Source organism: Ahaetulla prasina, chromosome 7 (assembly GCF_028640845.1).
Source record: "Ahaetulla prasina isolate Xishuangbanna chromosome 7, ASM2864084v1, whole genome shotgun sequence".
NCBI classification, from domain to species: domain Eukaryota; kingdom Metazoa; phylum Chordata; class Lepidosauria; order Squamata; family Colubridae; genus Ahaetulla; species Ahaetulla prasina.
In genome coordinates, this window is record NC_080545.1 from 12,137,369 (window position 1) to 12,425,726 (window position 288,358).

Below are 288,358 nucleotides of genomic sequence, written 5' to 3' on the forward strand. Positions count from 1 at the left end.
GAATGTGCTGAAATGAGTAAATTGACATTTGAAATTAGAGAGCAGGAAGATAAACAATATTATAAGATATGGGATTTATTTTATCAATGGTTAGATAAAAAATATGTTAATGAAGTTTGATAGAGGTTTTTATAATGTAAGAATTGTCGAAATACACATTGATTCAAGATGACGAAATGAAGGATGCAATACAATTAACATAAAATTCAGAACATTTTATACGGAATGAGGAAAGAAATACCTATAGTTAAATAAATGATTAATTGACCAAAATACTTGGATATATATTAGATTGGTAAAATGTAAAATTAGCTAAATCACACGTTATGAATATGGTGAAATTGCACAAAAGATTTGTAACCAACCAACCGACACTCTGTTTGTATTTGCATTGAAGATGCTTTTATGTATGTTTGTCTAAAAAATAAAAAAAAATTCAAAATCCTAGGCTTAGAAAACTTAGAACTCCGTCGCCTTCGACAAGACCTAAGTTTAACTCATAGAATCATCTATTGTAATGTCCTTCCTGTTAAAGACTACTTCAGCTTTAATTGCAATAATACAAGAGCAACCAATAGATTTAAACTTAATGTTAACTGCTTTAATCTAGATTGCAGAAAATATGACTTCTGTAACAGAATCATCAGTGCTTGGAACACTTTACCTGACTCTGTGGTCTTGTCCCATAATCCCAAAAGCTTTAACCAAAAACTTTCTACTATTGACCTCATCCCATTCCTAAGAAAACTTTAAGGGGCATGCATAAGAGCACAAACGTGCCTACCGTTCCTGTCCTATTGTTTTTCTTTTTTCTTCTTCTTATATATATATATATATGCTTATACCTCCTTATATTTCTTCATATATATGTTTATATACTATATAATCTTTTTGTGTGATGCTTATGTATATTGTTGTGACTAAATAAATAAATAAATAAATAAATAAATAAATAAATTTCTGGTTTTCAATCAATGTGCTGTTTTATCATCTTTTCCAGACATTTTTGTCCATTTTTTTTTTTTTGCTTCTACACATGTGCACCACATAATCTAAGATGATTATGAGGAGCAGGATGTTCTCGAAGGGTAGGAGGCAACCAGCAAAATCAAGATGGCGGCCACGACCACACGATTAGAGTCCACCCTCCTTCTTTTTGTCTAGATCACTTCTGGCATACTTCCTTTCCTTGACACCTGATTTCGTATCAGGTAATGCGGTGAAATTAGACAGGAGCCAAATCTATGAGGAGATGAATGAATGAGTGACAGTGGCAGCTGTGGGAAGCTTGTTTTTACATGTTTCAGAACATGCCCTCATTTCCATTGCAATGCTAAAGGCCATGAAGACGATCCAGTCTGGAAGTGAAATCTGTAGTGGGGGAAAGATTATTTTTTTTGCCCCGCTTCGCATAAAGAACCTTCTGTTTTGAAACAGCTCCACCCTCCTTTGCTTCATCAAGATTTCCAAACAATGTGCGCTGTGTTCCAGCCTGAAGACTTTTGCCGAACGTAATAAGAGCACTGTTGTGCCCTGTTTCTGCAATTCCACTGATAAATAACAAATTAATATTCTGTTATCACCGATTAATGATCAGATAATTGGATCCTTCTGACAGACCTGGCTTCAGAATGAGGTCATGAAAGGGAAGAGATGAAAGTACCTGATGATGAGCCATGGTGGTGTACTGGTTAAAATGTAGTATGGCAGGCTAATTTTGCCCAGTGCCAGCAGTTTGATTCTCACCAGCTCAAGGTTGACTCAGCCTTCCATCCTTCTGAAGTGAGCAAAATGAGGACTCAGATTGTTGGGAGCAATATGCTGACTCTGTAAACCACTTAGAGAGGGCTATAAAAGCACTGTGAAGTGGTATATGAGTCTAAGTGCTATCCCTGCCAAAACATAATTCCTCACTCATCAGTTTTAGCCTTAGCCATGATCAGAAGTGGTATTCAGCCGGTTTGGACCAGTTCAAAGGAACTGATAGCAGCGACTGTGGCCGGCCACCCGCCCTGGCGTAATGCCGTCCTATTTAGCCACGTTTTTGAGGCCGGGCGCCTGCGCAGAAGGCACATGTGCAGGGCAAACCACTGGAAAGAATATGGGAAACCCAGAATATGTCCATGATCCCTCCTGGAACACATCACTCAAGACACTAAGGTTCCTCAAGGGCTCAGTTACTGCTGACTGTCTGTAAAATATATCTCAAGGTGCCTGTCAGCTGACCAAATGCCCTCCCCCCACCCCCCGTTCATTTTTGCTTTGGTTAGATCCAGTATGGTGAAGGGGTTGCACAAGGGCGGTGAAGACTACTTTGAAGTTACCTCTTCGGAAAATCTATGCTGATATTTATATTGCTAAATATCATGGATGTTTCTCCTTTTTGGATTGGATTGAATTGAATACTTTATTTGGCCAAATGTGAGTAGACACACAAGGAATTTGTCTCGGATGCAGGAAGTCTTATTACATATGCAAAGCATCAGAATAATGAGGAGAAGGAGGGGGAGGGGGAGGATGGGGAGAAGAAGAAGGAGAAGAAGAAGAAGAAGAAGAAGAAGAAGAAGAAGAAGAAGAAGAAGAAGAAGAAGAAGAAGAAGAAGAAGAAGAAGAAGGGGAGGGGGAGGGGGAGGAGGAGGAGGGGGAGGAGGAAGAGGGGGGAGGAGGGGAGGAGGAGGAGGAGGAGGAGGAGAAGAAGAAGAAGAAGAAGAAGAAGAAGAAGAAGAAGAAGAAGAAGAAGAAGAAGAAGAAGAAGAAGAAGAAGAAGAAGAAGAAGAGGAGGAGGAGGAGGAAGAAAGGAGGAGGAGGAAGAGGAGGAGGGGGGGAGGAGGAGGAGGAGGAGGAGAAGAAGAAGAAGAAGAAGAAGAAGAAGAAGAAGAAGAAGAAGAAGAAGAAGAAGAAGAAGAAGAAGAAGAAGAAGAAGAAGAAGAAGAAGAAGAAGAAGAAGAAGAAGAAGAAGGGAGGGGAGGGGAGGAGGAGGAGGGAGGAGGAGGAGGGAGGAGGAGGAGGAGGAGGAGGAGGAGGAGGAAGAAGAAGAAGAAGAAGAAGAAGAAGAAGAAGAAGAAGAAGAAGAAGAAGAAGAAGAAGAAGAAGAAGAAGAAGAAGAAGAAGAAGAAGAAGAAGAAGAAGAAGAAGTGGTGGGGGGAGGAGGATAAATAATAATGTTATAGTCATACCACTTAGGTAAATACACATAGACATTCAAATTAGGTATTCAGCTGAGTGAAGGCATGAGGGAAAAAACTGTTTTTGTGTCTAGTTGTTTTGGTATGCAATGCCCTATAGTGGTGTCCCAAGAGAAGGAGCTAAAACAGTTTATGTCCTGGATGTGAGGAATCTGTAGATATTTTCTCAGCCCTCCATCTGACCCTATGGAGAACCTACAGGTCTCCTATGGAACACAGGCTGGTTGCAATTTTTCTTTCTACAGTCCTAACTAACCATTAGAGTCTGTACCCATCCTGTTTGGTTGCTCTATCAAACCAGACACTTTTAAGAAGTACGAACATTTTGCAAATTTCAAGCTTGAAGATACCCTCCATTAGTTAGGATCCCCTAAAGCTGCAGTGGAAATGAGCAACAGCCCCCAATCTTTTGGACGCCCAATATTATATAGTTCTTACTATGTACTTTTGAGCAAGGGACGTGGTGGCTTAGTGGCTAAGACGCTGAGCTTGTCGATTGAAAGGTCGGCAGTTCAGCGGTTCGAATCCCTAGTGCTGTGTAACGGGGTGAGCTCCCGTTATTTGTCCCAGCTTCTGCCAACCTAGCAGTTCGAAAGCACATAAAAAAATGCAAGTAGAAAAATAGGGATCACCCTTGGTGGGAAGATAACAGCGTCCCGTGCACCTTTGGCGTTGAGTCATGCCGGCCACATGACCACGGAGACGTCTTTGGACAGCGCTGGCTCTTCGGCTTTGAAACGGAGATGAGCACCGCCCCCTAGAGTCGGGAACGACTAGCACGAATGTGCGAGGGGAACCTTTACCTTTACCTTATGTACTTTTGTATGTTTATTTCATAAGCTTTCAAAATGCTTGGATATAGTCTTGATCCTGAGTTTTCTTCAATTTGTAAAAAGATTTGTATGCCAGATGACTCACAATTCACAATCACAATTTTTTAAAAAATTATCTTAATAATCAATTGCAAAACAACAACAACAACAACCACACCTAGGGCTATTTTACAACGGAAGAGCAGGTGTTTTGAGTTCAGCTGATTGAAAAAGCAGAATTTCTTTTTTCTTTTTTAAAATAAATGACCGAGAAAAGAAAATAATTTTGTAAGGCTATCGTAAAAAAACAAACAAACTACTTTTCTACATTTTTTTTTTTAAAAAAATAGCCACACGGAAATTGAATGGAGCGGATCTGCTAATGAATAAAAGCAAAATGGAGGCCTACCAGAAAAAGATTGTCCTGATTTTTTTGGATAAAAAAGATTACTTAACCCAGCTGTCCTCAACCTTTTCAGCTCAGTGGGCCTGGCCTGGTGTGGGGGGAGGGTGTGTAAGTAGAAGGCACATGCACACAGCTCCATTTTGGAGCGGTGCGCACATGTGTCTTCTGCTCACACAGGCGGCAGGCACTTGTGCTCCTGCGTAAACTTCCATTCGCATGAACGGAGCTTCACACACAAGCGCAAGCAAATCCCACTTGTGTGAGTGGAGCTTCATGTATGTGTACTTGTTCCTCTCTCCTGCGGTCTAGTTTCGAACCAGCTGTGACCAGGGCTGGGGGTTTTCAGGGGTTCGGGAGAATCTCTAGCTAAGATTCTGTGCAGTTCGGAGAACCCCCAAATCCCATTCCTGGCTAGCATCGCCCACCCCTCCCCTCCCAGGAGTCCCCACGCGGCCCATTTTGGATGCAGATAAGTGCAGGGCGCGCGCGGAGGGTCAGGGAGGGCAAAAAACAGGCCTACTGGAAGTTCAGGAAGGCCAGAAATGGACCAGTTCTGGCCTCCAGAGGGCCTCCGGAGCCTGGGGAGGCCGTTTTTGCCCTCCCGGAGGCTCAGTAAAAGCCTCCAGAGCCCAGGAAAGGCAAAAATGCCCCCCTGCCATGGTGCAGGAGGCTGACTTGGCCACGCCCACCATGGCCACACCCACCCAACAACCGGGCAGAGAACCCCTTGCTAAAATTTTTGAAGCCCACCCCTGGCTGTGGCCCAGGCGTTGGCGACCACTGACTTAACAAATCTAGAAATAAGATTGAGGTCTAGTCTGGAGGGGAGACAAAGGACCAGACGAGATCCATTACTGAATACATGGGGTGTTGCAAGTCATACATTGGAATTGAGTATGTCTAATGAAAAGAATTCTGAATGAAAATCTTTAATTCTTAATGAATTAAGAATTAATTCAGAAGAAGGACTAGGGGCAGGGGTGAAATGCTCCCGGATCGGACCAGATCGCACGATCCGGTAGCTATCGTGGCCGGTAGTTCGGTGATCCAGTAGCAATGGCGGAGCAAAGCTCCGCCCACCCGCCCTGGTGTCATTACTTCCTGGTTTTAACCAAGAAGTAATGTGTTTTTTATCTTCTGCGCATGCACAGGTTTTGCACATGTGCAGAAGGTCTGCGCACACACGCAGCACATGCACTTCCGAACCAGTAAGGAAGGTAAGTAGATTTCACCCCTGCTAGGGGGTGACATGATAGCAGTGTTCCAATATCTCAGGGGCTACCACAGAGAAGAGGGTGTCAACCTTTTCTCCAAAGCACCTGAAGGCAGGATAAGAAGCAATGGGTGGAAACTTTTGTGACTGAACAATTAACCAGTGGAACATCTTGCCTTCAGAAGTTGAGGGTGCTCCATTACTGAAGGTTTTTAAGAAGAGACAGGACAGCCATTTGTCAGAAATGGTGTAGGGTCTCCTGCTTGAGCAGGGGGCTGGACTAGAAGACCTCCAAAGTCCCTTCGAAATTTGCCGTTCTGTTACATCTGGGAATCCATTCAAGGAGGACGACACACACCCATTATTTACCACAGCACCCCTTTTTTTAAAAAAAAAATCAATATATTCATCTAAGCAACTCTGCTAATTCATTATTCTTTGTTTTCAAGCGAAGGGATTTTGCATTTTGGCAGAGATCTACCCGGCTCCCTTCAAGCAAAGAAACTCCAAGCTGACCTGAAATTTTCCAGTTTCTGAAGAAACCTGTTTACGAAGAGGGTAGAATGGCAGTGCCCCTCCTAACCTTCTTCAGCATGGCCTCAGATACTACAAGGAGCTCTCTCTTTCTCCTCCCTCCCTCCCTCCCTCCCTTCCCCTCGCTAAGCAACCTTGCTAGCCCGAGGAGACAACTCCGTGTGAGGTAAACAGGTTTGTACAAGCCTGTGTGGGGGGTCTCCAGAAACATAGGCTGTTAACATGTCACAGGCTTGTTAGGGTAAAAGCTTTGAAGCACAGGTGTGCTTGCCTCTTAGTTGCTCACCTGCCAATTTTACCAGCTCGTCTGGCCAGCAGTTCCTCCAGTTCAGGATACAGCCTTCTATAAGACCCTCAGCTGCATGAAAAGGTGTCTTTATCAATCAATCAATCAATCAGAATAGAGCTGAAAGGGGGTTTAAGAATCAATTGATCAGAATAGAGCTGGAAGGGACTGTGGAGGTCTTCTAGTCTGACCCCTGTTCAAGCAGGAGACCCTACACCATTCCAGAGAAGTGACTGTCCAGTCTCTTCTTAAAAAACTCCGGTGATGAAGAACCTACAGCTTCTGGTGGCAAGCTGTTCCACTGGTTAATTGTCCTCACTGTTAAGAAGTTTTTCCTTAATTCCAGGTTGCTTCTCTCCTTGATTAGTTTCCATCCGTTGTTTCTTGCCTTGCCTTCTGGTGCTTTGGAAAATAAGTTGACCCCCTTTTCTTTGTGGCAACCTCTCAAATACTGTGGCTATTTAGGTCATCGACATCGCGGAAGCCCTGGCAGAGCCAACGCCGGTACAATCGGTATCGTGGCAAACTCTGCAAAATCTATTGAAGAACCATTTCGCCAACACCGTCCAAATACGGCGTTTTGAATTTGGAGGCGCAGACAGCAAGAGGCGAATCCATCAGCGATTACATGGCCGCCCTGAGAAAGCCTCCAAAGATTGTGGGTACGAGACTTGGATGAGGAGCTGTTAGAGCAACTCATCCGTGGGGTCAGAGACATTCGTTTGCGGGCGGCTGCTATCAAAAGCAATCTAACGCTGGCAAGCGCTCTGGGCGAAGCCAGAGCTCATGAGATGTCCACCCAAGCGGCGGAAACCCTACAAAAGCCACTCACGCCAGCGGCGGCCGAAAATCAACCCGGTCCACAACGAAGAAATCCAGACCGAATCAGGCGGGCGAGGATGAGGAAGGAGTTTGCCTCACCGAGAGAAGGGGCAAAGAAGACCGGGATGAATGCGGAAGTTGCGGAGGGCAACACCAGCGTCAACGATGCAAGTTCAAGGGCGCTACATGTCGGCGGTGCGAGAAGAAGGGCACCTGGCTCAAGTCTGTCGAGCACCCCAACCTTCCGCCGAAAATTCAAACCAACCAATCAGGCGCAGGATAGAGCTGAAAGGGGTTTAAGAATCAATTGATCAGAATAGAGCTGGAAGGGACTGTGGAGGTCTTCAGCCAGCTGGCTGAGGAACTCTGGAAGTTGAAGTCCACACGTCTTAAAAGAGCCAAGTTTGCAGACCCCTGCCTTATACCATTTCAGATAAGCAACTGTCTAGACCATGGGTCGAGACATTCACGGAGCTGGGGTGGGCGTGGCCAACTTTTTATTATTATTATTTTTAAAAGCATTTTTTCTGCAACTGCTTCAACCGAAGAGGTTGTAAAAAAATGCTTTTAAAAGGCTCTGACAATCCCAGCTGAGTTGCCTGATCATCAGAGGCTTTTTTTTTTTTACTTTTAAAAGCATTTTTTTGGCCAAAGGAAAAATGCTTTTAAAAGTAAAAAAAAAAACCCTCTGATGATTGCGCTGCTCAGCCGGACATGGGAGGGGGCAGGGATTTTTGCTACCGGTTCTCCAAACCACCCACCACCATCGCTATCAGATTGGGCGATCCTATCCAGCATTTCACCCCTGACCTGAAATTTTCCAGTTTCTGAAGAAACCTGTTTACGAAGAGGGTAGAATGGCAGTGCCCTCCTAACCTTCTTCAGCATGGCCTCAGATACTACAAGGAGCTCTCTCTCCTCCCTCCTCCCTCCTCCCTCCTCCCTCCTCCCTCCTCCCTCCTCCCTCCTCCCTCCTCCCTCCTCCCTCCTCCCTCCTCCCTCCTCCCTCCTCCCTCCTCCCTCCTCCCTCCTCCCTCCTCCCTCCCTTCCCCTCGCTAAGCAACCTTGCTAGCCCGAGGAGACAACTCCGTGTGAGGTAAACAGGTTTGTACAAGCCTGTGTGGGGGGTCTCCAGAAACATAGGCTGTTAACATGTCACAGGCTTGTTAGGGTAAAAGCTTTGAAGCACAGGTGTGCTTGCCTCTTAGTTGCTCACCTGCCAATTTTACCAGCTCGTCTGGCCAGCAGTTCCTCCAGTTCAGGATACAGCCTTCTATAAGACCCTCAGCTGCATGAAAAGGTGTCTTTATCAATCAATCAATCAATCAATCAATCAATCAGAATAGAGCTGAAAGGGGTTTAAGAATCAATTGATCAGAATAGAGCTGAAAGGGGTTTAAGAATCAATTGATCAGAATAAAGCTGGAATTGACTGTGGAGGTCTTTTAGTTTAACCCCCTGCTCAAGGCTCTTTAAGACGCAGTGGACTTCAACTCCCAGAGTTCCTCAGCCAGCTGGCTGAGGAACTCTGGAAGTTGAAGTCCACACGTCTTAAAAGAGCCAAGTTTGCAGACCCCTGCCTTATACCATTTCAGATAAGCAACTGTCTAGACCATGGGTCGAGACATTCACGGAGCTGGGGTGGGCGTGGCCAACTTTTTATTATTACTTTTAAAAGCATTTTTTTGGCCAAAGGAAAAATGCTTTTAAAAGTAAAAAAAAAAACCCTCTGATGATTGCGCTGCTCAGCCGGACATGGGAGGGGGCAGGGATTTTTGCTACCGGTTCTCCAAACCACCTACCACCATCGCTATCAGATTGGGCGATCCTATCCAGCATTTCACCCCTAGTTTAGGGATTCTATTTCCTTCAATTTAGACCCCAGGTAGCCCCATTCGGTTAAAGGCAAGGAGAGTCCTTTGCCCTTAAACCCAAGATTGACAAGGAGATAGACAAGCTCATCAGTCAGGGATACTAGTGCCAGTCGATCACGCAAAGTGGGAGGCAATCGTCACCCCAGTGAAACCAGATGGGTCAGTTAGAATCTGCGCTGACTACAAGGCAACGTTAAACAAAGCCTTGCAAAAAGCGCTTACCGGTCCCGTGGTGCAACACTTGCTGCACTCACTGGGGCAAGGGCACGTTTTGCCAAATTAGATTTGGCCCAGGCCTATCAACAACTGCCTGTAGATGCCAACACAGCGAAGCCCAGACAATTGTGACTCACAGAGGTGCTTTCAAGTGTACCCGGTTGCAGTTTGGGGTGAGTGTGGCACCTGGTCTGTTCAAAATTTTAATGGGCGACTTCTGCAAGGGCTCCCGGGGTAGTCCCTATTTGATGATGTATTGATATCAGCCGAAAATTTAGAAGAATTGGGGGAGCGTTTGAGAAAAGTTCTGGGCATTTTCCGGTCAGCCGGTCTAAAGGTTAAAGTGAACAAATGCCAGATAGGGGTAGAATCCGTAGAGTTCTTGGGCTACAGAATAGACAAGGAAGAATTCACCCACTGAAAGCAAGGTCAAGGCAATACGAAAGGCTCCAGCGCCAAAACAAAACAGAGCTACAGGCATTCCTGGGTCTAGTGAACTTTTACGCGGTCTTTTTAAAAAACAAGGCAACCATTGCCGAGCCGCTACATAAGTTACTGGGAAAGAATACTGTTTGGTCTTGGGGAAAGTCGGAAGCTAGGGCTTTCGAAGCAGTAAAAAACCTACTCTCGAGCGATAGCTTACTGATTCAGTATCATAGCTCATTGCCCTTGGTATTAGTTTGCGATGCTTCCCCTTACGTGGGTGCTGTGCTCAGCCACAGGCTTCCAAATGGCACAGAAGCCCCAATAGCCTTCTACTCCAGAGCGATGTCCTCGACAGAGAGGAACTATAGCCAGTTAGATAAAGAGCTCTAGCCATTGTGTCAGGGTTAAAAGTTTCACGAATACGTTTTGGGAGAGACTTTGAAATTGTTACAGACCATAGACCACTGTTAGGGTTACTGGCTGGCGCCCAACGCCTGTGGCACTTTCGCCACGATTGACCCGATGGACTATCTTCTTAGCCGCCTATTCCTACAAACTGCAGCATCGGCCCGGAAAAGAGTTGGGGCATGCGGACGATTAAGCAGATGCCCACTACCAGGGGCGATCGAGACCCCACTCGGGGCGCCCATACTGTTAATTGACTCTCTGGACTCTGGCCCAGTCACGTCTAAGGAGGTGGCTCGGGCATCATACCGACATTACCTTGAGAACTGTACTCAGTTGGGTACAAGAGGGTGGCCCTCGGGCGGCGTTTAAAATTTGTAAAGCGTGGGAACTCTCGGCTCAAGGGGTGCCTGCTATGGGGGATCAGTGGTGATCCCAGAGAAATTGAGGAAAAGGGTGTTGGACCTCCTCCACGAGGGTCACCCTGGGATCGTAGGATGAAGGGTCTAGCGAGAAGCTATGTGTGGTGGCCCTTAATGGACTCAGAAATTGCTGAAAGGGTAGGGAAATGCCAGGCCTGCCAGGAGTCCAGACCTCTACCCCCAACGGCCCCGGTTCGAATGGAAAGACCCCAAGGGCCCTGGTCTAGAATCCACATTGATTTTGCGGCCCTTCCACGGCCAAACCTTCCTGGTAGTAGTCGATGCCTACTCCAAATGGCTGGAAATCATTCTCATGAGATCCATGACAGCCGAGGCCGTGATCTCAGTCCCACGGCACCTATTTGTAACCCATGGGTTGCCCGACACGCTAGTATCCGATAACGCCCGCAATTCACGGCAACACAGTTTTGAGGAATACTTGGCAGAAGAGGGCATCCGGCATGCCCTCTCGGCGCCTTCCACCCTGCGACGAATGGCCTTGCAGGCGTTTCGTCCGGGCGCAAAAGAGGCATTGTCAGACTCAAGCCAGGCGACTGGCAAACAAAATAGATGTTTTCCTGGCGTCAACACAGAACCCCTGTGCCACAACCGGCAGAAGCCCAGCAGAATTATTAATGGGCAGCTCAGGTGCCCACTAGACCGTTTAAATCCAAACTATACACCAGAGGGTTACAAGGGGACTCGAAAAAACAAGAGGATGGAAATAGGCGACCGGTGTGGGCACACAACTATGGTGAAGGCCCAATCTGGGTAGCAGGACAAATCTAAACATAACAGGTCCAAATCATACTTGGTGGAGTTAGAGGGCGGCCGAGTATGGAGGCGACATATAGATCAATTAAGAAACGAATAGGCAAAAATCCGAGTCAGGCAAACAGGCCCTGACTATACAATGTTTGAACCCACAGCTGACTCAAACCGGAAAATCGCAGGACTTAACTGAATTCCCGGAGGTCCAGCGACGCCAACAGGTTCCATTAGAAAACAGCAGGGACGACTCGGCAAATAATCCAGGGCCGGATGGCCTAGAGGAGGAGCTGAGAGGAGCAAACAGCCCCTCCGGTCAACTCGACCCGCTCCCAGGGAATGTACTGCGCAGGTCCGAAAGAGTCAGGAGACGCCCAGTCTATTTGCGTGATTACGTTGAAAAGTAATATGTAAATATAATGTAAATATAGGTAAAATGTTTTCTGGGAGGGAAGGAGTGTAATGTATCTTTAAATATTTTGGCGGGAAACAAGCACGTTGCTGATTGGTTGAAGCCGCCGGTTAAACTGTATATAAGGAGAGGTTTTTCCCCAGCCCGGTTGCTGGGTTCACCATATAGTAAAGAGCTGTTGTCACTATCCTGGTCTCCTGCCTCGTTATTGCCCGAATCTAACAATTGCGATTGAAGCTGAAGTAGTCTTTAACAGGAAGGACATTGCAATAGATGATTCTGTGTGTTAAACACAGGTCTTGTCGGAGTCGGCCGAGTTCTTCCTTCTATCCTGCTGTTCTAACAATCCATTTTCAAGGTTTTCATGGTGAGATCATAGACTTGATATGGTTAGGAAACAAAGGAAAATGGGCAAGAGAAGAACAAGGATTATGAAAAGATGAATTTGAGAACATCCATTAGACACAGTTTCCGTTTTAATGGGACACAAGGACTGTGGCATTAAGACCAAAGTTCCATGACAAATGGATTGTGAGAAGGAATTTGAAGGACCAACGAAAGGTGGGTTGTTGTTTTGTTTTTCCTTCTGTGACTTACTTCAGACATCTTAATTCAAAATCTTGAATTAAGGCACTGTGGGGCGCAGTGGTTAGAATGCAGTACTGCAGGCTACTTCTGCTCACCGCCAGCTGCCAGCAGTTTGGCAGTTCAAATCTCACCAGGCTCAAGGTTGACTCAGCCTTCCGTTGGTTTTTGAGGTCAGTAAAATGAGGACCCAGATAGTTGGGGTCAATAGGCTGACTGCAAAACCACTCAGAGAGGGCTGTGAAGCACTGTGAAGCGGTATATAAGTCTAAGTGCTACTTCTATCTTATTTTACACCAATCATAGGTTTGCAAAAACAAACTGCAATTGCTCGCATAATAGGGTAAACAATAAACAATTAGGTGCTGCCACAAAGAAGAGGGGGTGACCATATTGTCCAAAGCACCTGAAGGCTGGTCAAGAAGCAATGACTGGAAACTCATCAAGGAGAGAAGCAACCTAGAACTGAGGAGAAATTTCCTGACAGGGAGAACCATAAACTAGTGGAACGGCTTGCCTTCAGAAGTTGTGGGTCCTCCAATACTGGAGGCTTTCAAGAAGAGACTGGATAGTCATTGGTTTGAAATGATATTGAGCAGCGAGTTGGACTAGAACAGAGGTCTCCAACCTTGGTCCCTTTAAGACTTGTGGACTTCAACTCCCAGAGTCCCTCAGCCAGCAAAGCTGGCTGAGGGATTCTGGGAGTTGAAGTCCACAAGTCTTAAAGGGACCAAGGTTGGAGACCCCTGGACTAAAAGACCTACATAGTCCCTCCCAACTTTGTTATTCTCGTAATCAGAGGTGGGATTCAGCCAGTTTTCTCCGGTTTGGGCAAACCTGTAGCGGCAACTGCGGGAGGCTCCGCCCACCCACCCAGACGTAGTGTGCGAGCACTGCGCATGCCCAGAAGGCCATGTCCATGTGCAGACGAGCGTGCGCATGCTCACATTTGCAAACCGGTAGGGAAGATATGTGAATCCCAAAATGCTGTTAATGATTGACAGTTCTTAATAGCTTGGTTCCCAAAAAGCTTGTGGGTAAAAAGAAGAAAATCAGAAGTAAATATCAGTAGAATTTTAGTAGAATTTAGATTTAAGAATCTATGCTCTCCTATCCTACCTATTTCTCTCATTTTCCTCCATGCTAAGCAGTTTTTAAACCACTCTAGTAATTGAAATGTGGTTAAACATAACATTCTTTACAACCTAAATTTTAAGAGAGAAATTTAAAAACAGAGGCGTTAGCGACAGAGGTAAACTACAATTAAAGCAATAATCTAAAATCATCTAAGCTGCTGGTGATATACTCTGGTTATTAAACTACCATTTTGTTTTCTCCTGAGGTCACGAGGGGTTCACTCAATTGTTGTACAGCATCTTCTATACCTGCAACCTCCTGCACAGCAGTTCATTTATACAGGTAGTTCTCGACTTACAACCATTTATTCGTTTAATGACCACTTGAAGTTACCTCGGAACGGGGGTGGGGGATGGGGGAAGCGTCTTTCAACCATTTTTCACACTTATGACCATGGCAGCATTCCCACGGTCACGCGGGATCAAAATTTGGATGTTTGGCAACTGGCATGTATTTATAACAATTGCAGGATCCTGGAATCATGTGATTCTCCCTTTTGCGACCTCCTGACAAGCAAAGTCAATGGAAAAGCCAGATTCACTTAACAACCAGGCCGGGTATGTGTGTGTGTGTGTTACTGTTTTACTATTTTTCTTATTATTATTTTTATTTCTTTTATATGGTGTTTTTATATCCTTGTAAGCCACCTTGAGTCGCCAGGTGTGTGAGTAGATGGCAATATAAGATGTCCAAATAAATAAAAAAACATGTTACTTACTTAACAACTGCAGCGAATCACTTAACAATGGTGGCACGAAAGGTTGTAAGATGGAGCAAAACCAGGGGTGGGCTGCTTGGGGTGTCGCAGGGATTCGGGAGAACCTGTAGCTAAGATTCTGTGCAGTTCAGAGAACCCCCAAATCCCACTCCTGGCTGACCCCGCCCCATCCCTCCCCTCCCAGGAGTCCCCACGCGGCCCATTTTGGATGCAGGTAAGTGCAGGGCTCGCGTGGAGGCTCGGGGAGGGTGAAAAACGGGCCTACTGGAAGTTCAGGAAGGCCGGAAACGAGCGCCTCTGGAGTCTGAGGGTTTTCACCCTCCCGGAGGCTCAAGGAAAGCCTCTAGAGCCGGGGTAGTCAACCTTTTTATACCTATCACCCACTTTTATATCTCTGTTAGTAGCAAAATTTTCTAACCACCCACCAGTTCCACAGTAATACACCGTGTATCATCGCTCGCGCATGCTTGCACATCGTGGATTGGGTTTGGGGTGGTGGCGGCTACCAGCTCTGTTTGTCTGTTACAGCTGGATGGTGTGGGGGGAGATGCGCGAGCTATTCTGGGACGAGGCTCTTTTGTTTGCAGTCGCACTATAGTGCCATTTAGTTTCACTTATGTAACGTGAACTAAACTTAGGTGCAGGCGATACAAATCGTATATTTTCAGAAATTTAAATTGTCACGGGGAATTTTATGAAAACCTAATGAAAATGTTTTTAAATAATGCTATGAATTTTTTTAAAAAAGTCAATTAAATTTTAAAAACATGTTACTTACTTAACAACTGCAGCGAATCACTTAACAACCAGGCCGGTATGTGTGTGTGTTACTGTTTTACTATTTTTCTTATTATTATTTTATTTCTTTTATATGGTGTTTTTATATCCTTGTAAGCCACCTTGAGTCGCCAGGTGTGTGAGTAGATGGCAATATAAGATGTCCAAATAAATAATAAATAAATAAATAATAAAACAATCTGGAACTGAACACACTCAAAACCGTAGAAATGGTGGTAGACTTTAGGAGAAACCCTTCCATACTTCCACCTCTCACAATACTTGACAACACAGTATCAACAGTAGAAACCTTCAAATTTCTGGGTTCAATGGAGAAGCCAGATTCACTTAACAACCTGGCCGGGTATGTGTGTGTGTGTTACTGTTTTACTATTTTTCTTTTTATTATTTTTATTTCTTTTATATGGTGTTTTTATATCCTTGTAAGCCACCTTGATTCGCCAGGTGTGTGAGTAGATGGCAATATAAGATGTCCAAATAAATAAAAAAACATGTTACTTACTTAACAACTGCAGCGATTCACTTAACAATGGTGGCACGAAAGGTTGTAAGATGGAGCAAAACCAGGGGTGGGCTGCTTGGAGTGTCGCAGGGATTCGGGAGAACCTCTAGCTAAGATTCTGTGCAGTTCAGAGAACCCCCAAATCCCACTCCTGGCTGACCCCGCCCCACCCCACCCCTCCCAGGAGTCCCCAGGCGGCCCATTTTGGATGCAGGTAAGTGCAGGGCTCGCGTGGAGGCTCGGGGAGGGTGAAAAACGGGCCTACTGGAAGTTCAGGAAGGCCGGAAACGAGCACCTCTGGAGTCTGAGAAGGACGTTTTCACCCTCCCGGAGGCTCAAAGAAAGCCTCTAGAGCCGGGGTAGTCAACCTTTTTATACCTATCGCCCACTTTTATATCTCTGTTAGTAGCAAAATTTTCTAACCACCCACCAGTTCCACAGTAATACACCGTGTATCATCGTCTGCGCATGCCTCTTGCGCATCGTGGATTGGGTTTGTGGGGGGCGCCGGCTACCAGCTCTGCTTGTCTGTTACAGCTGGGTGGTGTGGGGGGAGATGCGCGAGCTATTCTGGGACGAGGCTCTTTTGTTTGCAGTCGCACTATAGCGCCATTTAGTTTCACTTACGTAACGTGAACTAAACTTATGCGTGGGCGATACAAATCGTATATTTTCAGAAATTTAAATTGTCACGGGGAATTTTATGAAAACCTAATGAAAATGTTTTCAAATAATGCTATGAAATTTTTTTAAAAAAATCAATTAAATAAAAAAAAGGAAAGTGCTTCAGTATCGAACAAAACCCCTACCGCCCACCACGAAAGCTGGAACACCCACTAGTGGGCGGTAGGGACCAGGTCGACTACCACTGCTCTAGAGCCTGGGCAGGGCAAAAAGCCCCGCCCCCTCATGGTGCAGGAGGCCAACTAGGCCACGCCCACCCAGCAACCTGGCAGAGAACCCCTTGCTAAAATTTTTGAAGCCCACCCCTGGGCCAAACTCTCTTGGCTCTCTTGCTCAGCAACAGAAATTTCGGGTTCAGTTGTGGTCTTAAGTCAAGGGCTCCCTGTATAGTATTATACTAGACCAGTAATGGCTAACCTTTTTGCCACTGCATGCCAGGAGCGGGGCGGGAGGAGTGAGGCGCATGCATGCCCATACTATAATTTTATTTATTTATTTATTTATTTATTTATTTATTTATTTATTTATTTATTTATTTATTTATTTATTTATTATATTTTTATAAATATAAATAATATATGTGCCCTGCGCATGCACACACGATCCCCCTGCTCCCCCCCACTCCTGGCATGCGATGACATGATGGACCCCCCCCTCCCCGGTAGGCCCATTTTTCTCTCTCCCCAGGCTCCAGAGCCTTTCTAGGGGCTTGGGAAGAGTGAAAACAGCCTCCCCCCCCCGGAGGCCCTCTGGAGGCTGGAAACAACCGGTTTGCTGACTTCCGGTCCCGAAGGGCCTCCGGGGGGGGGGTGAGGAAGGCCATTTTCACCCTTCCCAAAGCTCCTAGAAAGTCTCTTGAGCCTGGGGAGAGAGAAAAACGGGCCTTCCTCACCACCACCCCGAGGCTCTCTGGAGGCAGGAAACAGCCTGTTTCCCTACTTCCAATGGACCCAGAAAATCCAAAAACCAGCTGGCCGGCAGGTACATGCGCACTGGAGTTGAGCTTGCGTGCCCACCAATATGGCTACGCATGCCACCTGTGGCACGCATGCCATAGGTTCACCGTCATGGTACTAGACCATGCTACTACACTTTTCAGGACTTCTGAAGGGGGAGATTTATGAGTTAAATTTAGTCTCTAAAGGAATGGCGATGCCCGGAGCCTTAAAATGCTTCAGTTTGAAAAGTGCTAAGAAGTTCCTAAAAGAGACATAACTAGCAGGTGTTCTGTTACTGTATCGTTTGGACCATAGAGCCAAAGAGCTCTTTTCATGTGGTGAAAAGAAACCCTGGCATATTTGTTCCGCCGGATCTGTGGTATTCTGATATTATCCAAGGTTGTTCAAAAACCAGCTTCCTTCGGATGGAACGATGTCACTCCTGTGTATTTTTATTGTTCTGCAGCCAAGCTTAATCAACTTGAAAGGGTTGTTTTGTTTACCCAAGAACATTCTCCAAATGTTTTCATGGCCTCAGAGCTTTCAAGCTCAGCCATTTGCAACAGATACTTCCACAGAGCAAGTACGGCTGATTCTCCATAGTTTCTGCTCACAAGTACTGGCTTTTTTTGACTCCTGAAAAAAAGTAACAGAATAATAACAACAACAACAACAGAATAATAGGAGTGGGAAAGGACCTTGGAGGCCCTGCTCAAACAGGAGACCCTATTACCAAGGGTGGCAACCTTAAACACTCAAAGAGCCACAAATGTTCTAACTGGAAGCCCCCCATTCAATTCTGAAGCTGACTGGAAGTCCAGTTCCCCCACCAATCTCCTCCTTTTTCCTCTTCCTGTCCTAACCGAAAGCCCTATCAATTGTGGAGCCAATCGAGACAGGGAGCTGCAGCAGAGGGATGAAAGAGCCGCATGAGGCTCCAGAGCCACAGGTTGCCGACTCCTGCCCTATAACGTTCCAGACAAGTGGCTTCTCTGAGCTCTGAGCTGAAGAAGCTTCTTGGAAGAGAAGCAAAACATCTTCAAAGAAAAACCAGAGAGTCCAGTTGCCTCTTGAAAAAAAGCACTTTTGGACAACCATGACCTGGATGACTGAGAATCTCCATAGAAATCTGTAGAAGTCTTTTGAGAATGCCGTGTTATAAGGAGGTAGCCTTATCTTGAAAGTCATCCTCTAATCAATAGACTAAATTAATTTTAAACTTAATATCAGCAGCCAGATTGCTGGTGGCGCAATATTGGAAGAAGGACCATCTGCCTACTATTGAAGAGTGGACATTAAAAGTAACGAACTTAGCAGAGATGGCAAAAATTTCAGCATATTTGAAAGACTATTCACAAGAAAGATATATAGTGGAATGGAAAAGATGGATTGATTATATTCAAAACAAATATCAGACTAAAAAGTATCAAATAGCTTATGAATGAGCAGAAAGTAACAATTGTATTTGTGTACAGTATTTTTCTTTTTTCTTTCTTTTATATGGAATAGAGGAGTTATGGTTCCAGGGGAGGGATGGGAGTTCATGAATAATTAGCGTATTTTAGCTTATGATTGTTAAATGCTATACCCTGTATTTGCTCTGAGAAGTCCGGGGGTGGAGAGGGGTTGGGTGAAGGGGGGGAAGGGAGGGGTGGGGGGTGAAGGGCAGGAGGGTAAATATTTGTTAAAATTGTGGTAAAACTGTTTAATTAAAAAAAAGGAAAAAAAAGAAAGTCATCGTCTTGACATTTTAAAAAAATATGTAAATAAGCATCTCTTTTACTGGAATTTTATCTTTTTTTTTTTTTTAATTTATATCCCGCCCTTCTCCGAAGACTCAAGGCGGCTTACACTGTGTTAAGCAATAGTCTTCATCCTTTTGTATATTATATACAAAGTCAACTTTTATTGCCCCCAACAATCTGGGTCCTCATTTTACCTACCTTATAAAGGATGGAAGGCTGAGTCAACCTTGGGCCTGGTGGGGCTTGAACCTGCAGTAATTGCAAGCAGCTGGGTTAATAACAGACAGACTTAGTCCGTTGAGCCATCAGGGGCCCACTGTACATGATTTCGGCGCCTGTTTTAGGATCACTTTACACTGAAAACTTTCCAGTTACGTTTTGTGAGTTACCACGTGTCCATGCTGGGGTGAATATGTGAAGTGTAACACAATCACATAAAAATGCCTAGAATTCTGCCTTAGGTTTTAATTGAGTCTGATTGAATGAAGCGATGGGTTGGGGTGGAGCACAATTGTGAGGGATTCAAGGTGCTGTGCAGGCTGGCTCTGGAAATACCTGGGTGCAAAATGTTGCGTAAGGAAATGTGTAGGTGACCTTGGGTGTCAAGGGAAAGAGACCAGAAACACAATCGATCAAGCAACTGAAAGTGTTGGCAGGAAGTTTGTATTTTCAATCGTACAAGATTCCCTATGACTATCATTAAGTGTTGTACCTTATGACTCTCGACGAATGTATCTTTTCTTTTATGTAGAATTTAGACCAATTCTAGAATACAGCTCACCTGTTTGGAACCCTCACCATATCTCTGACATCAATACAATTGAACGTGTCCAGAAATATTTCACAAGAAGAGTTCTCCATTCCTCTGTAAACAACAAAATACCTTATCCCACTAGACTTGAAATCCTGGGCTTGGAAAACTTGGAACTCCATCGCCTTCGACAAGACTTAAGTTTAACTCATAGAATCATCTATTGTAATGTCCTTCCTGTCAAAGACTACTTCAGCTTTAATTGTAATAATACAAGAGCAACCAATAGATTTAAATTTAATGTCAACCGCTTTAATCTAGATTGCAGAAAATATGACTTCTGTAACAGAATCATCAGTGCTTGGAATACTTTACCTGACTCTGTGGTCTCTTCTCATAATCCTAAAAGCTTTAACCAAAAACTTTCTACTATTGACCTCACCCCATTCCTAAGAGGACCATAAGGGGCGTGCATAAGCGCACAAACGTGCCTACCGTTCCTGTCCTATTGTTTTTCTTTTCTTATATATATATATATGACAAAATAAATAAATAAATAAAAAATGTACTCCGAGAGCGTATGAATCAAGACAAATTGCATGTGTGTCCAATCACACTTGGCCAACAAAGAATTCTATTCTATTCTATTCTATTCTGTTAACGTAGCCTTATAATAAAGCATACAATATACAATAAAACTCCCCTAGCCTAGTCATGTTTTTTGTCTAGTTTATCCAGTAGGATAGACATAAATTTTGCAAATCTGAATGTAGAGGGTCCACAGCCAACTCACCATGGCCAACTCACTATGGGACCATTCGCCATGGCCAATTCACTACAAGACAAGAGTTACATTAATACCAAAGAAGAAATAGTGGACTAGAATTATTAAAGAAAGGATTCTGAGGGAGGGACCGAATGAAGTGTGAATGACAACGATTAAAATAATTTTAAAAACTATTTTAAATAATGAAACTGAAGCGTCGAATTGTCCTGCTTCAGATGATCTTGTGGCGAGTTGGCCATGGTGAGTTAGCCATGGCCAGTTGGCTACGATGAGTTGGCTGTGGCAAGTTGTCCCTGTTGTGGCTCCAGCCCTCCCGGGCCTGGCCCCCCTGCCAGAGGGGACTCAGAGAGTGAGGGGGAAGGGCCGTCAGGGCTCCCTTCTGTAGGGCCGGCTTCTCTGGCTCAGCTCCGGGAGCCAGAGGCAGGCCAGGTGGAAGAGGTGATGAGGCCTCTGTCTCCTGTATCTCCCCCCTGGCCCAGGAAATGCTTCCAGACCCAGCTGAGGACAATCGGTCCTGGTTAGATCCCAGGTTTCGTAGACAAGAGAGGCGGGAACAACAGAAGCAGGAGTGGGGCAGGCCTAGAAAGTGCTGAGTCATGGAGCCACACCCCACAGGGTATAAAAGCAGGAGGGGCTGCTATACTGCTTTGTGACGAACAAATCAAACTGCCTAGAGAGAACTTGAGCTGAAGTGCTGTTTATTCCTGACTTCCTGGTTGACATGCTGGCATCAAGAAAGATAACAGAAAAACCTTGGCAGACGCTCGCTGGGTTGCTGCCAGAGCTGATAGCTGCCGTGGACTCAATTGCCGGCTAATTGAGTCATGTCTCGTGCCTCCCGGACTGAGGTGGGGGGACAGAACAGTCCCATTCCAAAATGTAGACTCTCCCACCACCACTTTGAACCATCTGTCCAATTAGGGTGGGTCCTTTCTACATTTCTTTCTCTGACCATGAAGCTACCGGGAGAGTGGTGGCTCAGTGGCTAAGACACTGAGCTTGTCGATCAGAAAGGTCAGCAGTTCGGCGGTTTGAATCCCTAGTACAGATCTCCTGCGTGAGTAGGTGGTTGGACTAGATGACCTCCAAGGTCCCTTCCAACTCTGTCACCGTTACCGTTAGCCTCCCCTTTCTTGTCTGATCTACATTTTTGGAACTAGGGAAAGCAAGGCTGCATATGAACTCCTGGACTTGTTAGCTTCTAAGGCAGTGTTTTTTCCCAACCTCAGCAACTTTAAGAGGATGGACTTCAATTCCCAGAATTCCATAGTCAGACACTCACCCTAAAGTTGCTGAGAAACACGGTTCTAAGGTTTATCAGAAGGATTATCTGAAGCCCCTAATCACATTTAAATGCTGAGATTCTTCAACAAGAGCTATATTTAGAATCCATTCATTCAGTTAATAACCAGTTCTCCGAGAAACCAGTCTAAAGATTGCTGTTTCTAATTTGTGTCTGGCATTAAGTGTCTATAAATTGAACTCAAGGCACACTCAGTTTTGTTTAGGCAGGAAAACACTGTGTTTGCGGTTGTACCGGTTCAGACTGCCTGTATCTTGCTAATGAGCTGCTTCTCCATAATACAGCAGTAAAAATAAAACTATACCAAGAAAAATTTACATGCCCAGAAATAAAGCTGCATGAATTTGTCTATGGTTAATGTCTATGGTTCTGAATCTTTGATGTCAGTCAATCAGAATAGAGCTGGAAGGGACCTTGGAGGTCTTCTAGTCCAACCCCCTGCTCAAACAGGACACCCTATACCATTTCAGACAAGTGACTGTCCAGTCTCTTCTTTAAAACCTCCAGTGATGAAGTACCCACAATGTCAGACCTGGAAGCCCTCTTTTACATTTGGGCCTTCAGGCCTGCCACATTTTCTACTGTGGGAAAATGGGAGGCGGGGATTGCATAGAGCAGTGGTTCCCAACCTTTTCTTGTTTGAGGCACAACCTTTTCTTGTTTGAGGCACCCTTGGAAAGCCTTTCAAAAGTTCCCGGCACCCTTATAAGGAAATAGATATTTAAAATCTCCGTAGCTCAAAAGTTCCCGGCACCCTCAAAAGATCTCACGGCACCCCTTAGTGCCGCGGCACACTGGTTGGGAACCACTGGCATAGAGTATGGGTGATATGTAGTCAAAATAACATTCCTTTCTCATAGAGTCAAGGATGCCTTGCCCTGGCACCTGGAGTCGGATGACTGGGAGGTGTCTCCAGTTTGAACTCTCTACCCTAATTAAGGTATAAAGTTTTGTTTATTTACTTATCTATTTCGATAACTTATTTGCTACCCATTTCACATCCAACGGTTCTAGCGAATTACAGTATTTAAAAAAGACATTGAAATCATCATTATAAAAACACAGTAAATAAAAAACATAAAGCTGTTCTGTGATTGTAATTCATCAACACTCAACAATGTGCCGTTGCTGTTAAAGAGCTACTCCTTTCTTAAAGGGTCTTCGCCTCTTCCATGGAACATAGAATCATAGAGCTGGAAGGGACCTCAGGGGTCCCTTCTAGTCCAATCCCCTGCTCAAGGCAGGAGTCCTTATATCACCCTGGTCAAATGGTTGTTCAGTCTATTTTCAAAAACCTCCAGTGATAGAGCACCCACAACACCAGGAAACAAGCTGTTCCATTGATTAATTGTTCTCACTGTTGAACTTACTTCTCTTTACTTCTAGTAAAGCTTCCACATGACTTCTATTTCTGCCCTCTTATGCTTTGAAGAATAAATCAGTCCTTTCTTCTCTATGACAGCCCCTCAAATATTGGAAGACTGCTATCCTGTCACCCTTTATCCTTGCCTTTGATAGGCTAGACCAGGGGTCGGCAACCTGCAGCTCTGGAGCCGCATGTGGCTCTTTCATCTCTCTACGGTGGCTCCCTGTTGCCAGTCAGCTCCACAATTGATGAGGCTTTCAGTTAGTATAGGTAGAGGAAAAAGGATGCCGCGCTAGGAAGAGACTCTATGGTGGGGGAACCGGACTTCCGGTCGGCAGAGGAAAAAGGACACCACGCTATGAGGAGACGCTATGGTGGGGGGAACCGGACTTCCGGTTGGCTCCAGAATTGAATGGGGGCTTCCGGTTAGGGCCTTTGTGGCTCTTTGAGTGTTTAAGGTTGCCGACCCCTGGGCTAGACACACCTAGCTCCCTCAACCATTCATCATACAATTTAGCCTTCAGACCTCATATCCTCTTTGTTGCTCTTCTTTGCACGCTTTCTAAGGCCTCAGTATCTTTCTGGTGACCAGAACTCGATGGAATATCCCAAGCGTGATCTCACTTGTGTGTCATAAAGTGGTACTAGCACTTCTTGTGGTCTTGATATAATCCCTCTGTTGATGCCTTCTAGAACTGCATTGGCTTTTTCTCCCCCTCCAATCCTCTTTGGTTTTATGCTGGTCTTGGATAACGGCTCTTGTTTATTCATTTGCTAGAAATATTTCTGTGATGCTTCTCATGGCAAAGGAAATCTGAGCCAGTTTACAATATCAGAATGAAACATGAATTTTGAAGATTCCGTCCAGAGTCAGATTTTAAGGGAAATGTCTGACTAGAGAGGTTCATACATCGTCATGTAAGTTTTACTCCCTGCCGTGCTCTGGGATAAGCCATTCCACAGGACGCGATTCACTGACTATCCCCGCCTATATTTCAGGGGTGAAATCTACTTAGCTTCACAACTGGTTTGGAAGTGCACACGCCAGTTTGGAAGTGCATGTCACATGCATGCTTGGACCCTCTGCGCATGCACAAACTCTTCTGCGCATGCTCAGAGGGTAAAAAACAGGTTACTTCCTGGTTTTAACCAGGAATAACGATGGGGCAAGTGGGTGGAGCCTCACAACGCCATAGCTACCGGTTCTCCGAACCACCAGCCGCTATAGCTACCAGTTCGGCCGAACCAGTCCGAACCAGGAGCATTATTTCCACCAAGCAAATGGTTTGTCAGTAGATCCTTTTATCACAACATCTCAAACTCAGTAAATACAAGACGTTCTTTTCAAAAGAGAGGAATGTCTTTAACGTTTCTCCTGAAATTATTGTTAACAAGGAGGCCTGAAGATTTTTTCCAGTCATCTTTTTGATCAGCGAGCAGGCACAAATGCTACCGGAATGTTTTAACATTGGTATATTTATGGTGCCAGGAGTCTCTGGGAAGTCAACGGTATAGAGAGACTGCCAATTAGTAAACGAATAAAACTATATAGTGTGTTGTTTCTTCATGTAATGGGATCTTCAGCCAGAATCTTGATGGAGCCAAAGGGTAACATCAGGGTCCATGGACCAATCTTCAGATGAACTGAATACTGCAGCTAAGAATGTCCTTCAGATCCAACAGAATCTCAAACTTCAACACAAATTTCTTGATTGTAGAAAATATGACTTCATTAACAGAGTTGTTAATGCCTGGAATGCACTACCTGACTCTGTGGTCTCTTCCAAAATCCCCAGAGCTTTAACCAAAGACTATCTACCATTGACCTCACCCCATTCCTAAGAGGTCTGTAAGGGCACCAGCGTGCCTAACATTCCTGTCCTAATGTTCCCTTTGATTGTATCCAATTCATGTGGTTATTTCATGCTTATACTTATATATACTGTTGTGTTTGACAAATAAATAAATAAAATAAATAATAAAATAAATTATCATGTATACATTCACAGATGCCTGATAAGGGAAAGGAAAAGGTTCCCCTCGCACGTACGTGCTAGTCGTTCCCGACTCTAGGGGGCGGTGCTCATCTCTGTTTCAAAACTGAAGAGCCAGCGCTGTCTGAAGATGTCTCCGTGGTCATGTGGCCGGCACGACTCAATGCCAAAGGCGCACGGAACGCTGTGACCTTCCCACCAAAGGTGGTCCCTATTTTTCTACTTGCATTTTTTTACATGCTTGCGAACTGCTAGGTTGACAGAAGCTGGGACAAGAAACGGGAGCTCACCCCGTTACTAGGGATTTGTACCGCTGAACTGCCGACCTTTTGATCGACAAGCTCAGCATCTTAGCCACTGAGCCACCGCGTCCCTCTCATAGATGCCTGACGAAGAATGCGAATCTGAAGCTTCCTGAAAATTCATTTCTTTGGTGGTTCCAAAGAATGCACCAATAAAAATCTGTCACAACCAGGAAAGGAGGAGGGATGGATACATCAGCACACCCAGCCAAGTACAGGTAGTCCTTGACTTACCACAGCTTGTTTAGTGACCATTCAAAGTTGCAGCAGCAAGCTGAAAAAAAAGTGACTTAGGATCATTTTTCACACCTTACAACAGTTGCAGCAACCCCATGGTCATGTGATCAAAGTTCAGACGCTTGGCAACTGGTACATATTTACGACCATTGCAACATCCTGAGGTCACGTGATTCGCTTTTGCGACCTCCTGACCAGCTTATATAAATTGGCCTTCCAAAGTCAATGGGGAAGGCAGATCCCCTTAATGGCGTCTTTACTAATACAATGATCCACTTAACAGCTGTGGCAAGAATAGTTGTAAAACGGGGCAAAGCTCCCTTAACAAGTGCTCCACAACACCAATCTTGGGCTCAGTTGCGGTCGTAGCTCAAGGACTTCCTGTGAAGATTCAGTAGGGAGCTCACCTTGAAGAAGCAGGTAGGCTGGTAGGAGCCTTTATTCGACCCCTGGATCTTCTCAGGGACACGAGTTCTTGTCACTCAGCAGCAACGTCCAGCTCATAGACTGGGAACTAAGAGCTTAGAAGACAGGAAGGAAGCCACAGAAATTTAACTAGGCACATTTACATAGTAAATGTAAATTCACAGAGCATATTTTAGGCTCTGTGGGGCATCTGGCTATTTTCCACTGTAATAAATGAGTCTTGATAGCTCTTCCTTTTTTCTCTTGCTAGGGGGAGCCAAGCATCTTCATGTTGAACTTGGATTCTTGTTGACATTCCAAGCCCAGCCAAGCTCGAGGTAGCTGGTCTTCTACCCTGCACCTGGTTGGAGACCAAGCTCTCTCTGAACACTTGGCCTACATCCCAAAGACCCAGTGTTATTCCTTCCTTGAGTGGAGAGAAGCTAATTACTCATTCTGCAGAATAACAGGAAATCCACAGGATTTCTTACAATGATGGAGATAAAATTTACCCTCTGCGGAAGTTTTGGAACAGCAAGTGGTCGACCCATGACTTCGGAAGGCCAATTTATATAAGCTGAAACCTATAAAACCCGTGTTTCATTGGGTCTAGGTAGAAGAAAAACTAAATTATCCATATGTTCTATATAAAACTTTTTTAAAAAAGTTATTGTGGAAGCAATTTTTTTTTCTTTTTGCCAGTAAGCTATAACTCTCTAGTTTTAAATTTTTTGCCTTTGTTGACTTTGCGCATCCAGTTTCAATTTCGTTCAATGAAATGGTAAATTTAGACGTTACAAGTACAAATTAAAAATTGTGCTTGCTGCTGTAAAGACTAACAAAGGCCTTGGTGTGGTTTAATAGAAAGCTGTGCTGTTTCAAAATGTTAACGTAATTTTGATTGGGACATAAATCCGCTTCCAGCAAAAATGTGCTAAACAGTTCACATTCAAATAAAGATACATTGCACAGAGTGAGTTAGACAGGCTAAAGAATAGAATAGAATAGAATAGAATAGAATAGAATAGAATAGAATAGAATAGAATAGAATAGAATAGAATAGAATAGAATTTTTTATTGGCCAAGTGTGATTGGACGCACAAGGAATTTGTCTTGGTGCATATGCTCTCAGTGTACATAAAAGAAAAGATACCTTCATCAAGGTACAACATTTACAAGACAAATGATGGTCAATATATCAATATAAATCATAAGGATTACCAGCAACAAAGTTACAGTCATACAGTCATAAGTGGAAAGAGATTGGTGATGGAACGATGAGAAGATTAATAGTAGTGCAGATTTAGTAAATAGTTTGACAGTGTTGAGGGAATTATTTGTTTAGCAGAGTGATGGCCTTCAGGAAAAAACTGTTCTTGTGTCTAGTTGTTCTGGTGTGCAGTGCTCTGTAGCGTCATTTTGATGGTAGGAGTTGAAACAGTTTATGTCCAGGATGCGAGGGATCTGTAAATATTTTCACAGCCCTCTTCTTGATTCGTGCAGTATACAGGTCCTCAATGGAAGGCAGGTTGGTAGCAATTATTTTTTCTGCAGTTCTAATTATCCTCTAAAGTTTGTGTCTTTCTTGTCGGGTTGCAGAACTGAACCAGACAGTTACAGAGGTGCAAATGACAGACTCAATAATTCCTCTGTAGAACTGAATCAGCAGAAATCAGCAGAAATAAGAAGATTAATCATTAATCCCTTTTAAGGTAGCCCCAGGAGGGAGGGGGAACGGGGTGGTGATGGAGCAGCTGGAATGGAGCCGGTTTTTTTGTGAAAGGCGGGAAAATGGGGAAGGGGATTTTCCTGCCTGTTATCCATTCCTGAATCTCAGCACAGACTGAGGGAAGGATGGTAGGCAGGAATATCCTCCTCCTCATTTTCCTGCCATTTGCGACAAGCAGTAGGGACAGGCTGCAGCAGCTCCATTCTGAATGGAGGGAGAAAAGTTAGCATTCTCTCACTGCTGCATTTAGGATTGAATTCTGTGGAATATCGAGCGGCCAGAAGAGGTGAGCGGCGACCGGCCAGGCATGGGGTAGGGCCAAGGCGGGGTAATTACTACCGGTTCGGTGAACTGATGTCCATAATCCCTAGCGATTCAGCCAAACCGGTCCGAACCGGTAAGATATCACCCCTGCCGTGGGGACATAGAACAAAAATCTCCAAGCGGCCTCAAAGACTCTTTAAAAGGATGCAAATGACCAGCTGTTTGCAAGGAGTGTAAATCCTTCCATTCCCCACCATCCGGTCAGAGCTAGAGAAGCTTCTTGGATGAGAAGAGAAATGTCTTTAAAGAGAAACAGGAAAGTCCAGTAGCCTTTTTTTTTAAAAAAAAGCCCTTTCGGGACAGACAGTTCTATGCTCCAAGAGGCAAGGTTGCTTCGTACATTTGTAAATTTCTCAGTGAAATTTGCCCCTGTAATTGAACTCTTTGGTTTTGCTGAGGTTTTGCTGTTCCTTGTGTTGTCTCTAAGCTTATGGTCTTACAACAGCTTAACTATGAAGAGCATCTGAACAGTTCTGGAATAAAAGATAACTCCTTGCAGAATTCATGGCTGGCACTCCAGCTATATTAATCATAATCACTTTCCATTGGAACAAGTGGGACTTAAGTTAATTGCGGCTAATTGTGTCATTGGGTTCAATGGTGCTTCTCAGAAGAACTTGTATATAATAGCTTTAAAAAAAAGCTAAAAACGGTATTCGAAGCCGAAAGAATTGACTGGTTAAATTAAACGTGCATTTTGATCTTAGTGGTTCATCTTTTCTTTTTAGTGGTTGTCTCTCTTGTTCATCTTGCAGCATGAAGAAGTCAGGAGTCAGAATAGAGCTGGGAGGGACTTTGGCGGTTTTCTAGTTCAACCCCCTGCTCAAGCAGGACACTCTATAGCAGGGGTCTGCAATTTTAAACACTCAAAGAGCCATTTGGACCCGTTTCCCACCGGGGGGGAAAATATCGGGAGCCAAAAAACCTGGGTGGACGTGGGCAACTCCACGTCACTCATTCCCACCCAGTCACATGCCTACGCAGCTGGTCATTAGGGCAGAGAACCAGTTGTTAAAAAACACCGGGAACCACAAAACCCTTTTCTCTCTTTCTCTCTTTCTCTCTCCCCCCTCTGTATCTCTCTATGTCTCTGTTGTGTCTCGTCCGATCTCACCACAGCCGGGGCTTTCTTATCTGCTTCCGAACACGGAGGAATGTCCTAGTATGCCTCCCGGCCCCAGCCCTCGCTCCATGCCCAGACAGGCTGTAGAGGAGGAAGTATCTCCAGCCCCCAGCTCTGGCTCCATGCCCAGGCAAATGGAGCAACTAGACCCCTCCCCCTCCTCCACAGCATGTGAGCCTGAGGGAGGTCAATTGCCAACAGCTGCTGACTGGAGTGACCCTCGCTTCAGGAGAATTGATAGACGGAGGCAACAGAAGGAAGGGAGGGGCAGGCCTGGATAAGTGCTGAGTCATGGAGCCACACCCCATGGCCTATATAAAGGATCTGCTTTCTGGCATTCTCTGAGTCAGGCAAAGTCTACCTTATCTTGCTGAAATCACTTTCTGGTCTCCTGCCTGCCTTGAGAACTTTGCTAGGACTTTGGCAGAGCTGCAGAGGCACGCCTGATTCGGATTTCCCTGACCCGGCCGTCAGCGGAGGAGTGGGACACGACAGTCTCTCTCCCCCCTTCTCTCTCTTCCCCTCTCTCCCCCTCTCTTTATCTCTCTCTCTCCCACCCTCCCCTTTCTCTCGGATTTCCAAGGCCAGACGAGGAGTGACTGGGAGGGGAGGGCAAGTTGTGGAGCCGTAGCAGAGGAGCCAAAGAGCCTCATGTGGCTCTGGACCCATAGGTTGCTGACACCCGCTCTATACCATTCCAGACAAGTCACTGTCCAGTCTCTTTTTACAAACTTCCAGTGTTGGAGCATTCAAAACTTCTGGAGGCAAGTTGTTCCACTGATTAATTGTTCTCACTGTCAGGAAATTTCTCCTTAGTTCTAGGTTGCTTCTCTCCTTGATTGGTTTCCACCTGTTGCTTCTTGTTCTACCCTCAGGTGCTTTGGAGAATAGCTTGACTCCCTCTTCTTTGTGGCATCCCCTGAGATATTGGAACACTGCTATCATGTCTCCCCTAGTCCTTCTTTTCATTAAACTAGACATACCCAGTTCCTACAACCATTCTCGCTTCCAGTACTCTAATCATGTTCATTTATCTTCTCTGCACTTTTTCTAGAGTCTCAATATCTTTTTTTATATTGTGATGATCTTATTATAAAATATGTATTTCCATATTTCCTAAGCTTAAAATATGTATTTTTAGGCTTAAAATATGTATTCCCTAGGCAATACAAGATCAGGCCTCTATACTGGGTCATTGTGATTATACACCTTGTACGCTGTTATGAAACTAATCCTAAATTTGAATTTTACATCTAAATGTTTCCTTATTTTTGACCATCAATAGTAGGACTCAAAAGGTCTCTAGCATTTTAGTATATACTTTGGCTGCTCAGTCTTCAATTTTTCAATTAAGGATAAAAACAGCTTAGGTAAATTTGCCGAAATGGACAATAAGTTTCTTGTTCCTTAGGTAAATTATTAATTATTATTTTTACAAAATTTAAGCTTTACGTTGATGTTAATGTTTTTTTTTCCCAAGAAAAATGTACTGGATCTGGAATTAAGCCATATTCTGTTTACACAAAAAATTGACAATCTGAGTTTTAGCAGAGTAGAAAGCTGCGGTTAAAAAAAGTAATAGAAAGAGGGGGCCGGAAAACCGTATAGTGAAAAGATTGCCTGTTTTGTTGATCCTTGAGGGGTTCTGTTGATTAAGGATCAATTTACATTTTTGTAAAATGTTTTGTCTATGTTTATTTTGAAAATGTGATTGCGTTTCTATTTTTAAAACTTAGCTTGGTTTACATTTTGGAGAGTTTCCTTCAGAAAAGTACTGTTCTGTCTCCTTCCCCACTTCAGACTCACAAGCTAGCCTTCAGCCAGTGGATTCACAGTTCTTATCAGTCCTGGCAGAGAAATCACAGCTGCCTGCCAAAGTTCAAACAAATGACTCACGTAGCAAGACTTTCAGCTCTTTTTGAAACGGTTCAGCTAAACTTTTGCTTCCCGTGGAGTGAGAGCAGTCCCAAAGCTCCTTATATATCCTGTGGGGTGGGGATCCTGCCCCACCCTTCCTTTTGATGACGCCGCCTCTCTAATCTTCTGAAGCGCAGGTCAAGCCAAGCTTGATTATTATTATTATCAGCTGGGTCTGAAGGCGTAGTCTGGGGAAGGGAGGAATCAGGGAATGATGGCCTCATTACGTCCTCCGACTGGTCTGGTTCTGGCTCCTGGAGCCGAGCCACAGGAATCGGTGCTCTCGAGGTAAGCCTTACCGGCTCTTCCCCCTCACTCTCGGAATCACTTTCGGGCATGGGGCCAGGTTTGGGGGCTGGAGTCACAACAAGTATGCATGAAGCTCCGGGCAACAACAATTACCCTTTGTCGTCTTACAACCAAGAAAGGACAAGAAGCAATGGATGGAAGCTTATCCAAAAGAGATCCAGCTTGGAAATAAGGAGAAATTTCCTGAAAACAATTTATCAATGGAATGATTTCCCTCCAGAAGTTGAGGGTGCTCCAACACTGGAGGTTTTCAAGAGAAATTGGACAGCCATTTGTTCAGAATGTTATAGGCAGGTGTGGGCTGCTTGGGGTTCGCAGGGTTTCGGGAGAACCTCTAGCTAAGATTCTCTGCAGTTCGGAGAACCCCCAAATCCCACTCCCAGCTGGCCCTGCCCACCCTGTCCCAACCCTCCTAGGAGTCCCCACATAGCCTGTTTTGGATGCAGGTAAGTACAGGGTGTGTGCAGAAGCTCAGAGAGGGCGAAAATGGGCCTACCGGAAGTTTGGGAAGGGCCTCCAGAGCCTGGGGATGCCGTTTTAGCCCTCCCATAGGCTCGAGGAAAATCTCCGGAGCTCAGGGAGGGCCAAAATGCCCACCCACCATGGTGCAGGAGGCTGACTAGGCCACATCCACCATGCCCATGCCCACCCAGCAACCGGGCAGAGAATTTATTTATTTATTTATTTATTTATTTGATTTTTATACCGCCCTTCTCCCGAAGGACTCAGGGCGGTGTACAGGCAAGATAAAACCAACAATACAATATACAGGTTAAAATACAATTTAAAAAACTTATTTAAATTAGCCTGAAGATTAAAATTTGCCATACTAAAAAACCTCGTTTAAAAATTAATAAATTTAACCATATTAAAATTTACCATACTAAAAACCCCGTTTAAAAATTAAATTCCAATTTAAGCCAGCCCCACGCGGATAAAAAGATGTGTCTTCAGTTCGCGACGGAATGTCCGAAGGTCAGGTATTTGGCGTAAACCCGGGGGAAGCTCGTTCCAGAGTGTGGGAGCCCCCACAGAGAAGGCCCTTCCCCTGGGGGCCGCCAGCCGACATTGTTTGGCGGATGGCACCCTGAGAAGTCCCTCTCTATGGGAGCATACGGGTCGGTGGGAGGCGTGTGGTAACAGCAGGCGGTCCCGTAAGTACCCAGGTCCTAAGCCATGGAGCGCTTTAAAGGTCGTAACCAACACCTTAAAGTGCACTCGGAAGGCCACAGGCAGCCAGTGCAGTCTGCGCAGGAGCGGTGTTACATGGGAGCTACGTGTAGCTCCCTCTATCACCCGCGCAGCTGGATTCTGGACTAACTGAAGCCTCCGAGTGCACTTCAAGGGGAGCCCCATGTAGAGAGCATTACAGTAATCCAAGCGAGAGGTAACGAGCGCATGAGTGACTGTGCATAAGGCATCCCGATCAAGGAAGGGGCGCAACTGCCGAACCAGGCGAACCTGGTGGAAGGCCCTCCTGGAGACGGCCGTCAAATGGTCTTCAAACGACAGCCGATCATCCAGGAGGACACCTAAGTTGCGCACCCTATCCTTTGGTGCCAGTAACTCGCCTCCAACAGCCAGCTGCGGCTGCAGCTGACTGAATCGGGGTGCCGGCACCCACAGCCACTCCGTCTTGGAGGGATTAAGCTTGAGCCTGTTTCTCCCCATCCAGACCCGTACGGCTTCCAAGCACCGGGACAGCACTTCAACAACTTCATTGGGGTGGCCCGGGGTGGAAAAGTACAGCTGGGTGTCGTCAGCGTACTGCTGGTATCTCACCCCGAAACCACTGATGATCTCACCCAACGGCTTCATGTAGATGTTGAACAGCAGGGGCGAGAGAATCGACCCCTGTGGGACCCCACAAGTGAGGCCCCTCGCGGTCGACCTCTGCCCCCCTGTCAACACCGTCTGCGACCGGTCGGAGAGATAGGAGGAGAACCACCGATATACGGTGCCTCCCACTCCCAATCCCCCCAACCGGCGCAGCAGGATACCATGGTCGATGGTATCGAACGCCGCTGAGAGATCTAATAGGACCAGGGCAGAGGAATAACCCCTGTCCCTGGCCCTCCAGAGATCATCCACCAATGCGACCAAAGCTGTCTCCGTGCTGTATCCGGGTCGGAAGCCGGACTGGAACGGGTCTAGATAGACATCTTCATCCAGGTATTGGGGTAGCTGTCGCGCCACGGCACTCTCTACAACCTTCGCAACAAAGCGAAGGTTGGAGACTGGACGATAATTATCCAAAATAGCTGGGTCCAGGGAGGGCTTCTTAAAGAGGGGTCTCACCACCGCCTCTTTCAAGGCGGCAGGAAAAACCCCTTCCAACAAAGAAGCGTTGATAATCCTCTGGAGCCAGCCTCGTGTCACCGCCTGAGTGGCCAGTACCAGCCAGGAAGGGCACGGGTCCAGTAATTGATTGCTAAAATTTCTGAATCCCGCCCCTGGATATAGGATGTCCTGCTTGAGCATGGGGTTGGACTAGAAGACCTCCAAGGTCCCTTCCATTTCTGTTATTCTGTTATAAATCAAGGAGAAAACCTTGCAGGATTGAGACTTTTATAGAAGAGGACTGTTGAGTTTATAGTATGATGTGAGCAGTCATTTTTCACAACAATATTTCTGAGAACGGGGATGACCAAGATTGAACTGGAAATATTCCTGTATAGATCTTGCTCTGAAAAATGGCAACTGGTTACCATCCTTGAAAGACCTGGTATGATGAAAGGAAGACCTGTTTGAGCAAGAGGGGTTGAACTGAAAGACCTCCAATATATTTTCCAGGTCTGTTATTCATCTTGAAAAAGATTGAGCGCCATTTTCTCTCTGTCCACAGCTCAGTTGATGAAGTAACAAGAGTTAAGATAAAGGATTCTAGAATTCCACAATCTGCAATTATTCATCTTTCATCCCATACAAATTACACCTGTGTCATCGCAAAGACACTATAGATCAATGGCTGTTCAAACTTCCGTTTGAACCTCCTTGGATTCAGAAAATGAGATTTTTTTTACAAGATTTCAGAAATTGTCCTCTTCCAGAGAATTTCTCTCTGTCCAAAATCTTCTTAAGAATTCTTCAGTGGATGGAATTTGTCTTTTAATGCTTTTGTGGCATTTTTAAAAAAATGTATTGTTAAATTTTACTTTGCTCCCTGAGTTTCACATTCAGTAATAGCTTTGTTGAAAGACAGTCTGTGAAAGTTATTAAGTTATTACCCCAAGTTCAAAGGAATGTACAAAATTGTCTATATTGTCTCTGGTTCAACAGAATTGTGTAAGTTCTAACATTCCGGAAAATGTATTTATCCCCAATATTTTAAAAATCCTGAGCAGATTTAAATTAATAAATCTGTTTTCTTTTTTTTGAGCCATTGTTTCAAAACTAACTAAAATTTTTGATTAAGAAGTTTATACCTGATTTAATTCCAGGACTTCAAACTTAGCCCCTTTATTAATTAATCTTAAATGTATTGTTTTCATTCCCCTCCTTTTAGAAATCTCCTAGAGCAGTGATGGCTAACCATTTTGCCATTGCATGCCAGGAGCGGAAGGCAGGGGTCGTGTGTGTGTCAACACTCATAATTCTATGTGCCCTGCCCCTGCACATGCGCGCACGACACCCCCCACCACGCTCCCACGCTCCTGGCACGTGATGGCAAGGTAGCCCATTTTTTGCTCTTTCCAACCTCCAGAGCCTTTCTAGGAGTCTGGGGAGGGCAAAAAAAGTCTTCCCCACCCCCCGGAGGTCCATTTGGCCCATTTGCCAAATTCTGGTGGGACCAGAAGGCCCATTTTTTCCTCTCCAGAGCCTTTCTAGGATTCTGGGGAGGGCAAAAATGGCCTTCCCCCCCCCCCCAGAGGCCCTCCGGAGACTGAAAACTGCCCATTTGCCAACTTCCAGTCCCACCTGCTCAGGCAGGAGACCCTATATATATAATGGGGTCAAATCAAATGAGTTTAATTTGATAAGAACTTTTTGTTTGAGCTGAAGAGAACCTTTGTGTATCATTTCTTATAATTTCTACAACTTTGGGCCAGTCACTCTCAACTAACCTTGCAGGTTGTGGTGGGGAGAATAGGAGGACAGAGGAGTGTCAGATATTTATTTATTTATTTTTATATATTCATTTTGTCAAGCATGTATAAGATAACATATATAAGTATAAACATGATTATGAATACAGGAAATGGGTACAAATAAATGAGGACAGTAGGAGAGGGACAATAGGCACATAGGTGCACTTATGCACGCCCCTTACAGACCTCTTAGGAATGGGGTGAGGTCAACAGCGGACAGTCTAAGGTTAAAGTTATGGAGGTTTGGGGTTGAAATCACAGAGTCTGATAGTGCATTCCAGGCATTGACCACTCTGTTGCTGAAATCGTATTGTCTGCAATCGAGTTTGGAGCGGTTTACCATAAGTTTGTATCTATTGTGTGCTCATGTATTCTTGTGGTTGAAGCTGAAGTAGTCATTGACAGGTAGGACGTTGTAGCAGATAATTTTGTGTACTACGCTTAGGTCAGACTGAAGGTGGCAAAGTTCTAAGTTGTCTAAGCCCAAAATTTCAAGCCTGGTGGCATAAGGTATTCTGTTTTGAGCAGAGGAGTGGAGGACTCTTCTCGTGAAATATCTCTGGACTCGCTCAATTGTATTAATGTCCAATATGCAGGGTGGGTTCCAGACAGATGAGCTGTATGCAAGAATTGGTCTAGCAAAGGTTTTGTATGCCCTAGCTTGCAGTACAATATTACCCGGAGAAGAAGCTTCGCAAGATTAGGTTAACTACTCTTAATGCCTTTTTGGCAATGCTGTTACAGTGAACTCTGGCACTTAGATCATTCGAGATGAGTACTCCAAGGTCCTTGACAGAGTGAGGGCCATCTACGAGGTCGTATCCGCCCAGCTTGTATTTGGCGTTCTGGTTTTTGTTGCCAATGTGCAAGGCAGAGCATTTGTTGATTGAGATTTGGAGTTGCCAATTGTTTGATCATTCTGACACATAGTTAAGGTCTTTTTGTAGAGTAGCGGCATTGTCAGTGGTGTTGAATAGTTTTACATCATCCGCAAAGAGAACGCAGTTGCTTATAATATGATCGCAACGGTCATTTACGTAAAGTATGTAAACTGTGTAAACAATTATTAAATTATATAATAATTTATATAGTAGTAACTATAAAATAATTTAATGATATAATTATTAAATTATGTAAACTATGAAGTAGTATATCAGTCTAAGTGCTATTGCTATATAGGAAGAGTTGTATTATATAGAATAGAAGAATAGAATAGAATTTTATTGGCCAAGTGTGATTGGACACACAAGGAATTAGTCTTGGTGCATATGCTCTCAGTGTACATAAAAGAAAAGATATGTTCATCAAGGTACAACATTTACAACACAATTGATGGTCAATATATCAATATAAATCATAAGGATTGCCAGCAACAAGTTATAGTCATACAGTCATAAGTGGAAAGAGATTGGTGATGGGAACTATGAAACGATTAATAGTAGTGCAGATTCAGTAAATAGTCTGACAGTGTTGAGGGAATTATTTGTTTAGCAGAGTGATGGCCTTCGGGAAAAAACTGTTCTTGTGTCTAGTTGTTCTGGTGTGCAGTGCTCTGTAGCGTCGTTATATCTGGGCTAATTGTAATTATAGAAAAGTTTGAAGTTGGGATAATTCCAGTTATACTGGACTGGAAAAAAAAAGTAAAACCAATGAATGATTAAGGAATAGGATAAGGTTATTAAAGAGGATTCATGCTGAATAAGAGGAAAAACATAGAATTGCTAGTCTTACATAGTATTCCTCCAAAAGTCTACTCATATTTTCAAATTATTAGAGCCATAAAATCGAGATTGATAGATGGGCAGAAGAATAAAAACTTCCCTTAAATTTTTGGATAAGTACGATGATAAAATATGTTCTTTTCATATTTTTTAAAAAAAACCTGATTATGTTTCTCAGGCATAAAATTTAAGAAGAATGTGTTCTCTAACGCATAAAAAGGAAATGAGTTATTGATTTGCTGAACTTATTTGCAACAGAAAATCTACCAGTGATTAAATTGTCATAATGATCTTCATATGAAAGTAGTAACTTTGGGGTGTTTTGCACTTTGCATAAGGACTAGGGCAGTGTTGGGATTCATGTAATTTAACAACTGGTTCTCTGCCCTAATGATTTCTTCCAACAACCAGTTTGCCAAACTGCTCAGAAAGTTAACAACCGGTTCTCCCGAAGTGGTGCGAACTGTCCATCACTGGACTAGGGGGTAACATGATAGCAGTGTTCCAATATCTCAGGGGTTGCCAAAAAGAAGAGGGAGTCAAGCTATTCCCCAAAGCAGCAGGACAGGAAGCAATGGATGGAAACTTTATTAATGAATGCAATATTCAAATTTATTGGGACGTATAATTTTGCCTTTTGCAGGAAATAGGGTTAAATTCCACCCAGAGCATATTTTCTACTTAGCAGGAAGAAAATCTCTGGCCCCAAATGTTAAAACTGTAAAATAGAGTTTACAGCTGTCAGCCGCAGAATAGTTTTAGTGACGGAAGAAGACCAGAATTCCAATTCTCAGTATTAAAAAATATTTGAAGAAAAAAATATATACCAAGAAACAGTCGGCTAAAAATAGAAAGGGTTTTGGGCTGATTTAAGAACAATTAAAAATGCATTGGTTTAATAATGGGAAGCGGAGAGGATTGTATGATTTCTGAGTCTCAATCATTGGTGATATTTGGAAGTTTAGAATCTATTGATCTATCATTCTGTATTTTCCTGATCATTTCTCCATGTATTAGAATTTTGACAATTAACACAACACCCTCCCTACCCTCTCAGCCAAGATGATTAGGGGACTGGAGGCTAAAACATATAGAATAGAATAACAGAGTTGGAAGGGACCTTGGAGGTCTTCTAGTCCAACCCCCTACTTCGGCAGGAGACCCTACACCATTTCAGATAAATGGTTAAACCAACAACTTCTTAAAAACTTCCAGTGTTGGAGCATTTACAACTTCTGGAGGCAAGTTGTTCCACTGATTAATTGTTCTCACTGTCAGGAAATTTCTCTTTAGTTCTAAGTTGCTTCTCTCCTTGTTGAGTTTCCATCCATTGCTTCTTGTCCTGCCCTCAGGTGCTTTGGAGAATAGCTTGACTCCCTCTTCTTTGTAGCAGCCCCTGAGATATTGGAACACTGCTATCATGTCTCCCCTAGTCCTTCTTTTCATTAAACTAGACATAACCAGTTCCAGCAATTGTGCTTCATATGTTTTATCCTCCAGTTCCCTAATCCTCTTTGTTGCTCTTCTCTGCACTCTTTCTAGAGTCTCAACATCTTTTTTACATCGTGGCGACCAAAACTGAATGCAATATTCCAAGTGTGGCCTTATCAAGGCATTATAAAGTGATATTAACACTTCACGTGATCTTGATTCTTTCCCTCTGTTTATGCAGCCTAGAACTGTGTTTGCTTTTTTGGCAGCTGCTGCACACTGCTTGCTCATATCTAAATGGTTGTCTACTAGGACTCCAAGATCCCTCTCACAGTTATTACTATTGAGCAAAGTACCACGTATACTGTACCTGTCCATTTAGTTTTTCTTGCCTAAAAGTTAGAACCTTCCTTTTTTCACCACTGAATTTCATTTTGTTAGATAGTGCCAATGTGTTCAAGTCAATGTTCAATATAAAGAACATTAGGTGGAATTAGATATGTTTAGTTTAATGAAAGACAGGCGGGAGGCAGGTAGAGAGGGGAAGGAATGAAGGGCAGGGCAGGGCAGGGCAGGGCAGGGCAGGAAAGGGAAGGAAAGGAAGGAAGGAAGGAAGGAAGGAAGGAAGGAAGGAAAAGGAAGGAAGGAAGGAAGGAAGGAAGGAAGGAAGGAAGGAAGGGAAGGGAAGGAAGGAAGGAAGGGAAGGTAAAGAAAAAGAAAGGAAGGGAAGGGAAGGGAAGGGAAGGGGAAGGAAGGAAGGAAGGAAGGAAGGAAGGAAGGAAGGAAGGAAGGAAGGAAGGAAGGAAGGAAGGAAAGGTAAAAGAAAGAAAAATAAATCAAAAAGGAAGGCAGGGAGGGAGGGAGGGAGGGAGGGAGTGGGGAAGGAAGGAAGGAGGGAGGGAAGAAAAGGAAGGAAGGAAGGAAGGAAAGAAAGAAAGAAGGGGAAGGAAGGAAGGGAAGGTAAAGGAAAAGAAAGGAAGGGAAGGGAAGGAAGGAAGGAAGGAGGGAAGGGAAGATAAAGGAAAAGAAGGGAAGGGAAGGGGAAGGAAGGGAAGGGAAGGGAGGGAAGGAAGGAAGGAGGGAAGGGAAGGGAAGGGAGGGAGGGAGGGACGAAGGAAGGAAAGAAGGAAGGAAGGAAGGAAGGGAGGAAAAAAGGAAGGAAGGAAGGAAAAAAGAAACTTCAAATTGGATAAAATGTTTTTATTTCTCCGTCCAGCTTAGTTTATGAACAAGCAAGCAATGGACTGGTCAGATAATTGCCTTCAGGAATTCATATCACCCACCGCTCTGTATGATCCCACTGGCTGAATTGTATCGCTCGGTTTTGGCTTCTGTCATCCCTAATTCTGGTCCCCACCGTCAAAGCAAAGTCTTCGCACACCACCATAGATGCTGCTGCTGCTGACTGAATTATAGCAAATAAATAAATTAAAAAATTTTAAAAAATGGCAACCACAGGAAACCTTTTCAAAACTTCCTCTGTGTTATCATTCCAGGTTTTATGGTACCCGGAGAACAACTTTCAAACAAATAAAAAGGACTTCTTTAGAACTAGGCTTTTCTCATTTCAGCTTGACAGGAGCGAGAAATGCTTTAAATTCAATCCTGTTCGCAAATTTCTCAGAAGTACCAAAATAAAAAATAAACTTTCTTGAGTCTTGAGAATCAGACTGCAGGGCTCAGGTTTTTGAGCTATAAATTCTCTTCTTGGAACTTCCAGGAGGATACGCGAACCCTCTAAACTATTGTTGGTTACAGTTTGGCCTGAATAGAAAGGAATCGGATGTGAGAGACGGATATATTTTCATCTTAGATGCCCTTGGTCCTGGCATGCTGTTTTTGAAACCCGCAGCCAAGATATAAACCAGACCATATTTCTGCAATCAGAGAGGACATGTTCATTCATTATTTCTATGTTTCACTTTATAAGCCGTCTACGTGGGCACGGCATATATTCTGCTAAAAGCGACATCTTCTGTGTCTAAACATCAGTTTAATGGGCTTTTCCTTGTCTAAGTTTTATGGACGCTTTGGCTCCAGGAAGTCTATTATTCTCATATTCTTTGGAAACAACGCTTTGAACCCATCAAACATTTCTGGAATCTCAACTATACAGGAAGTCCTCAAATTAACGACTTATTCACTGAGCAACGGGAGGAGCCGTGGTGGTTAGAATGCAGTGTGGCAGGCTAATTCTGCCGACTGCCAGGAGTTCGATCCTGACCGACTCCAGGTTGAACTCAGCCTTCCATCCTTCCGAAGTGGGTACAATGGAGACCCGGATCACTAGGAGCAAGATGCTGACTCTGTAAACTGCTTAGAGGGGGCTGTAAAGCACTGGGAAGTGGTATATAAGTCTAAGTGCTAGTCAGGGGTGCTATTCAGCAGGTTCTGACAGGTTCTGGAGAACCGGTAGCGGAAATTTTGAGTAGTTCGGAGAACCGGCAAATGCCACGTCTGGCTGGCCCCAGGGTGGGGTGGGAATGGAGACTTTGCAATATCCTTCCCCCAGGAGTGGGGTGGGAATGGAGATTTTGCAGTATCCTTCCCCCAGGAGTGAAGAGGGAATGGGGATTTTGCAATATCCTTCTCCCAGGAGTGGGGAGGGAATGGGGATTTTGCAGTATCCTTCCCCCAGGAGTGGGGAGGGAATGGGGATTTTGCAGTATCCTTTCCTTGGAGTGGGGTGGGAATTGGCATTTTGCAGTATCTTTCCCTTGGAGTGGGGTGGGAATGGAGATTTGGCAGTATCCTTCCCTTGCCACGCCCACCAAGCCACACCATGCCCACCAAGCTACACCCACAGAACCAATAGTAAAGAAAATTGGATTTCACCACTACTCCCACCCTCTCTCTCTCTGTCTCTAAGCCAAACTCACCTCGCAGGCCATTGTGACTCACTTCACAATGGCCTTAGTTAAGAATGGAAGTCTTGATCCAATTGTGGTCATGATTTGAGGACTACATATATTGCTTTAAAATGGATTGTTTCATTTTTAACAAGAATGCTTCTGATTCCAAGGTCTTGGTCCTTCTATCTTCTGGTGCACCAAACAGAAAATGATCTTGAATCTCTGTCTGTGTTGTGACTCCAGCCCCCGAACCTGGCCCCATGCCCGAAAGTGACTCTGAGAATGAGGGGGAAGGGCCGGTAAGGCTTACCTCGGGAGCACCGATTCCTTTGGCCCGGCTCCAGGAGCCAGAACCAGACCAGTCGGAGGATGTAATGAGGCCGTCATCCCCTGATTCCTCCCTTCCCCAGGCTATGCCTTCAGACCCAGCTGATAATAATAATAAAGCTTGGCTTGACCCGCGCTTCAGAAGATTAGAGAGGCGGCGTCTTCAAAGGGAAGGGTGGGGCAGGAGCCCCACCCCACAGGATATATAAGGAGCTTTGGGACGGCTCTCACTCCACGGGAAGCAAAAGTTTAGCTGAACCGTTTCAAAAAGAGCTGAAAGTCTTGCTACGTGAATCATTTGTTTGAACTTTGGCAGGCAGCTGCAATTTCTCTGCCAGGACTGATAAGAGCCGTGAATCCATTGGCTGAAGGCCAGCTCGTTAATCCGAAGTGGGGAAGGAGACAGAACAGTCTGGCCAGGAACTTTCCATTAGCATATGGTTACCTAGTTTTCAAGGGGGGGGAAAACCACCAAAAAGTCCAGTTGCCTTTTTGGAAAAGACTACCTAGATAATCTTACCGTTACGTTCAACACTGTCATGAAGGCCATTTATATCATACGCATAAATAAAGTACTGCTAAACTATTTCTGTTTAAGTTCAATTTTTTAATTGTATTGTTTGACTTTCATTATTATTATTTTCTCCCATCCTCTAAGATATGAAAGGTAAAAGGGAATGGAACAGTGTGATTATTTTGAGTGCTGTAGAGAAATGGAGACTTTTTTTTTTTTTGAAATCTTTATTTTATTTTATACACAGACAAACACATCAGTCATTCCTTCCATGTGACATCTTGGTGTTTTCTCCGTATCTCCGTCTTTTTGTTGTTTCTTCTATCATCATTCACGCTTAATCTATTACAACATTTCTCCAAAAGTACACTATTCTAATGATACCATTCTCTCACAAAATTATTAATTAGTTTATCTATATCTCTTTTCCAGCCAATGGTAAAATTGGTCCCATATCTTAAAATATTCTGAATCCTATTATCAAAGTAAATCTATTCATTTCTGCACATTCTAAATTTTTTATTATTATTTCTTTTTCTAAAGGCATTTTCTCTGCTTTCCAATTCTGCACAAAAACAATCCTTGTAGCTTCTTATTACATGTATAATCAAACAAATATTTTCTTTACTAATTTTCTCTGGGAGGATACCCAATAGGAACAGCTCCGGTTTTCAATCAATATGTTGTTGTATCATTTCTTCTATCCATATCCTAATTTTATTCCAATAGTTTTTAGCTTCTGGGCATGTCCACCACATATTATAATAAGATCCTGTAACTGGTAACATTTCCAATATTTAGCTGATTTACCTTTAAACATTTTTGACAGTTTCTCAAGGGGGCATATGCATTTTATGTTGATTTTCTTTATATGCTGTGGACATTGCTAATTTTTAATTCCTTTCCCATAACTGTTGAAAGCTGAGAGAAACGGAGACTTGAAGAGCTGGAAGCAGAAAGAGAGAACAATCGAATAACAGAGTGGGAAGGGACCTTGGAGGTCTTCTAGTCCAACCCTTTGCTCAATCAGGAGACCCTATCTCATTCCAGACAAGTGGCTGTCCAATCTCTTCTTAAAAACCTCCAGTGATGAAGCACCCACAACTTCTAAAGGCAAGCCATTCCACTGGTTAATGGTTCTCACATTAGGAAATTTCTCCTTAATTCCAGGGTGCTTCTCTCCTTGATTAGTTTCCATCCATTATTTCTTGTCTTGCTTTTTTTGGAAAATAGCTTGACTCTCTCTTCTTTGTGGCAGCCTCTCAGAAGTTGTGAATGCTCCAACACTGGAAATTTTTAAGAAAATGTTGGATAACCATCTGACTGAGATGGTGTAGGGTTCCTGCCTAGGCAGGGGGTTGGACTAGAAGGCCTCCAAGGTCCTTCCAACTCTGTTGTTATGTTATGTTATGTTATATTGGAAGACTGCTATTATTTCATCCCTAGTCCTTCTTTTCAGTAGACTAAGCAAATTCAGTTCCTGAAAGAAAGAGAAGGTTACACCTTTTCTGCCTTAAGTTACATTCCAAAAAAATGTGGAAGGTTACCTGAGTTATTCAATGAATCATGTTCGTTCAAGAAAAGATGAGGCGAGCATTCTTCCAAAATGGCAAAGCAGAAAAACAAATGAGATAGGTGGGTGAGAAAGGGGAGAGATGGACTGGAAAAAAAAGAAAATTCATGGTCACAAGAGACTTATAGGATGCATTGAAAAAAAAATATAATATGCCGAGCTGTACATTTTAAGTTTTGCATCAAATTTAGGAGCTGCAATGCATAGTCCTCTTAGAGAAAGCAGTTCAAATCATGTTAAAACTCTTGAGAAAAAGTTGGCTTGCAGTTTCAATGTGTCTGGCCTTTGAGATGTTGGTTTGATGGTTACAGGGGTGGAATTCAGCCGGTTCAGACTGGTTCGGGCGAACCAAATGTTAATTTTAATCTGGTTTGCTGAACCGGTTGTTCCAAGGACTGGCTGACCCCTCCCACCCTGCCCTTCCCAGGAGTCTTCATGCAGCCCGTTTTGGATGCCAGGTAAGTGCAGGGCGCGTGTGAAGGCTCTAGGAGGGCGAGAAGCAGGCCTACCAGAAGTACAGGAAGTCCAGAAATGGGCCCATTTTTAGCCTCCAGAGGGCCTCCCGTTTTTGCCCTCCTGGAGACTGCAGGAAAGCCTGCAGAGCCTGGGGAGGGTGAAAAATGGGTCTACCGGAAGTCCTGGAAATCTGGAAATAGGCCCATTTCCGGCCTTCATAGGGCCTCCGGTGCCTGGGGAAGGCCGTTTTCGCCCTTCTAGAGGCTTGAGGAAAACCTCCAGAGTTTGGGAATGGCAACCCTCCTTCTGCCACCATGGTGCAGAAGGCTGACTAGGCCATGCCCTATGGCCACGCCCACCCAGCAACCGGGCAGTGAACCGGTTGCTGAAATTTTTCAATTCCATCCCTGGATAGTCCCCATATTCCACCTGATTGTCATATCATGGACTGATCGGTCATCAAACTCTCCCTTCCCTCCCATCCCTTTTGAGAAGAACACTCCAAATAGGCTCCTATTATAATCCAAATCGAGGTGCTGGTTTTTTTTTTAAGTTTTGGAGACCAAGATTCGCTTCCAACCAGCAGGTCCTGTGTGCCAGGAATGGATAAGGCACGTGCCAAAACCTACAGGCTCCTGGCCCTGAAGTGTGGCTTCATTCCGCTGAGGAGCAATAATTTGACACCTCTGAAAGAGCCAGGTCTCAGATTTTGACAGCCGTTGCCTTGTTCTATATCCCCGAAGCCATTCAAATCCATTACAACTCCACAGTAGATTCCCTCAACCCCTCCACCTTAGTAGGTCATTCAGAGCTCTGATGTGGTCACAGAGATATATGCTGTGGTATCACGGGTAAGTTTTTCATTTATTTTTCCATGCTTACCTACACAGAATAAAACCCTCTCTCTCTCTCTCTCTCTGTCTCTCTCTCCCTCCCTCCCTCCCTCACTCTCTCTCTCTCTCTTTCTATGCCAGGCCAAGCTATCCAAGAACACTTTTGACAGCTGCCAAGTAATTTAGAAGTGATACCTTCTTAACACCTTCTCAAAACAGGCCTGGCAAACTCAAAGGAGAAAAGCTCTCCTCCTTGACCTCTTAACTATTATATAGAAATGCTCAACCCAACCAGAAGTATGAGTTTCATGGGCGTGTGGGGATATCTCTTCTCCACGCCTACAGAAGTCTCACGTGCTTTCAGAAGAGAAGAAAGAAGCCCACTTCTCTTGGCCCTCATTTGACTATATCTGCTCTGCTGGCTCTTGAACCCTGCCTGATGAATTAATGGGAGATACGGTGCAGCGGTGGGTTCCCAATATTCTTACCACCAGTTCGCCCCGCACGCGTGCCTTCCGCGCATGGGCCTGGCCTTCGGCACATAGGCTTTGCTCGCTCGCATTCCACTTGTGTGACCGGCTGTTGTGACCGAGGCCCAAGTAGTGATTACGAAACACAATTCAGTCCTCAACAAACTTATTTTATTAAAACAGCTGAAAATTAATTCATTCTCAGCTTCGTCCAAAACAAAATTCTTAATAACCAGTCTGTCGGCCGTATCACCAACTTTTGATGTCTTTGGCAACCTGCCAAAGGCTTTTCTTGACAAAACCCCCACATAATTCAAGAGACGTTGACAAGGAAGCACGGAAATCAACGTTGCTTTTCTACAAAGAACCCAACGGCTCGTTGCTGCTTTTTTAAGCCTTATGGGAGTGGCCAATCATCTTGTGGCCTTACTCCCGAGTTGTCCTTTTTTCTTCAGCTGCTCTTGCCTTCTGGCAGCTCTTCGCATGCATGCACTAGGAAAAGGCTCCTCCTGTTCCTTTGCCTCTCTGCTGTCCGCCTTTGGAGGCTCCAGAGTCCAAGCATTGCTCCCAGATGGCCCTGGCCCCATCTCTGCCTCTGATGCAGCGCCCTCATCCGGGCCTTCCCCTGACTCTAGGACTGGCTCATTGTCCTCCCCAGCCTCCTCACTGTCCGACTCCGCTGCCAGGTCCTCAGGCTGCTGGCAGACCACAACACTGTCCCCCAAAAACGTGCCTAAATCGAACGGCATAGACCCAGGGTGGGTGGACAGGCCCACCCACGATTTCCACTACCAGTTTGCCTAAACCGGTACGAACCGTCTGAATACCACCTCTGATATGGTGGTTCTCTTGAATGGGTGGAGATCCACTTTTGCCTTTACTGTGAAAGGCTAAAATATGGAAACAGCTAAAAAGAAGGAGCCTATCAGAAATTAACGCTACTGTTAAATATCTCTTCACCACCCCATTCTGAACAAGTACGGGGTCTCCACTCTTAGGACTCACAGCAGAGACCATAATGCAGTGCAGAAAGTCAGCGCCTACCCCTCTTACAAGAATGAAATATTTTTTGGAAATATTAAAAAAAAAAAGGCAGAATATTATATTTCCCCAAAGGGAGAAATGGAGAAACATGGGTTTTTTTGGTTTGTTTTTGAGGCAGGGAGCAGCCCCAATTTCTGCCCCCAAGCAGAAACTGGGGAGGCAGCTTTTAGAAATGCAGATTTGGCAATCCATTCATGTAGGGGTCATGGCTGGCTCTATAGGCAAAAGAGGAAATGCAAATCCTAGGTGTTTGTCTGAGCTGATCTTGTCAACCTTTGGCTTGTTGCTTCTTTGGAGTTTCTGTCTGACCCAGTCTTTCTGAACGGATTACCAAATCTGCATTTCTAAAAGCTGGCCTCCTCAGTTTCTGCTCGGGGCAGGGAAACTGGGACCGGGGTTTCTGTCTCTAAAATATGTTTCCACATTTCTTTTTTAGGGAAATATAATATTCTGCCTCGTAATATTTCCCCAAAATATTTCATTCTTCTAGGAGGGGAGGCTTCCCAAAGCGGCAATTGAGAATCCTAATTTTCTGAAATGTCACCATGATGATCCGCTCAAAAGTGAAAAATGTTACTAGATTAACAGCAGGCAATGCCTATTACAGTGATGGCTAATCTTTTTGCCATTGTGTACCAAAAGTGGGGAGAGCACAGGGAGGAGGGGGTCACACGCATGCGTGCCCACACCCATAATTCTATGTGCCCCGGCCCGCGTGCATGCACACATGACACCCCCCCTGCACTCACCAACCTTTTGGCACACGATGGCACAGTGGACCTGATAGGCCTATTTTTCAACCTCTCCAGATTCTTTCTAGGAGTCTGTGGAGGGCAAAAACGGTCTTCCCCATATCACTGGAGGCCGTCTAGAGTCTGGAAAAGGACCATTTCCTGACTTCTGGTAGGACCGGAAGGCCTGTTTTTCACTCTCCCCAGGTTCCAGAGCCTTTCTAGGAGCCTGAGGAGGGTTAAAATAGCCTTCCCCGCCCCGGAGGCCCTCTGGAGGCCGGAAATGGCCCGTTTGCCAATTTCTGGAAGCCAACTTCCCGACTTCCGGTGGGCCCAGAGGGCCTGAAAATCAGCCAGCCAGTGCACGCAGGTGTGCCAGAGCTGAGCTCACATGCCTACTGATATGGGTCTGCGTGCCACCTGTGGCACTTGTGCCATAGGTTCACCATCACGGGCCTATTAGAAGCCCAATAGACCAGAAGTAGCATTGCAGCTTATTGAGCATGTATTTTGCTGGTGGGAGATCTCAGTTTTAACCCCGGCATCTCCAAGCTTGAATTAGGAAAGATTTCTTCCACCTGAGAACTGCCATCCATCTGTTCTGTCTCCGTATTCACTTTGGAGTAACGAGCTGGCCTACAGCCAGTGGTTACATGGCTCCTATCAGTCCTGGCCAAGAAAACGCAGCAGCCTGCCAAAAAGTTCAAACAGATTAAGACTTCAGCTCACTTCGACACGGTTCAGCTAATTTGCTTCCCGTAGAAGTGAGAGCAGTCCCAAAACTCCTTATATATCCTGTGGGGTGGGACTCCTGCCCCACCCTTCCCTTTGATGACGCCGCCTCTCTAATCTTCTGAAACGTGGGTCGGTCCAGGCTTGATTAGTATGGTTATCAGCTGCGTCTGTAGGCGTAGCCTGAGGAAGGGAGGAATCAGGGGATGTCGGCCTCATTACGTCCTTCGACTGGCCTGGTTCTGGCTCCTGGAGCCTGGCCAAAGGAATTGGTACTCCTGAGGTAAGCCTTACCGGCCCTTCCCCCTCACTCTCAGAGTCACTTTCAGGCATGGGGCCAGGTTCAGGGGCTGGAGCCACAACATCATCAGCACAGGCTCACCTGAACTAGAGAGAAAGGGAAAAAAATAGTGTGAAATCCCTGGAGTTCTCCGTGCACTTACAATATTTGGGTTTGATGCAACCGGTGTAACAACTGGTTTGCTGAGCCCGTGCTTTGTGCGTACATGCTCACTTCACTCAGACCCACACCAAACACGCACTCCACGCACGCACAGTGTGTTTAAAAAGAGCTCTAAAACTTTCCTTCTACTGCAGCCCCGGTGAATAAAACAGCGGAGGCGAGGCAATCCACTCTGCTGTGCCTATCACCTGGGCTTCAAACAAAGGAAATACAGGTTGGAATAGCGCAGGGGTGGGCGAGTGGTCCCAGCTGATCGTCGGAGCTACCGGTTCACCCGAACCGCTCCGAACCTGCTGAATCCCACCCCTGGTTTGATGGCAACACACACGGTGCTTGTTATATTACACGTTCTGTCCTTTAAAAAAAACAAAACAAAAGCCAAATGTATTCACGGCAACCTGGTTGTTGAGTGTCGGGTAGCAAAATGAACTGTGTGATGGAGAAGCTAAACAGTCAGACCGGAGCTTCTCATTCTAAGCAACCATTTTGGCTCAAAAACTGCCAGTGAGGTCATTTTTCCCGGCATCATTAATCCAGCTCTTCTTTCAGCTATGCACAACTGTCGTATTTTACCCAAATTAGTTAAGGCTTAAAGCATTTCAGTATTGCAGCCCTAGCCCTTCTCCTTTGAAAAGCTTGTTGGGCTCAAGTGAGTGGCAGCAGAAAGAAAGCTGTAAGGATTTCTAAGGAATGCTGGCTTTCCTTGTACGTTTTTGGCAGATGATTGGGATGGAAGGAAAACTTGTCATCTTTCCTTTGTCATCTTCCCTGGCTGCTTCTAAAACAAAGTAATTAAACACAATATCATTCCTAGAAAACCTGCAGCAACTAGGAAACTCTCTCCATTATGTGGTAGATTCCAATGTTTGAGAGCTGATCAAACTCAAGGAGCTGCTGAGTATCCAGTTCTACAGAGGAATTGTTGAGTCTGTCATCTGCACCTCTATAACTGTCTGGTTTGGTTCTGCAACCCAACAAGACAGACAGAGACTTCAGAGAATCGTTAGAACTGCAGAAAAAACAATGGCTACCAACCTGCCTTCCATCGAGGACCTGTATACTGCATGAGTCAAAAAGAGGGCTGGGAAAATATCTACAGACCCCTCACATCCTGGACATAAATTGTTTCAACTCCTACCCTCAAAACGACGCTACAGAGCAGACCAGAATAACTAGACACAAGAACATTTTTTTCCTGAATTGTTTTATCTGCTAAACAAATAATTCCCTCAACACTGTCAAACTATTTACTATGTCTTCACTACTATTAATCTTCTCATCGTTCACATCACCCATCTCCTTCCACTTATGACTGTATGACTGTAACCTTGTTGCTGGTATCCTTATGATTTATATTGATATTGTTTCCTGATTGCTTATTTGTACCCTATGACTGTCATTAAGTGTTGTACCTTAGAATTGTTGATGAACATATCTTTACTTTTAAGTACACTGAGAGCATCTGCACTAAAGACAAGTTCCTTGTGTGTCTAATCACACTTGCCAATATAAAAAAAAAACCTATTCTGATGGCTTGACTTCAACCATTTTAAGAGCTTTTGAATATCTTTATACTAAATTAAAGGACATGGCCTTTTCATAAGATGTGCTCCCAACTCATCTAACATAGAGCGGCGGTGGCGCAGTGGTTAGAATGCAATCTTACAGATAAATTCTGCCGGCTGCCAGCAGTTCGATCCTGACCAGCTGAAGGTTGACTCAGCCTTCCATCCTTATCAGAGTTTGTTGCAGCACACACAAGCAGACTATTAAGCAGGATTCACATTATATAAGAAACTTCTTCATATACAATAGCAACACATAAGGCATACAATACCCTTGTAGGTTTTTCCACGTTGCAGAGAAGAGAAATAGCAAGTACAAAACACAGCACAAAATGGAGGAGGCAAAATGGAGGAGGGAGAAGCTAGTGCCCTCAAGCTTATATACAGAACAGTTAAGCCACGCCCAGGCTCCAAACTGTCTCTTATGGTCCCATACAACAAATGCTATGTTTCAGTTACCAAACAGCCCTCATTGGCTGACCTGTTGCTATGCCCTATTCCAGTTCATGAATATATTCTGACAATCCTTCCGAGGTCGGTAAAATGAGGACCCAGATTATTGTGGGGAGGGGGGGGCAATATGCTGACATTGTAAACCGTTTAGAGAGGGATGTAAAGCACTTTGGACTTACGTGTTGGTACGTAAGTCTAAGTGCTATTGCTATTATTTTTCCCTGTTCAATCCACCTTTCACTTCCGGTTTTGATGACCTGGATGGGGGTCCACCTTCCCTGCAGAGATGGAGAACTCAGTGCAAATCATGGGCCAACGATGTTGAGCATGGGGCTTGGGGGAGAAGAAAGCCACTCTAAATCTCTGCCTTCTTTCAGCTTCTCCTCCTCTCAAAAACAACACAGGATCGTCCTCTCCCAGCTCAGCAGGAGGAATATCTTCTCTCTGTGCAGCCTTGAAGTCAGAGGAGGTTTGGTTCTTAATAAAGATGGGTAGCTATCATCAGACCTGAATCTGCATGGATTGTAGTAGATCTCCTAGCTCCGTGATGGCGAACCTATGGCACGCGTGCCAGAGGTGGCACACAGATCCCTCTCTGTGGGCACAAGCACTGTTGCCAGCTACTCTTCTGATTTCTGGCACACTGGCCAGCTGGGTTTCATGAGCACCAGAGCATCTGAAAATGGCCTGAAAACAGCCAAAAAAATGGTCAAAAAACAGGCCGATTTGGGCCAGGTTTTTGGGCCGTTTTCAGGCCCTTTTTAGGCCTTTTTCAGGATGTTTTTGGGATAAAAAATGCCCTGAAAAATACCCTGAAAATGGCCTGAAAAAATGACTTGAAAACGGCCCAAAAATAGCCCCAAACGACCCCCAAAATGGCTCCCAAAATGGCCATAAAACAGACCATTTTTCAGTCCATTTTTGGGCTGTTTTCAGTCCATTTTTGGGCCATTTTCAGGCTGTTTTTTGGATCAAAAAATGCCCTGAAAAACACCTTGAAAATGGCCTGAAAAATGGCTTGAAAATTGCCTGAAAACAGCTCAAAATGGTCCCCAAAATTCCCCCCCCCAAATGCCCAAAAAACAGACCATTTTTCAGTCCATTTTTGGGCCATTTTCAAGCTGTTTTTTGGATCAAAAAATGCCCTGAAAAACACCCTGAAAATGGCCTGGAAAATGGCTTGAAAATGGACCGAAAACAGCCCAAAACAGCCCCCAAAATGGCCCTCCAAATGGCCAAAAAAAATAGATCATTTTTCAGGCTGTTTTGGGGCTGTTTTTTCAGGCTGTTTTCAGTCTATTTTTGGACTGTTATCAGGCCGGGTTTTTTTGGCCATTTTCAGGCTTTTTTTGTGGACTAAAAATGGCCTGAAGAACGGCCTGAAAATGGCCCCAAAATGGCTTGAAAACAGCCTGAAAAACAGCAAGAATGGCCCCCCAAACAGCCAAAAATGGCTAAAGGCATTTGCAGGCATGCGCAGGCCAGCTAGCTGGTCTTTGGGTTTTTAATGCTCTGACATGCGCACATGGCATTCGATGCTGAAAATGTTTGCCGTCACTATCCTATCCGGACAACCTGTCCATATACAGAACCTGTTAACATATGCAGTATCTTAACAGTGGCGATAATCTTATATGCGCAAAGATGGAAACATACACTAATTCCCACCATTGAAGAATGACGGGTGAAGGCGATAGAATCATCAGCTTGAGCAGAACGGGCTGTTTGAAAGAGAAGAATTTACCTACATTTTGTTTCCATTTGGAAACCCCTTCTGGATTTTGTGCTCAAAATGGAACACAATATGAAACTTCAATGTTAAAAGAGTTCCTTGATTAGAGGATTTTGCTGTTATGGAAATGGCTCGAAATATTTAGCAGCGTAAAAACCAAAGGTTGAAGTTGTAACTCTTTTTGTATTCTGCTGCACTATTTTTTGTTGCTTCTTTAACGTCCTTTGCACCTGCCTTTTTAACTTTCTCCATTTTTGTTTTGTTTGTATTTTAACCTACAGAAAGATTACACTACTAACCAGAGCATACAAAACATTTGCTAGACCAATTCTCGAATACAGCTCGCCTGTCTGGAACCCACACCTCATTTCGGTTATTAATACAATTGAGCGTGTCCAGAAATATTTTACAAGAAGAGTTCTCCACTCCTCTGATCAAAACAAAATACCTTATGCCACCAGACTTGAAATCCTGGGTTTATAAAATTTAGAACTCCGCCGCCTTCAGCATGACCTGAGTTTAACTCATAGAATCATCTGCCACAAAGTCCTTCCTGTCGAAGACTACTTCAGCTTCAATCGCAACAACACACGAGCACACAATAGATTTAAACTTAAAGTGAATCGCTCCAATCTTGATTGTAGAAAATATGATTTCAGTAACAGAGTTATTAATGTCTGGAATGTACTACCTGACTCTGTGGTCTCTTCCCTAAATCCCCAAATCTTTAACCAAAGACTATCTACTATTGACCTCACCCCATTCCTAAGAGGTCTGTAAGGGGCGTGCATAAGAGCACCAGCGTGCCTACCGTTCCTGTCCTAATGTTCCCTTTGATTGTATCCAATTCGTATAGTTATTTCATGCTTATACTTACATATACTGTTGTGACAAATAAATAGAATAAATAAATAAATAAATAAAAAGTTTAATGAAATGGGGGAAAAAATATAAGCAGTCAGTTTTTTTGATGGTCTTCATCAGAGGTGGTATTCAGCTGATTCGGACCGGTTAACCCAAACCGGTAGCGGGTGGGCCTGCCCCCCCCATCCTCCCCCCCGCCCTGCCATCCTATTTAGACATGTTTTTGAGGCCGGGCGCACGCACAGAAGGACAGGCACATGTGTGGAAGGCAGGTGGGCATGCAAACTGGGCACACGTGCAGCGAACCAGTAGTAACATAATATGAAATCCAACCGCTGGTCTTCATCCTTCTGTGTTGCGACATCTTGTGCAAGGAAGTTTCACTATCATCTGAAGGAGCCAGCTTGGGGGGGGGGGGGAAACGAGCTTGAACGTTAAATTTGCTTATCCGTTGCTTATCCATTCAGCATTCGGAGGTATGCAAGAATTCAAAATATAACAGTGTTATAAACAAGGAAGCAGAGTTTTGGGAACTAGCTCTGTTTGCGATTGGAGATGATGATGCTTAAACTTATTATTCAAGAGGCAAATGATACTCCTGTGCCACCAAAGTTCAGCAACAACATTTACCAACTAGGCAGAAAATCAGAAGTTTTAATGCTTAAAAAAAATAAAACCTGTACTTGGCTAAAAGGAAAATAAGAAAGTGAATTTACACCATTAGGAAATTGTGATTCCTGCCCCAGCGAAATGAAGGAGACTCCTGTCTGTCTCATTTTTTTAATTGGGAACATTTTCCATGGGATTGTGCCTTCACATGGCAAAATATCTGCCTTCAAAAACTACACTCTGCTCATGAAATATCATTAATTTTGATGGGAACGTAGAAAATTGTTTAATCGAGGATTCAGATTTCAACATTCTGATTTCAACAAACATTCCGTTTGGTAGCTCTATATGCCCCATAACAGAGAATAGAATAGAATGGAATGGAATGGAAAAGAATAGAAAATAGGAATAGAATAGAATAGAATAGAATAGAATAGAATAGAATAGAATAGAATAGAATAGAATAGAATAGAATAGATGGAATGGAATAGAATAGAATAGAATAGAATAGAATAGAATAGAATAGAATAGAATAGAATAGAATAGAATAGAATGGAATGGAATGGAATGGAATAGAAAATAGAATGGAATGGAATGGAATGGAATGGAATGGAATGGAATAGGTGGAATGGAATGGAATGGAATGGAATGGAATGGAATGGAATGGAATGGAATAGAATAGAATAGAATAGAAAGAATATGGAATGGAATGGAATAGAAAATAGGAATAGAATAGAATAGAATAGAATAGAATAGAAAAGAATAGAAAAGAAAAGAATAGGTGGAATGGAATGGAATGGAATGGAATGGAATGGAATGGAATGGAATGGAATGGAATAGAATAGAATAGAATAGAATAGAATAGAATAGAATAGAACAGAATAGAATAGAATAGAATAGAATAGGTGGAATGGAAAGGAATGGAATGGAATGGAATGGAATATAATAGAACAGAACAGAACAGAACAGAACAGAACAGAACAAAACAGAACAAAACAGAATAGAATAGAATAGAATATGGAATGGAATAGAATGGAATAGATTAGAAAATAGGAATAGAATAAAATAGAATACATCTTCTCTGCGAAGATCAACATCCATACTCACAGAGAGCATACATAGGGCTTTTCCCACTGAGATATGGCAAATGGAAAAATTCTTTGGATACATTAAGGTACCTCCTGTGGCCTTCCCATCACCCGAAAAATGCAAAGACGGTCCCAAAAGATTGACTCCCCAACTCCAGCAACATCATGGAGGCTTCAGAGGGAGAGTGTCTAAAACAGTGGCTCGAAAAGGATGCATCACATAGTGTTCTGTTTCCCTTCCCCCAATACTCCCAGCAAAGAGTCCACCAGAGGCCTTCCTTTTTTCCTTTTATTTACATAGATACATGTCCTGGCCACGTCTACCCACGGGCCTGCCAAGTTTCTGGAGATAACGAGGAAATTATAGATAAGGCCAGAATTACTCACGAATATATTCTTCCCTCCATTGAAACAGTTAGCTCGCGCCAATTCATTACTTTGTCCAAGACAAAAAACCAGGAAGTCCCGCCTCCTATTTATAGTCTCTGCAGATGTCACTGCATGACAATCATGACTTGGCTTCCTCCCAACGCTGTTTCTGCTGCGCGCGTCGGTCACGCCTCCGCAGCCTCGCATCACTCCAAAACTGTTCTTGGGGCGTTGCCAAATCAGAAGAAGGCTCCAGAGAATCAGGCCTTGCCGGCCCCTCCTCCTCCCTTTGAGTGGGTGCCAGGGAGGGAGAGGGCTCAAGAGAAGCAGGGCTTGCCAGGTCTTCTCCCTCATTTTCTGAATCATCCGAGTCCAGGAGTCTGGGTCCAGGAACCTGGGTCACAACACATAGGCTGTCCTTAAATGAAAGCACTTCAACGGATTGGATTGGATTGGATTGGATTGGATTGGATTGGATTGGATTGGACTGGATTGGATTGGATTGGATTGGATTGTAGAATGGAGTGTAAAATGGAATATAGAATGGAAAATGGAATGGAAAATGGAAAATGGAATGGAAAATGGAACATGGAATGGAAAATGGAAAGGAAAATGGAATGGAATGGAAAATGGAAAATGGGATTTGGAAAATAGAATGGACTAGGGATGGGAAGGGAAGAGAAAGGAAGAGAAGAGGATTAGACACACAAGGAATTTGTCTCCGAAGCATAAATTCTCAGCGTACATGCAAAACAACACATAATAATAATCATAACAACCAAGTAATGATAACCACAATAATGATACCAATAAGAACGGGGCTGGCTGGGGAATTCAGGGCATTGAAATCCATAGGTCTTAAAGTTGCCAAGCTTGGACCCCCCTGATGTAGTATGACTGAGAGACATATAGGAGAAACAGCTGCTTTGTTTATAATTTTAGAAGCTTCAAAAGATGTTCAGTAGAATTGCAAAAATATTTCTAATGCTCTAGACAAAGTGGACAATGAAGCTTTGCTATTAGTTCAAGCTGAACATGGAATGTAACCCTGTCAGAGGTGAGAAAAGAAATATTTGGAGGGATTGATGAAGACATTTTAGCTGTCACCTGGGTATGTAAACAAAAATAGTGGATCTTAGAAGAAAAACAGATGACTTCATTTCCTGGTTAATAACTTTATTAAAGGGTATAAATGCGTCAGATGTTCCGGATTCTTTCATTGTGAAAAAAAAATTGTGTATTTTTAAACAGTGTGTGTTTGTTTCCTTTTTTGGCTGCTACCAGTTCAAGTCATTTGAACATAATATTTAATCCCAAGGGTTTATTTTTCTCTAGACTCAAATGCCATGAATTACAAGCATGCTACATGAATTCCTAAGGCTGACACAACACGGACGTGATCTGGAAGATGGAAAGGATGACATCCTACTGTGGTTTGGATTCGCTTGGTGAATAATTGTCGGCCATTTTGACTCCTCGGTTTTCTGGCCTAATTCACCCCTTTTTTGGGGGTGGCCTAATTCACCCCAGCCATTTTGCCTCGCCAGCATGTTTTCTGACCTAATTCACCCCTTTTTCCTTGAGCTTGTTGCCATGGTCCACAGTTTCAGCTCTAAATATAGTTACTTCTCAACTCCACCCATACACATTTTGCGTTATTGGTTCGACGTGTTGATCGGGATTCTGACAACTCTGATAGTTGGTCACGAGGTCCTTGGGTCAAAACGACGGAAATGATAGGAAGGAAGGCCAGCTCTTAAGGGACCTGGAAATCCTGACAAGAAATTGCTAGCAATGCTAAAAACCTAGTGGGGGGAAGGCTGAAAAATAAGTCTGTATGTGCACAGGTATTTTGGAACTGCTATATCTTACCTAGCACGACCATATTCCTGTTTATATAACCACACTGTAACTTTGTTGCTTGTATCCTTATCATTTATATTGATATTGATAGGTTTCTAGTATGATTTGATTGCTTATTTGTACCCTATGACTATCACTAAGTGTTGTACCTTATGATTCTTGACGAGTGTATCTTGTCTTTTTATGTACACTGAGAGCATATGCACCAAAGACAAATTCCTTGTGTGTCCAATCACACTTGGCCAATAAAAAATTCTATTCTATTCTACTCTACTCTACTCTACTCTACCCTACCCTGTTCTGTTCTGTTCTGTTCCGTTCCATTCTATTCTATTCTATTCTATTCTACTCTAGCCTAGCCTAGCCTAGCCTAGCCTTCTCTATTCTATTCGATTCTATTCTACCCTAGCCTACCCTAGCCTACCCTAGCCTACCCTACCCTACCCTACTCAATTCTATTCTATTCTATTCTATTCTATTCTATTCTATTCTATTCTATTCTATTCTATTCTATTCTATTCTATTCTATTCTATTCTACCTTACCCAACCCAATCCTACCCTACCCTACCCTACTCGATTCGATTCTATTCTATTCTATTCTATTCTATTCTATTCTATTCTATTCTATTCTATTCTATTCTATTCTATTCTATTCTATTCTATTCTATTCTATTCTATTCTACTCTACCCTACCCTGTTCTGTTCTGTTCTGTTCCGTTCCATTCCATTCTATTCTATTCTACTCTACCCTAGCCTACCCTACCCTAGCCTTCTATTCTATCTATTCTATTCTCACCCTAGCCCACCCTAGCCCACCTTAGCCCACCCTACTCACTCTACCCACTCTACTCTATTCTATCTCATTCTATTCTATTCTATTCTATTCTATTCTATTCTATTCTATTCTATTCTATTCTATTCTATTCTATTCTATTCTATTCTATTCTATTCTACTCTACTCTACTCTACCCTACCCTGTTCTGTTCCATTCTATTCTATTCTATTCTATTCTACTCTACCCTAGCCTACCCTACCCTAGCCTTCTCTATTCGATTCGATTCGATTCTACCCTAGCCTACCCTAGCCTACCGTAGCCTACCCTAGCCTATTCTATTCTATTCTATTCTATTCTATTCTATTCTACCTTACCCTACCCAATCCTACCCAATCCTACCCTACCCTACTCGATTCTATTCTATTCTATTCTATTCTATTCTATTCTATTCTATTCTATTCTATTCTATTCTATTCTATTCTATACTATACTATACTATACTATACTATACTATACTATACTATACTATACTATACTATACTATACTATACTATACAAAACTGTGGTGGCGCAGTGCTTAGAATGCAGTACTGCAGGCTACTTCTGCTGACTGACTGCCCACTGCAATTTGGCAGTTGGAATCTCACCCGGCTCAAGGTTGACTCAGCCTTCCATCTTTCCGAGGTGGGTTAAAATAAATATGCTGACTCTGTAAACCGCTTAGAGAGGGCTGTAAAAAGCACCATGAAGTGGTATATGAGTCTAAGTGCTATTGCTATTGCTATATGTTTGCTTGAAATTGCATTCCAGCTTTATGGGAGAGGCCACCCTCATCCAGCGCTGAATAAACTGGACATAGAAACTCTCTACTCCTAATCACCTGCTTGACAAACACCACTATGAAGAAAACAAGAAGGAATCTGGTGCCTCGTTGTGAACACAGATGTCCTCAGGAAAAGGGTGAACAAAGTTGAGATGGCAACCAACCACACAACACGTGATCAAGACCGTGTTATTTTTTTGCATGTCTTTGTGTTGTTGCTCAGATGCAGGAAGAGAAAAATGCAAGGCCCAAGAGATGTATGTGGAACAAATGTACCACTCACACTCGTTCCTTTTTTAACTCATGTCCTTGTGTGCAATGGCTGGTTAGATGCTTTGAATTCCAGAGGTGGCTTTGAATATATATATATATTTCAATATATTGTTTTTCCTTCCCACAAGTTTTGAGTTGCTCCCAAATTTTAATTGTCACAATTATTTCAAAGGTTCGTATGAGGATAGCAGATGCTTGCAAGGCAGGATAAGGCAGATTCTCAAGTCCACATCTTTATTCAAGGGACAGTAAAGTTCAGGGCAAAGTTGTTGCTGATGTGGTGGTGGCGGTAGACATTTGTCTTTCCAGCCAGAAGTTCAATGTGACAGCAACTTTTTGTTTTCTTCCTATGCCAATAGCCCCTTTATTTCGTTGCACTCTCTTCTGCAGAACTAGCGATTGTGTTTGTACTCTTGTAGCAGAAAATCTTCTGCCATTCTGTGCAGTTTATCAAAACCAAACATACTTAACATTTATTAACCAATTGGTGAGAAATTTGGTGCCGTTCTGTGAGCACCTTCCTCTGCTCGCTTTGAGAACTTTGGCTGATTTTTTTTTGCCCTTTTACCATATTTTTCAGAGTATAATATATATAACAACAGAGTTGGAAGGGACCTTGGAGGCCTTCTAGTCCACCCCCCTGCCCAGGCAGGAAACCCTACACCATCTCAGTCAGATGGTTATCCAACATTTTCTTAAAAATTTCCAGTGTTGGAGCATTCACAACTTCTGCAGGCAAGTCGTTCCACTTATTAATTGTTCTAACTGTCAGGAAATTTCTCCTTAGTTCTAAGTTGCTTCTTTCCTTGATCAGTTTCCACCCATTGCTTCTTGTTCTACCCTCAGGTGCTTTGGAGAATAGTTTGACTCCCTCTTCTTTGTGGCAGCCCCTGAGATACTGGAAGACTGCTATCATGTCTCTCTAGTCCTTTTTTTTCTTAAACTAGACATACCCAGTTCCTGCAACCGTTCTTCATATGTTTTAGCCTCCAGTCCCCTAATCATCTTTGTTGCTCTTCTCTGCACTCTTTCTAGAGTCTCAACATCTTTTTTACATCGTGGCGACCAAAACTGGATGCAATATTCCAAGTGTGGCCTTACCAAGGCATTATAAAGTGGTATTAACACTTCACGTGATCTTGATTCTTTCCCTCTGTTTATGCAGCCCAAAACTGTGTTGGCTTTTTTGGCAGCTGCTGCACACTGCTGGCTCATACCTAAATGGTTGTCCACTAGGACTCCAAGATCCCTCTCACAGGTACTACTATTGAGCAAGGTGCCACATATACGGTACCTGTGCATTTTGTTTTGTTTTTTGCCTAAATGTAGAACCTTACTTTTTTCACTGTTGAAATAAGATAATAATAATATAAAATAAGAGTGTATAAGATACACTCCCCCCTCAAAAAAAAGAGGGTGAAAATTTGGATGCGTCTTATACACCGAATGTAGCCAAAAATGCGAGGTGCGGAGGCAGCAATGGTCTGTGGTAATCCCTGCAGCCTGGAACAGCTGATTGGGGGTATTCCGGGAGGCCGATCCACCTGCCAATCAGCTGCTCGGGTTGAATCAGGCTGCAATAATGTGCTGAAGTTGACCTGGCTGTTTGCTATTTGAATAGAATAGAATAAGAATTTTTTATTGGCCAAATGTGATCGCTGCAAGGACTCAGAGTTTACAGCAGCAATCACATCCAGAAAGCCCACCCAAGTAACTGATTCAGCAGGATTCAATAACTTCTCTTTATATATAATATAACACTGAAGTAAATATACAATACCAAAAGCAGGTTTTCCAATGTGGCAGTAAATACAAGCAAAACACAAGCAGAGCAGAAGAGTTTCAGTTTCAGTTTTGAGCAGCAGACTTGTTTAGAGCTCAGCACAGAGCTGCAAAGCTAAGCCACCCCCGGTCTCCTTGTTGTCTCCTTCCTTGTTGCTCACACAACAAATACTGTTTCAGTTTCCAAACAACCCTCAACTCTCTCACACACTGACAGGATGCTAGCCAGATGACTATCTATAGATGCTGGTAGGCAGAGGCAGAAATTTTTTTTTCTTATTTTCCTCCCCAAAAACTAAGGTGCGTCTTATATTCCGGAAAATATGGTATTTTATTTTGGTAATGTGTCTGATCAACCTTCACTCACAGTCTGATGAACAGTAGAGTAACATCTCCTTTGAAGCTGCTGTTTCTCTAGCTCAGGGGTGTCAAACTCAGGGCGTCACAGTGGGATCACGTGACGTATTGGGACTTTGTTCCCTTTCACTGAACCGGTCATGGGCGTGGCCAGCACGTGACTCATCTGGCCCGCAGGCTGGGCGTTTGACAGCCCTGTTCCAGCTGAATCTTCTTTCCAATAGCACTTTGCAAAAGTTAACTACACGATATAAAATGCCAAATTATACTTAAAAAGCAATGGTCAAACACTTACAGGTACGCCAAGGGGTATTAAAAAATAAACTGCACCTTTGTATTCAAATCTCCTTCAGCAAATAAAGTCAAAGCCCAACTGATTTAAAAAATGATTTAAAAATAATTGCTACCAACCTGCCTTCCATTGAGGACCTGTATACTGCACGAATCAAGAAGAGGGCTGGGAAAATATTTACAGACCCCTCACATCCTGGACATAAACTGTTTCAACTCCTACCCTCAAAATGACGCTATAGAGCACTGCACACCAGAACAACTAGACACAAGAACAGTTTTTTCTCAAACGCCATCACTCTGCTAAACAAATAATTCCCTCAACACTGTCAAACTATTTACTAAATCTACACTATTATTAATCTTCTCATCGTTTTCATCACCAATCTCTTTCCACTTATGACTGTATGACTTTTTGTTGCTATCATTAAGGGTTAAATTGCAACCTATGACCATCATTTGTGTTGTAAATGTTGTACCTTTGATGTATTTTTTTCTTTTTTTCTTTTTTCTTTTTCTTTTATGTACACTGAGAGCATATGCACCAAAACAAATTCCTTGTGTGTCCAATCACACTTGGCCAATAAAAAATTCTATTCTATTCTATTCTATTCTATTCTATTCTATTCTATTCTATTCTATTCTATTCTATTCTATTCTATTCTATTCTATTCAAAGCCCAACTGGGAAAAATAATTTGCTTACCTGCAAAAGAATCAGAATCAGAATACAATAGAGCTGGAAGCAGGGGTGGGCTGCTGGGGGTTCGGAGGAAGCTCTAGCTAAGATTCTGCGCAGTTTGGAGAACCCCCAAATCCCACTCATGGCTGGCCCTGACCACCCCACCCTGCTCCTCCCAGGAGTCCCCACACAGCCCATTTTGGATGCAGGTAAGTGCAAGGTACACACAGAGGCTTGGGGAGGGCGAAAAATGGACCTACCTCCAGAACCTGGGGAGGCCATTTTTGCCCTCCTGGAGGCTCAAGGAAAGCCTCCAGAGCCCGGGGAGGGCAAAAACGCTCCCCTCCCCTGCCATGGTGCAGAAGGCCACACCCACAATGGACACACACACCCAGCAATCGGGCAGAGAACCTCTTGCTAAAATTGTTGAAGCCCATCCCTGGCTGGAAGGGACCTTGGAGGTCTTCTAGTCCAGTCCCCTGCTCAAAGAAGAGGAGCTGTTTCATACAGTGTGTCCAGAATTGATGCTGGAGAGCATAGAAAGAAGGATTTTTTCCCCCCTTCAAGCAACTTAAAACCCAGGACAGCTGATTTGGAGAAAAGTGTATTTCAAACATATTGGTTTTACCTGGTGAAGGACTCAACTAATGCCTGGAATTGTACCCCAGGGAAGCAATTTAAACAATGGAATTATTGTCTACGCTGTTTATATTACTCCTTTTACTCCTTTGAGTAGCAACTGGTGAACAGTCACTTGAGCTGTTGGTGTCTTCAGTTGCCAACCACAGTAAAGCCAAAGCGAAGCCGGAATCATGGATTCTGTCTGGAAGAAAGAAGGATACTTCCTTCCCAGTCATGAAAAGTAAAGATATCCTTGAATTGAGTTGGACTATCCATTAAGATCACCACCCACTGGTTTGGTTTTTTTTGCAGAACTCTTAAAGATTAACCTTGAGACATTGCTTAATGCACTGCCCAAGTGGATTCTCTCTTTTCCTTCAGAAGTTGTATAAGCTGATGGCTTATAAAATAATTATAATTATAAAAATAATTGCTACCAACCTGCCTTCCATTGAGGACCTGTATACTGCACGAATCAAGAAGAGGGCCGTGAAAATATTTACAGACCCCTCGCATCCTGGACATAAACTATTTCAACTCCTACCCTCAAAACGACGCTATAGAGCACTGCACACCAGAACAACTAGACACAAGGACAGTTTTTTCCCAAAGGCCATCACTCTGCTAAACAAATAATTCCATCAACACTGTCAAACTATTTACTGAATCTGCACTACTATTAATCTTCTCATAGTTCCCATCACCAATCTCTTTCCATTTATGACTGTATGACTGTAACTTTGTTGCTGGCAATCCTTATGATTTATATTGATATATTGACCATCAATTGTGTTGTAAATGTTGTACCTTGATGAAGGTATCTTTTCTTTTATGTACACTGAGAGCATATGCACCAAGACAAATTCCTTGTGTGTCCAATCACACTTGGCCAATAAAAATTCTATTCTATTCTATTCTATTCTTTACATCAATAAAGAAGAATAGTTATAGCTCAGGGTTGAAATGAGAGGTCCTTGGTGTTCTTTGAGCTTGCTTGTTTTCTTGCAGATGTTTCGTTGCCCAAACGTTGGGGACATTGCCATTGCTAGAAGTGGTGGTAGGATTCAACCGGTTCAAGAGAACCGGTAGTTCCCGTGATCAGTTGGCCCACTCTGCCCTATTCTGTCCTTTATTTCTGTGTTTTTCAGCTCAGCTGATCCGCGCGCACAGCAGATTCCCATGCCTCGGCTGTTTTACACACCAGCACTGCAATAGAAGGTCAGGTTTTGCGTTTAAAATGGGTGGTTTTTCAATGCTGCGCAAGTGTACAAATCATGTGCATACCAAACCGGTTGTTAAATCGGTTGAATCCCACCACTGGCTAGAAGAAGTAGGGTTTGTGGAATGGAGGGGGAGGAGGAGGAGGAGGAGGAGGAGGACGACGACGACTGTGGGGTCCTTGGTGCTCTCTGAGCTTGCTTGTTTGCTTGCAGACGTTTCATTACCATACTAGGTAATATCATCAGTGTTAGAAGGGAGGAAGGTTTGTAGAGAGGAGGAGGAGGAGGATGACTATGGGGTCCTTGGTGCTCTCTGAGCTTGCTTGTTTTCTTGCAGATGTTTCATTACGCAAACTAGGTGATATAATAATAATAATAATAATAATAATAATAATAATAATAATAATAATAATAATAATAATAATAATAATAATAATAATAATTTTATTTATAAACCGCCCTTCTCCCGAAGGACTCAGGACAGCCACAAATAAAATACAGAAAGAAAACAACAATACAAAACTAAAAACAACCCTTAAAAAAACCTATTTAATTTGGCTACTTATAGATAAAAATATTCCCTCTAAAATTTACTAAAAAATTTAAAAACCCATAAATCAATTTAAAATATAAAATTTATCATCAGTGCTAGTCCTTTACATGGAACCAGCTTGCCTTGAAGAGGCTAAAGTTCTCAATAAATTGTACAACCCCACTGCAAAAAGGTTGTTTACCGTTCGAAGCCTGCTGCCATCCAGTTACTTAAGCTTCCACGGGAGGAAGGTGAGCCACACAGGCCTCACACACACACACACACACCGTACCCACACTTTGCCCCCCCCCCCAAGGGGCTCGTCTTCTTTAGGAAGAGATGGCTTATCTCAAAAGTGTATATTTATCACACTTTAGGATCAGCGTTTCTCTCTTCAGAGTGGCGGCTCATAAGCCAGCAGAGGAAACCGCATGCTGTTAAGGCTAAACATTCTCCACTAAGCCTCCATTAGTGTGGAGCTGTGGAGAGGGCAGTTACTGAATTTTTCCAAATAAATAAAGCAAACAAGTTACTTCAGAAAAAAAAAAATCACAGCTCCTTGATTTATGAGCCTGTGCTTGGTCTGCTGAGCATAGAACCAACTTAGTGAATCAGCTGTCAAAGGCCACCCATGAGCGCTGGGCTGCCTCCTATCCCTTACCTCATTCTAAGTGGTGTACAACCACTAGCAAGCCGAGGTCGGTCCTGGCACTCCTCGTGTGGGCAGATTCCTCGCAAGTTCCACTCCTTCGCAGCTTCCTTCAACCTCCAGAATGGACAGCTATTAAAGAGGGAGTATAGGGATCCTATTTACAGGTTTTTGGCCTGGGGTGTAGTAAGAAAAAAGTAAGAAAAATGGGTGTGTGTGGGGAGAAAACCCTCCTCCAAAATCAATGTTTGCTCTGCTGAGGGGGCTCCTTAGGTTGGAAGCCATTTCATCTATCTTGCACAGCTAAGTCACTCAAATGTTGGGTGTGCCAGCTAGTAGTAGCTTTTGATCCAGAGTCAACAGCCTGGTGGTTGAGCCTTAACAGATGCCTTGCTCCAACAGATGGAAAATAACTGGGGTGTCACAGCACCTGATGAATTATTCTTACAGGCAACATAATGGAGGGCAATTTAATCTCTTGGCTCGCTCCCCTCTTAGGCTTCTGACATGAAATATCGGTTGACCTCACGGAGTTCAAGGATGCTTGAGAGGCCTTTCTTCTGCTCCTCATCCAACTCTGAAGTGTTGTGTGTACATATAATCTCAGGCCCTGCGAAGGTTCAAATGAGGTTCTAAGGATTTGTTTTCCTCACACAGACTTCCCATCTTTCTCGTGCTTAAAACAAGGAGAGAGACACGAGCCAATTGGCGTATCAGGACTATTGCCTTAATAGGAAAGGCACACATCGCAATCAGGTTGATATGCATCAACCACACTTGGATGCCCATCTAGCAAGAGCAGACATAGGTTTTGAATGTCAAACAGACATCAATTGAATCTAGAATAGAATAATAGAGTTGGAAAGGACCTTGGAGGTCTTCTAGTCCAACCCACTTCTTAGGCAGGAAACCCTCTACCGTTTCAGATAAATGGTTCTTCAATCTCTTTTTTAAAAAAAACAACTTCCAATGTTGGAGCATTCACAACTTCTGGAGGCAGGTTTTTCCACTGATTAATTGTTCTAACTGTCAGGAAATCTCTCCTTAGTTTTAGGTTGCATCTCTCCTTGATTGGTTTCCACCCATTGCTTCTTGTCCTGCCTTCAGGTGCTTTGGAGAATAGCTTGACTCCCTCTTCTTTGTGGCAGCCCCTGAGATATTGGAACATTGCTATCATGTCTCCCCTAATATTTCTTATTTAATCCCCTAATCCTTCACATTTCTAGGTTCTACCATATCTCACAACCTAAAATGGACACCCAACATCAAAAACATCATCAAAAAAGCACAACAAAGAATGTTCTTTCTGCACCGATTCAAAAAGCTCAAACTGCCCAAGGAGCTGCTGATCCAGTTCTACAGAGGAATTATTGAGTCTTTCATCTGCATCTTTATAACTCTCTGGTTTGGTTCTGCAACCCAGCAAGACAGACACAGACTTCAGAGGATCATTAGAACTGCAGAAAAAACAACGGCTACCAACCTGCCGTCCACTGAAGACATGTATACTGCACAAGTCAAAAAGAGGGCTGTGAAAATATCTACAGACCCGTCACATCCTGGACATAAATTGTTTCAACTCCTACCCTCAAAACGACACTGAAAAGCACTGCACACCAGAACAACTAGACACAAGAACAGTTTTTTCCCCAACGCCATCACTCTGCTAAACAAATAATTCCCTCAACACTGTCAAACTAGTTACTAAGTCTGCATTACTATTTATCTTCTCATCGTTCCTATCATCCATCTCCTCCCACTTATGACTGTACGACTGTAACCTTGTTGCTGGTATCCTTAAGGTTTATATTGACTGTTTCCCTATGACTATCATTAAGTGTTGTACCTTATGATTCTTGACAAATGTATGTTTTCTTTTATATCCACTGAGAGCATATGCACCAAGACAAATTCCTTGTGTGTCCAATCACACTTGGCCAATAAAGAATTCTATTCTATTCTATTCTATTCTATTCTATTCTATTCTATTCTATTCTATTCTATTCTATTCTATTCTATTCATCAAACTAGACATACCCAATTCCTGCAACTGTTCTTCATATGTTTTACCCTCCAGTCCCCTAATCATCTTGGTTGATCTTCTCTGCACTCTTTCTCAACATCTTTTTCGCATCATGGCAACCAAAACTGGATGTAGTATTCCAAGTGTGGCCTTACCAAGGCATTATAAAGTGGTGTTAAGACTTCACTTGATCTTGATTCTATCCCTCTGTTTATGAAGCCTAGAACTGTGTTGGCTTTTTTTTTGGCAGCTGCTGCACACGGCTGGCTCATATTTAAATAATTATTCACTAGGACTCCAAGATCCGTCTCCCTGTGACAAATAGGATTGACTGGGACATTCTTATTATCTGTAGTTTTAAACTCTCGAAACTAGTCATAAAAGTGCCTGATTTTACATAGGACTTTATTTAATATTTTATTAATAAAATAAAATAAAAATAAAATAATGTTTTATTTACATTACAGGGTAGAATCCAAGGTCCCTTGGGCAATGTTTGATTGATGCCTTCCACCTGCTGTTTCCACTCATGAAGATCTATCAAAGAAGGCACTAGAGAAAAAAGGGGTTAGATTTTTTTGTTTTTTTAAAAAAAAATTAGGTTGTTGTTTTTACGGTTGTTTGTGTTGTGGTCCCCCAGCAGCCTGCGGAGCTGGCAACAGAGTTGGACAGCGATGAGGCTGAGGAAGAGCGTGGGCCAGTCCTGGAGGCTGGGGAAGGCCCGAATGAGGGCTCTGCGTTGGAGGCTGAGGTGGGGCCAGGGCCATTGGGGAGTGATGTGTGGACTCTGGAACCTCCAGAGACTGGCAGAAGTGAGGCAGAGGAACAGGAGGAGCCTGTCCTTAATGCACGCATGAGAAGAGCTGCCAGAAGGCAAGAGCAGCTCAAGCAAAGAGGACGACTCGGGAGTAGGGCCAAGAGATGATTGGCCCCTCCCATAAGGCTTAAAAAGACCAGCGTTTGAGCTCTTTGCTGGAAAATAACATTGATAGCTTCATCTTGTTGCGTTTATTTTTGTATCGGTGTCTTCTGAACTTTTGTCAAGAAAGGCCTTTGGCAGTTTGCCTAATTGAACCAAGGTTGGTGATAGGACTGAGGAATTGTGTTGGGAGGAATTAATTTAGTTGGACTACGCTGAGAATGAGTTAATTCAAATAAAGTTTGTTTGTTTTTACACTGACTGAGTTTCCTACTACCTAGAGAGATATTACCCTCTGTGATCCCCGAAAGCATCTCCATGAAGCCTTGAAAGAGATTTTCTGACTAGGAGATGAAGCACAAATGTCCTCAGGGAAGGGGTCAACAAAGTCAAGATGGCAACCACAACTATGCAAACGAGGCCGTGTCTTGTTTTGCAAGCCTTTGCATTGCTCCGAAGCTGGAAGAGAAATATAGAATAGAATAGAATTTTATTGGCCAAGTGTGATTGGACACACAAGGAATTTGTCTTGGTGCAGATGCTCTCAGTGTACATAAAAGAAAAGATACGTTCATCAAGGTACAGGTATATGCAGGGTCCAAGAGAATTTATGTGTAACCAATGTACCACTCACACTTGTTCCTTTTTATCTCATGTCCTTGTGTGCAGTGGTTGGCTGGATGATGATGATGATGTGAATTCCAGATGTGGCTTTGGATATTATTATTTTTTATGTCTTTTCTTCCCACAAGCTTTGATTTGTTCCAAACTTTGTCACAAACAATTATTTCAAAATGTTAGTATTAGGATAGCAGATGCTTCCAAGACAGGATAGAATCTATATCGAGGTCTGCAATGACTGCATCTCCAACGATCCATTTGTTAAGCTACTGAAGTTCGCAGATGACACAACAGTGATTGGTCTCATTCGAGACAATGACGAATCCGCATATAGACGAGAGGTCGACCGACTAGCCTTATGGTGCAACCAAAACAATCTGGAACTGAACACACTCAAAACTGTAGAAATGGTGGTAGACTTTAGGAGAAACCCTTCCATACTTCCACCTCTCACAATACTAGACAACACAGTATCAACAGTAGAAACCTTTAAATTTCTAGGTTCTATCATATCGCAAGATCTAAAATGGACAGCTAACATCAAAAACATCATCAAAAAAGGACAACAAAGAATGTTCTTTCTGCGCCAACTCAGTAAGCTCAAACTGCCCAAGGAGCTGCTGATTCAGTTCTACAGAGGAATTATTGAGTCTGTCATTTGCACCTTTATAACTGTCTGGTTCGGTTCTGCAAGCCAACAAGAAAGACACAGACTTCAGAGGATAATTAGAACTGCAGAAAAAATAATTGCTACCAACCTGCCTTCCATTGAGGACCTGTATACCGCACGAATCAAGAAGAGGACCGTGAAAATATTTACAGATCCCTCACATCCTGGACATAAACTATTTCAACTCCTACCCTCAAAACGACGCTATAGAGCACTGCACAACAGAACAACTAGACACAAGAACAGTTTTTTCCCGAAGGCCATCACTCTGCTAAACAAATAATTCCCTCAACACTGTCAAACTATCTACTAAATCTGCATTACTATTAATCTTCTTATCGTTCCCATCACCAATCTCTTTCCACTTATGACTGTATGACTGTAACTTTGTTGCTGGTAATCCTTATGATTTATATTGATATATTGACCATCATTTGTGTTGTAAATGTTGTACCTTGATGAAGGTATCTTTTCTTTTATGTACACTGAGAGCCTATGCACCAAGACAAATTCCTTGTGTGTCCAATCACACTTGGCCAATAAAAAATTCTATTCTATTCTATTCTATTCTATTCTATTCTATTCTATTCTATTCTATTCCACATCTTTATTCAAGGGATGGAAGAACTCAGGGGTGTGTTCCACTTACCTTTACTACCTGTTTGCAGAGGGATCCTGCACACGCAGAAGCTTCCTGATGATGTCGGGGTCAGTGGGTGGAATCTCTTCCCCCACCTGGTTTTACTACTGGTTCGCAAGAACCGGTCCGAACTGGGGGCAACCCACCACTGGTATAACTTATGAGAAAGTGATAGTGGATGTAGGCATTATTTTTATCAACCAGAATCCCAATATGTCAGCAACATAAACATGGTGAATCTAGACTGAAACACTGCTGGACAATTTGTGACCCATTGGGTCATCATTTCAGAAATATCTGCTTACCTAAACAGAGGTAAAGAATAACAGAGTTAGTAGGGATATTGGCGATCTTCTATTCCAGGAGTGGGCTGCTAGGGGTTTGCAGTCGTTCGAGAGAACCTCTAGCTAAGATTCTGTGCAATATGGAGAACCCCCCAAATCCCACTCCTGGCTGGCCCCGCCCCGCCAACCAGAGGTGGGTTTCAGCTGGTTCTGACCAGTTCTGGAGAACCGGTATTGTAAATTTTGAGTAGTTTGGAGAACCGGTAGTAAAAATTCTGACTGGCCCTGCCCCCATCTATTCTCTGCCTCCCAAATCCCAGCTGATCGGGAGGAAATGGGGATTTTGCAGTAACCTTCCCCTGGATTGGGGATGGAATGGAGATTTTACAGAATCCTTCCCCTGGAGTGGGGAGGGATGGAGATTTTACAGTATCCTTCCCCTGCCACAGCCAGTAAGCCACGCTCACCAAGCCATGCCAAGCCCACCAAGCCACACCCATAGAACCGGTAGTAAAAAAATTTGAAACCCATCACTGCCGCCAACCCCGCCCCACCCTTCCCAGGAGTCCCAATGTGGCTTGTTTTGGATGCAGGTAAGTGCAGGGAGCACACGGAGGCTCAAGGAGGGCAACAATGGGCCTACTGGAAGTTCAGGAAGGGCCTCCAGAGCTTGGGGAGGCCATTTTTGCCCTCCTGGAGGCTAGAGAAAAGCCTCCAGAGCCCGGGGAGGGCAAAAACACCCCTTCACCATGGTGCAGGAGGCCGATAAGGCCATGCCCACCATGGCCACACCCACCCAGCAACCAGGCAGAGAACCCCTTGCTAAAATTTTTGAAGCCCACCCCTGTTCTATTCCAAACCTCTGTACAAGCAGGAGACACTATACAGTTCTGGACAAATATCTTTTTAGAAACTTCCAATGATGAAACACCCACAATTCTGAAAAGAGTTCTGAAAGTTAATTATTCTCACTGTTAGGAAATTTTGTCTTTAGTTCTAGGTTGCTTCTCTCCTTGATTAGCTTCCATCTGTTGTTTCTTGTCTTGCCTTCTGGTGCTTCTGAAAATAGGTTAATCCCCTCTTCTTTGTGGCAGGACCTCAAATATCGAAAGACTGCCTTCATGTTAGCCCTGGTCCTTCTTTTCATTAAACTAGGCATACCCAATTTCTGCAACCGTCCTTCATGAGTTTTAGCCTCCAGATCCCTCATCAATTTTCTCTTCTCTGCACCCTTTCTAGAGTCTCAACATCTTTGTCTATATTGTGGTGACCAAAATTGGATGCAACACAAAAGGCAGCCATAATTTTGCCCACATTTCAATCCCACAGGAGTCATGGGTCTTGGACTTTGGATGCATTTAGTAAGTTTGCCCAGTTGATTAAAAAATTATGATGCACTTTTTCATCCAACTGAAAGTTACAATCAAACAACAGACACATACAAAATAATTTTATTAGTACAGTATATAGAGTCCTCTTCTTCCAGTACATGTTATTTCCAATAGAATAGAATAGAATAGAATAGAATAGAATAGAATAGAATAGAATAGAATAGAATAGAATAGAATAGAATAGAATAGAATAGAATAGAATTTTTTATTGGCCACGTGTGATTAGACACACAAGGAATTTGTCTTGGTGCATAAGCTCTCAGTGTACATAAAAGAAAAGATACCTTCATCAAGGTACAACATGTACAACACTTAATGATAATCATAGGCTACAAATAAGCAATCAGGAAACAATCAATGTCAATATAAATCATAGGATCCAAACAATAAAGTTACAGTCATACAGTCATAAATGGAAGGAGATGGGTGATGGGAACGATGAGAAGATTAATAGTAGTACAGACTTAGGAAATAGTATGAGGGAATTGTTTCTTTAGCAGAGTGATGGCGTTTGGGAAAAAACTGTTCTTGGTGCCTAGTTGTTCTGGTGTGCAGTGCTCTGTAGCGTTGTTTTGAGGGTAGGAGTTGAAACAGTTTATATCCAGGATGCGAGGGGTCTGTAAATATTTTCACGGCCCTCTTCTTGATTCGTGCAGTATACAGGTCCTCAATGGAAGGCAGGTTGGTAGCAATTATTTTTTCTGCAGTTCTAATTATCCTCTGAAGTCTGTGTCTTTCTTGTTGGGTTGCAGAACCGAACCAGACAGTTATAGAGGTGCAAATGACAGACTCAATAATTCCTCTGTAGAACTGAATCAGCAGCTCCTTGGGCAGTTTGAGCTTTCTGAGTTGGCGCAGAAAGAACTTTCTTTGTTGTGCTTTTTTGATGACGTTTTTGATGTTAGCTGTCCATTTTAGATCTTGTGATATGGTAGAACAATACAATGGAAATGTATTGCACAGCAGCGTAAGTATTTTTTCCCAAGTCGAGGGGAAATAGGCAGATAATTAAATATACTTGGTTCATCATCTTTATAAGGTGTCCTGCCCACCACCAACATTCAGTCGGCATTGGTCTAAGCCAGGTGTCTGCAAATTTGGCAACTTTAAGACTTGTAGATGTCAACTCTCAGAATTCCTCAGCCAGTCATGGGGCAGTCAGCTGAACCAATTTTTCTTGGTGGCCATTTTCTTTGAGAACTGTTTTGAACTTAAATGGCCCAGTGATATGGCAAAGAAATGAAGACGGCAGCCACAGTGTTACAACTGAATCTGCCTTTTTAAAAAAAATAAAATAAAAACTTAAAATATTTTTTTTTAAATAAAAATATGAGGTGATTGCCAAAAAGGCATTAAGAGTTGTTAACCTAAACTTGTGTAGCTTCTTCTCTGGTAATATTGTTCTACTAACTAGATCTGTGATGACGAACCTATGGCATACATACTACAGGTGGCACATGGAGCCATATCTGTGGGGTACATGAACGTTGCCCTAGCTTAGCTACAGCATGAGAGTCAGCTGATTTTTGGGCCTTCCGGGACCACCGGAAATCGGGAAATGGGATGTTTCTGGACTCCGGTGGGCCTCCGGAGGGCCTCCAGAGAGCCGTTTTTGCCCTCCCCAGGCTCCAAGAAAGACTCTGGAGCCTGGGGAGGACGAAAAACAGGCCTACCGGGCCCACTAGGCCATCACATGCCAAAAGCAGGGGGGGGAACACAGGGGATCCTGCACGCATGCACGTGGGGTGGGGGCGAGATGCATTGAATTACGGGTGTGAGCATGCGCTTGCGACCCCCCCTGTTCCCTCCGCTTTTGGGATGCAACAGCAAAAAGTATAGCCATCACTGAATACAGCTCATCTGTCTGGAAACCACAGTGTATATCGGACATTGAATGAGTCCAGAGTTATTTCAGAAGAGTCCTCCACTCCTCTGCTTGTGTTGTGACCCAGGTTCCTGGACCTGGACTCCTGGACTCGGATGATTCAGAAAGTGAGGGAGAAGACCTGGCAAGCCCTTCTTCTCTTGGGCCCTCTCCCTCCCTGGCACCCACTCAAAGGGAGGAGGAGGGGCCGGCAAGGCCTGATTCTCTGGAGCCTTCTTCTGATTTGGCAACGCCCCAAGAACAGTTTTGGAGTGATGCAAGACTGCGCAGACGTGACCGGCGCGCGCAGCAGAAACAGCATTGGGATAAGGCCAAGGAATGATGGACATCTGCAGAGACTATAAATAGGAGGCGGGACTTCCTGGTTTTTTGTCTTGGACAAAGCAATGAATTTGCGCGGGCAAACTGTATCAATGGAGGGAAGAATATATTCGTGAGTAATTCTGGCCTTATCTATAATTTCCTCGTTATCTCCAGAAACTTGGCAGGCCCGTGGGTAGACGTGGCCAGGACATTTATCTGTGTAAATAAATTAGAAAAGGAGGCCTCTGACTGACGCTTTGCTGGGAGTATTGGGGGGAGGGAAACAGAACAGCTTGCAACAGAATACCTTATGCCACTAGACTTGAAATTTTGGGCTTAAAGAACTTAGAACTTCACTTCCTTCGGTCTGACCTAAGCGTAGTAAGTAAAATTATCTGCTACAATGTCCTACCTGTCAATGACTACTTCAGCTTCAACTACAACAATACAAACTTGATTGCAGAAAATACGACTTCAGCAACAGAGTGGTCAATGCCTGGAATGCACTACCTGACTCTGTGGTTTCATCCCCAAACCCCCAAAACTTTAACCTTAGACTGTCTACTGTTGACCTCACCTCATTCCTAAGAGGTCTGTAAGGGGCGCCCATAAGCGCACCAACCTGTATACCGTCCCTGTCCTAACGTCCCATTTTTACTCGTATCCTTTTCATGTATTCAAATCATGTTTATATTTTTATCTTTTATATTATATTATATATGCTTGACAAAATAAATAAATAAAATGAAAACTGAAATGAAAGATGGACCTTTCAAAATAAATGGATTGCGGATTACCACATTGTAATTGTAACCACATCATGGGAGCACCCCTGAAGTGACCATAAATATGAGTTTGTCAACAACTCCACCACAAATAAGAATGTAACCCTCGGCTTACAACCATTTATTTGGCGATTGTTTGAAGTTGCCAAAAACACTGAAAACAGGAACTTTCAAATGACCCTTTTTTTAAAATTTGCATTTATATCCCGCCCTTCTCTGAAGACTCAGGGCGGCTTACACTATGTTAAGCAATAGTCTTCATCCATTTGTATATTATATACAAAGTCAACTTATTGCCCCCAACAATCTGGGTCCTCATTTTACCTACCTTATAAAGGATGGAAGGCTGAGTCAACCTCGGGCCTGGTGGGACTTGAACTTGCAGTAATTGCAAGCAGCTGTGTTAGTAACAGACTGTCTTACCAGCCTGAGCCACCACAGGCCCTTGCACTTGCTGTATGACCATTGCAGCATCCTTGTAATGTTGCCGATTGGGGAAAATGGAGAATGAACATCCACCCATTTTCAATTTACCAAGGTTGAGAGCATGGATGGGCTGATGGGGGTTTGCAGGGGTTCGGGAGAACCTCTAGCTAAGATTCTGTGCAGTTCAGAGAACCCCCAAATCCCACTCCTGGCTGGCCCCACCCACCCCACCCCTCCCCTCCCAGGAGTCCCCACGTGGCCTCTTTTGGATGCAGGTAAGTGCAGGATGCGTGCGGAGGCTCGGGGAGGGCGAAAAACAGGCCTAGCAGAAGTTCGGGAAGGCCAGAAATGGGGCCTCTGGAGAGCCTCCAGAGCCTGGGGAGGCCGTTTTCGCCCTCCTGGAGGCTCAAGGAAAGCCTCTGGAGTCTGGGGAGGGCAAAAACACCCCCCACACCATGGTGCAGGAGGCCGACTAGGCCACGCCCACCAAGCAACCGGGCAGAGAACCCCTTGCTAAAAATTTTGAAGCCCACCCCGGTTGAGAAACATGACTTCCAAAGTCAAGAAGGTGCTTCTTCAATAGATTGGGATTCTAAAATCTGCTAATGAGTAGTAAAACAAGAATCTCCAGCAGACATAATAAAGAGTATAACTATCCTGCACATTTTTTTTTAATCTCCCCATTTTATGCAGCTTAACTCCGAGCAATTCTTCACTCGTTAGTGCTCATTTCTTACCACAGATGCCGTCAGAAATCTATTTTAAAAGTTCTTTTAATTAACTTTTCTGACTCTTAAACTGGAAGCAGCTGTAATGAAGTCATTCGTGACACTCAAGAGTTCAGGTGCCAAACAAAAGACTGTAAACCAAATTCCATAACGATGTAATAATGACCAAACATTTAAGAGAAATCATATTTCAACGTGTTGGGTGTTTTTGTTTTTTAATGGTTTTCTTTGTCTTTTTAATACCACAGTTGGAAAGCCTGTTTTCTTCCCATGGGTTTAACTGTCTTTAAAATATCCCGATTCTCTCTTGTATCAGACTAGCCCAAGTATTTGGGTGATCTTAGCTGCGTGTAATTGGACTCAATATCTGTAGTAAAGAGACTTTTCCAAAGATTTGCTGTGTGGGGTTGTGGACCAGGGAAGTATTGAATCATATGGATTTGACAACTTTTAACATCAATTCCCAAAGGAAAGCCAAATGAGTCGCTGGACGCGCAGTCATTGAACGACATTAATGTTGTGGCCCGCTAGTGGCCCGCTAGTGGCCAGAGGAGCTGGTGGCAGACTCAGACAATGAAGAGGTAGGGGAGGAACATGGGCCAGTCCTGGAGTCTGGGGAAGGCTCTGATGAGTGCTCTGCATCGGAGGCAGAGAGGGAGCCAGGGCCGTCCGACAGTTATCAGCTGCCTTCAGAGTTGGATATCAGTAGGGCAGAAGAACAGCTGGAGCCTGTTCCTAGTGTGCGCATGCAGAGCTGCCAGATGAAGGGAAGAGAAGGAACAAGGGTCGACTTGGGAGTAAAGGCACAGGTGGACGGTGAATGGCCCCTCCCATAAGGAATAAAGAGGAGCAAAGAGGAGTGGAGTTTGCAGGAGATAATTAGTTCAATCGATGAGGGTAAAGATTTGTGCCTGACTTCTTGCCAAGTAATTGCTGTTGCTACAGCATGGCATTTGGAAGATATCGGACTGGCCATTCTCCAAGCCTGATAAAGGTCTGTAGTTGTGAAATCTCATGAAAGACCATTTGCCGGGATTTTGCTGGAGCGGAATTTCCTTTTAACCTAAATAAAAGAGGTTTTATCGGGATGAGGAGTCTACTTCATGCTCTTGGGAAGCCTAGGACAACTAAAACGACCCTATGCAAAAGGTGCTAGGTTTGAACTATCATGCCAGCAATAGACAATCCTGAATAGGATCCGCACTTCACATGGTGTCTGCCAGGATTCTCTGCATAATTAGAATTCTTTATTGTCCAAGTGTGATTGGACAAACAAGGAATTTGTCTTCGGTGCATAAGCTCTCAGTGTACATAAAAGCTCTAAGTGATAAATCATGATCATAGTCATCATAAAAATACATTCATCATAAATCATAAGAACTTAAGTGATAGTCATAGGATACTAAATAAGCAATCAACATAAATCATACTAGGGAACTAAATAAAACAATATAAATCGTAAAGATTCAAGCAACAAAGTTATAGCCATAAGTAGAAAAGGAGATGGGTAATAGGAAAGAATAGTAGTAATACAATCTTACTAAATAGTTTGACAGTGTTGAGGAATTAGTAGTTTACCAGAGTGATGGCATTCGGGGAAAACCTGTCCTTGTGTCTAGTTGTTCTGGTGTGCAGTGCTCTATAGCGTCGTTTTGAGGGCAGGAGTTGAAACAGTTTATGTCCAGGATGTGAGGGATCTGTAAATATTTTCCCAGCCCTCATTTTGACTCCTGCAGTATACAGGTCCTCAATGGAAGGCAGGTTGGTAGTCACTGTTTTTTCTGCAGTTCTAATGATCCTCTGAAGTCTGTGTCTGTCTTGTTGGGTCGCAAAACCAAACCAGACAGTTATAGAGGTGCAGATGACAGACTCAACAATCCCAGGATCCAAGATATTCCAGGATATTGCAGGTCAATCACCAGGACCAGAGGTTTTGTCTTCCAAGCCTCTGCTGGAGCCCATCTTTCTTTCTAGCAGAGTGTCTGCTATTTTCAGATCACTTGCTGGGACACTGCCATTATGATGGAGGAGGAGGGAGGAGGCTATTGGGGTTGTGTTCTTTGCATGCTTTCACTTTTTGCTGTAACCACTTGGGATTTAGGGAGGGGAACTATCTTGAAGATAGATGGGCTTCCTCCCAGTCAGTTCTAGCCTGACACCAAGGTCGCTGAGTCCTGGAATGAACTGCTATCAAGCTAACACCTCAGAGTTCTCAAAACACCCATAAGACACTGCATTGGCTACCGCTGGTGGACTGGTGAAAGGGGGAGATGGAGTTTGAATCGGGAAGAATCACTTAACGTTTTGCGCGGGAACTTCAGATTCCGCCTGACTCCTCTGCAATCACTTTCTCTCAGTAAAAGTTGCTTTCGATAACGAATTGTTTCAAGAGTCATGCTTTCCTGAGGGAGTAGCCGAAGCAGGCCCTTACAGCTATAGTATTCAAAATGGAGGGCTGATTCTATGTAAACCACGGGTGTCAAACACGCTTCGTCACCAGAGGTGAGTTTCAGCAGGTTCTGACCAGTTCTGGAGAACCGGTAGTAAAAATTCTGACTGGCCCTGCTCCCATGTATTCTCTGCCTTCCAATTCTCAGCTGATCGGGAGGAAATGGGGATTTTGCAGTAACTTTCCCCTGGATTGGGGAAGGAAGGGAGGTTTTGCAGTATCCTTCCCCTGCCATGCCCACCAATCCACGCCAGGCCCACCAAGCCATGTCCACCGAACCAGTAGTAAAAAAATTTGAAACCTACCACTTTTCGTCGTGTTGTTGTCACGTGGCGTATCATGACTTTTTCCCCCTTCGCTAAAATGGAGGGTGGGGATGGCCAGTGCCTGACACATCTGCTCCGGGGGCCGCAAATTTAACACCTCCTGATGTAAACCAACAAAACATCGAAGACTAAAACTGGAAATCTCAGTGTTAGCACCTACTCTTTGTAAAATTGTCTGGCACTGCTATCTATCCCTTGTACACTTTTTTTGATTGTTGTCATTTTGCAGTTTGAAAAAGCGACCTTCCGATGGGGCGTCTCTGGATTTCTCTAAAGACCAGTCTTTCGTGTATATTTTGGCAGGGTCAGGTCCATGCTCCAGTTCAGGAGATATTAGCGAGAATTTTCCATATGCATTTGTGTGCAGTGCTAGAGTTGCGTGTGGTCATGAGACAAATTCATCCCACAGTTTTGTTGCTGCTGCAGTTCTTACCTTTCTTAGAGCCAACTGTCAACTTGGCAGTTAAAATATCACAGGGGGAAGATAGAGTAGCTGAAGTATTTATGCTTCAACATTCTTGTGCCTCATTAGTCACAAAGCACAATGGAAAAAATGGAAAAAATGCTGGGTTTATAAGGAAGTTGGAAATGTGTAGAATTGCAGATGAGGAAAAAAAACACAAAAAACAACAACCCCAAACTGGCACGTATTAAAACGTCTATTTCTTTAGAGACAGTTTGCAAGTCAGAGAGAAATAAAATTAGGAAGGTGGCTTCTGTTATTGCAAAAAATTATTCACCTCAAAACAATGTCATGAATGTAAAACACTCCCTGTAAAATAAATATGGCTCCAAGAGAGGTAGAACCACATAATTTTATTTTCTAAACGGAGTTTCAATGCAGATCGGAACGATCAAAACTTTGGATTCCTCATAAAAGAACATGTTCTAAACTACCCATGACGTTTGCTATTTTATGATATGGTTTTATAAGCCACTGCATTATTATTTTTTTAAAAGAAGCAGCCAAAGGGGACATCTTCAGATCATAATTGGAACTTGCACGCACAGTATGTACTGCTGCGAAAAACATCTGTCTGTACTTCCTGCAGGTTTCTTCTTCTTATTGTGTAAACATCTGGCCGACTGTGCGACCAAAAGTGAAAATTATATCGGGTCCGTGGATGAATTGTGACAATTTGGATGCTTGGTGTTCAACTTGAGTTTCTGGCTAATTAATCTGGAATTAAATCCAAACCAGACAGTTATAGAGGTGCAGATGACAGACTCAACAATTCCAGGATCCAAGATATTCCAGGATATTGCAGGTCAATCACCAGGACCAGAGGTTTTGTCTTCCAAGCCTCTGCTGGAGCCCATCTTTCTTTCTAGCAGAGTGTCTGCTATTTTCAGGTCACTTGCTGGGACACTGCCATTATGATGGAGGAGGAGGGAGGAGGCTATTGGGGTTGTGTTCTTTGCATGCTTTCACTTTTTGCTGTAACTGTTTGGGATTTAGGGAGGGGGACTATCTTGAAGATAGATGGGCTTCCTCCCAGTCAGTTCTAGCCTGACACCAAGGTCGCTGAGTCCTGGAATGAACTGCTATCAAGCTAACACCTCAGAGTTCTCAAAACACCCATAAGACACTGCATTGGCTACCACCGGTGGACTGGTGAAGGGGGGAGATGGAGTTTGAATCGGGAAGAATCGCTTAACATTTTGCGCAGGAACTTCAGATTCCGCCTGACTCCTCTGCAATCACTTTCTCTCAGTAAAAGTTGCTTTCGATAACTAATTGTTTCAAGAGTCATGCTTTCCTGAGGGAGTAGCCGAAGCAGGCCCTTACAGCTATAGTATTCAAAATGGAGGGCTGATTCTATGTAAACCACGGGTGTCAAACACGCTTCGTCCCCAGAGGTGGGTTTCAGCAGGTTCTGACCAGTTCTGGAGAACCGGTAGTGGAAATTCTGACTGGCCCTGCTCCCATCTATTCTCTGCCTCCCAATTCTCAGCTGATCGGGAGGAAATGGGGATTTTGCAGTAACTTTCCCCTGGATTGGGGAAGGAAGGGAGATTTTGCAGTATCCTTCCCCTGCCATGCCCACCAATCCATGCCCACCAATCCACGCCAGGCCCACCAAGCCATGCCCACCGAACCAGTAGTAAAAAAATTTGAAACCCACCACTTTTTGTCGTGTTGTTGTCACGTGGCGTATCGTGACTTTTCCCCCCTTCGCTAAAATGGAGGGTGGGGATGGCCAGTGCCTGACACATCTGGTCCGGGGGCCGCGAATTTAACACCCCCTGATGTAAACCAACAAAACATCGAAGACTAAAACTGGAAATCTCAGCGTTAGCGTCTTCTCTTTGTAAAATTGTTTGGCACTGCTATCTATCCCTTATATACTTTTTTTTGATTGTTGTCATTTTGCAGTTTGAAAAAGCGATCTTCCGATGGGGCGTATCTGGATTTCTCTAAAGACAAGTCTTTCGTGTATATTTTGGCAGGGTCAGGTCCATGCTCCAGTTCAGGAGATATTAGCGAGAATTTTCCATATGCATTTGTGTGCAGTGCTAGAGTTGCGTGTGGTCATGAGACAAATTCATCCCACAGTTTTGTTGCTGCTGCAGTTCTTACCTTTCTTAGAGCCAACTGTCAACTTGGCAGTTAAAATATCACAGGGGGAAGATAGAGTAGCTGAAGTATTTATGCTTCAACATTCTTGTGCCTCATTAGTCACAAAGCACAATGGAAAAAATGGAAAAAATGCTGGGTTTATAAGGAAGTTGGAAATGTGTAGAATTGCAGATGAGGAAAAAAAAAAAAACAACAACCCCAAACTGGCACGTATTAAAACGTCTATTTCTTTAGAGACAGTTTGCAAGTCAGAGAGAAATAAAATTAGGAAGGTGGCTTCTGTTATTGCAAAAAATTATTCACCTCAAAACAATGTCATGAATGTAAAACACTCCCTGTAAAATAAATATGGCTCCAAGAGAGGTAGAACCACATAATTTTATTTTCTAAACGGAGTTTCAATGCAGATCGGAACGATCAAAACTTTGGATTCCTCATAAAAGAACATGTTCTAAACTACCCATGACGTTTGCTATTTTATGATATGGTTTTATAAGCCACTGCATTATTTTTTTTTTAAAAGAAGCAGCCAAAGGGGACATCTTCAGATCATAATTGGAACTTGCACGCACAGTATGTACTGCTGCAAAAAACATCTGTCTGTACTTCCTGCAGGTTTCTTCTTATTGTGTAAACATCTGGCCGACTGTGCGACCAAAAGTGAAAATTATATCGGGTCCGTGGATGAATTGTGACAATTTGGATGCTTGGTGTTCAACTTGAGTTTCTGGCTAATTAATCTGGAATTAAATCCAAACAGGATTATTTGAAGGGAGGAAGTCAAAAAGTTCACGAAGACATCCGTATCCATATGATCAAAGCAGGTAGAAACAGGGATAAATCTGATTGAAGACAGTCCCCCATTGTTGTGTTCTCCTCGCCTCTGTCAGAAGGATGGCCTAATTAGCTGGCTCTTATCAGCTCTGGCAGCAAAAGAATCAGCGTCTGCCAAGAGCCCTCGATAGCTACCAAGACGCTGGTGAGTCACAACCTTCAGCTCTAGTCAATCCGTGGATTTGCCTGATACAAAGAGACACACCAGCTCTTGCTGCCTTTATATCCTGTGGGGTGTGGCTCCATGACTCAGCATTTCCTAGGTCTGCCCCTCCCCTGTTTCTGTCGTTCCCTTCTCTCCTGCCTACGAAACCTGGGATTGAGCCAAGCCTGATTGCTGTCAGCAGGGTCTGCAGGCATGGCCTGGAGGGGGGGGGGAAGAGTCAGGAGAAGGAGGCCTCGTTATCTCTTTCACTTGGCCTGCTTCTGGCTCCTGGAGCTGATCCAAGCTGCCTCTTGAAAAAGCACCTTTGGGACAACCTGGGGGCAGAATTAAAAGAGGGATCAGCCTAGAATTTTTACATAGCAGGGGTGAAATGTTACCGGTTTGGGCCGGTTCGCCCGAACCGATAGTTAAAAAATGCTACTGATTCGCCAAACCAGTAGTAAAAAATGTAAAAAAAAAAAAAGTTCCGACAATCAGATGAGCGATGCGCGATCATCGGAACTTTTTTAAAAAACTTTTTCAGCATTTTTTTTATACCGCTTCTCCGGAAGTGGTAGTTAAAAATGCTTTAAAAAAAAAGTTCTGACTATCGTGCGTCACTCAGCTGAAGATTCTTCATGGCGTATGCACGGCCAGCGAACCGGTAGTAAACCAGTTCACCACTGCTACATAGCCACACGTGAACTAAGTCCAACCTGACTTGAGTGCCACTGGCCCTTATGTAACTAGTCAAGTGCTGACCATCAGTTGAGAAGATTCCTGTGCATAGGTTTTAGCAATAAATCAGAAACTTCACACGTGAACCTAATCTTTCGTGCTGACTGCCGGCAAAGTAGGGTTGGCTGAGGGGAAGGGGACAGCAGTCAGAGTGAGCCTTCTACCTCTCTGGAAGGGGGTAGACATGGCAGAATGGGGAGGGGATGCAGTTTTCCTCATGGCCTATGGCAGTCTGGGATCCCCCTCCCTTCAGCAAAATAGCAGGCAATTCTACACATCAGCCAAGGATGAAAAAGTGACTCCTGAAAGTTGCGAGAGGAAGGAAATGGCAGGAGCCTATATTACATGTAGAAGGAAGTCTGACCCAATGTACCGTATTTTTTGGAGTATAAGACGCAACTTTCCCCCCCCCCCCAAAAGAGGGTGAAAATCTGGGTGCGTCTTATACTCTGAATATAGCCCCGCCCAGCTTCTCAAACAGAGGTTTCAGAGGCTGAAAAAAGCTTCAGAAAAGAAACTCCCAAACAGAGCTTCAGAAAAGAAGCCTTCAAACAGAGCTTCAGAAAAGAAGCTCCCAAACAGAGCTTCAGAGGCTTTTTTTCCTGAAGTTCTGTTTTGGAGGCTTGCAGAGGCAGAAAAAAGTTTTTCTGAAACAGAGTTTCAGAGGCAGGGGGGAAAAAAAAAAGCAAAAAACAGCAAGGCACAGAGCTCACAACCAAGGAACCTGTTGCTAAAATTCACCTCTGGGAACAGCTGATTTGGGGTATTCCGGGAGGCCGATCTACCTGCCAATCAGCTTTTTTTCTTATTTCCCTCCCGAAAAACTATGGTGCGTCTTATACTCTGATGCATCTTATACTCCGAAAAATACGGTAGTTAGTCTTAAATCTCCAGAATATTGTCGATTTTTTTTTCTTGCCTGGAATCTTCTTCTTATCTTAATGCCACACTGAGAGCATATGCACCAAGACAAATTCCTTGTGTGTCCAATCACACTTGGCCAATAAAGAATTCTATTCTATTCTATTCTATTCCATCTAAGGAGGCTTTGCATTGGCTAGTAAAAACATGCCGTAAAGCCCAAAACATTTACAGAACTTCCAAAGCCTTTTAGCTCCTTCCTGTAGTTGTCCATTTGTCAGCTGGAACTCTATCCAATGAAATTTTAACCCCAAGGTATTTCTATTTGGCACCAGATTTTTTTTAAAAAAAAAACCTACATTATTTGGGCCAACAAAACAACAACAACAACATTGGATAACTCTTTGCCTCAGTTCATTTTTCTGGCTGAAGATATCTTGCTATAAAATGGATGGAAGGAAGCAGAACATCTGTTTCTACCGAGCATGGGAACTCACTGTATTGTAAGCCATCCAGAGTCAACTCAGGTGATGAGATGGATGGCATACAATTTTAATAAATAATAAACTGATGTCTGAATACAGAAGGGAACACTTCTTTGCTTTTCAGGCTTACTAATGGAAGCTTTTCGGGCTTACTAAACAAGAATTTGGGTGAACGCTAAGCCCCCCTTTCATCCCCCAATATTTAAAAAAAAAACAAAAAACACAAGATTTTTCTCCATGAGGAAACAAACTATTGCTTTCCATACATACGCACCATATGTATGCAGTGTGGGCGGGGCAGGTAGAGCAGGTGGGCAGGGCGAGTGGTGACCAGATGACCGGGGGAGGGGCCAATCAGACGTGGTATTTGCCGGTTCGGCAAACCAGTTAAAATTTCCGCTATTGGTTCGCCCGAACCGGCTGAAGACCACTTCTGCTACACACACACTTCATACATACATTTAAAAAGACTCACCAAAGAAAAAAATATACTGAACACGGGATTATTTGGTAAAGAATAATTTTCACAGTAACAAGCATAAAAAGCATTAAGTTGCTCAATTATTTCATCCTGTAAATCATTAACATATATATAATATATTGCAAAACGCAAGAAACAAAATATTAAAATTTATACCCCCAAAGTGAATAATTACTTTAGTAGTAGCTCCTCTGTTTTTATACAACTGCAAAAAAAAGCCATGGAAATATCAGAGGCTCTTCCATTTCTATAACTTGACTGCATCATTGAAAGCCGGGGTGGACATGACACATAGAGACCATCCTGTCCTCCTACGGCTCCAATGCCTTCTGAGATGCTGCCACTGGAATTTGCCCACAAGGTGGCCAATTCTTAGTAGTGTGCTTTATTGTGTGGAACAGCCCAAATGAAGAATGTACACCAGAGTACCAAAAGCCACCCCAATTATTACATTCCTCCAAACCCTTCGAAACATAAGAAAACTGAAAACTTTCAACATCTTCTCCGAAACCCCAACAAATCACAGTGTCATCAGAAATCCGAAAAGGTATCATGGGACTTATTTTATAGTCTAAGGCAGGGGTCTCCAACCTTGGCAACTTTTAAAACTTGTGGACTTCAACTCCCAGAATTCTGGGAGTCCACAAGTCTTAAAGTTGCCAAGAATTCTGGGAGTTGAAGTCCACAAGTCTTAAAGTTGCCATGGTTGGAGACCCCTGGTTTAAGGGACACCACTGTCCTTACAGATCGTAATGTATTTTAGAGCCAGGGTTCTCCACCTTGGAAACATTCAGATGCGTGGACTTCAAGTCCCAGAATTCCCCAGACAGCATGGGTTCTGGGAGTGAATGAATTCTGGGAGTTGAAGTCCACATGTCTTCCAGTTCCCACGGTTGGGTAATTTTGCTTTACAGCTACTAAACAATTTCCCAATCTGTTGCTGCTTTCAAGTATTGTTATTTCCTTGCATGAATTAAGGTGATATGATCCTAACTTATAGAAGTACAATAGAAGTAATAACAGAACAGATTTGGCTTCCCAGCTAGTAGGGCATCTTAAGGCAAAACCACGAAACTGAAAAGGCATGTTTGTTTTTTTCATGAAAAGACACAAACGTAGAGAATGCAACAGGCCATTTTGGAACAGATGTAAATAAATAATAAGGCATTTCAATTCCAGTCGTTATTCGAACGTCTCTAATTAGTGTTTTCAATTTGGATGAGAGTTCGTTTTATTTCTGACATTAAAAAAAATATTTTATTCCATTTGGTAAATGCCGGTTAAGTATGACATAAATAGCAAAAGCAATGCTGCCTCCATGCTTAAATTTGTAAGCTTAGGTTTGTAAAGGACAATTGTTCCTGGGAATATGTAACTTTACTGAGATTTGCCAATGATTGCATTTCTTTTTTAAAACTATGTGGGAGCCATTGGCACTCATTAGCTTCACACAACCTGTTGTGTGGCCTGTCGGCCGCCAGCCCCTCCAACAGCCGAATCAGATGAGGACGAGGCGTGGGAGTCAGGATAGCATCAAGGCAATCCGAGAGCTCCGAGGGGGAAGAGGGAATGGAGCTGTCAGAGAGAGAGAGAGACAGAGGCAGAGCCTGGGCTGTCCGTCAGCCCTCAGATGGAGAGGAAACAGCCGCCAGGTCTGGAGGTGACTGATGAGGAAGAGGAGGAACAGCTGGGTCCAGTGCCTGATGCGCGGATGCGCAGAAGGCAGAGGAGAGGAGAGCAGTGGAAATCTATGGGCTGATCCTTGGGAAGGAAGAATAACCGCTGCTACAGAAGTCCCGCTCTAACTCTGGGGATAAAAGGCAGAGGGCGCAGACAACTATTCATCTCCTTGCCGAACAGACTTGTTAGCCTGCGGTAAGAGAGAAACTTTTTGCCAGGGTTGCTGGCGCTCCTAATAAAGGAATCTTTGAATTTACTTCAGAGGTTTTGTCATGTTTGGGGAGCTGGGACAGAAAACAACTGTTAGCTTTACAAGGACGGCAGTATGATTCAGAACATCTAACCAAAACAATACGAGACCGGCTGATTGATCCTAGTTCTCTGTCTAGTCTCCAGCGTCTTTGAGAGAAGCGATCAACGGTATGGAATCCTTTCCTTCTGTCTCCGGTTCTGTGACTTCTTCCTGCAGCAAACAGTTCAGCTGCTTCTGAGCGCAAGAGAGGAACAATTCCAAACTGGAAAGGCTACGCTGACGGATCACTTGATCCAGCTGTCAGGACAAGAAAAAGCAGACATGAAGCAAAATGCAAGGAATTCCAAAGAAAAACACACCCCTTGATTTAAACTCGGGAGATGCGAAGGTATAGGACTCGGGTAATGCACGAAGGCTAACGTAACCCATCATAATTGACTTAATTACTTCTAGCTCCAGTTATTAAAAGTTAAACCAAAAACTGAAGCTGTTATATTCACCTTCCTTCGTTATTACAAGGAAGAAGTAACACCCCCAATGAAAGAAAACTCCGAGGCTTGAGTTTCCTCAAAGTTCCATTTTATTAGAGATGTCATATTGGCACATCTGGGAAAACCCGAATCTGAAAGCTTCCAGGTTTTCCCCACCCAAAGGAAAGTCCAAGTCCCTGTCCCAGCACCCATATGTCCATCACGTGATCCAATCAGGCACCACAAACTGAAGATACCTCCCAATCACCTCATTGCAGTGGCAGGGCACCATGGCCTTGACTCTCTGAGAAAAGAATGTTATTTTGACTATATATCACCCATACTCCATACAATCCCCCCTCCCAGTTTCCCACAGCAGTAAATGTGATGGCTTCCAGGTCTGACAGGCCACCCCCCTCCCGTCATTAGAAGACTTTGATCAGACATCAAGCTTCTTGGGCAGAACTGCAAGATAGTTTAATAAAATACTGGGGAAAATGTCTTTTCCTTCTCTTTCCTCCATCTTTTTTTTGTAAATCATCTTTTTGCTATTGAATTCCCACAACTGACGGATCTCGGAACTAATAAAACAGTTTCTTACGGATTCTCAAACCATTTCAAGGTTTCTAGAAGGACCTTTTCTTAGGTTTCATTCATAATTATATGTAATAGAAAAACACATAATGACAATCATTAATAAAATGACTTTCTTTTCTCTCAACAACTCCCCCACCAACTAACTTGTTTGGAACACAGTCGCCGAGTCTTTCATTAATGTTTTGGATTTCATTGATTGCTCCAAATCCTTTAATTTGATTTTGCTGGAATATATAAAGATACTGGGCTGACATTATCTGTAGTACCCTTGTACACAACCTTCCAGCTTTGATTTTAGGAGTTCAAAGTAAGTAAGTAAGTAGATAATTGCTTTAGTCTGGCAAGATTCTGTCTATAGGAGAATAACAAGAAAAAAAGATTTCAGAAGTAAGTAACCCATATATTGTTCTTGATTCTTTGGGCCTGACAGCTCTGGTCAAAGAGCAATAACTACCGTATTTTTCAGAGTATAAGATGCACCAGAGTATAAGCCGCACCTTAGTTTTTGGGGAAGAAAATAAGAAAAAAGTGATTGTCAGGTGGATCTGCCTCCGGAATACCCCCAATCAACTGTTCCCAGAGGTGAATTTTAGCAACAGGTTCCTTGGTTGTGAGCTCTGTGCCTTGCTTTTTTCAAACTTTTTTTTCTGCCTCTGAAACTTCTGAAACTCTATTTCTGCCTCTGAAAGCCTCCGAAACAGCTTCAAAAAAAAAGCCTCTGAAGCTCTGTTTGGAAGCTTTTTTTCTGAAGCTCTGTTTGGAGGCTTTTTTTCTGAATCTTCGTTTCTGATGCTTTTTTTCAGCCTACGAAACCTCCGTTTGAGATGCATTCGGAGTATAAGACGCACCCAGATTTTCACCCTCTTTTTTGGGGGGAAAAGGTGCATCTTATACTCTGAAAAATATGGTATTTGCAAGGCAGGAGAACAGTTCTCCTCCTTGTTCCCCCCCCATGGATTATTTTATGGGGAGATGGAATGTATGACAATATACAGTCATACATACAGAATCAGTTTTCTTTTCAAATAAAAACAAAGGCCGACATTGCACAATATATCCTTTACAAAGGAGATTTATTTTGCTTTACACAAAGCACCCAATCAAGTTAATTTCCAAAGAAAGACCTCACTGTGTTTCTTTTGCTTTCCCTAAAAAGGAATTTCTTAAAATATGTTACGCCGTTTAAGACTGAAATAAAAGATGTTCTTAAAACAGTTTGAAATACCGGTATTTTATTGCAGTTTATTGGAATGCTGCACGTTTGCGCAATTTAATAGTTGTTTTGTTTTCTACTCCTTTAAATATGGGAGTGATTTTGTTAATGTCCTGCCCTGTGACAGCCATTTTCTCTTAGTGCCTGTGATGGCATCTCCAGCTAGAACAGGGGAAGGTGTGAAGAGGGGGTGTCAGCCCCGGACTGCCAGACAGCCCAGGGCTGCCATTCAGGTGGGGGAGAGTGCATGGGCATCAACGGCCACACCACCATGGCATCATGATGGGGAGGAGTCACTGCCCAAGACACACACCTATGGCCTGCATCGCCTCGCTCCGGCATCCATGGGGCTGCCACCTGGCTAGAGGGGGGCAGACTTTGCCTGGCTGATTGCTCTGGCATCCACGGGGCTGCTGCCTGCCCAGCGGGGCCTTGACTGTAACCAGCTACTTGCAAAACAGCTGATTGTTGGCTCATGGAAACAGCTGATCGTCAGAGCGTGGGAAAAAGCTGGGAGCCAAGTGGGATGGGCCAGGATGGGCAGCTAGGGGCATGGTCAGACTGCGGTGGCTGTATTAGCGGCAAGCTGTCTTGGGAGGGGCAGGGTATACACACAAGGGAGGTGGAGCACATATAAGGGGCGGGTGAACTAACCACGGTAGAACAAACTTTGATTCCTTTTGCATGGTCGCTTCGTGCTGGGTCCGTGTTTCCAGATAAGCAATCTAACATCAACTTGTGTTGCTGGCTTTTCTTACCCGGGACACCGGAATATGACAGAGGGATCAGCTTAGAGTCCTTGCACTGTAGGAAGTGGCTCAGAACCTTCCTATCCCAGAATCCCTGAAACCCTTGTCTGGCTGTTCCAAAGAAAGTGGAATCAGGCTGGCAAGATTCTTGTACATAGGCATGCAGCAATAAAAATAATAACCTTGAGCAGCTCATGGTCTCATTCTGGTTCCTTGTACTTGACAGTGTCCCTGTGATGTCTCTCTTGGATGACTCCTCTGATTATTCCTTGAATATTCCAGAAATGAGCCCGGCATATCAGGAACTGGGTTAATGATTATGAATGGTCAACCAAAAAAGATTTACAGGTGGCTTCGGTTGGGGACAGCTTGCAGGGGTGAATGGTCAGTGAAGAGGAGGAGGAGGAGCTGCCTTCACGGTAAAACAGAGAGCACACAGGGCAGAGAAAAGACAGGAGCAGTGGAGATCTGCTAGATTACTCAGGAGAAGGCCCCGCCCATCTTGATAGGCTGCACCAGAAAGCGATTTATCATGGCAGATAAAGGAAGACGTTCTGGAAACAACGTTTTTCGTTTATGTGCTTCCAGCTTGACTTTGTGCCTGGGAGACTCCAAACTTCTCTTGCTAAGAGAAGTTTGCTACTTTTCTTATGAGTGTGCTTCAGTGTGGCCTGGTGGAGTTCAGTTTGTTCAGTGGACTTATTTGTTGGAGCAACTTTTCACTGTTTTATGAACTATTGGCCGTTGCCTTGTGGACTAAACCTGGCTGGACTTATTTGGGACAGTTCCAAATGAAGAGAATTGCTGGGGAACATTCATAAACTCTCTAAAATCATGTGTGTGTGTGTGTGTGTGTGTGTGTGTGTGTGTGTGTGTGTGTGTGTGTGTGTGTGAATGAGTGGGGCAGCACAGCCCCTGCCATTTCCTCACAACTTAAAATACACCTTCGTATTCCCCAAAAATGATTTTTTTCAAATGTTCTCTTCCAGGAAGTCCTGCCATCACAACTTATCTGCTAAACAACTTCTGTTGATGTTTGGGGTTTAGGATGGAAGATTACAATCCCACAGTATGACCTTGGCAGCTGTCTCACCTTATGCTCTCGTGCTGATCAGCTACAGAGAACTATTTTTTTTTTTAAAAAAAGTTTTTATTGGCTTTATTACAACGGCACAACACAGCGCAAACATACATAACATAAACACGTAATCTGTGTTTTCTTTTTACACGACGGTTTCGTTCCTTCAACTTTCTGCTTTATACATTCCCCTTTTTTCCTTCTTTTTTTACTATCTTCGACTTTATCGTCCCTTTACATCTAGTTTCATTTATTTACAATATTTTACACATTTGTTCTCTTCTCTTCTCCATCCTTTTTTTCTATTCAGTTTTCCTGTTCTCCAAGCACTCGTACCATTTGGTCCATATTTGACAATATTCTGTCTCTTCCTTTTCCTTTATTCCATTTGTTAATTTATCCATCTCCGCACAGTCCAGAATTTTCTTGATTGTTTCTTCTTCTGTTGGTATCTGTTCATTTTTCCAGAGCTGTAGTTAGGCAATCCTTGTCGCCGTAATTACGTGTAATATCAAATACTGAATATCTTTACTATACATCTTCAAGGGCTGCCTGATGAAATTCCAGCTTGAAAAATTGCAACCTTGCAAACTGGGACATAATCTAGATAAAAGAAACACAGGATTGAGTAGCGTGGAGCTGATCTCCCTTCGGTGTTCGATCTGTGAAATGGCAATGATCTCTAGGCCCAGGTGCTGGACAGACCAGTAGTGAAATCCAATTTTTTTTTACTACCGGTTCTGTGGGCGTGGCTTGGTGGATGTGACTTGGTGGACACGGCAGAGGAAGGATACTGCAAAATCCCAATTCTCTCCCCACTCCTGGGGGGAAGGATATTGCAAAAGTTCCATTCCCATCCCACTCCAGGGGAAGGATACTGCAAAATCCCCATTCCCTCCCCACTCCAGGGGAAGGATACTACAAAATCCCCATTCTCTCCCCACTCCTGGGGGGAAGGATATTGCAAAAGTTCCATTCCCATCCCACTCCAGGGGAAGGATACTGCAAAATCCCCATGCCCTCCCCACTCCAGGGGAAGGATACTGCAAAATCTCCATTCCCACCCCACTCTGGGGCCAGCCAGAGGTGGTATTTGCCAGTTCTTCGAACTGCTCAAAATTTCCTCTACCGATTCTCCAGAACCTTGTCAGAACCTCCTGGATTTCACCCCTGGGTCAGACTGATGTGTCACACACACACATTTCTAGTGCACTACCTGTATCTTTAATTAATGGGTACCCGAACTGTTTATGAAAAGTGTTTGGAAGCTGCAAAGCTTTCACACTAGACGTTCTTCAGGAGATCCTTGACATCAATGCTGTTTCTTCTGCCCATAAAGGGTGGGGCAGGGGGGAAGATGAGGGTCATTGCACAAATGACATGAAACTCATACAGCATCATTCATCCTCTTCTTTTGAATGGTGATGCCATGACATCACCATGGCATCTACTAGATACCTACGCCTGCCCAGTTTCTAAATCATCTTCCAGCAGCAATTAAACATGATGATGTTAATTTTCAAAACTGTCCTCAATTCAGAGTTTCGAAATCCCAAAAGTCTCTAGGATCAGAGCAGAGGCCCATATTTATCGTCCTTCTATCTATTTTGATCTTTTAAGTTTTCAACTGGGTCAGTTGGATACGGGATCTGCACTTAATGGAGGTCTGGACTCCCCCTTTCTGTGCTTCATCGAAACCTTTACACTGGAGAAGCTGCCAACAGCAGCTTCCCTCTCGTGCCAAAGTTGTCGTGTCCCACTCCTCCGCTGACGGCCGGGTCGGGGAAGTCCGTATCAAGCGTGCCTCTGCAGCTCTGCCAAAGTCCTATCAGAGTTCTCAAGGCAGGCCGGAGACCAGGAAGTGACTTCAGCAATCCAAGTTAGACTTTGCCTGACTCAGAGAATGCCAGAAAGCAGATCCTTTATATAGGCCATGGGGTGTGGCTCCATGACTCAGCACTTATCCAGGCCTGCCCCTCCCTTCCTTTTGCTGACGTCGCCTCTCAACTCTCTGGAAGCGAGGATCTCTCCAGCCTCCAGCTGTTGGCAATCCTAGCTCATGACTGGCCTCACATTCTTCAGGCTCACATGCTGTGGGGGAGAGGTTTAGTTGCTCCGTTTGCCTGGGCATGGTGCCAGGACTGGGGGCTGAAGGTATGCCAGAACACTCTTCTGCACTATCAGCGTCCGGCAGGAGATAAGAGGGGCCCGGCTGCGGCAGGGGGAGCGAGTGAGACACAACAAAAGTAGCACCAAGGTCAGATTTGCCCTGGGACTCCTATCTCTTTTTTATGACCCCATAATCCCTTGTGGGGAGGGCAACTGAATGGAGGAGAGTATTGACTGGCCGGGTGCTCTTCCTGTCGCCAATGCGGAATTTTATTCAGGAGATAAATTCTCATTGTGCCCAGAGAGAAATATCTGTCTCTACCTAGGATCGAACTCACAGCCTCCGGATTTCACCCCTGGGTCAGACTGATGTGTCACACACACACATTTCTAGTGCACTACCTGTATCTTTAATTAATGGGTACCCGAACTGTTTATGAAAAGTGTTTGGAAGCTGCAAAGCTTTCACACTAGACGTTCTTCAGGAGATCCTTGACATCAATGCTGTTTCTTCTGCCCATAAAGGGCGGGGCAGGGGGGAAGATGAGGGTCATTGCACAAATGACATGAAACTCATACAGCATCATTCATCCTCTTCTTTTGAATGGTGATGCCATAATAATAATAATAATAATAATAATAATAATAATAATAATAATAATAATAATAATAATAATAATAATAATAATAATAATAATAATAATTTAATTTGTATACCGCCCTTCTCCCGGAGGACTCAGGGCGGTGAACAGGCAGATAAAATAAAAACGATACATTTCAATAAAAACAATATTTAAAAAAACTTATTCCAATAGCCTAAATTTAAAATACAATACGAAATATAAAATAAACCCCAATAAAATCCATATTTAAAACCCTATTAAGCCAGTCCTGCTCAAAAGAATAGATATGTTTTAAGCTCGCGGCGAAAGGTCCGGAGGTCTGGAAGTTGTCAAGTCCTGGGGAAGCTCATTCCAGAGGGTAGGTGCCCCACAGAGAAGGCTCTCCTGGGGTCGCCAGCCTGCACTGTCTGGCTGACGGCACCCTGAGGAGGCCCTCTCTATGAGAGCGTACCAGTCGGTGGGAGGCATGTGGTAACAGAAGGCGGTCCCGAAGATATCCCGGTCCTATGCCATGGAGCGCTTTAAAGGTGGTAACCAACACCTTGAAGTGCACTCGGGAAACCACAGGTAGCCAGTGCAGCCTGCGCAGGATCGGTGTTATATGGGAGCCACGAGTGGCTCCTCTATCACCCGCTGCTGCATTCTGAACTAACTGAAGTCTCCGGGTGCACCTCAAGGGGAGCCCATGTAGAGAGCGTTACAGTAGTCCAGGTGAGAAGTGACGAGGGCATGAGTGACCGTGCATAAGGCATCCCGGTCTAGAAAGGGGCGCAACTGGCAGACCAGGCGAACCTGGTAAAAAGCTCTCCTGGAGACGGTCGCCAAATGATCTTCAAAAGACAACCGTCCATCCAGGAGAACCCCCAGATTACGCACCCTCTCCATTGGGGCCAATGATTCGCCTCCAACAGCCAGCCGCGGTTGCAGCTGACTGTACCGGGATGCCGGCATCCACAGCCACTCAGTCTTGGAGGGGTTGAGCTTGAGCCTGTTTCTCCCCATCCAGACCCGCACGGCCTCCACACACCGAGACAACACTTCAACAGCTACATTGGGGTGGTCAGGGGTGGAAATGTACAGCTGGGTGTCATCCGCGTACAGTTGATAACTCACCCCAAAACCACTGATGACCTCGCCCAGTGGCTTCATGTAGATGTAGAACAGGAGAGGCGAGAGAACCAACCCCTGTGGCACCCCACAAAGGGGGCGCCTCGAGGTCGACCTCTGCCCCCCTGCCAACACCGTCTGCGATCGGTCAGAGAGATAGGATGAGAACCACCGAACTACGGTGCCTCCCACACCCAATCCCTCCAACCGTTGCAGCAGGATACCATGGTCGATGGTATCAAAAGCCGCTGAGAGATCAAGGAGAACCAGGGCAGAGGAATAACCTCTATCCCGGGCCCTCCAGAGGTCATCCACCAATGCGACCAAAGCTGTCTCCGGGTCGGAAACCGGACTGGAACGGGTCTAGATAGACAGATTCATCCAGGTACTGGGGTAACTGGTGTGCCACCACACTCTCAACAACCTTCGCCACAAAGCGAAGGTTGGAGACTGGACGATAGTTACTCAAAACAGCTGGGTCCAGGGAAGGCTTCTTGAGGAGGGGTCTCACCACCGCCTCTTTCAAGGCGGTGGGAATAACACCCTCCCTCAAAGAAGCGTTAACAATCCCCTGGAGCCAGCCTCGTGTAACCTCCCGGGTGGCCAGCACCAACCAGGAGGGACACGGGTCCAATAAACATGTGGTGGCATTCAGACATCATCATGGCGTCTACTAGATACCTACGCCTGCTCAGTTTCTAAATCATCTTCCAGCAGCAATTAAACATGATGATGTTAATTTTCAAAACTGTCCTCAATTCAGAGTTTCGAAATCCCAAAAGTCTCTAGGATCAGAGCAGAGGCCCATATTTCTTGTCCTTCTATGTATTTTGATCTTTTAAGTTTTCAACTGGGTCAGTTGGATACGGGATCTGCACTTAAAGGAGGTCTGGACTCCCCCTTTCTGTGCTTCATCGAAACCTTTACACTGGAGAAGCTGCCAACAGCAGCTTCCCTCTCGTGCCAAAGTTGTTGTGTCCCACTCCTCCGCTGATGGCTGGGTCGGGGAAGTCCATATCAAGCATGCCTCTGCAGCTCTGCCAAAGTCCTATCAGAGTTCTCAAGGCAGGCAGGAGACCAGGAAGTGACTTCAGCAATCCAAGTTAGACTTTGCCTGACTCAGAGAATGCCAGAAAGCAGATCCTTTATATAGGCCATGGGGTGTGGCTCCATGACTCAGCACTTATCCAGGCCTGCCCCTCCCTTCCTTTTGCTGACGTCGCCTCTCAACTCTCTGGAAGTGAGGATCTCTCCAGCCTCCAGCTGTTGGCAATCCTAGCTCATGACTGGCCTCACATTCTTCAGGCTCACATGCTGTGGGGGAGGGGTTTAGTTGCTCCGTTTGCCTGGGCATGGTGCCAGGGCTGGGGCCTGGAGGCATGCCAGAACATTCTTCCGCACTATCAGCGTCCGGCAGGAGATAAGAGGGGCCTTGTTGCGGCAGGGGGAGCGAGTGAGACACAACAAAAGTAGCACCAAGGTCGGATTTGCCCTGGGATTCCTATCTCTTTTTTATGACCCCATAATCCCTTGTGGGGACGGCAACTGAATGGAGGAGAGTATTGACTGGCCGGGTGCTCTTCCTGTTGCCAATGCGGAATTTTATTCAGGAGATAAATTCTCATTGTGCCCAGAGAGAAATATCTGCCTCTACCTAGGATCGAACTCACAGCCTCCGGATTGTGAGGTGAGAGCTCCACCTCTAGGCCACCACACCACTCTCTTCGCTGGGACTCCTAGAATCCCAGTAAATTCATTGAGACCGTGTGAAGGTTGGTTGCCAATATCACGCAGGCTGGGTACTGCTATTGCGAGTAAAATATTTGGATGTATTTTCAAGATGACCACAAAACACAGGATCAGTCCATGCGGCCTTCACTGCAAGGGGGAGGGTAATTACACTGGATCATTCACCCAAAGAGTAACATGTAGCTTTGCCCCCAGTTCACATTTCTTCCAAGAGGAATATGACATGCTGGGGAATGCAGAATTCATGCAACATTGGGACCAGTGATGGGGTTCAGAAGGTTCTGTCCGGTTCAGGTGAACCGGTAGCGACGACTGCGGTAGGTGCCACCCACCGGCCTGGCCATAATGCCGTCCTATTTAGCCAGGTTTTGGCGGCTGCGCATATGCGCGAAAGGTGAGCAAAGAGCATGTACAGAAGGCAGATGTACATGCGCTGCAGGTGGCGCGTCCGAGCGAAGCGAGTGACCACACGCACACACATTTGCGAACTGGTAGGGAAGGGACGTGGTGCCTCAGGGGCTAGGACATTGAGCTTGTCGATCGAAAGGTCGGCAGCTCAGCGGTTCAAATCCCTAGTGCTGCCGTGTAACGGGATGAGCTCCCATTACTTGTCCCAGCTTCTGCCAACCTAGCAGTTTCGAAAGCACGTAAAAATGCAAGTAGAAAAAATAGGGACTACCTTTGTGGGAAGGTAACAGCGTTCCGTGTGTGCCTTTGGCGTTGAGTCATGCCGTCCACATGACCTCGGAGACGTCTTCGGACAGCGGTGGCTCTTTGGCTTTGAAACGGAGATGAGCACACCGCCCCCTAGAGTCGGCAACAACTAGCACGTATGTGCGAGGGGAACCTTTACCTTTACCTTTAGGGAAGGTAAGTGAATTCCACCTCTGATTTGGACAATGCTATTCTAACATCATTGATGCTGCTTCCCGCATTCTACTAGGTATGAAACACCTAAAGATCATCCCTTTATCACTGTGTGACGTGATGCACCACTCTGGCCAAAGAGAAAACCGCACCAATTCATCCCACACAATGACTTCCTTTAAATCCCCTGTTTAATCTTCGGAGCTGACTTGGATTTTTTTTTCAAGCGAGAGCAAGCAGTGGCGTGAAAACGTTCCTAGAATCTCCACGTAAATGTTTCTTTAATCTTATAAAAAAAAAAAAACACTACCACAAAACAGGCTTGGCTGAACAAGTAAGAAACCGAGCTCCAGAAACTTTCCATGACCTCGTCTGTGCTGTCACTCTTGGCACCGACTGGCTGGTCATAAGGTCACCCTTAAAACGGGTTAAGTGACAAACACAAACTTGTTCAGATGTATCAGTTGGACCTATCTGTGTTTTGCGGCATTGAATGTTTGCAGTGCTCTGATCATTAGGAATTGATACCGATCTCCAGGGGTCCAGATAGATTACACAGCTCTTAGCAGGAATTTAAGTTCCCAACGTTTTGCGCAGTAAGAGTCCAATGTTCCAGTTGTTTATGGTCATTATTTGAAAGTATTTGGAGAGTGCGTAAAAGGTAGAACCATGTGGAAAACGTGCAAGGTGAAAGAAGACCTTGACTATGTGTCAGAATGGTCAAACAATTGGCAGCTCCAAATCTCAACCAACAAATGCTCTCAACACAAAATACAAGCCGGACGGATACGACCTAACAGACGACCCTCACTCTGTCAAAGACCTTGGAGTACTCATCTCAAATGATCTAAGTGTCAGAGCTCACTGTAACAGCATTGCTAAAAAAGCATTAAGAGTTGTTAACCTAATCTTGCGTGGCTTCTTCTCCAGTAATATTGGACTGCAAACTAGGGCATACAAAACCTTTGCTAGACCAATTCTTGAATACAGCTCATCTGTCTGGAACCCGCACTGCATATCGGACATTAATACAATTGAGAGAGTCCAGAGATATTTCACAAGAAGAGTCCTCCACTCCTCTGCTTGCAACAAAATACCTTATGCTACCAGACTCGAAATTTTGGGCTTAGACAATTTAGAACTTCGCCGTCTTCGGTCTGACCTAAGCATAGTACATAAAATCATCTGCTACAATGTCCTACCAGCCAATGAATACCTCAGCTTCAACCAAAACAACACAAGAGCACACAATAGATACAAACTCATGGTAAACCGATCCAAGCTAGACTGCAGAAAATATGACTTCAGTAATAAGAGTTGCCAACGCCTGGAATGCACTACCAGACTCTGTGGTTTCTCCCCCAAATCCCCAAAACTTTTACCTTAGACTGTCTACTGTAGACCTCACCCCATTCCTAAGGAGGTCTGTAAGGGGTGTGCATAAGCGCACCAGTGTGCCTACCGTACCTGTCCTAATGTTTTCTTTTATTCATACCCTTTACATGCGTTTATAGTTATGTTTACACTTGTCATAAAATACATGCTTGACGAAAATAAATAAATAAAATAAATAAAAATAAGGTATCTTTCCAGGCTACATTCCATCACACAGGACAAGTTTTTATATCTGTATATAAATAGCCAGCGAACCCAACATCAATGCTGCTGCCTAGCTGAGTCATGAAATATTATTCAGGAAAACCACCCAGCTAGGAGAACATCTAAACCACAACAATTTGCCATATGGTCCGTCCAGTGGTGAAATCTCAACCGGTTTATCAGCGGTTTGGTGGCTGCGCATGCGCTCTGCACAGTATGCACCATGCACACCAAATGCGAGGAGTGCACACACAGTGCACAGCAAAAGAAGGCATGGGAAGGAAGGTAAGTAGAACGGTGTGCCGGCGGGGGGGGGAATGATCAGCTGAGCTGCATGAATAGGTAGTAAAAAAATGCTTTTAAAAGGTTAAAAAAAAGGCTCTGACGATCGCATGGCTCAGCTGTGATCGTCAGATCCTCTTTTTTTTACTTTTTAAAAGCATTTTTTTACTATCTATTCGGGCAAATAGATTGTAAAGAAAATGCTTTTAAAAGTAAAAAAAAAGGCTCTGACAATCACGTGGTTCAGCTGTGATCATCAGATCCTTTTTTTTACCTTTTAAAAGCATTTTTTACAACCCATTCCTACCATTCGGGTGGGAAAAACGAGCAAGTCGGAAAGAAGCGGCAAGCGGGCAAGCATGGGCAGGGATGGGGGTGGGGCATGGATTTTTGCTACTGGTTCTCCAAACCTCCCGCCGCCATCGCTACCGGATCAGCTGATCCAGTCCGAACCGGTAGCATTTCACCCCTGGTTCCACCTAAGCCATTACTCAGTTTTCTTTATGGTGCAGGAACCACAGTTAAAAGTCACATGGCTATCATATAGAGAGGCACCAATACAGCCCCTTTGTAGAAAGCCGCAAAATTACTGCCATTTACATTTTAAGTCCCTGCAGCACTCAATAAATGGGGTTAGATTTGGAGTTGATCCTGTATTCGTGTTGGCTGTGCAGCCATGACAGTCGCTCAAATGCAGGTTGAAGGGTTTGAAATGGATGGAGATTCTTCTCCTTTGAAAGTAGCTACGATATGAAAACTCTCTGCAATAACAGTCCATGTTTCCCAATTACAAGACTTAGATAAGATCTACATTTAGGCAAGAAAAACAAATTGCACAGGTACAGTATAAGTGGGTACCTTGCTCAATAGTAGTAACTGTGAGAGGGATCTTGGAATCCTAGTGGACAACCATTTAAATATGAGCTAGCAGTGTATAGCAGCTGCCAAATAAACCAACACAGTTCTGGGCTGCATCAACAGAGAGAAAGAATCAAGATCACGTGAACTGTTAATACCACTTTGTAATGCCTTGTTAAGGCCATATTTGGAATCCTGCATCCAGTTTTGGTTGCCACGATGTAAAAAAGATATTGAGAGTCTAGAAAGAGTGCAGAGAAGAGCAACAAAGATGATTAGGGGACTGGAGGCTTAAAAATATGAAGAACAGTTGCAGGAACTGGGTATAACTAGTGTAATGAAGAGAACTAGGGGAGACATGATAGCACTGTTCCGATATCTCAAGGGCTGCCACAAAGAAGGAGTCAAGCTATTCTCCAAAGCACCTGAGGGCAGGACAAGAAGCAATGGGTGGAAAATAATCAAAGAGAGAAGCAACTAAGGAGAATTAATCAGTGGAACAACTTACCTCCAGAGATTGTGAATGTTCCAACACTGGAAGTTTTTAAGAAGAGATTGGACAACCATTTGTCTGAAGCGGTGCAGGGTTTCCTGCCTGAGTAGGGGGGTTGGACTAGAAGACCTCCAAGGTCCCTTCCAACTCTGCTATTCTATTTCTACAGGCAGAATAGGTAGCTTATTAATAATAAAACTGTGTTGTGGGATTTGCAAAGGAAAGATCTCTAGATTTAGTTATGGAATTAAATGTTTTCCCTCCTAAGTTCACTGTTATAAGCCATGCCTTTAGGTAGATAAATCTGGTGGCTACATTTAAGAGCGTGCTCTAGAAGTTGTTTGCCAAGATGTTGAAGTCTTTCAGGTACGTGGCTGCCTGTAAATCCATGTTCTATGCAGAATCAGCCCATGGATTTAGCCCAGCTCATACTGTATCCAGAGAACCATCCAAAATAATCTAAAAAACAGGATGAGATTGGGTCTCTGATTTCTTTAGCCAAAGAAAGCCAAGCTGTGGGACCATTTGGGTTTGGGCCATCTAATGTGCTTTGGGCGATGCTACAAAAAAAAAAAGGAATATTAGAAGCAAAATACCCTCGGTTGCAATCATCTTGAATTCACAGTGAGATTTGGTGGATTTTTAGCACCCGGAAGAACTAAAGGGGAGAAAAGCCAACAAATTAATTTGGGGATATTTATTAACCAGATAACAATGTTTTATTCTCAGTGTTATTTTTCTGCAGCTGTGAAGAGTGACAGCTTTATTTCAGGGTGTTTTTTTTCTTCTTTTTTTAAAAAAAAATCTGGATCGAGTTTCATTCGGTTCTCCAAATCATTATAATAACGTGATAAGTCTCCAATTACACGATGGACAAATGGAAAATTATTTCTCAAAATATATTTTCCTGGGCAGCCTCACTCCAGCTATGAACCTACGCTAAATTAACAAACCCATTTAAAAATCTGCTAAATTTCAGAAACGGTTCCATTCTCCCCCCCACCCTTTTTTTTTTTTTTTGCTTAATATAATATTTCTGACATGTTTCTTTATGCTGACTGGCAAATGCTCCCATTTAATTCCTTTCTATGGTTAGCAGCTATTTCTTTCCCTACCAATTGTCTCAATCAGAATGAACCTATAGCACAAATGATGATAGCAGGAGCCTTAAAAATAATACCGAAGAAAAGCCAGTAATCTCAGAAACCCGATTGAAGGCCACAAGAGAAGGTTAAAAACTGGTTCAGGGTTCAGAAGTGAAGCCCCAAAGAATGGGTATAACCCCAAATTGCTGACGAGCAAAAAAACTGCAGCCGTTTTTCTGACCGCAGCCTTCCCAGGGTCGGGGTGTCAACGCTAACCCTGCTACAATGCAGAAAGAAAATGTTGTCAATGCAGCATTATTTAGAAAACGCAGGTCTTTTGACAATGGATTCTCATTAGCTTAACGGCAGGGAGCCCTTTAGTGGAGGGCAGGGTTGTATTAGTTCAGCTTTGATTCCAAAGGCTGCTGCTTTGGAGCTTGTCAAGTCGCAACTTACCCAACGCCTGCCTGCAATTCTTTCCACGGGTTTTTGAACTGACTCGGAAGCTCCCCGTGGCCCTCGGAGTTCCTACCTGGATTTTTACGGATGAATTTAAGGATAGGCACTGAGCAGTCCTGGTAATAATGTGTCAGAGAAGATGGCAACCATGCATACGGTATGAATCTTCCGATGCGTGTAAAAAAAAATATGTCGGAGCTTCACTAACACAGGTGTGATTGCCATTGTGACTTTTTAAAGGCCTCCTTCTCCTTTCCATGGATGCCTCTAGATGGACACTTGTCTAAGAACAGAACAACTGTTTAGAGGCTCACCTGTCCCTTAGAACAGAACAGAACAGAACAGAACAGAACAGAACAGAACAGAACAGAAAATATGGAATGGAGTGGAGTGGAGTGGAGTGGAGTGGAGTGGAATAGAGTAGAGTAGAACAGAACAGAACAGAACAGAACAGAACAGAACAGAACAGAATAAATGCAATGGAATGGAATAGAGTAGAATAGAATGCAATAGAATAGAATAAAATAAAAAACATGGAATGGAATGAATGGATACAAATAAGGGTACAAATAAGCAATCAGGAAACAATATCAATATAAATCATAAGGATACAAGCAACAAAGTTACAGTCATAAGTGGGAGGAGATGGGTGATGGGAACGATGAGAAGATTAATAGTAGTACAGATTTAGTAAATAGTTTGATAGTGTTGAGGGAATTATTTGTTTAGCAGAGTGATGGCTAAACTGTTCTTGTGTCCAGTTGTTCTGGTGTGCAGTGCTCTATAGCATCATTTTGAGGGTAGGATTGAAACAATTTATGTCCAGGATGTGATGGGTCTGTAGATATTTTCACAGCCCTCTTTTTGACTCGTGCAGTATACAGGTCCCCAATGGAAGGCAGGTTGGTAGCCATTGTTTTTTTTGCAGTTCTAATGATCCTCTGAAGTCTGTGTCTGTCTTGTTGGGTTGCAGAACCAAACCAGACAATTAATAAAGGTGCAGATGACAGACTCAATAATTCCTCTGTAGAACTGGATGCTGCTTGACAAGCAACTGAATTGCCTACTAAGATTTTGTACAATCTCGATTAAACTAATCCTTTTCTTTTTTAGGGCATGCATCACTAGTTAGGCTAATGTAGCCTAGCACCTTCAACAAATGAATTATACAGTACAGTATAGTACATAATCAAATACTATGACATCTTTCATGTCTTTAACTAGACAGTTACAGAATAGTTGGAAGGGACCTTGGAGGTCTTCTAGTCCAACCCTCAAGCAGGCAGCCCTATACCATTCTAGAAAAGTAGCTGTCCAGTCTCTTCTTAACAACAGTGATTGGTCTCATTCGAGACAATGACGAATCTGCATATAGACGAGAGGTCAAATGACTAGCCTTGTGGTGCAACCAAAACAATCTGGAACTGAACACACTCAAAACCGTAGAAATGGTGGTAGACTTTAGGAGAAACCCTTCCATACTTCCACCTCTCACAATACTTGACAACACAGTATCAACAATAGAAACCTTTAAATTTCTAGGTTCTATCATATCGCAAGATCTAAAATGGACAGCTAACATCAAAAACATCATCAAAAAAGGACAACAAAGAATGTTCTTTCTGCGCCAACTCAGTAAGCTCAAATTGCCCAATGAGCTGCTGATCCACTTCTACAGAGGAATTATTGAGTCTGTCATTTGCACCTCTATAACTGTCTGGTTCAGTTCTGCAACCTGTTGTGTCTCGTCCGATCTCACCACAGCCGGGGCCTTTTTATCTGCTTCCGAACACGGAGGAATGTCCTAGTATGCCTCCCGGCCCCAGCCCTGGCTCCATGCCCAGACAGGCTGAAGAGGAGGAAGTATCTCCAGCCCCCAGCTCTGGCTCCATGCCCAGGCAAACGGAGCAACTAGACCCCTCCCCCTCCTCCACAGCATGTGAGCCTGAGGGAGGTCAATTGCCAACAGCTGCAGACTGGAGTGACCCTCGCGTCAGAAGACTTGATAGAGGGAGGCAACAGAAGGAAGGGAGGGGCAGGCCTGGATAAGTGCTGAGTCATGGAGCCACACCCCGTGACCTATATAAAGGACCTGCTTTCTGGCATTCTCTGAGTCAGGCAAAGTCTAAACATATCTTGCTGAAGTCACTTTCTGGTCTCCTGCCTGCCCTGAGGACTTTGCTAGGACTTTGGCAGAGCTGCGGAGGCATGCCTGATTCGGATTTCCCTGACCCGGCCGTCAGCGGAGGAGTGGGACACGACACAACCCAACAAGAAAAACCCAGACTTCAGAGGATAATTAGAACTGCAGAAAAAATAATTGCTACCAACCTGCCTTCCATTGAGGACCTGTATACTGCACGAATCAAGAAGAGGGCCATGAAAATATTTGCAGATCCCTCGCATCCTGGACATAAACTGTTTCAACTCCTACCCTCAAAACGACGCTATAGAGCACTGCACCCCAGAACAACTAGACACAAGAACAGTTTTTTCCCAAAGGCCATCACTCTGCTAAACAAATAATTCCATCAACACTGTCAGACTATTTACTGAATCTGCACTACTATTAATTGTCTCATAGTTCCCATCACCAATCTCTTTCCACTTATGACTGCATGACTATAACGTGTTGCTGGCAATCCTTATGATTTATATTGATATATTGACCATCAATTGTGTTGTAAATGTTGTACCTTGATGAACGTATCTTTTCTTTTATGTATACTGAGAGCATATGCACCAAGACAAATTCCTTGTGTGTCCAATCACACTTGGCCAATAAAATTCAATTCAATTCAATTCAATTCAATTCAATTCAATTCAATTCAATTCAATTCAATTCAATTCAATTCAATTCAATTCTATTCTATTCTATTCTATTCTATTAAAAGCCTCCAGTGTTGGAGCATCCACAACTTCTGAAGGCAAACAGTTCCACTGGTTAATTGTTCTCACTGTCAGAATTCTAGGTTTGATCTCTCTTTGAAAAGTTTCCATCCATCCCTTCTTGTCTTGCCCTCTGTGCTTCAGAGAATAGATTGACCTTTTCTTTCCTTGTGACAGCCCTCAAATATTGGACGACTGCTATCATGTCACCCACAGTCCTTCTCTTTGCTGAACAAGGCACATCCAATTCCTGCAACTGTTCATCGTATGTTTTAGCAGTGGTGAAATCTGAACCAGTTTACTACTGGTTTGCTGGCTGCGCATGTATGCTGACTGCATGCATGTGCAGCATACACCAAATGTGAGATAGGTGCGTGCGTGCATGTTTTTACAACCCATTTGGCCGAATAGGTTGTAAAACAATGCTTTTAAAAGTAAAAAAAAAAGGCTCTGACAATCGTGCGCCACAGCTGTGATCATCCAAGCATTTTTTTTTAACTTTTTAAAAGCATTTTTACTACCGGTTCTGGAGAATCGGTAGTAAACAAATTCTAAAAAAGTTTTTTAAAAATTCCGACGATGCATGTCGGTCACCTGATTATCAGAACTTTTTTTTTTTTTTTAACATTTTTTACTACCGGTTCGGCAAACCAGTAGCCTCCAGACTTATCCTCTTTGTTGTTCTTCTCTGCATTCTTTCTAGAGACTCAATATATAATATTTGTTAGGGTTGGTTGAGTTATATCAAGACAAAACTAATGTTGATTCCAGATTTGTTATTTTTGTTTGAAGGAAATAGATGGCATTTTATCACAGGAAATTGGGTGTCAAAGGGAAAATGTTTCTTTTTCACTGTGAGTCCTCAACACTAAGAATGTAAGATTATAACTATAACCTTGTTGCTTGTATCTTTACGATTTATATTGTTTTATTTAGTTTCCTAGTATGATTGGATTGCCTATTTAGTATCCTATGATTATCACTAAGTGTTGTATCTTACAATTCTTGACAAAAGTTTTTTTTCTTTTTTCTTTTCCTTTTATGTACACTGAGAACATATGCACCAAAGACAAATTCCTTGTGTGTCCAATCACACTTGGCCAATAAAGAATTCTATTCTATTCTATTCTATTCTATTCTATTCTATTCTATTCTATTCTATTCTATTCTATTCTATTCTATTCTATTCTATTCCATTCCATTCCATTCCATTCCATTCCATTCCATTCCATTCCATTCCATTCCATTCCATTCCATTCCATATTTTCTACTCTACTCTACTCTACTCTACTCTACTCTACTCTACTCTACTCTACTCTACTCTACTCTACTCTACTCCACTCCACTCCACTCCACTCCACTCCACTCCACTCTATTCCATTACGAAGGTTTCACCAATTAGAATGTTTTCTTTGGATAATTAGTTAGCTGGGAAGATCATACGTGCTGTTCTGCAATTGGTTCTTTTAAACGTTTGGTTGGCCAGCTTATTCCCTTTTCGATGCATGAAACACAAGAAGGGAAATTACCACGATCATCCAAGAAACATTTCATGCTATTTTTTTTTTTTAAATGGACATCTTTATTCATGGGGTCGATGCCCACATTTCTGACTTATTTCCTCACTCAAGTCAGCTGTCCTAAAAGGAAGGACATGGATTACTCATGAAATGTACCAGCCCATTCCGAGTGGCCTGAGGCTGATGAAAGCTTGATGGATGGAGATGCAGCTAGGGAATGGTTCGGGATAGGGACCATCTGGGACTGGCATTCATTGGATATCTTTGGACAGTCGGAAGGAATGGCCACCGCTGGGTGTGACTGTTCCTTGTAGGGGCCAAACTCAATCTTGGAGACACGTGCCTACTCCCTTTCCATTAGAGCTGTTGTTACAGTTATCTGAGCTTGCTTGTTTGCTTGCAGACATTTCATTATTTTTATTTCATTTATTTATTTCATTTGAATTAATTTGCATTACCCTAACTAGATGACATCATCAGTGCTGGAAGGGAGTAAGGTTTGTGGGATGGAGGAGGAGGAGGAGGAGGAAAACTGTGGGGTCCTTGGTGCTCACTCTTTGAGCTTGCTTGTTTTCTTATAGACAATTCACTACTCAAATTAGGTAACATCATCAGTGCTAGAAGGGAGTAGGGTATGTGGAATGGAGGAGGAGGAGGAGGAGGAGGAAGAGGAGGAGGGGAACAACTGTGGAGTCCTTGGTGCTCTCTGAGCTTGCTTGCTTTCTTGCAGACATTTCATAACCCAACTAGGAAACGTTACCAGTGCTAGATGGGAGTAGGGTTTGTGGAATGGAGGAGGAAGAGGAGGAGGTTGAGGAGGACTGTGAAAGGTCCTTGGCGCTCTCTGAGTTTCCTTCTTTCATTAGGAAACATTAGGAAAGGGGCCTCTTGTGGCTCAGACTGTTAAGACAGTCTGTTATTAACACAGCTGCCTGCAATTACTGCAGGTTCTAGTCCCACCAGGCCCAAGGTTGACTCAGCCTTCCATCCTTTATAAGGTAGGCAAAAAGGAGGACCCAGATTGTTGGGGGCAATAAGTTGACTTTGTATATAAATATACAAATAGGATGAAGACTATTGCTAACATAGTGTAAGCCGCCCTGAGTCTTCGGAGAAGGGCGGGGTATAAATTTAAATTTAAAAAAAATTACCCTAACTACATTCACATCATCAGTGTTAGTCCTGGTGTCAGTGCTAGTGCTAACACTGATGATGTCACCTAGTTAGGGTAATGAAACTTCTGCAAGAAAGATGGGGGACTCATCAAATTTGCAGATGACACCAAGCTGGCAGGAATAGCCAACACTCCAGAAGATAGGCTCAAGTTACAGAAGGATCTTGACAGACTAGAACATTGGGCGCTATCTAACAAAATGAAATTCAACAGTGAAATGTACATGTGTATATGTATATGTGATACCTTGCTCAATAGTAGTACCTGTGAGAGGGATCTTGGAGTCCTAGTGGACAACCATTTAGATATGAGCCAGCAGTGTGCAGCAGCTGCTAAAAAAGCCAACACAGTTCTGGGCTGCATAAACAGAGGGATAGAATCAAGATCACATGAAGTGTTAATACCACTTTATAATGCCTTGGTAAGGCCACACTTGGAATATTGCATCCAGTTTTGGTCGCCACGATGTAAAAAAGCTGTTGAGACTCTAGAAAGAGTGCAGAGAAGAGCAACAAAGATGATTAGGGGACTGGAGGCTAAAAAATATGAAGAACGGTTGCAGGAACTTGGTATGTCTAGTTTAATAAAAAGAAGGACCAGGGGAGACATGATAGCAGTGTTCCAAGTATCTCAGGGGCTGCCACAAAGAAGAGGGAGTCGGGCTGTTCTCCAAAGCACCTGAGGGTAGAACAAGAAGCAATGGGTGGAAACTCATCAAGGAAAGAAGCAACTTAGAACTAAGGAGAAATTTCCTGACAGTTAGAACAATTAATAAGTGGAACGACTTGCCTCCAGAAGTTGTGAATGCTTCAACACTGGAAGTTTTTAAGAAAATCTTGGATAACCATCTGTCTGAGATAGTGTAGAGTTTCCTGCCTGGGCAGGGGGTTGGACTAGAAGGCCTCCAAGGTCCCTTCCAACTCTGTTGTTATTATTATTATTAGTTAAACAAGCAAGCTCAGAGAGCACCAAGGATCCCATAGTCCTCCTCCTCCTCCTCCTCCTTTCCACAAAACCTACTGCCTTCTAGCACTGATGATATTATCTAGTCTGGTAATGAAATATCTGCAAGAAAACAAGCAAACTCAGAGAGCACCAAGGACCCCTCGCTTCCACCCTGATCTTCAAATATTCTCCTTTATTAGTTATTTGTATCTTTGGTCTAGGGAGAATGTATGGAATAGTTGTGGAAAGGCTAAGATGCACAGGTAGCCCTCGACTCACAACAGTTCATTTAGTGACCGTTCAAAGCTACAACGCCGATGAAACAAGTGACTTATGACCGTTTTTCACACTTGCGACTGTTGTAGCATCCCCAAGATCAAAATTTCGACACTTGGAAACTGGCTCGTAGTTATGACCGTTGCTGTGTCCCGGGGTCATGTGATCCCCTTTTGGAACCTTCTGACAAGGGAAGTCAATGGGGAAGCTAGATTCACTTAACAACCAATAGAATAGAATAGAATAGAATTTTTTATTGGCCAAGTGTGATTGGACACACAAGGAATTTGTCTTGGTGGATATGCTCTCAGTGTACATAAAAGAAAAGATACGTTCATCAAGGTACAACATTTACAACACAATTGATGGTCAATATATCAATATAAATCATAAGGATTGCCAGCAACAAGTTACAGTCATACAGTCATAAGTGGAAAGAGACTGGTGATGGGAACTATGAGAAGATTAATAGTAGTGCAGATTCAGTAAATAGTCTGACAGTGTTGAGGGAATTATTTGTTTAGCAGAGTGATGGCCTTCGGGAAAAAACTGTTCTTGTGTCTAGTTGTTCTGGTGTGCAGTGCTCTATAGCGTCGTTTTGAGGGTAGGAGTTGAAACAGTTTATATGCAGGATGTGAGGGATCTGTAAATATTTTCACGGCCCTCTTCTTGATTCGTGCAGTATCCACGTCCTCAATGGAAGGCAGGTTGGTAGCAATTATTTTTTTACTATCTTACTATCTTACTTTACCATCTTACTATCTTAACAACTGCAATGGTTTACTTAAGAACCGTGGCAAGAAAGGTCGTAAAATGGGGCAAAACTCACTGAACGACTGTCTCGCTTAGCAACCGAAATGTTGGGCTCAATTGTTGCAAGTTGAAGATCACCTGTATCTTTAAAAGTAGAATAAAGAGATGGGTGGGCCATTTGGAGAAACTAATGAGAAAGTACCTAAAATCAGTTTGCAACATAGCATGATCTGCATAGCCATGTGCTAATGAAAAAGCATGTTGAGTTGAAAAAGAGTTTTTAGCAAACAACAAGAGAGGGGGGAAAAAAAAATCTGTTGAAATATTGGAGCAACCAACAAATAATAAACCTGTAGGTTGATTAATGGCAAAAGAGAGAGAGAGAGAGAAACGGCTTTGAAATGAAAAAAAAAAAAGCTTTAATAATGAACCGCTAGGAAAAGATCGGGATTTCCATGATATTTAGAATCGCTTTATTTTACTCTTGACATCTTACAAAGACGAAGCCAAATGAAAATATTATATTGTTAGCGAGCCTCTTGCCAAAACAGCATTATTTATGTTTGAATGATGTTTTCAAACTGAAAGAGGGAGGAGGGAGAAAGAAAGAAAGAGAGGAAAGAAAGAAAGAGAGAGAGAAAGAAGGAAGGAAAAACAGAAAGAAAAAAGACAGACAGACAGAAAGAAAGAAGGAATGAAAGAAAGAAGGAAGGAAAGACAGAGAGAAAGAAAAGAAAAAAGAAATAAGGAAAGACAGAAAGAAAGATAGACAGAAAGAAAGAAGGACAGAAAGAAGGAAAGACAGAGAGACAGAAAGAAAGAAAAAAGAAAGAAGGAAAGACAGAATTCAGAAAGAAAGACAGAAAGAAGGAAAGACAAAGAGAGAAAGAGAGAAAGAAAAAAGAAAGAAAGGAGGAAGGAAGGAAGGAAGGAAAGAAAGAAAGATGGAAAGACAGAGAGAAAGAAAAGAAAAAAGAAAAGGAAAGACAGAAAAAAAGATAGACAGAAAGAAAGAAGGAAAGAAAGAAGGAAAGACAGAGAGACAGAAAGAAAGAAAGAAAAAGAAAAAAGAAAAAGACAGAATTCAGAAAGAAAGACAGAAAGAAGGAAAGACAAAGAGAGAAAGAGAGAAAGAAAAAGAAAGAAGGAAAGACAGACAGAAAGAAAGAAAGAAAGAAAGAAAGAAAGAAAGAAAGAAAGAAAGAAAGAAAGAAAGAAAAGAAAAGAAAAAATAAATAAGGGAAGACAGAAAGAAAGATAGACAGAAAGAAAGAAGGACAGAAAGAAGGAAAGACAGAGAGAAAGAAAGAAAGAAAAAAAAGAAGGAAAGACAGAAGACAGAACGAAAGACAGAAAGAAGGAAGGAAAGACAAACAGAGAAAGAGAGAAAGAAAAAAGAAAGAAGGAAAGAAAGAAAGAAAGAAAGAAAGAAAGAAAGAAAGAAAGAAAGAAAGAAAGAAAAGGGGCTGTTTATGCCCATAAAATTGATGGTCCAGAGAAGAACATGGCTGTCAGGCAGGACCAGATTGAAGGCAACACCCTTCCTGTGGAGGAGGAGGAGGAGGAGGAGGAGGAGAAAAAGAGAGCAGGAGAAGGACTCACTGTCCCGTAACACACAAGTCTGACATTGCCAACACGGAAGAAAGGGGGTGGGTGGTTCTCAGCTGTGCATTCCTTCGACAGCAGCAAAGGCGGCACAAAGTGCCAATGAGGCTGGGCTGCATGGACTAAGGGGAGCATGGGGGCGGGGAGGGGAGAGTGGGGGGGACCTCTGCCTGGCTCTCCCATCTGCTCCTGCAGGCAAGACCAAAAACATTTCAGAAGCATCGGGACTTCACTGTCATGTCCCCTGTCCATTCCGTAAGGCAGCAGGTAGACCTTCCTTCCTTCCTTCCTTCCTTCCTTCCTTCCTTCCTTCCTTCCTTCCTTCCTTCCTTCCTTCCTTCCTTCCTTCCTTCCTTCCTTCCTTCCTTCCTTTTCTTCCTCCCTTCCTTCCACAAATCACTCAAGGCAGTGACCACAACCTTCCCCCTCCTATTTCAACAATAACAACCCTGTGAAGCAAGTTGGACTTAAGAGAGTAAAGTCACTCAGCTTTACTCATGCAGAGCTGGCATTCAGCCAGTTCGGCACGTTTCGGGCGAACCGGTAGCAAAAATCGAAGGTGGGCCTGCCCACCCGCCCTGGCTCTATGCCGTCCTGTTTAGGCACGTTTTTGAGGCGCAGAAGGAGCGAGCGCAAGGAAAGCATGCGCATGTGCGGAAGTGGCGTGTGAGAGCAAAGCGAGCGCACATGCGCATGGTCACATGTGCGAACCGGTAGGGTAAGTAAGTGAATACAACCCCTGGCTAGAAATCACAGCCTCCCAGTTTCTAGCGTGGTGCCTTAAACGCTAAACTGTCTCTCCGCTTTTCTGGATGCCTTCCTCCCTTTAAGGTAAAGGTAAAGGTTTCCCTCGCACATATGTGCTAGTCGTTGCCGATTCTAGGGGGTGGTACTCATCTCCGTTTCAAAGCCGAAGAGCCAGCGCTGTCCGAAGTCGTCTCCGGAGTGGTCATGTGGCCGGCATGACTCAACACCAAATGCGCACGGAATGCTGTTACCTTCCCACCAAAGATGGTCCCTATTTTCTACTTGCAATTTTTACATGCTTTCGAAACTGCTAGGTTGACAAAAGCTGGGACAAGTAACGGGAGCTCACTAGGGATTCGAACCGCTGAGCTGCCGACCTTTTGATTGACAAGCTCAACGTCCTAGCCCCTGAGCCACCGTGTCCCTTTTTTTTCCTCCCCTTACATGAACGTCATTCAATTTGCTTTGCTTCTTTAAAGAACTGAAATGCCTCTTTGATTGCTCTGGGAAACTTGCAAGTTGTTAGTAAAGACAAAACATATAAAAACAACAGTAGCGTTTAAAGGTTGGGGGGAAATAGGGCTCTAATGCCGGTTGGCTTATTGGAGGGGGTTAATAGAGTGGAGGTGGCTGGATGGAGTCACTGAAGCAGTCGGCGTGAGCTTAAATGGACTCCGGCGGATGGTAGAGGACAGGAAGGCCTGCAGGAACGTTGTCCATGGGGTCACGATGAGTCGGACATGCCTTTATGACTAACAACAACAACAACAATGGAGTAGAGAAGACCCCACTTGGTCTCGGTGTGCATTTAGTGTCCTTCCTCTCCATCCTGCTGAGTGTTATTTTAATTCCATTTTAAACTTAAGATCTTCATTGTTTTAATGTTTTATCCTGTATTTCATCCAATGTCTGTAAGTCGCCTCCGGCTAGATGGACGGAATACAGTTTTGATAAAAATAAAATACATGGAACTTCCTGTCAAACTGTAATAATGAGGAGGCCTTGTTTAACTCCCGGAGACATTTCTTCAATTCAGGGGTTTGGGGAACTAGGGCCTTTTTATGACCTGTGGACTTCAACTCCCAGAATTCCTGAGCCAGCATGGCAGGAATTCTGGGAATTGAAGTCCACGAGTCATAATAGGTCCCTAGTTCCCCCACCTCTGAATTGTATGGATTGCATTACGAAGCCAATCAAATTGGTTCACAAATGTCACTGAAGATGTTACCTAATGAGGTAGTGAAACTTCTGCATAGAAACCACCAAAGTCAGAGAGCACCGAGAACATCCAGGATTCCACACATGATGGAATATTCAAAACTACGCCATTAATAAGATCAAGGGCGGTGTGAATTGGCTGATAATAGACAGCCCTGGAATCTAAGTTTGGCTCTGTGCGAAGGAGGCCATTTTGTTTTCTCAGCCACGATGTGCAGCTTCGTATGCTGCAGGCGATCGTAATTTAGCCTGCTGCAGGCAATTCAGCCCTGCTGAGGAGCTGACGAATCTAGGTGGAAGCTTGTGAGCAGGGCGTCAATAATTTAGCAAGGGGTTCTCTGCCCAGTTGCTGGGTGGGCGTGGCCATGGTGGGTGTGGCCTAGTTGGACTCCTGCACCATGGGGGGAGGGGCATTTTTGCCTTCCCCGAGCTCCGGAGGCTTTCTTCGAGCCTCCGGGACGGCGAAAACGGCCTCCCCAGGCTCCGGAGGCCAGAAATGGGCCCAAACTTCTAGTAGGCCCATTGATAGGAACTGCCCATCTAGTAGTTTCCAAACTTCTAGTAGGTCCGTTTTTCGGCCTCCCCAAACCTCCACGCGTACCCTGCACTTAAAGGTAAAGGTAAAAGTTCCCCTCGCACATACGTGCTAGTCGTTGCCGACTCTAGGGGGCGGTGCTCATCTCCGTTTCAAAGCCGAAGAGCCAGCGCTGTCCGAAGACGTCTCCGTGGTCATGTGGCCGGCATGACTCAACGCCAAAGGCGCACGAAACGTTGTTACCTTCCCACCAAAGGTCCCTATTTTTTCTACTTGCATTTTTACGTGCTTTTGAAACTGCTAGGTTGGCAGAAGCTGGGACAAGTAATGGGAGCTCACCCCGTTACACGGCAGCACTAGGGATTTGAACCGCTGAGCTGCCGACCTTTCAATCGACAAGCTCAACGTTCTAGCCCCTGAACCACCGCGTCCCTGCACTTACCTGCATCTAAAACGGACCATGTAGAGACTCCTGGGAAGGGAGGGCGGGGTGGGCGGGTCCAACCAGGAGTGGGATTTGGAGGTTCTAAAAACTGCACAGAATCTTAGCTAGAGGTTCTCCCGAACCCGTGTGAACCCCCAGCAGCCCCACCCCACCCCAAAAACACAACTGCTCTTGAGAGGCTGCTGGTAGACCACCTTTCTGTCCACAAAAAAAGAAACACCCTCCTCCCCCAGGCTTTCAAAGGGACTGATGACAAAGCAACTCTCCCGTCCCAGTAATCTGTGCTGGGCAGGGAGGCAACCAAGGACGTGAGGTGGCCAAGACTTTTTCTGAAATACAAGAAGAAGGCAGAGGGTTAAGAAGAAAACGTGTTTGAAGCCCAGGCCAGGACTTCAGTCAAGCCAAAGCATACAAAGTCACGGAGCCAAAAGGCATAAACAAAAGCAAAGTCAGGTACAAACCAAGTCAGAGCCCACAAAAATAGTCCAAAGAGTTTTCGGCAGCTAATTGTGGAAGCATAACGTATGGATGTTATTTCCAGAGGTGGGTTATTTCCAAATGGGCAAGTTATATAACCCAAGAGTCCAAGCCCCATTCAAAATCAGCTTGCCCTGCGTTTTCCTTGGCTCAAAAAGGCTGGTCTACTCCTGGGCAAAGCAACCCCCAGAAGAGATATTCCTTGCAGTGCCACTCTCCTCTCCTTTTCAACTCTTTGGAGTTTTTGTCCTGCAGGCATTGGAGGACCTCTGGTAGGTCCTATTTTCCACGCTTATCAGAAGCTCCAAGATTTTGAAACGTTCTGCTCCACGGGGACCAGGAGGGAAATCAGTGTGTGACAGCGGCTGTCAGATTTGCCATCGGATTGCTTCAGTCCAGTGGTGAAATGTAAAATTTGTTACTACCGGTTCTGCGGGCGTGGCTTGGTGGTGGTGGTGGGTAATGTGACTGGGTGGGCGTGGCCAACTTTTTTTTTTTAACTTTTAAGAGCATTTTTTTCTACAACCTCTTTGGCCGAAGAGGTTGTAAAAAAAAAATGCTTTTAAAAGGCTCTGACGATCCCAGCTGAGTTGCCTGATCGTCAGAGGCTTTTGTTTTAAAAACATTACTTTTTGCCTTTAAAAGAAAAAAAAACCACCTCTGATGATCAGGCAACTCAGCTGGGATCGTCAGAGCCTTTTAAAAGCATTTTTTCTACAACCTCTTCAGCCGAAAAGGTTGTAGAAAAAATGTTTTTAAAAGGCTCTGACAATCCCAGCTGAGCCGCGTGATCATCAGAGGCTTTTTTTTACTTTTAAAAGCATTTTTTTGGCCAAAGAAAAAATGCTTTTAAAAGTAAAAAAAACCCCAAACCCTCTGATGATCGTGCAGCTCAGCCAGGCATGGGCGTGGGGCAGGGATTTTTGCTACCGGTTCTCTGAACCACCTGCCGTCATCACTACCAGATCGGGTGATCCGGTCCGAACCAGGAGCATTTCACCCCTGCTTCAGTCCTGTTTCGCTTTGATGGCATCCTGCCATAAAAGGGGGAAGGGGATATAGGGAGGAAGGAGATGACAGGATGAGAGGAACCAGAGATGCCAGCCTGAAACAGAGACTGGTGGGTACAAGGACCCAAGCGTGAGAACGGAATGCGAATGCTCACCAAAGAAGTGCCAATCTTTAGAACTGTTACCAAAACACTTAGTTTGAACATCATTAGTCCAAGGAGCAAGAGGGCAGGGCCCAGGGGAAGGGAAAAGCAATGGGTTTATACGGGAATATTCAAATCTAGCTTTGCTACGCTGTAACCACTTTGTTTTGACCCCGGCCCAAGTAAGTAGTATTAAATGCAATCAGTTCAAAAACAGACTTTATTAGAACAGCTGAGAATTAACTCATTCTCAGCGTAGTCCAAACTAAATCAAAGCAAATTCTTCCTAACATAATTCTTCAGTCTTATCACCAACCCTGGTCTAATTAGGCAAACTGCCAAAGGCTTTTCTTGGCAAAAGTTCAAAAGCAGAAGATGCCAACAAGAAATAAATGCAGCAAGACAAGGAGCAATTCTATCAACGTTGTTTTCCGGCAAAGAGCCCAAATGCTGTTGCTGGTCTTTTAAGCTTTATGGGAGGGGCCAATCATCTCTTGGCTTACTCCCAAGTCATCCTCTTTGCTTTAGCTGCTCTTGCCTTCTGGCAGCTCTTCTCATGTGTGCATTAGGAACAGGCTCCTCCTGTTCCTCTGCCTCACTACTGTCAGCCTCTAGAGGCTCCGGAATCCGCACATAACTCCCAGATGGCCCTGGCCGCAACTCTGCCTCCAACACAGAGCCCTCATCCGGGCCTTCCTCAGCCTCCAGGACTGGCCCATGTTCTTCCTCAGCCTCACTGCTGTCCGACTCTGTTGCCAGCTCTGCAGGCTGCTGAAGGACCACAACACACTTGGCTTCAGTAAAAGTTGTACCTTTCCCTACAAATGGGTATCGTGGGCTTTTGTTTCCTGAACATCCAAGCTGGGAAAGGCCTGACAGAGGCAATCTTTGCATTAGGAAATTTACTATATTAGTGAAAACACCAGGCAGGTCTGAAGCTTTGGTCAGCCCAAGTTCAAGCAACACAGAGGTGGGTTTCAAAGTTTTTTAATTACTGGTTCTGTGGGTGTGGCTTGGTGGGCGTGGCATGGGAAGGATACTGTAAAAAATCCATTCCCACCCCACTCCAGGGGAAGGTTATTGCAAAATCCCCATTTCCTTCCAATCAGCTGGGACTCGGGAGGCAGAGAATAGAGGGGGGTGGGGCAGTCAGCATTTTTACTACCGGTTCTACGAACTACTCAAAATGTCCACTACCGGTTCTCCAGAACTGGTCAGAACCTGCTGAAACCCACCTCTGAAGCAACATCTGCATGAAGAGATTTCCCAGCTAACTCTGGGAATAGCCAGCAATAGACGCATCTGCTTTGAGGAATGGTAGGCAAGGAGTAAGTTTGAGCCCCAGGATCTGACCATCCATAGGGCCTGCCGAATGCCCTCATGTGTGATTTGCATAATGAGATTTTAATAGACATGATGTCATTGTGGCTTTGGAGAATGCCCTCCATATGCTTTGAAGCCTTTCTGGTGAATCATTGCACAATCCTTGAAGTCACAGATTCCCACGGAAGGCTAATTTTCTATGGAACTGACTAGATTTCGGACATTAATACAATTGAGCGTGTCCAGAAATATTTTACAAGAAGAGTTTCCCACTCCTCTGATTACAACAAAATATCTTATGCCACTAGACTTGAAATCCTGGGTTTAGAAAATTTAGAACGCCGCCGCCTTCGACATGACCTGAGTTTAACTCATAGAATCATCCGTTGCAATGTCCTTCCTGTTGAAGACTACTTCAGCTTCAGTCGCAACAATACATGAGCACACAACAGATTTAAGCTTAATGTGAACCGCTCCAATCTTGATTGCAGAAATTATGACTTCAGTAACAGAGTTGTTAATGCCTGGAATGCACTACCTGACTCTGTGGTCTCTTCCCAAAATCCCCAAAGCTTTAACCAAAGACTATCTACTATTGACCTCACCCCATTCCTAAGAGGTCTGTAAGGGGCGTACATAAGAGCACTCACGTGCCTACCGTTCCTGTCCCAATGTCCCCTTTGATTGTATCCAATTCGTATAGTTATTTTATACTTATGCTTATATATATGCTTATATATCGTATAGTTATTTCATGCTTATACTTACATATACTGTTGTGACAAATAAATAAATAAATAAATAAATAAATAAAGATTATCTTCAACAGAACGTTTTTCATCCTATTTCTCCAAAACATCATTTTTAGCGGTAAAAAGCGGCCCTTTTTAAAGTTTTTCATAGAACTTTCCCCTCAAATCGCGGCGTATTTTCATATAACGTTCCCAATATATACTTTAGCAATCTAAGCAGGTCATGCATTTCAAAGCAAAAAAAAAATGTAGTTTACCCCTTAATTAGGATCCCCGCTGTCTTTTGGTTTTCCTCTGGACTTTGTTCAAAAATCTGGTTTTGACTTCCACGGCCTCAAAATAGCTTGGGACCAGACAGGGTTTTGTCTGTGTGATGCAACATTGGCAATCCAGTTGGAGGGTTTCCTCAGCACTTCAGACCCAGGTAGAAGAGGACCTTGAGATTTTTGGAGTCCACATCTGGAGAGTGAGGTTTCTAAAGGGCTTAACTTCTAGGTTCTTACAGTTGTGTATTTTATTTTACCTTACATATTTTGACTTGAGTTATTAACTGTGGTAGGATTAATCTATCGGCTATATATCAAGAACTGTGCTGGATGCTGGCATAGATGGGATCTTCACCTCAAATGTAACTCATGCCCTTCTAACCTTAGACTACTGTAACACACTCTACATGGGGCTGGCCCTAAGGAGCATTTGGAAACTTCAATAGGTACAGAATGAGGCTGCATGGATAGCAATAATATTTAGGCTGCCTAATAGTACTTTACAGCACTCTCTGGTTTATAATGTCAGCATTGCCTCCAACAATCTGGCTCCTCATTTTAGTGACCTCAGAAGGATGGAAGCCTGGGACAACTTTGAGCCACGTTAGGATCAAACTCCTGGTTGTGGGCAGAGTTAGCCTGCAATACTGCCTTCAAACCACAGGGTGTCAGAGGTGATATTCAGCAGGTTCTGACCAGTTCTGGAGAACCGGTAGAGGAAATTTTAAGTAGTTCGGAGAACTGGTAAAAACCACCTCTGACTGGCCCCGCCCCCATCTATTCTCTGCCTCCTGAGTCCCAGCTGATCGTGGGCTGGGAATGGAGATTTTATAGTATCCTTCCCCTGGAGTGGGGTGAGAATGGAGATTTTACAGTATCCTTCCCCTGAAGTGGGGAGGGAATGGAGATTTTATAATAACCTTTCCCTTGGAGTGGGGAGGGAATGGAGATTTTACAGTATCCTTCTGCTACGCCCAACAAGCCATGCCCACAGAACCAGTAATAAAAAAATTGGAATCCCATTGCTGCAGGGTGGGAAATGGTGACAGATATACGGCATACATAGTGTTGTGACCCAGGTTCCTGGACCCGGACTCCTGGACTCGGATGATTCAGAAAGTGAGGGAGAAGACCTGGCAAGCCCTGCTTCTCTTGAGCCCTCTCCCTCCCTGGCACCCACTCAAAGGGAGGAGGAGGGGCCGGCAAGGCCTGATTCTCTCGAGCCTTCTTCTGATTTGGCAATGCCCCAAGAACAGTTTTGGAGTGATGCAAGACTGCGCAGACGTGACCGGCGCGCGCAGCAGAAGCAGCGTTGGGATAAAGCCAAGGAATGATGGTCATGCAGTGACATCTGCAGAGACTATAAATAGGAGGCGGGACTTCCTGGTTTTTTGTCTTGGACAAAGCAATGAATTTCTTGTGGGCAAACTGTATCAATGGAGGGAAGAATATATTCGTGAGTAATTCTGGCCTTATCTATAATTTCCTCGTTATCTCCAGAAACTTGGCAGGCCCGTGGGTAGACGTGGCCAGGACATTTATCTATGTAAATAAAAGTAGAAGAGGAGGCCTTTGACTGACTCTTTCTTGGGAGTATTGGGGGAGGGAAACAGAACACATAGCAACACTTCTGTGTGAGCTGCATTGGTTACTGGAGTCTTTCTGGATGCAATTCAAGGTGTTGTTGTCACTTTTACGAGGGTACCTAAGGGATCACCTTTTTCCAAAAGTCTCTACCTGTCCAACCTGATCTAGCAAAATGGACAACCTGCAGATCCTGTCAGCCAACAAGTGTCAGTTGTGAGGAACAGAAAATGGCCTTTTCCCGCAGTGGCCTCTGCTCTGTGCAATATTCTCCCCTTGCATATTGTTAGCCAAACCTGGTTATATTCTGGGATGCGTGAATGAATCAAGGATCTGGTTTCTTAGCTGTAACTGGCCAAGCATCTCGGCTGCTATGTACACATTTAGTTTAGATGTTTCCATTGGTTTTTTTTTTTATTGTTTTGAAATGTTTTAATTGTAATATATTTTTTGAATTGTAAGCTGCCCAGGGTCATTGACTGAGATGGGCAGCTACAGAAATTGACTGATTGACTAAACAAACAAACAAACAAATAAATTTACGGGACCGCCTGCTGCCACCAATAGCCTCCCAGCGACCTGTGCGCTCCCATAGGGAGGGCCTCCTCAGGGTACCGTCAGTCAAACAATGTCGACTGGCGACGCCCAGGGGGAGGGCCTTCTCCGTGGGAGCCCCTGCCCTCTGGAATGAGCTGCCTCCGGGGATACGACAACTCCCCGACCTCCGGACCTTTCGACGCGAGCTAAAGACCTTCTTGTTTTATCACGCAGGGCTGGCCTAATGTATTTTAAATATGGGTTTTATTATGGTTTTATCACTGTTTTTATTCGTTTCGGCCTAATTTGAATTAGATTTTTAAAATGTTTTTTAATCTTTTGTAACTTTGTTTTATTTGGCTGTAAACCACCCTGAGTCCTTCAGGAGAAGGGCGGTATATAAATTAAATAAATAAATAAATAAAATGGGAATATAGTGGAAGAAATGTTCCAAGAGAATCCGCATCCACAAATGCATAAAAAAATAAGCTATTTTATATTTCTGCTACCCATCCAAACCCATTTTTAGGCTTCCAAATGAAGGGATAAACCCACCGAACTGTTCAAAAGCATTGATTTGAATACTGTTATGTACTCAATTCTTACCCTGCGTATATTAAGAGCTCTACATCTCCTCCTCCCTTGCGTTGCAAACAGCCCTCTCTTTACAGAATAACGTTCTTAAATATTCTCATACTTGGCTATCTTAGAAAGGTCTCCGAAATATTTTTAGCTGCCTGCCCTATGCCAACAAAAGATGCAATTAATTCCTTTAATGACCATACAAAAACATTATTAATAAGATCATCTAGTTGCTATGAACATGTTACAAGCAAAACAATGGCTGGAGTCAGAATTTCGGCGCAAGAAATTTGGAGGAGGAAAATTCGGACTCCTCCTATCCCCGAGAGCTTTGACTGCTCTGCATCGCATTGGTAAGAGGTTCCCCTTTCATTCATCAGGGGGCATTTTTTTTATAGGTTGCAGGTGGCTACGGGGGATAGGAGAGAATGACCATCTCTTTCCATGGACATCCTTAACTGATCCGAGGCGAAATCAGCGCATCTTAGTTAACAGCTACAAAGGGATTGGCGATGATTTCCGAATATAAACCTATGTTTTGCAACACCCTTTGCTTAATTTTTTTTTTTTTAATTGAAAAAGTTTTAAAAAACAAAAACATTTCCCCCCCTTTTTTCCCCCTCCCTCCCAGAAAACCCCCTTCCCCCCCCGCCCCCGGCTTCCCGGGTCAATCACAAGGTATTGTTATACATAAACCAAACATAGAGTAAAATTTTCCCTTCTAATCCAATTAACCTCATCCAAATCTTTTCATCTCCCAACTCCCTCCCCATTACATAAAATAATACTTCCTAATTATTCAAAGGCAATCTGATATTTCTTAATCTGATATCTGTTTTGTAGATAATCAATCCATTTTTTCCATTCAATTAAATAACTTTCCTGCGAATTGTCTTTTAAAAAAGCTGAGATTTTAGCCATCTCAGCCAAATTAATGACTTTCAATATCCATTCTTCTATTGTAGGTACCTCTTCTTTCTTCCAGTATTGTCCAATCAACAGTCTTGCTGCTGTTATTAAATTCAGAATCAATTTAGTCTCAATCCCTGTACAATCCGTTATAATTCCCAAAAGGAAAAATTGCGGCAGGAACTTTATCTTCTTCTTCAGTACATTTTGATTGCTTAATTTTCTTAACCCAAAAGAAAACTTCGTGTTTTTCTCTTGGTTGAAAAGGAGCCTTTCCCGTCCGCCAATGGGGGCATGCTAGCATTTGAAAGGTATTTTACGAGAAGAGTTCTCCACTCCTCCGAAACCAATAAAATACCTTATTCCACCAGACTTGATATCCTGGGTCTAGAAAACTTGGAACTTCGTCGCCTTCGACAGGACCTGGGTTTAGCTCATAAAATCATCCGTTGTAATGTCCTTCCTGTCAATGACTTCTTTAGTTTCAATAACAATATCACAAGAGCTACCAACAGATTTAAACTCAATGTCAACCGCTCCAGTTTAGATTGCAGAAAACACGATTTCTGTAACAGAATTGTATATGCTTGGAATGCATTACCTGACTCTGTGGTTTCTTCTCATAACCCCAAAAGCTTTACTCAAAATCTATCCATGGTTGACCTCACCACTTTCCTAAGAGGACTCTAAGGGGCGTGCCTACCGTTCCTGTCCTATTGTTTCTTCCCCTATGTATATATATGTTTATAGTACCTTGTTTCTCCTCATATATATCTTTATATATTATATAATCCTTTATGCAATGCTTGTATATATTGTTACGACAAATAAAAATAAAATAAATAAAAATAAATAAAAAACCTGTGATAATCCTGGGCGTGGCCCGAAGCCAACAAAGCCAGAGAAGCGGTATGAGTCCCTTGATTGGCACCAACTTTGCTCCCAACGTCCCTTTTACTTTCTGGCCTGGAGAAAATCTCTCCCACAAACCTGCAGCAGCTTCTGTCCGCAGATACTCCACTCCGAACGCTGTAAGCAGAATGACTGCAAATCAATCAGTCCAGCAGGTCCCAAAAGACTCAAAGAATTCCCGGCCATAATTCCAGCAAGACAAGATAAAGCACATAGAAGCATGACTATAATTCAAACAGTCAGGAGGAATAGAATAGAATAGAATAGAATAGAATAGAATAGAATAGAATAGAATAGAATAGAATAGAATAGAATAGAATAGAATTTTTATTGGCCAAGTGTGATTGGACACACAAGGAATTTGTCCCAGGAATGCAGGCCCCTCTCTCAACACTAGATGAATTCAGCGTTTCTTCCTGACAAATGCCCCTCCCAACTGCCTCTCCTTTAAACTCCATCCCCAGGTGTGCCTTGTGAAGGGAATTGGGGCCCTTTCCTTCCTCGTAAGCCACGCAACCCACGTTGCTCTCTTCTGCATTCTTCCCTGCGTGCCCTAGGATGAGGAGGGGGTGGGCCTTGGTCTTCATCTGAACCCCCTCTCCCTTGTTCTACATCTCCCCTGCTCTGCCCAGCCTGATTTTGCCCTTCCCCAGTTTCCTCCACAGCCAACGGGGCCACTCTCCCGCTTTCTGTCAGCTGTTCGTCTTCTGCCTCAGATTCAGACTCCGATGGGGGCATGACAAAACCCGTTTGTAAGACCTGGAAAGGGACAATTCGCTGCAGACAGCTCACCACGGCTAATTTACTACGGCTAGCCAACATTCTTCTGGAAAGAGAAGTAAGATCCAGAAAGAGTCAGTGATGAACTAGAGATTAACTAGTGGACGATCGCAGGTAAGATAGCTTTGTATACAGTCAATCCTTGACTTACAACCGCAGTTGAGCCCAAAATTACCATCATTAAACAAAATAGCTGTTAAGTGAGTTTTACCCTATTTTAGGACCTTTCTTGCCACAGTTAAGCAAATTGCTGCAGTTGTTAAAAGTTAGTAACATGGTTTAAAATGAATCTGGCTTCCCCATTGACTTTGTTTGTGAGAAGGTCACAAAAAGTGATCGCGTGACCTCAGGACACTATAACTGTCATAAATACGTGCCAGTTGCCAAGCATCCAAATTTTGATCAAGTGACCATGGGGCTGCTGCAATGATCATGTGAAAAACTCATAAGTTACTATTTTCAGTGCCAATGTAACTTAGAATGATCTCTAAACAAATGATTGGAAGCCAAAGATATGTTTGGAAGTCTATATAACAGAGTGAAAGCTTCACACAATTCACTCCAAAATATCTTGAGAAATAAACCAGGAACTCTTCTCAACATCTTCTTTTACAATGAAGAAAAGGTCAAAACTAGAAAGGGACCAGATAAGATTTCATGGAACGAAATGACTTTCCCTTTATCATTTCTGCAAAATGATGTTTAAGAAGGCACCGTTAATGGCTGCCCAACAACAAAATATTTCCTTAACACCAAAGGTTTGGCAACCGCCAAGTCTGAAGCTTTTCCAGAAATTCTGTGAAATATTTTTGTTAACTTGGCATGAAGCAGCACGGAGTAGCTTGAATTTTACATATAATTTTTAGGGATTGTAGAGCGTATACATGGCTCAGGATTGGATTTTTCAGAATTTGGTTTTCAGTTTTATGTATTTCCTTACCCACCTAAGTAGCCAGATCTAATATTGTTCTAGTATTTATTTCATTAATATTTTGTCCTGTGTTTATAAGAGTGTGTATATGTGTGCGCGCATGCAACTCTCATGAAGGGAGGGAGGGAGGGAGGAAGGAAGCTAGATAGAGAGACAGATGGACAGATAGATGGACAGATACTATTGTGTGTGTGTGTATGTGTGTATATATATGTGTGTGTGTGTGCGTGTGTGTGCGTGTGCGTATGTATGTGTATGTATAGATATATATATATAGATATATATATATATATATATATATATATATATATATATATATATATATATATATATATATAGGTCTTTGGTTATTCGGGTTTTCTCCGCATAAAATTGGAAGTGTCTTGGCGGCGTTTCAACGAAGTCTCATTCGTCATCTTCAGGCTTCAACCGTGCTTCTGGGAGCAAGACCTACATACAAACACCGTGAAAACCTCAGAAAACAAATATATATATATATATATATATATATATATATATATATATATATATATATATATATATATATATATATATATATATATATATATATATATATATATATATATATATATATATATATATATATATATATATAGGTCTTTGGTTATTCGGGTTTTCTCCGCATAAAATTGGAAGTGTCTTGGCGGCGTTTCAACGAAGTCTCATTCATCATCTTCAGGCTTCAACCGTGCTTCTGGGAGCAAGAAGCGAAGCTGAAGCCTGAAGATGATGAATCAGACGTCGTCAGCAAACCTTAAAGAGAAAAAACCAAGACCTACATACAAACACCCGCGAAAACCTCAGAAAATATATATATACACAAATATATATATTTGTAGGTTTTCATGGGTATATGTATGCAGGTTTTGGTATGTTCGGGTCTTTTCCCGTGTAAGATTGAAAGTATTTAGGCAACGTTTCGATGAGATCTCACTCATCATCTTCAGCCTTTGGCTTTGTTCTTATGTGAGCAAAGTGTGGATTTTAACTACTGTTTCTCTATAAATACTGGTGTGGGGGGGTGTTTTTTGAATTGCTGGCCTAGCTGTTGCAAGCTGATTGGTTGGCTGTGTTGCTACATATTGATTGGTTAATGGAGTTTTTTGAATTGCTGGCCTAGCTGCTGCAAGCTGATTGGTTGGCTGTGTTGCTACATATTGATTGGTTAATGGAGTTTTTTGAATTGCTGGCCTAGCTGTTGCAAGCTGATTGGTTGGCTGTGTTGCTACATATTGATTGGTTAATGGAGTTTTTTGAATTGCTGGCCTAGCTGCTGCAAGCTGATTGGTTGGCTGTGTTGCTACATATTGATTGGTTAATGGAGTTTTTTGAATTGCTGGCCTAGCTGTTGCAAGCTGATTGGTTGGCTGTGTTGCTACATATTGATTGGTTAATGGAGTTTTTTGAATTGCTGGCCTAGCTGCTGCAAGCTGATTGGTTGGCTGTGTTGCTAATTGGTTAATGGGGTTGATGTTTGCGTGGGAAGTAGAACCTCGAACTCGGAACCAGACCAGGGCCCAAAATGCTACTATATGAGAGAGAGAAGGGGGAGGGGATAGATGGATAGATAGAAATAGCACTTAGACTTATATACTGCTTCACAGTGATTTACAGAGTCATCATTTTGCCCCCAAGAATCTGGGTCCTGATTTTACCCACCTCTGAAGGATGGAAGGCTGAGCCAACCCTGAACCGGTCAGAATCAAACTGCCAAACTGCTAGTAGCTGGCAGTCAGCAGAAAGTAGCCTGCAGTACGGTATTCTAACCACTGCGCCACCATGGCTCATGATAGGTAGGTAGGTAGATACATACATACACACATACATACATACATACATACATACATACATACATACATACAATAAGTAGGGGGAGCTGGATGGACAGACGGACAGATAAGTGATAGATGATAGATAGATATACATATGAACACAAAAAGTATAAAATCTATAATAAGACTGTAATAAAAATACCAATTAAAACTAAAATTAAAAGATGGGGAGGAAAGGAGCAGAATATACAGGGAGGGAGATGGGATCTGTTGTTAATCAACCATCTCCACCTCCTCCATTGGGGCCCGAAACCAATTGGCAGAGACACCTCTTTAGGCCCTTACGAAAGGATAAGAGGGGACACATCAGGGGACAAGATGTTCCAAAGGGCCACAGCAGAGAAGGCCCTTCTCTTGTAATGGCCAGTTCGGGCACATTTTAACCAGAGTGCTACATATACAAGCATGCAAGCCAGGTTCATTAACCCAGAGACCCTTTGCAAGTCAACATATGGTTTCTCCATCCCACCAACTACAGTGTAATGACAAGATTAGGATACCAGATACACTATGGATCTCAGTTCTCCTTATACATTTGTATTAAGGCCCAGTACAAAGTTTGCTAAAGGCTACATCAGAGGTTGTATTCAGCTGGTTCGGACCGGTTCACCCAAGCCAGTTCAGACCGGTTTGCCCAAACCGGTAACGGAAATCGCCCCCACCCCCACCCAGGCTCTATGCCATCGTATTTAGGCACGTTTTTGAGGTCGGGCGCATGCATAGAAGGTGCGCACATGAGCAAAGCACATTCGCGGAAGGCAGGTGTGTGCACGAACCAGGTGTGTGTGCGGCGAACCGGTAGTAACATAATGTGAAGCCCACCACTGGGCTACAACCGTTAATCTGATACTTCGTTTAATCAAGAGATGGGAATCTCTGAGTCACAAGCAGCCTTTTTTCCTTTTGGAGCCTGTTGGAACCAATTCTGGTCACAGCCTGCTAAAAAATAAGGGCATCATGATGAAGTGAGGGACACCTCTATATTTTAGGCATGCCTTAAACTAGTCAGGATACGGGTTGAAAACAAAGTTTGCTGAAGATTCTCCAAGTTCCCTGAAACAGTCTGCCTTGCTCCCATGTGCAAATTAGTTTCACATATTTGGCTCTCCATCCACCCAAAAATTAGTTCTCCTTGCATTCTATTAATATTCGCAGACTGCTTCACGAAATTGACCTACATTTATGTAACGCATTTCCTGTTATAACCGTTCAAAATGATGATAATCCCCAACCAAAGAGGCAGGGGGAGATGTCCTCCAATTGAATTTGTGGCTTGAGAATTATAGTACTTAAAACCTCAAGCTAGGAAACTGGTTTATTCTATTCCTCCAATTTTAAGCAACTGTTTCCATTTAGAGCCACTTAAAGGTTCACGGCATCATTTAAATAAGATGAATGACATAGTGACATAGTATGTCGAGCAGGAGATGAATGTAATTTCAAAGAAAATATGGAAACATCAATCTGGTTTATAGGGCTAAATAGATCATTTGATGAGACACTTCTTGCTATTGTAACAAATGCTGTGATTATGAGTCTGTGGTTAGGTATTCACTATTGGGACATGGTGGCTCAGTGGCTAAGACACTGAACTTGTCAATCGAAAGGTCGGCAGTTCAGCGGTTTGAATTCCTAGTGCTGCATAACGGGGTGAGCTCCCGTTACTCGTCCCAGCTTCTGCTAACCTAGCAGTTCGAAAGCACATAAAAAATGTGAGTAGAAAAATAGGGACCACCTTTGGTGGGAAAGTAACAGGGTTCTGTGCACCTTTGGCGTTTAGTCATGCCAGCCACATGGCCATGGTTTATTTCTCCGGTAACATTGTATTGCTAACTAGGACATATAAAACCTTTGCCAGACCAATTCTTGAATACAGCTCGTGTCAGGGTCCTGCCAGCTCGTCTGCCTGGAACCCACAGTGTATATCGGACATTAACACGATTGAGTGGGTTCAGAGGTATTTCTTGAGAAGAGTGCTCCACTCATCTACTCACAGTAGAATTCCCTATGCCTCCAGGCTTGAAATTTTGGGCTTGGACAATCTTGAACTATGTTGCCTGCGGTCCGATCTAAGCATAGTACACAGAATTGTCTGCTACAATGTCTTGCCTGTCAACAACTTCTTCAGCTTCAACCACAATAATACAGAGGCAAACAATCGATACAAACCCTAGGGAAACTACTTCAAACTCGATTGCAGAAAATACGACTTCAGCAACAGAGTGGTCAATGCCTGAAATGCACTACCCGACTCCGTTATTACAGCCTCACACCCTTGCAGCTTCAACTTCAAGCTGTCTACAGTGGACCTCATCCCATTCCTAAGAGGTCTGTAAAGCGGGCGTGCATAAGCGCACCAGTGTGCCTACCGTCCCTGTCTTATTATTCCCCATTTATCTGCATTTACTCCCTTTGTTCATGTTTTTTTTTCCATAAAAAAGTTTTATTTTTACAATCATGTCAAACAACTCATTCAATGTACAGTTATATACAATTAGTCGGGCCTGCCCAGTCACCACCCCACTTTTTAACACTCTTCCCTCTTCTACCTTCTTTTACTTTCCAGGCCTTCCTCTCCTTCTCTTATCTACATCCTCTCCTCCCTCCACCCTCCACCTTCCTTCTCCCTCTTCTACCCCTCTTCCTTCCTCTTCTCCTCTTTCCTACCTCCTATTCTCTCTTTTTCTCCCTCCCCACCGTTCTAAAATGGTAACTGGGCAGACCCGACCCTACATTAAATATATTTATACATCTTCAATAATCCCTGTACATTAACCATCACTCCATCTCTAGCCTCAACCCCCCAATTCCCCTCCCCCTTACCCCCCCCCGACTTCCCAGAATAAAATGCAGGGTATCAAAACTAACAATCATAATCTAAAATAATTCCTAAATTATAATCTCTAGTCTCTCCACACTTAATCACACTCTCAATTCCCCTCTCCTTCAGAAATATATCTAATACAAAATATTTCCTTTGTTCATGTTTATATTCATACCTATACTTGTTATCTTGTACATGTTTGACAAACAAATAAAATAAAAAATAAAAAAATACTAGCATAGTATTTCATATCTGTGCAAGCTTCTGACCAATTTGTCAGATAATTCAAAGGATGCTAGGACACCTAACCAACCAAACCATCCAGCATTTCTAAGCAGGTTTTGAACTAACTTGTCACATGACTTCTCTCCAGCTCCAAAATTGGACCACTCTTGTCTTCAAGCTTCCACTTACCCTTTTCTGCTCCTTGATGTATTCTATCAGTTCTTCCCTCGTTTGCTTCACAGCTTCTTCTACAGCTCTCTCGCTTTTCCTTCGTTCTTCTAGGATTGCTGCTTTCACCATTTCCTAATATTTAAACATGTATATTTAGAGAAAAAAAGTATTATTAGAATAATAATGTACTTATTTTCCTTCAATGTTTTCAGGACTGCACAGGCTACCTCAGTTTTTCTCTGCCCCACGAATACCTCCTTCAACACAGGGCTACCTGAGACTGTATATAAGGCGTTGAGCTTGTCAATCGAAAGGCCGGCAGTTCAGCGGTTCGAATCCCTAGTGCCATGTAACGGGGTGAGCTCCTGTTACTTGTCCCAGCTTCTGCCAACCTAGCAGTTCGAAAGCACGTAAAAAATGCATGTAGGAAAATAGGGACCACCTTTGCTGGGAAGATAACAGCGTTCCGTGCGCCTTTGGCGTTGAGTCATGCTGGCCACATGACCACAGAGACATCTTCAGACAGCACTGGCTCTTTGGCTTTGAAACGGAGATGAGCACCGCCCCCTAGAGTCTGGAACAATTAGCAACTATGTCCCTTGGACTGCAAGGCGAACAAACAAGTCAGTCCTAGAGGAGATCAACCCTGACTGCTCTTAGAAGGCCAGATCCTGAAGATGAAACTGAAATACTTTGGCCACCTAATGAGAAGGAAGGACTCACTGGAGAAGAGCCTCATGCTGAGAACAATGGAGGGCAAAAGAAGAAGGGGACGACAGAGAACGAGGTGGCTGGATGGAGTCACTGAAGCAATAGGCATGAGCTTAAATGGACTCCAGAGGATGGTAGAGGACAGGAAGGCCTGGAGGAACATTGTCCATGGGGTCGCGATGGGTCAGACATGACTTCGCAACTAACAACAACAACAACAAAGCGAGGGGAACCTTTACCTTTTACTCCCCTTACAGAAGTCCCAAAGATTTTTTTTTTCAGAAGGGAAGTGTTTCTTGGGGTTTTTTTTTTCCTTTGAAAAGATTTTGTTTCTCACCCAAGAAGCTTCTTCCGAATTCATTCTTCAGAAACTTCTTGGATGAGAAACGAAAGGAAAAAAAAAAAACACCTCAAGAAAGTCCCAGTTGCCTTTTGGAAAAAAGCACCTTTGAGACAACGACGACCTGGATGGTTGAGAATCTCCACAGACATTTTACTTTAAAGAGAAAAAAGTATTATTAGGATAATAATGTACTTATTTTGCTTCAATGTTTTCAGGACCGCACAGGCTACCTCAGTTTTTCTCTGCCCCACGAATACCTCCTTCAACACAGGGCTACCTCAGACTGTATATAAGACGTTGAGCTTGTCAATCGAAAGGTCGGCAGTTCAGCGGTTCGAATCCCTAGTGCCACGTAACGGGGTGAGCTCCTATTACTTGTCCCAGCTTCTGCCAACCTAGCAGTTTGAAAGCACGTAAAAAATGCATGTAGGAAAATAGGGACCACCTTTGCTGGGAAGATAACAGCGTTCCGTGCGCCTTTGCCGTTGAGTCATGCTGGCCACATGACCACAGAGACATCTTCAGACAGCACTGGCTCTTTGGCTTTGAAACGGAGATGAGCACCGCCCCCTAGAGTCCGGAACAATTAGCAACTATGTCCCTTGGACTGCAAGGTGAACAAACAAGTCAGTCCTAGAGGAGATCAACCCTGACTGCTCTTAGAAGGCCAGATCCTGAAGATGAAACTGAAATACTTTGGCCACCTAATGAGAAGGAAGGACTCACTGGAGAAGAGCCTCATGCTGAGAACAATGGAGGGCAAAAGAAGAAGGGGACGACAGAGAACGAGGTGGCTGGATGGAGTCACTGAAGCAATAGGCATGAGCTTAAATGGACTCCAGAGGATGGTAGAGGACAGGAAGGCCTGGAGGAACATTGTCCATGGGGTCGCGATGGGTCAGACATGACTTCGCAACTAACAACAACAACAACAAAGCGAGGGGAACCTTTACCTTTTACTCCCCTTACAGAAGTCCCAAAGATTTTTTTTTTCAGAAGGGAAGTGTTTCTTGGGGTTTTTTTTTCCTTTGAAAAGATTTTGTTTCTCACCCAAGAAGCTTCTTCCGAATTCATTCTTCAGAAACTTCTTGGATGAGAAGCGAAAGGAAAAAAAAACCCCCAAGAAAGTCCCAGTTGCCTTTTGGAAAAAAGCACCTTTGAGACAACGACAACCTGGATGGTTGAGAATCTCCACAGACATTTTACTTTAAAGAGAGAAAAAAAAGTTAAGACACCACAGCCCAGAAGATGGAACAAAGAAAATGCAGTCATGGTTGAACCATCACGCAACCACCTGCCAATGTTTGTACAGCTCCCGGGTTTGTTCTAATTCCTGTAATCGCTGGGATTTCTTGACCGTGATTACCACAAGAATAAAGGATCTTTAATCCAGGATCGTGCGCGTACGTATTGATTATTTTTCTTAAATGCAGTGCAAGCAGTTTGCGGGATGAATGGGCAAATTCACCAGTGAGGTCATAAGGCTGCAAAACAAAAGGAAGGGGTGAAGAAACGGGATCAGCGGGAAAGCTGAAAATCTGGGCTCTAAGCTGCAAAGGAGGAGGTGACAGGAAGAAGGAGATCCCCACATCTGCAAGCCAAGCTGTTTTCTGAAAGGCTGATGACAGAAGGAGCAGTTAGAGGGATACCAAGGAGCGCCAAGCTGATCCATGCTTCTTCTTGTTAGTTGCAACCCAGTGATGGGTTGCTACCGGTTCGGTCTGGTTTTTGTGAACCAGTAATAATGGCGGTGGGAGGCTGCGCCCGGGCGTCATCGCGGATGATCTGCGCAGGCGCACGTGAACTCCTGATCCCATGGACAATGTTCCTCCAGGCCTTCCTGTCCTCTACCATCTTCTGGAGTCCATTTAAGCTCACGCCGACTGTTTCAGTGACTCCATCCAGCCACCTCGTTCTCTGTCGTCCCCTTCTTCTTTTGCCCTCCATCTTTCGCAGCATTAGGCTCTTCTCCAGTGAGTCCTTCCTTCTCATTAGGTGGCCAAAGTCTTTGAGTTTCATCCTCAGGATCTGGCCTTCTAAAGAGCAGTCAGGATTGATCTCCTCTAGGACTGACTGGTTTGATTGCCTTGCAGTCCAAGGGACTCGCAGGAGTCTCCTCCAGCATCAGAGTTCAAAATCAATTATTTGGTGCTCAGCCTTCCTTACGGCCCAAGTTTCACAGCCATTCATTGCAACTGGGAACACCATCGCCTTGACTATACACACTTTTGTTGGCAGCATGATGTCTCTACTTTTTAGTATGCTGTCTAGATTTGCCATAGCTTTCCTCCCCAGGAGCAAGCGCCTTTTAATTTCTTAGCTGCAGCCCCCATCTGCGGTGATCTTGGAGCCCAGGAAAATAAAATCTGTCACTACCTCCATTTCTTTGCCATCTATTTGCCAGGAATTGAGAGTATTATCAGCCAAAGACTATTACAGGTTGGTGGAAGAGCTCTCTCCAGGCCGGAGAGACATTGAAAGGGACATTGGGTGCACAGTTGGTGATAATAAAGGGACTCAAATCGGTTCTCTGGCTGTGTCGCCTTTGTGTCATACCCCGGGTCATCACACAGTGTTATTAACCGACCAACTGCAATGATTCACTTAACAGCATTGGCAAGAAAGATCTTAATATGGGACAAGATTTGCTTAACAACTGTCTCGCTTAACAACACAAATTTTGGGCTCGACTGCGGTCGCAACTTGAGGACTATCTGTACTTTTTTAGATACTCCCAATTTGTTGCTTTCTTTGTTCATTGCTTACATTTGGATGTATCACTAGGGAGCTCTTCATAGATCCTCCTTCTTCAAAAAGTTAAGTTATAAAAATAATCCCAGTTTATATTTTCTGAGAAATTGCACTGGTCTAAATATAACTGCCAATTTACTTTCTTTTCTTTTTTCTTTTTTAGGGAGTATTGTTTTTCTTGCTGAATTAGGCCGGTAGACGGTTTCCAACATCTGCATCTTATGTAATTTTACACCGTACAGATGGAGTAAACATTTAATATATACAAACAATAAGAAAGGGGATTAGAGTTCTTGGGTGCTCCCCTGTATTCTTTCCAGGGAGTAGCAGGCAAAATGGTTTGAATTAAAAACAACCGAAGCTGAAGGAAGGATCCGCAAATGATTTGTTCCAACGGTGGCCTTTGCATTTAAAAGGACCGTGTCAAATCTAAACAAAGGTGCTAAAAATAGAACAGAAACGGTAGAACTTCACCCATCCTGACTGCATGGCAGGAAACAGGCCATTGTGAAAGCTTTTTCTGTACCTGGTATAAAAATCATGAAACGGCAGAGGAAGTGCCGTCTTATTGTCACAATCGGAACGCTTCTTAATTTAGGAAGTGAAGTTTTCTTTCAACTTTATTGCATTCCAGAAAGGCTAAGGATACCATCAAAGGCTTTTCTTCAGAATAAAAGAGGCTTCACTTCATCGTTCGCCTCTGATCCACCTGGATAGCATATGTTTCAAAAATGGAAATTGCAGCAAAAGAAACAAGACAGACTTTGGGATTTACTTAAAACTATCCCACTGCTGCAGAAACTGCTCTCCGGAATCTTAGTATTTTTATCTCCATCCCTGGAGGTTTTTAAGAAGAGACTAGACAGTCACGTATCTAAAATGGTATAGGTTCTCCTGCTTGAGCTGGAAGTTGGATTAGAAGATCTCCAAGGTCCTGTCCTGTCCTGTCCTGTCCTGTCCTGTCCTGTCCTGTCCTATCCTATCCTATCCTATCCTATCCTACCCTATCCAATCCTATCCTACCCTATCCTATCCATCCCCTGCCCTGCCCTACCCTACTCTGACCTGAGGCAATCTAATATAATTTATCTTTGTTGTCTTTATTTCTCCTGAAAAGAGTATTTTCAGTTTAAGAAGATAGCTAGAAAATTATTTACATGGAATGGAATGGAATGGAATGGAATGGAATGGAAGGGAAGGGAAGGGAAGGGAAGGGAAGGGAAGGGAAGGGAAGAGAAGAGAAGAGAAGAGAAGAGAAGAAAAGAGAAGAGAAGAGAAGAGAAAATATGGAATGGAATGGAATGGAATGGAATGGAATAGAATAGAATAGAATAGAATAGAATAGAATAGAATAGAATAGAATAGAATAGAATACAGTACAATACAGTACAATACAATACAATACAATACAATACTTGATTGTCACTTTGAATGTACACTAATTGCCATACATTAAAAATGAAATCTTGCTGCATACAGCTCTTAAAGGTTTACCAGCTCCAATTTTTCACTACATAAACACAACAAGATAGAAAGGTAGGTAGGTAGGTAGATGATAGATAGATAGAATAGAATAGAATAGAATAGAATAGAATAGAATAGAATAGAATAGAATAGATTTTTTTTTTATTGGCCAAGTGTGATTGGACACACAAGGAATTTGTCTTGGTGCATATGCTCTCAGTGTACATAAAAGAAAAGATACGTTCATCAAGGTACAACATTTACAATACAATTGATGGTCAATATATCAATATAAATCATAAGGATTGCCAGCAACAAAGTTACAGTCATACAGTCATAAGTGGAAAGAGATTGGTGATGGGAACGATGAGAAGATTAATAGTAGTGCAGATTTAGTAAATAGTTTGACAGTGTTGAAGGAATTATTTGTTTAGCAGAGTGATGGCCTTTGGGAAAAAACTGTTCTTGTGTCTAGTTGTTCTGGTGTGCAGTGCTCTATAGCGTCGTTTTGAGGGTAGGAGTTGAAACAGTTTATGTCCTGGATGTGAGGGATCTGTAAATATTTTCACGGCCCTCTTCTTGATTCGTGCAGATAGATAGATAGATAGATAGATAGATAGATAGATAGATAGATAGATAGATAGATAGATAGATAGATAGATAGATAGATAGATAGATAGATAGATAGATGATAGATATTATGTATGTACCCACATATATTATATGTCACAGAGAAACAACACAGTCTAGTTTGGACGTATACATGTTTATGTCGAGAAAAACTACAGAATCTGGTGGTCCTGGGAGAAATATTTCAAAACCTCCTCCCAGAGGAGAACTAAAAGGGATTATTATATCTTTAGAGAAAGTAAGGTGGATATTTTTTTTTTTGTTTCAATAGGGAAAACATGATGCAGAAGTTTTAAGAGTTGATATAATTTTATATGTTTGCCATTACAAATGTCAAACTTTTTAACAAAAACAGTTTAACTACCAATAACACCTATGTTTAATCATAGCAAGTGAGTTTGGATCGGTTGGTCCTGAGCAAACAGAGAAGCTCCCAGCTTTGTTTCCTGAAAACTGGATCTCTGCTCTTCCTAGTTGGTGAAAGTCTGAAACAGGTGATAGGAGCCTAGATCCAATGGATGGTAAAGGTATTCTTAAGTGAGCAGGTGGTTCTACTTTTCTTGAAAGTGGTAGTGGAACAGCCTCAACACCTTTTCTTTTGAATGAAGGTAAAGGTAAAGGTTCCCCTCGCACGTATGTGCTAGTCATTCCCGATTCTAGGGGGTGGTGCTCATCTCCGTTTCAAAGCCGAAAAGCCAGCGCTGTCCGAAGACGTCTCCGTGATCATGTGGCCGGCATGACTCAATGCCAAAGGCACACGGAACACTGTTACCTTCCCACTAAAGGTGGTCCCTATTTGCATTTTTTACGTGCTTTCGAATTGCTAGGTTGGCAGAAGCTGAGACAAGTAACGGGAGCTCACCCCGTTACGCAGCACTAGGGATTCGAATCGCTGAAATGCCGACCTTTTGATCGACAAGCTCAGCGTCTTGGTGTCCTGAATGAAGGTAGGGATAGGTAGCTGCACAGAGATCTCCTTAAAACAGATTACCCAGACCAGTGGTGAGATTCAAATAATTTAACAACCGGTTCTCTGCCCTAATGATTTCTTCCAACAATCAGTTCACCAAACTGCTCAGAAAGTTAACAACCAGTTCTCCCGAAGTGGAGACTCTTCCCAATTCAGGCCTGGGTGTAAAACTGAGACCCAGCTGATTGCTATTACCGATGATAGGAAGTAATGAGCTTTTCAGGTCCTTCTCCATCTCTCAGCAGCTTTTAATAATAGTTTCCTCAACTGCTTTTAGGACTGAGAGTGGGGATGCTATTTTGCACTTGTTCTCCTCCTCCTCCTGCAGGAGACTCTGATCTATTCCATACCAAAGTATTTTTTACTTCACGATAAACAATTCATCATTTCATGATAAACAGTTAATTACAGAAGAGGGGTTTCAATCAGTCTCTTCTCAGTGTCTTAATTCCACCCACCACCCTTTAGAAAAATCCACAGTGAATTAATGGAGTCTTTCTAAGAGTTGTTGACATCCAAGCTCGGAGGGTTTCAAATATTAGAAGGTCTGTTCGCCATCAGCAGCATTGACAGTATAGGAGCCTAAAGCCTTCATAATGAAAGATTTCAGCCACTTTTCAACAACTGTTTGAACTAAGCTTTTTATCTTCCCCGTGAAATGAAGAGGTTATCTCATAACATGACAAGTTACTCTTTTTATACCAAGCTTATGGGACCTTAGATTAAAATCACTTTCCATGAGAAGGGCGGCCATATAAATTTGACGAATGAATAAAATAAATAAACAACTGACAATTAGCCAGTGGAGATTCAAGCTCTTTAACTGCAGAAGAAATACCCTTTTATTTTTACTGTTGTTCCAAGAATTTAGAACAGTTGGCTTGCGACCAAACTATATACTCCGATTCTAGGATGCTAATCCTATTCCCAAACAAAATGTAGCAGTGAACACAAGACTTTGGCATTTGCAGAAAATCTGATGAAATGTCTGGAAGAAAACAACCAAGCTCAGAGAGCACCAAGGAGCCCTCATTTGATAAAGTGGAGTATTTGTAGCTTAGGGTTGAAATGAGGGCTCCTTGTTGCTGTCTGAGCTTGGTTGTTTTCTTCCAGACATTTCATTACTAAACTAGGTACGATCATCAGTGCTAGTAAGGGAGGAGGGCTTGCTATCAGTTTATAAATAAACTCCATTCCTTACTAGCATTGATGTTGGTACCTGTCGTGTCCCACTCCTCCGCTGATGGCTGGGTCAGGGAAATCTGAATCAGGCGTGCCTCTGCAGCTCTACCAAAGTTCTAGCAAAGTTCTCAAGGCAGGCAGGAGACCAGAAAGTGACTTCAGAAAGATAAGGTAGACTTTGCCTGACTCAGAGAATGCCAGAAAGCAGATCCTTTATATAGGCCACGGGGTGTGGCTCCATGACTCAGCACTTATCCCGGCCTGCCCCTCCCTTCCTTCTGTTGACGCCACTTATCAATTCTCCTGAAGCGAGGGTCACTCCAGTCTGCAGCTGTTGGTAATTGACCTTCCTCAGGCTCACATGCTGTGGGGGAGGGGGAGTGGTCTAGTTGCTCCGTTTGCCTGGGCATGGAGCCAGGGCTGGGGGCTGGAGGCACTTCTTCCTCAGCCTGTCTGGGCATGGAGCCAGGGCTGGGGCCAGGAGGCATGCTAGGACATTCCTCAGCGTTCGGAAGCAGATAAGAAGGCCCCGGCTGCGGGGAAAGCCGACGAGGCACAACACTACCTACTTTGGACAAGGAAACAACAAAGCTCAGAGAGCATCAAGGATACTCTCAATCTAGATCTTGGTTTATTTTACAACCTCTCGATACGAAGAGATCTACATGTGTGGGGCAAATATATCTGGTCTCGAGTCTAGCAGAACCTCAGGATGGATCTAGTCATGAGTAGCCTACACATTGGTCTATATGTTCCACACTCCATCTATCATTCCCTCAACCCCTTAACCCAGGGGTGTCAAACTCAAGGCCCTTGGGCCGGATTCGGCTTGCAAGGTGCTTAGATCTGACCTGCGGGGCTGGAAATAGTGAAGGACCGGCCTGTGGTGCCTCTGCCAGCAAAAACAGGCTCCATTTTCGGCCACAATGGCCTCCTGCAACCCTCCGCCAGCAAAAATGGAGCTCAGGAGGGCTGTAGGAGGCTGTAGCAGCCCCCTGAGCTCCATTTTCACTGGCAGAGGGCTAGAAAAGCAAACTAAAAACAAAACAAAAGGAGAAATGTTTCCCTTTTTGCATTTGAGCATGCAAGAAGGGACAGGAAAGGAGAAAGAGGAAAGACAAAAAAAAGAGAACATGGGAAGAGAGCAGGGAAGGACAAATAAGGAAAGAGGGAAAGGAAGACGAAAGAAGAAGGAAGAGGGAAGGAAGGAAGGAAGGAGGGAAGGAAGTAAAAAAGGAAAGAAGGAAGGAAGGAAGATTATGAGAGTGCGTGAGGATCTGAGAGAAATCCTGCCTTAGCACTTGGCCACCGCAAGTGCTCCCTGTTGTGGTCCGTCAGCAGCCTGTGGAGGTGGCAATGGAGTCAGACAGCGATGAGGCTGAGGTGAGGCCAGGGCCATCGGGAAGTGAGTGCGGACTCCAGAGCCTCCAGAGACTGATAGCACTGAGGCAGAGGAACAAGAGGAGCCTGTTCCTAAAGCACGCATAAGAAGAGCTGCCAGAAAGCAAGAGCAGCTCAAGCAGAGAGGACAACTCGGGAGTAGGGGCAAGAGATGATTGGCCCCTCCCATAAGGCTTAAAGCAGATCAGAACCAGCGTTTGGCCTTTGCCGGAAAACAGCATTGTAGCTGTGTCTTCTGCTTCATCTTCTGCTTCCTCTAAGTCTTTGTTTTTGTGGCTTCCAGACGTTTGCCATGAAGGGCCTTTGGCAGTTTGCCTAATTGGACCAAGGTTTGCGAGATAACTGAGGAATTTGTGTTGTGAGGCATTTGTTTTACTTCGAGTTAAACAACGCTGGGAATGAAGTAATTCCCAGCTGTTCGAATAAAGTTTGTTCATTTTTTCACGGATTGAATTTATTACTACCTACTTGGGCCTGGATCACAACACTCCCGACACGAGTGACGTCGAGCTGGCCACGCCCACCATGGCCATGTACCACCCCCCACCCCCAGGTCAAACACAACCCTGATAAAATCGAGTTTGACACCCCTGCCCTAAGCGATCCATAGGGACTAAGACACTATCTGAGCTGTGGTGGCGCAGTGGTTAGAATGCAGTACTGCAGGCTACTTCTGCTGATCACCGGCTGCCAGCAGTTTGGATGATAGAAGCTCACCAGGCTCAAGGTTGACTCAGCCTTCCATCTTTCCGAGGTGGGTAAAATGAGGACCCAGATTGTTGGGGGCTATAGGTTGACTCTGTAAACCGCTTAGAGAGGGCTGTAAAGCACTGTAAAGCGGTATGTGAGTCTAAGTGCTGTTGCTATCTGATGCAGTCCAACAGCCTCCAGCACTAGAGAAACTTTGCTCACTGCCAAAACCCAAATGCACGCTCCCTCTCTCTCTCCCTCTCTCTCCCTCTCTCTCTCGGCACCATAGAGAACCAGCTGCAAGGATGGCTCAGAAGCACCAAACAGTTCTGGGACTTACCTGCCCTTCTATGTTCCTCCCTCCCTCCCTCCACATATGAATTTGAACAAAACTGAAACACGCTATATACGATGTGCAGCAACTGATAACCCAGAGAACATAAAATTCACTAACGTCTGAACTCTGCTTTTGCCGTTCCGCTGCTTCTTCTACCGCTTGAGCAATCTTCTCGCGGTCTTTGTTTCTCTCCGCTTGCCATATTTCTTTTTCTTGGTCGTGCAGTTTTTTCATGGTTTCCCTTTCGGCTGTTACTGCTGCTAGGACGGCAGCTTGCAAATCCTCTTTTTCCACCTGCGGCATCAAATAACAAGAGTCAACGTGAATCTAAATGCGAACATTTCAGCCGTTTAGGTCAGTATCCAAAATGTTGCCTCTAATCCAGTAATGAAATCCGAACTGGTTTGCTACCAGTTCACTGGTGGCACATGCGCAGTGGGCACCAAAAGGAGGCTTGGGAAGGTAAGTAGAACAGCGGGGTGTGTGTGTGTGTGTGACAGCCGTGGTGCACGATTTAGCTTCGCTAGAAAGCAAGAAATCCTGCTTTCTAGCAAAGCTAAACCCCGCGCCACAAGCTGATCATTGGAAATACCACTTCGGAGGAACTAGTAGCTTTATTTAACTACCGGTTCATTTGAACCGGTAGCTAACTACCAGTTTGCCTGAACCGGTAGCTTTTTTAACTAGCAGTTCACGCGAACCGGTAGTTTTTATCACTACCGGTTTACCCAAACCGGAACGAACCTGTAGCAGTTCACCCCTGCTCTAATCCCTAAAAATGTCAAAGGTTGTTTGAAGAAAAGGCCCTCAGGTTTATTTAAACTCAGTCCAAAGACTGGGGTTAATTTTGGAAACTGAAAACACTGTTCTCTGTAACATTGGATTTCCAGTTTCCATCTTTCGTTAAAACACTTATTCGGAGGTACTCTGAACATGGTCTTTATACTGAAATATTTCTGCTGTAAAAACCAGTTGAACAAATAATGAACATCAGCCAAAGATTAGTTCCACTTACTAGGCTATAAAAACTATATTCTCTATTCATACAGTATGATAGTCTTTTCTTTCTAGCCACAAAATAACAGGGCAGGGACAGGAAATATTATTTTCAGCACAGCTACTGGGCATTATGCGGTAAGGCCAAGTGAGAAGACGGGGACTTTTTTTCCTCATCTCGTCTCCTCACCTATACAAAAGGAGAAAGGATGTCAAAGCAGACAGGCGGCGTGGCTGGGAGTTACACCAGGATCAGAAAGTAAAATTTAACAACAATGGCACAAGATAATAATAAATATAGTAATAAATATATATAATATATTATTATATTAATTATAATATAAAACAATTAATATATTTATTATAATATATAGTATAGTATAGTATAGTATAGTATAGTATAGGTATAATATAGTATAGTATTAGTATTAGTATTAGTATAGTATAGTATTAGTATTACTATAGTATAGTATAGTATAGTATAGTATAGTATACTATAGTATAGTATAAATAATAAATATGATATATATTTATAAATATATTTATATTTATAAATTAATATATATAATTATATATTATTTTAATAACATAATACTATATTATTATATAATAAATATACATAATAATAAATATAGAGCATTGCATGCTAAAGCAACTAGACACAAAGTTTCTCCACCATGCCATTCCTCTGCTAAATCCCTAATTCCCACAGCATTCTTATATCTAAGGATATTTATCCATGTAATAGGATTGTGTATTGCTATTATTCTTTTCATACTTCCTATTACCTTCTCATATTGGTATCTTATGATTACATCACTTTATTGTTTGTATCTTATGATTTATGATTGTATCTTATGATTTATGATTGATCACTTTGTTGTTTGTATGTACACTGAGAGCTTATATGTGTCCAATTACACTTGGCCAATAAAGAACTCTCTTCTCTTCTCTTCTCTTCTCTTCTCTTCTCTTCTCTTCTCTTCTCTTCTCTTCTCTTCTCTCTCCTCTCCCCTCTCCTCTTTAGTCTAGTCTAGTCTAATTGTGGTGGCTCAGTGGCTAAGACGCTCAGCTTGTCGATCGAAAGGTCAGCAGTTCAGTGATTCGAATCCCTAGCGCTGCGTAACGGAATGAGTTCCTGCTACTTGTCCCAGCTTCTGCCAATCTAGCAGTTCGAAAGCAAGTAAAAAATGCAAGTAGAAAAATTCGGACCACCTTTGATGGGAAGGTAACAGTATTCCGTGCGCCCTTGGCATTTAGTCATGCCGGCCACATGACCATGGAGACGTCTTCGGACAGCGCTGGCTCTTCGGCTTTGAAACGGAGATGAACACTGACCCCTAGAGTCGGGAACGACTAGCACATATGTGTGAGGGGAACCTTTACCCTTCTAGTCTAGTCTAGTCTAATTCTACATTTTGTGCTCAGCCTGAATTGATTGTTCAAAATACCTTCTTCTCAAAATATCCACTATGTAAGAGTAGGCCCCCACCATCTAAAGTACTCAGTGCTTATTAGAATGACTGAAGGGAAACAGAAGAAGTTTTTAGCTTGCTTCCACGACATTTGTTTTTGTTCTAATATGGTTTGATAACAGGTATCAAGAAGAACAAAAATCCAGCAGAACAATCCCGCCCCCACGCCTGATTAAGAACTCCAGAATCCAGATATTTAGAATAGAAGAACAGAGTTGGAAGGGACTTTGGAGGCCTTCTAGTCCAACCCCCTGCCCAGGCAGGAAACCCTACACCATCTCAGACAAATGGTTATCCAACATCTTCAAAACTTCCAGTGTTGGAGCATTCACATCTTCTGAAGGCAAGTTGTCCCACTGATTAATTGTTCTAACTGTCAGGAAATTTCTCCTTAGTTCTAGGTTGCTTCTCTCCTTGATGAGTTTCCACCCATTGCTTCTTGTTCTACCCTACTTACCCTATTTATCTATATCTCTTTTCTAACCAGTGATAAAATTGACCCCATATATTAAAATATTCTGTATCCTCTCTTTCTTTAATTATCAAAGTTTATCTATTCATTTCTGCACAATCTAGAATTTTCTTAGTTACTTTCTCTGCTTTCCAATTTTGCGCAAATGCTATCCTTGCTGCTGTTATTACATGTATAATCAAATATATATTTTCTTTACTGATTTTTGCTGGAAGGATACCCAATAGGAACAGCTCTGGTTTTAAATCAATATGTTGTCATTTCTTCTAATCATGTCTTTTACTCCACTGCCTGGGCAGGGGGTTGGACTAGAAAACCTCCAAGGTCCCTTCCAATTCTGTTATTATTATTAAATCAATAGTTATATAAGGGAATGGTATCATAAAAGTATTGTATTTTAGGAGAGATTTTGTAACAGATTAAGAGAAAATGAAGATAGGAGGAGGAATGAGAAGAAGAAGCCATTGAAGAAATATCGAGATGACACGCGGAATGACTGATGGATTATGTGTTTACTTGTGTATAAAATAAAATAAAAATTACAAAAAAAAAGGAAGTGTCAAAAGGTCCCCCAGGGACAATGTTTGCATACTAAGATACCTTTGCAGCTGTTGCCAAAGCCTCCTTATTACGTCCCCTTTCGTTCTCCATGCATTTTTCCAACATTTCCTGGAAACAAAGCACAATAGAAAGCATTACAGCCTATAAAAAAATACCTTCCAAAGCCTGGGAGTCCACAGGAGCCAGCGGCTTTGTCAGAATGATGAAAAGAGGCGTGGTAACATCACGTGACACAACAACACAGCCACAAAAAGTGCAAAACTTTTTGTACAGCGACTGATAAAAAACCGCCGGTGTTGCGACACCCGTTTCATCGTTTGTTCTTCGCCTCGTGTGTGTCTCTCTCTCGCAAATAATTCATCTTCCAAAAGAATTTAGTTCGCTTTAAGTTTTTCTCTCTAGAACCTCTCAGCCTCCTTAAGACGACACTCCATTCCTTCCAGATTATGCTATCTGGAAAGACCACAGCTGGCCAACCAGCTGCTGGAACAGAATTTGGAGTCCGTATCTATGATGCTCAACTCTGAAGTCAGCTGAAGTGAGAGAGAGAGATCATGGAAACCCATTTGTAGTTTTAGTGATGAATCAGAGTAGGAAAATGAAGTTTGTTCCCCTTCTCTTGACAAGCCAGAACTAGAAAACGTCCCTCTAGAAAAAAAATATATTCTGGATTCTGCTTCAGAATTTTACATGGATGAATAATAACGCCCAGCTGTTCTGCCACAGAGTATTATTTACAGGTCCACAAGAAGTGAGGCGAGGCCACAATAGATATGTTTGCTAATGTAATGTTTATTAACTCTTTACCCCAATTCTATACTTATGAGGTATTTTTGGGAGGCCCTTTGGCCTAAAAGGCAGCCTAAACAAATAATTAATATCAATTAAAGATGATTTAAGTAAATCATGATGGACAAGGTGGGATGATCCTGCAGGGATGGATATACAAACTCTGTTCTTAAAAAGAAAACCAAAATGAAGGGAAAAGGGAATGAAATATAAAGGGACAAAAACTTCTTAATGGGGGAAATAAATTGCACCATGTTAGCTGTTACAACTGCATCTTAAGGGGTCTATTTCATCTCATAGATCAGGGGTAGGGAACTATTGCCCTTTTATGACCTGTGGACTTCGATTCCCAGAATTCCTGAGCCAGCATGGCTGGCTCAGGAATTCTGGGAGACGAAGTCCACAGGTCATGAAAGGGCCATAGTTCACCACCTCTCTTTTAGATAAACCCAATCTAAGGAAATCTGCTTTTGTCCTTGAACCCTCTTCACGGCTCAAGGGCTTCTGTTTAGATGTTGTTTTCCTGTGAAAGAAAATAGTGTTTAACCTCTGAAAGGCTCAATGACATCCCTTTTTTTAAACGGCATAAGAGCTGCAGCTCTTAGATATAGACAAAATACCTTGTATTCCTGCGATTGTTGCCACAAGGATTCTTTGGTTTTTTCTTCTAAGATTTTCCGCTCTTCTTCCAACATATCTAGCAGCCTTTGATGCTAAAGGAAAAAAGGAAGGAAGGAAGGAAGGAAGGAAGGAAGGAAGGGCGAAGGAGAGGGAGAGGGAAAGGAGAAGGGAAGATGAGGTGAGAAGGAAGGGAAGGGGAAAAGAAAAAAAGAAAAGAAAGGGAAGGGAAGGGAAGGGAAGGGAAAAGAAAATAAAAGGAGGAAAGGAAGGGAAGAAGAAAGGAAAATAAAATAAAAAGGGGAAGGGAAGGGAAAATAAAAAGAGGAAGGAAAGGGGAGAAAAAGGAAAAGAATAAAAGGAGGAAGGAAAATAAAAGTAGGAAGGGAGAAGAAAGGAAAAGAATAAAAGGAGGAAGGAAGGTAAAATAAAAGTAGGAAGGGAGAAGAAAGGAAAAGAATAAAAGGAGGAAGGAAGGGAGAAGAAAGGAAAAGAATAAAAGGGAGGGAAAATAAAAGGAGGAAAGGAAGGGAAGGGGAGAAGAAAGGAAAAGAATAAAAGGGGGAAGGAAGGAAAATAAAAGTAGGAAGGGAGAAGAAAGGAAAAGAATAAAAGGAGGAAGGAAGGAGAAGAAAGGAAAAGAATAAAAGGAGGAAGGAAGGAGAAGAAAGGAAAAGAATAAAAGGAGGAAGGAAGGAGAAGAAAGGAAAAGAATACAAGGGAGGAAAATAAAAGGAGGAAAGGAAGGAAGGGAGAAGAAAGGAAAAGAATACAAGGGGGAGGGGAAGGGGAAATAAAAGAAGGAAGGGAAGGGGAGAAGAAAGGAAAAGAATAAAATGGGGAGGGAAAGGGAAAATAAAAGGGGGAAGGGAAGGGAAAGGAAAATAAAAGGAGGAAAGGAAGGGAAGGGGAGAAGAAAGGAAAAGAATAAAAGGGGGAAGTGAAGAGAGATTAAATTTATATAAAAAGGCAGAGAACAAATAAAACCAACCCTTGGGATCTTCAAAGTTTATAACTGGTTTTATTCATGGATGTCTGCTGGAAGCAACAATAACACGTCACGTCACAGTATCATCAGGCAGATGACAACAGGAAGCGCCTCAAGTCATCGTGGCTCGATGTGAGAGCTCTTTGTGTATTAGACAGAATATACTTTGAAAGCACCCTGCAGTCCTTGATGTGCACAGTTTCCTCAAGGAACTGTTCCTCAGACTGCCTGCCATCCTCAAGAAGGACATCACGGTTCAGGTAAACAGCAGAAGGAAGGAGTTTTGAAAGTCAAATAGAGTCTTTGGGGAAATTTGGGTGACGACAGACAAGAGATTTTGAAATTTATTTATCGTTTATATTTACAAATCACCCATCTCCCTCAGAAAGGGAATCCGGATGGTGTACAAATGAGCGTAAAAGCAAAACAGCTTTATACAAATATAAATTAAAAAAAAGGATAAACAAGAATAAAATGATTAAAATTCCAAGAGGAGGAGAGCGGTTTCAGGGCGCTAAACAGCCCCATGGCTGCATACTCTTCTGTGGGTCCCAAATGAGTCAGAAAAACCCTTAAAACAAAGAAACAGCCAGTGAAAATCTTCTAGACCAGGGGCTTCCAACCTTGGCAACTTTAAGCCTGGCGGACTTCAGCTCCAAGAATTCTGGGAGTTGAAGTCCGCCAGGCTTAAAGTTGCCAAGATTGGAGACCCCTGTTCTAGATCAGGGTGTCAAACTGGCAGCTTGCAGACCAGATGCGTCAAGCACAGGCCATGCCCACCCCAGCTGCGCGAAGGGAAAAACGTCACGAAACGTCAGATGACGGCAACGTGACGCGATGAGTTTGACACCCATGCTCTAGACCCACTCAAAATCTTGGCAGCTCTCATCTGAACGTCTACTGAAGTTCCCAACCTTCAAAGCCTCCCTCATCCCTCATAATTTCAAGCGGCAAAAATGGATTTCTATTACAATATGAATTGTTTTGTGGATGTTCCCTGCTCAATTTTTATTTATTTATTTATTTATTTGGACAGTAGGTACGTTTTAAATGTTCTGTGATTTTCTTAAAATAGCCACCACAGAAAAAATAGAAGAAAGCTTTTGTGGTGTGGAGACAATAACTTGGTCCTTAACACCGAGAGAAGAAATAGATCAGACATCCAGCCCTTGCTTATTAATGGAGACCGAGTGGAGCAAGTGGCCAGTTTTAAGTTTCTGGGTGTTATCAGAAGAGGATCTGACCTGGGGCGTTCACATTGCAGCTCTGGTCAAAAGGGTCCGGCAGAGATTATACTACCTGAGACTTCTCAGGAAACAACAACTGAATGGAAAACTGCTGGGGACCTTCTACCGCTGCACCATAGAGAGTATTTTAATTTACTGCACCTGTGTATGGTTTGCCAATTGCACGGGGCAGATAGGATAGCGCTCCAGAGGGTCAACACATTGCCCAGAGGATCATTGGTTGCCCTCTCCTCTCCTTGGAAGAGCTTTAGAGTTCCCACTGCCTTAAGAAAGTTCAAAACATTCTTAAAGATCAATCTCATTCTGGGCATCCCTTTTTTTTTAACTATTACCATCTGGCAGACGGTACAGGTCAATAAAAACAAGGACAAATAGGCTGAAAAACAGCTTCCATCCCAGGGCAATCACCATATTGAATTCTACGTTATAGTGCAATATCGGGTTTTCAATTTCAATTATATAGAATGCAAAGGATGTGCGTTTGAGTTTTTATTTTTATAGTTACAATGTACACTGAAGACGGCATTTAATTTTGTTGTACCATGTGCAATGACAATAAAGCAAACTATAAACTATAATCCAGTGGTGTAATCCAATTTTTTTTTACTATCGATTCTGTGGGCGTGGCTTGGTGGGCATGGCAGGGGAAGGATACTGCAAAATCTCCATTCCCACCCCACTCTGGGGCCAGGCAGAGGTGGTATTTGCCGATTCTCCGAACTACTCAAAATTTCTGCTACCGGTTCTCCAGAACCTGCTGGATTTCACCCCTACCTCAATGCATACGAAAACCCCTACAGTTATGCTGGAAAATGCAAAAGGTCCTAGCTCAAGAAGGAAGAAAATTAAGATGAAACAATTTTTGCCTATGGGAAAGAAGAAAAAAAAGTTTAAAAAAAAAAAAAACTACTGCAAAGAGAAACCCAAAACAAAAGTTCAGACACAGGTTACTTTTTTCCTGCTAGCTGTTTCAAGCAACTGCTCCAGATGAAAATGTTTGATGTAGAGTCAAAGATAAATACAGTCCCTGTGGTTTTCCTTGATTCTTGTTTTTTTTTAAAAAGAAAAAAGAAAAGAAAGAAAAATCTATTTCCTGGAATGTGAGTCAAAGAAAATAATGTAAATAGATCGAATGGTGTTCATAAGCAGGTACATTTTTTCACAATGAAGTCTGCGATTTGAGGAATCATTACAATGCAACTCAAGAGACCCTGTTGTGAAGTCACACTACTGCCGAGAAATAACACACACACACACACACCCAAAATCATTTGAACAAGTTACTCAAATCTAATCCATCAACTTCTACAAACTATGTTTACAAGCACTAAGTTCCAAATAAACACCAGAAATGAAGGAGGTGGGGATGACACATGACAGCAGTATTCCAGTATTTGAGGGGCTGCCATGAAGAAGAGGGGGTCAATTTATTTTCAAAGCACCAGAAGGCAAGACAAGAAACAACGGACAGAAATTAATCAAGGAGAGAAGCAACCCGGAATTGAGGAGAAAGTTCCTAACAGTGAGGACAATTAACCAATGGAACCGCTTGCCTTCAAATATTGGGGGGTGCTTCATCGCTGGAGGTTTTAAAGAAGAGACTGGACCAGGGGTGAAATCCAGCAGGTCCTGACAGGTTCTGGAGAACCGGTAGCGGAAATTTTGAGTAGTTCGGAGAACCGGCAAATACCACCTCTGGCTGGCCCCCGAGTGGGGTGGGAATGGAGATTTTACAATATCCTTCCCCTAGGAGTGAGGAAGGAATGGGGATTTTGCAATATCCTTCTCCTGGAGTGGGGTGGGAATGGAGATTTTGGAGTATCCTTCCCCTGCCATGCCCACCAAGACATGCCCACCAAGACATACCATGCCCACCAAACCATGTCCACAGAACCGGTAGTAAAAAAATTTGGATTTCACCACTGGACTGAACAGTCACTTGTCTGAAATGGTATAGATCTCCTGCTTGAGCAGGGGGGCTCGACTAGAAGATCTCCAAGGCCCCCTTTCAGCTCTATTCCGATTAACTTGATATCTTCTTCAAAAATCATGGCTTCACTGCAAAGAATCATACCAGGAATTGTTTTTTTTTTTAAATGGACTTTTCTAGCTATATTAAATACGACTTCAGAACCGTGCCTTAATGTCATTGGTATAATGCATATGTTTTTCATTTATTTATGCTTTATTACTTTTAAAATAGAAACAGAAAAGGGAAAAAAACAAACAAAAGAAAACACATAGATACGTAATCAAAAACATACTGAAGTGCTTTAACCCTAAGTGAAAAAGTATAACAGAAAAAAAATTAAAAATAGAGTTTAATATGTTGGTAAAATAGTAAACATTTATAACGTTATATATAATTATCTAATGCAGACATCATGCAGATATTCTGTATGTATGTGTGCAGATAAATAACGCACTTGTATAACTATTATAATTCGCTAATGCAAACATTATGCAGATATACTATTTCTATGTGTGGGTATAAATAATACACTTGTATAACTAGCATGCTTTTTTTTAATCTACTGCAATTTGTGTAAATAAGTCCTATAATTCACTGTACTTATCCATACAAATTCTACATCTACATGCAATCTGCTCCTAAGTAACCCATGTAATCAGTTCTTCAATCCATTCAGGTTGGTTTGGTGCATATGCAATTGTCAGCATTAGAAGTGCAGATCGAATCATGATGATGTCACAGGCTCCATGACATCATCAGAGAAATGAAATGATGACACGATGCACGGGAACACCAAGGTCTTCCATATTCCCCTCTCCCATTCTGAGATCTGATTGGCTATTTCCCAATCAGCTGCAGCTCTCCAAAACGCAAGTCCAGCTGATGGGAGGGGAGGTCATCTAACTTCAAGAAAGGCGAAGAAGACGTGCAGAGGTGGGGAACTATGGGCCCTTGTATGACTTGTGGACTTCAACTCCCAGAATTCCTTAGCCAGCATAGTTCCCCACCCCTGAGGTAATGGATTGTGAGAGAAGGAGAGGGAGAGGGAGAGGGAGAGAATATATTGTGTGTTTGTCTGTAATCCCCAGATTATGTAATAGTTTGAAATATTTCTGTTTTAAGTGCAACATCATTGACCAAAATTTGGAACCAATGAAGTCAAATCAAGAGAACATAAAACATGCAAAAGGATAAACTTGTTTTCATGTATGAAAACTTTCAGTTCTCAGAAATGTTGCGAAACGGCAAAAGGGAGCTTCATGTAGAAATGTGCGTTTTGCACAGATTTTTATAGATTCACTATAATACAATTAATTTGTAGATGAGGATTACATATGCTCTTTCCCCTAAGTTTCTGTTATTCTTTCCCAAACAAAGGGCAAGAAAAAGAAAAAAAACACAATGTTTTCAATAGCTTTAAAATGTCTGGATATTTTATATATATTTGATGGGAATTAATTAACTCCACAGGGGGATAGTATTTTGGATTCAAGAAATCAATGCCTTCCAGATGCCTTAGAAGTCTAAATTTATATTCCTCAATATTTTTTGCAATCAATTACCACTAAACAAATCTTCAAAAATGCATGGACTGCCCCATTAAACAAATTCCCTCCTACGCTGATGTCTTTTAAGAGCATGGAAGCTCACATTTTCAACAAATGAGACAAGATTATGGCTGGTTTCATACGTATTCCATTCCATTTTTAAAGGATCTTTTAAACAAAACATTGCACCCAAAACATGCAACAACTCTTAGTAAGATTTACTGGTCAATAAAATTCCTTAAGGATTAAAGGGGGCAGAAAAATTGTAATCCCATTTTTAGAATTACTGCATTTTCTATTCCTAAATTTTCTTCTGGGGTTGCTGGTGTGAGATCACAGTTCCGCCCTGACTCACAATCAATTAATTATCTACACTCAGACTTGTTCGCCGTAATTAATTTTCTGAGTGTCTGCACTCCCATTGCTATTTATCACTCAGCTAATTCAATTTAATTTTATACCACGTCCAAACCAGCTCTGGGCAAGTTGTATTATAATAAGATTATGAATTTGTAGACTTCAATTTATTTATTTATTTATTATTTAGATTTTTATACCGCCCTTCTCCCGAAGGACTCAGGGCGGTGTACAGCCAGATTAAAAAACAGTACAATATACAAATCCTTAATCCATTTTTGTGAACCAACTGACTGATGATGAATCTGGGAGACAATGAGGACTGGTTTCTTCCTTTCAACGCAACAACTTGCCTTTCAAAGACAATTTCAAACATATATCACTTGTGAGCATCTTGAGACCAGGGGTGAAATCCAGCAGGTTCTGACTAGTTCTGGAGAACCGGTAGTGGAAATTTTGAGTAGTTCAGAGAACTGCCAGATACCACCTCTGGCTGGCCGCAGAGTGGGGTGGGAATGGAGATTTTGCAGTATCCTTCCCCTGGAGTGGGGTAGGAATGGAGATTTTGCAATAGACTTCCCCTGGAGTGGGAATGGAGATTTTTTAATATCCTTCCCCCAGGAGTGGGGAGGGGATGGGGATTTTGCAATAGCCTTCCCCTGGAGTGGAAAGAGAATGAGAATTTTGCAGTATCCTTCCCCTGGAGTGAGGTGGGAGTGGAGATTCTGCAGTATCCTTCCCCTGGAATGGGGAGAGAATGGGGATTTTGCAGTATCTTTCCCCTGGAGTGGGTGGGAATGGAGATTTTGCAGTATCCTTCCCCTGGAGTGTGGTGGGAATGGAGATTTTGCAGTATTCTTCCCCCAGGAGTGGGGAGGGAATGGAGCTTTTGCAATATCCTTCCCCTGGAGTGGGGAAGGAATGGAGTTTTTGCAGTATCCTTCCCCTGGAGTGGGGAGAGAATGGAGATTTTGCGATATCCTTCCCCTGGAGTGAGGTGGGAATGGGGATTTTGCAATATCCTTCCCCCAGGAGTGGGAAGGGAATGGGGATTTTGCAGTATCTTTCCCCTGGAGTGGGTGGGAATGGAGATTTTGCAGTATCCTTCCCTTGCTATGCCCACCAAGCCATGCCCACCAAGCCATGCCCACAGAAGCAGTAGTAAAAAAAACCCTGAATTTCACCACTGCTTCAGACACTTGAGGAACAAATCCATCCAAAATAGAATTTCTTGGTAGAGTTTGCATGAACAGATTCAGCTCGGTTCCTGACACACAGCAGCTTCAGCTAATTCAATTGGGAACCTTCCAAAACTATTTTTATTATCATTTTCAATTTTTCATCACACATTTCCGACATCCACTCACATACCCGTCCAGCCCATTTAATTTCTCTATATTTATTTATAAAACTTGCACGGTCACCTATATTATGCCTGATAATCATAGCATGTGATCCTCGCAGCCCTGTTTCATAAGAGCAGAATCAATAGGAGCCCACAAAACCACACAGAGTATCATGTCACTCCACTCCAGCATCTCACCAATTCTGTGTTTGCTGGTTCATTTCCATCCGAGCCCAAAGCGTGGCGAACAGCCAAATGTCTTCACAGCTCTTCAAAAGGTCAAAACCGATGCCTTTCAATACAATTTGGCCACTTACACTTAAATAATCCATTATTGGCACACTTCCCTTTACAGCAAGGGTGTCAAACTCAATGCCCAGGGGTCAGATCTGACTTGCGGGGTAGTTAGATCTGGCTTGTGGGGCTGCCCTGGAAACAGCAAACGACTGGCCCAGGGGGCTTCTGCCAGCGAAAATTGAGCTGTCCGGAGCTCCGTTTTCGCTGACAGACGGCTGCAGGAGTCCGTGGCTGCCGAAAACCGAGCTCAGGAGCCTGTTTCCGCTGACGGAGCGCTCGAGCCACCACAGGCGCCATGAATACGAGTGATGTTGAGCTGGCCACGCCCCCCCCCCCAGGTCAAACACAACCCTATAACGCTCTGGTTTGGTTCTGCAACCTAACAAGACAGACACAGACTTCAGAGGATCATTAGAACTGCAGAAAAAACAATGGCTACCAACCTGCCTTCCACTGAGGACCTGTATATTGCACGAGTCAAAAAGAGGGCTGTGAAAATATTTACAGACCCCTCGCATCCTGGACATAAATTGTTCCAACTCCTACCCTCAAAACGACCACTGGACACCAGAACAACTAGACACAAGGATAGTTTTTCCCCCGAACGCCATCACTCTGCTAAACAAATAATTCCCTCAACACTGTCAAACTATTTACTAAATCTGCACTACTATTAATCTTCTCATCGTTCCCACCACCCATCTCCTTCCACTTATGACTGTAACTTTGTTGCTTGCATCCTTACCATTTATATTAATATTGATTGTTTCCTGATTGCTTATTTGTACCCTATGACTATCATTAAGTGTTGTATCTTATTGTTCTTGATGAAGGTATCTTTTCTTTTATGTACAGTGAGAGCATATGCATTAAGACAAATTCCTTGTTGTCCAATCACACTTGGCCAATAAAAAAAATTATTCTATTCTAACCCTGATGCGGCCCTCAATGAAATAGCATTTGACATCCCTACTTTAGGAAAATGAGTACAAATAGATCTCGGCGAAGAGGTTGTAGAAAAAATGCTTTTAAAAGTTTTTTTTTTAAAGTTGGCCACGCCCACCCAGTCACATTAACCCCCTTCCACCAAGCCACGCCCACAGAACTGGTAGTAACAAATTTTACATTTCACCCCTGCCTTATAGGTATTTTCATCCATTCTTCCTTGACACAAACTTTTACAAGTATACCTGTCACTTCTCTGCTCAGCACATCTTTGTTATTCATCAATCTCCAAAGCGCCCCTTTTCATTATTCACTCATTTCACTCATTACTTTCATTTTTAATTCTAATAACTCTGCTGAAAGCTCCTTGTTTAGCTCTTTTTATCTACCTCCATTTTTTTTTTAAAAAAAAATAATAATCCGCATTAAAAAAGACTTTGCATTTTCTTTGCCTCTTCCAATATTTTTTTGCTCGTGGCCCCTTTGCCAATTTTCCTAGGAAATATCTTATTTTTCCTTTTCAAACATTTTAAGATACCTTCCTCTCATCCTCATGATTTGCAGCCATCGTTTTCTCAAGTCTAATTTTTTTTTTCATCCACAGCCTCTTCCCCTTCATTCCACATATTTTCCATTAGTATTTGCATAATTCAACAGAACTCCCTGGCGCAGTAATATAATTTTCTTCACTCTGATCCCTGCAATTTCGATATCCACCTTCCATGACTTCTATCCAAAACCAACCTGTCTTCTCATATTCTTTCAAACAGGACACACACACTTCTTAAGGTTGTTTTGTTTTCATTCTAGTTTGTTTGGCAACTTTCCATGCCTTCTTTTCTCTAACGATCCGCTCTTGGTGCTGCTAGAACATAGTTCTGTCCCACATTCAGAACCTCTCATAATCTTTACATCCTTCCCTAATTTTCTCAATCATTTACTGTAGCACAATCCTTTGGATTTACAGCTATTCATGTGCCGAGTGTAAGAGATGACCAGGTTGAGCCCGAAGGAGCGATCAAATCTGTCACCAGTCTTGAATTCCTTTGCACCCACAAGATATCTAATTGCGTTGACCCTTGTCTACCGCCAATTTGCCTTGACGGTTAGTAGAGCAGATTTTTGTAGCGAGCTAGCATGGAGTAAACTTGTACTCATTTGAACAGCCTTGGTTCCTGATTTCTTTCTGTCTGACACCATGTGTAAAGGTAAAGGTTCCCCTCGCACATATGTGCTAGTCGTTCCCGATTCTAGGGGGCGGTGCTCATCTCCGTTTCAAAGACAAAGAGCCGGCACTCCATTCATCCATATCCATCCATCCTCTCCATTTATTTACTTTTCATTCAATGTTACATTCTCCCATTTTCTTTCATTGCATAGACATATGACCTTCCTTCCTTCTTTTCTTCCCTCCCTCCTCCCACCTTCCCTTCCCTTATCCATCCATTCATCCATATCCATCCATCCTCTTCATTTTTTAAAAAAAAATAATAATCCGCATTAAAAAAGCCTTTGCATTTTCTTTGCCTCTTCCAATATTTTTTTGTTCGTGGCCCCTTTGCCAATTTTCCTAGGAAATATCTTATTTTTCCTTTTCAAACATTTTAAGATACCTTCCTCTCATCCTCATGATTTGCAGCCATCGTTTTCTCAAGTCTTATTTTTTTTTTATCCACAGCCTCTTCCCCTTCATTCCACATATTTTCCATTAGCATTTGCATAATTCAACAGAACTCCCTGGCGCAGTAATATAATTTTCTTCATTCTGATCCCTGCAATTTCGATATCCACCTTCCATGACTTCTATCCAAAACCAACCTGTCTTCTCATATTCTTTCAAACAGGACACACACACTTCTTAAGGTTGTTTTGTTTTCATTCTAGTTTGTTTGGCAACTTTCCATGCCTTCTTTTCTCTAACGATCCGCTCTTGGTGCTGCTAGAACATAGTTCTGTCCCACATTCAGAACCTCTCATAATCTTTACATCCTTCCCTAATTTTCTCAATCATTTACTGTAGCACAATCCTTTGGATTTACAGCTATTCATGTGCCGAGTGTAAGAGATGACCAGGTTGAGCCCGAAGGAGCGATCAAATCTGTCACCAGTCTTGAATTCCTTTGCACCCACAAGATATCTAATTGCGTTGACCCTTGTCTACCGCCAATTTGCCTTGACGGTTAGTAGAGCAGATTTTTGTAGCGAGCTAGCATGGAGTAAACTTGTACTCATTTGAACAGCCTTGGTTCCTGATTTCTTTCTGTCTGAAACCATGTGTAAAGGTTCCCCTCGCACACATGTGCTAATCGTTCCCGACTCTAGGGGACGGAGCTCATCTCCATCTCAAAGACAAAGAGCCAGCACTCCATTCATCCATATCCATGCATCCTCTCCATTTATTTACTTTTCATTCAATGTTACATTCTCCCATTTTTTTTCATTGCATAGACATATGACCTTCCTTCCTTCTTTTCTTCCCTCCCTCCTCCCACCTTCCCTTCCCTTATCCATCCATTCATCCATATCCATCCATCCTCTTCATTTTTTTTAAAATTTGAATTTATATCCCGCCCTTCTCCGAAGACTCAGGGCGGCTTACATTGTGTTAAGCAAAATAGTCTTCATCCATTTGTATATTATATACAAAGTCAACTTAATTGCCCCCAACAATCTGGGTCCTCATTTATTTACTCTTCATTCAATGTTACATTCTCCCATTTTCTCTTCATTGCATAGACATATAACCTTCCTTCCTTCCCTCTCTCCTCCCACCTTCCCTTATCCATCCATCCATCCATCCATCCATCCATCCATCCATCCATCCATCCATCCTCTTCATTTATTTACTCTTCATTTCAATTTATAATCTGTCATAAATCATGGCCATCCTTGGATGTACCTAATGATACTGACTTCCACTGCCCACCACGTCTTTGTTAAATCAACATTTTTACACGAGACCTTTCAAGACGATGGAAAAGAGGTAGACTAGTTCACCTGTGCCTTAGTCAAACCTATGCCTTAGGCAGCCTTCCCTTCTAACAGGAAGAGTACTACTAGGGACTTTGGGACAAAATTGTGCATGTATTCTACAGCAGCCATACTCATTGCTGTTTGCTTCTGGTTGCAATTCAAGCTGTTTGCATTCATCTACTAAGCCATCCAGCCTTTTACCTGGACTCCAAATGTGTTCCTGAATTGCTACCACGGATATTTTTCCTCTACAATCCTGCTAATACACAAGGCCTACAGGATTCAGCGGTACAGGTAGTCCTCGATTTACGACCGCAATCGATCCCAAAAAAATTTTGCTAAGTAAAGTCATTTGTGAATTTTGTGAAACCCTAAGTGAATTTTGCCCCATTTTACAACTTTTCTTTCCACAGTTGTTAAGTGAGCCACTGATGTTGTTAGGTTAGTAAAAGGGTTGTTGGTTTCCCCGTTGATTTTGTTTGTCAAAAGGTCGCAAAAGGGGACTACTTGACCCCGGGACACTGCAACCTTCATAATTATGACTCAAAGCATCTGAATTTTTATTTATTTATTATTTATTTATTTATTTAATCAAATTTATATACCGCCCTATCTCCCGAAGGACTCAGGGCGGTGTACAGGCATTTAAAAACACATAAATACAATATAAAAACAATTAAAAAACTTATTCTAAAAAGCCCGTTAATTTAGAATTAAAAATATAGAATAAAACCCAATTTAAAACCGATAATTTAAAATCTAGCTCAGTCCTGCACAGTTAAATAAATATGTTTTAAGCCCGCGGCGGAAGGTCCGGAGGTCCGAAAGCTGACGAAGTCCGGGGGGTAGTTCATTCCAGAGGGTGGGGGCCCCCACAGAGAAGGCCCTTCCCCTGGGTGTCACCAGACGGCACTGCCTGGCCGACGGCACCCTGAGGAGACCCTCTCTGTGAGAGCGCACGGGTCGGTGAGAGATATTCGGTAGCAGTAGGCGGTCCCGTAAGTAACCCGGCCCTATGCCATGGAGCGCTTTAAAGGTGGTCACCAGAACCTTGAAGCGCACCCGGAAGGCCACAGGTAGCCAGTGCAGCCTGCGCAGGATATATTTATCACATGACCATGGGGATGTTGCAATGGTATCGTGTGAAAAATCGCCATAAGTCACTCTTTTCAGTGCTGTTGTCACTTTGAACGGTCACTAAACAACAACAGGATGACAGAGTTGGAAGAGACCTTGGAGGTTAACAGAGTTAACAATAACTAGAGGTCATCTAGTCCAACCCCCTGCTCACGCAGGAGACCTGTACTAGGGATTCGAACCGCTGAAGTGCCAACCTTTCTGATCGGCAAGCTCAATGTCTTAGCCACTGAGCCACCTAGTCAGGCTTATTGAGCCTTCTAGGTCTTCTAGTCCAAACCCCAGCTCAGGCAGGCAACCCTATACCATTTCAGACAAATAGCTGTCCAATCCCTTCTTAAAAACCTCCAGTGATGGAGCACCCAAAACATCTGGAGGCAAGTCGTTCCACCGATTACTTGTTCTTAACTGTCAGGAAATTTCTCCTAAGTTCTAGGTTGCTTCTCTCCTTGATTAGTTCCCATCTATTGCTTCCTAGCCTGCCTTCATAAACTGTCATAAGTCGAGGACTTCCTGTGTACAAGTCGAACAAAGACAGCTGCAGTATCCCCTTGGACACGTGATCAAAATTCAGATACGTGGCAGGTGACTCCTGTTAATGATGATTTCACTGCACTGGAGAAAAATACAGGCGGACCCTTCAGCTGAAGAGGTAAAAGGTCAATAGATCTGCAGGTTGTCCTACCTTGGCCAAGGATCAAATAACCCCGAAGGCAAAAAGCTTCCGTTCTGACTTTAGAAAGAGATCTTTTGTAAATAAACAGGGGGCGTTACCTGAGCACTGAGCTCCGCACTGGCGACAAGAAGGGCATCCGGCCAGTAAACACTCAGCTCCATTCAGTTGCCCAGACTCCACCCCGCAAGGGATTATGGGGTCGTTAAAAGAAGATGATTACCTGAGCGTTGAGTAACTCTTCACACTTCTGCGCCTGCTTCTCAACTGCAGAGACATGCTGTTTCTCCAAGGCCTTTTCCCTTTCCTCCACGAGCACCTTCAGCAGGGCCTGGAACAAAGCAAAGAGCAGACAATCAGCCAAGGCTTGTGAATTTCCTCCCCCCCACACACACACACCCCAATTTGTACAATTTTGTACAGGTAGAGAAGCGAGCATGAATACAACCGGAAGTGGGCTGCTGGGGGTTCGCAGGGGTTCGGGAGAACCTCTAGCTAAGATTCTGTGCAGTTCGGAAAACCGTCAAATCCCATGCCTGCCTGGCCCCACCCACCTCTCCCCTCCCAGGAGTCCCCATGCAGCCCATTTTGGATGCAGGTAAATGCAAGGCGTGTGCGGAGGCTCGGGGAGGGCAAAAAACGGGTCTACCGGAAGTTTGGAAAGGCTGGAAACGGGCCCTTTTCCGGTCTCCAGAGCCTGGGGAAGTCGTTTTTGCCCTCCTGGAGGCTTGAGGAAGACCTCCAGAGCCTGGGGAGGCTGTTTTCGCCTTCCTGGAGACTGAAGGAAAGCCTCCAGAGCCCGGGGAGGGCAAAAACACCCCCCCCACATGGTGCAGGAGGCCGACTAGGCCACCCCCACCATGGCCACCCCCACCCAGCAACCGGGCAGAGAACCCCTTGCTAAATTTTTTTGAAGCCCGGCCCTGAATACAATGGTCTATTAAAGGACACCCAGAGATTAAACAGAAGGCATTTTGAAGCAGGATCTTTTAATGAATCTAATTGAAGTCTGCAACCGAAGGGTTTGTTTCTGGGGCTCCTTGTGAAGCCCTTTCTATTAAAGGGATGAGTAACAGATAGGGAAAGTGAAGAGTTTTTCTGTTAAAGCTTCTCATCTAGCTTTTCTGGGACCACCCAAGATGAGATGGAGAGGCTCAGTTTGCAGGAGGAGAGTCAGACATATTTCACTGGCTGACAAAACTCCACATCCTCTCAGCAGAGACGGCTAGATCCCAGGGGCCAAGCAGGATCTCCACAACCACAAGTCAAGTGAAAACAGATGGAAATTATGACTCGCTTGAAAATATAGAAGCAATGCCCCCAAAACGCCGTCTCGCTCCAAAACTCCAAGAGATCGGGAATCAGAACTGAAAAAATCTAAATTAGAGCAACCAATCAGCCCGTTAAAACACACACACACACACACACACACACACACACACACACACACACAAATGCGAACATTTTTAACCGTGCGTGGCGCAGAGGTCTACCCTACACTAGGAAGAGGGGGAACGCAACACAAAATCTGCATTCTTCCATTTCCTTTGATTGAGTGATGGCTTTACCACTTTTTCGTACACGTTCCATGGCAGTCGCGTCGAATCTTGTTACCAACAATCTGTGTGATTCCCTTTCGCTCTTTCCTAAAAGCTGCTGACAGATAACAGCACGATGCACACACAAAAAGCCAACGTTTAAATACAACGGAGAACGAAAGTGTTTGAACTCGCAATTAGGCTACCAAAATTTTGGTACGTGTGAGCACATGAGCAGAGCATTCAAAAACAACTTATTGGTAATTTTTAATGGTACACATTGCTGTTTAAACACTAGCCTAAAATATACAAAATGCTTGGAACAGGTTTTTTTCTTAAGTCATCATGTTTTCAAATATCATTACATAATTGCAAAATTACAATTATATATATATATATATATATGTATATATATATATATATATATATATATATATTACACACACACACACACACACACACACACACACACACACACACATATGCAGTTCAAAGAAGTGCTTGACAAAAAAAAATACTTCCCTCCAAATGCTTCATTCTATATTATACAGAATAAACTAAAAAGTTACCAAACGTAATTTAAGGAGTAAAAATTAAAATAATTGGCAAATGTCAACATTCTTAAGAAAGATGTTCTAGTCTAAAATGAGGGCGAACCACATGAGCGTTACAAAACAAGCACACAGCATTAAAAAAAATAATAACTGGAAGTTGGAAAGTATTGTGGCATTTCACAACCAAGTCGATTCTTCCATTTTGGGTTTTTTTTTTTAATATGCATTATTATTTATTAAAAATACACTAATCCCATTTTCAAATTAGACATTTCCAAGGGTCTTGCCAATTTTGAAATGAAAGCCAATTTTAAAAAAGAAAATGCACAGGATATGATAAGCCAAAAAAAAAAACAACCCTTAAAATAACACAAACACCCTACAATCAAAACACAACAGCAATTTTAACAAATTAGGACCAGACATTTCTTTCTAATAAACACCAACTTCACAGTTAGGAATTTCGTGCAATGTCTCCTAACATTGCTATGTATGGGCAATCCCAATGTGAAACCAAATCAAGAGGAATATTTCATTACTATTGTGTCTTTCTGCTGCGGTGGGACTCCGAATGGTAGCCACAGAAGGAAGAACATCGTAAGTCAGATCATGGAACAGAAACAGGCAGATTCCTTGGGTCAGACTGGACCTTTCTAGGCCAACAGCCATGGATTTGGGCCAACATCAACACTACCTTTCCTTACGCTACGGAAAACAAATAAATCTAAATTATAAAAAAAAATATCTTTTAGATTCTCATAGTAGAGCTAATGCGTTAGGGCTACAAGCAAGCCTGTAACCGTGTTTTCCAAAACTGACTGCTTCCCCCACAACTGCCAATAGGATTTGTGTATGAGTCTACAGCGGTGTAGTAGACCACCGTGGACCACTGATAGTCCGTGAGAAAATTTTGGTGATCCCCAGAAAAATTATTTGCATTTTTTTTTATATTGCACTAAATCAGGGGTCCTCAAACTAAGGCCCCTGGGCCGGATACGTGCAATGAACCTTTGTGTTGCTGCAGAGAGTCTCCCCCTTCAGGGTCTTTTTGTGTGGGTGGGAGGGGGGCAGAAATTCCGATTTGGGGTCTGCTTCAGCCTCCTGGTGTGGGGCTTTGGGCAGAGGCTGGAGGGAAGCACTGCTGGTGGCAAAGAGCCAGAGGGCCTTGTTCCAATGGGACTGCATCATGGCCTGGAACTGGCTGACCAGCTCAGCCTGCTGAGTCGCCAGGCGCCAGTACCTGGCCTTGCACTCCCGCAGGTCTTCCCTCTGCTTGGAAAGCCTATGTTCCTAGTCCTCAGTGAGGTGCTTCTGCTAAGCCTCCTTCTCGGTCAGATCAAATTTGAACTCAGCTATTTTGCCAGTTCTTTCTCATGGTGGCTGCTTAGCTCCAACAACTGCTTTCCGTTGGGGCCCTAAAGAGCCCAGGCGGGCAGGCGAGGAGTGGCAAGCAGAGGCTGGCAAGGCGCCCCTCGACATGAGTGACATTGAGTTGGCCACACCCACCCAGTCACATGACCATCTTGCCAGGCCCGCCCAGCCGGTCATTAGGCAGATCATATTAGTGGTCCACAGGATTTAAAATTATGAATTTAGTGGTCCCTGAGGTCCGAAAGGTTGGGGACCCTTCCATCTCACCTTCTGCAACCATGAAGCCAGAGGTGGTATCCAGGCAGTTTGTACCCATTCAGGCGAACCGGTAGCGGAGATCGTGGGTGGGCCAAGTGACCCGCCCCGGCTCTATGCCATCCTATTAGGCACGGTTTTGAGGCCGGGCGCATGTGTGGAAGGCGTGCGTGAGCAAAGTACATGCGCAGAAGGCTGGGTACGTGCACGGAAGGTGCACGTGAAGTGAGCGTGCACGCAGCGAATCAGTAGCAACAAAATGTGAAACCCATCACTGCATGAAGCCATGGTTTAAAACCATGAATTACAACATGTTCCATGCTGGGAACTAATGAACCAAATAATTTTTGTTCCATTTAATTTTTTGTTCTCATTTTCAATCAGAAGCCCATGTGACAACTTGCCAGTTCTGATCTCAGAGGAGAAGAATAAGAAGACTCCTTAAAATCCAGTTAAGCTTTTTCTGCAAGGCTCCCAATTAATGGGACGAGCCAAATGTCTATGGAGATTCTCAGCCATCCTGGTCATGGTTGTCCCAAAGGTGCTTTTTCAAAAGGCAACTGGTCTTTCTTGGTTTTTCCTTGAAGATGTTTTTGCTTCTCATCCAAAAAAGCTTCTTCAGTGTTGACTGAATGGTAGACTGAATCCTTCCATTCTCTACCATTCAGTCGGAACTGAAGAAGTTTCTTGGATAAGAAGCGAAACGTCTTCAAGGAATACAAAGTCCAGTTGCCTTTTGAAAAAGCACCTTTGGAAAAAATGACTTATGGCTGTTTTCCACACTTACGACCACTCATGGTCACACGATCTTTTATTTTTTCTTTTATTTTTAATTTTTATTTGCATTTATATCCCGCCCTTCTCTGAAGACTCAGGGCGGCTTACACTATGTCAAGCAATAGTCTTCATCCTATTTGTATATTATATACAAAGTCAACTTATTGCCCCCAACAATCTGGGTTCTCATTTTACCTACCTTATAAAGGATGGAAGGCTGAGTCAACCTTGGGCCTGGTGGGGCTTGAACCTGCAGTAATTGCAAGCAGCTGCTGTTAATAACAGACTGTCTTACCAGTCTGAGCCACAGAGGCCCTGATCAAAATTCAGGCGCTTGTCAACGCTGATTGTTATGACATTTGCAGTCTTCTGGCGTCAGGTTCTTACAAGCAAAGCCCATGGGAATGCCGGATTCACTTAACAACCATGTTACTAACTTAAGAACTGCAGGGATTCACATATTAACTCTGTAGCAAGCAAGGTGTTATATTTAGGCAAAATTCGCTTAACAACTGTCTCTCTCAACAACAGAAATTTTGTGCTCAAGCGCTACCTGTAGTCCTGAGAGAGGGGCACTGCAGTAAGCAGGGGGACTTCTACTGAATTAAATGAATTAAAACCCAACTAAAAAGAGGCATGGGTGTATATAAGCCAGGGTGTACACACTAGGATGGTGAGTAAATGTGAATGTCCTTGTCACATCTCCATCTAAATGTACATACTTGTATCAGCCTCTTCTAGGGCATCCCTTGCCTTCCCATTGCCACTGTATGCCACCCAATCATTTGTCCCCAAGCTATGCAGCTCTCAGAATGAAACTATCCATGCTCACCCACCATCCCTAGGTCAGATCTTAAGGGTGGATCTCAAGCTGACTCTTAGCTTCCTCTGGGTATTCTTGCTACAGAAATCTATCTATCTATATAAATGGCTTTGTGTGTGTATGTGTGTATGTTCCAGCGTAACTCTGGAACACCTTGAGCAATTTCAACCGAACTTGGTACACAGATGGCTTATTCTCTGGAAAAAAATACTGTGGGGGTAAGATACCCCTAATACCCCTCAGGGTGTGTGTTCTGTTAAGATACAGCCTGTTGTGCCTTAAAATTTCAAAATTTCAGGGCTCTGCGCATGCGCAAGATGGCGCGGCTCTGAGGACTCGGCTCCGGCGACGAGAGGCCCCTCCGATGTTGACGAAGCCTCGGCCGTCCGTTTAGCCGCTTGCTGTCCCCGGCCCGGTAGATCTTACTTCGGGCAGCCATATGAGAGGTCTTGACCTCGTACATGTGGCTGCCGAGAACGAGGCCGGGTAGGCAAGCGGTGGTTTCTGGCGCCATGTTTTAGGCTCGAGGTGGGGCGGCGAGTCGGCGCACGGCCGCTTTTCTGCCGATCTGCCTGGCCGGCTGGCTGCTAGCCTCTGGCTCGCCTCCCGCCCCTTCTGACTGCGGACTGGACTTTTCGGGGGTAGCCTTTGGGCTCCAGCCTCTGCAATCGTGGACGATCTGGATGATTGCGGAGGTATTCCATCTACCCCTATTGCCATCTGCCTCGCTGCCATGGTTTCTTGGCTTTCCCCCTGCTGCCGGATTATGGACTTGGCAACCTTCATACCCCCCAGCCTCTCGGAGAGGTTTAGCCTTTTATATGGACTTCGCCTTGAGGGAGAGGTCTGGGAGACCCGGCTTCTGGAGTGGTTAGGATTCTTTTCCTGGCCATGTCTGGAGATGGTTATTGAGGATTATGGGAGACGATGGAGGCACCCCGGAGTTGCCCCCTGCAACCAGTCTATGACTGTGACTATTTTAACATCACCCATGCCCCCCTCGGCCTTTTTTGAGACTACTATGGCCGTTTTTGGTCCTATTAGGACTCCTTGGGGGGAGACATGGGATTTAGTTAGACAGAGGAGGACGAGGAGGACGAGCCAGCGACTGAATACCATTTCCCTCACCCCGGTTCCAGGATGTTTGGACTAGGCACCGGACAGAATACCATCTTGACTGTCATTCGTGCTAATTGCTGTTCCATTCTTTGTATGCCTTCATTCTGGACTAGTACCATCAGTCATCATCTTGCCATCCGGAGATGGAGCCTCTACTTTGCCGATTCTTAGTCTCAGCTGCTACGCATTATACTGCTTGTGAACTCTTGCGCCTGCGAGGTGCCCTTGCAGGAATGGCCCTCCTCATTACGAGGGCCGCCTCCATGACGGGTCTTGGGACCCACAGAGGTGGCATGCGAAAAGAAGAGCTTGTGGGGTTTTTAGAGAGGGAATTTTAAGGGGTGGAGGGTAAGGGCGGGTAATGGGGTAACCTGGGTAAGGGGCCAGTTCCTGCACATGCTCACAAGCGGTTTTTATTATCAGGTTCGGAGGTTATGGGGAGGAGTCTGTTCCTATCTGTGAGGGTGGTCCTATTGACACGGTAAGTGGGAGGGGCAGGTATGGCGGAAGCGAGGGTCATATCAAATTCGGAGCGCGTGCTCGATGTCTTAAAGCGATCACGCTCCCACCCTTGACTTTTCCTGCCTCGGATGGTCAGGATCCTCAGAGCCTGGGCCTTCGTTGATGTTGTGCAATGCTCGGTCTGTGGTGAACAAAGCCCCTTGTTTGTGATCTTATACAGGGGGTTCCATGGACCTTATGGGCATTACGGAGACCTGGTTGGGCACTGAAGGGGCGTGCCTTGTAGAGATGTGCCCCCCGGTTTCCCGTGCATTCCAACAGCCGAGAGCCCAGGGTAGGGGTGGGGGGGTGGCGGTTGTGATTAGAGAGAGTCTGGAGCCGAGGGAGACCACTGTACCTCAGATTGCCGGGTGCGAATCCTCTTGTGAGATGGGGTCGAGGTGTCAGATGGGCTTGCTGATCACGTACCTGGCTCCTTGCTGCGTGACAGCTGCCCTGCCCGAGCTCCTGGAGATGCTGGCTGGGTGGTAGTTGAGACCCCAGACTTTTAGTCATGGGGACTTTAACTTGCCATCTTCCGCTCATCATCGACGGCAGCTCGGGAGTTCACGGCTTCCATGACGGCCTTGGATCTGACCCAAGTAGTTGATGGCCCTACTCACATTGGGGGTGGCACTCTGGACCTGATTTTTCTCTCTGGACAGTGGTTGAGAGATCTGGACTTAAAGGAAATAGTCATCGAACCTTTGTCATGGTCAGATCACTCTTCTTCGCTAGACTTTCTGCCCGCCATTCACCACCGCAGGGAGGCGGAGCCGACACGTTGGTTCCGCCCCAGGCGCCTGATGGACCCTGATGGGTTCCGGACGGAGCTTGGGCCGTTTCCTGAGGGTCTGGCCCACGGCTCGGCTGAGGAACTTGCGGCGGCCTGGGAACGGGCCGCGGCGGGGGCCTTAGACCGTGTCGTGCCTTTGTGCCTCTGACCCGCGAGGTCCCAACCGCCCTTGGTTCTCCGAGGAGCTGAGAGGATGAAGCGCCGGAGAAGACGCCTAGAGAGTTCCTGGAGGTCTAGCCGCTCGAAGCTGATCGACACTAGTGAAGTCCTATACTAGACTTACCTAGTGGCATTGAGGGAAGCGAGGCGAGCTACGCCTCCCTCATTGCATCGGCAGATAACCGCCCAGCCGCCCAGCTGGGTGACCCGCCTCCCACATCAGGGGAGCGGATGACCCGCTGCAGGGACGTGCTGAGGAGTTTAACGGTTATCTATACGATAAAATCGCTCAGCTTCGGGATGGGTTGGACCAAGATTGCGTGATGCGGGTGAGATGTCTGAGGGTGGTCTTGGCGATATTGTTTGGGATGAGTTTGACCCTGTGGCTCCTGAGGACATGGACAGGTTGCTGCAGGCTGAATGCCACCACATGTTTACTGGACCTGCGTGCCTCCTGGCTGGTGCTGGCCACCGGGAGGTCACACGAGGCTGGCTCCAGGCGATTACGACCGCTTCTTTGGTGGAGGGTGTCTTCCGCCGCCTTTGAAAGAGGCGGTGGTGAGGCCCTCCTTAAGAAGCCTTCCTGACCCGCTGTTTTAGGTAACTATCGTCTGTTCCAACCTTCGCTGGCGCGAAGGTTGTAGAGAGTATGGTGGCATATCAGTTTCTTGCACCTGGATGAAACTGTCTATCTAGACCTGCTCCAGTCCGGTTTCCGCCCGGTTACAGCACGGAGACGGCTTTGGTCGCATGCAGGATGATCTCTGAGGCCAGGATAGGGGTTGCCCTCTGCCCTGGTCCTATTAGACCTCTCAGCGGCTTTCGATACCATCGACCATGGTATCCTGCTGCCGGTTGGAGGATTGGGAGTGGAGGCACCGCTTATCGGTGGTTCTCCTCCCATCTCTCCGACCGGTCGCAGTCGGTGTTGACAGGGGCAGAGGTCGACCCGAGGCGCCTCACTTGTGGGTGCCGCAGGGTCGATTCTCTCGCCTCCTGTTTAACATCTACATGAAGCCGCTGGGTGAGATCATCAGTGGTTTCGTGTGAAGTATCAGCTGTATGCGGATGACACCCAGCTGTATTTTTACACCGACCACCCCAACGCTTATCAACTGCTTTCCGTTGGGGCCCTAAAGAGCCCAGGCGGGCAGGCGAGGAGTGGCAAGCAGAGGCTGGCAAGGCGCCCCTCGACATGAGTGACATTGAGTTGGCCACACCCACCCAGTCACATGACCATCTTGCCAGGCCCGCCCAGCCGGTCATTAGGCAGATCATATTAGTGGTCCACAGGATTTAAAATTATGAATTTAGTGGTCCCTGAGGTCCGAAAGGTTGGGGACCCTTCCATCTCACCTTCTGCAACCATGAAGCCAGAGGTGGTATCCAGGCAGTTTGTACCCATTCAGGCGAACCGGTAGCGGAGATCGTGGGTGGGCCAAGTGACCCGCCCCGGCTCTATGCCATCCTATTAGGCACGGTTTTGAGGCCGGGCGCATGTGTGGAAGGCGTGCGTGAGCAAAGTACATGCGCAGAAGCCCGGGCACGTGCACGGAAGGTGCACGTGAAGTGAGCGTGCAAATCAGTAAACAAAATGTGAAACCCATCACTGCATGAAGCCATGGTTTAAAACCATGAATTACAACATGTTCCATGCTGGGAACTAATGAACCAAATAATTTTTGTTCCACTTAATTTTTTGTTCTCATTTTCAATCAGAAGCCCATGTGACAACTTGCCAGTTCTGATCTCAGAGGAGAAGAATAAGAAGACTCCTTAAAATCCAGTTAAGCTTTTTCTGCAAGGCTCCCAATTAATGGGACGAGCCAAATGTCTATGGAGATTCTCAGCCATCCTGGTCATGGTTGTCCCAAAGGTGCTTTCAAAAGGCAACTGGTCTTTCTTGGTTTTCCTTGAAGATGTTTTTGCTTCTCATCCAAAAAAGCTTCTTCAGTGTTGACTGAATGGTAGACTGAATCCTTCCATTCTCTACCATTCAGTCGGAACTGAAGAAGTTTCTTGGATAAGAAGCGAAACGTCTTCAAGGAATACAAAGTCCAGTTGCCTTTTGAAAAAGCACCTTGGAAAAATGACTTATGGCTGTTTTCCACCTACGACCACTCATGGTCACCACGATCTTTATTTTTCTTTTATTTTTAATTTTTATTTGCATTTATATCCCGCCCTTCGCTGAAGACTCAGGGCCTCTTACACTATGTCAAGCAATAGTCTTCATCCTATTTGTATATTATATACAAAGTCAACTTATTGCCCCCAACAATCTGGGTTCTCATTTTACCTACCTTATAAAGGATGGAAGGCTGAGTCAACCTTGGGCCTGGTGGGGCTTGAACCTGCAGTAATTGCAAGCAGCTGCTGTTAATAACAGACTGTCTTACCAGTCTGAGCCACAGAGGCCCTGATCAAAATTCAGGCGCTTGTCAACGCTGATTGTTATGACATTTGCAGTCTTCTGGTGTCAGGTTCTTACAAGCAAAGCCCATGGGAATGCCGGATTCACTTAACAACCATGTTACTAACTTAAGAACTGCAGGGATTCACATATTAACTCTGTGGCAAGCAAGGTGTTATATTTAGGCAAAATTCGCTTAACAACTGTCTCTCTCAACAACAGAAATTTTGTGCTCAAGCGCTACCTGTAGTCCTGAGAGAGGGGCACTGCAGTAAGCAGGGGGACTTCTACTGAATTAAATGAATTAAAACCCAACTGAAAAGAGGCATGGGTGTATATAAGCCAGGGTGTACACACTAGAATGGTGAGTAAATGTGAATGTCCTTGTCACATCTCCATCTAAATGTACATACCTGTATCAGCCTCTTCTAGGGCACCCCTTGCCTTCCAATTGCCATTGTATGCCACCCAATCATTTGTCCCCAAGCTATGCAGCTCTCAGAATGAAACTATCCATGCTCACCCACCATCCCTAGGTCAGATCTTAAGGGTGGATCTCAAGCTGACTCTTAGCTTCCTCTGGGTATTCTTGCTACAGAAATCTATCTATCTATCTATATAAATGGCTTTGTGTGTGTATGTGTGTATGTTCCAGCGTAACTCTGGAACACCTTGAGCAATTTCAACCAAACTTGGTACACAGATGGCTTATTCTCTGGAAAAAAATACTGTGGAGGTAAGACACCCCTAATACCCCTCAGGGTGTATGTTCTGTTAAGATACAGCCTGTTGTGCCTTAAAATGGCTTCTACTGTGCAGCACAGTGGAGTTGCCATGGTAACGGCTTCACAGTACTCCACAAGGGGGCTCCCTCTGGTAAGGGGGAAAATCCAAACATTAGAAGTTTGATCTGGACATTTTCAACAAGGCTTTGATTATGCTTGAGGACAAATGTATGGCCATGATTAATAAAACATTACTGCAACTCAGCCTGCCTATACCACGATGAGACCGACACGACGTACTTCACGCAGATTACATACCAGAAAAAAACTACAATGTCAAACAGCTTAGTGCATATATCACGGACAGCAAGCCACTTCTAAATCAAGTTCAGACAAAAGCATACCAAATGATCACGGATCAGCTAGCAAAACAACAAGGCGGTACCATTTTACTTGATGCTTCCGTGGGCACAGGGAAAACATTTTTAACTAATTTAATTCTCGCCGAAATCTGGACTCAGGGTGAAGTCGCTCTTCCATCTAATACAGGATTGGGATAAATAAATACCTGGGCAATGCCGGGTTATCATCTAGTACCCTATAAAATAGTTCCTTGCCAACAGAAGCTGTGAGCTTCTTCCAAGAGATAAGATAGCCAGAAGCAATAACTTAGGAGTCTTTGGTGCTTTCTGAGCGCCATTGTATTCTTGTAGACGTTTCATTACCCAACTAGGTAACTTCATCAGTGTTGGTGATGATGCATGATGCTAGCACTGATGATGTTACCCAGTTGCGTAATGAAGCATCTGCAAGAAAACACCCAAGTTTAGAAATCACCAAGGACCCCTCCTTTCAACCATGAGCTATAGATATTCTCCTTTATATTAAGTCTGCAAATGACTTAATATTTCCCTAGTAAGGTACAAGACAATTAATATACTTGGTTCTCTTCTGGAGAGAACATTTTGGCCAGGCGAGTTGACTCTGCGAGCCGCCCAGTCTTCCCTATATTTGGATCCATAAACACATGTATTTTCAATCCTCAAGGTTTTTTTTTTCTAATGGGACACGTTATTTCAAATGATTAATAAAAAAAATACTTCTTTGACATAAGTTCTTTATATAACCCCAAATTAACAAGCGACGGAGGCCAAGAGGCATATGAAATTCAACCACAGAGAAATGTAGCTTAATATTTATCTCATTTTGTTATTTTACATAATCCAATGGGAAAATGCGCTCTTCCCTTCATCTATCACGACCTTTTACCATAATTTTCTCACTGAGGAAGATCACTCCCGGCCTCTAGCTGAAAGACCAAACTTTTCCTTGTTCCTTTCCAAACCTGACTGAGATGTTCCTTATCAGCCAATAATCTCCAAATTCTGCTGGATGAAGACCACCGACCAGAATCTAAACACTTCCGGCCCTGTTCTCCTCCCTTACTCCTCTTTCCATAGTTCCGTGTTTTCTCTTCTGTCTCATAGTTACCTCCAAAAAACATTTATTTTTACGTTCAGCTGCTGAGGCAATTCAAGTAGATTGCTGCCTTGTCTCACCACAAATATACCCTGAAGATCAATGCAAGCCTTTGCGTGTAGCCAGACTCGGCTGCATGTGTGCGGGCAAGCATGTAAAAATCCTGCTCCACAGCGTTCCTCAGGCAACACCACCGTTATGAACAAATCCTGCAACCAGAATTTTGGCTGAAAAGCCAAGAGCACAAGATTCAGCTGACGGTCCTTGCACTGCTATTTCAACGAAGGTATGGAATCTGAAAGACTATCCTCAAATGCCTGCCCATATTCAGAACAGAATAACAGATTAGGAAGGGATCTTGGAGGTCTTCTAGTCCAACTCCCTGCTTGAGGAGACCCTATACCATTTCGGACAAATGGGTTGTGGTCCACCAGCAGCCTGAGGAGCTGGCAGCGGAATTGGACAATAAGGAGGCTGGGGAGAACAATGGATCAGTCCTGGAATCAGGGGAAGGCCCAGACGAGGGCTCTGCGTCGTAGGCAGAGATGGGGCTAGGGCCATCTGGGAGTGATGTGCCGACTCCGAAGCCTCCAGAGCCTGCTTCGGACAGCAGAGAGGCAGAGGTACAGGAGGAGCCGGTTCCTAGCGCATGCATGCGAAGAGCTGCCAGAAGACAAGAGCAGCTAAAGCAAAAAGGACAACTCGGGAGTAAGGACAGGAGATGATTGGCTCCTCCCATAATTCTTAAAAGAGCAGCAATGGCTCTTGGGCTCTTTGTAGGAAAGCAATGTTGCTACAATTTTTTCTTGTCAGCATCTCCTGTTTCTGAACTTCGTGGGGTTCTTGCCAAGAAAAGCCTTTGGCAGGGTGTCAAAGAAGACAAAGGTTTGTGATAAGGCTGAAGGACTTTGTTTTGGACTTAATTTGGACTAAGTTGAGAATGAAGTAACTCTCACCTGTTCTAATAAATATGTTTGTTTAAGACTGATTGTGTCTGGTAATAACTACCTGGGCCTAGGTCACAACAAAATGGCTGTCCAAAAAGCCTCCAGTGATGGAGTACCCACAACTTCTAAAGGCATGCTATTCCACTGATTAATTGTTCTCACTGTCAGGACATTTCTTCTTAACTCTAGGTTGGGTCTCCCCTGGATTCGTTTCCATCCAGATGCTTCAAATGTTTTAGAGAATAGGTTGACTCTCTCTTCTTTATGGTATCCCCTCAAATATTGGAACATATTCCTTAACCTCCTTTCGATGCACAGATGGAAGATTGACAAAAAACCTTTTAGCTATAGACCAAATGAGGGATGCAGTGGCTCAGCGGCTCAGGCTCTGAGCTCGTCGATCAAAAGGTCAGCAGTTCAGTAGTTCGAATTCCCAGCGCTGCCTAATGGGGTGAGCTCCTGTGACTTGTCCCAGCTTCTGCCAACCTAGCAGTTCGTAAGCAGATAAAAAATGCAAGTAGAAAAAAAGGGACCACCTTTGGTGGGAAGGTAACAGCGTTCCATGCGCCTTTGGCATTTAGTCATGCCGGCCACATGACCACGGAGACGTCTTCGGACAGTGTTGGCTCTTCGGCTTTGAAACGGAGATGAGCACCGCCCCCTAGAGTCAGGAACGACTAGCACATATGTGCAAGAGGAATCTTTACCTTTATAGATCAAATGGAAGATGTGAGGTTGTCAGGCCACTTCTAATATAGCTTCCATCTCTCTTTTAGCAAGCTTTTCTGGTTGTGTTGAAGGTTTCAATCACTTAAGATAGCTTCTTGAAAGAATCCTGACCAGGAGAGGCTCAGAAAGCCATGCTTTTTAAAAATTATCATTATTCCAATCCAATGTTTTTCAAACTTGGCGACGTTAATATGTGTGGACTTCAACTTCCAGGATTCCCCAGCCATTGTTCCCCAGCCACACATCTCTGTTCTAATCCTTATGTAACAAGAATAGCTTCAAAACACAACATCACTTTCCAGCTCTTCTACTCTCCTCCGATTCCATTTACTTTATAAACTGGTGCTGGGTTTCATTTCCATTGGCTGTCATCAAACACTGGAGACTTGGTTCAAACAATAATTGTTTCTCTCAACGCTGCGATGGTTGTGATTCAAATTTTCTGGAATTTATTACACACTATTGTTTCTCAGAGTTTCTTCCTCCCCCCTCCCCTAAAATTCCCATTCTCTGGAGCTCTTGTAGGAAACTCTATTGACCTCTTGGTTCAGGAAACAGAATGCCATAAAAATCAACCAGAGGAGTGCAAAACTGGCATTGGGAAAGGAATGGATTCTATAAAACTTCAGTTGCCTTCTACAGTGACTGATATCCCTTCCTAAGCAATAGCTACCTTTATTTAGCAACGTCCATAGGTTCATTATTTCTTTATCCTCTTTGTAAGAAGTGTCTGGCAGCTGTAACTTAGATGGCAAATTTCAATTCCACTTCCGAAGAATAATAGTTGAATCTTGTGTTTTATTGCTCTTTGTTCCTCTTTACATTTCTTTGATTGAAGTTCAGATAAAAAGCACCAAAAATGGACCACAGAGAAGAGGACCTTCGACCAGGAGTGTAAAACTCAAGGCCCGCAGGGTGCTTAAATTTGCCCCATTGGGCCGCCCTGGAAACAGCAAAGGACCGGCTGCGGTACCTCTGCCAGTGAAAATGGAGCTCGGGAGGGCCGTGCACAGATCTCCCAGGCCCCGTTTTAGGCTGTGACAGCCTCATGCAGCCCTCTGCCAGTGAAAACGGAGCTCCATTTCGCCAGCAGAGGGCTGCAGGAGGCCATCATGGGCAAAAACAGGGCCCAGGGGGCTCATGCAGCCTACCCAAGCTCCGTTTTCGCTGGCAGAGGGCTGCAGGAGGTTGCCGTAGCCAAAAATGGAGCTCAGGAGCCTGTTTTTGCTGGCAGAGTGCTTGGCCGCCACAGGCACCCCTGACACGAGTAACATCAAGCTGGCCATGCCCACCCCGGCCCCCAAGGTCAAACACAACCCTGATGCAGCCCTCAACAAAATCATGTTTGATACCCTTGCCTTAGAGCATCCAAAGCAGTGTGCAATAGATACCAGCAAACCATGACAGACGACCATATCCCTGGTGGGTCACTGCAGCCTACAATTCTCAGTTTGTACCTCTAAGCATCTGAGCCAATACTGCCAAAATAGGAAAGAAAATAGTCATGTCTAGGAATGCCATTTTTTCCTGCCAGTCTCCAAGATCCAAGTGGCCGTGGAGATCAGCAGGAGAGGGAGTGACCTCACAGTTCTCATTCCATTAACATGAAGATGCCTTAACACCTTTGTCTAGACACCTCTGGATCTAAGGTTAACCACAATCTTTCATCACTAAACCCCCCGCTCCCACCCCCCAAAAAAGATTGGCTCATCCATTTGAAGTCATCAGGACACACCTCTGTCATCTTGGAAGACCAAAATGTTCCTAATTTTCCAAAGTGTAGCCCGGGGCTCAAAAAAAAGTGTCTTTTTCAGTGGAATTTCACCATTTCAGTGGTGAAATTCAATTTTTTTTTACTACCGGTTCTGTGGGCGTGGCTTGGTTGGCATGGGTGTAGCTTGGTGGGTGTGGCTTGGTGGGTGTGGCTTGGTGGGTGTGGCTTGGTGGGCATGGCAGGGGAAGGATACTACAAAATCTCCATTCCCACCCCACTCCAGGGGAAGGATACTGCAAAATCTCCATTCCCACCCCACTCCAGAGGAAGCATACTGCAAAATCTCCATTCCCACCCCACTTCAGGGGAAGGATACTGCAAAATCCCCATTCCCTCCCCACTCCTGGGGAAAGGATACTGCAAAATCCCCATTCCCACCCGACTCTGGGGCCAGTCAGAGGTGATATTTGCCGGTTCTCCAAACTACTCAAAATTTCCGCTACCAGTTCTCTGAACTGGTCAAAATTTCCGCTACCAGTTTGCCAGAATCTGCTGGATTTCACCCCTGCCTTACATCCAACACTTTGAGACCTACTACCGTTAAGGATTTTCCACTCTTCTTTGAGAACAGTTGTCTTAGAATGGTAGAAGTGGAAGGCGCCCAATTTGCCTGTAATTTCTGCAGAAAAGCACGTATAATTTGAGGAAGAGTCATAAAAGCTCTGACTTTGGCTCAGTCACTGAGTTTAATGAATGTTATTAAAACATTTTAAGAATGCTCCAACTGCTATCCATGTTATTCCCTTCAATCTTAAATCACTCCTTCAGTTTTGGACGTTCCAAGATTGCCATAAAAGTCTTCCTTGTTTGGTCAGCCTGACATTTTCTAAGGTGAGACCAGCTTTTCTGGATCTTTGTTTTCAAACTCTGGTTGTACCTCATGTTCGAAAGCATCTCAGGCTGATGTAGAAATTGTCTCATACTTGCTGAGAAAGAAATGCTACCTTTAATCTCGTCCCAGGTAAATGGTCTCATTGTTGTTGTTTTTCCTATAGTCATAAAAACATTATTTTCATGCCGTTTTTAAGCATGGGTTATTTAAAAACAAAAAGGGATGCAGTGGCTCAGTGGCTAAGACACTGAGCTTGTTGATTGAAAGGTCAGCAGTTCAGCGGTTCAAATCCCTAGTGCCGCCTAACGGGGTGAGCTCCCGTTACTTGTCCCAGCTTCTGCCAATTTAGCAGTTCGGAAGCAGGTAAAAAATGCAAGTAGAAAAAATAGGGACCCCCTTTAGTGGGAAGGGAACAGCGTTCTGTGCGCCTTTGGCGTTTAGTCACGCCGGCCACATGACCATGGAAACGTCTTCGGACAGCACTGGCTCTTCGGCTTTGAAACGGAGACGAGCACCGCCTCTTAGAGTCAGGAACGACCAGCATATATGTGCCAGGGGAACCTTTACCTATTTAAAAACAAAACTGTTTTTGGGGATATGGAAGAAATAGAAGGGTCTGAGGGTTGAAGAAAGAGGGTGTGACTTTTAAATTTCTTGAAGGCTAGATGATTTCTCAAGCCAGACATTCCCAATTCTAAAGTTAGAGCAGAGGTGGGTTTCAGCAGGTTCTGATCAGTTCTGGAGAACCAGTAGCGGAAATTTTGAGTAGTTTGAAAAAACGGTTGTAAAAATTCTGACTGGCCCCGCCCCCACCTATTCTCTGCCTCCCAATTCCCAGCTGATTGGGAGGGAATGGAGATTTTACAGTATCCTTCCTCTGCCACGCCCACCAAGCCACACCCATCAAGCCATGCCACACGCAAAGAACCGGTAGTAAAAAAACATTTTTTGAAACCCACCACTGAGTTAGAGGCTTTCAGTGAAGTAGTGCATACAAATGATAGTCTCAAATTCTTAAAATAAAAAGAGATGTCAACACACTGAGTCTAAAGCAGGCCTTCCAGAACAAACCTGCCAAGCAATTGCCAAGCACTGGGGAAATCAAGAGATTCAAGCAATTCCAGTGAGTTTATTGCAAGTTTAAGCACTTTACTAGAATCGGACCAAATGGCGGTTAAGGGAAATAAGCGGGAAATAAGAGAGGCATTCAAAGTGGGCTGGATTTAGATCACTTGTGGATGCGCAGAGACTCATGACTGATGATGCATTTGACCCCTCCCTTGGGCTCAGCCGGGTCATCTCCTACACCTATTCTTTTATACTATTTCTAGAATCAAAGACAAATGAAAACCTGCATTAGCCATTTCAACCCAATCAATTCTTGAACAACATTAAAAAAAAAACAAAAAAAACTGGCAGACTGTTGGGAATTAACCCAGTTAGCAAATTAAAGTGGAAGGAATCAACAACTTCTCTGATGTTGAACCCTGAAGAATAAAAGGAATTAAAATTAAATAGAAAAAGGAAACCAACAATTAAAGACTGTAGTATGTAGTTGGAGAATATAATATGTATGTGTGTGTGTGTGTGTGTGTGTTTTGGAAATGAGTAGAGTATAAACAAGATTAATACATTCATGAAATAATTAATTAGAAAATCCATGTTCAATCTTCAGGATAATTTAGAGCAAATCATCCTCATGTTTTTATTTACTTGTGAGAGTCTAGGGCAAGTGATGGCAACCTTTTTGCCGCTGCGTGCCAAAAACAGGGGGAGCGTGGGGGGTCACGTGCATGCCCAAACCCATAATTCAATGCGTGCCACCCCCCATGCATGCGCATGCGACCCCTCGGCGCTCCCCACCCCGCTTTTGGCATGTGATGGCACAGTGGGCCCGGTACGCCCATTTTTCGCCCTCCCCAGGTGAAAAAAGCCTTCCCCACCTCCACTCCACCCCCGGAGACTGGAAACAGCCTATTTCCCAACTTCTGGTGGGCCCGGGAAGGCCCGAAAATCAGCTGGCCAGTGGGCACATCCACGCCAGAGCTTTGTGTCCTCCTCGCCTCCATCCGAAAGATGGCTTAATTAGACAGCTCTTATCAGCTCTGGCAGCAAAAGAATCAGCGTCTGCCAAGAGCCCTCGATAGCTGCCAAGACACTGGTGAGTCACAGCCTTCAGCTCTAGTCAATCCGTGGATTTGCCTGATACAAAGAGACACACCAGCTCTTGCTGCCTTTTATATCCTGTGGGGTGTGGCTCAGCACTTCCTGGGCCTTCCCCTCCCCTGCTTCTGTTGTTCCCTTCTCTCCTGCCTACAAAACCTGGGATTGAGCCAAGTCTGATTGCTGTCAGCTGGGTCTGCAGGCGTGGCCTGGGGGGGAAAGAGTCAGGAGAAGGAGGCCTCATTATCTCTTTCACTTGGCCTGCTTCTGGCTCCTGGAGCTGATCCAGGGAGGCTGGTGCTTCTGAGGTAGTCCTGATGGCCCTTCCCCCTCACTGTCCAAATCACCTTCTGGCAGCAGGCCCGGCTCTGAGTCACTCTCGGGCATGGGGCCAGGTTCGGGGGCGGGAGCCACAACAGGAGCTGAGCTAGGGCAATGCTCATGTGCCCACCACTATGGCTCCGCATGCCATAGGTTCACCATCATGGGTCTAGGGACTGGTTACTATTGGAAATGAAACAGTACAGATAATTTATCTTATTTCATATCTATCAGAGTTAGCTACACTTCTGAAAAAGGAAATACATTTGAGATTTTTAAAAAACCCAAAATATGTAATTATGGTAAAGCCTATCCACCTAATTAACTGGAACTCGAGTTTGTTCAAGTTTATCTCTTTTATCCAACGTGCTGTAGACAACCATCTTCATGCAAAATAAACCAGCCCTCCACCCACCCACCAAACATAAGCATGCTGTGAAAATTCCCATACACCATTTTATTTTTAAAAGGTTATATTAATTTACAAGGAAGAAAAGGCAAGGATTAAAAAAAAAGTTCTAGTTCTGAGATAGTGGGCTGATCAATATTAACTTAATAACCCTGCTTTTAGGAAGAAAAATAAAATATGCCTACGGAACGCCAGCAAGTGCAAGGAAGAAGCGCCCCAAAATTCAAGATGGCAAGCTGCCATGGTCCAATCAAAGCCCCTTGTATGTAGACCCTCTTCCCATGCAGAATTAAGTTTGGTCTATTTCTTTCAATATGAAAAAGGTTAAAGAGGCATCGAGTTTAGTGGAACTTTAGAGGTCTACCCGCAAAACATTCTTAAAAAGCTTTTTAAACACACGCCCAGTAACCAATAACCCAAACAAACATTATTCCTTTCTTGTTTAAACACTGCGCGTCTAAATTATTTCTAGGAATAGAAAAAGGAGCGGAGCAACCAAAAGATAATCCGAAGAGACCTATATTATTTCTTTCCTCAATTAATCAGTAATTTATAAACAAATGGAAACCTTAAAAGCTGGAACCGAGCGAGCTGTTCATCAATCTATGTAACCTTTAAGGAGGCACGCAAACTATTTAATAAGACTCGCCCTGCTGGATTCACAAATAACCACAAAAGACACAATGCAAAAATGCAGTTGAATTATTTAAATACAGAGGCAGGTCATCAACTATCTAGAGATTTCCAATCGGTGATGGGCGTCCCAGGTCACAAAACCCAGCATAGCTACAAAAAAGTAACTTTATAGTGGTCGACTTATTATAATACAAAACCCGAAATATCAGCATATCGTCATTGTGTCCAGGAAATTTTTCCACCAATAAACAGCAGAAGAGAAAAACCTGCATGCTATGAATATTAACACTATTAAAATGAGGAGGAAAGATAGACTGTACCAGGGGTGAAATCCGGCAGGTTCTAACAGGTTCTGGAGAACCAGTAGCGGAAATTTTGAGTAGTTCGGAAAACCGGCAGTGGAAATTTGGAGTAGTTCGGAGAACCGGCAAATACCAGCTCTGGCTGGCCCCACAGTGGGGTGGGAATGGAGATTTTGCAGTATCCTTCCTCTGCCATGCCCACCAAGCCACACCAACAGAACCAGTAGGGAAAAAATTTGGATTTCACCCCTGGACTGTATGTTTACATCCTAAATAAATTACATCCCCAGATTGGATGTCATTGTTTGAAAGCTGTGTCCAGTTCTGGTCACCACGAGACAAAAAACAAAGTTGTTGAGAGCCTGGAAAGTGTGCAGAGAAGAGCAGCAAAGACGATAAAGGCTAAATTGTATGATGAACGTTTGAGGTAGCTATGTATGTCTAACCTATCGAAGAGAAAGATTAGAGAGGACAGGATAACTCTTCCAGTATTTAAGAGGCTATCACATAGAAGAGGCACTCCACATCAATCCTGGAAGCCATCTTTTGCACTGGGCCTTCAGGCCTGCCACATTTACTGCTGTGGGAAACTGGGAGGGGGGATTGTATGGAGACAGAGTGATATATAGTCATAACAACATTCCTTTCTCAGAGATTCAAGGACATCTTGCCCTGCACCTCGAAGGCTGGAACTGGGAGGCTTCTCCAGTTGGGTTGGGATTGGACTGTGTGATGGACATGTGGGTGCTGGGCAGGAACTTGGACTTTCCTTTGGGTGGGGAAAATCTGGAAGCTTTCAGATTCGGGTTTTCCCAGATGTGCCAATATGACATCTCTAATAAAATGGAACTCTGAGGAATCTCAAGCCTCGGAGTCTTCTTTCATTGGGGGTGTTACTTGGAACCCTGACAATGGACTTATTCTCCAAAACACCAGACAAGGGTCAGACATGGAAGTCATGGGTGGAAGCTTGTTAAAGGTAAATCCCACCTAGAAGTCAGGAGACATTTCCTGACAATGAGAACAATTAATCCATGGAATAGCTTGCCTCCCAGAGACGTTGGTGCTCAATCACTGGAGCTTTTCAAAGACAGATTGGACAATCATTTGACTGGGATGGTATAAGGCAGGAGTATCAAACACGAGGCCCACGGGCTGTCCTGGAAAATGTAAAGGGCAAGCCCGCGTCACTTCAGCCCCGGTCTACCCATGAGAAGAGGAAACATGCCAGCAGTTTGGGGAATGGTGGTAAGCTGGCCACGCCACCCAGTCAGCCACACCCGGCCGGCACCCCCAAGGTCAACCATAGCTCTGATGCGGCCCTCAATGAAATTGAATTTGACACCCTTGGTATAAGGTCTTCTGCCTTGAGCAGGGGGTTGGAGTAGAAGATCTCTGAGATATTTTCCAGCCCTATGATTCTATGTTCTAAAGCAGGGGTCTCCAACCTTGATCCCTTTAAGACTTGTGGACTTCAACACCCAGAGTCCCTCAGCCAGCAAAGCTGGCTGAGGAACTCTGGGAATTGAAGTCCACAAGTCTTAAAGGGACCAAGGTTGGAGACCCCTGTTCTAAAGCTATCTTCTCCCGTTTCCTCGAAAAAAGTACACTGAACATTGCCCAACAAACAACTAAATATCAGCAGTCCAGTGCTGCTAAATTCATGTACAGGTAGTCCTCAACTTACAACAGTTCATTTAGTGACTGTTCAAAGTTACAACAGCTCTGAAAACAGCTTATGACCATTTTTCAGAGTTACAACTTTCGTAGCATCCCCATGTGATCAAAATCCAGACACTCGACTCTCTTGGTTCACATTTATGACCATTGCCATGTCCCAAGGTCATGGGATCTCCCTTTTGCGTCCCCCTTTGCAAGGAAGCCAGATTCACTTAGCAACCAAGATTCCTAATTTATCAACTGCAATGGTTTACTTAACAACGGTGGCAGGAAAGGTCATACAATGGGGCAAAGCTTACCTGACAAACACTTCACTTATCAACAGAAAGTCAACTGTGGTCATAAGTCAAGGACTACCTGTAGATTTCTCCTTCTGATCCTGGATGATGGCGTTTTGTTTGTTTTTTGGGCCATTCCATGTGAGTGGAAAATCCATAATTCTTGATGTCTTGATCAATTCCAAAGACACAGGTGAGAAGAACTGCCGTGGGCTGCCAGCACCCAGTGGATCTGGCAGCAGATTCGGACAGTGAAGAGGTTGGGGAGGAACATGGGCCAGTCCTGGAGTCTAGAGAAGGCTCTGATGAGGGCTCTGCATTGGAGGCAGAGGGGGGGCCAGGGCTGGATGCCAGTTATCAGCTGCCTTTGGAGTCAGTCATCAGTGAGGCAGATGAACAGCTGGAGATTGTTCCCAATGTGCGGATGCACAGAGTTGCCAGACGAAGGGAACAGCTAAAGAACAAGGGTCGACTTGGGAGTAAGGCCACAGGTGAACGATGAATGGCCCCTCCCAGAGGGAATAAAAGAGGAGCGAAAGGGGAGTGGAGTTTGCAGGAGACAATTAGTTCATTACTGCATTCTTGCTAAGTAATTGCAGTGTCTGAAAGATATCGGCCTGGTTACTCTCCAAGCCTGATAAAGGTTCGGTAATTGTGAACTATCTTGAAAGACTGCAGGAGAGGAAAGACTGCTGGAAAAGAATTCACTATACATTAAATAAAAGGGGTTTATCGGGGCCAGGACTCGGCTTCGTGCCGCTGAGGAAGCCTAGGTCAGAACAAGAACACAGGAAAGCTTGCAGGCAGAAAGAGGGGGACCCCCTGTTAACTATCTTATAGATTTCACATCAAAAGCCCAAACCAACTGCGACAATCTTCCAAGTTGGAGGGGTGTATCCAGTAGTGGGATTCAAATAATTCAACAACCGGTTCTCTGCCTTAATGACCAGCTGGGTGGGTGTGGCCATGGTGGGCGTGGCCAGGAGATGTGACAGGCAGCACTCAGCCCCTGCACCCCCATGGGAGCAAAAATGGGCCACAAGAGGGGGGGGACGCACCGCCCCCCCACGCCCAGTTTTAAGCCGAGGAGTCCTCCCAGGGAGCCAAAATGGGGCGTGTGGGGACTCCTGGAAGGGGCGGGGCATGGAGGGGCGGAGCCATGCAGCAATTTAACTACCGGTTCACCCGAACCGGCCCGAACCAGCTGGATTCCACCACTGGGTTTATCAGCAAAACATCCCTTGTGCACTATCTTGCACAATGTGGGCTATCTTGCACTAAGGTCTCTTACCTCTGACGGACGGTAAAGCGGGATGACTATGACATGAAAGCAAACATCAGCTCGAGCGTATTTTAAGAAGGTATTTTTCTGTTATTTTTAGAAAATGCAGGTAAAAGCGAGCCAAGTTGGGGTTCTGCCTTTGTGCGTCTGTCTGCGTGTTGCTGGCTTTAAGTGGGATAAATAAAAACGAGATGTTCGCTTAAGTTTTCTGAACTTTTTCCACTCTTATTTAGACATGTTACTAAAGCTTCTAGACATGTTACTTCAGCCTCCGCTAGTATTTCCTTTGGAAAATTCTTCACAAAAATTATTAATGATGGAAACGAAAGCCTGATGTGGAATAAAAGCTATGCGAACAGCATCTTCTATGCAAAGTAAGCTTAAAATGTGCCATTATACTGGATTCTGAACTTGGCAACGAGAGGTTTCCAAAAAAAAAAAGAAGTAGTATAGGCAGATTCCAAATAACTTCACAGCTGGTTTCATATATCCAAGGGGGCTTTGGACCACACGTTTTATTAACACAAACTTATTTCCCATCTCACAGAACAATTTATTTTCAAGGGATTATGAAAAGAGGCCTTACTATTTATATGTTGCTATAACGCATTCTCCATCCTAATCGCTCATGCATACCACGAGAGTTTCTGGTTCTGTCTTTAACTGACATACACGACGGTTTCTTCCATATAAAATTTGCTTTGCCATCGTTTTCCAAAGAGAAGCAGGGGTCAAGCAACATGCTGCGGGCTAATCCCGAAGGTGCTTTTTCAAGAGGCAACTGGGCTTCCTTGAACATTTTTTTTTTTGAAGGCGTTTCGCTTCTCACCCAAGAAGCTTCTTCAGCTCTGACCAGGGGTGGGCTGCTGGGGGTTCGCAGGAATTCGGGAGAACCTCCAGCTAAGATTCTGTGCAGTTCGGAGAACCCCCAAATCCCACTCCCGGCTTGCCCCGCCAACCCCACCCCGCCCCTCCCAGGAGTCCCCACGCAGCCCGTTTTGGATGCAGGTAAGTGCAGGGCGTGCGTGGAGGCTTGGGGAGGGCAAAAAACAGGCCTACTGGAAGTTTGGGGGGCCCATTTCCGGCCTCCAGAGCCTGGGAAGGCCATTTTCACCCTCCCAGAAGCTCAAGAAAAGCCTCCAGAGCCCGGGGAGGGCAAAAACACTCCCCCGCACAACCATGGTGTAAGAGGCCAACTAGGCCACGCCCACCTTGGCCACGCCTACCCAGCAACCGGGCAGAGAACCCCTTGCTAAAATATTTGAAGCCCACCCCTCGCTCTGACTGGATGGTGGGGAATGGAAGGATTTATATTCCTTGCAGACAGCTGGTCCAAGCAGTCTCCACACCCATTTGCACGATCTTGAGGACCCAGATAAGCCTTCAACGACTCTCTAAAAGGATGCAAATGACCAGCTGTCTGCAAGGAGTATACGGTAAATCCTTCCATTCCTCACCATCCAGTCAGAGCTGAAGAAGCTTCTGGGATGAGAAGCGAAACGCCTTCGAAGAAAAAAATCAGAAATAACCTGGCAGGGCCCACCAAAATCTGGGGCCAACCCTGAATTCCTAAATACAAACGCTTCAAAACAATGCCGCAGGAGAAAGTTTGCTGAGAGAAGATTCTGACACCCCCTCCAATAAATCTTTGAAAGACTAGCAGACCTCCCAAAGAATTATTGTACACTCTTTAATAAGTTGGCATTGCGCACAGGATGATAAGATGGAAGGAGTAAATAGGAGCATGAAAAGAGCAGAATGTTCTCTACTGTTTCAGCTATCTCTGCACAGCTACAATGAACATAGGTTTAACTGACAATATTAAACAGATGTCCGTAGAAATTACCTCCAGGATTCTAACACCGGCCTTAAAATTTCGGTGTGAAAAATTTCGGTGACTCCACTATGCCAGCTGCCTGGCATTAAGGATCACAGCAGTACCAAATGCAACACGGAGTTGCAGAGCTGAAGGGGCTCTGGGATGCTCCTTTAAGCCTCCACTTGATCTTCAGAGATTTGGATCACTGATTCCACTGTCATGCTTCTCTTATGATTAGGATTTCCCCATCTAATATTCCTAGAATCCATTCTTCTAGGCCCATGATGGCAAACCTATGGCACGCGTGCCACGGATAGCACGCAGAGCCATATCTGTGGGCATGCAAGTGTTGCCCTAGCTCAGCTCCAGCACGCATGCAGGCCACCTGACTTTCGGGCCTTCTGGTCCCACCGGAAGTTGGGAAACGGGGCATTTCTGGCTTCCAGGGAGGGTGGGGAAAGTCGTTTTCGCCCTTCCCAGGCTCCTAGAAAGTCTCTGGAGCCTGGGGAGGGCAAAAAAATGGGCCTACTGGGCCCACCATGTCATCACGTGCCAAAAGTGGGAGGGGGGCATGCACACATGCGCGGGGCGTATTGAATTATGGGTGTGCGTGTATGTGCGCCCACCCCCTGTACTCCCCCCGCTTTTGGCACGCAACGGCAAAAAGTTTAGCCATCACTGTGGCTTGATCTGTGTTCAAGTTTATTCCATGCTACTTCTGAACAAGAATCGGAACTACTAATGGTCAAGAAAAATTGGCGGTAGGTAAGAGTCAATGGAATTCATGGAAAGCTTCGATCGCTTGTGGGCCCAACTGGATTCCAAACTAATGACATGTTTGACACCTCCCTCAGACTCAGTCTGGTTATTTCTTACAGTACGGTTAGATAGCAGTTTGGCCCTTTGCATCTTTCTGAGATTAGAGCACTGTGGCAGCTTGAAGATAGGTAGACTTCAACTCCCAGAATTCCCCAGCCAACATGGCTGGCTGAAGTATTCTGGGAGTAGAAGTCCACCCATCTTGAAGTTGCCACGGTTGAGAAGCGTTGAATTAGAGAAAATGCAGAGGCAGAGCAATATGACTCATGCTCTGATGTCACTTCAGCTCAATTCCTAGATGACCAATCATGCAGATATTATCCAGTGTGATTCCCCGCAGGCTGCAAGCCAAGGGATGAAATAGCTATTTCCCAACATTACTTTCAATGATTTAGTCCTTAGGAATCAACACAGCCAATGCAAAAGGGAGACCCATTGTCCACAATACTAAAATGCCGCTGAAAATCGTCACCGTAACTATCTTCTTTTCCTGCCCTATTCTCTACAACGATGACTCAAGCAGTTAAAAGCCAGACTGCATAGACTCCAACAATTAAGTTTGTGTTGGTCAGCAACCATAACAAAAAGCTGCACTAAATAGTTAGTTTTGTTTCCCAGATTCCTGGTGTTCGAGTGACCGCACGTTACGCATCCTTGCTCTATTTTTTTACACCCAGAATTTGGGGGGTGGGGGGAAGGACAGAACAGATTGCCCCAGAATTCTAACGAGGGGTGAAATGCTCCTGGTTCGAACCAGATCACCCAATCCGGTAGCGATGGTGGCAGGTGGTTTGGAGAACCGGTAGCAAAAATCCCTGCCCCCCTCCCCATGCCCAGTTGAGCAGCACGATCATCAGAGGTTTTTGGTTTTTTTTTTACTTTTAAAAGCATTTTTTCTTCGGCCAAAAAATGCTTTTAAAAGAAAAAAAAAGCCTCTGATGATTGCGCGGCTCAGCTGGGATCGTCAGAGCCTTTTAAAAGCATTTTTTCTAGAACCTCTTCGGCTGAAGAGGCTGTAAAAATGCTTTTAAAAGGCTCTGACAATCCCAGCTGAGTTGCCCAGCTGAGTTGTGGGAGTAGAAAACTCAGTCAGTTTAAAAGCAAACAAACTTTATTAGAACAGCTGAGAATTAACTCATCCTCAGCGTAGTCCAAACTAAATCAAAGCAAATTCTTCCCCACACAATTCCTCAGCCTTATCACCAACCTTGGTCTAATTAGGCAAACTGCCAAAGGCCTTTCTTGGCAAAAGTTCAAAAGACGCCAATAAGAAACAAATGCAACAACACAAAGCTATCAACATTGTTTTCCGGCAAAGAGCCCAAACGCCGTTGCTGGTCTTTTAAGCCTTATGGGAGGGGCCAATCATCTCTTGGCCCTACTCCCAAGTCGCCCTCTTTGCTTGAGCTGCTCTTGCCTTCTGACAGCTCTTCTCATGCGTGCATTAGGAACAGGCTCCTCCTGTTCCTCTGCCTCACTACTGTCAGCCTCTGGAGGCTCTGGAGTCTGCACCTCACTCCTCGATGGCCCTGGCCCCACCTCTGCCTCTGACGCAGAGCCCTCATCTGGGCCTTCCCCAGCCTTCAGGACTGGCCCATGGTCTTCCTCAGCCTCATTGCTGTCTGACTCCGTTGCCAGCTCCGCAGGCTGCTGGCGGACCATAACACTATCCCACTTAGCTTTGGGATAAACATGACCTGGATGGTTGAGAATCCCCATAGACAACCAGAAAAAGTCTTCTTTTTCTGAAGACTGAAGTAGCAGGTGGCCTACTGGATGGTTCCAAGTATATCATCAGCATTTCCTACAAAGGGCCTTCTTTTCCATTATTTACAGCAGAAAGGTCATCTGGTTGATATTCCCGAAAAATTCTTTTAAATTTACTTTTTTTTAAAAAAAAAGTCTCCCTACAAAAACAGCTTTAAGGACGTGGCTACAACAAACAAACGAACGAACAACAATTTCTGGTTTGCCCCTTCCAAGCATGAAATCACTCCTAGAATCAGAAATGGATTTAGAAGCCCCTTTTCCAAACCCTGGAAAAGAATATGACTTTTACCTTGAATTCTTCCACAATTATAGACAAGGCCTCATGTCCAGCTTTTCTTAAATCTTCCAACTCAAGTTTATGCTTCTCCTGGAAACAAACGATAGATATATATATAAAAAAAAGACAAAAGTGAGGAAACACTTTTGGGGAAGTTTGTTTTTTTTCCAGGCTACTAAGTCTGGATAGGCATCACAGATCTCTATCAAAGAAATTCTATCAAAGAGGGTATCATTGTTACCAAGGTTTGCTCTTCTTCTGGTTCCAGAGTTTTAATTCTAAGACAATAACGTAAGAGACAACAGACTTTGTTGGATCTTGCTGAGGAAATGTTGGCCTAAACGTACTTTGTAGTCTGATTATGAGTTCTCTTTCACGCCAGCTAAGACTTAGTGAAATGCAACATGAACCAAGGAGGAAAAAAATAGCTTGCTGGATACCCAGCCTTGCCCACAGTTAGCAGAAAGGACAGCTTATTCCCAAACTCATTTAATTCGTTGACCTTCTATGAAACAAGGGGCCCATGCCAGCCCATCACTAAAACCCTCCAGCTATTGTTGTTACTTTACCACGCAGTAAAGTTTCCTGCACAGGCAACCATAGGAAGATTCATGAAGAGCCAGTTTGGTCTAGTGGTTAAGGCACCAGGCCAGAAAGCAGGAGACTGTGAGTTCAAGTCTTTCCTTAGCCATAAAAAAAAACACGAGCTGGGTGACCAGTCTCTCTCTCTCTCTCTCAGCGCAACCCACCTCACAGGGTTGTTGTTGTGGGGAAAACAGGAGGAGGAAGGTGTGAAGGTGTGCTGGATGTGCTACCACTGACTTGAGTATTTGTAAATAAAGGCAGGATATAAATAAATAATAAGTAAGTAAGTAAGTAAGTAAAAGATGGCAACTTGACCTAGAACAGTAATTGAATAAAGGCATTTAATTAATTAATTAATTAATTAGTATTCTGCCTTTATTATTTTTTTTAAAAAAAAGTTTGGTAATGAAATGTCTGTAAGAAAACCACCAAAGCTTGGAGGGCACCAAGGATCCCACATTCAATGTGTCCCTAGACAACACAGAGCATTTTATAGCTTCGAAGCTTGTGATCTGTTATTTAATCTTATTTATTTATTTATTTGTTTGTTTGTTTGTTTGTCACAACAATATATATAGGCATCACACAAAAAGATTATATAGTATATAAACACATATATGAGTAAATATAAGGCGGTATAAGCATATATATATATATATATATATATAGGAAGAAGAAAAGAAAAAAACAATAGATTTAATCTTAGTTATGGATAGGTAGATAGGAAGGGAGAGAGGGAGGGAGGGAGATGATAGATAATAGATAGATAGATAGATAGATAGATAGATAGATAGATAGATAGATAGATAGATAGATAGATAGATAGATAGATAGATAGATAGATAGATAGATAGATAGAGATGGAGATGATAGACAAAGAGACAGACAGATATGGATAGATATGGATGGATGGATGGATGGATGGATGGATGGATGGATGGATGGATGGATAGAGAGAGAGAGGGATAGACAGACAGACAGACAGACAGACAGACATGATAGATAGAGATGATAGATCTGGATGGATGGATGGATGGATGGACAGAGATAGAGATGACAGACAGACAGACACATATGGATAGATATAGATAGATAGATAGATAGATAGATAGATAGATAGATAGATAGATAGATAGATAGATAGATAATGGATGGATGGACAGACAGACACACAGAGACAGAAAGAGATAGATAGATATGTCTCCCATGACTTTCATATTATTATACAGATATAGAGCTTCCTTTATTCCTGTGTTCCTTCCCTCCGTCTTATATTGATCTACGATCATAACAAAAATCAGGATTCCCATGCATTTTTCATGAAAAAAAATATATTCTTTGTTCTGTTGAATTTGTCCAAAATTCTGAAAGACCTGTTTCAGACAGGTCTCAATTCTGGATTCTGTCTCTTAAACCTTTGGTTAGGTATGCAGGATTTGCCTCTTCTCACAACCCAAACCACATCTTCACCAGGCTTTAAACATTGGACACTCAAGTCATAGATGAAGGACACGAAGTTTGATTATAACAATGAGCAGCCGCACAAGAATGTTTATAGGACAACTTCCCAACAGAAGTCTTACTGTCTGCAATTTGGGGTGGGGTGGGGGAGATAAATCATCAGGGCTGGTATCCACCTTTCCTCGGATTAACACAGTTGTGGCACAATTCTGTTTATCAAGAAGGAAAACTTTCCTGAAATGGCGTTGAGTGAATCATAATTAAAATGACCATGGGGGGGAGGGAGGGGGAGAGAGATTTACGGTATCTGACAGTGGCAGTCTTGTAAAATATTTGCTAAGATTAGACTGAGGAAATATCGACCCTGAGGTTAGACTGAGGAAATATCGAATTTTAACAACCTGCAAATGGCTCACCCCAAACTGCAATCAAATTTGAAATGAAATTTCCATTTGCTGAGATGACACTGGGGAGACAAAATTTGACCCACTTTGTAGGCTCAAACAACCACCTGTGGGCTTCCATTCCCAGAATTCCTGAGCCAGCAGGCTCACTAAAGAATTCTGGGAGTTGAAGTCCACAGGTCGTAAAGGGGCCATATTTGCTCACCCTTGAGCTAACAATTCAGCTATGCTCCATTCGTACTCTTCCAATCTTCAGAAATGCTCACTGAAGAATCTTTTTGGGAAACTACAGTGAGATAACGAAGAATTTCTCCCATTTTTTTTTTCTGTTCTTAAGCAGCTTCTTATTGAAATCATATAGAATAGAATAGAATAGAATTTTATTGGCCAAATGTGATTGGACACACAAGGAATTTGTCTTGGTGCATCTGCTCTCAGTATACATAAAAGAAAAGATACCTTCATCAAGGTACAACACTTACAACACTTAATGATAGTCATAGGGTACAAATTTAACACTTAGTGATACAATACTTAATAATAGTCATAGGCTACAAATAAGCAATCAGAAAACAATCAATATCAATATAAATCATAAGGATACAAGCAACAAAATTACAGTCATACAGTCATAAGTGGAAGGAGGTGGGTGATGGGAACGATGAGAAGATTAATAGTGAAGATTTGGTAAATAGTTTGACAGTATTGAGGGAATTATTTGTTTAGCAGAGTGATGGCATTCGGAAAAATATACAAATAGAATGAGACTATTGCCTTATACATTGTAAGCCGCCCTGAGTCTTCGGAGAAGGGCGGGGTATAAATGTAAACAAAAAAAAACAAAACCTGTCCTTGTGTCTAGTTGTTCTGGTGTGCAGAGCTCTGCAGCGTCGTTTTGAGGGTAGGAGTTAAAACAGTTTAGGTCCGGGATGTGAGGGATCTGTAAATATTTTCACAGCCCTCTTTTTGACTCGTGCAGTATACAGGTCCTCAATGGAAGGCAGGTTGGTAGCCATTGTTTTTTCTGCAGTTCTAATTATCCTCTGAAGTCTGTGTTTTTCTTGTTGGGTTGCAGACCCAAACCAGACAGTTATAGAGGTGCAAATCATATCTAAGAACTTAAAAAGCAACATAAAATGGCTGATAATGCCAAATTCAACAATATTAACAATGAGCAGCATAATTAAAGATTTCGGTATTCATCCATGCCCACTCCAGAATGGCTTAAACGACATTCTCTAATTGATGTGTAACTAGATCTATAGGATGTTTAAACATCATTTCCACAGACTATCAACATACAAAGGTTGCTTTCAAAGAAATTGGCCTACCTAGCGGTGAAACTATTTTTACAAAAGCGACTCAGCACTGGCTTGAAAAATATACTTTATGCTGAGCAAGAAATCTTGGAAATGATTGTTAGCACAGCAATTTGCTGGAAGGAATTACAATCAATTATATGTGACGCATAAGGCTAACTCAAGGCTATTGTACAAGGGCTGCATGCTTCAAATTTAAGGAGAACTACGTGTGATTCAAATCACTGCAAATTCAGTGTGTTCTAGATGTGAACATGGAGGTTGGCAACACGGCCTTGTCAAATACACACGTGCACGCCAGGACTTAATAAATAGACATGAACCTGCTTCTTCTATTGGGAGAGAAGATCATCAAAGATATCTTTATAACTTTATCAAAGATAAAGTTAGAACAATTAATAAGTGGAACGACTTGCCTACAGAAGTTGTGAATGCTCCAACACTGGAAATTTTTAAGAAAATGTTGGATAACCATCTGACTGAGATGGTGTAGGGTTTCCTGCCTGGGTAGGGGGTTGGACTAGAAAGCCTCCAAGGTCCCTTCCAACTCTGTTATTATATTATATTATATAGCAATATCTTTCATCAAAGATATAGCAATTTCATCTCCCTTCCCTGAAAAAAATGACACAAACATGGAAGCAAATTTTACCCTTGTAGTAATCATCATCCATCATTATTTATCATTTGTTTGAAATGGTAAATGGGGTCTTGAAGACTAGAAGAGCGGTTGCAGGAACTAGGTACCGTATATACTCGAATATAAGCCGATCCGAGTATAAGCCGAGGTCCCCAATTTTACCCCAAAAAACTGGGGTAAACTGGGGACTCGAGTATAAGCCGAGGGTGGGAAATGAGGCAGCTACCGGTCGGGGAGACCCTTCCCTCCTCAGCCGAAGGCTGGCTGCTCCCGCCCCCCTCACTGCACCGGCAGGGCTTCCCCGCGCTAATGCAAAAGCCCGCCAAGTTTGCGCCATCCGGTATAATGTGAAAAAAAGAAGAAAAAAAAAACCTCGAGTATAAGCCGTATATACTCGAGTATAAGCCGAGGGGACGTTTTTCAGCACAAAAAACGTGCTGAAAAACTCGGCTTATACTCGAGTATATACGGTATGTCTAGTTTAATGAAAAGAAGGACCAGGGGTGACATGATAGCAGTCTTCCAATATCTAAAGGGCTGCCACAAAGAAGAAGGAGTCAAGTTATTCTCCAAAGCACTTGAGGGCAGGACAAGAAGCAATGGGTGGAAACTAATCAAGGAAAGAAGCAACTTAGAACTAAGGAGAAATTTCCTGACAGAACAATTAATCAGTGGAACAACTTGCCTTCAGAAGTTGTGAATGTTCCAACACTGGAAATTTTTAAGAAGATGTTGGATAACCTTTGTCTGAAGTGGTGTAGAGTTTCCTGCCTAAGCAGGGGGTTTGACTAGAAGACCTCAGCTCAGCTTGACCTCAGCTTGTGATCGTCAGAGCCTTTTTTTAACCTTTTAAAAACATTTTTTAAAAGAAGCAGCAGGCAGGGAAGCAGGAGATCGGGCATTGGGTGGGCCTGGGCACGGGGGGGGGGGGCAGGGATTTTTGATACCGGTTCTCTGAACTACCCGCCATCGCTACTGGATCAGCCGATCCGGTCCGAACCGGGAGCATTTCACCCCTGAAACGATGTCACCGAAAGGAAGAGCTGAAATGTACACTTCAGCTGGAGTGCTGACAAAAGAATTGTTTCCATTCCCCTTCATCTCGTTTTAAAATCAAAATGAGAATTAACGGCAGTGATGCCAAAATAAAAAATAAAAATAAAAATACGCCATCCTTTTATTATTCAATGTATTTGTTGCAGAGAAAGCCCAGATGTTCAACATGGGAGATCTTTCAATTGGAATAGTTAGGCAATTAGTGCCTTATATTCATGTTGCTTAGGGGGCTTTTTCACAGTGCTGAGGTTGTGTAATTCAGCTCCTATATATTGTACTGAATCTTACTGAAAATGTCATACTTCGTCTTTCCCGAGTTCAGACACATTCAAAATTGCCCAAGGCAGAAGATCCATCAAAACGCTGTTGTCTAAAGAGGGAAGTATAACAAGCTCAGTATTGTATTTATGCCAAGTAGACTATAGTTTAAAAAAGGTGATGCTAAATCTCTGTTGTAATAGAAGTGTTAGAAAAAACAGACACCTCGTGATTGTGTAACGGAAGATTAATGGATCTGTCATCTGGGTATCAGAGCTTTCTTACAGCAACACAGTTTAAGGAGGAACAGAATGAAAATGTGTTGAAAATCTGAAGCACTATCCAAATGGTTACAGCCTATTGTTAAGAAAGTTTATATTAACCGTTTAGCCCAGTGGTAGTCAACCTGGTCCCCACTGCCCACTAGTGGGTGTTCCAGCTTTCATGGTGGGCGGCAGGGGTTTTGTCCGATACTGAAGCACTTTCCTTTTTTTTTAATTTAATTGACTTTTTAAAAAAAATTCGTAGCATTACTTAAAAACATTTTCATTAGGTTTTCATAAAATTCCCCGTGACAATTTAAATTTCTGAAAATACACTATTTGTATCGCCCGCGCGTAAGTTTAGTTCACGTTACATAAGTGAAACTAAATGGCGCTATAGTGCGACCGCAAACAAAAGATCCTCGTCCAAGAATAGCTCGTGCATCTCCCCCCACACCACCCAGTTGTAACAGACAAGCAGAGCTGGTAGCCGGCATTCCTCCCCCCCCAACCCAATCCACGATGTGCGAGAGGCATGGACAGATGACGATACACGCTGCATTACTGTGGAACCGGTGGGCGGTTAGAAAATTTTACTACTAACAGAGATACAAAAGTGGGCGGTAGGTATAAAAAGGTTGACTACCCCTGGTTTAGCCCTTAATTTGGGGGTTAAAAATTAAATTTTTAATGGGTCTATCTCTGATCCACGATTTTTCATGCTTTACAAAACTCTCTCCCATCTATCATACAAAGGTTTAAATGTCCAAATGTGATAATTATACCGAGACCAACAGCTGCATAGACAAATCTGTTAGGATAGATGCATCTTCTAAACAGTGACTTCTCTGTAGGACTTGCTAGGTACCAGGACCAGGAAGAATACAGAACAATAGGATTGGAAGGGGCTTTGGAGGTCTTCTAGTCCAACCTTCTGCTCATGACTTTGCTATTCTGGAAAAATGAATGCCCAATCTCTTTTTAAAAACCTCCAGTGATGGGGCGTCCACAACCTGGAGGCAAGCCCTTCAACTGATTAATCATTCTCACTGTCAGGAAATTTCTCCTTAGTTCTTCTTCAATAAACTTCTACCTGTTATTTCTTGTCCTGTCCTCAGGTGCTTTGGAGAATAGGTTGACCTCCTCATCTCTGTGACAGCTCCTCAAGTACTGGAAGACTGACATCATGTCACCCCTAGTCCTTCTCTATGTTAGACTGCTAGACAAGCTAGACTTCCTTTCCTTAGATGGTTCAAACTACCTCTCCAAGATGTTTTAGTTTAGATTCCTGTACACTGCATAAGAAACTCAAATGCTTTGGCCACCTAATGAGAAGGAAGGACTCACAGGAGAACGACCACAGGAGCCTAATGCTGGGAACGACTGAGGGCAAAAGAAGAAGGGGATGACAGAGAACGAGGTAGCTGGATGGAGTCACTGAAGCAGTAGGCATGAAATTAAATGGACTCCGGGGGATGGCAGAAAACAGGAGGGCCTGGAGCAACATTGTCCATGGGTGTTGTGGTTCACCAGCAACCTGCAGAGCTGGCAGCGAAGTCAGGCAGTGAGGAGGCTGGGGAGGACAATGGGCCAGTCCTGGAGTCAGGGGAAGGCCCGGACAAAGGTTCTGTGTCTGAGGCAGAGATGGGGCCAGGGCCTTCTGGGAGCAATGCGTGGACTCCGGAGCCTCCAGAGGCAGACAGCAAAGAGGCAGAGGAACAGGAGGAGCCTGTTCCTAGTGCACGCATGCGAAGAGCTGCCAGAAGACAAGAGCACTAAAGCAAAAAGGACAACTCAGGAGTAAGGCCAAGAGATGATTGGCCCCTCCCATAAGGCTTAAAAGCAGTGGTTCTTGGGCTCTTTGTAGGAAAGCAACGTTGCTACATCGGTTTCTAGTCTGCATCTCTTGTTTCTGAACTTTGTGGGGCTTTGCCAAGGTGCTAAAGAAGACAAAGGTTTGTGATAAAGCCAAAGGACTTTTTCTGAAGGACTTTGTTTTGGGATTAATTTGGACTAAGCTGAGAATGAAGTAATTCTCAGATGTTCCAATAAATATCTTTGTTTAGGACTGATTGCGTCTGGTAATAACTACTTGGGCCTAGGTCACAACAATGAGGTCACAATGGGTTAGACACGACTTTGCGACCAACAACAACACTGTATAGAGAGTTGGATCCCAGGGCACAAGCAAGACAAGAAACAATGGATGGACTAATCAAAGAGAGAAGCAATTCAGAACTAAGGAGAAATTTCCTAACAATGAGAACAATTAACCAGTGGAAGGACTTGCCTTCAGAAGTTCTGGGTGCTTTATCACTGGAGATTTTTTAAGAAGAGACTGGACAGCCACTTGTCTGAAATGCTATAGGTTGCCTGCTCAAATAGTGGGTAGGACTAAAAGACCTCCATGGTCCCCGTTAACTCTGTTATTCTATGTTCTAAGGATCTTCGGTAATTTACTGCAATAGAAGTCCCATCCTGTTATTCATTCTACTTTCTCACATTTCTTTTCATGAAAGCATAACCCATGTCTTTTCATTGGTTCAGCAGCTTCTACCAGACTCCACTCATGCTTATCGTGATAATCTTATATTTTCATCTCTGGTTTATTATTTTACACAGAAAAGCACAGCGTCTGACCAAAAAAACCTATATATTTAGCTTTAAGAAAACATAACTAGGCATTATAACCAACTCTTCATTTCATAAGAGTTTATTTTAAAGGGCACAACATAACTGAAATTTAAGATTAAACGCCTCCCTGAAATAAAAGAGCTAAGCTCTGCTTTAAGTTTTATCAACAATTTTACAGTGGTTTTTAAGTTATAATCTAATTTTACTCATTATGATTCTAGCTTGAGGAAGCCTCTGAAATAATTGCATCCATCTTGAAATTGTTAATATCCAAACGTTTATGGAAGAATAAATAACTTTCTATACTTAGAAGACTGAGTCAGAATATTACTGAACGTTTAAGTGTCTAGACACCTAATCCTTCAGCTACTATTCAGCAACCCCAAACTGGAAGACATGAGATCCTGGGCATCACATGTGCAAGGGAGAAAATGCAAAACCTGGGGCCACGATGAAGCTACATCTTTAGTCTCTTTCTCAAAAGTGTAACATAAAGCTGACTGTTCTTGAAATATAAGCATCATCTATTCACTGAACAAACTAGCTTTTTTGTGGTGGGTTAATCTCGAGCAATTAACAGAATAACAGAGTTGGAAGGGACCTTGGATATAGTGACCAGACGTCCCGCTTTTGGCGGGACAGTCCCGCTTTTTAATAATTTGTCCCACGTGCCGCGACAATTCCAAAAAGTCCCGATTTTTCTTTTGTTTCACTCCCATGGGAGGCGGCAACGCAAGAGGAGGCGGAGAAGAGGGAGTGGCGGAAAAGGGGGCGCGAGAGGGAGGAGAGATGCCGCTTGACTTCACCTGAGAGGAAGAGAAGACCCGAGAGAAGAGCCAAGGACAGCCGAGCCTGCCTGGAAGAGCGGAGAAGCAGCAGCCGCTCCTCCTCCTTCAGGCAGGTGGCAAGACTCAGCGCGCATGCGCAGCCCCCCTCCCCCCCGTCAATGGTGTCCCGCTTTGCCATCGCTGAAATCTGGTCACTTTAACCTTGGAGGTCTTCTAGTCCAACTCCTGCTCAAGCAGGAGACCCTATACCATTCCAAACAAGTGGCTCTTCTTAAAAGCCTCCAGTGATCGAGCACCCACAACTTCTGTTCCACTGGGTAATTGTTCTCACTGTTAGGAAATTTCTTTAGTTCTAGGTGGCTTCTCTCCTTGGTTACTTTCCATCTACTGTGTTTCCCCAAAAATAAGATCTTGTCCTATATATTTTTTTTGAACCCCGAAATAAGTGCTTGGCCTTACTTTCGGGGAGGTCTTATTATTTTGAGGCACCTGGAGCAAGATGGGACTCCTCTTGCCATCTTACCTGATTTCCAGTTCTGCGTTTAAATATTTTCAGGGACGGCTTATTTTCAGGGGGGAGGCTTATTTTAGCTCATGCGCTCAAAAGCCCGATTGGGCTTAATATCAGGGGATGTCTTATTTTCGGGGAAACAGGGTATTGTTTCTTGTCTGATGCTTCGGAAAATAGGTCAAACCTAACAGGAATGCCTGGATGAACGTTGTCCATGGGGTCGCAATGGGTCAGACACGACTTCACAACTAAAAACATCTCTTTCTGCCCTGAGGACAGAAGAACGGGGGTCTGTTTTATCTGACACATTTTATCTGATAAAAATAAACTAAACTCAGGCCAAACACGGCCAACTGGCAGAGTTGTTTTATGAATTCTGATATGTTTTATTCAACTCTACTCTTGCTGGTTGAGCAACTTCATAATTGCGAGTGGGTCAAAGAACAATGTTGTAGAGTTAAAAAAAAAAAAAAGGAAGACAAAGAATTGACAGCAGATCCCTGGCAGAAAAACTGAAGGGAAATAGGCAGGAGGAGGGTATTATCATAAACATAAAATCTCTCCAAATAAACAGCCAAAACCCACTCTAGTGACTAAAAAAGTAAATTTCCACCCACTGGCACAGCATAATTCCAAGCTCTTCCTTAACTTGACAATATTCCAGGAATCTCATCTACAAATTCACAGGCAGATATAGTGGATTTTTAACACTATTTTTCATTATTCAGGTTCTGACTCCTCTATGTCTGCACCTAAAACCAACCTAAATATTAATAAGATGGTATTTAACAGGATGCAAGTCATATTACTTTTAAAAAAGAAAACCACATACATTTTCTAGTATTTTTCCTCACAGAAATCACCCACCTCCAAGATACACACCCAAGCTAACCTTACCAAGTAGCTTGTATTCAGATCTAACAACCTACAGAAGTTCATCTTACATACTTCAATTATTAAAGACTAGGTGTTCCGGACTCCGATTCAGAATAACAGAGCTGGAAGGGACTTCAGAGGACTTCTAGTTCAACCCCTTGTTCAAGCAGGAGAACCTATACCATTTCAGACAAATGGCTATCCAATCTTTCCTTGAAAACCTTCAGGGATGGAGTACCCACAACTTCCGAAGGCAAGTTGTTCCACTGGGTTAATTGTTCTAACTGTCAGGAAATTTCTTCTTAGTTTAGGTTGCTTCTCTCCTTGACTAGTTTCCGTCCATTCTCCCTTGCCTTGCCTTCTGGTGCTTTGGAAACTAGGTTGACCCGCTCTTCTTTGTGGCAGCCCCTCAAATATTGGAACAATATCATGTCGCCCCAAGTCCTTCTAGATGTACCAATTCTCCCAAGCATTCTTCATGTGTTACGGCCTCCAGCCCTCTTGTTGTGGCTTGCCAGTGGCCAGCGGAGCTGGCAGCAGATTCAGACAGTGTGGAGGTTGGGGAGGAACATGGGACAGTCCTGAAGTCTGGCGAAGGCTCTGATGAGGGCTCTGCAGTGGGCCAGGACTGTATGCCAGCTATCAGCAGCCTTCGGAGTCAGACATCAGTGAGGCAGACGAACAGCTGGAGCCTGTTCCCAGTGTGCGCATGTGCAGACTTACCAGATGAAAGGAACAGCTAAAGAACAAGGGTCGACTTGGAAGTAAGGCCACAGGTAGGCGATGAATGGCTCCTCCCATAGGAAATAAAAGAGGAGCAAAAGGGGAGTAGGCTTTTGCAGGAAACAATTCATTTGTTTGGTCCTTCAATGCAGAAGTATGAAGCTCTGTCCGTGAATCTCAGAGACTCTCTGCCAAGTCTTTCCTTGCACAGCACTACGTTTGGAAAATATTTACATGGCAGCTTTCCAAGCTAGATAGGGTCTGTGGTCATAAATTCTCCTTTGAAAGACTGGTTGCCAGGCCTTTGCCGAATGTGAATAAGAGGAATTCACATTCCTTTAATAAAAGGGGTTTCGTCGGGACCAGGATTCTGCTTGGTGCTTTTTGGGGAAGCCTAGGTCAGAATACCTTTAATCCTCTTCGTTGCTCTTTTCCAGAGTCCCAACATCTTTTTGATAACATTGTGTGACCAGGTGTGATGAGAGCAGGCCCACTTTTCAAAATATGCATCTTTGGGAATCATACTCATAACCCTGAATAAAACACTCCACCAATCCTTCATCTTTCGTGGCTTCCCCTACAGTGTCGTCCTTCCCACTTCAGAAGAAGACTTTTCATTGCATCTTTATTGCCGTTTCAGAATCAAGAATTCAGCCTCCTATAAATGAGAATAAGATTTGGAACTCGACAGAGAAGCTGCTTCATCAAGTTCACTTCTCAATTTTTTTCTCAATTTAGCACATCATGCCAAGGAATGATTTCTCAAGAACAACGGCTCTGTGGTTTTTGAGCATTAAACAATGTTTTGTTGACTGAAGACACAACACCATGCTAAAAGTTACATTATACTCACCAATTATACCTTTCAATAAAGAGGAACACTTGTTTGGAGAAAAGGGTTTTAAACAACTTTATGGCAGGCCTGAAGGCCCAATGCACAAGATGGCTTCTATAATCAAGATGGCCTCTTTGAGGGCCTCTATAATCAATTGATTCAATTCAATTTATTTGATTTGATTTGAACTATTTTATTTCTGATACGTTAAGTTAACATGGCTGTGAAGGTTGGACCATAAGGAAGGCTGAGCACCAAAGAATTGAGGCCTTTGAACTCTGGTGCTGGAGAAGACTCCTGCGAGTCCCTTGGACTGCAAGGCGATCAAACTGGTCAGTCCTAGAGGACATCAACCCTGACTGTTCTTTAGAAGGCCAGATCCTGAAGAGAAATTCAAATACTTTGGCCACTCAATGAGAAGGAAGTTCTCACTAGAGAACAGCCTTATGCTGGGAAAGATTGAGGACTAAAGAAGAAAGGGACGGCAGAGAATGAGGTGGCTGGATGGAGTCACTGAAGCAATAGGCATGAGCTTAAATGGACTTCAGGGGATGGTGGAGGACAGGAAGGCCTGGAGGAACGTTGTCCATGGGGTTGCGATGGGTCGGACACAAATTTGCAACTAACAACAACAAAGTTGTTTAGATCAATGTCGTGATCTAAAAAGAAGTTGGTTCTAATTAATTTTCCTTTTAACAACAGTCTAGTTCCAATTAATTAGAGGATATACGTTTTTGCAATTATCTCAAAGACAGGTGACTTTATTTATATGTAATTGATTAATTAATAAATGTAAAATGATAAGCCATAATTTTTAATTAATTGGTGACTTTTCAACTGTCACTCCAATTCTTGACAGAAGATATAGATATAGATATAGATATAGATATAGATATAGATATAGATATAGATATAGATAGATATAGATATAGATAGATATAGATATTTAATATGCAAAATTCTCCTGCTGCAGTGGTTCATTCTCTCTCTGATCCATTCCCTATTTTGTATTCACTACAGAGGGACTGAGAACTTTGAGATTTTGCTGGTCTTTAGTTCCTTTGAGTACCAGGACGCGGTGGCTCAGTAGCTAAGGCACTGAGCTTGTCGATCAAAAGGTCGGCAGTTCAGCGGTTCGAATCCCTAATGCTGCGTAATGGGGGAGTCCCCGTTACTTGTCCCAGCTTCTGCCAACCTAGCAGTTCGAAAGCACGTAAAAAATGCAAGTAGAAAAATAGAGACCACCTTTGGTGGGAAGGGAATAGCGTTCCGTGCGCCTCTGGCGTTTAGTCATGCCGGTCACATGACCACGGAGACGTTTTTGGACAGCGCTGGCTCTTCGGCTTTGAAACAGAGATGACTACGCCCCCTAGAGTCAGGAACAACTAGCACATATGTGCGAGGGGAACCTTTACCTTTACCTTTAGTTCCTTTGAGTAACTTAACCTCTCTCACGAAAATATACATTAAAACTTTGTGCGGCTGGCTCTACCTTTTCTATATTATCAGTTAGCAACTCGATCCGTGAATACATGCGATTGTTCAGAATAAAAGAAATCTATTTTTGTGCTAAATGTCAGCAATAATGATGATGCTCTTCTGAATCATTTCTTACCATTGTTTCCTAATTATAACAGGGATATAGTGAACTGTAGCGAGAATTCTTCCAACTTTAAGATATGAGGGGGGGGGGAAAGAAAAAAGAAAAAGAAGGATGGCAGGAGTATAAAGACACATTTAAGGCTTCCAAATCAAATCCAGGATTTGAGTTTAATTCAGAAAAGGAGACAATGGTTGCCAATGCTAAAAGTTAAAAAATATTTCAACTATGTTTGAAAGAGAAGCCCAAACCGCATAAGTTGCATTGTTTTTCAAGAACACGATCTTACTGAGAGATGCTAAATATATACATATATCGGTTTTGGAATGGATTTTACAATTGAAAAATTAGACTTAAAATTTTCCAGTGCTCCTTCCGGGAGACGTAGGCGGACTATGCAAGATGTATAGTAAATATTGGAGACTTAAAGGCTGGAGTAAGCATACGTGACTAACTCCTCTATTGGAAAGAGCCACATCTGTGCAACTGATTAGCCAAAACGGAGAGCACTTATACCTGAAAAGGATCCAGTCAGGGGTGGGCTGCTGGGGGTTCGCAGGGGTTCGGGAGAACCTCTAGCTAAGATTCTGTGCAGTTTAGAGAACCTCTAAATCACACTCCTGGCGGGCGCCGCTCACCCTGCCCCTCCCAGGAGTCCCCACATGGCCCATTTTGGATATAGGTAAGTGCAGTGCACGTGCAGAGGCTCAGGGAGGGCGAAAAACGGCCTACCGGAAGTTTGGGAAGGCTGGAAACAGTCCCATTTCCGGCCTCCAGAGGGCCTCCAGAGCCTGGGAAGGCCATTTTCGCCTCCCAGAGGCTCAAGGAAAGCTTCTGGAGCCTGGGGAGGGCAAAAACACCCCCCCCCCAGGAAGCCGACTAGGCCACACGCACACACCCCAGCAACCAGGCAAAGAACCCCTTGCTAAAATTTTTGAAGCCCACCCCTGGATTCAGTGGAAACTTTTCACAAAGTACGCTATCTAATTTTCATCTTGCACAGCTCCGGGGTGCTGCATGAAACTGAAGCATGTCCTGTTACAGTGAACATCTTCTGATCTTGGTTAAAACTAGTTAAAGGAACTTTTTCTTACATGTTCGTTTGGGACCATACGAACTTATTCCACCACGATACATTGGCTAAGCTTCTACAAAGTCCCGAGAGCTTTTGCCCTTTTTATACTCATTGTGAGATTCCCAAAGACTCTCGAGTACCTACAGATTAATCTGGAAAAATACTAAGTCCCTGATTCATGCTGGTTTTTCTTCTCTTAGTTATGCAGTGCCCGAGCCAGCTGTTTTCACTGAAAAGAAGTTGCTGACAAGCTGTACAGCTGTACTTTTCAGCTGACTTGCTGTGTGGTCGCAGGTGCTGGTCCGTAACATCAGAGTAGGCAAAACCAAAATGGAATCCAGAATGTTGTGGCCCGTCAGCGGCCAGCAGAGCTGCTGGCCGATTCAGACAATGGGAAGATTGGGGAGGAATATGAGCCAGTCCTGGAGTCTGGGGAAGGCTCTGATGAGGGCTCTGCATCGGAGGCAGAGAGGGGGCCATGACCATCTGACAGTTGTCAGCTGCCTTCGGAGTCAGACATCAGTGGGGCAGAAGAACAGCTGGAGCCTGTTCCTAGTGTGTGCATGCACAGAGCTGCCAGGAGATAGGAACAGCTAAGGAACAAGGGTCGACTCAGGAGTAAAGCCACAGGTGGATGATGAATGGCCCCTCCCATAGGGAATAAAGAGGAGCGAAAGGGGAGGGGAGTTTGCAGGAGACAATTAATTCGCTTAATTGGTCCATGACTCTCAGAGACTTCTTGCCAAGTTTTGAAGATACCGACCTGGCAGCTCTCTAAGCCAGATAAGGTTTGCGACTGTAAATTCTCCCTTGAAAGACTTTGCTGGATGTGAATGACAGGAATTCACAGTAACTTAATAAAAAGGGTTTTTTTTTTCGGGACAAGGAGTCTGCTTCATGCTCTTGGGAAGCCTAGATCAGAACACAGAACTAGTGGAGTTCATTCACTACATTCTATTTCCACGAAGAAAACAAGCAACAGAACTCATAAAAGTTTGATTCCCTTATTCATTCTGGACTCAAGCCTCATTCTGAACACAAAAACAGGGTAAGATTCTTAGCAATGATGGTTCCTTGGGAGTTTAAACTGGGTTAAGGGAGGAGCTTTGAACAAATCTTTGAATTAAAACCAATCCATCTGTTCTGGCTTGTGCTATGACGACGTTCTGATTTGGATCCATCTTCATATTTCTCATTTCTGTATTTTCCTGTCTTTCTGTATGAAGAAATTGACCTCAGTACACATTCTTTTTAGTTCTCAATACAGCGATAGGCTTTTAAAGACAGTTGTAATAAATACAATGTTTTATTTTATTTGTTTATCAAATTTATTGGCCATCTTATTCAGTGATGGGATTCTAAAATTTTTACTACCTCTTCTGTGGGCGTGGCTTGGTGGGCGTGGCATGGCTTGGTGGGCGTCTCAGTGGAAGGATACTATAAAATCTCCATTCCCTCCCCACTCCAGGGGAAGGATACTGCAAAAACCCCATTTCCTCCTGATCAGCTGGGACTCAAAAGGCAGAGAATAGATGGGGGCGAGGCCAGCCGGAGGTGGTATTTGGCGGTTCTCCAAACTACTCAAAATTTCCGCTACCAGTGTTCCAGAACTGTCCAGAACCGGCTGAAAACCACCTCTGATCTTACTGTAGGGTAACTCGGAGCAGCTTACAATATTAAACTAGACATGTTTTAAAAGAGTCGCGAAGGAGGGTTACAACCAGCACAAACTGCTATGTAAACTGAATAACAGACACTATTCTAATTAGGTATATTAACCCTTAGTTCTTTTTTTAAACAGAGGCATTTTATTTTCTATTGTATCATTCTTTACGGTTAGGCCTATAAATTACAGGAGCAATCAAGAACATCCACAGCAGATAAAAATCTTAAAACATTACCTGGAGCTTGTCGTACATATCCTTATGTGAAATTAATTTATCGTCTTTTTCTTTCAGGTAATTGGTTTCCAAAGTCCTGTGTTTTTCCAAAAGATCTTCTAACTCCTAAAAAAAATTGATGACTTATATTAAAGCATATTTCTTTTATAATTATCAGCTACACTGATAGGGTCCAACTTACAGAAGAGTATGCAAAATAACAAGAGTTAGAAGGGAGCTTCTAGGCTTCTAGTCTAACCCTCTACTCAACCAGGAAACCCTATACCATTCTAGACAGATATCTTTCCAGTCTCCTCTTTAAAATCTCCAGTGCTGGAGCACCTACAACTTTTGGAGGCAAGCCATTCCACTGATTAATTGTTCTCACTATCTAGAAATTTCTCCTAAGTTCTAGGTGGCTTCTCTCCTTGATTAGTTTCCATCTGTTACTTCTTGTCCTACATTCAGGTGGTTTGGAGAATAGATTGACTCCCTCTTCTTTGTGGAAGTCACCTTAGATATTGGAACACTGTTATCATGTTATTCCTAATTTTTCTTTTCATTGAACTAGACATTCCAATTCCTGCAACCATTCTTTGTATGCGTTATCCTCCTGTCCTCTAATCATTCTTGTTGCGCTTCTCGGTGTCAGGGTTTCAACGAAAGAAAACTTTCGTTCACCCCCAACGAAAGAAGACTACGAGGCTTGAAGTTCCTCAGAGTTCCATTTTATTAGAGATGTCATATTGGCACATCTGGGAAAACCCGAATCTGAAAGTTTCCAGGTTTTCCCCACCCAAAGGAAAGTCCAAGTCCCTGCCCAGCACCCACATGTCCATCACATGGTCCAATCAAGCACCATCTCAACTGGAGATGCCTCCCAGTTCCAGCCCTCCAGATACAGGGCAAGATGTCCTTGACTCTCTGAGAAAGGAATGTTGTTATGACTATATATCACCCCTGCTCCATACAATCTCCCCTCCCAGTTTCCCACAGCAATAAATATGGCAGGCCTGAAGGTCCAATGCAAAAGATGGCTTCCAAGCCTGACAATCTGCACTCTTTCTAGAGTCTCAATATCTCTTTTGTATCGTGGTGACCAGAACTGGGTGCAATATTTCAAGTGTTGTCTTTCCAGTGCCATGCAAAGCAGTACTAACACTTCACGGGATCTTGATTCTATTGTTGATGCAGCCTAGGAATGTGTTGGCTTTTTTTTTTTTTGGCATCTGCATCACACTGCTGGCTCAAACTTAAATAGTTGTTCACTATGACATCTAGATCCTTCTTACAGTTGCTGCTATTGAGCCAGGTACCGTACCTGTGCATTTGATTTTTCTTGCCTAAGGATTGGACCTTAATTTCACAACAGTGGTGCCTTTTGTTGGATACGGCTTGGTGTGCAAATCTGCCAAGATCCTTCTAGTAGAAACCTTCAAATTTCTGGGTTCTATCATATTGCAAGATCTCAAATGGACAGCTAACATCAAAAACATCATTAAAAAAGGACAACAAAGAATGTTCTTTCTGCGCCAACTCAGTAAGCTCAAACTGCCCAAGGAGCTGCTGATCCAATTCTACAGAGGAATTATTGAGTCTGTCATTTGCACCTCTATAACTGTCTGGTTCGGTTCTGCAACCCAACAAGAAAAACACAGACTTCAGAGGATAATTAGAACTGCAGAAAAAATAATTGCTACCAACCTGCCTTCCATTGAGGACCTGTATACTGCACGAATCAAGAAGAGGGCCGTGAAAATATTTGCAGATCCCTCGCATCCTGGACATAAACTGTTTCAACTCCTACCCTCAAAACGACGCTATAGAGCACTGCACACCAGAACAACTAGACACAAGAACAGTTTTTTCCCGAAGGCCATCACTCTGCTAAACAAATAATTCCCTCAACACTGTCAGACTATTTACTGAATCTGCACTACTATTAATCGTTTCATAGTTCCCATCACCAATCTCTTTCCACTTATGACTGTATGACTATAACTTGTTGCTGGCAATCCTTATGATTTATATTGATATATTGATCATCAATTGTGTTGTAAATGTTGTACCTTGATGAACGTATCTTTTCTTTTATGTACACTGAGAGCATACGCACCAAGACAAATTCCTTGTGTGTCCAATCACACTTGGCCAATAAAAATTCTATTCTATTCTATTCTATTCTAAACCTAAATGGAGTAATCAAAAATATCCTTTTCTCCCACACCTTGTTCGACAAAACACTCCTGGTTTACAGTCAAGATGCCAAAAGGAACAGAAGGAGGAAATGGGCTGGTGTTGTCACCATCTAGAAATCAGAAGTAGGGACCGATGGGCCCTTTACACCTTGTGGACTTCGACTCCCAGAATTCCTGAGCCAGCAGCATGGCATGGCAGGCTCAGGAATTCTGGGAGTCGAAGTCCACAAGTCGTAAAGGGGCCATCGTTCTCCACTCCTGCCTAGATCGACAACCACGCAGATACGAATGGAACATTTTGTAGACTGGTACACCTCACTATTCTGTAGCTGTACCTTTTTTATTCTAGCTTTTTCTTCATCTGCTGCTCGGAGTTTACTTTCCAGAGCTGAAAGGGTTTGTTGAAAATGCTTTTCAGAATCACTCGGTCTTGGTTTCGCATCAGTTTCGTCGTAATTGGCAGGTGCTCTTTCTAGACGTTCGGTCAACGGAGGATCGATGGATGAGGGAACCTATTTTATGGACGACACAGAATAGTGAGGTGTACAGGTGTCAGATTTAATCATGCGATGTTTAGACAGGAGAGATAGTCCCAAAATTGTAACCATTCGTTTAGTGGCTGTCTGAAGTTAGAACGACATTGAAAAAAATGGCTCTCCAATATCTCCTTGAAATATTGGGGCCTCTGGTGGCTCAGCGGACTAAGTCTGTCTGTTATTAACACAGCTGCTTGCAATTACTGCAAGTTCAAGTCCCACCAGGCCCAAGGTTGACTCAGCCTTCCATCCTTTATAAGGTAGGTAAAATGAGGACCCAGATTGTTGGGGGCAATAAATTGACTTTGTATATAATATACAAATAGGATGAAGACTATTGCTTAACACAATGTAAGCCGCCCTGAGTCTTCGGAGAAGGGCAGGATATAAATTCAAATTAAAAAAAAAAAAAAAAGCCGATAACCATGATAGCGAACCTATGCCCTCTCTGTGGGCACGTGAGCCATTGCCCAACTCAGCTCCACTAGCCAGCTGATTTGTCTCTAGCATGGGGGCAGGATGCATATGGGAGATGCGCGCGCATACACGGGGTTCACATGCGCGGGGACAGGGAATGGTGCGCCCCCCCACACCAAAATGGGCTGCGGGGGTGCAGCGCGCCCCTACGGCCCATTTTTGATCCCAGGAGGCTTCAGGGAGGCCTGCCAGGCCCAAAACGGGCCACGGGCGGTCATGCGTGCATGTGTGGGAAGAGGGAGGAGTACGGAGGGTTGTGTGCACATGCGTGGGGGCAGGGGGAGCGTGGGGGGAGTCACACATGCAAAAGCCCCCGCCCCCCCCCGTTTTTGGCACGCGATGTCAAAAAGGCGAGCCATCACTGGCCTATAGTGATGAAGCACCCACAACTTCCAGAGGCAAGTTCTTCCAGTGATTAATTGTTTTCACTGTGAGGAAATTTTTCCTTAGTTCCAGACTGGATCGTCCTCTCACGAGCTTCCAACAATTCCTTCTTGTCCTGCCTTCAAAGTGTTTTGCCGTTCTTCTCTGTAACAGTCCCTCGAGTACAGCTATCCTATCACCCCTAGTCCTTCTCTACTTAACAATTTATTTACAAATTGGTGGGTGTGTTTTAAAAAGTATTGTTTCATGCAATAAAAAAATAACCATAAAATTCATTTTACCTGCTCTTGAAGATCAGCTTCGCTTAAAGTATTGGGTGATAGTTGAGGGTCTGCCGGTACATTAGCCGGAGTTTGTTTCGAAAGTAGCTCGGCAGGAACCGTTGCTGGTACAAGAATTTCAGGCACTATTGGTAAAAACAAGGAAGAGAAAGGAATGCAAGGGAAAGGAAAAAGAAATTCAATAAGACATCTGTTTTTTTAAAAAAAGCTTGTATCTTTCTGCAAAAGCTAAAAATAACAACTTGGTGTACTAGCCAAAGGAATTCAACAAATTACCATGGATTACAATATAAATAAAACACAAATTTGCTTACTAAAATTGCTTCGAGAAAATTTAGGACGTTCGTCCTGCATGTCTTTACTTACCAAAAATAGTTTACCGTTTACACTTGCTTACACACATACATACACACAAACACACACACACACGTGTCATGTAAAGAAATATGCATTTCTTTTTTTTTAATAAAATAGTACCAATTCTCATAAATTTCCCTGATGTAAGAGAACATAAGAGCATGCGAACATCGCGAGGGAACGTTTCAAGTTGTTTTCTTTGTAAAAAGAGTTTGCCATAAATATTCCCAAATACAAATTTACGTATTTTTATGCACATATTTTGGCGAGAACGTGAGAGGAATAGAAAAACGCTACAGAAAAATAATAATTGATTATTTTAAACGATCCTAGTCGATACATTGAAAAATATATTTTTTAAAAAATTGCTTTAAAAAAAAATCAAAGCAGAAAGGATAATGGAAGCAAAATGAATGTATAGCAAGAATTCTATATATTCTGCAGTTATACTGATTTGGAAAATGGCTTAGGCAAGGTGCCAAACAGATATTGCTTAATTGGCGTCTGCCTATCCAGCACAACCTGGAGTGAATTTGCACAAGGTTTAAGGTTTTTTTTCCACATTCTATACAGACAGAAGGATAAAATTGCACTATGGTAAATCCAAAGCTCAAATCTCCATTCCTTCTCAGAATCAGACATGTAATTCTTGACTTCTTCTCCACTCTACAACTTCTCACTAGGTTGTTCGCAACATCTCGCTAAATTGTTATAAAGATTATCCAGTAAGGCGTCTTGAGAACCCCAAGACAAATACTGTATAATTTTATACTTATGAGGAAAATATACTGTAATAACCTTTATTACAAGACGCTACTGGTTGGAAACAATATTTTATTAAAGCATTTTATAAGCATGAGAATTTCGCTTTCCTTCTGAAATGTTCAAGATGATTGAATCCCATTTTCATGGGATTATTCCAATCAGTTACAGCAGGGGTGAAATGCTCCCGGTTCGGACCGGACCGGCTCGCCCAATCAGGTAGCAATCTTGGCCGATGGTTCGGAGAACTGGTAGCAATCACGGTGTGAAGCTCCGCCCACCGGCCCGGCTGTCGATACTTCCTGGTTTTAACCAGGAAGTAACGTGTTTTGTACCTTCTCCACGTGCGCAGAAAGGTTTTGCGCATGCACAGAGGGCGTGTGCATGCATGAGACACGCAGGGCGCGTGAACTTCCGAAGCGGTAAGGCAGGTAAGTAGATTTCACCCCTGAGTTACACTGAAGAAACTCAAAGCTTTAGAAACTAAAGAAAGGTCAAAACATCTTTTTCAAGCTGGAAAATTCTGGAAGTTGAAGTTCTCTCCACCTTAAAGTTGCCAAGTTGGAAAAACACTGGCAGAGATGCTTCTGCTATACGAAGTAAACTAATATATCTCCATCATAGTGTATATGTCTGTGTATGTGAATATGAAATAAAAGGAAGGACTAATGTACCTTAATGTCAGGCGCAAAAGTATCAGGACCACACATGAAGTCGCCACTATGTTTTTGGGTTTTTTTGCTCAGGCCTATTCAGAATCTACTCATCTCATGGTCAGCACTAAAACTCTGGTTTCTCTTCAGATCGTGTAAATCTTTTGCCTTTTACTAAATCAGAGTTAACGGAATTCAAGAGTGATGTTGTGTCTGCGGCCCCCGAGTTGGGCCCCCTGCCAGAAAGTGACTTGGAAAGTGAGGGGGAAGAGCCATCAAGACTTATCTCGGGAGCACCGGCTTCCCTGGATCAGCTCCAGGAGCCAGAGGCAGGCCAGGTGGAGGAGACAATGAGGCCTCTGTCCCCTGACTCTTTCCCCCTCCAGGCCACGCCTCCAGACCCAGCTGATGGCAATCAGGCCTGGCTGGACCCTAGGTTTCGTAGGCAGGAGAGGCGGGAACAACAGAAGCAGGGGTGGGGCAGGCCTAGGAAGTGCTGAGTCATGGAGCCACACCCCACAGGATATAAAAGCAGCAAGGGCTGCTATGCCTCTTCGTAGCAGGCAAATCAACTGCTTAACTAGAGCTGAAGTACTGTTTGTTGACTCATCGGCATCAAGGGAGATAACAGAGACACTTGGCAGACGCTCGCTAGTTTGCTGCCAGAGCTGATGTTGCCGGCTAATTAAGTCATCGCTCGGACGGAGGCGAGTGGGACAGAACAAGTGGCTGGATTTCGCTTGTGGGAATGTAATGATTCCAGACTGATTCCTCTCTTAACACCACCCCCAGTAGTCAGAAAAAAACTCATACGAAGACCCACACCCACACACAAATTACCAGTATTTCTCTATTTACCTGTGGAAAATGCCGCCCAAGGAATAGCGGGAGATGTTGTCTGGGGTTCACCGTTTCCATCTTTAAAAAAAATGTCTGCAGCCTGAAAGTGCAAGGCATATTGTTAAACTAAAGACAACATTTTCTGCTCCATTATTAATTTGAACCAGTGCCACTCCATTTCCAGTTTGGTGTCCGGTGTGTTTAGCCTCACTTCCGAGGGGAGCTTCACAACATAAACGGGAATGAGAATTTATTTAATTGTACTTGGAGTAGAACTAAATCAAATCTAGGGGTTTTTTTTCCCCTCAGACTATTTACGTTTTGCAATGTAGGCCTTACATGTGGCCTTCGGCTCCCCAGATGCTGGTCATGGCTATTTCATGGCACCATTTTTATATGATTTTTGGTAGAAAGGCATTTTCATGCTATTTTAACTTTGGTTAAGACTGCAGTTTAGTTGGTCTTGTAATCCGTGTATTTATCTTTTAAGGAGCGTATTCATCAATAATATGATGCTAGAGGAAAACAGTCACATCAAAATCTGCCTGGCGCCTTCAACAAATGAATTATATAGCACAGTATAGTATAGGGACACAGTGGCTCAGGGGCTAAGACAGCTGAGCTTGTTGACTGAAAGGTCGGCAGTTCGGCAGTTCGAATCCCTAGTGCTGCTGTGTAACGGGGTGAGCTCCCGTTACTTGTCCCAGCTTCTACCAACCTAGCAGTTTCGAAAGCACATAAAAATGCAAGTAGAAAAAATAGGGACCACCTTTGGTGGGAAGGTAACAGCGTTCCGTGTGCCTTTGGCGTTGAGTCATGCCGGCCACATGACCACGGAGATGTCTTCGGACAGCGCTGGCTCTTTGGCTTTGAAATGGAGATGAGCACCACCTCCTAGAGTCGGCACGTATGTGCAAGGGGAACCTTTACCTTTTATAGTATAGAATCAAATACTGTGACATCTTCCACCTGTTTTACTAGACACTTACAGATTAGAGTTGGAAGGGACCTTGGAGGTCTTCTAGTCCAACCCACTCCTCCAGCAGAAGATCCATGATGGCAAGCCTATGGCACGCCGAGCCCTCTTTATGGGCATGCACAGCAGCCAATTGGTCTTTGGGTTTCTAGCGCTCTGGTGCGCATGTGCACTTTCCAGTTTGGGCACTTGGTGTCGAAAAGGTTCGTCATCACTGTCCTATACCATTCCAGACAAGTGGCTGTCCAGTCTCTTCTTGAAAGCCTCCAGTTTTGGAGCAGCCACAACTTCTGGAGGCAAGCCGTTCCACGGGTTAATTGTTCTCACCGTTAGGAAAATTTCTCCTTCGTTCTAGGTTGCTTCTCTCCTTGATTACTAGTGCGTGAGCATTTGAAAGCAGACTGTTGCTTTATCCTGATTGGCTGTTTATTTATGCCAAAAATATTTTCTTATATAAAAATGTGAAGTTTGGCATAACTTTATATTAAACATTGGCCCAACGGTCAGGAAATTCACTCTCTTGGCATGGCTCCCCCCCCCCCAAACCGGTATAAACCAGCTTCCTGTATTCCTAAATTTTGGCACTCTTGTTAGGAAAAACGGAATTGGGGGGGAGGGATGAAATGCCACCCCCACAAAAAAATGTGGCACCGGTGACTTTATAGCATGCAATCAACCGGACCCAATTTCCTTCCACGGCCAGGATTTCAGACTATGAATGATTTAAGAAGACCTCCTTCAAGGAAAATACCATCCTATCAGGATGCAGAGCTCTGGGACTCTGACAAAATAGGTCACTTTTAAAAACACAAGAATAAGCCAATTTGGTAAAGAGGGGGAACAAATATAAGCTAGCCTGCAAAAGCAATCAAAAGATTGAAGCTAAAGAATCCTCCAATGTGCTAAACATTTATAGTCCAGTTCTGAACATTTTAGAGAAGTGTTACCTATTGATATTCAGGGAAGTATTTGAATGTCCCGGGCATTTCAAGTGTAAATTGTGTTTTCTTGACCTTCTTAATAGAATAGAATAGAATTCTTTATTGGCCAAGTGTGATTGGACACACAAGGAATTTCTATTTGATGCATATGCTCTCAGTGTGTATAAAAAGACAAGATACATTCGTCAAGAATCATAAGGTACAACACTTAATGATAGTCATGGGGTAGAATTAAACAATCAAATCATACTAGGAAACAATATCAGTATAAATCGTAAGGATACAAGCAACAAAGTTACAGTCATGCAGTCATAGGTGGAAGGAGATGGGTGGTGGGAACGATGAGAAGATTAATAGTAATGGTAATGCAGACTTAGTGAATGGTTTCACAGTGCTGAGGGAATTATTTGTTTAGCAGAGTGATGGCGTTCGGGGAAAAACTGTTCTTGTGTCTAGTTATTCTGGTGTGCGGTGCTCTATAGGGTCGTTTTGAGGGTAGGAGTTGAAACAGTTTATGTCCAGGATGCGAGGGGTCTGTAGATATTTTCACAGCCTTCTTTTTGACTCATGCAGTATACAAGTCCTCAATGGAAGGCAGGTTGGTAGCCATTGTTTTTTCTGCAGTTCTAATTATCCTCTGAAGTGTGTGTCTGTCTTGTTAGGTTACAGAACCAAACCAGACAGTTATAGAGATGCCGATGACAGACTCAATAATACCAACAACTAATAAAACCATAATTAAGTTGCATAAATTAGAAACTGGCACATTACAGATGACTGAATAATTATTGCGTAACTATCAATCGCTCTGCTTTCGAATTTTGAATGTTTAGAGTGTCCTACATAGCTTTGATTATTGAAAATACCATGGGCAAACATTTGACTATTCCTATTTTCCATACCTCAAATCCTCCAAAGTAGTCATCATCCATTTTTCAGGAACACCTAGAGAACAAAAACACAGTAAGAATTAATGTCTCCTTTCTATTCATAATTTATGTTCTTTTATCTAACATAAATTTGCAACAGAACTAGTTGTTATGGTCCGGCAGCGGCCTGCAGAGCTGGCAGCAGAGTCGGCCAGTGAGGAGGCTGGGGTGGAACATGGGCCAGTCCTGGAGTCCGGGAAAGGCTTAGGCGAGGGCTCTGCATCGAAGGCAGAGAAAGGGCCACCTGGGAGGTACGTGCTGCCTCCGGAGTCGGACCTCAGCGAGGCAGAGGAACAGGGGGCGCCTGTTCCCAGTGCGCATATGCACAGAGCTGCCAGAAGGCAAGAACGGCTAAAACAAAAGGGGTGACTTGGGAGTAAGGCTTGGAGATGATTGGCCCCTCCCATAAGAATTAAAAGAGGAGCAAAAGGAGGTGGGTCTTTGCAGGAAGCAACTGTTGTTAATTCTGTGCAGTTTAAAGTCTGAAGCTCTGTTTGATTCCGGACTCCGTGTGGCTTTGCCAATTAGGTCTTTGGCAGCGTGTCAAGGGAGATAAAGGTGGGTGATTATCCCAAAGAACTTCTCCTGAAGGACTTTTTATAACTAATCGGGACTCAGCTGTGAATGAACAGAATTCACAGCTGTTGCAGTAAAAGAGGTTTTTGGGATTACTCGTGTCTAGGTCAGAACAGGAGTTTGACTCGTCTATTACAGCTGCCTTCAAAATCTAGATTTAATAGTTAACAATACAGTTACTAATGAAGTACAGAATTGGGACAAATTAGACCCTCAATATAAAGATATATTGCTAGGTTTAAAAAAAAATCAGGGGACTAGGATGGGTTTAGTATGTTGAATGAAAAATATAGAACACCACTTTTCTCTTCAAGTACACGTACTCCTCGAGTTATGACCACAATTGAACCCAAGATTTATGTTACTAAGTGAGACATTTGTTAAGTGAGTTTTTCCCCCGTTTTACGACCTTTCTTGCCCCAGCTGGTAAGCGAATCACTGCAGTTGTTGACTTAATAACCTGGTTATTAAGTGAATCTGGTTTCCCCATTGACTTTGTTTGTCAGAAAGTCGCAAAAGGAGATCACATGAGATAACAGTAACAGAGTTGGAAGGGACCTTGGAGGTCATCTAGTCCAAACCCCTGCTCACGCAGGAGACCTGTACTAGGGATTCGAACCGCTAAACTGCCGACCTTTCTGATTGACAAGCTCAGTGTCTTAGCCACTGAGCCCCCTCGGGACATTGCAACCGTCATAAATACGAACCAGTTTCCAAGCATCTGAATTTTAATCATGTCATCATAGGGATGCTGCAATGGCCATAGGTGTGAAAAATGGTCGTAAGTCACTTTGTACAGTGCTATTGTAACTGAACAGTTAACCATCGTAAGATGAGGACTACCTGTACTTAGTTGCTAAATGAAAGGTGGTTGTAAATCAAGAATTATCTGTTTCTGGTAAATTTTCATTTTTCTTATCTAAAATAAGAATTTTACTCAAATTTTTTAACACATACAACAGCCATAAGGCAAGCAGGTGACACGAAGTAGCAAAGTTTGCAAATTTTAAATACGTAATAAAGAAGAGTCAAGAATAAACAGAATATCGTACAAAAGAGAATAAGGAAAACCAACACAATCCCAAATATCTTTATCACTTCCTATATGTATTTGTATAAACCTTTTTTGACTAATAAAAACTTTTTGAACAAAAAAAAAAAAAAAAAAAAAAAGAATTATCTGTTTCTTTGGTTGCTGACAAAATGTAAATGCCTACTGAATTCAGCTTGGCTCCTGGTGACTGCATCTATGCTCCCCCGGCTGTAGAAACTAACTGAGTGACTACCAGGGATGAAATTCAGCAGGTTCTGACAGGTTCTGGCGAACCGGTAGCGGAAATTTTGAGCAGTTCGGAGAACCGGCAAATACCACCTCTGGCTTGCCCCAGAATGGGGTGGGAATGGAGATTTTGCAATATCCTACCCCTGGAGTGGAGTGGGAATGGAGATTTTGCATTATCGTTCCCCTGCCACGCCCACCAAGCCACGCCCACAGAATGGGTAGTAAAAAAAATTGGATTTCACCACTGGTGACTCCTATCTATTGGATCAAACTATACTACGGGTTATTGCTGTGGGAAAAAAATGCGTACAGCGCCTCTACTCTTGGAGGAAAGGCAGGGTACAAATCTAGTGGAGACATAAAATTAAAACTACCTAATTTGAAAGTGCATCCACCTGTTCAGAAAAATAGGTAACGGTACACAACATTCTAGGTAGATTAATAGGGTGAAAAGAACAATCTCATAACTACGCTTTCCTATAACAGTTAGCTTGTGTTTATTCAGGAGTTCTATGGAAGATATATTTAAATAAGCAATTTCCTGCCAGCTGCCCGTTTATACAAACACAGAAATATTCCTTCAAAATTCCAGATGTGCAAATCATTCTTAAAATAATGCCTAGCCCTTATTGAGCGAAGGAAAATAGATGCTTATTCCTTTTTCAGAACCTAAACTTTCTTGATTTGTTAATTACTGCGAAATGTATTTTTCATGCTCAAATGCCAAGGGGATTCAATAATAGTAGGTGGCCTGCTGTTATGAAGCTTTACAAAAAAGTCAATCATGGTAATAACCTTGTAAAGTAAAGGTTCCCCTCGCACATACGTGCTAGTCGTTGCCGACTCTAGGGGGCGGTGCTCATCTCCGTTTCAAAGCCGAAGAGCCAGCGCTGTCCGAAGACGTCTCCGTGGTCATGTGGCTGGCATGACTCAATGCCAAAGGCGCACGGAACGCTGTAATCTTCCCACCAAAGGTGGTCCCTATTTTTCTATTTGCATTTCTACATGCTTTCGAAACTGCTAGGTTGGCAGAAGCTGGGACCAGGAACGGGAGCTCACCCCGTTACACGGCAGCACTAGGGATTCGAACCGCCGAGTTGCCGACCTTTCGATCGACAAGCTCAACGTCCTAGCCCCTGAGCCGCCGCGTAAAATTAACTCAGACAAATTAACTCTGACAAAGATATATGTTACTAACGTGCCGTAGATTTCAAAATATCAGTAATTTCAAAAAATTTAATTGTTGACTCACTGAAGGTTGGTGAGTGCAGGAGGGGACCTCATCTCTCAGCCCCCACCCAAGTGAACAAGCAATGGAACATCCAGAGGGATGCCTCTTAGTCTGCCCTGATGATGCTACCTAGTTCGGTAATGAAACGTCTGCAAGAAAACAACCCAGCTCAGAGAGCACTAAGCTACAAGTATTCTCCTCTATCGGTGCCTCTTAGTGTTTCACAGTCCTGAACAGGCTATTTGGTCAGACAGTTTGGAAAAAGAGGTAGATAACTAAGAGACAATACAACTGTTACCCTGCCAGCAGTGTCCTGCAGCTGCCAAAAAAAGCCAATGCAGTCCTAGGCTGCATCAACAGAACAGCATCAAGACAACGAGAAGTAATAGTACCATGGCTAGTCCAGTGAAGAGAAGGACCAGGGGAGACATGATAGCAGTCTTCCAATATTTGAAGGACTGCCACAGAGAGGACGAAGGGGTCAAGCTATTTTCCAAAGCACCCGAAGGCCAGACAAGAAATAATGGATGGAAACTGATCAAGGAGAGATTCAACCTGGAAATAAGGAGACATTTTCTGACAGTGAGACCTTTAGACTGCACTGGTGAGACCACACTTGGAATACTGCATCCAATTCTCGTCACCACAATACAAAGAAGATGTTGAGAGCCTGGAAAGTGTGCAGAGAAGAACAACTAAGATGATTAAGAGTGTGGAGGCTAAATTGTATGACAAATGGTTGAGGGACCTAGATATGTCTAGCCTACTGAAAAGAACAACGAGGAAGGATATCGTAGCTGTCTTCCAGTGTTTAAGGAGCTGCCACAGAAAAGAGGGGATTGATTTATTCTCTAGGACAGTGATGGCACACATGCAGGGGTGAAATCCTACCGGTTCAGACTGGTTCGGACCAGTTTGGGATTATGGGCATCAGTTTGCTGAACAGGTAGTAATTACCACTCCTTAGCCCCACCCACACCTGGCCGGTCACGGCTCACCTCTTCCGGCTGCTTGATATTCCACAAAATTCAATGTTGAGTAATGGGTTGAGATAGAAGACCTCCGAGGTCCCTCCCAGCCCTATGATTCTATGATACTATCTCCAAATATTTTCAGGACAGCCAGACTAATAGCAAATATATATTTTCTGTTGCTCCAAGGTAGAATATCAATGAAATCAGTTTTTGAATAGTGATTATTTTGGGAATAAAATGATACTTTATGAGCCGCAATGTTTAGAGTGCAGTACTGCAGGTCTAGTTCTGCTGCCTAACGGCTGCCTGCAATTTGGCAGTTTGAATCTCACCAGGCTCAAGATTGACTCAGCCTTCCATCCTTCCAAGGTGGGTAAAATGAGGACCCAGATTGTTGGGGGCAATATGCTGACTCAGTAAACCACTTAGAGAGGGCTGTAAAGTGATATTGTTCTGTCCTCCTCCGCCTCCGTCCGAATGATGGCTTAATTAGCTGGCACTATCAGCTCTGGCGGCAAAAGAGACAGCGTCTGCCAAGAGCCCTCGTTATCTTCCATGACGCTGGTGAGTCACAAACTTCAGCTCTAGTCAATCAGTGGATTTGCCTGTTACAAAGAGACATACCAGCTCTCGCTGCCTTTAATATCCTGTGGGGTGTGGCTCCATGACTCAGCACTTCCTAGGCCTGCCCCACCCTTGCCTCTGTTGTTCCCTCCTCTCCTGCCTACAAAACCTAGGATTCAACCAAGCCTGATTGCTGTCAGCTGGGTCTGCAGGCGTGGCCTGGGGGGGAAGAGTCAGGGGACAGAGGCCTCGTTATCTCTTCCACTTGGCCTGCCTCTGGCTCCTGGAGCTGATCCAGGGAAGCCGATGCTCCCGAGGTAAGTCCTGACGGCCCTTCCCCCTCACTGTCCAAGTCACTTTCTGGCAGTAGGCCCGCTCCAAGTCAGTTTCTGGCAGGAAGGCCGGATTGGGGGGGCGCAGACACAGATATATAAGTCTTAAGTCCTACCCTGTTTCCCCCAAAATAAGACATCCCCTAATAATAAGCCCAATCAGGCTTTTGAGTACATGGCAATAAGGACAAGCACTTATTTCAGGGTTCAAAAAAAAATAAGTCAGGGTCTTATTTTCCCTCCAAGACGGAGTGGCTGTGGATGCCGGCACCCCGGTACAGTCAGCTGCAGCCGCAGCTGGCTGTCGGGGGCGAGTTATTAGCCCCAATGGAAAGGGTGCGCAACTTGGGCGTCCTCCTGGATGGGCGGCTGTCGTTTGACGATCATTTGGCGGCCGTCTCCAGGAGGGCTTTTTACCAAGTACGCTTGGTTCGCCAGTTGCGCCCCTTCCTTGACCGGGATGCCTTATGCACGGTCACTCACGCTCTTGTCACTTCCCGTTTGGATTATTGCAATGCTCTCTACATGGGGCTGCCCTTGAAGTGCACCCGGAGGCTGCAGCTAGTCCAGAATGCAGCTGCGCGGGTAATAGTGGGAGCAACTCGTTGCTCCCATATAACACCGATCCTGCGCGGCTTGCACTGGCTTCCTGTGGTCTTTCGGGTGCGCTTTAAGATTTTGGTTACCACCTTCAAAGCGCTCCATGGCTTAGGGCCCGGGTACTTACGGGACCGCCTGCTGCTACCTAATGCTTCCCACCGACCCGTACGCTCACACAGAGAGACCTACATACAAACACCCGCGAAAACCTCAGAAAACAAATATATATATATATATATATATATATATATATATATATATATATATATACACATATATATATATATATATGTGTGTGTGTATATGAAATGGCAATGTATGAAAGAAAATGAATAGTTAGAAGGATAGATAGGATAGAAAAAAGAAATAAGAGAGAATGGGACAAAAAAGAAAAGTACAATTAAAAGAAACGAGAGGGGAAATAAGGATGTAAAAATGAGAAGAATAAGGAAACGAAGCTGATGTAAAGAAGGAATATATGCTTTATGTCAATGTATGTTATGTATTGTTGTTCTTTTTTGTTAAAAAAATAATATATATATATATCTAAAAGATGAAGCAATAAAAAAGCATTAAAAGAAAGAACACGATAATGTTTCTCAGGTAAATACTGTTTTCTTCTCTTCATCCCTAACTCTACGGATTTCAGTCTTAAGATGTTGCTCACTTTTAAAAAAAAAATTTGCAGAGGTAAAGGGAAATGCACAGCTACCTTTTTTTTCAAAACAGGCTAATTTGTTAATGTAGATAACCATCTCCATGTCTCCAAATGGCACGAAGATTATGATGAAACTCAAGAGCGCATTTTTTTTTTATTTTCAGCAACGCAAAACGAGAGACGAACATGGGGAAAAAATCAGAATTGCCTAGTCTAAAGTGACTTCGAGCAAGCTATCCTTCATCCCTTTACCAACTCCAGATGTTCCATAATTATTTACAGCTTAGGCTGGCTAAATATAGATCTAAATGTTATTTTGTGCGATTTGACATACATACATTAAAAAAAAAGAAAGAAAAAAATATCCCCCCCCCCCAAGACTTTTAAATGCTACAATTAATTTTAAGGGATATAAACTACAAGTGAAATAACTCTCAGTGACAGCAAACGTCTGCTTATTATAAAGCGACTTAATAAAGAATGATTGCAACACAGCAACAAAAGAAAGTTCTCGTTATAAATATGCTGATTTATACTTTGATATTTTTGAGATGGTTTTTTCCCCCCATTTTTGAAATATTTTAGGCAGGAGAACCAAAAGAGATCAACAACAAGAAACAGAAGTTTTTAAAACCAATCATCGGTCAATCGTAGCATATATATCACAGAAATGCATATTTATTTTATTTTATTTTATTTTAAAAAAAACAGCATTCCCCCCCCCCCATTTTCTCTATTTTACCAGATCTTAATCTTAATCCGCAGAATGTAAATGTTCCCTCCCAACAAGCTACGGCATTAATCTTCTTTCCCTTTTAAAAAACGATACCAAAATATATCTTGAATCGTGGACGCACGTGTACAACATGTTAAAATATTTCAATTTCCGAATTGGAACAAAAAAAAAATCACACAATTCTGGAAACATGATTGCTTCCTGAACTGCACAATTACCCTGACAACAAATAAAGAAAAAAACACATGCCAGCATGAATTTCTTCGTATCTTAGAGCAAGGCGAGTTTTGCAACTGCGTGAAATTAAGATCCAACATCACCAGGGATATTTTTCCTTAGCCCATGTTCTTAACGGCATCTCTAAACAGTAAATAGTCAAGCTTGATTTTATCCACTCATTGGAGTGGTTTGGTTTCCTTTACACACTTATGCACTTGGGGAAAAAAACAATTGCTACCAACCTGCCTTCCATTGAGGACTTGTATACTGCACGAGTCAAAAAGAAGGCTGTGAAAATATCTACAGACCCCTCGCATCCTGGACATAAACTGTTTCAACTCCTACTCTCAAAACGATGCTATAGAGCACTGCACACCAGGACAACTAGACACAAGAACAGTTTTTTCCCGAATGCCATCACTCTGCTAAACAATTAATTCCCACAACACTGTCAATTAATTCACTAAAACTGTATTACTATTATTCTTCTCTTCCTTACTAGTATCTATCTCTTCCCACTTATGACTATACAACCATGTTGCTTGTATCTTTACGATTTATATTATTTTATTTAGTTTCCTAGTATGATTTGATTGCTTATTTCATATCCTATGACTACCACTAAGTGTTGTATCTTATGATTCTTGATGAATGTATTTTTTTATGTACACTGAGAGCATATGCACCGAAGACAAATTCCTTGTGTGTCCAATCACACTTGGCCAATAAAGAATTCTATTCTATTCTATTCTATTCTATTCTATTCTATTCTATTCTATTCTATTCTTATTCTTCTTATTCTTATTCTATTCTTGAAAAGAAGGACTAGGGGTGACATGATAGCAGTGTTCCAATATCTCAGAGGTTGCCACAAACAAGAAAGAGTCAGGCTATTCTCCAAAGCACCTGAGAGCAGGACAAGAAGCAATGGGTGGAAACTAATCAAGGAGAGAAGCAACTTAGAAATTTCCTGATAGTTAGAACAATTTTTCAGTGGAACAACATGCCTGCAGAAGCTGTGAATGCTCCAACACTGGAAGTTTTTAAGATGTTGGATAACCATTTGTCTGAAGTGGTGTAGGGTTTCCTGCCTAAGCAGGGGGTTGGACTAGAAGACCTCCAAGGTCCCTTCCAACCCTCTTATTCTATTCTGCTACAACAACTGCATCAGATCGTCGAGAGTCACTGCAAGTTAAATCAGTTTGCTGCTAGCTTGCTCTAACAACTCCTGATCTGAAGGGAAAAAGGTACCTGTGAAGTCCTGAAGTTTATTTATTTTTTTTTCTTTCTTTAATGTTCGCCTTGAACATGTGATCTCAAAATCTGTGGAGCTAGGCAGGGGAGGAGCCTTGCAAATAAAACATATCAGATTAGGCCAAATCTAGTGGAACAGGTTGAACCAGTCAAGTCCCGTCCATTACATCATCTCACTCAATCAGACCACCCACAAGTATATCAAGTCATGTTTAGGCAGTTTGCAAATGGCTTCTTCTTACTGAGATTGTGCAGACTGTTGACAACACACTCGGACCAAAACTGGGGAAAGGGTCATCTTAGAACACGGGTGACAAACTCAAGGCCCGTGGGCTGGATGGGGGCCAAGATGGGAATGTGAAGAGGAAACATGCTGTTGTGTCTTGCCCGCTCTCACCGCAGCCGGGATCTTCTTATCTGCTTCCGAACGCTGAAGAATGTCCTAGTATGCCTCCCGGCCCCAGCCCTGGCTCCAGGCCCAGACAGGCTGAGGAGGAGGGGGCACCTCCCGGCCCCAGCCCTGGCTCCATGCCCAGGCAAACGGAGCAACTAGACCCCTCCCCCTCCCCCACAGCATGTGAGCCTGAGGGAGGTTTATTACCAACAGCTGCCGACTGGAGTGACCCTCGCTTCAGAAGAATTGATAGGCGGCGGCGTCAGAAGGAAGGGAGGGGCAGGCCTGGATAAGTGCTGAGTCATGGAGCCACACCCCATGGCCTATATAAAGGATCTGCTTTCTGGCAGTCTCTGAGTCAGGCAAAGTCGAACATATCTTGCTGAAGTCACTTTCTGGTCTCCTGCCTGCCTTGAGGACTTTGCTAGGACTTTGGCAGAGCTGCAGAGGCACGCCTGATTCGGATTTCCCTGACCCGGCCGTCAGCGGAGGAGTGGGACATGACACATGCCAGCTATTTGGGAAGTGGTGTCAAGCTAGACATGGCCACCCAGTTGGCCACACCCGTCCAATGGGCCACACCCAGCCGGCTCCCCAAGGTCAATCACAGCCCTGATGCGGCTCTCAATGAAATTGAGTTTGACACCCCTGACTTAGAACATAACGTAAAGGTAAAGGTTCCCCTCGCACATATGTGCTAGTCGTTCCCAACTTTAGGGGGCGGTGCTCATCTCCGTTTCAAAGCCGAAGAGCCAGCGCTGTCCGAAGATGTCTCTGTGGTCATGTGGCCGGCATGACTCAACTCCAAAGACACACGGAACGCTGTTACCTTCCCACCAAAGGTGGTCCCTATTCTTCTACTTGCATTTTTTTTACGTGCTTTCGAACTGCTAGGTTGGCAGAAGCTGGGATAAGGAACGGGAGCTCACCCCATTACACGGCACTAGGGATTCGAACTGCTGAACTGCCGACCTTTCAATCGACAAGCTCAGCAACTTAGCCACTGAGCCATATCTTAGAACATAACTGCAGTCAAAGGAGGCAATAAAACTGCACAAGAGCTTGGTCTTAAATGACTCTACCCCTCCCAGGTACTGAATTAAAAAAAAATCAAGGACTCATCAAGAGGAGAGGCTAAGGATGACACACAGTTGCATCCTCCAGGTTTGGAAAATATGTAAGAAGGTAATAAGGGCCCCCTCAAAGCAGAATGATCGGAATCCCGTCTGAATTAGGCATGATGACAGATGTGCTCTGAAGAACATCTGTACGTGAGTGGCAGTGAAGAATATAATTACACCAATTTTTTCTTGAGGTGGACCGACTTCAAAGGCTGATCAAGGAATGCGTTTCCTATCGTTGGAAAAATCATTTTCAAGCTATGGTTGGACAAACTAATAAACAGCAGAGCTGGGTTTTCTTTTATTGGAGATCATCGTTCCTTCTTTCTTTAATTTGTTTTATTATATAAAATATAAAGAAAAACCAAACGGGAATAGGAAATTAAAGGAAGGAAAAGAAACGAGAAAAAGAGAGTGTGAGGTACAAGGGGGGGGGGAAAGTGGGGGCGGAAATGCATTGACTTCTGACTCTTTTTAGCACAATACAAAATAAAAACACTCCAACTTTTTGCTTTTACACATGAATATATAACTAGCCATTTCTATAACGGCAAACTTTTCTGATCAACAAAGTCAAAGTTTCATTTTTTTTCCATTACGAACACAAAATCCAGAAGTGATATCCAAATGAAATAAGTCATCAATCTTTCTTAACCAGTAACGTAAGTCCAAGCATCCACCAACTTTCTGTCGTATGTGTGCATTATATAAACAGTATTTAACAAATCAGCTTTCATATCTGTTCCTCCACGATTCAGAAGAGGGGGTCAGTCCAGAACAAACTAAAGCAGATAATATATGGTCTGCCCCAATGTGAGAGGAAGCATATTGCTTCCCTTTCGCCTTTCAGCTCCAATCCAGGAGCCCTCAGGCAGTCGCATTCACAACTAACCATTTTATACCAAATATATATTTGCTGATAAAGCAATAAAAAGAGAACTAGTATAGATCTGTTTCAAGCTTTTTAGCTCTCATCAGCCAGCCATACCTTTACTTGGATTCGAACTTGGGCTGCCTGCATATTAGGCAGTTGTATTAAACCTCTGAGCCACAACTTCTCCTCCCTTTATCAGCTGTTTCGAAAGAAAAACACTTAATCTCTCCCCTGGCTCAATTAATAAAGGGAGGAGAACTTGAGGCTCGGAGGTTAATACAACTGCCTAATATACAGGCAGCCCCAAGTTCAAATCCCAGTAAGGGTATGATGAGAACTAAATAGCTTGAAATAGATCTATACAAGGCACCTCAGCTGGGATCGTCAGAGCCTTGTTTTAACCCTTTAAAAGCATTTTTTCACAACCTCTTCGGCCGAAGAGATTGTTAAAAAAAATGCTTTTAAAAGTAAAAAAAAAAGGCTCTGATGATCACATGGATCAGTTGGGCATGGGGGGGGGCAGGGATTTTTGCTATTGGTTCTCCGAACCAGACGCCACCATTGCTACTGGATCAGCTGATCCGGTCCGAACCGGGAGCATTTCACCCCTGCTTAACACTGCATTATATTTCAATTGACAGGCTCCATTGGTTATGCAATCTTGCAAATTGCTGGTCGTTTTTCGCATTCTTCCTACTCATGCAGATAATACAGGTATTTGTGAAATCCTCTGAAGATGAGCCAAGTCATGTTTCTACGTCACTCAAAAGTGCTTTTTTTCAAAAGAAAAACTGGACTTCCTTTGTTTTTCCTTGAAGACGTTTCGCTTCTCATCCAAGAAGCTTCTTCAGCTCTTGAAGACCATGACTGAGAATCTCTGTAGATAATTGTGGCCTTTTTTTTTTTTTTTTTGGTTTGAAAAGCAAAGTCAGGGCTTTTTGGAGTAATTCTACCCTCCTGCTTTCCATCGTTTGACCTCTTCGATCAATTCAGGAAAAAAGAAAAGCAATTACAAGTTGCATGAAATAAATGAAGAAGTTTCGCTTCTCATCCAAGAAGCGTCTTCAGTTCTTCTTGTTTCTTCAAGGAAAAACAACGAAAGTCTAGTTGACTGAAGACACTTCTTGGATGAGAAGTGAAACGTCTTCAAGGAAAAACAAAGGAAGTCCAATTGCCTTTTGAAAAAGCACCTTTGGAACAACCATGACCTAGATGACTTGAGAATCTCCATAGATATTTCTACATCACCCTTTATGCAAATATTAAATAGAATAAAAATAGAATAACAAAGTTGGAAGGGACCTTCGAGGTCTCCTAGCCCAACCCCTTGCTTAGGCAGGAAACCCTACACCACTTCAGACAAATGGTTCTCCAACATCTTCTTAAAAACTTCCAGTGTTGGAGAATTCACAACTTCTGTAGGCAAATTGTTTCACTGATCAATTGTTCTAATTGTCAGGAAATTTCTCCTTAGTTCTAGGTTGCTTCTCTCCTTGATCAGTTTCCACCCATTGCTTCTTGTTCTACCCTCAGGTGCTTTGGAGAATAGCTTGACTCCCTCTTCTTTGTGGCAACCTCTGAGATATTGGAACACTGCAATCATAACTCCCCTTGTCCCTTTTTTCATTAAACTAGACATACCCAGTTCCAGCAACCGCTCTTCCTATGTCTTAGCCTCCAGTCCCCTAAATCATCTTTGTTGCTCTATATTCAATAACATTTTTGTGGATACTTCAGACTGCCTGCAAACTGAATAGGGGCCTTTCCATGACGCACCTTTAACCATGTGGTAGTGATATCCCCCAGGGATATTATTATTATTATTATTTTTAAAGAGGAATGACATGCAACTTTTATCTATAAACCTGCTGTTCATTACCCCGGATCTGCCAGCATAGAAATTTGATCTTGTGAAGTAATGGACATTATACATGAAAAAACATGCATTCCCCAAGACCGTGAAATACATGAGCTTCAGTCATAATTTGCCGTCTGCTGAATGAGTTGTCAACACAATCTTGTCCGCTGATGTCAAAGGAATTTCCACTTTCACCTCACTATTACTAAGAAAACCTTCAGAGGCTTTGATCAAGAACAGCATGAACTGATCTTCTGGCAAAACGGACAAATTATCCGAGATGTACTAATAAATGAAGGGAAGTTCGTCCTAAAGCCATTGAACAAAACTGACAGCTCAGTTAAAAGGTAATCTAAGGAACAGCGCTTACGTGCTCCCAAGATATGAAAGCAATTCGCATTCCACGATTACGAAGAGTGCTGGGGAAGAAGATGATATTTCCAGAAAAATCAGCTGCAGGTTGATATCATTACTTCTTGTAGTGAAAAAAAAAGAAGAAGAGTTAGGAAGAGTACTTTTTTATGTACAATTTAAGATAGGAAGAGATAACTGAAGTCTGCAAGTCTAATAAATTCTCAAGGGTATGAGGAAACTTAGCACATTTTTTCCACTGCTTGATCGTTGGTTAAATGAAATGCATGAGGGTTAGACTATACTTCGATTCCAGAACAGCCTTGATGGCAGGCTGGATTTGATTTAAATCAAGTCGATTTAAACCACGATTTAAATTGTGATTTAAATCACTAGTAAAAAAGGCTTGATTTAAATCAACTCGAGTTAAATCGTAATTTATTTATTTATATATATATATATATATATATTTGTTTTCTGAGGTTTTCGCGGTGTTTGTATGTAGGTTTGTATGTAGGTCTTTGGTTATTCGGGTTTTCTCCCGCGTAAAATTGGAAGTGTCTTGGTTGCTCCTAGAAGCACGAAGCTGAAGCCTGAAGATGACGAATGATGAGTGAGACCTCGTTGAAACGTCGCCAAGACACTTCCAATTTCTGCGGAGAAAACCCAACTAAAGACCTACATATATATATATATATATATATATATATATATATATATATATATATATATATATATATATAAACTTTTTATTTTTCGATTACAAACTTAAACATTCCATCTGTCCATCTGCAGCGTGTTGCCTGGTTACAAACATCATTCACCATTTTCTGCCTCATTTGCATTCACATAACATTTATTTCGCTATGCTTAATATTATAATATATTACACATTTAAACATTATAAAACTCTCCATTTTCTTCTTAATATCTTATTTTATATATATATATATGCAAGTCTTGGCATATTCGGGTCTTTTCCCGTGTAAGGTTGAGAGTATCTTGGTAACGTTTTGATGAGGTCCCACTCGTCATCTTCAGGCTGGTGCTTTCGGCTTCGTGCTTATGCGAGCAAAACATGAAGCCGAAAGCACAAAGCCGAAAGCACGAAGCCGAAAGCACCAGCCTGAAAATGATGAGTGAGACCTCGTTGAAACGTCGCCATATAGTGCAATAAATGTAATTGTTTTAAAAAAATGTTGTACATTATCCAGAGTAACTTTCCAGGCGATGGGTGGCCATATAAATGTGACTAATAAATGATGAATACATTAAAGCTAGTGTTATTTATTTACTTCGGTGATGTACATGCCTTTCAATTCCAAAAAGGCGCTGAGCAGTTTACATAATACAAAAATAAAAACAGAAAATATTAAGGGGAAAATTGAATAAATAAAAAAAAACCCAGACCCACGCATACAGAAAAACAAGTTTTGCTAAGGAAAAGTTTGCATAACTTCCCACAGTCCTGCTTCAGTGACTGTAGCTTGGCGCTTTTTCAGCCTTGTTAATCATGGTTTGCAAACCACAAAGACCACATATGCATATCGCACTAAGCAAAAACAAACCACACATATCATGTTCAAAAAGATGCACTTTTTTGGGGGGCAATTTTTATTTCAGTCTTTTTGACCAACGTTAAGAATTCATGTAAAACTTAACAACCCTGAAACAAATTATCAGCTACATCCATATATAGATAATTTTACATAGCACACACATGCAGACAAATTCTGAAAAATTCCCATTAAGAAAGAAACTTAAGATCAGGATGCAAAATCAGAATATTGCTGGCCCATGTGGCACAGTGGGGCAGTGCCATCCAGATTTTACAGAATACAAAATAACAGAAGAGACCTTAAGAGGTCTTCTAGCCCAACCCCCTGCTTAAGCAGGAGAATCCAAACCACTCCGGTATTAATGCTACAGAGCAGTAATTGGCCATTTTGAAAAATCCTTTTACTATAAAAACAAGAAAACAAGATTAGTAAGTTTCTGTACGCTCCAGATTTAATAATATATAAAGGATTGACAAAAGTATATTTACTGTAATAGTATATGGGTCTCTCTTTCGTTTACATTTAGTACATTTTAATCACTATTACGTATGAATTGCTTGTTCGATTTTAGTAGCACTTGGATTTTTCTACCTTTTTATGATGTTTCAGTAGTTTATATCTCACCACAAAAATAAAAACAAATTCAAAAAATTAATTCCTAACTTAACAAGAAAAAGTGCAAAGGAGACAGTTAACGTTTAAAACAGCGATTCTGTTGAAAAACTAAGTGTAAATATGGCCTGGCATATCCCGGTTTAGTCTAAGCACTACGAAACCTATAAGCGGAGATGTGGAGCCGTCTAACTCTCATTTAAAGTGACTATGAAATGTCATTTAAGCTTAAACAATGGAAAAACTTTACAAGGAACTAAAGAATTATAACAAGAAATAAAAATGAAAGTTATATGTTATATAAAGTTATATAACACACACACATATATGCACTGTGTGTGAGAGAGAAAGAGAGAGAGAGAGAGAAAGAGAAGAAGAGAAAGAGAGAAAGAGAAAGAGAGAAAGAGAAAGAGGGAGAAAGAGGGAGAGAGAAAGAGAGAGAGAGAAAGAGAAAGAAAGGGGGAGGGAGAGAGAAAGAGGGAGAGGGAGAAAGAGATAGAGAGAGAAAGAGAGAAGAGAAAGAAAGAAAGAGGAGAGAGAGAGAGAGAGAGAGAGAGGGAGAGAGAGAGAGAGAGAGAGAGAGAGAGAGAGAAAGAAAGGGGGAGGGAGAAAGAAAGAGGGAGAGGGAGAAAGAGATAGAGAGAAAGAAAAAGAGAGAAAGAAAGAGAAAGAGGAAGAGAGAGAGAGAGAGGAAGAAGAGAAAGAGAGAAAGAAAAAGAGAGAGAGAAAGAGGAAGAAAGAGGGAGGGAGAAAGAGAGAAAGAGAAAGAAAGGGGAGGAGAGAAGAGATAGAGAGAAAGAAAAGAGAGAAAGAAAGAGAGAGAGAGAGAAAGAGAGAGAGAGAGAAGAGAAAGAGAGAAAGAAAGCAAGAGAGAGAGAAAGAAAGAGAAAGAGGAAGAAAGGGGGAGGGAGGGAGGGAGAAAGAGAGAAAGAAAGAAAGAAAGAGGAAGAAAGAGGGAGGGAGAAAGAGAGAGAGAGAGAGAGAAAGAAAGGGGGAGGGAGAGAGAAAGAGGGAGAAAGAGAGAGAGAGAGAGAGAGAGAGAGAGAAAGAAAGGGGGAGGGAGAGAGAAAGAGGGAGAGAGAGAGAGAGAGAGAGAAAGAAAAAGAGGGAGAGAGAAAGAGAAAGAGGGAGAGAGAGAGAGAAAGAGACTGGGAAAAAAAACAAAGAACAGCATGGAGCTTAAAGAATAAAGCACAACTTAAAACATGAAATAGGAGCACAGTATCGGTGAGCAGGAAAACACAAAGCTTTGCCAACTTGTATGGGAACAAATTATGAGCCTGGAGAAGCATTAAAGCATCACAGCCAGAGAGTTTGAGAAGGAACTATTTTCAGAGGAGCTGGAGAAAAACTACAGAAACTGGTAGAATCGTTTAAATCTGCTCAAATCTTAGAAAAGAGACATCTGTCTATAACAGGGGTGTCAAACTCAAGGCCCATGGGCCACATCCGGACCACGGGGTGCTTAGAGCTTGTGAGTCCGTTTTCACTGGCAGAGCGCTCAGGCCACCACAGGCACTCCCGACACAAGTGACGTTGCACTGGCCACGCCCACCCTAGCCACGCCCACCCTAGCCTCCCGGTCAGACACAACCCTGATGTGGCCCTCTGAGGAGGAAGAGGAAATGGAGCTGGCAGAGAGAGAGAGAGAGACAGAGGTGGAACCTGGGCCGTCTGTCAGTCCTCAGGTGAAGAAGAGTCAACAGCCCCCAGGTCTGGAGGTGGCTGATGAGGAAGAGGAGGAACACAGCTGGGTCCGGTGCCTGATGCGCAGAAGGCAGAGGAGAGGAGAGCAATGGAAATCTATGGGCCGATCCTTGGGACGGAAGAGCCACTGCTGCTAGCAAAGCCACATCAGGGTGGTCTATAACTATGATGATGCCAAAAACGATATACAACATAAGGGGTAGAGTTTGCACTGCCCTACACATTTTACATAACCCCAGGACATCTGTGATTGATAAGTTATTCACTGTCAATCACTGGTTTATAGTTGCTTGTTGACTCCTTGAGAACTCAACAATAACTAAGTTCCTGAACCAGAGGATCAACTATAGCTAGAACAGGAGTCAGCAACCTGCGGCTCTGGAGCTCCAACACTCTGGAAGTTTTTAAGAAGAGGTTGGACAGCCATTTGTCTGAAGTGGTGTAGCGTTTCCTGCCTAAGCAGGGGGTTGGACTAGAAGACCTCCAAGGTCCCTTCCAACTCTTGTTCTTCTATTCTATTCTATCTTGTAACATGGCCCCACAGCAACACCCAAAGTGGCAGGGCAGCCTCCAAATGTGGAAAAGACTCATTGGCTAAACTTGTGCCAATTTCCTTCTAGCCCTTATTTTCCTTTAACAATAAAGGGAAAAGGAGGAGCCTGGAATTCTCTCGTTTATTTATTTTTCCATGGACGGCAATTTGCAGGCCTTCTTTGTTTTTTTAAAAAACTTCTCTGGGCTTTTTTTTTTTTTGCAAAGTAGATTTTCCCTGAGATAAGCGGCGCTTGTCCATCTCTCCCCCAAAACAGCCAATTGGCCCCAATACTTATAACCATTATGATTCGCTAAGCCCTCCAGAAAAACCAAAACAAAAATCCAGAGGTTTGCAGACAGGTGTGGGAGCACCCAAGAGGCAGCATCTGAATAGACACTTCACCTGTCCCCGATTCCTCTTCCTTGGGTGACCCACAAGCGATAGCAATGGGGGCGGGTAGTTCGGAGAACCAGTAGCAAAAATCCCTGCCCCCCACCGCCCATGCCTTGCTATTCCTCTTCTCTGTCCCTGAAGCTCTCGGTGGTGATATAGCTGCAAACGGCCTTAAATGGCTGCTGCGGCGCTTCAAAGGGCCGCACTACAGCTGATCAGCGCTGTAGGCGGCTAGTAGACCGGTGCCTCTATTTTTAAAGAAGGTAGACCGGTGCACCCCAAAAAAGGCAATTGGTAGACCAGTGCCTCTATTTTTAAAGAAGGTAGACAGGTGCATCCCAAAAAAAGGCAATTGGTAGACCGATGCCTCTATTTTCAAAGAAGGTAGACCGGTCCGCTCCCAAGTTTTGTATACTTTATTATTTTTATTATTTATTATTATTGGCCATGCCCATTCAGTCACCTGACCACCATGCCACACCCACCAATTAAGCCACGCCCACAGAACAGGTAGGGGAAAATTTTAGATTTCACCCTTGCTTATCCATTGTTACATCCTATATTTATTTTATTTATTTTACGTCAAGCATATGTAAGAGAACGGATAAAAGTATCAAACGTGATTATGAATACATGAAATGGACATTATTAAAATGGAATAGAATAGAATAGAATAGAATTTTTATTGGCCAAGTGTGATCGGACACACAAGGAATTTGTCTTGGTGCATATGCTCTCAGTGTACATAAAAGAAATAGAATAGAATAGAATAGAATAGAATAGAATTTTTATTGGCCAAGTGTGATTGGACACACAAGGAATTTGTCTTGGTGCATATGCTCTCAGTGTACATAAAAGAAAAGATACGTTCATCAAAGTACAACATTTGTATAATTACACTATTACATCCCACTATTACACTATTACATCCCACCACTAAAAAAAATAAAAAAAAGAGAGTGACTTCAGGAGGGGGACTATTGAAACCTGATGCAATCACACCTGGGGCAAGATGTTTTGCAAAGGAGCTGGGCCAGCCAATGAGCAAGGCACGGATCTGCCAGCAGCACCGGGTGGATCCCAAATCCAACGCGGGGGGAAGGGGAGAGGGGAGAGAGAGAGAGAGAGAGAGAGATCCAGGAGCAAAAACAGGCAGGCAGATCTCAGCTGATCTGCTCTTCCACGGCTCCAAAGGGGGGGGCAGGCAACCCAACTGAGAAAAAAAACCCAGCCCACGAATGCCAACCCTGGGCAGACCCGGACCTAGACAGGGAAGGGCCGCTGGCCGTGCAAGGAGGCTCCCCCCACCAGATCCCAGACAGGGGAATGGGGAGGAGGAGAGGGGATCTTTTTGGAAAGCAAGCCGACTTGTGCATCAGCCCCGGAGACCCTGCAGCCGCTTCCCCGCGTTTGCAAAAGCGGCCGCTGCCAATTGCCGGCTTTGCAATGCTTGCATCTTTGCCGTTGCGCCCCCCACCCCGGAGAGACGACACCCCCCCACCCCCAATTCCCAGCTCGCTGCGGCCCCCTCACCTGCAGCCACACCTCCGCCTCCAGGGCGCCTGCGCCACGGAGGGACCTATCAGCAGGAGGAGGAGGAGGAGGAGGATGGAGGCGCACCGGCGCGAGGCTCCGCCTGCCCTCTCTCGCAAGGGAGGGGGGGAAGAGGTCATCTAGCCGGGCAGCCTCCGGGGATGAGGAAGGGTTAAGCCCCGAGCCCTTCCCGAGGATCTCTCTCTTTTGATGGACCTCTGTCTGGAAGGCAGAAAGGTTAAAGGCAAGAACTGTCTCTTTAACCTGGACCAGTGTTGCTCAACCTGGGCAATGTTTAGATGAACTGCAAATCCCAGAATCCCCCCCCCCTTCCAGCACGCATGGACAGCAGCTCCCAGAATTCTGCACCAGGCATGCGTGGGCTGCAACACTCAGAATCCTCCCAGCATGCATGGACTGCAATTCCAGACTTCCCTCCCAGCACGCATGGACTGCAAATTCCAGAATCCCCTCCCAGCTTGCATGGACTGCAGCTCCCAGAATTCTGCACCAGGCATGCATGGGCTGCAACACCCAGAATTCACTAGGTATGCATGGGCTGCAACTCCCAGAATTCTTCAGTCAGCCTGCATGGACTGCAGCTCTCAGAATACTCCCAGCATGCATGGACTGCAAATTCCAGAATCCCTTCCCAGCATCCATGGACTGCAGCTCCCAGAATTCCTCAACCAGCCTGCATGTCCTACAAATCCCAGAATCCTCCCAGCATGCATGGACTGCAACTCCCAGAATTCCTCAGCCAGCCTGCATGTCCTACAAATCCCAGAATCCTCCCAGCATGCATGGACGGAAGCTCCCAGAATTCCCCACCAGGTATGCATGGACTGCAACTCCCAGAATTATTTAGTCAGCGCGCTGGCTGGGGAATTCTGGGACTTCCAAATCCACCCATTTCACCCTTGCTTGGGACAGAGTTAAGGAGAGCGTTTCTAGCCAACAACCACCCATCCTCGTGCAGAAATGTCCTCCCACTCAGCTGCAGCAGCACCAACCCAAGTATGAGGACATACACACACACTCCTTTTTTTGCTGCAGAGCTCAAGCCCTTCCACCTGAATTTCTGAAGGACTGACTCCCTCCAAGGTCATCCCTCAGAGGATCAGGCCCCAAAAGCTCCCTGCTGCAGCCGCTTCACCCAGAACAAAGACTGGGAGCTGGGAAGGTTTCCTGTATGTCTTTGACTTCCATTATTTATTTATTTATTTATTTATTTATTATTTACATTTCTATACCGCCCTTCTCCGAAGACTCAGGGCGGTTTACAGCCAAGTTAAAAAGACATATACAAAAATTAAAACACAATATTTGAAATTTAAAAATCTGAAACCATAAGGCTGAATATTAAAATAACAAGAAATAAAACCACTCAATTAAAAATTACTCTTAGGCCAACCCTGCTCGTTGAAACAAAAAAGTCTTGAGCTCGCGCTTAAAGGCCCGGAGGTCGGGAAGAAGGCGTAGCCCCAGAGGCAGTTCGTTCCATAGGGTAGGTGCCCCAACAGAGAAGGCTCTTCCCCTGGGGGCCGCCAGCCGACATTGTTTAGCTGACGGCACCCCGAGGAGACCCTCCCTGTGGGAGCGCACAGGTCAATGGGAGGCTATTGGCGGCAGTAGGCGGTCCCGTAAGTAACCTGGTCCTATGCCATGGAGCGCTTTAAAGGTGATCACCAACACCTTGAATTGCACGCGGAAGACCACCGGCAACCAGTGCAGCTTGCATAGGAGAGGTGTTATATGGAAGCTCCGAGACACTCCCTCTATCCCCCGCGCAACCGCATTCTGTACCAGTTGAAGTCTCCCGGTGCTCTTCAAGGGGAGCCCCATGTAGAGAGCATTGCAGTAATCCAGGCGGGAGGTAACGAGGGCATGAGTGACCATGCATAACAAATCCCGGTCCAGGAAGGGACGCAGTTGGCGGATCAGGCAAACCTGATAAAAAGCTCCCCTGGCAATGGCCGTCAAGTGTTCTTCCAACGACAGCCGTGCATCCAGGAGAACACCTAAACTGCGAACCAACTCCCTGGGGGCCAGTGACTCACCCCCCACAGTCAGCGACGGAACTAGCTGACTGTACCGGGACACCGGCATCCACAACCATTAAGTGCTTTGTCCTTTCAAAGGCCAGGTGGACAAGTCCATGGGAAGAGCCTGTCTTATACAAAGACCTAAAACTTCTTTCTTGTGGACCCAACAGTGCTTTTTGAAGAGGCAACTGGACTTTTGGGTTTTTCTTTGAAGAGCAGAGCTGGAGAAACTTCTTGGATGAGAAACGAGACGTCTTCCAAGAAAAACCAGAAAGTCCAGTTTTGCCTCTTCAAAAAGCACCTTTGGGACAACCATGATCTGAATGACTGAGAATCTCCATAACTCCACTTGTGGACTTTTTTTTGGAAAGCAAAGTCAGGGCTTTTTGGAGTAATTCTACTTTCTCTAAAGAATCCCTCCATTCTGCTTTCCATTGCATGAAATGAATAAAATCAATAAAACCTGTTGTTGTTAGTTGCGAAGTCGTGTCCAACCCATCGCGACCCCATGGACAATGTTCCTCCAGGCCTTCCTGTCCTCTACCATCCTCTGGAGTCCATTTAAGCTCACGCCGACTGCTTCAGGGACTCCATCCAGCCACCTCGTTCTCTGTCGTCCCCTTCTTCTTTTGCCCTCAATCTTTCCCAGCATTCGGCTCTTCTCCAGTGAGTCCTCCTTTCTCATTAGGTGGCCAAAGTATTTCAGTTTCATGTCATCTCTTGTTTGACCACATCCAGCTTGCCTTGATTCATGGATCTTACATTCCAGGCTCCTATGGAGAAAAAATCTTTACAGCATCGGACTTTCCTTTTACCACCAGATACATCCACAGCTGAGCGTCCTTTCGGCTTTGGCCCAGTCGCTTCATTCTTTCTGGCACTACTAGTATTAGCCCTCCGCTCTTCCCCAGTAGCATATTGGACACCTTCCGACCTGAGGGGCTCATCTTCCGGCGTCATATCTTTTTCCCTTTTTGTACTGTCCATGGGGTTTTCATGGCAAAGATACTGGAGTGGGCTGCCATTTCCTTCTCCAGTGGATTACGTTTTGTCAGAACTCTCTGCTATGACCTGTCCGTATTGGGTGTCCCTGCACGGCATAGCTCATAGCTTCATTGAGCTACGCAAGCCCCTTCACCACGACAAGGCAGTAATCCATGAAAGGGCAATAAAACTTATAAACCTATAAAGATGGGAAAACTCTTAAAGGGCCAGTCCAAGCTTAAAAGTATAGCTAATGCCAAAAAAAAGGTTATTGCCTTTTGATGTGAAATTAACCTTCCTTGCAGAGAGATTGAAAAAAATCTCTCCGGTTGCTAGGAAACAGACAACAATGTGATCTTTATAAAGATAATACTGACAGGAGGACAAACAATAGAATTGGTAAGACTCACTTTCCCCATCTGACCCTGGTCTTGAGCAATTGTGATTGCCTGGGCAACTCAAATGCACAATTCCTGCTGCAGCCAGAAGAGGCACTCAAAGTGCAAACAGGATGTTTTTGTAATTTCCAGTTTGACTCCCTTCTTCTATTCAACATACAAATTCCGTGACGTCAGTAGAAGCACAAGGAACTGGCAAATATTTGAATATCAGATCCGTAAACCGCAAAAGATGGCAAATAGACTCCAGTTTAGTCAGCTGCCGGCTATCTCACAAGGACCAAACTAAATTTAACTTTGAAACATGTATAGATATTCCTCAATTTATGACCACAACTGAGCCCAACACATGCCATTAAGTGAAACTTTTAAGTGAGTTTTGCCCGATTTTACGACCTGAGCACAACCAAGCCCCCCCCAAACAGAACACACCCCCAGCCAATCAGAGCACAGCCAACCCCACCATCCAATCAGAACACAGCCAAACCCCCAACCAATCAGAACACACCTCCACCCAATCAGAACACAGGCAAGCTCCCAACCAATCAGTTCAAAACCCCCACTAGCAGTTAAAAGGAAGAAACAGCTGCGATCACGCATTGCTCCTAGAAGCATGAAGCTGTAAACACCAGCCTGAAGATGACGAATGACACTTCGTCAAAACATCACCACGACACTTCCAATTTTATGCGGGGAAAAACCCAAATAACCAAAGACCCCCCTCTCTCTCTCTCTCTCTCTCTCTCTCTCTCTCTCTCTCTCTCTATATATATATATATATATATATATATATATATAGAGAGAGAGAGAGAGAGAGAGAGAGAGAGAGAGAGAGAGAGAGAGAGATCCGGAGACTGCAGTTAGTTCAGAATGCGGCTGCGCGGGTTATAGAGGGAGCCCCTCGTGGCTCCCGTATGACACCTATCCTGCGCAGACTGCACTGGCTACCTGTGGCCTTCCGGGTGCGCTTCAAGGTTTTGGTAACCACCTTTAAAGCGCTCCATGGCATAGGGCCGGGTTACTTACGGGACCGTCTACTGCTACCGAATACCTCTCACCGGCCCGTGCGCTCTCACAGAGAGGGACTCCTCAGGGTGCCGTCAGCTAGGCAGTGTCGTCTGGCGACGCCCAGGGGAAGGGCCTTCTCTGTGGGGGCTCCCACCCTCTGGAACGAACTCCCCCCAGGACTCCGTCAACTTCCAGACCTCCGAACCTTCCGTCGCGAGCTTAAAACACACCTATTTATCTGCGCAGGACTGGACTAGTTTTTAAATTTTATAGGGGTTTTAATTGGTTTTAATATTTATACTATTTTTAACAAATTGGCTTTTTGAATAAGTTTCTTAATGGTTTTCTTAATTTGTATATATATGTTTTTTATTTGCCTGTGAACCGCCCTGAGTCCTTCGGGAGATAGGGCGGTATACAAATACGAATAATAAATAAATAAATAAATAAATATGTTTTCTGAGGTTTTCACGGGTGTTTGTATGTAGGTCTTTGGTTGTTCGGGTTTTCTCCCGTGTAAAATTAGAAGTGTCTTGGCGACGTTTCGACGAAGTCTCATCCGTCATCTTCAGGCTTCAGCTTCATGCTTCTGGGAGCAAGAAGCACGAAGCTGAAGCCTGAAGATGACGAATGAGACTTCGTCGAAACGTCGCCAAGACACTTCTAATTTTACACGGGAGAAAACCCGAACAACCAAAAAGAAAGCACAAAATAATAGAATGGGGCAAAACAGTAACTCAAAGATATAATTCAGCATGTTAAATTGGAATGCCCTGCCTGCAAAATAAAAAAAAATATTCCTTTGTGAAAAACCTGACAAAGTATATAAAGAGGAGAAGCAAATATTAACTCCTTTTAACCTTAGTTGCTTCAGAAGGCAAACAGCTAAAGCCCATGGAAATATAACAATTGGAGGAAAATTCAATAATGGAAAGAAGAGCTGCAAAAATAAAAACTCTTTAACGACATGATTGTTTTGAAAAGGTTCTGCCAAGGAAATTAAGCTGGAAAAATTAAGCTGAATCTCCACAGACAGAAGATGTCTATGGAGATTCTCAATCATCCGGGTCATGATTGTCCCAAAAGTGCTTTTGCAAAAGTCAACTAGACTTTCTCGGTGTTTTTTTTTTTTTTTTTTTTTTTCCTTGAAAATGTTTCACTTCTGAACCAAGAAACAAAAGACGTTTTCAAGGGGAAAAAAATCAGTTGCTTTTTGGAAAAAAGCACCTTTGGGATTGGAGACAGAAGGGATCCAAATTTTAATGGGAATTCAAGCGCATTTATTTTTAAAATGTGGGTAGATAAACACCAGGGTGTGAAGGCAAGGACCTATGGCAAGGCATCTCCCATGCAACAAATACTGGAATTCATTCCCAGACGAGCTGTAAAATTCATCAAGACTGGATTGGCTGCAATTGAACAAGAGGATTTAAGCAAACAAATTGTGCAATCCTATATACTGTATGTATGTATGTCTATCTTTATTAGATTAAGATGCATGCCGTGTTTGAGTCTAATCAGTCTTGGGAAAGAACGAAGCCACACTAGGAATGTATACACACACACACACACACACAGGAAAAGCTCGAATAACGCATTGAGCAAAATAAAGCTTATAGAAAGTTGAGAATTATCAAACGGGGGTTGAAAGGCAGAGAAGCAGAACGTATGGGTTGGCCCAATATTAGGAAAAGAAATGGAACAGAGCAATTCCCAATTTGCTTAGATCCCAGGATCTCAACCATAAAACAACATTAAATAAATAACTCGGCTGCTGCATGTTTTTATTTTTCAATTGTCTCTCTCTCTCCCTCTCCCCCCCCCTCTCTCTATCTATATATCTATATGTATATATATATATATATTTGTTTTCTGAGGTTTTCGAGGATGTTTGTATGTAGGTCTTTGGTTATTTGGGTTTTCTCCCGCGTAAAATTGGAAGTGTCTTGGTGACGTTTTGACGAAGTCTCATTCGTCATCTTCAGGCTCATTCGTCATCTCCAAGACACTTCCAATTTTATGTGGGAGAAAACCCAAATAACCAAAGACTGACCGACCTACACACACACACATAAATATATATATATATAAATATAATGTATTTTATTGTTAACCGTCATGTGTGAGATAGATGGCTTTATAGATTCAAGTAAACATTCCCCAACCCCCAGGTTGGAAAACATCGCATATAAACTGTCCCCAAATGTTTTATTTTTAGTGCCTGAGAGGCCCGCTGGATGCTGGGCGAAAAAAAAAAATACTGATATATTCACAATATCCAGCTTGCCATTTAGAAAATATGGGTTTGCAAAGATGCTGTTTTTGAAATTGCTTATGAAGGTTTTCCACAATAAGGTACCCAAAGTTCTAGGTGGGAATACCAAGTGTGTAAAGTTATCCTAAAAGCATCGTCATCTTTTGCTTTACACGGACATAAAGGTGAATCAAGTGGAACGGTTTTTAGTCCTTGTTGTTGTTAGTTAAAAAGTCATGTCCGACCCATTGCAACCTCATGGACAACGTTCCTCCAGGCATTCCTGTCCTCTATCATCCTCTGGAGTCCATTTAAGCTCACGCCGACTGCTTTCCCAGCATTAGGCTCTTCTCCAGTGAGTCCTTCTTTCTCATTAGGTGGCCAAAGTATTTGAGTTTCCTCTTCAGGATCTGGCCTTCTCAAGAGCAGTCAAGGTTGATCTCTTCTAGGACTGACCGGTTTGACCGCCTTGCAGTCCAAGGGACTCGCAGGAGTCTTCTCCAGCACCAGAGTTCAAAGACCTAGAATGGCTGAAACCGGAACCCAGAGAAAATTGGGGGGGGGGGTCCCTCAATTTGAAACTTTACGACACCGGGATGAAATAGAGATGCTTTAGGGTGCTGGGTTTCACCCACTTTGAAACAGATTTAGGAAAAACCAAAGTACTTAAATTAATGAGTTAATCAAAAAATGAAAGATATAGCATTTAAACCAGTGGTTCTCAACCTTTATAGTGCTGCAACCCCTTTAATACAGGACGGAGGCATTAAAGCAGAGACTCCTCCCCTATTAAGTTTATGGCGCCTGAAGCCAGATTAGGCTAACGATTGGGAGTGATTGCAGCTGGCTTGAGAGAGAGACATCAGAGCAAAGATTTCTCTCTTTTTTAATTCATCCCGCCTGAAGCCGAATTCAGCTAGCGATTTGAAGAACCTGCAGCTGACTTGTGGAGTCAACCATTGGAGCGCGATTCTTCGACTCGCAAGTATACTTCCCATATTTCCGATGGTCTTAGGCGACCCCTGGCAAATCGTCATTCGACCCCCAATGGGGTCGCGACCCACAGGTTGAGAACTGCTGATTTTAACAAAGGATAATCTGGTCCCCCATTACAGCCTTCCAGAAATCATACAACAGCACTTGCAAGAGGCACAGTGTATTTTGTTTCTGAGCCCAAATTTTAATGTAGTTCATCAGAATACGACCGCTGAACTAGACAAATAGTCATATTTTTGCAGTGTCAAACATGCATACATCCTGCTTCTGACAAGGATAGCAGAAACATGTTTGACCATGCATGCAAAAAAAAAAAAAATGTTCAGAAAAGCAATCGGGATGTGTGCTTGAAACTACAAGTAGTCCTCGACTTATGACCAATTGCTTTGACAACAGGTTGAAGTTACAACAGTGGCTCTAAAAGTAATTTATGACCTGCCTTACAATTACAACAGTCGTACCATCCCTGTGGATCACAATTCAGACATTTGGCAACCAGTTCACATTTAGGAGGGTTGTGGCATTCTGTAGTCACATCAGTGGTGAATTTTTTTTACTACCAGTTCTGTGGCCGTGGCCTGGTGGGCGTGGGTGTGGCTTGCTGGGCGTGGCTTGGTGTGCATGGCAGGGGAAGGATACTGCAAAATCTCCATTCCCACCCCACTCCTGGGGGAAGGATATTGCAAAATCTCCATCCCCACCGCACTCTGGGGCCAGCCAGAGGTGGTATCTGCCGGTTCTCCGAACTGCTCAAAATTTCCACTACCGTTTCGTCAGAAACTGCATGATTTCACTCCTGGGTCACATCATTGTGACTTGCAACCTTCCCAGCTGGGCCTCTGGGCAGTGAGTATTCTCTGTGTTTTGTTTTGTTAATTAACAATGTACGCATTTTTGCAGAAAAAAAATCTTTCCAGAGGAAAAAAAGGCAGAGACCCAGCTGGGAAGGTCACAAATCACAATCTTGTTTCTTGAGCGTCCCCAAATTTTAAAAGCAATAAAAATAAAAACGAAATTAATAAAATAAAATGAAGTCAACGGAGAAGACGTTTGCAAATTGCGACCACGTGATGACTCGCTTAGTGATCACAGTGATTTGCTTAAAGACCATTGGCAAAAACGGTTGAAAAATTGGGTGGGGGTCACAGGATGTCTCACGCTTGCTTAACGAAAAATGTTCTGGTCCCAATCGTTGCCCTAAGTTGAGGACTAAATGGTCAGTGTTTCTCAAAGTAAGCTACTTTTAAGGTGTGTGAACTTCCAAATCCCAAAAATACTGACCGAGGAATTCTGGCCTCTGAAGTCCATGGCACCTTAAAGTTGCCAAGTTGGAGAAACCAGACTGAAGGCTGTTAAGTTATAAAACATCGGCTCAGAGGCTTAGATTCATTATCAACATCAAGCTTGAGCTAAAAACGCAGAAAAATGAGGACGTCGGTTACACAGCAAAGCAAAAGAATTCAGGCATCGCGTCACACAAAACGAAAAGTCCCGGAGCAGCATCTTGCTAAAGCCAAAAATGCATACTGTCTACTCTGAAAATAAGAAGAGCAACGGGCAAAGGAACTGAAGGATAAATTCGGGAAACGTATTGCATTCCTAAAGAACGAGGACAGAAAGAAATCAGAAAATAGGGAACAACAGTATTCCAAAGTGAAGTGAAGAATAATGCAAATAAAATTTAAAATCAGAATCGGAATAGAGCTGGGCGGGACCTTGGAGGTCTTCTAGTCCAACCCCCTGCTCAAGCAGGAGACCCTATTCCCGTGATGGCGAACCTATGGCACACGTGCCACAGGTAGCACACGGAGCCATATTGGTGGGCACACAAGCTCTAGTTCGGCTCCGGCATGCGCAGCTGATTTTCGGGCCTTCCGGGCCTACCGGAAGTAAGGAAATAGGCCGTTTCCGGCTACTGGAGGGCCTCCGGGGGGGGTAGGGAAGATCATTTTCCCCCTTCCCAGGCTCCAAAAAAGCCTCTGGAGCCTGGGGAGGGGGAAAAATGGGCCTACCGGGCCCACTGGACCATCACGTACCAAAAAAGGGGGAAAGCGTGGGGGGGGGGGTCGTGCACACGTGGGGGGGGGCAGGGCGCATTGAATTATGGGTGTGACCACGCACAAGTACGACCCCCCTTCACTCCCCCTGCTTTTGGCATGCAACGGCAAAAAGGTTCACCATCACTGCCCTATACTATTTCAGACAAGTGGCTGTCCAGTCTTTTCTTAAAAACCTCCAGGGATGGAGTACAACTTCTGGAGGCAAGCTGTTCCACTGGTTAATTGTCCTCGCTGTCAGGAAGTTTCTCCTTAATTCTAGGTTGCTTCTCTCCTGGATTAGTTTCCATCCATTGTTTCTTGTCCTGCGCTCTGGTGCTTTGGAAAATAAGTTGACTCCCTCTTCTTTAGTGGCAGCCCTTCAAATACTTGTTAAATTCACCAACAAGTGAATTGCACCAGACAGGATAGGAGGAGAAATAGCCTAATTTGTGGCAGATCAGAAGGAGTTACACTAACACATTTTCTGACTAACAAATATAATTAAAAAACATATGTTTTTATGGGCTGCGGCTTCTGGCTTTCATTAAACTTGGCTAGCTGGAAATTCTAACTGCTTTCCATTAGTTTTTTGTTTTGTTTTTTAACTTGGTATGGAGGTAACTTAAAGTCAACGCTGTGAAAAGGATTGATTGATCGATTTTGATCGATTTTGCTTATTTAATTTATAGGCGCTATAAATCACAACTCTGGTTGGTAGACACCATAAAATGATTGAGCGGAATAATATAAAGGTCGTACAAAACTAACAAGCTTGGGAAAAGCTTGGTTTTTAGCTGGCGGTGATGTGATTTGTTTTAATTGTTTCTAGACAAATAGGTCTTGCTATGGTACATCAACCAGTTTTTTTTTCAGTCTGCCGAATAATCTTGCCACACAGAATATTTCTGAGCGTTTTCTCTCTGCTGAAATGTGCTGTTTTATTAGTCTTGCTCTACTGTGTCTTTTAAAAACCCGGAATGTCTTCTTTTAAAAAGCGGCGTGTAAAATAAAAGACCGTTGGCGTAAACTTGAGGGAAGCAACTGGTCTCATGCAATTCTGTAAACTGAAAGCAAGCCAGACACATGATGTTTTCCATTTCCACCATAGGTGAAGCCAATCGTAAATTCAATTGTGGCATCTGTGCGGGCACCGCAGCCAAACACTGGTATGTACAAATGTATGTAAAATTCACATTCCTAGCGCAGTCCAATTCCTGAAGGACTTTGGGCAGCATACAGGATTAAAAACAATGATAGAAAACTGAATGCTAGACAGAAAGAGGGGGGGAAATGGTTAGCCCGGGTGGAGCAAACATCAACAAAAATCCCATAAAACATCTCACAGGAGGAGCCCACATCCTCTCTCACCTGGAGCTCAGGAGGAAAATGAGGTCTTCAAAACAGAGCTGCTTCCATTCAAATCTTGGCAGGCAGAGGCTGGTCAACAGGATAGGTTTTTAAAGGATGGGACCTGGAGCATGCGAACTCTATCTGATCTTAAAGGATAGGCAAAAACAACAGGATTGAGGGTTAGCGCTAGGGCTAGGGCTAGGGTTGGAGTTGGGTTAGGGCTAGGGCTAGGGCTAGGATTAGCATTGGGCTAGGATTAGCGTTGGGCTAGGGCTAGGCTAGGGCTGGGCTGGGTTGGGTTGGGTTAGGGCTAGAGCTAGGGCTAGGGCTAAGGTTAGGATTGGGTTGGGTTAGGGCTAGGGCTAAGGTTAGGATTGGGTTGGGTTAGGGCTAGGGTTAGGGCTAGGGCTAGGGTTAGAATCAGTGGTAAAATCCAATTTTTTTACTACCGGTTCTGTGAGTGTGGCTTGATGGGCATGGCTTTGTGGGCGTGGCAGGAGAAGGATACTGTAAAATCTCCATTCCCACCCCACTCTGGGGCCAGCCAGAGATGGTATTTGCCAGTTCTCTGAACTGCTCAAAATTTCCACTATCGGTTCTCCAGAACCTGTCAGAACCTGCTGGATTTCACCCCTGGTTAGGGTCAGGGCCAGAGGTGGTATTCAGCCGGTTCACACCAGTTTGCAAAGGACAAGAAGCAATGGGTGGAAACTAGCCAAAGAGAAAAACAATTTAGAACTAAGAAGAAATTTCCTGACAGTTAGATTAATCAGTGGGTTAGGGTTAGGGTTAGTGTAATGTATCTTTAAAAGTTTTGGCGGGAAAAAAGCACGTTACTGATTGGTTGAAGCCACCGGCTAAACTGTATATAAGGAGAGGTTTTCCCGGGCACTGGTTGCTGGGTTCACCATATAGTAAAGAGCTGTTGTCACTATCCTGGTCTCCTGCCTCGTTATTGCCCGAATCTAACACTGGCGACGAAGGTGGGATCTCGAGGCTAAGAGCGCCAGGAAAAGAGCTGAACTCACCAGGAAGACGCAAACCCAGCAAAACAAGGGCGGAAAGCAGCGATGTCCGGCTACACACCGCCAGCGCCATTCGACCCAGCTAAGGAAAAATGGGGGTCATACATGGCTCGTTTCGAGTGTTTCCTCGAGGCGAACGAACTTCAAGGAGTTTCAGACAACAGGAAACGAGCATATTTCCTGAGCCACTGCGGTCCAGATGTTTTTGACACCGCAGAATCCCTGGCTGAGCCAACGCCGGTACAGTCGGTACCGTGGCAAACTCTGCAAACTTTACTGAAAACCCATTTCGCACCAACGCCGTCCAAGTACGTGCAACGGTTCGAATTCGGGGAGCGCAGACAGCAAGAGGGCGAGTCCATCAGCGCATACATGGCCGCCCTGCGGAAAGCCTCAAAACATTGCGAGTATCGAGACTTGGATGAGGCATTGCTGGAGCAACTCATCCGCAGGGTCAGGGACATCCGTTTGCGGAGGCGGCTGCTGTCTAAAAGCAACCTAACGCTGGCAAACGCCCTGGACGAAGCCAGGGCTCACGAGATGTCTTCCCAAGCGGCGGAAACCCTACAAAAGCAAGTCACACCAACGGCTGGTGCGAAATCAACCCCGGTCCACAATGAAAAGGTCCAGGCCGAGTCGGAGGGTGAGGAAGAGGAAGGAGTCTTCCACACCGGGCGGCCGGAAAATGAAGACCGTGGTGACTGTGCGAGTTGCGGAGGGCAACACCAACGACAACAATGCAGATTTAAAGATGCAACTTGTCGGCGATGCGAAAGGAAGGGGCACCTAGCACAGGTCTGTCGAGCTCCCCAACCTTCCCGCCAAAAATTCAAACCGGCCAATCAGAGCGCGGGAACGGCGAAGCGGCCCGCGAGTGGTCAGTTTAAAAAAGGCGCGAAGTTGAATCAGACTGTCGTGAGAGTGGGTCACGCATCAACTCGCCTAGAGAAAAAAATCTTTACAAAGGCAAAGATTGAGGGGGTGCCGTGCCGATTGGAGGTGGACACCGGCTCATCGATCACGATCATGTCCTGGGACACTCTCGTGAGAGCCTTACCCGCCATCGCAAAGCGCAAACTGCAACCACAGAAATTAAAGGTACAAGACTCCCAGGGGAATCGCATCCCCGTCCGAGGGGTAACGTCAGTCCACGTCGAGTATGGACAATACAAGAAAACTCTGCCCATCACCATCGTCGATGGGACCCTGCCAAGCTTGTTGGGACTGGACTGGTTCCGAGCATTGGGCATGGGAGTGACTGGAATCTTCAGAAACGAAGTCGACCTCAAAGATGCACTCGTGAAAGAATTTGGGGACGTTTTCAAAGACTGCCTGGGCAAGTACACGGGGACCCCTATCTCCTTTAACTTAGACCCCCAAGTTGCCCCTATCCGTCTAAAGGCTAGGAGGGTCCCGTTCGCCCTAAAGCCCAGGATTGACCGGGAACTGGACAAGCTAGTAAACCAGGGAATTCTAGTGCCAGTTGACCATGCTAAGTGGGAGACCCCTATAGTCACCCCAGTCAAACCGGACGGATCGGTCCGGATTTGCGCTGACTACAAGGCAACGCTTAACAAAGCGTTGCAAAAGAGTGCTTACCCCGTCCCGGTGGTACAGCACTTACTGCACTCAATGGGGCAAGGGCAAGTTTTTGCCAAGCTAGACTTGGCCCAAGCCTATCAACAGCTGCCCGTAGACAGCAGCACAGCCGAAGCGCAGACAATTGTGACTCACAGAGGGGCTTTTAAGTGTACCCGATTACAGTTTGGGGTTAGTGTGGCTCCAGGGTTATTTCAGAACCTGATGGAGCGGCTATTGCAGGGCCTCCCAGGCGTGGTACCATACTTTGACGATGTACTGGTATCCGCTGAAAACCTAGAGGAATTAGGGGTAAGGCTGCGAAAAGTTTTGGGCATTTTCCGGTCTGCCGGTCTCACAGTTAAACTAAACAAATGCCAGATCGGGGTTGAGTCTGTGGAATTCCTGGGCTACCGGATAGACAGGGAAGGGATTCACCCCACTGAGAGCAAGGTACGGGCCATCAGGAAGGCCCCGGTTCCAAAGAACAAAACGGAGTTACAGGCATTCTTAGGTCTGATCAACTTCTACGCAGTATTCTTAAGGAATAAGGCAACAGTAGCCGAGCCGCTGCATAAATTACTGGCAAAGACGGCTGCATGGTCTTGGGGAAAGGCGGAAGCTAGGGCATTCGAAGGGGTAAAGAATCTCCTAACGAGTGATAGCCTCCTTATCCAATACAATGGCACGCTGCCATTAGTGTTAAGTTGCGATGCATCTCCCTATGGGGTGGGGGCTGTACTCAGCCACAGGTTACCAAATGGCACAGAAGCCCCTATTGCATACTACTCCCGAACCATGTCATCCACTGAAAGGAATTATAGCCAGCTTGATAAGGAAGCCTTGGCTATAGTCTCAGGAGTAAAGAAATTCCATGAGTATGTATTCGGTCGTGATTTTGAAATCATCACGGACCATAGACCTTTGCTAGGTCTGCTGGCAGGCGACCGCCCAACGCCCGTGGCACTTTCGCCAAGACTGACCCGATGGACTATCTTCCTGGCAGCGTACTCTTACAAATTACTACACCAGCCAGGAAAGGAATTAGGGCATGCAGACGCCCTGAGCAGATGCCCGTTACCAGAGACTATCGAAGACCCCACTCCGGGGATACCAGTTCTGCTAATTGACTCTTTGGACTCTGGCCCAGTCACATCCAAAGAGGTGGCTCGGGCTTCGTATAAGGACATTACAATAAGAACTGTAATTGGTTGGGTACAAAGAGGTTGGCCCGCTGCACCGGGCGAGCGTTTTAAAGAGTTTGTTAAAAAACGTGGGGAGCTCTCGGCTCAAGGGGGGTGCCTGCTATGGGGGGATCGAGTGGTGATCCCGGAGAAACTGAGGAAAAAGGTATTGGACCTCCTTCACGAAGGTCACCCAGGGATCGTAAGGATGAAGAGTCTAGTGAGAAGCTATGTGTGGTGGCCCTTAATGGACTCAGAAATTGCTGAAAGGGTAGGGAAATGCCAGGCCTGCCAGGAGTCCAGACCGCTACCCCCAACGGCCCCGATTCGGGAATGGGAGAGACCCCAGGGCCCCTGGTCTAGGATCCATATCGATTTTGCAGGCCCCTTCCACGGCCAAACCTTCCTGGTAGTAGTCGATGCCTACTCCAAATGGCTGGAAATCATTCTCATGAGATCCATGACAGCCGAGGCCGTGATCTCAGTCCTACGGCACCTCTTTGTAACCCATGGGTTGCCCGACACTTTAGTCTCCGATAACGGCCCGCAATTCACGGCAACCCAGTTTGAGGGGTACTTGGCAGAGGAGGGCATCCGGCATGTCCTCTCGGCGCCTTTCCACCCTGCGACGAACGGCCTTGCAGAACGTTTCGTTCGAAGCGCAAAGGAAGCATTGTCCAGAATCAAGCCAGGCGATTGGCAGACAAAAATCGATACATTCCTAGCAGTCCAACACAGAACCCCCTGTGTCACAACTGGCCGCAGCCCGGCCGAACTATTAATGGGTTGGAAGCTTAGGTGCCCACTAGACCGTTTAAACCCAAACTACACACCAGACGGTTACAAAGGGGGACACGGTAAAACAAGAGAGATGGCAACAGGCGACCTAGTGTGGGCACACAACTACAGCGAGGGCCTGACCTGGCTAGCAGGAACAATCCTAGAAATAACAGGACCAAAGTCATATCTAATAGAGTTGGGGGATGGCCGGGTATGGAAGCGCCACATAGACCAGATAAGAAAACGCATAACAGGTAACACAGAATCAGACGAAACATGCCCTGACTATTCAATGTTGGAATCCACAGCTGACTCAAACCCGGGGCTAACGCGGGACTTATCTGAATGCCGGGAGGTCCAGCGACGCCAACTGGTTCATCCGGAAGACAGCAGGGAAGACTCTGCAAATAATCCAGGGCCGGATGGCCTAGAGGAGGAGCTGAGAGGAACAGGCAGTCCCTCCGGCCAGCTCGACTCACTCCCAGAGAATGAATTGCGCAGGTCTGAAAGGGTCAGGAGACGCCCAGTCTACTTGCGTGATTACGTCGAAAAATAAGATGTAAATAATATGTAAATAGTGGTAAAGTGTTTTCTGGGAGGGAAGGAGTGTAATGTATCTTTAAAAGTTTTGGCGGGAAAAAAGCACGTTACTGATTGGTTGAAGCCACCGGCTAAACTGTATATAAGGAGAGGTTTTCCCGGGCACTGGTTGCTGGGTTCACCATATAGTAAAGAGCTGTTGTCACTATCCTGGTCTCCTGCCTCGTTATTGCCCGAATCTAACAGTTAGGGTTAGGGTTAGGGTTAGGGTTAGGGTTAGGGTTAGGGTTAGGGTTAGGGTTAGGGTTAGGGTTAGGGTTAGGGTTAGGGTTAGGGCTTGCCTCCAGAGATTGTAGATGCTCCAACACTGGAACTTTTTATGAAGAGATTGGATAACCATTTTTTTTTAAATTTGCATTTATATCCCGCCCTTCTCCGAAGACTCAGGGCGGCTTACACTATGTCAAGCAATAGTCTTCATCCACTTGTATATTATATACAAAGTCAACTTATTGCCCCCAACAATATGGGTCCTCATTTTACCTACCTTATAAAGGATGGAAGGCTGAGTCAACCTTGGGCCTGATGGGACTTGAACCTACAGTAATTGCAAGCAGCTGCTGTTAATAACAGACTGCATTAGTCTGTTGAGCCACCAGAGGCCCTGGTGGTCTAAGATGCAATAGGGTTTCCTGCCTAAGCAGACTAGACTGGACTAGAAGACCTCCAGGGTCCCTTCCAACTCTGTTATTCTATCTAGGCAGTCTCCATCAACACCTCTGCAAACATGCTCTCCATCAACTGCGCCAACTTTCTCAGCTCTGTGAGCCGCAAGATTGCGACACGACACCCCACACAATTCCCTACACTTTCTTCCGCCCCCTTTTTGTGAAAAGCTTTAAATCATCATTACCCTGACAGTCCATTACACCCCCAAACCCTTTTATGAAAATGTGAGGCTATGTTGGTTGACAAGTCCGTTGTGATATCCAATGGATTTTTGTATCAGAGAGGCCCGATTTAATTGCAATTCCTCCATCTCTCTCTCCCTGGGTGATCTGAGGCCAGCTATTTTGTCATAGATTTGTTGTGAGAATAAAACCCGTTTGGGTGCCAGAACTAGCTGAACATATGGTACCGTGCCAAACTGTGGCTGGTTTGGGTTAGGGTTAGCATATTTTACGAACCCAGTCACAGCAGCGTGTTAACTATGGTTTATGGCCTAGTTATCACAGGGAGGCCAGCCAACTGTGGTTTATTCAGCATTAAACCACAGTTACTTGGCTTAGTGCAACCCACGATGGCTGTCCGTGGGGGCTGTTTGGCGAGCCAAGCTAGATATTTTACATGCGACTTTGAGATTGGAGCCTGCCAACACTTCTGGATGGAAAGTGACTCGATTTATGATGTACCACATGGGGTTTTTTTTTTTATACATATATAGCAGTTACTCAATTTTAAAGGAACTATCCGCCTAAGGCTCACTTTGCCTGAGCTCCGTGGAATGGAAGAATGTGAAATAAACATTTTCGTCCCATCCCAAGTAGGGAATCAAGAAAGATTTTAATTCTTTTTGGATTCTGCCTTTTTTAATATTTTTCGATAGATGAATTCCATTCAATGTTTGATCTTCTGAAGGGGGTTTTCTAGAGCAGGATCAAGATTTCAAGGGCCTTCCTGTTTATTTTTTATTTTTTTTTTACAAATCCATGGTAAATGTCTCCAAGTCATTCATCCTGAGGGAAATCAGTATTAATGTCACCCAGCCAGCTTTTCTGAGATTTTTCCGGAAAGCCGGTGGCTGCCGAAGCAGGATTTCACATCCTTCTGGAGGGTCTTGGAAACTTTAGTCAGGACAGTGTCTCATTTCTTCAGGGAATGTTCTTATTTCCTGCTGTGAAAACTGAGCACTGTCATGCTGACAAAAAAAAAACAAAAACCTAATAAGACTTGGTGAGAAGATCAAGTGAGAGCAATCAACCGATGGAACAGAAGTTGCCTTCGGAAGTTGTGGGAGCTTCATCACTGGAGGCTTTCAAGAAGAGACTGGACTGCCCTCTCAGAAATGGTGTAGGGTCTCCTGCTTGGGCAGGGGGATTGGACTAGATGACCTGCAAGGTCCCTTCCAAATCTGTTAATCTGTCAGTTCCTACTTTCCAGCCCCCTAATTGTCTTTGTTCCTCTTTTCTGCCTTCTTTCCAGTGTGTAAATCTAGTGTACGATGATTTGAATCCAGTGTATGGTAGTGTATGGTATACGACAGGGGTGTCAAATTTGATTTAATTGAGGGCCGCATCACGATTGTGTTTGACCTCGGGGGCAGGGGGGAATGGGGTGGGCGTGGCTGAGGTGGGCGTGGCCAGCTCGACTTCACTCATTGTGGCTCCGTTTTGGCCATGATGGCCTCCTGCAGGCTTCTGACAGCAAAAACAGGGTCAGCGCATGGCCCATCCAGGTTCTGTTTTCGGCCGCGATGAGGCCGTTGCTAGCCCTCTGCCAGCCTTCTCCCCAAGCTTCGTTTTTGCTGGCAGAGCGCTGCAGAAGGCCATCGCGGCCAAAAACGGAGCTCGGGAGGGCTGCGCGTAGTGCTCCCCGGCTCCGTTTTCGCTGGCAGAGGCACCGCAGGCCGGTCTTCTGTTGTTTCCAGGGCGGCCCCATGGGCCAGATCTAAGCACCCCATCGGCCAGATCCAGCCTACAGGCCTTGAGTTCGAAACCCCTGGTGTATAATGTATTATATCTGGCAGGGTGAAAAGAAAGGCGTGCCAATGCCATGCTAGAAATCATTTGGAAGGCCTTGAAATGGAACTCGAATACAAAAATAGAAAACTGCTTATTTTTCTTTTCTTTTTTTTTTTCTTTTTTTTTTTTGAATCGCTCCAAAGCAAAATGTGTGGTCTTCTTTCCTGAACTACTCCAATCATGAAAGAGGTCATTGTTATTAAATTACAGACTTCTGAAGGCCGATGCGATACGAAAATTTATCCCCGGAACAATATGGAGCGATGCTGCATTCTTTCCCGTTAGTCAAAGACCGCTATTAATGATCTGCAGCCTGGCATTTGCATACAAATATAACAGGGCTGAAACAGGCAGGAAAATATTTGGATCTGAGGCCAAAAGAGTCTGAATTTTTTTTTTTAAATAAAACTAAACAAGTAAGTTGCCAAGGATATGTGCTATTGCACACTTTCCCTTACTAAGTCAGAAAGGTATTCTGTGTTGAGAAGCACATATATTTTTTTTAAAAAAATGGTCTTTTGCTCATCATTTTTGGGGCTGAAGTGATCTTACAGACAGCTTTTAATTAGAATAGTGTCTGGTCCTGCCATCCTTTTTCTGAGCTGGTCTTCACCGTTGTATTTATTGCTGTAAAATATTTATAACACGTCTCGTTTCCACATTCTGACAGGCTCATTGAAATGAAATACTACTAGGCGAAACAGTTGCTAATACACTCGTTACTGAATCTATTTCCAAAGCATATGTAACTCTGCATCTTGACGGATGACTAATTGGCAATTTTAGACTTGCATCTTCTTGTTTTCGTTACCTCGTTCTTTCCAGATCCTGCGGGATTAACATTTTGCTTTTGTCACGTAGGCTGTTCCTCTCTACGTCTGACTTGAGTTTATACTTCAACTGGTCTCTGAAGAAGAGTCAGAGAGGTTGTGGACAAGCGATTCTGGGCTTGTTCAGTCCTCCTGAAGCGGCTGTGAGGAGTATACCATTTCGGACAAATGACTGTCCAGTCTCTTCTTAAAAGCCTCCAGTGTTGGAAGACCCACAACTTCTGGAGGCAAGTTGTTCCACTGACTAATTGTTCTCACTGTCAGGAAATTTCTCCTTAGTTCTAAATTGCTTCTCTCCTTGATTAGTTTCTACCCGTTGCTTCTTGTCCTGCCCTCAGGTGCTTTGGAGAATAGCCTGGCTCCTTCTTGTTTGTGGCAACCTCAGAGATATTGGAACAGTGCTATCATGTAATAATAATAATAACAACAGAGTTGAAAGGGACCTTGGAGATCTTCTAGTCCAATCCCCTGTCCAGGCAGGAAACCTTACGCCACTTCAGACAAATGATTATCCAACATCTTCTTAAAAACTTCCAGTGTTGAAGTATTCACAATTTCTGGACACAAGTTGTTCCACTGATTAATCGTTCTAACTGTCAGGAAATTGCTCCTTAGTTCTAAGTTGCTTCTCTCCTTGATTAGTTTCCACCCATTGCTTCTTGTCCTGCCCTCAGGTGCTTTGGAGAATAGCTTGACTCCCTCTTCTTTGTAGCGGCCCTTGAGATATTGGAACACTGCTATCATGTCTCCCCTAGTTCTTCTTTTCAGTGGGCTAGACATACCCAATTCCTGCAACCGTTCTTCATATCTTTTAGGAAGGAAGCAGGAAGGGTCTCTCAGAGAGTTAGCAGGAAGGGTCTCTCAGAGATCATTTAGACTCAACTTTGCCCCACCAGTCACAGGACCATGTTATGCCAACGCTACCTGTCCAACCTGCAGTTTTAATACTTCCAAGGAAAAGGTGATAATTTTAGAAAGAAACAAAGCTGAACTTAGTAATAACAACACAGTCAGCCTTTCCGACAGCATGTTTAAAAGGAATCATTTTATCACCCTATGCCTTGAGATGCTGGACAGAAATTTAGTATCCTTCCTGCCATTTTTCAACTCCCTTAACAACTCTTAAGAGCTTTTGTCAAACTCCTTATGCAAGCCCTAATAAATTATGTCAGCTGGCTTCCTTATTGCCCAAATTCCGACATTAAATTTAATCTAAATCAGAGAAATACCAGGAAGACTAATAAACGGCATGTGATTTATTTGTTTTTTAGTGCTTGACGATAGTTAACCTGATTCTGGGTCTGGCTTTTAGCCAGTCGATGAAATGAATTGTGTTTTAAGACTAGATTCTTTAGAACGCAGCATGATTTCTAGCCTGTAAAATGTCTTTGATGCAAATGAAAATCCTGTATAGTCTGTCTGACCCGTCTGGAAACGTTGTTGACATAGTCAAATTGAATGAATCAAAAGGCAAAAGACTTTGGCAACTACAGGACACAGGACCAGGTGTGAAGCAGGACTTTCTCACTCTTGTCTCATGTAAATATGACCTTCTGTGTTGCCACCATAATGATAGCATTTTCTTCATTGTCTAAGGTGCCATTTGCTAGCAAAGTACACATTGCTAGGAGGAGAGGGAGAGGGAGAGGGAGAGGGAGAGGGAGAGGGAGAGGGAGAGGAGAGGAGAGGAGAGGAGAGGAGAGGAGAGGAGAAGAGAGGAGAGAAAGAAAGAAAGAAAGAAAGAAAAAGAAAGAAAGAAAGAAAGAAGAATAAGGTAGGGTAGGGTAGGATAAGAGAAGGAAGAGAGAGAGAAGAGAAGTAAGAGGAGAGGAGAAGAATAGGGTAGGGTAGGGTAGCATAAGAGAAGGGAAGGAAGTAAGGGAAGAGGAGAGGAGAGAGAGAAAGAAAGAATAGGGTAGGGTAGGGTAGGGTAGGGCAGGGTAAGAGAAGGGATGGGAAGGGATGGGAAGTAAGAGGAGAGGAGAGGAGAGGAGGAGGAGAGGAGGAGAGGAGAGAGGAGAGAGGAGAGGAGAGGAGAGGAGAGGAGAGAGAGAGAAGAGAAGAGAAAAGAAAGAAAGAAAGAAAGAAAGAAAGAAAGAAAGAAAGAAGAATAAGGTAGGGTAGGGTAGGATAAGAGAAGGGAAGAGAAGAGAAGAGAAGTAAGAGGAGAGGAGAGAAGAATAGGGTAGGGTAGGGTAGCATAAGAGAAGGGAAGGGAAGTAAGGGAAGAGGAGAGGAGAGGAGAGAAGAGAAAAGAAAAGAATAGGGTAGGGTAGGGTAGGGTAGGGCAGGGTAAGAGAAGGGATGGGAAGGGATGGGAAGTAAGAGGAGAGGAGAGGAGAGGAGAGGAGAGGAGAGGAGAGGAGAGGAGAGGAGAGGAGAGGAGAGGAGAGGAGAGGAGAATTAGAAGGGACTTTGGAGGTCTTCTACTCCAACCCCTAGGAGACCTATGCCATTCTAGACAAGTGGCTGTCCAGTCTCTTCTTAACAACCTCCAGTGATGGAGAACCTGCAACTTCTAAAGGCAAGCCGTTCCTCTGGTTAATTGTTCTCACTGTTAGGAAATTTCTCATTAGTTCTAGCTTGATTCTCTCCTTGATTAGTTTCCATCCATTGCTTCTTGTCCTGCCTTCAGAGGCTCCGGGAAAAAATGGTTGACCCCACTCTTCTTTGTGGCAGCCTCTCAAATATTGGAACACTGGTAACATGTCACCCCAGTCCTTCTTTTCACTAGACTAGATAAGCCAAATTCATGCAAGCGTTCTTCATATCTTTTAGCCACTAATTCCCTAATTGTCATATAATAATATAATATAATATAATATAATATAATATAATATAATATAATATAATATAATATAATATAATATAATATAATATAATATAATATAATATAATATAATATAATATAATATAATATAATATAATATAATATAATATAATATAATATAATATAATATAATAAAAGTTAGAAGGTACTTTGGAGGTCTTCTAGTGCAACCCCCTGATTAGGCAGGAAACCCTACACCACTTCAAACAAATGGTTATCCAACCTCTTCTTAAAAACTTCCAGTGTTGGAGCATTTACAACTTCTGGAGTCAAGTTGTTCCACTGATTAATTGTTCTCACTGTCAGGAAATTTCTCCTTAGTTCTAAGTTGCTTCTCTCCTTGATTAGTTTCCACCCGTTGCTTCTTGTCCTGCCCTCAGGTGCTTTGGAGAATAGCTTGACTCCCTCTTCTTTGTGGCAGCCCCTGAGATATTGGAACACTGCTATCATGTCTCCCCTAGTCCTTCTTTTCATTAAACTAGACATAGCCAGTTCCTGCAACTGTTCTCCATATGTTTTAGCCTCCAGTCTCCTAATCATCTTGTTTGCTCTTTTCTTTGAACAAACAATAGAGCATTGAAGAAAAGAATATGGCTCAACCAGAGTCTTCCTTCTAGTGGGCTCTAGGTGAGATGCCTAACAGAAAATGGACATAAACAGCAGAAGAGAGCCACTGATGCTCTTCTTCACATTGGTTGAGGCTGCAGCTCCTTATTTTCAAAACTTAGAAGCCCCTTAAGCTTCAACCTATAATTTTCTGTCCAGCCACCTGTTTTGATTTACATGAGACTATTCTCCAGTCCTTGGATTGGAGTAAGGTCTTACTCTAGGGCAGGGGTCTGCAAACTTGGCTCCTTTAAGACTTGTGGACTTCAACTCCCAGAGTTCCTCAGCCAGCTGAGGAACTCTGGGAGTTGAAGTCCACAAGTCTTAAAGGAGCCAAGTTTGCAGACCCGTGCTCTAGGGAGTTGCGAAATGGACACTGAGGATTTGAGGCAGATTCATCAACTGTGCAATGCCACAACACCAGCTTTGGCTTGGCCAGCTTTGGCTTGGCCAAATTTGGCCAACTTTGGCTTGGCCAGCTGAGCAAACCAAGCCATGTTGGTTTATAAGCTGTCCTATAAAGCTTGGCAGGCTGTAAGAAACTGCGGCAATGCGTATTAAAACTCTCTTGGGATGTGCTATACAAGACTGTAGAAAGTTAGCACCCACCCCTCTCCTAGAAGAGTAAAATATTTTAGGAAATATTAAAAAAGGCAAAATATTGTATTTCCCTGGATGATAAAAGAAGAAACATGTTTTAAAGACAGAAAACGGCTCCCAGCCCACAGCACGTATTTGTTGCCCATTAAGAAAGACTGGGCCAGCCTATCTACAAAACAAAAGACCTTCAGCTTCAGGGTGGTGGGATTATCCTTCAGGGCAAAACCATTCAGCCCCAATAGGAACTGCAAAACAAGCCCCTTTATTGCATCAGCCAAAGCTTCAACCAAGCCTGACTCAAGACAACCTACAAAATTAGCCAATAGAATGCACAGGAACAGGAAGCTCAAGTGCAAAGCCCAAGGGAAGGTATAAATGCCTCTCTCAACTCCATGTGTTCAGTTGCACCAGGACTACTTGCTTAATGGTTTGGCGTCATTAAAAACCATCTTTCCAATCAGCCTCCACGTTTCCAGTGTCTTTTTCCCCACTTGGAACTGAACCAGGTAGATATTTCTTCCAACAATATGATCCTGAAAACTACGCTAAAAGCTAGAGAATAGGAAGACAGTATTTCAATAAACACTCGATTTCTTTAAGGCATTTCTAAAGCGTCTGTCATTAAAACGATCCACAAGCCGTAGAAGTATTTGTTTTCTTTCTTTGTTATACCGCCTTCGTTATTTTTGCAAAAAAACCACCAGGGCAACGAACACATTCAACACATCTTCCTCTTCCTCCTCCTATTTTCCCCACAACAACAACCCCTGTGACATGGATTTAGCTGAAAGACAGTGACTTTGGCCCAAAGTCACCCAGCTGGCTTTTACGCCAGAAGCAGTACTAGAATTCAGTTTCCTGGTGATGGGCCCAAAGACGTCCAGTTGACTTTTATGGCTAAGGTGAGACTTGAACTCACGGTCTACTACTTGCTAGTCTGGTGACTTAGCCATTAGACCAGGGGTGTCAAACTCAAGGCCCGGGGGCTGGATCTGGCCTGCGGGGTGCTTAGATCTGGCTTGTGGAGCCTCCCTGGAAACACTGAAGGACTACCCCCACAGTGCCTCTGCCAGTGAAAACGGAGCTCGGGAGGACCACATGCAGCCCCCACGAGCTCCATTTTCACTGGCAGAGGGCTGTAGGACACCATTGCGGCCAAATATACAACACAGGTGCGCCCCTCCTGAGCTCTGTTTTTGCTGGCAGAGGGCTAGCAAAACAAACTACTAGCAAGAGTGCATTTGATGACAAGGCAAGAAGGCATCAAGAAATTCCTCCACTGGAGACAATGCATCCCCCCCCCCCCGGTCCTGCCTGGGCCACCACAGGCGCCCCCAACACGAGTGTCATCGAGCTGGCCACGCCCACTCCGGCCATATGCCCCTCCCCCGGCCACCCGAGATCAAACACAACACTGAGGCGGCCCGCAATGAAATTGAGTTTGACACCCCTGACAAGAAGACATCAAGAAATTCCTCCACTGGAGACAATGGATTCCCCACCCGAGCCCTGCGCAGACCACCACAGGCGCCCCCGACACGAGTGACATCGAGCTGGCCACGCCCACTCCAGCCATGTGCCCCTCCCCCGGCCACCCGAGATCAAACACAACACCGAGGCGGCCTGCAATGAAATTGAGTTTGACACCCCTGGCAAAAAGGCATCAAGAAATTCCTCCACTGGAGACAATAGATCCCCCACCCCAGCCCGGCCCAGACCACCACAGGCGCCCCCGACACGAGTGACATGGAGCTGGCCATGCCCACCCTGGCCATGCCCTTCTCCCGGCCACCCGAGGTCAAACACAACCCCGAGGCGGCCCGCAATGAAATCAAGTTTGACAACCCAATTTTGGGGTTTTTTTTGTTTCTTTTGAAAAAATTTTATTTTTTGACAAAAAAAGAAAACTCATCAAAACAATTACAATGTGCTGCATGGGGTGTTAACAGATCTTCTTGTGCAATCACAAAATAAACATCTCTTTCATACATATATCTTATCTTTTCTAACATATCTTTCCATCTAGCCAATAGTAAAATGAATCCCATATTTTATAATGTTGCTTATCTTCTTGCTCTCAAATGTCAATTTACTCATCTCTGCACATTCCATCATTTTCCTAATTATTTTCATCTTGACAACCCGGTTTGTTGAAATAGAAATCTACTCCGAAGATATTTTTTGAAGAATTTAAAAAAACAAACAAAAACCTATCCCTTTCCTGAAGTTTGTCTTCTTTGTTCCCCGTGACCTTTTCATGAGATGCCCGAGAGAGTTAGCACCTGAATGCACATCCTCCTGGCCACCACGAGTCCCTCGTTTGTTTCTCTTCTCTTTCTTGGAGAAGAGAAAAATATCCAGTAGCTCAAGATAACTTCCTGATGTCATCTGCTTGCACACTGCACCGCCCAGGGCCTGACCTTCTCTTTCACAACCATCAAGTTTTTCCCCAAGAGGTGTGGGAAAAGGAACTCGTTTGTAGCCATTGTTTTGCCTCCACCTATTTCCTTCTCCGTTTTCTTAAACTTGCTCCCCCACCACCACCAACCCCGTTTCGCTGTCTCTCAACAATAGCTTTGTTTCCACAGCTGCGCGGATTCTGTTTCTCAGGCCCGTTTCCCATTTTTTGGGAACTACTAGGGTGGGATTCATTCATTTTGTTTAACTTGGAAAGGCCCGGTGTAATATTGCCGACTGATAACAGATGGAATAAGCGGAGGGGAGGTTGGTTTTTTGTTTTTTTTTACTCCTTTCGCGAGTTTTCCAATCTGTAAGCTTGATCGTCCCGTTTTGAGGCTTGCCTAAGAGAAAGGTTGCTGGGCAAATTGTGGACAGGAAGACTGGAAAAAGCCAAATGTTTAAGCAGAGATCTTGGTAAAAAGATCAAAATGGAGCTCATCCTACTCCTAAGATTAAGGCTTGCAGATTTGGCCGCTGGGTGTTTTTGATGTATTTATTTCTTCATCGTATAATATATTTGCCCATCTCACCTAAGGTAATTTTGGGTAGCTCACAAAGTTAAAACAAAATACAGTAGAGCAGGGGTCTGCAAACTTGGCTCTTTTAAGACTTGTGGACTTCAACTCCCAGAGTTCCTCAGCCAGCAAAGCTTTGCTGGCTGAGGAACTCTGGGAGTTGAAGTCCACAAGTCTTAAAAGAGCCAAGTTTGCAGACCCCTGCAGTAGAGAAATCCCAAAGGTTTGGTGGTTTTTTTTGGACTTTCTTACTTTTCTTTGAGGACGTTTCGCCTCTGATACCAAGAAGCTTGTTCAGCTCTGAAGAAGCTTCTTGGATGAGAAGCAAAATGTCTTCAAGGGGTTGTCCCAAAGAAGCTTTCTTTCCAAGAGGCAACAGGACTTTCTGGCTTTTCTTTGTAGGTGAAAACTCCTCTGAAGAAGCTTCTTGGATGAGAAGTGAAACGTCTTCAAAGAAAAACCAGAAAGTCCAGTTGCATCCTGAAAAAAGCACCTTTGGGACAATCATGACCTGGATGGCTGAGAGCAGTGGTGAAATCCAATTTTCTGTGGCTTGGTGGGCGTGGCTTGGTGGCTGTGGCAGTTCTGTGGGTGTGGCTTGGTGGGCGTGGCTTGGTGGGCATGGCAGGGGAAGGATATTGCAAAATCTCCATTCCCACCCACTCCAGGGGAAGGATAACAATGCAAAACCTTCATTCCCCCCCACTTGGGGGCCAACCAGAAGTGATATTTGCTGGTTCTCCAAACTACTCAAAATCTGCTACCGGTTCTCCAGAATCTGCCAGAACTTGCTGGATTTCACCCCTGGCTGAGAGTCTCCATAGACACAGTAGAGAAATAGAGCCAAAGTCATATGACAAAAACTATTAGAATGCATTAAAAACAAAAATAACTATTAAAAGCATAAAAAACATAATCTGTGAGAGTACAATCAAATTTACTAACAATATAGACATACAGGAGGCTCCACACTACTTATCATATGGTGAGTGCATTGAATAGAATAGAATAGAATAGAATAGAATAGAATAGAATAGAATAGAATAGAATAGAATAGAATTTTTTATTGGCAAGTGTGATTGGAATTTGTCTTGGTGCATATGCTCTCAGTGTACATAAAAGAAAAGATATGTTCATCAAAAATCATAAGGTACAACACTTACTGATAGTCATAGGGTACTAATAAGCAATCAGGAAACAGTATCAGTATAAATCATAAGGATTCAAGCAACAAAGTTACAGTCATACAGTCATAAGTGGAAGGAGATTGGTGATGGGAACGATGAGAAGATTAATAGTAGTGCAGACTTAGTAAATAGTTTGACAGTGTTGAGGGAATTATTTGTTTAGCAGAGTGATGGCGTTCAGGAAAAAACTATTCTTGTGTTTAGTTGTTCTGGTGTGTAGTACTCTATAGGGTCATTTTGAGGGTAGGAGTTGAAACAGTTTATGTCCAGGATGTGAGGGGTCTGTAGATATTTTCACAGCCTTCTTTTTGACTCGTACAGTATACAGGTCCTCAATGGAAGGCAGGTTGGTAGTCATTGTTTTTTCTGCAGTTCTAATTATCCTCCGAAGTCTGTGTCTGTCTTGTTGGGTTGCAGAACCAAACCAACGGTTATAGAGGTGCAGATGAAAGACTCAATAATTCCTCTGTAGAATGGATGAGATCAGTCAATTTTGCTGACCCCAACCTAATTATTGAAAAAAACATTTTATGGGGGGTGCTTGGTGCTCTCTGAGCTTGGTTATTTTCTTGAAGATGTTTGATTACCCAAACTGGGTAACATCATCAGTGCTAGCAAGAAAATTATCAACTCAGAGAGCACAAAGGTCCCCACATTTCGACCCTGAGCTACAAATATTATCCTTTATTGGAACATTTTATGCATTGCTTTCTTTTGAATTTCGTCAGCCTGGTATTTTCCAGGACAGGCATGTTTGTCTATCCACTCCTATCGATCAGTAAACAATAACCCAGTCCTGGGAAAATGGAAAGCATGAAAAAGAGATTCAAAATAACCCTGCCTTGATTCTCTTTGGTAGAAGGGCAGGCAGAAGGAAAATCTGACAGGCTTTCGAGATTCTATTATTGCACCCTACAACAATAAAAGTAGTTTTCTCATGATCCTTGGGATGCCTGTTTCCTGACTTGGATCACTGCCCAGACCTGGCATCATCTAAGTCAGCCTGAATAACGCCCATATTGCCTCAGGGACAATGAGACTAGAGGCCAACATGACGTAAAGACGGGGTGCCTATGGGATCCAATACCTTTAAACGATGGAAGCGTCATTATATTACAGGTTCTGCTCCTTTCTTGGGCACATACATCATAACTCATATAACTTTTCTGCAGAGCAACTTTTCTGCAGAAAAAATAATTGCTACTAAACTTCCTTCCATTGAGGACCTGTATACTGCACGAATCAAGAAGAGGGCCATGAAAATATTTACAGTTCCCTCACATCCAGGACATAAACTGTTTCAACTCCTACGTTCAAAACAACGCTATAGAGCACTGCACACCAGAACAACTAGACACAAGAACAGTTTTTTCCCGAAGGCCATCACTCTGCTAAACAAATAATTCCTTCAACACTGTCAAACTATTTACTAAATCTGCACTACTATTAATCTTCTCATCATTCCCATCTCCAATCTCTTTCCACTTATGACTGTATGACTGTAACTTTGTTGCTGGCAATCCTTATGATTTATATTGATATATTGACCATCATTTGTGTTGTAAATGTTGTACCTTGATGAAGATATCTTTTCTTTTATGTACACTGAGAGCCTATGCACCAAGACAAATTCCTTGTGTGTCCAATCACACTTGGCCAATAAAAATTCTATAACACAAAAGGGGTGGAGCTCTCAGAATGATGATGCAAGACTACTTTCATGATTTGGCTCCTTTTATTTTATTTTATTTTATTTTATTTTATTTTATTATTTATTTTATTTTATTTTATTTTATTTTATTTTATTTTATTTTATTTTATTTTATTTTATTTTATTTTATTTTATTTTATTTTATTTTATTTTATTTTATTTTATTTTATTTTGGTTAGTCAAACATGAACCAAGTTTCCCCGAAAATAAGACCCTGTCTTATATTTTTGGAATCCCAAAATAAGCACTTGGCCTTATTTTCAGGGAGGTCTTATCATTATGGGGCGCGTGGAGCAAGCCTCTTGCCATCTTACGTGATTTCCAGCTCCATCGCATTTCTCGCCATTGTGTGCAGGGAAACAAGTTGTACCGTTAAAAAAAAAAACTTCTTGTGAGTTCAATCAATTCTAACTTCTCAAACGCCCACCTCTGCACTAGGTCTTATTTTTGGGGGAGGGCTTATTTTGGGGGGAGGGCTTATTTTAGCACATGTGCTCAAAAGCCCAATTAGGCTTATTATCCAGGGAGGTTTTATTTTTGGGGAAACAGGGTACAGGGACAGTAGGACACTGCTGCGCTTATCCACGCCCCCTTTACGGACCTCTTAGGAATGGAGTGAGGTCACCGGTAGACAGTCTAAGGTTGACGCTGTGGGGGGTTTGAGGATGTAACAATGGAGTCGGGTAGAGCATTCCAGACGTTGACGACTCTGTTACAGAAGTCGTATTTTCTGCAATCGAGTTTGGAGCGGTTTACCTTGAGTTTGTATCTATTGTTTGTCTGTGCAAAGGGGGGTTTCAGCAGGTTCTGATCATTTCTAGAGAACCAGTAGCGGAAATTTTGAGTAGTTTGGAGAACCAGTAGTAAAAATTCTGACTGGCCTCGCCCTCATCTATTCTCTGCCTCCGAAGTCCCAGCTGATTGGGAGGAAATGGGGATTTTGCAGTAACCTTCCCCTGCCATGCCCACCAGGCCACGCCCACCAAGCCATGCCACACCCACCAAGCCACACCCACAGAACTGATAGTAAAAAAATTTGAAACCCACCTCTGTGCCTGTGTATTTTTGAGATTGAAGTATTTGTTGACTGGTAGGACATTGTAGCAGACAATTTTGTGTACTATGCTTATGTTAGCCCAGCAGTAGTCAACCTGGTCCATACCGCCCACTAGAGGGCATTCCAGCTTTCATGGTGGGCGGTAGGGGTTTGTATTTATTTATTTATTTATAGTTTAATTTCTATACCGCCCTTCTCCCGAAGGACTCAGGGTGGTTTACAGCCTTATTAAAAACACAAATAATACATAATACAAATAACAAATTTAAAATGAATTTAAAACAAATATTAAATAGGCCTAATTAACTAAAACGGTCATAGACCGACGTAAAAACCCTTAAAATTTAAAGGGTTAAAATTTAAAATTATAATTAAAATGCACTCAATATTGTCCAGTTGTCCAATACTGAAGCACTTTCCTTTTTTAAAATTTAATTGACTTTTTAAAAATTTTTCATAGTATTATTTAAAAACATTTTCCTTAGGTTTTCATAAAATTCCCAGTGACAATTTAAATTTCTGAAAATATAGTATTTGTATCGCCCACTCATAAGTTTAGTTCACATTACATAAGTGAAACTAAATGGCGCTATAGTGCGACCGCAAACAAAAGAGCCTCGTCCCAGAATAGCTTGCGCATCTCCTCCCGAACCGGTGGACGGTTATAAAATTTTACTACTAACAGAGATACAAAAGTGAGCGGTAGCTATAAAAAGGTTGACTACCCCTGGGTTAGACCATAGGCGGCGCAGTTCCAGGTTGTCCAAGCCCAAAATTTCAAGCCTGGTGGCATAAGGGATTCTATTGTGAACAGAGGAGTGGAGTAAACCTTGAGGTTTCCTGCCGATGCCTCTATCTGGAGAGTAGTTTGTTTAGCAAAGTAGGGGTGCACCAAGAAGGGGGTGTCATGGGACAGTCTGCCCTGCATGCAAGCAATAGGTGTGTTGTGTGAGAGACTGACTGAGTGAGTGAGTGAGCGTATGTGCTGATGAACATACAAGGTGACTAGTGGTGTGTATGGAATCAGGTCACTGCTGCCCATGTGCCCATGTGCCAATCAACTGTTTGTATCAACAGTGATGAAGGAAGAAGATGTCCCTAAAGCTTTTAATGAAAATAAGAACTAGGGGTGACATGATAGCAGTGTTCCAATATCTCAGGGGCTGCCACAAAAAAGAGGGAGTCAAGTTATTCTCCAAAGCACTTGAGGGCAGGACAAGAAGCAATGGGTGGAAACTAATCGAGGAGAGAAGCAATTTAGAACTAAGGAGGAATTTCCTGACAGTTAAGAACAATTAACCAGTGGAACGACTTGCCTCCAGAAGCTGTGAATGCTCCAACACTGGAAGTTTTAAAGAAGATGTTGGACAACCTTTTGTGTGAAATGGTGTAGGGTTTCCTGCCTGAACAGGAAGGTTGGACTAGAAGACCTCCAAGGTCCCTTCCAACTCTGTTATTGTATTGTATTGCATTGCATTGCATTGCATTGCATTGCATTGTATCATATTGTATTGTATTTTGTCTTGTACTGTTCTGTGCCACTCCATTCCCACCCCTCCCCTCTCCTCTCCTCCCCTCCCCTCCCCTTCCCTTCCCTTCCCTCCCATCCCATCCCATCCCATCCCCTCCCTCCCTCCCCCCCTCCCTCCCTCCCTCCCTCCCTCCCTCCCCTCCCATTCCATTCCATTCCATTCCATTCCATTCCATTCTATTCTATTCTATTCTATTCTATTCTATTCTATTCTATTCTATTCTGTCAGTTTTGACTCTTTGCAACTAGCCCCTTACTTAGTATGACTAGTCCAAGGTCAACTGTTGGCTCTTTGCCCAAGGCAGGACTAAAACTCATAGTCTTCCAGTTTCCTAATTGGGCTTTTGAACACTGGTCCAAAGTGACTGTCAGTAATGGAGGAGGCAGTTTAAAAGGTCCATTCTGGGTGTCAAATATGCTTGACATCCTTCGGTAGAAATGACTCCCAATTCTTTTCCATTTGAAATGTAATGCGTACTTAAAGAAATGTTCAAAGATTGACTATTACCTTCGTCATTTTGTTTTCCTTTGAGACCGAGCAGATGTTTCTAAGATTTCTCAATTAGCCTATAAGGCCAGGCTTAATTCTCATTTATTTATTTTATTTATTTATTTATTTGATCGTATTTATATACCGCCCTATCTCCCGAAGGACTCAGGGCGGTTTACAGGCACTTAAAAACACATAAACACATAAATACAATATAAAAACAATTAAAAAACTTATTCTAAAAGCCCCAAAAATTAAAAATATAGAAATAAAACCCAATTTAAAACCCATAAATTTAAAATCTAGCTCAGTCCTGCGCAATTAAATAAGTGTGTTTTAAGCCCGCGGCGGAAGGTCCGAAGGTCCGCAAGCTAACACTTTCATTTTTTGCAGTCAAGTTCCAAAAGCTAAGAATGAGAAACGGTTCATCGTTTCCAAAAATAAGATCTGCAAAACGAGATACGGGAAAGTCACTACCTCCACTTTTCGTTTCCATTCGAAATGGCAATCTTGGTCTCTTGTTCAGAGGAATTCAGATATTTCACAGAATAGGAAAAGGGGAAATAATCGCCCATCTAAAACACTAGAATTTTAAACTCCGCTGTGTGTTTTTTTTTAATCATCCTCGGTTGCTGGAACACAAAGCCAAAATGTACATGTTTAAAATGTAGCATACATTTATACGAGGAATCCCAGACTGCCTGTCTCCCTGCAGAGAGCTGACTCACATCCAAAAATCAAGAATAGGGCAGGTTCCAGACCCACCACCATTCTTCCTTTTTTACACAATCAAATTAAGTCCAAAAAAAAAGAAGAAGTTAGTGGGTCAGACTGGTGTCTCCCTTGAATATAAAACCAGCCAGGAGGGCTTCCTTGAACATAAACCAGTGAGATTTTCCAAGCAAAATGACACCCATATCATTTAATAAAAGGAAATGGAATGTACTCTTGTTGGAGTAGGAGCATTCTTCTCTCTCTCTTTCTTTTTTTACATAATAATTTTTATTCAGCTTTTTTAGTTTTAAAATCACATTTCCATTTTTACAGCTTTCAGTTATTGGAATCAATTCTAATGAACTAATTCTGCTATCTTGAATAATTCCAAAATCTGAAGAGAGGAACTCTTAGTTGCTGTGTCAGCTTGAAAACTTCCTTTTTATGACCCTATTGTAGTCCCTATTCAGGGTCTTTGAACAGGAGGGAACCATGCTTTTGAATAATACATAAACATTCTTCTCCTGCTCCTATTTAAAAACAGATTTTGATTGATTTAGGATTAGGGGGAAATTCCAATTCTTTCATTTCTGGGTCCTTTTATTTTCCAAAGATTAGGGATGACTGGATGGAGCTGAGCCTTTACTGGCCTGCTGCCCTTCCTGATGCCAATGCAGGGTTTGCAGCAGATACTTTTTCTTTGCTCCCTGAGGTAGAAACATCTGCTGCTACCTAGGATTGAATTCTCAAGCTTCTGAGTGGGAGTGAACCATGCAGCTCGCTATGTCAGCTTGAAGACAGGAGAAAATGCTGGGATATCTGCTATGAAAGGTCATCTGAGAACCAGGGGTGGGTTCTACTTATCTTTACTACCAGTTCACAATGGGAGCATGCGCACATGCGCAGATCATCAATTATGACGTCTGGGCGGGTGGGCAGAGCCTTCCGCCACTTTTACTACCGGTTCTATAGAACGGTACAGAAACGGGAGCAACCCACCACTGCTGAGAACCTCTTTCTGTACTTCAGAAGTCCTTCCAACCATTCCCACAACTCTAGTTTCTCCTTGCCTTCCCCGGATACCCTTCCTTTTCTCCCTCCCACCCATGGAGGGAAAATGCAATTCCATTTTGTCTTATATTGGTTTTATGGTGTTATATTTGAGCAGGACAAGTCAGCTGGAATTGGGCGGTGCCTAAATCAAATCAAATCAATAAATCTATGCAACTGCACCATTAAAATCATTTCACAATTCCCCCACCATTCCAAGTACCATTACCGAGGGAGGCATACAAGTTCTTGATCGCTATGTTCTAAATAAACTCTGTACTTGCCAGCATTCCGTTGTGTTTTGCACTGCACTGTGCAAGGATTCACGGAGATACCCATCGCTGCCCATGATTCCTTACACAATAAAATTGGGACTGAGTTGTAACTCAGAGCAAACTTCCAAAATTAGCCAAGGTCATCCAAGGGCTACCAAATAATAATAATAATAATAATACAGGGGATTTTTTTTAAAAAAAATACAGGCTTATATTTGCAAAGTTGGCAGCTGGTTTGTGATGCTCATCCTGGACTTCACCTTTAGCTAGGCAGACGTGTCTCGTAAAGCTGAGAAAACAAGCTATTTCCTGATACATGGACATCACATCTGAAACGAGAAGGGTAAAGTGTGTATGGTTATATAAACGCCACTTAACAGCTGGCGCGTAAACTTTCATATCCTACCGAAGTCCTGTAACAAGCTCGCCTATCAAAAAGAGGGCTAGGCTTTTCCATTTTTATTTTTATTCTAAAAAGAAAATATAAACCACAGTAATTCTGAGGAAATAGGTTTCCTGTCTGCCTTGTTTTTCGGTTCGCATCTAATTAAGTGCAGATTTTTGGCCAGTTGATCGTTTTTCCACAGATATCAGAAAATGAAGTTTACAAACTTAGGAAAGGATAAAAGATGCTTGATAAGGCAGGAATTAACTGACATACTAATTCCCGGGTGGATTCCTTTTTTATGTCATACTAAAAGTGTGACGTAGAACAGCCGGTTGCTCTAAGGACAATGAGATGCTCATTCGATTTCCATTTCAACTCCCAAGCCGCCTATATATATATAAACGTCGCCAAGACACTTCCAATTCTCGTTTCAGTTCAAACCCCCACTAGCAGTTAAAAAGGAAGAAACAGCTGCAATCACACATTGCTCCCAGAAGCACGAAGCTGAAGCCTGAAGAAGATGAATGAGACTTCGTCAAAACGTCGCCAAGACACTTTCAATTTTACGCGGGAGAAAACCCGAATAACCAAAGACCTACATACAAACACCCGCAAAAACCTCAGAAAACTATATATATATATATATATATATATATATATACATATATATATATATATATATATATATATATATATATATATATATATTTTCATCCCAGAAATAAATAAATGCCCCCTTTTAATACGATTGTGAAATCTTGAAATTTATGACCTCTCCTATAATGTTGTGAACTTTGTTTTAGGTTTTATACAAAGTGTTGGCGTGAAAGCTTGCGAAATCTTGCAAAAAATTCAGCATCTTTGCAGCAGGGCCAGTTAGGAGGCAGAGCTGGGGGCAGAGTTAAACATGTCATTATCTTAGTATCCTTACATGGCCACAAGCGATCCAAGTTCAGCCCTCCTTGAATTGCTTTGACTCTTCTTATCTGGTTCCAGTTTAGTGCTGACTGTTTGACTAGATTTTTATGTATAGGTTTGAAGACATCTTGTGCGCTGCAACTCAACATAGGGTCATGATCCTTTGTGCCTGAGAGGGTCTGGGTTCTACCACAGGAATCTTAATCTTGTAAACTTAATCTTGCATAGCTTCTTCTCCAGAAACACTACACTACTAACCAGAGCATATAAAACATTTGCTAGACCAATTCTTGAATACAGCTCGCCTGTCTGGAACCCACACCTCATTTCAGACATTAATACAATTGAGCGTGTCCAGAAATATTTTACAAGAAGAGTTCTCCACTCCTCTGATTACAACAAAATACCTTATGCCACCAGACTTGAAATCCTGAATTTAGAAAATTTAGAACTCCGCCGCCTTCAACATGACCTGAGTTTAACTCATAGAATCATCTGCTACAACGTCCTTCCTGTTGAAGACTACTTCAGCTTCAATCACAACAATACACGAGCACACAATACACGAGCTTAATGTGAACCGCTCCAATCTTGATTGCAGAAAATATGACTTCAGAAACAGAGTTGTTAATGCCTGGAATGCACTACCAGACTCTCTCCCAAAATTCCCAAAGCTTTAACCAAAAACTGTCTACTATTGACCTCACCCCATTCCTAAGGGGTCTGTTAGGGGCGTGCATAAGAGCACCAACGTGCCTACCGTTCCTGTCCTAATGTTCCCTTTGATTGTATCCAATTTCATAGTTATTACATACTTATGATTATATTTATGCTTATATATCATATAATCATTTCATGCTTATGCTTATATATACTGTTGTGACAAATAAAATAAATAAATAAATAAAATAAAATAAATAAATCTTTCAAAGAAGAAAAGATAACAGTGGGTGGTGACAAATACAGGAGTGGGCTTTAAAAATTTTAGCAAAGGGTTCTCTGCCCAGTTGCTGGATGGGTTTGGCCATGGTGGGCATGGCCTAGTCAGCCTCCTGCACCATGGGGGGGCATTTTTGCCTTCCCAGGGCTCCGTAGGCTTTCCTCAAGCCTCTGGGAGGGCAAAAACGGCCTCCCGAGGCTCTGGAGGCACTCTGGAGGCTGGAAATGGGCCCATTTCCAGCCTTCCTGAACTTCTAGTAGGCCCATTTTTTGCCCTCCCCAAGCCTCCGTGCGTGCCCTGCACTTACCTGCAAAACAGGCCATGTAGGGACTCCTGGGAGGGGCAGGGTGGGTGGGGCCAACCAGGAGTGGGATTTTGGGGTTCTCTGAACTGCACAGAATCTTAGCTAGAGGTTCTCATAAACCCCTGCAGCCCACCCCTGGGCAAATACCATGGCACTCAACTCCTTAATGTTGTTTTTGGGGATCTTACAAGACTTTAGTGTCTTGTATGACAACTCATGAGATGTGGGGTGATAACCAGGATAACTAAATTTTAGGTGGTGACATGCTTTGTTTGAGATGTCAGGATATGTTTTCATACCCCAAGATACCATTTTGTCATCCCTGGCATGTGGTCTTCCATTTTTCACCAACTTAGTTAAAATAGCTAAGCTTCCCTGGGGATTAATTGCAGAATTCTTATCTAGGAAAAGGGACACAATGGCTCAGTAGTTAAAGATGCTGAGTTTGTCAGCTGGAAAACTGACAGCCCAGGTTCGAGACTCAAGTGCCATGTGATGGGGTGAGCTCCTGTTACTTGCCCTACATTCTGCCCACTTACCAGTTCAAAAGCATGCACGTGTGAGTAGATAAATAGGTACCACAAGAGCCTCGGTGGCGCAGTGGTTAGAGTGGAGTACTTGCAGGCTATTTCTGCTGCCTGCCGGCTGCCTGCAATTTGGCAATTCAAATCCCACCGGGCTCAAGGTTGACTCAGCCTTCCATCCTTCCGAGGTGGATAAAATGAGAACCCAGATTGTTGGGGGCAATAGGCTGACTCTGTAAACCGCTTAGAGAGGGCTTTAAAGCACTGTGAAGCAGTAGATAAGTCTAAGTGTTATTGCTATTGCTACCACTTTGGTGGGACGATAACAGCATTTTATATGCCTCGGCATATGGTTATGCTGGCCATATGACCACAGAAATGTCTTCAGGCAATGCTCACTCCCTCCAAAAAGTTGGACATGACCCAACAGGGGAAATCTTTACCTTTATATGGGAATAAGAAAAAAAAAGGAATTTTTTTTTACAGACTGTTATGAGATTTATGACTCCATAAAAGTATCCAAAGGAGTTCAATTTTTTTTTCATATTCATTGGATTGCTGAATCTGTGATGCTTTCCAGCTTGTGGAACATCTATTGTTGTGTCTGAACAGATACCTGGTAATCGGAAAGGGATGATTCGGTTGACTCAGCTCTGATGATTGATTCTCTGATTGAAATCATCTTTGCAGTGCTGCAACCAGGGAATAAAATGCCTCCGCTTGTGAATCAGATTCATAATTAGTCACCCTCCAAATTATGAGCCATACTCATAGCAAAAGGGGTTGGGAAAAAATTAATGAATGCAAGCTTTTCCAGCATTTCGGTGGGAACGCGGTGACCAAATTTGAAACTCTCTTGGCCAAGTGATTCAAAACACTGCGTTTTGTGGTCTGGTTCTAGATCTGGCTGAATTTTCCAGTTTGGTTTTGGTTCAGGTCAGTGAAAGTTCAGGAATGGTTTAGCGCCCCTGAACCAAATGGTTCAACTTCAGTTCACATTAAAAAAAAAAAAAGTTAATATAAGACAGATCACAAAGGATTATTTCCAAATGAGTTCAAAACTGTATTGGCAATTGCTGTTCCTCTTCCGTTCAGGTAACTATATGAACTTGTGTGTGTTCACATATATAGTTACATATAACCAAGTTTAAAAATTTGGCTTAATGTACAATTTGTACTAATTTGGTTTAATTAGTATGCCCAGGCCAATGTCTTGGTTTTGTATCCTTTTTTATTTTGCTATTTTTATATACATTTTTGGGAAGATGTTCTTTTATGTCAAGATTCAGTTGTGCAGAACCTTGGAGAAAGGATCCAATACAAGGAAGGTAAATAAATCAATAAATACTGCTAGCTGTGGATTAAATATGTCAAAGGAATTATCTCTCTGGGCATTTAGGAATATCGGGCTGAGAAAGTATAGAGTAGAGTAGAGTAGAGTAGAGTAGAGTAGAGTAGAGTAGAGTAGAGGAATGGAGTGGAATGGAGGAGAAGGGAAGGGAAGAGAAGAGAAGAGAAGAGAGAGGAGAGGAGAGGAGAGGAGAGGAGAGGAGAGGAGAGAAGAGGAGAGGAGAGGAGAGGAGAGGAGAAGAGAAGAGAAGAGAAGAGAAGAGAAGAGAAGAGAAGAGAAGAGAAGAGAAGAGAAGAGAAGAGAAGAGAAGAGAAGAGAAGAGAAGAGAAGAGAAGAGGAGAAGAGAAGAGGTCTTTATTGACCATACACAAGAAATTTGCCTTTGGTGCATAAGTTCTCAATGTACATACAAACAATAAAATAAAATAAGATATCAATAAGAGAAGGTAGTAGAAAAGATGGGTAATAATAATACAGCCCTACTACATGGGTGGTAGACGCAGTGGCTCAGGGGCTAGGACGTTGAGCTTGTCGATCAAAAGGTCAGCAGCTGGGCAGTTCAAATCCCTAGTGCTGCCGTGTAACGGGATGAGCTCCCGTTACTTGTCCCAGTTTCTGCCAACCTAGCAGTTTCAAAAGCACGTAAAAATGCAAGTAGAAAAAATAGGGACCAACTTTGGTGAGAAGGTAACAATGTTCCGTGCGCCTACGGTGTTGAATCATGCCGGCCACATGACCACGGAGACGTCTTCGGACAGCGCTGATTCTTCGGCTTTGAAACGGAGATGAGCACCGCCCCCTAATAATAATAATAATAATAATAATAATATTTTAATTTGTATACCGCCCTTCTCCCGAAGGACTCAGGGCGGTGAACAGGCAGATAAAATATAAATACACACAATAATTTAAAACAACCCTTAAAAAACTGATTTAAATGCCCAAAACCTAGAGTCGGGAACAACTAGCACGTATGTGCAAGGGGATCCTTTACCTTTTTACTACATGGGTAAATATCCTTAGACATAAAAATGAAAAAAAAAAAGAAAAAGAAAAATGAAAGAAAGGGAAAATTAAGATTGTTCCTTATCAATCTACGTTACAGATACTTGGCTCTTTTCAGCGCATACCTTTTTTCTTTTCCATTTCTGTGGTGGGAACCAATTATTTGACTAGCCAAAAGCAATTTTTCACTATTTCAATGATGTATCAGCATTCTACTGTATGTAGGCTGATGACAGCTATCTAGGAATAAAGAATTCTCTGTTGTAATGCCATACCTCCTTTGACATAAAAAATTTCCATGGTTTCAAGGCCATTGGTAAACAAATAAGAGAAATGCTAATGCTTAGAAGCTTTGGAAAAAAACCTTCTGACTGTTGTGGTCCACCAGGAGCCTGCGGAGCTAGCAACAGAGTCGGACAGCGATGAGGCTGAGGTGAGGCCAGGGCCATCGGGGAGTGAGGTGTGGACTCCAGAGCCTCCAGAGACTGATAATAGTGAGCCAGAGGAACAGGAGGAGCCTGTTCCTAATGCACACAGGAGAAGAGCTGCCAGAAAGCAAGAGCAGCTCAAGCAAAGAGGGCGACTAGGGAGTAGGGCCAAGAGATGATTGGCCCCTCCCATAAGGCTTAAAACAGACCAGCAACGGCGTTCGGGCTTTGCCAAAAAACAACTTTGGTAGCTTCTTCTTCTTGCATTTATTTTTGTATCTGTGACTTCTGAACTTTTGCCAAGAAAGGCCTTTGGCAGTTTGCCTAATTGGACCAAGGTTTGCGATAGGACTGAGGAATTTGTGTTGGGAGGAATTTGCTTTAATTTGAGTCGAACGATGCTGGAAATGAAGCAATTCTCAGCTGTTCGAATAAAGTTTGTTTTTTCACTGACTGAGTTTTCTACTACCTACTTGGGCCTGGGTCACAACACTGACCTACCTATTTTCTTGCATTTTATTCAACTTGTCCTCTCATGTAAGTCATCTGGCACTCTGGAACTGAAATGTTTCACATTGTGAAAAATATAAATACAAAGATATTTATTTTCTGACTCGGCTGAGTTTCTGTATTATAGATATCGACAGAGCCCTTCAATTCATGAGATCCAGCAGCTTCACTCTGAGGGCCAGCTGTTGTCCTTAGAGACCTGCCACGAGTACTGTGATGATTTTACATTCATTGGATAATGCAGAAAAAATGTGCACGCTGAATTAATGTTATCCTTTGAACTTCACCGGTGCTGTCCAATTAAGACTCCACTAATCCTAATGGCATTTCTAACATACTAGAATCTATGAACTCCTTCCAAGTTTACTGAAAGTTGGAAAGTAACAAAAGACTCAAGATCAAAGATTCAATTTACACTTACTCCACAACAGAGTAACTGACAAGTACCACCAACATCCCTCTGGTCAGAGAGAGGACAAGAAGCATTGAAGAATCTCAGCAGGCTAGTGACGTTTCTCACATCTACAGAAGTGTTGCCTGGTGAGTTCCTTCTACCACCACTCTTAACATTTTCATCTTTGAAAGTTTGTCTGACCCACCATGGAAATGTTTTCTCGGTGCCTTGGATCTGTCAGTTTCTCTGTATCCATCTGCTTCTAGTACCTTCTTCTTCTTGTTGTTGTTAGTTGCAAAGTCGTGTCTGACCCATCGCGACCCTATGGACAACGTTCCTCTAGGCCTTCCTCTACCATCCTCTGGAGTCCATTTAAATTCATGCCTACTGCTTCAGTGACTCCATCCAGCCACCTCGTTCTCTGTCGTCCCTTTCTTCTTTTGCCCTCAATCATTCCCAGCATTCGACTCTTCTCCAGTGAGTCCTTCTTTCTCATTAGGTGGCCAAAGTATTTCAATTTCATCTTCAGAATCTGGCCTTCTAAAGAGCAGTCAGGGTTGATCTCCTCTAGGACTGACTTGTTTGTTCGCCTTTAATACCTACTAAAGACAATAAATGCAACAGCCATTAAATAAGTGTTCATTTTCATCAAGAAAAAGAAAAAGAAACTCATATACTGCTTGTTTTGACCAAGGCCCAAGTAGTGATTACTAAACACAATTCAGTCCTCAACAAACTTATTTCATTAAAACAGCTGAGAATTAATTCATTCTCAGCTTAGTACAAAACAAAATTCTTAATAACCAGTCCTTATCACCATCCTTTGTTGTCTTTGGCAACCTGCCAAAGGCTTTTCTTGGCAAAACCCCCACAAAGTTCAAGAGATGCTGGCAAGAAGCAATGGAATCAATGTTGCTTTTCTACAAAGTACCCAAAGACTCGTTGCTGCTCTTTTAAGCCTTATGGGAGTGGCCAATCATTTTCTGGCCTTACTCCTGAGTTGTTCTTTTTTCTTCAGCTGCTCTTGCCTTCTGGCAAGTCTTCTCATGCGTGCACTAGGAAGAGGTTCCTCCTGTTCCTCTGCCGTTCTGCTGTCCGCCTCTGGAGGCTCTGGAGTCCACACATTGCTCCCAGATGGCCCTGGCCCCATCTCTGCCTCTGATGAAGAGCCCCCGTCCGGTCCTTCCCCCTGACTCCAGGACTGGCCCATTGTCCTCCCCAGCCTCCTGACTGTCTAACTCCATTGCCAGGTCCGCAGGCTGCTGGCGGACCACAATATTGCCGTCATCTGAATACTTGAGGAAAAACAGAGGTGGTATTCAGCCGGTTTAGGCCAGTTTGGAAGAATTGGTAGTGGCAACCTGTGAATGGGCCTGCTCACCTGCCCCAGCACTATGCCGTCCTATTTAGCCATGTTTTCTAAGCCACATGCATGCGTGCAAGCTGCGCATGCGAGCAAAGCTCATGTGTGAAAGACCATGCACTCACTCACATTTTTGATGCATGGAGAACCAGAGGTAAAATTATGTGAAACCCACCATTGAGGAAAAAGATTAGAAATGACCAGGAAGACAAGGATGATATGAAATATGAAGACAACTTTTGGAGCGTATAACAGAATAATAACAAAATAACAGAGTTAGAAGGGACCTTGGAGGTCTTCTAGTCCAGGGGTCTCCAACCTTGGTCCCTTTAAGACTTGTGGACTTCAACTCCCAGAGTCCCTCAGCCAGCAAAGCTCTGGGAGTTGAAGTCCACAAGTCTTAAAGGGACCAAGGTTGGAGACCCCTGTTCTAGTCCATTGTAGTCCAACCCCCTGCTCAAGCAGGAGATCCTATACCATTCCAGACAAGTGTTCTAAAATGTTTTATAATTATGAACTCTGAAGAATGAAAAACTAAACCACCGAAGTTCACTAACTATATTACTTGAACAATATTTGAACAATTTGAACACACCAGATTTTCAGCAAGATTCTTGAACAATATTCCCATTTTAGAAGATGCTGCACAAACTGACTGGTGGCCAGTGAGGATGCATGAATATTGGTCTACCTGCTGTAGGTCCAATGGCTCGATTAAAGATGCTGAGCTTATCAGCTGGAGACCTGACAGCCTGGTTTGAGACCCGAGCGCTGCGCAACAGGGTGAGCTCCCGTTATTTATCCCAGCTCCTGCCCACCTAGCAGTTTGAAAATGTGCAATTGCAAGTATTTGAAGTCAATGTTGTTATTTCCAAAAAGGAGAAGAATGGAACACAAAAATGATAAATGTCTCCTCATATCCAGTGAGACACAAAAAATGTCACAAAGTTAGTAGTTAATCTTCCATAACACTTTCTGGTTGGTAGATACTTAATTTTTTCCTTGAGTGGCAGACTTAAAAGCCAAGCAAATTGTCCTCAAGTAAGTGAAATTGTCATCAAGAACTGCCCACCTAGCAGTTTGAAAGCATTCAAATGCAAGTAGATAAATAGGTACCACTTTGGTGGGAAGGTAACAGCATTCTATGGGCCATGCTGGCTATATGACCACAGAAATTTTCTTTGGACAATTCTTTGATCAGCAATTTTAAAGATTCATCCCTTATTTTTCTCATGCATTACCTACAAAAAATTTGAAAAATAGGAATTTCTATTAGAGCACACTTTGAAAAACATTGCAAGAAGCATTGAAGAGTCCTGAAAGAAAATTTAAAGAAGATTGGTAAGACAAAGATAGAAGGTTAAGGCATAACCCTAAATAAAACTATGAATAGAACAACATATATAGAAATGAAATAGCACGTTCAAGAACATAGAATTGAAAATGTGGAAAAGAGGGAGGAATATTTTGAAATAACTATCAAAGGTGCCAAGGAAGAAAAGAGGATGTTTCCAAATGAATCTTAAATATTTATATACAGTATTGTAGAAGAGGCTGAGTTGGAAGGCAGAGTTAAATGAGTCATTGCATTGCCCACAAGAGATCCAAGTCCATCCCCCCGTAAATTCCTTGATCCTTATCTAACACCTCTTTAGCTTTGAACATTAGTTGACTTGATTATTGTATATAAGTAGCAGCAATAAACTCTTCTGTACATTGAATCCAATGAACACCTCTGGTTGTATGTGCCTGACAAATATATCATAAACATGTCACCAAGACAGCAATGCCCAAGTCATCAAAGAAAGTTTTACAGTAGAGTTCCAAGCTGACTGCCCTGTTGTGGTCCTCCAGCAGCCTGCGGAGCTAGCAGCGGAGTCAGACAGTGGGGAGGCTGGGGAGGACAATGGGTCAGTCCTGGAGTCAGGGGAAGGCCCAGAGGAGGGCTCTGCATTGGAGGCAGAGATGGGGCCAGGGCCATCTGGGAATGATGTGTGGACTCCGGAGCCTCCAGAGGCGAACAACAGAGAGGCAGAGGAACAGGGGGAGTCTGTTCTTAGTGCACACATGCAAAGAGCTGCCAGAAGGCAAGAGCAGCTGAAGCAAAAAGGACCACTCGGGAGTAAGGCCAGGAGATGATTGGCCCCTCCCATAAGGCTTAAAAGAGCTTAAAACGGCTTTTGGGCTCTTTGTAGGAAAGCAACGTTGCTACATTTCTTTCATGTCTGTGTCTCTTGTTTCTGAACTTCGTGGAGCTTTGCCAACAAAAGCCTTTGGCAGGGTGCCAAAGAAGACAAAGGTTTGTGATAAGGCCGAAGGACTTTTTCTGAAGGATTTGTTTTGGAATGAATTTGGACTAAGCTGATAATGAAGTAATTCTCAGCTGTTCTAATAAAATAGTTTGTTTAGGACTGATTGTGTCTGGTAATAACTACTTGGGCCTAGGCCGCAACATGTCCCATGTTCAAATTTCCCCATAGATCAGTCCCAAGAAATGGGAGTTGGCGAATTTAACTGTGGGGTGGAGGTCTGGCACCAGAGCCCCTCTTCTCCTGCTTCCCATGAAGTCAATGCTTTCTTAGCCCAGATAATTTTGCTTCCACGTGGGACACCAGCCCATTAGAAAACCCCAGAGCCACAGTGGCTGGTTCATGTTATACACGAAGCCATAAACTATGGTTCAGAAACCACAATGATTGGGTTCATATATTGCATCTACCCATAATGTGGTTTGAACTTGGGATGTTGTGTGCTCCCATCCGTTCTGTCTAAGCAAAATTAATTATAATTATGACATCTTGATAAAGGGTATAATTTAAGAGTTCTTTGTAAATTAATCAATTCTATTAGGAACGAAGAAGTTCTCCTGTATCCATTTTTTTTAAAAAAAAATAGCTTCTAAGACTTTATATAAAAATAACTTCTAAAATGCTTTGGAAGCAAAATAACTTTTAAAACGTGTTTTTTTTTAATAATGTGTTGTCTTATTTTTCTTGAATTCTTTTATTAATTATATTAAAACTTTTTCCTTCATGGTGAAAGCATTTAATCCATCTAACAAAAGAGAGAAAGAAAATGCACAGTTGTAAAAAAAAAAGAAAAGAAAAAGGTAGGTTCTTTTAAAATTCTCTTCAGGAAAGCTTGTTATTTTATTCATTTTAACCACGCCCACCAAGCCACACCCACAGAACCAGTAGGGAAAATTTTTGAATTTCACATTAGATCAAAGGATGGAATTTTTCACTCAAGATTGAATTCTCTAATTCAAGGATCAAAGAATGGAAAAGTGGAGAATATATGTAGCTTAGAGATGAACTGCTGGATTATTGGTTTTTTCCTGAAAATGTTTCATTACCAGTCTGAGTAACAGGGTCAGTACTTTGACCCAAGGGAGTGAAGTTTGATGGCTCTTTATGTGTGGTAGTTTGACTGATCAGCTTTGATCAGGGCTGTTGCTTATCTGTTTCTGATTGGCTTACCTTGGTGGGTTGGGTGAGTTGGGTCATCTTTAGTTGGTCTTGCCTCATGTGCTAGTTCTCATTGATCTAAATATTTATTTTTTATTTATTTTATTTTGTCATAACAATATATGTAGGTATCATACAAAAAGATTATATAATATATAAACACATATATGAGTAAATATAAGGAGGTATAAGCATATATGTATATAGGAAGAAGAAAAGAAAAACAATAGGACAGGAACGGTAGGCACGTTTGTGCGCTTATGCACGCCCCTTATGGTCCTCTTAGGAATGGGGTGAGGTCAATAGTAGACAGTTTTTGGTTAAAGCTTTTAGGATTATGGGAAGAGACCACAGAGTCAGGTAAAGTATTCCAAGCACTGATGATTCTGTTACAGAAGTCATATTTTCTGCAATCTAGATTAAAGCGGTTGACATTAAGTTTAAATCTATTGGTTGCTCTTGTATTATTGCAATTAAAGCTGAAGTAGTCTTTAACAGGAAGGACATTACAATAGATGATTCTGTGAATTAAACTTAGGTCTTGTCGAAGGCGACGGAGTTCCAAGTTTTCTAAGCCTAGGATTTCAAATCTGGTGGGATAAGGTATTTTGTTGTTTTCAGAGGAATGGAGAACTTTTCTTGTAAAATATTTCTGGACACGTTCAATTGTATTGATGTCAGAGATGTGGTGAGGATTCCAGACAGGCGAGCTGTATTCTAGAATTGGTCTAGCAAATGTTTTATATCCTCTGGTTAGTAGTGAGGTGTTTTTGGAAAAGAAGCTACGCAAGATTAGGTTTACAACTCTTAGAGCTTTTTTTGCTATGAAGTTGCAGTGGGCTTTGGCACTTAGATCATTTGACATGAAAACTCCAAGGTCTACCCTCAAAACGACGCTATAGAGCACTGCACACCAGAACAACTAGACACAAGAACAGTTTTTTCCCGAAGGCCATCACTCTGCTAAACAAATAATTCCCTCAACACTGTCAAACTATTTACTAAATCTGCACTACTATTAATCTTCTCATCGTTCCCATCACCAATCTCTTTCCACTTATGACTGTATGACTATAACTTGTTGCTGGCAATCCTTATGATTTATATTGATATATTGATCATCAATTGTGTTGTAAATGTTGTACCTTGATGAACGTATCTTTTCTTTTATGTACACTGAGAGCATATGCACCAAGACAAATTCCTTGTGTGTCCAATCACACTTGGCCAATAAAAAATTTATTCTATTCTATTCTATATTCTATTTAACGGGATTGGGGTCATCTGTAAGGTAACGTCCATCTAGTATGTACTTAGTGTTTGGGTTCTTTTTTCCTATATGTAAGACTGAGCATTTGCTGGTTGAGATTTGGAGTTGCCATATTGTTTGCTAGGTGTATCATAAAAGAGGATATGCTCCGTATTGTTTGCTTGAGTCTCGAGATCCTTCATTGCTTGAATAGTGAATGGACTGGGTGTACTGTTATGTCTCTGATAATGGCTGGTTGATCATTTTTAGGAATGTCATTGACATGGTGGCTCAGTTGTTAGAATGCAGTACTGCAGGCTAATTCTGCTGACTGCCAGCTGCCTGCAGTTTGGCAGTTTGAGTCTCCTCAGCTCAAGGTTGACTCAGCCTTCCATCCTTCCAAGGTCAGTAAAATGAGGACCCAGATTGTTGGGGGCAATATGCTGACTCTGTAAACCGCTTAGAGAGGGCTGTAAAGCACTGTGAAGCAATATATAAATCTAAGTTCTGCAACCCAACAAGACAGACACAGACTTCAGAGAATAACTAGAACTGCAGAAAAGACAATTGCTACCAACCTGCCTTCCACAAGGACTTGTATACTGCACGAGTCAAGAAGAGGGCCGTGAAAATATCTACAGACCCCTCACATCCCGGACATAGACTGTTTCAACTCTTACCCTCAAAACGACGCTATAGAGCACTGCACACCAGAACAACTAGACCCAAGAACAGTTTTTCCCCAAACGCCATCACTCTGCTAAACAAATAATTCCCTCAACACTGTCAAACTATTTACTAAGGCTGCATTACGAGTACTATTAATCTTCTCATCGTTCCTATCACCCATCTCCTCCCACTTAGGACTATATGACTGTAACTTTATTGTTTGCATCCTTACGATTTATATTGATATGGATTGTTTCCTAGTATGATTTCATTGCTCATTAGTACCCTATGACTAACATTATACCTTATGATTCTTGACGAATGTATCTTGTCTTTTTATGTACACTGACAGCATAAGCACCAAAGACAAATTCCTTGTGTGTCCAATCACACTTGGCCAATAAAGAATTCTAATCTTCTAATCTTCTAATATAAGTCTAAGTGCTATTGCTATTGCTATTTTTGGATTTGGCTTGATCTAAAATGGTTACAGTTTCCCACCTGAATCCATGGTTAAATTGGTCTATGTGTTGCGAACCTGAATAATTCCCATCATGTCTTCTGACCGTCATTGATTTTTCTGGAAAACTTCTACTAATGTCCTGCCTGTCTTCCTCAAAGGAATATTATAGTCCTTACATTGCCACAAATAATTATGTTTCTCTCTTCTATAGGTCTTGAATAAATCTGAGCTTACTTAAAATGCTTTGGAGGGATTTCACTGGCTTGTGGGCTACCAGAGTGCCTAGTGGTTAATGTAATCTGGTGGCTTCTGAGGTAATTTTTGATGTTTCGGAGAAGTGTTATTTTCATGAGTTGTGGTGGTTGTGTTCTGGCTGGCTGTGGAAATGATCTTTTCTATGAAGTTGCATGGGCACCCAGTGTGTTGAAGGATGATATAAAGATGGCCTGTTTCTTCACTTTTAAGTTCTTTTCAGATGCTGGGTGTTTACATTTATCTGGATAGTTCTTATTCAGTCGTTTTGCAAGCAGTTAGGCTGTAGTTCTGGGAATACACCATGTAGTTTATAAATAGAGGGTTGTTTTGTTTGTTTTTTTGATATGCTATATTTTGAGTTCCACTCCTTCCTCTGATACGGTTATTTTTGCAAGATTTCCCCCAAAAAAGTATGTCATTTGATAAAATTACTATTAGAAAAGACTCCAATAGAAGAACAGTCAAACAATTCCCTTTATTTGTCTGTCCGTCTATCTGTTTGGGAAGGGACGTGGTGGCTCAGTGGCTAAGATGCTGAGTTGGTCGATCGAAAGGTTGGCAGTTCAGCGGTTTGAATCCCTAGCGCCGTGTAACAGCTTCTGCCAACCTAGCAGTTCGAAAGCACGTAAAAAATGCAAGTAGAAAAATAGTGACCACCTTTGGTGGGAAGGTAACAGCGTTCCGTGCACCTTTGGCATTTAGTCATGCCGACCACATGACCACGGAGACGTCTTCGGACAGTGTTGGCTCTTAGGCTTTGAAACAGAGATGAGCACTGCCCCCTAGAGTTGGGAACGACTAGCATATATGTGCGAGGGGAACCTTTACCTTTACCTGTCTGTTTAGAAATATATACATCATCCAGCCATAATTGTCCCATATTGTTTACAACATACAGTGTTGTATGTGAAACATAAAGAATTGTTCTGTCCCCCTCGCCTCAGTCCAAGTGATGACTTAATTAGCCGGCAACTATCAGCTTCTGGCAGCAAACTAGCAAGCGTCTGCCAAGTGTCTCTGTTATCTCTCTTGATACCAACCAGGAACAAACAGTACTTCAGGTTCTAGTTAAGCAGTTGATTTGCTTGCCATGAAGTGGTATAGCAGCCCTTGCTTCTTTTATATCCTGTGGGATGTGGCTCCATAACTCAGCACTTCCTAGGCCTGCCCCACCCCTGCTTCTGTAGTTCCCGCCTCTCCTGCCTACAAAACCTAGGGTCCAGCCAGGCCTGATTGCCATCAGCCGGGTCTGGAGCCGTGGCCTGGGGGGGGAAGAGTCAGGGGACGGAGGCCTCGTTGTCTCCTCCACCTGGCCTTCCTCTGGCTCCTGGAGCTGAGCCAGGAAAGCCGGTGCTCCAGAAGTAAGTCCTGACGGCCCTTTCCTCTCACTTTCCAAGTCACTTTCTGGCAGGGGCCCCAGCTCGGGGGACGCAGACACAACAAGAATATAGAATAGGAAAGCTAAAACAAAGGAATTAAAAGAGCAAGAGAAATGTTTTGAACGGTCCTTCAACTGTGGTTAGCACTCCAGTGGCAATTTAAACCATGAGAGTGACTCAAACTTTCTAAATCAGACTTCACTCCAGGATTTTACAAAAACAAAACGTTCATGAAATCCCGAGTGAGATAGATAAAAATTTATTTCATTTAAAAATGTACTTTAATGGGAGTTCGTTTTGGAGGGGAATAGTCTTGTAATTCTGGGAAGCCTATTGCCACCAACTGTTTTCAGGACCAGCTCAGGGCTGGGCTGCTGGGGGTTCGCAGGAGTTCGGGAGAACCTCTAGCTAAGATTCGGTGCAGTCCAAAGAACCCCTAAATCCCACTCCTGGCTGACCCTACCCACTCCACCCTGCCCCTTCCAGGAGTCCCCACACGGCCCATTTTGGATTCAGGTAAGTGCAGGGCACGCACAGAGGCATGAGGAGGGCGAAAAATGGACCTATCGGAAGTTCAGGAAGTCCAGAAATGGGCCTTTTTCTGGCCTCCAGAGGGCCTCCACAGCTGGAGTGGCCATGTTCACCCTTCCGGAGGCTCAAGGAAAGCCTCTGGAGCCCAGGAGGGCAAAAAGGCCCGCTGCCGTGATGCAGGTGGCTCACTAGGCCACGCCCACCATGGTCACACCCACTCAGCAACTGGGCAGAGAACCTCTTGCTAAAATTTTTGAAGCCTGCCCCTGGACACGCTTATAGTTAACTTGCAGCTTATGGTTAACTTGACCCCTTATTCAAATGACCTGTTTTAGTCTGTACCTAGAAGAATATGTTCCATATGCCCCTGGAATTCGCTTTGTTATTTTAGACAGGAAAAAATGGTACCCACGTTTAAATATCAGCCTTAACTTTATGTGTTACAAGAGTTCTGTTTGCCTGCCTTAAGTCGTATTCCCGACATTTGATTTTAAAGGTAGCCAAAAGCAAAATGTTTAGGGGAAAGAAATCAGACTTTTTCCCATAACATTTTAGAATAACAAGGTTAGCTATTGAACATATGGCAGAAAATCAGCCCGGGGAAAGAAACAAGAACACAAAATATCTCGGAGGCTTCCAGAAGTCTCTTCGAGTTTGTCAACAAGTTTTATGTCTTCTTCTTTTGGGATATGTTCAACAGTCTTTCTGGCAGTTTTCTTGATTCCAGTGTTCTTGGGGTGGAAAAAATAGAACTCTTTTTTTAAAAAAAGATTGCTATTCAACCAGGATGCTTGTCAAATCCTGTGCCTTTAACAACTTCCTAGCTGGTTTTGTTTTTCTAAATCATCTCCTTGGTAGACAATTGTCATCTTGTTTTGAAACCTTTAACCAAAACAGAGGTTAGGGACTTTATTCAACCTTTCCCCTGTCTAGTGGACTAGAAAAAAATTACTTAAGATAGTGTTGTCATATCTGGTCTGCAATCATCCAAGATGGCAGTAAAGAGAAACAAACAATATTCTTCTTTGGTGACATCTAGTGGTAGACAGGGGACGCGGTGGGTCAGGGGCTAGGACGTTGAGCTTGTCGATCGAAAGGTTGGCAACTCGGCGGTTCGAACCCCTGGTGCTGCCATGTGACGGGATGAGCTCCCGTTACTTGTCCCAGCTTCTGCCAACCTATCAGTTTTGAAAGCAAGTTAAAATTGCAAGTAGAAAAAATAGGGACCACCTTTAATGGGAAGGTAACAGCGTTCCGTGTGCATTTGACGTTTAGTCATGCCGGCCACATGACCACGGAGACGTCTTTGGACAGCACTGGCTCTTTGGCTTTGAAACGGAGATGAGCACGCCCCCTAGAGTCAGGAATGACCAGCACATATGTGCAAGGGGAACCTTTACCTTTACCTTTAGTGGTAGACACATTTTGCTTTTGCCCAGAACATGGAAATTATTTTTCAGGAGCCTCACTGGCTAAATTAATCACAAGTAGGTTAATCAGTCACTTGTTTGCTACATTGTTGCAGTTAATAATTAGGAGAATAGAACTCCTAAGGGGGTTCATTTTCCTAATGGAGAACAATGGGTGCCAAATATAAGACACTGACAATAACAGGGAGAAAAATTCTTCAAAATGGAAGAAATAAATATTGCCCTAAGATTACTTTTACGTGTTTGCAAAGGAAAGGACTGCAGATTGCTTACTCCTATGGCTCCTCCTACAACTTTCCTGTTAGGTTCAGGATCTTTTTTTTTTTTTTTTACAAATCCAGCAATCTTTAATAATTCAAAATAACCCCTCTCAAAAATCTCAAGAAGGTCTCCTTTCTCCCGAAAGTCTCTCTTGGACCGACAGATGGCTATCCAGTCTCTTCTTGAAAGCCTGTTGGAACACCCACAACTTCTGAAGGAAATCTGTTCCACTGGTTGATTGTTCTTATTGTCAGGAAATTTCTCCTTAGTTCTAGGTTGCTTCTCTCCTTGATTAGTTTCTACCCATTGCTTCTTGTTCTACCCTCAGGTGCTTTGGAGAATAGCTTGACTCCCTCTTCTTTGTGGCAACCCCTGAGATACTGGATACTGCTATCATGTCTCCCCTAGTCCTTCTTTTCATTAAACTAGACATAGCCAGTTCCTGCAACCGTTCTTCATATGTTTTAGCCTCCAGTTCCCTAATCCTCTTTGTTGCTCTTCTCTGCACTCTTTCCTGAATTGGATGCAGTATTCTAAGTATCCTTCAGAGGATAATTAGAACTGCAGAAAAAATAATTGCTACCAACCTGCCTTCCATTGAGGACCTGTATACTGCACGAATCAAGAAGAGGGCTGTGAAAATATTTACAGATCCCTCACATCCAAGACATAAACTGTTTCAACTCCTACCCTCAAAACGACGCTATAGAGCACTGCACAACAGAACAAGTAGACACAAGAACAGTTTTTTCCCGAAGGCCATCACTCTGCTAAACAAATAATTCCCTCAACACTGTCAAACTATTTACTAAATCTGCACTACTATTAATCTTCTCATCACCAATCTCTTTCCACTTATGACTGTATGACTGTAACTTTGTTGCTGGCAATCCTTATGATTTATATTGATATATTGACCATCATTTGTGTTGTAAATGCTGTACCTTGATGAACGTATCTTTTCTTTTATGTAGACTGAGAGCATATGCACCAAGACAAATTCCTTGTGTGTCCAATCACACTTGGCCAATAAAAAATCCTATTCTATTCTATTCTATTCTAAGTGTGGTCTTACCAAGGCATTATAAAGCGGTAGTATCAACATCTCGTGATCTTGATTCTATTCTGTTAATGTACCGTAGGATTGTATTGGGTTTTTTTGGCAGCTGCAAAAAAAAAAAAGAATAAATAACATGAGATAAGAGATCGGAGATAGATCAGAAATAAGGGATTGAAGATAAGAGATAAGAGGAGGTTGGAGACGATCAGAAGAGAGGCAGGGAGAGAAAGAGAGAGAGAAATCTTTTTTGCCTGCTCATGGTAACCAACCCTAATTAGGATCATGATGGCGAACCTATGGCGCGCATGTTGCACTCAGAGCCATTTCTCTGGACATGCCAGCTGGTCTTTTCACGCATAGGAGCGCCGGAAACTGGAAGAGCAGTTCCCTGGCATGCATGCGCACGCCGGGTAGCTGAGCTTCCGGTTTCCAGCATACACATGCACGCCAGCCAGCTGGTCTTTTCACACATGGGAGCGCCAGAAACCAGAAGAGCAGTTCCCTGGCATGCATGCGCATGCCGGGTAGCTGAGCTTCCGGTTTTCAGCATACACATGCACGCCAGCCAGCTGGTCTTTTCACACATGGGAGCGCCGGAAACCAGAAGAGCAGTTCCCTGGCATGCATGCGCGCGCCGGGTAGCTGAGCTTCCGGTTTCCAGCATACACATGCACGCCAGCCAGCTGGTCTTCGTGTGTGATACACACCAGAAGACCAGGTGACCGGTGCGTATGCCGGAAACCAGAAGCTCAGCCTCCCAGCGTGCGCATGCATGCTGCAGGACAGCTCTCCCAGTTTCCGGTGCTTCCTCTCCCCGCGTGCACGTCCTCCTGTTTTGGCACTCGGTGCCGAAAAGGTTCGCCGATGCTGGATTAGGAAATGTTCTTTCTAATATGTTCAGAACTGCCAAAGGAACTGTCACTTTTTGAACTTTCTGGCCTTCATATTACCTGTCCATAACTCAAAAAAAAAAGAAAGAAGAGCAATCTACGCTTTGATGAAACGGGTTCTTGTCCTGAACAAGATGCTTCCCTATCTTCAGGTGAGGTCTTTTCACAGACCTTCATCCAATGATCCCAGCTGACATTTCCATAAATATAGATATCAAGAGCGGAAGTGTGCAAGTAGCTAGACAATGAGAGAGAGAAAGAGAGAGAGAGAGAGAGAGAGAGAGAGAGAGAGAGAGATATTTTTATAATTTCCCTCCGTTCCTGTCCTTCCGACAGATCTACTTCAGTTTGAGGTTTTCAAAGTCTTTATTTATATTCTGTCCTCAGGCAGGGGATTTCCTGAAACAAAAAGCAAGGTTTCAAATGGTTTGTCAGAAATTCAAACGCAGGTGAATCGCTCCTTCGGGCAGCATTTTCCTTAAAAAGAAGATAACTTATATATTAAAGACCGCATTAAATCATTGAATCAATTGGAAGGGCATAGAAATTTTGTTGCCGGGCAGAGCTGTTCTCGAACACAGGAAACTGGCCTACAGTCTGGGCAGTGATGAAATCCAATTTTTTTTACTACCGGTTCTGTGGGCCTGGCTTGGTGGGCATGGCGTGGCTTGGTGGGTGTGGCTTGGTGGGCATGGCAGGGGAAGGATACTTCAAAATCTCCATTCCCTCCCCATTCCAGGGGAAGGATATGTGAAATCCCCATTCCCTCCCCATTTCAGAGGAAGGATACTGCAAAATGCTCATTTCCTTCATTTCTTCCCCACTCCAGGGGAAGGATACTGCAAAATCTCCATTCCCTGATCCAAAACCTCTTGAGACTTCAGGACAAAGCGCTAAAGCCATGCAAGATTTGGGGATGATCTCCTGAAATATTGGCCCTTTCAAGTCAATGATTTTTGTTCAATTTTAAGATCATCAACAACCCCAGCAAGAGTGCAATGGTGTCATTGATGTCACCCTACCTTATGTGAAGGCCTTCAAAAGCTTTCAGAAGCAATGAAACACTCCTATCAAAGTAGGATAGGGAATTCAGGGGTGTCCGCCAGAGGTGGGTTTCAGCAGGTTCTGACCAGTTCTGGAGAACCGGTAGCGGAAATTTTGAGTAGTTCGGAGAACCGGTTGTAAAAATTCTGACTGGTCCCGCCCCCATCTATTCTCTGCCTCCCAAGTCCCAGCTGATCGGGAGGAAATGGGGATTTTGCAGTATCCTTCCCCTGCCGTACCCACCAAGTCACACCCACAGATCCAGTAGTAACAAATTTTGAAA

At 43.6% G+C, this 288,358-nt stretch overlaps 1 protein-coding gene and 1 long non-coding RNA gene across 7 annotated transcripts in view; both read right to left on the minus strand.

The window, feature by feature from the left end:
* The window catches only part of LOC131202148 (uncharacterized), a 20,549-nt gene extending 14,398 nt beyond the window's left edge, over positions 1–6,151 (minus strand). Inside the window, exon 1 of the long non-coding RNA XR_009156079.1 lies at positions 6,133–6,151. This is a non-coding gene — a long non-coding RNA (uncharacterized LOC131202148). The remainder of the gene's footprint in view (positions 1–6,132) is intronic.
* A 36,571-nt stretch (positions 6,152–42,722) lies between these two features.
* Positions 42,723–232,563, minus strand: CCDC91 (coiled-coil domain containing 91). Of its 6 annotated transcripts, XM_058190901.1 has the most exons (14): positions 232,475–232,563; positions 213,085–213,127; positions 210,284–210,365; positions 207,654–207,778; positions 206,311–206,487; positions 203,799–203,903; positions 186,882–186,959; positions 158,545–158,652; positions 144,843–144,935; positions 143,473–143,541; positions 140,047–140,223; positions 129,469–129,582; positions 43,916–44,028; positions 42,723–43,314 (listed from the first exon to the last, which is right to left on the minus strand). In XM_058190901.1, exons 2-13 carry the CDS (start codon positions 213,112–213,114, stop codon positions 43,933–43,935), a joined length of 1,254 nt encoding a protein of 417 aa, XP_058046884.1. In that variant the 5' UTR covers positions 213,115–213,127; positions 232,475–232,563; the 3' UTR covers positions 42,723–43,314; positions 43,916–43,932. The 6 variants fall into 6 exon arrangements, with proteins under 6 accessions (XP_058046884.1, XP_058046883.1, XP_058046885.1 ...); XM_058190900.1 differs by lacking the exon at positions 42,723–43,314 and having other exon boundaries at positions 43,575–44,028; XM_058190897.1 differs by lacking the exons at positions 42,723–43,314; positions 43,916–44,028 and adding an exon at positions 84,791–87,023 and having other exon boundaries at positions 232,475–232,562.
* Between the last annotated feature and the right edge of the window lie 55,795 nt (positions 232,564–288,358).

Bases quoted from the DNA above. Each gene is read 5' to 3' on its own strand.
- CCDC91 (XM_058190897.1), bottom strand. From the start codon at position 213,114: ATGGATGATGACTACTTTGGAGGATTTGAG. The intron at 203,904-206,310 runs GTACAGCTACAG...AATTTTTTTTAG, and splicing joins AAAAAGCTAGAATAAAAAAG to GAGTTAGAAGATCTTTTGGA. The intron at 87,024-129,468 runs GTAAGTGGAAGC...TTGTCCTGACAG, and splicing joins ACATCAAGGAGCAGAAAAGG to CTGGATCAAGTGATCCGTCA.